Source organism: Alosa sapidissima, chromosome 14, assembly GCF_018492685.1.
Source record: "Alosa sapidissima isolate fAloSap1 chromosome 14, fAloSap1.pri, whole genome shotgun sequence".
Classification (NCBI taxonomy): domain Eukaryota; kingdom Metazoa; phylum Chordata; class Actinopteri; order Clupeiformes; family Clupeidae; genus Alosa; species Alosa sapidissima.
The window spans coordinates 18,186,882-18,451,881 of record NC_055970.1 but is presented as its reverse complement, the minus strand read 5'-3'; the positions used below and the strand labels follow the sequence as shown (position 1 = coordinate 18,451,881).

Genomic DNA, 265,000 nt, shown 5'->3' with positions numbered 1-265,000 from the left:
CCAGGCTGGCCAACACCTCACTCAGTAGCCCTGCTCGTGTACTGTGGTTCAAAAATGAATGGCCATTTTTAATGTCTGTTGACGGAGTGTCACCACGCAGGGAGATGCAGTTACGTTTTTTTTTTTTAGTTCTAGCAGTATATAAATATTTGGTATGAAATAGGAGCCATTGTGTATTGTTTTCTGTTGTGTTACTGAAGGCAGTATTATGTTCCACTGTGTGTGTGGGTTCAGGACCCATATTATAAACGCTCTGATTTTCACACGAACAATGTGTTTGTCTTGTTTTTTGTCCCCCTCTTTAACCGTTTCATCCAGAAAAAGTTTTGCCTAGACTTTCCACTGAAAGTGAGTTACAGTAGTTTGGCAATTGAGTTAAGGTTTATAATCTTCTTTTCCCAGAGTGTAGTCAGTTATTAACACTCTGCACCAGTAACTGTATATATGAATGGCAATTTGGACTCAAATGATGTTAGCCACTTTGAAGTCTCTACAGGGGGAGTGCAAGTCTGAGTGAGAGCCACTGAAATTGATACTGTGCTCATCTGTGTGTGTGTGTGTCTGTGTGTGCGCTATTCGACATAGCAGCACTGGAGAAGCTAATACATTTACATGTAAATAATATGCATCTCCACTTGTATTGATGAGTTGGGACTTGCTAAACCAGCCAGAAGCTGAACAGTAAACAACCAACTGGCACTCCGTATTTCACTGCAATCCAACACATTTGGCATCAGACAAACAGCCCTCATGTTCAATTAAGCAGGTGTCATCCATTTTCCACTGTAGACATCGTGACACTTAGCTAACCGTTGTGTTCTTTTTCCCCCACGTCGTGTGTATGTGTGAAATGTTTGCAGGTAGCAGGCTGTGCTGTTTGCCATGAATGGATTTTCAATAGTTATGTCATGCCACTCCATTAGCCTGTCACGGAAAACGCATTGGAACCATCCTGTTGAGGACGCACCATCCAGCATGCGGAGTGAAGTGCACCGAGAGCCCTCTGTCACCATGGCGATGCGGTGTGACTCACACACACAAACACTAAAGAGCACTGGACCCAAGATGTATTGGCTCTGTGTGTGTGTGTGTGTTGCCAAATATGTTGTGTGTGTGTGTTTCAGCAAACATGTTTGTTGTTACGCCGTGACGGTGGTGAAATAGTGATAGTTGTCATCGTAGACCCCCTGCCTTCTTTACCCAGATGGAGTAGTAAAACATGACTCTCTCTCTCACACATCCTCTCTCTCCTTTATTGATGTAGCGCAGGTGGGAACTTCACAGCAACAATGACCTCAAAACCCAAATGAAGGATAGTGAGAAGGCAAGGGATGTTTCCCAGGCACAGCCCACAGGCATCCTCCTGCACTTTGGAGATTTTCTTGCAACCAATTTCCTAGGGCAGGCATCTCTCTGCCATGTTGAGGTCACACACTGTTCCCTTGATATAAATAAATGATCCATTCCGCATACACTCAGTTATCAGTGCTTCCATTTGATTCCAATCTAATTATTCCCTTGTGTGAAAATGCTGTTGCAGCATTTCCATCTTTTAATGAGAGTACAGCTAAAACCACTATTTGCTCTCACAAAAAACATAGGGATATAAAATATTAGGGTTGTAATTCAGACCCTCAAATAAGTTGCAGTCAGCACCACAGAAATGAGTTTCGGGGCTGCGCTTTATGACTGTAGAGCGGGCAGTGGCTCAAACATCACCGTGGCGCCACTGGGATTGCGGCATGCAATATTAATGCCATCTCCATTTGTGTGTTCCAGTGTTTTCAAACACTGCTAATCAATGGTGTACCCCGGAATCACTGCTGCACACTGAAAATCCATGCCGATGTACTCGTTCGCTGGCGAGAGAGGCACAGACCTGCTGATGCAAGAGCAGGTTATAAATGCCAGCTCATTAAGAATAATTGATTCCCATTAATATTATAGAGGAGGGAGGAATACAGCGAGGGGGCCATTTGTAGCTCTTTCAGTGTTGCTGTGTGTGAACACCAGGTTCTGCTACACAGCCTTTGTAGTGGCTGCTCATTGATATTACGCAATGCTTCATTACACTGGTTATTTATTTATTCTATTAATAAAATAAAATTGTATTAATAAAAATTCTACTTATTTATATATTTTTTTTTATTTATTTCTTTAGGGAAAGGGTTGATGTAAACTCATTATTTTACTTGGCCATGTAATTGTCAGGCTGCAATGTACGTTGTTTTCGCAGAGCTCCTGCAGTGCAGAGGGGCCTTCAGTGTGTTTTGCAGTGCTGCAGGAGATGTGCTGTGTGGACATATGGCGGAGTCTGCGGCGGAAGAAATCTTTTGTGTGGTGATTTCTGTGCTTTGTGTGGATGCACTCAAGCACAGGGTTGGAAAACGGGAGAAGTTAATGATTTCTGAAAATGTGGCCTTTAAATGGCACCGGCGAGGTAAATATTGATCTGGCTTGGCCTTTCTTTGGGCAGTTCTCACTTCCCCTCTTGCTCTTACTTCAGGACAGAGGTTGCCTAGGGTCAGGGCTCTAACTACTTTAGGTGCTTCCAGAAGTTGCTCTCCACACCCTTGAGGCCGAATAGGAACACCTGAATGGAAAGATCCCAGACATATGCATATAACAGCGTCTAAAAGATAAGAGGCCTCAGCACATTGTACTCAGATAGCAGTCAGAAGGGAGGCATTAAATATTAATGTGTTCCCTATCTTCAAATTATTTCCTTTCATTTGAAAATTATTTAATATGATTTGTTTTATGTGCATAGATGTCCCATATCTATTAAAAGCCCAAGAATTATAAATGACTCCATTCAAGGAATTTTTGGCAATAAATATGGGAATTATGCAATGTATGTTAATCTCTTCTTTGGGCCTAAGGTTTTTTTGGAAGACAATTAACAGTTACCTTCATTTTCCCTTTACTTCATCAGAATACATACATTTTTCTGAGGAAATGATAGAAGAAAAAAAAGGAAGAAAGCATTATTCAGTGAATATTTGGGGATGGCGCACTTAGATCCCCTCTACTAATTGACATGTCACATAGTATCAGTGAAGCACAGACGGTGGAAAAGCTCATTTGAAATACAAATGCAGACCGTTAATGCAATTTACAGTCCAAACAAACTTTAATAAGCTCTAACTGAAGTGTACCCTGTGGTGCCAAGAAAACGACAGGGCTGTTTGCATTTAAATCAATTGGAAAAGAACCCAAAGACTCAAAGGCCTCTTGACTTGATTAAGCAACTGCTCCTGCCATTGGGAGAACTATGTTCAAAAAACCCTCCATTTTCCTCTCGAGAAAGTGTGTCCTCTCTCCATGGCTGTGGTTTAATCACACACCGACAGCGCTGGAGTCGGAGGGGTGTACAGCTTATGGTTAGTGGAGGGCGAAGGACAAGCCTCATAGAATCCCCACGGGGAAGGACACTTCCAGGAGCTGCACGCTGCGCCTGAGAGAGTGCCCCCACCTTGCACGCACGGCCGGTAGAGGAGTCGCTCACCTTCGTCTTACACGGATGCTTTAATTGGCTGAGGTTATTCCCCCACCGAGAGGCAGCGGGGACCTTAAAACTGTCAGATTCTCTCTCCAGCCCTGCTTGATGTGTGTGAGGCTCTCTGATCCAGCACCACTGATCACTACCGTTACTTCACCGCGGGGCAGCGGTGGTGGTGGTAAGCAGCCCAGGCAGCCCAGCTCTCTGTGAGAATGAGAAATCGATGGGATCATGTGGAAAAGCTGTCCTTATAGAGCTCAACTCTCATCCTTGACTGAGTCATTTCCACACACCACTGGGCAGAACACAGGCTGAGAAATTTGATAGGCAAACAAAACTTTCTCTCATGCCCACTGGGTTGGGTTGGGTTGGGGGAGGGGGTTGGCATGTATATTTCATTAGAGTGTTGAGTGATAGGGGCTCAGAGAACTAGAGTGAGACACAGAGAGAGAGAGAGAATGCAGACTGACGCGTGAGCAGAGGACACAACTGCTTGGGATTCTTTGTAAGCAAATGAGTGGTCATTGGGATGCCAACATGCAAAGTTCTCCTACTCTCTCTCTCACACACACACACACACACACACACACGCACGCACGCACACATCAGACAGTCAGGGCCCAGCCTCTGCAAACGTGGGGTCATTGGGATGCCAGCATGTAAAGTTCTCATACTCTCTATCACACACACACACACACACTCATCAGACGGTCAGGCCCCAGCCTCTGCAAATGTGTGGTCATTAGGATGCCAGCATGTAACATTCTCTCTCTCCCTCTCTCACACACACACACACATCAGACGGTCAGGCCCCAGCCTCAGTGAATGTTAGGAATGAATGGTGTCCTTATGCTGCTCAGCTCAGATTAGACTCCCGGGTGACTCTGACCTTTTCCATCAAGCCTGTGGTTACTGGAGACAATGTTCCATGTGAAACAATAGAGCTCTAATGCAACACAGGCACCACTCGACAACAAAACGCAATCAGCTCTCGGGCTTCACGTTTCAGCTTGTCAGCAAGGACTTATGTTTTTTTCACTGGTCTATGTCTTCGGTTTAAAATGGTGAAGGTGCCACAGCAACAATAGCTTAGTTTGTAATATGTCGTTATTCGTTGCTGTTTGAAACATTGGCTTGTAACATGCAAGACTGTGGAGTGTCACACATTTCACCAAATTAAAATTGGTGCACAATACAATACTTTCATTTCATTGCAGTCTTTTATTAAGAGTAACTATAAACAGATTAAAATGAGCTCTATTCTTGCCCCTCCCTTATTGTGGACATTTGTAAAATAGGGAAACAAGTCAAGACAATCTCTGTGGTTTCAGCTGAGGCACTTAATAACATGCAGTCAAGACTATAATTTCACTCTTTACAGACATACGTACAAACTTCAGTCTAGGCAAGGAGCTAACATAAAGGCAAGAAATCAAATTCATCAGCGAGTCAATCAGATTGTTCAAGCTACAGCATAATCAAAGACAGCTGGGCAAACTGAGCAGAAAATGTTTGTATGGAGCTAAAGGGGTTTTTTGAGAGTGTCCTCTAAGTCAGCAGTGCACTTTTGCGGTCATAGGGGTTGGCTGGAGGATTACTGAACTCCCAGTTTCCAGTGGCGCACCGGCACCTGTCGCCCACTGAGCTGCTCTGACGTGATAAATGAATTAAGAGGCACTGCTGTTTTTTTTACAGCGTAACTCCTACAAGGCCACCCTGCGAGACCCGTTATCAGGCCCCACTGGTCCTCTGTCCGAAACCCATCAGTCAGCATTTGGGTCAGCATATCTCCATCACCGTAACTAGAAAATGTACAAAATGTAGATGACTATTTACTTGGAATTCATTTGAAATTAAAGGTTCTTGCTGTGATTGTTCCATACTATAGTTCAGTTTGCATTGGCTATTGGTTCAGACACAATGTTCACAATGGGAGATGTGGTCCTGCATCTCTGGATGGAAAATCCTCTCTGTCTGGCTTTGTGATGTAGGCGACAGTCTGAAGTTTGACAAAGCACAGTACACACTGTGTGTGTGTGTGTGTGTGTGTGTGTGTGTGTTGTCTTCATTCTGGATGGAATGTATGCCAGCCAAGGAGGCTGAGCTCAGTAGGTAGTTTGAGATGTAGTTCATGTGCTTGACTGTTGGAATGGCTAATGTTCCCCGTCCACACCAATCCCCCTCTTGGCCAAACATGGGAGGGCTTTAGTGTGGTTCTTGAAGCATGTGCATTTGAATGCATGCTTGTGTTTGCATGCATTACACGAGCGAAGCACAAGTGCAAGGGCGTATACATATGTTAACACATCCTATAGCATAGTTTTAATTGTTTACTGTATGTCTTCCCTACATGTCTTCAGACTTAAGTGCTATTTTTTATCTTTAAATGGAGGCATGATAGTATTTGTGTGTGAGTGTGTGTGTGTGTGTGTGTGTGTGTGTGTGTGTGTGTGTGTGTGTGTGTGTGTGTGTGTTTATGCGTGTGTGTTATGTTGATGTTGTGTCCTCCAGGTGCTGCTCCTCCCAGGTGGAGGTGGGGATGGCACTGTACGGGTCCATAATGACCTTGGCGCAGCGGATGATCATGGCGACCAACAGCAGGCAGAGGAAGGCGATGCATGCCAGGGTCAGGCCTTTGTCCACATCCACGAACTCGGGGTCCGGCGTCGTCTCCATCGCTGCTGTCTGTCCTCACAGAAGCATGTCGCCGTGGCGATCATCCTGATCCCCGAGCTTGGTGTGAAAGAGAGACAAGGACAAAGGACTCGCGTAAGGACTCTTGGCACAACACAAGCTCCCCGTGTGAAAGACAAGACATTTTTCCTTGGCCTACTGTAACTACAGTACATACTGGCATGCCTGTTATATTGCCTAATGTATTCAGTGCTATTAATAGACCCTGGTCTTTTTTTGGGCTGCAAAATGGCAGTGCTCTGCGTTGACCTTGGTAGTCAGTCATATTCAAATAGCTTCCTGCTAAGACAGCGTCATAATGTGCATTTAATGCAATTTTGACCGCTGCTTCAGGTCTGGAGGTGGCTTGGCTCTGGGCGCCTGCTTTCTGCTTGGCACCGTCTCATTCTCCCTCTCTGCCCTGGCTTGTTCAATGAATCTCCTCCAAGGCCCTCTTATTGATCCTTAATGAGCAGACACAAGAAGAACACAGCATTGGCAGGGGTCAACGAGGTTCGGTCTGGCTATTAAAACAAAGGAGCACGGATCAATTATTCCATCCCGCGCCCCCAGCAAACTGTGCATGGTAAGCAGAAGCGCCCTGACTGACCACTTAAACGGCCAGCTCATTCGACCGTGCCCTCATAATCAGCATGACCCTCTGCCAATGCAGGAAATCCCACATCTTAAAACATTTCGAGAGAAAACTCTGCCAAGACCACCTTCGACCGCTCTGATGCTACAAAGGCTACTTCTGTGCACCGAGATGTATGGATAAAAAAAGGAGGGAAGGGTTGAGGTGGCGATCGATAGACATTTTGTTTATACTTATGGAGAGTGGAGAGGATTCTGTCAATACCTAGTGCCCGGGGCATCAATCATTTTTACAGTCCGGACACGATCGGAAAACTTTAGTTCATAAATCCTCCATTAGCATGAATATGGTTGATTACTTCGTGGTAATTACCCTTGTCCATTCGGAATAATTAATAAACGGGCCACATAATCTGATTTGCATCAAATGACGTGATAAAAAAGCGAGCACTGTAAATGGTGTCAGGGCCCCCGTCGATCATCAGTGAGGCTACTTTGTGGAAAAGTGAAGCGGAGTGACTCATCTCCGCTTTCCAACACCTATACCGATAAATCCGGACAAGGCAAATAAGAAATGTAATGCAGCCCTGAGTATGGCAATAAAACACAGTTAGAGAGAAGGACAGACCGAGGTCTCAGCAAATATCTCCACTGCAGTCCGCCAGCTGTCAACAGGCTTCTTTCAATTTCATAAAGGCCCACTGCATGACTGTAGGGCCTATTGAGGGGCATGGGCTTTTGATTTAAACCCTCATTTGTAACTGTTGTGCTGGAATCGTGGAATCGAGCTGCCTTGGCACAGCTCTACAGCTCCTTTGTTCCACTGATAGGGCTTTTTGATATGTAGGCGCTACTTTTCTAGGCTCCGTCCAAGTAGGATAGCTAATTTTAGGAGCTCTGACATCCAAATCCTTATTGTGTCAAGCTCAAACATGTGATCAGGGAGCTGCTGGAGATCCAGTAAGTTTAATCTTCGACTCTCAGAAGCCATGTGAGAGGAGACCCTCTCATCTCGTGAGTCGTTGTCTTTATGGGCCAACACTTTATTCAGTGTCAAATGAAGATGGTTCAGTGTGGTGAAACTCATAAATCATTCATCACAGGCTATACTCTTTTAGAGATGGTGTGTTTGACACCATCTCATCCTCTGATGCTATTAGCTTTTGCAACCTCCAACAAATTCCTGATGCACTTTGTTCAACAGATCACCATGATGGAAATGGCAAAGTGCATACCCCCCCCCCCCCCCCCACAACCACAGTAAGAAAGAGGTTCCAATGCGATCTGTAGACTTCAGCCCCGTGCTTCTAGCCAAGTTCATTTTGAAACTGAGCTGTGTATTTGCCTGTCCATCTATCACCTTAATCTACTGTGAGGGTCTGGAGCGAGACAGCCGGCGCAGTCTTTCGCCGCCACCGCTGAACCATTTAGGAGCCGAGTGGCTCCATTTCGGTGCTCTCAGACCAGACTAATGATATGGCCGTGTAATAATATACCTGGACCTGCGCTGATGGGACAATCACGCAGTCGCAGCAGGGCCTCTCCTGTTCACCTGACTCACCCTCCAACCAGTGCTGTGTGGAAGATGCATGCTCAACACCTCTGAGATGGGCTGAAGTTTGCTTTTTTTTTTTTAAAGCAGCCTCTTTGTCCTCTCTGGCTAATTAAATCCTGAAGCTAAACAAGTGACAGCACGCTGGAGCCAATCATTTGGCTTTGATTGGGCCGTTAAGTGCAGAGGTGCATCTAAATCAGCCCAGTCGGCCGTGGTGTTCCTCCTCTGATGGAGGGGGCTGCGTCTGGCACTTGATCTCCAGCTGCCTGTAAAGTAGCACTGAGGCCTGATGTGATCTACGACCCACGCTCAACGAAACATCATGACGTAATGGGATTGAGTTCACTCTCCACATTGAAGGGATTTTACTGCCATATGAACCGGTGCATCCCCCCAACACACAAACACACACACACCCACACACAAACACACACACACACACACACACATTCTGCATTTCCAGTCAGAGTGGTTCATTTCTGAGCCAAAAGCCAGAGCAATAACATCTCCATATTACTGGCCCTGGTCACATTAAGCTCATAGGAACGCTGAACAATCAAAATCAAGAGGGACTTCAGAGAGGGCCAAGTTCATTTCTAATGCTGTTGATAGAGGAGATGATATACCTAGCATGAGCCTGGTGCTTTTGTTTCCTACGCTCTGAATTGAATGTTACTTGATGTTAAGTAGATTTTGGCACCTGCGAAGATGTGTGCTTCCGATCGGCTGCAGTACTGGCTGTATAATTTCAGTTTGTTACCATGAAGCAAGTTTGGGGTCTCCGGTGAGAACCTGGCAACACATTACCCTTGAGGGGGAACTTTTTGGCAGGCGCAGGCCTTTTCCCCTGACGACCAGCGCACAGAGCTGACAGGCACGTTGAGGAGCCCAAAGGACCTGGGGGGAAGTAATCGCCCTTAATAATGCATCTCGGCAGGGCCGTAAGATTTGAAAGACCCCTTTGATGGTCGACCTTAAGGATCACTTCCACACTTCCAGTTTTTACCATGTCAGCATATTTTGGGATGCATTGCATACTTCACAGTAACAAGCAATCAAACCTAAATAACAGAATGTCGGTGTGTGTGTGTGTGTGTGTGTGTGTGTGAGGGGGGTGCTCTTACCCCTCTTGTTATTGAACAGCAATGCTCTCCCAAGGACTAAGGCAACAGTAACCTTGGTAACGCCATTAGCAATTTAATGGAGAATTACATCTGACTCCGCCAAGCGAAGACTCCAGAAAGGGACAGTTTTTATCTCTAAATTAACTTAACATGGAGCAAATGTGGTGCACCACTGTTTTGATAGACTCTCTGAGCCTTGAAAGAAATAGACTCAGACATTAAAAAAAAACATTTCAGATCTGTTATCTCCACAAAATGAACAGATGAAATGGAGTTTGCTCTGTGCAGGTACTAGCACATAACAAGCTGCTGTCAATATTAATACTTTCTCTGAAATACTAGCTTTGATAAATGAACCTAAATACAAATCGGTATGAGAAAGTCAAGTCAAATGTTTTGCATTGTGAAGATGTTTGATGAACAGAGCAAACAGGTTGACTGGCTTCTGTCTACGCTCTGCACATTCAAATCACAAGGGCCATCATTTACCAGGCCCGTATCATCATGGGCTTCATGGCAGAGACGACATGACGTGTCTCAACCCTGTGTGATCAACCCTGTGGGGAAGAAATGAGGCGCACAGAAGGATTATGAAAACTCAGCACGGGCCGGCAACAACTGGAGTGTGCTGCTCCAACGCACTGGCGGTGGCGGCAGTAGCGGCGTTAGATGATGAATGACAATCGCGCACAGCTTTGGGCTTCTAATTAAGATGATGAATTGTCTTTGTGAGGCAGTGACTCTGGTCAAAATCTCCCAGTCAGGGCCCGCTGTTGATCCATCATCGCCACGCGTAAATATTGATGAGTAATGGGATCGCTAAGAGACCAAGAGAGGGGGACCCTGGGCGTGGGTGGGTTACGGTGGGGGCGTCTTCAGCAGTCGGCTCTTCTGTGCGTGAATTAATGCCCCAAGTAATCTCCCCTTTAGCCATTCTCATCAGTCCAAGCCCTTTATTCCCTGCCAGAGCAGATACATTCCTTCCCCCATAGTGTTATCGTTTAAAGCCCTGCGCCAGCACGACACCGAGCGTATACTCATAATTGCCCACTGTGATTAAGAGCCTAATCGCGGTGTGCCGGGCGAGAGTCGACGCTGGCTGTGCTGATAACCACTCTCCCACACGCCACTATCCACACTGATGTGTCACTCACCAGCAGAAAGCACAGATGAGGGGAGGCTCTGAGACTCTGGTGGAGCTTCTTTACCGCCCACGTTAGACACGTTGGCATCCATGTTTCAGTTTTAAAAAAGTTTTTTTATTATTATTTTTTTAAAAACTTTTATTCTGTCTGGTGGCAGATTTCTGGGGCATGATTCCATTCATCAGGACCCCATCAGGATTCATGATTCCATTCACCAGTCATCAGGACCCCATCTGCCAGAGAGCATCTGGTGTGTTCACTGGCTACCCTCTCTCACACACACACGCACACACACACACACACACACACACACACACACACACACACACACACACACACACACACACACACACACATCACAATGAAGCCAGATGGGGATCAGAGATTCTTCAGAGACACAAGTGGCACCACCAAAGCCTTCTTGCATGCAGCCTTCTCCTTAAGGGCCTCACTTCTATCTCCTCAACATCACAAAGAGACCCAGGAACTGAATGGCAACAAAAAAAAACTAAAACCGCTCAAGTAGAGCAACAGATAGATGGGAAGTGGCACCAGCAATTGTAACTCGCTAACCCTTCAGACAAGGTCCGATCATCGATTGCAGAACATGTAGGCCTTGCAGGAGCAGGGAACAAATTAAAGGGAGCTGCTGATGTGGCATGTATTTCAGGTGGGAGAGAAAACAAGCTGCCGGACCATAAATCCACGGCCAGCGCCTCGCCATGACAAGTCAAGTCAAGTTTATTTATATAGCGCATTTCATACACAGAGGTCATTCAATGTGCTTTACATAAACAAAACCAAACAATAATAACAAATAAAAGCATAGAAGGGCAATATAGTCAAAGAATAGTTAAAAGGTAAAGATCATAATAAAAAGAAAACATAAAACACAAGGTAAAATCATTTAAAAATAAAGAATAATTAGTAAGCAAAAACAAAGGCAAAAGTAGTAAAAAAAAGTAATAAAAGACAAGGTAGAATAATTATAAAGGCAGATTCAGAATTTGTAACTTGACATAGTTAGCAGAAAGCATCTGAGAACAGTTTGGTCTTAAGTCTAGATTTAGTTGTCTAGACAAGTCCAAATTGCTCCCCTGATTCTGTTCCGCTGGCTGACCTCCACTGGAGGAGCTCCCCTCCAACCCGGCCACGCTTATTGGGGTCCACTGTTCTGTACAGACTCGCTGTGGCCTCCAGTGAGATTGGACTTTTGAGAGTACAAGTATTGTTCTGAAGCGAGGTCCTGTGGCAAGGTCTCATGGTAGGTAGTTCAAAAGACATGATGTTTAGTTGGGAACTGGAGGCACACATTATTCATCCCTGTGGTTTTCATCAAAGGAATATGCTGATGTGCAAAGTCAGACATAGAAATGATTTGAGTCTCCTACAAGCATTAGAACATTGTATATCTCTTCACCCTTGTGACAGCACCAACACTATTCAGCATTAGAACATCTCTTCAGCATTAGAACATCTCTTCACTCTTGTGACAGCACCAATACTCTTAAGCATTAGAACATTGTAAATCTCTTCACCCTTGTGACAGCACCAACACTCTTCAGCATTAGAACATCTCTTCACTCTTGTGACAGCACCAACACTCTTCAGCATTAGAACATCTCTTCACTCTTGTGACAGCATCAACACTCTTCAGCATTAGAACATCTCTTCACTCTTGTGACAGCACCAACACTCTTCAGCATTAGAACATCTCTTCACTCTTGTGACAGCACCAACACTCTTCAGCATTAGAACATCTCTTCACTCTTGTGACAGCACCAACACTCTTCAGCATTAGAACATCTCTTCACTCTTGTGACAGCACCAACACTCTTCAGCATTAGAACATCTCTTCACTCTTGTGACAGCATCAACACTCTTCAGCATTAGAACATCTCTTCACTCTTGTGACAGCACCAACACTCTTCAGCATTAGAACATCTCTTCACTCTTGTGACAGCATCAACACTCTTCAGCATTAGATCACTGCATATCTCTTCACCCTTGTGACAGCATCAACACTCTTCAGCATTAGAACATCTCTTCACTCTTGTGACAGCATCAACACTCTTCAGCATTAGAACATCTCTTCACTCTTGTGACAGCACCAACACTCTTCAGCATTAGAACACTGCATATCTCTTCACCCTTGTGACAGCACCTACTGTACACCCTTCAGCATTAGAAGTAACACTGCATATATCTTCACCCTTGTGACAGCACCAACACTCTTCAGCATTAGAACACTGCATACATGTATCTCTTCACCCTTGTGACAGCACCAACACTCTTCAGCATTAGAACACTGCATATCTCTTCACCCTGACAGCACCAACACTCTTCAGCATTAGAACATTGTATATTTATTTGCGCTTTGGAAGAAGACCCTTTGTGTTTTATATCCCCACTCCAACATCACAGGAGGAGGTAGAGGAGAATGTCTGGGCAGTCCTTCAGCAGGCGGTCATCGACGGACAGCGCCACATGGAAGCTGCCTCGCCTCTCCCCCACCTCCAGAGCCACTTGGCGGGCTACCTGCCACCAGCATCCATCGGGGATTTGTGAGGGCACAGTGGGGCGTGAAATAAGAGACAGAGGTAGAGCGGGAGAAAAGAAAAAATGATACACTCTTTTCCGTCTATAGATCGACGGTGTCAACAGAGAAGGAGTGGTCACGAATGGGCACCTTGAGGCCAAAAGAATTGTCAAGGGCATTGTGTGCTGTCAAGAAAGTAAAACTGTGTGTGTGTGTGTGTGTGTGTGTGTGTGTGTGTGTGTGTGTGTGTGTGTTTGTGTGTGTCAGTGTCCCTCTTTATTGAGTCCCCCAGACAAAAATGTATAAGGCCTATTATTAGTTTGTTAGTTTGTGGTGGGACCTGTCCATCAAATATGTCCCCCTGTGCTTGTGTGTGTGTGTGTGTGTGTGTGTGTGTGTGTGTGTGTGTGTGTGTGTGTGTGTGTGTGTGTGTGTGCCCACAACATTTACAGTGACTCTGTCAGCAGGGTGGAGCTGATCTGCAGAATGTTGCATATGCTCACAAAGAGCAACACACACTGACACTGACACCGAAACTCTCAGAAGGACAGACGAAGACCTTGGGTCTCGCTAGGCAAAGACCTTGGATTTATAGCACACATAAGACAGACTTATTGAGTGAAGGCCTGACACTCCAAACAACTTGGACTTGAGGAGTGTGTTCTCAATGTCCAGCGTAGCTCGCTGGTGGGCAGGGGTCCAGCCGATGCATTGCCTACTGAAAGCAGCCCTGTACTGCTGCTAGACTGAAGTCTATGTGAATTTATATTCCAAGTGAGAAAGGCTCTGCTTGGCACAGAGAAATGGATGCACATTATTGATTTCCTGACGTCTTTTTTTTACTTGGAAACAATCTGAATATCTTCTAGGCGATTTATTTAAAGTATCTAATGTATCCATTTAGCACTGAAGATGATTATTTGCTAAACATAAAACTATTGCTATTTATGAGCTTTAAAGACAGCAACTCAATACTGGGATGACAATCAAGTAATCACAGAGTAATGCTCAGAATCAACAGCTGTGCAAGGCAATGAGCAAAACTGTTTTGGGCTGCAAGGGCAAGCTGTGCCAATAAACAAAAAACTGTCAAATCATGAATGTGGTTTCTTCTTTGCGGCTTGTTGTACTGCTACTTGTATTTCACACCAACTTTGGTGGCAGAGATCTCTCAGAGCGGCAGAAGTGTCAGTACACGCTGTAATCATTTCTAAATAGCCCATTGATCCTGATACAGATCTGTCCTCTTGGTGCCAGAAGATGCTGCGGGCTGCATCCGCCCCCCCCCCCCCCCCCCCCCCCCCACACACACACACACACACCACCACCACCCTGTGTTCTCCCCGTGCCGATAGTCTCTCCCGGTCTGCCAATTTCTCTCTGACACTAAGAAAAGAGGACATGGAGGAGCCCACCCCCCTCCCCTCTTCCCTATCCCTCCTCGAGCGATTGCTCTTGCAACTGCATACGCCTCATTCCTGGCTGAAACCGCACAAAAATCCACACAGCAGTGCCCTGCTGACAGCAAGTTCTATTGACTCCCCAATCTTCATAAATGCCCATCTTTGTCAGCAGTGGGTATTAATAGTGAACAAAGTGCCATGCTAAAGCCCCGGGTGGCCCTCTCAGAGTGGAGTGATACGGCCTCAAATGACTACAGTATCCTCAGATATATTTTGCTTTGTAGCACAAACTGTAACTCCTTGGGGAGAAAGAACAATTCATTGTGAAAACAATAGGTTATTGCTGTAGCAGTCGTTATGGAAGCATATCTCCTTGTCATTGGTCTGTTAAGATTTATATTTTTTATCACCACATTCACTCTCTAAGGCACAAACTAATAACTTTAACAACACATTACTAGACTGGACTGAATGAATGAATAAATGAATAAATGTGTAAAAACAAATAAAAAAAAAAACTCAATAGATCTGGAGGAGGAACTAATGAAACTGAGATCTATTGCATTTCAGTGGGTCATTTCTCTCAACCCAATTAATTTGCTTTAAGACTTCAGACTGGGAAGATTTACTTCTAAGTAGTTTTGCATGCTTGGCCATTGTATCCCCTAGCATAAGAATTTGTGGATATTAACAAGTTATCGGTGAGTAGATTCGCAGCACAATATTATTAAACATTTTTGTGTGAAATGTTGTTTTGTGATATATTAATATATTTTCGCTGCTATTGTCTCAGTGCTTTCAGGCAAAGCTCCTTGAAAATATATGACTACAAAATACTGTGGAATATACACAGTAAAGAAACACTGAGTTTTTACACCAAAATTGCTACTTTACATGCATTCAGTGATGTCTTGTCTTTGGAGTTGAAACCTGACTAAAAATCAATCATTATTTCATCATCGCGACTGCTGTAAACTTTCAGCCCTCAAGCTTATTCACATATAAAACATACAAAAAGACAGCACAAGACTTCACCTCTGCAGATCAAATATTCCATAACCTCTGTTATTAAGAATTATGAACTGAGCTTTGAAAATGTGTCAACAAACAAATGAAAAACCACTGTCCCAAAAGAAACAAAAAAAAAAAAAGGCAAGCACTCTGACCACAAAATGAACGGACAACAATCCGAACTCTTTCACTTCCCCAGACCAGACGAGCCACTCTCGCCTCCCACATAAGTCTGAAAAGAGAGCACCTGCTGGGCTAGGCTGGGCTGGACTTCCATGTCCGACTTCCCGCTCCCTTCCAGATCAAAGGAACAGCAGCACAGCAGAAGCAACATTCTCACACAGATACACACTCACTCCCTCACTCTCTCACACACACACACACACACACACACACACACACACACACACACACACACACACACACACAGAGAGAAGAAGAGTTGTCGGGATGGTTGGCAGAGAGGATCGCTGCATACCTGCTCTTCTCACATGTTGGTGTGCGGAGGGTGGACCGGCTGGCTGGCTGGCTGGCTGGCTGGCAGACTGGCGTCTTCCCGACTAGGGCTGCAGGAGCTGAGGCTGGAACAGGAGCTGGAGCTGGAGCAGGAGGAGCAGGAGAAGCAGGAACTGGGAGCTGGAGCTGTTGGGGGGGAGGAGGGGGGGCAGGGGCAGCTGCTGCACCGCTCTGCCTCTCTCACCCTTGCTGCATCGCCCCGCGTGTGGAGAGTGGAGCCCAGGGCAGCAACAGACTGCCTCCTCCTCCGACTCCACATGCACAAACACACTGGAGAGAGTGGAAGAGAGAGAAAGAGGAGTAGAGAGAGAGAGGGAGAGAAAGGAATAGAGAGAGAGGGAGGGAGGGAGATAGATAGAGAGAGAGAGAGAGAGGGAGTAAAGGGTGAGAGAGAGAGAAAGGGAGAGAGAGGGAGTAGAGGAGGAGAGAGACAGAAAGGGAGAGAGAGGGATAGGAAAAGAGAGGGAGAGAGAGCGAGAGAGACTCGTGCAGCCAGGCACAGCAGCACTCGCACGCACACTCAATCACCACCGGCACACTCGCTCTCCAGCCTGCTGCCTGTCCTGCTGCCTGTGTATGTGTGTGTGAGAGAGAGAGTGAGACAGAGAGAGAGAGAGAGAGAGAGAGTGCTCATGTCTTTATGCATAGTGTTAGTCTCTGCATGTGTCTATATGTGATTCTGCATCCCAGTTTTCTTTTATGCATATGTATGCATGCATGTGCCTAGGTATGCAGGCATCAGTATCTACCTAGTCAAGATAATGGACACATTCCTGCATTTAGTTATATTCCTGCATAGTTTGCCAAAAAAAACATTTGCACGCCTACATACAGACTTCCTTCGGGTTTGGCACAATTAAACGGTCTGGCACTTGGTCCATTAAGCACACTGCCCTCCTGGTGCTGTCCCCTGCAGTTCCTCGTTATGAGACAATGCAACAGGACAGAGGCTGGAACGCCCTGACTTCACCCAGACACCAGCACCAGCATCTTCCAGGCCACTGCCTTATTGTGAAACACAAAAGGGTTCCGTCCAATTAGACGTCAAAGTGAGAAAGTGTCTTCGCCTGGCCCCGGGGGGGTTGATGTTATTGTGAGACAACTGGCAGCTCGATTCTGGTGCTCACGTTCACCCCTCCTGCGTTCTGGATGTTTCTGTCGGAGGTGCTGCTCGTCCTGCCGTGGCACTGGGCTACCTGTCCGACAGGAAAAACACTCCAGGTCAAGGGCAAACAAGCCCAACTGTCTGTTTATTGCAGCTTAAGAACAGGTTGGGCTGTTTGGACCTACGTGCTGAACTCCTGCTTTCGGATATTCTTGGGAGCAGACACTCACACACACACACACACAAACACACACACACACACAGACACAAACACACACACACACACACACACAAACACACACACACACACACACAAACACACACACACACACACACACACACACACAAACACACACATACACACACACACACACACACACACTCCTACATGTACAAGCATACAAAATCCCAATTGTTTAGACAAGCACTTCATGCCCCATCATACCTAGCCATGTGTTCTGAATGCATTGTTGATTCACCAGCAAGATTACTGTTGCTGGTGAAGTACTCATCAGCTGTGGTCATCCCAAAACAGCTGTGTCCACTCCACAATGATATAATGGACCACAGCGCTTGCTTCGAGACTCCTATTCCATGTTGCCTTTTATGCGTAGATGTTATGCTATAGAGCTTATTACATCTTTTTCTGCTGGACACAAGAGATGTCCCAAGTGCCACCAGTGTTATTTCAAACAGGCCAACTCCTGGCGCTTGTTTCACATTAGTGCACAAGTACAACACAACACAACACAACACAACACACAGCTCTTTACTTGTCCTTAGGGAATCAATATAATTGACGCTACATAAGGCTCCTTTGATATAAAGTCTGTTTTCATGGGAACGCTACAAAATGCTGTACGGCCTACAGGAAAAGGAAATGGTCAATGCGTGCCGTGGCTGGCAGAAGGAGGCAGCTTGGATTAACAGATAAATATTCAAGAGGTCAGATTGTGTTATGTCAGATGCTTCTGTTGCATGTCAAATTGGGCCTGTTTGACTGCAGAGTGAGCCTTGCCCTGCATCACGTAGCCTTCTGGAAAAGACAGAAGAGTCTACACAAAATCTTACCAGGCACTAGTTCATAAGAATAATTATTGGCTAAACCGTGATGAAATGCAAGAACACAAAACACAATTACAATTTTAGACACCGCAATTTGTAATCGTTTTTATTACAATGAGTATGGTGGAAAGATTCAATTTTAGTGCAAAGATGACTTGTTCTGTAGAAAGAAAAAAATAGATCAGAACATTTAGTGATTGATTTGCTCTGAGCACACATTTGGAGACATTTTAAAATAAATTATCCTCATACACTTATGCCACTTTTTTCTATAGACATGAGGAATGCCATATTTAGGTTGTGCACATTTGTGAATGGAAAATAAATAAATGCTTCAACCTAACTCTAACTCACTAAACCCAACTTCTTTTTCTGAGAACTGCTCATCCTCCAAATAGGAGATAAGTTTCCCTCCAAGAAACACAATTTTAAGGAATTATCACCAGTCCATAGCAAGTATATTCAGTACATTTGATTCTTATCACTTTTATTAACTACATTTCTACGCCATGCGTTGGATCTGTCAGTGGTCTGTTGTAAACTAATGGGGTGTGTATAATTTAATGGAACAGGCGCTGTGCTGTCCAACTCCCCAAAACAAAGTGAAAGAGCCAATGATAAGTACATCCCAATTTCATAATCCCAATTTCAATAATAACTCTTCCTCTAACTTCATGTTGTAGGCTATAATAAAGAAAAGCCTATTAAAGGGATGAAATTGTCTGTCAGTTAGGGTATAAGAACACGAAGAATCAAATTGATGCGACCTATTTTAAGTTCTATTCATAGAATATGTTTGATTGCCACGTGGCCACTGATTAATGAGGAAACCCTCCAGAGATTTTAGGTTAAATTTAACTGACATTATGTCTTTCTTTTACCACAGTGAATTTCAACCGTTTATTTTCTATTGCGTATTAAAATATTCTTGGAATATTTTATTTAATGGAATACAGTTATTTCAATATGGACTAATAAGGCGCGTCAATTTATTTCGTTGGCATTGGGCTACTTTTTACAACCGGTCTAATCTGGATTGTGAAACCCACAATTTCTACTGGTTTCAATCACATCCTAGCTCAAATACATGCTTGACTTGCTCCCTCTTTGAGTCTAATTTAAAGCTGGGATACAGTATTAATTAATTCAAGTGAACTCTCGCGGTGTTAGGCTACACTTCAGACATCTTGCATTTTTCAGTCTGTAAGCTCGAAATTGTAACATACTCCCACGTAAACGAATATAAAATACAAGTTTTCGGTCGACTGTTTTCATGTATCGTTCAGCCTTCATGCATGCGAATGTCCTAGGCAGCTGAATCGAGTTCGCGTGCCAAACACTTGAGTGGATTGTCTTTCCCAGGGCGTCCTGAATTGTGCGTCATTTTCATTTCTGCATTTTGTTTTCCATCGAGGCAATATGGCAACACCCGCCGCGGTAAATCCATCGGGTAAGTCAGATATGTTTCATCTGGTTACGTACAACTAAAATATAATTAGAGAGGATTTGGTCACGCGTTGGCATGCAATGTTATTTTCGCGTTAACAAAAGAAACGAGCTTCAGCGCTTATATCGACGTCAGTCACAGCATCCCCTTCCCCCACGTAGCTAGCCGCCTTGCACACAACAGAGGGGTTTCGGCTCAAAATTCACCCATATTTCTAAGGTTAATCATTTCTATAGCACAACATACATGTAGCGACAGATTTACACTCCCAAGCGACATGCATTTGTTACGATTTTCCTTCAGAAATGCAAATTAGATACCGGAAACATTCCTGGTTGCTACGTGCTTTGATTTCATTGATACAATGTAACGTTAGCAAGCTATCCTTAAAGCACTGCTCCCGTTACTCTCCGGGGACACACAAACTTGAACATTATTGGAGTCTTGCTTTTCTCTGACGTATTGGCATGTTCAAAATCATCGTTTACACGAAACAGATTAGGCTACTTCCTCTTGCCTGTTGATTCCATCCATCTTAAAGCTAGAGAGAAAATCTCCAGTGGGCTTTATTTAGGACCAATGTAGCCTACTTCGTGCTGGCTTTGGAAAAGGCTTGTGTTACCTCATAATCGTCTCAATACGCCTTAGTTATGTGGTGATACATTTAATACAGATGTAGTTAATGTCAAGGGAGCTTTCGGGTTGTCTTCTTTTAAACGTGCGAATTCAGAGCTCACTGTCTCAATAACATTGTGAAGACCATGTTGGCACAAAATCGCCCAGTAGAAGAGCAGACCATGGCATGTTCAGTGACACTATTCAGGATGATCTCTTTGGATAATTTTAAGCACTTTAGAGGTCATACGAGAAGCATACTCGTCTATCTGAACAGGAGATGACACAAACACAGTTGGCTACACTGTGGAGTCTGAAGCTGATCGAGAACTGACTTTTATGGGACATAAGACAACTGGGTTGAAACACTGGGTTGGTGTGGTTAGGCTACTACCATCCATTCCACACAGTATTTCTTTCCTCTGTTAAATCTTAACCAATGGTATAGTCCATGGTCATGCATCTCTGGGGTGATATGTCCCTGTCGTCTCATTACAAATGTTAATGAAGCGATATAAATAAATATATAAAGAATGTGTGTGTTCTAAGCACCTGGTCCGCATACAAAGTTGCCAGGCGTGGTTTTAGAATGCAAGGGCCATCGTCTGAGGGAGCTTCAGCTGTCAGAAGTCACACTGAAGGGCACTTTGTTTAAGTAGGCTCTCTCACTAGGCAGAGGACACCGCAATCTGTGGGCCATCTGGAGCCCAGACTCCCTCGCACACACACACTCACCGGCAAGAACGCAGAATTTTCAGATTGCATCACAAAAAGATATGATAAGGACAGGTCTCTTATTTAATCCAAGAGTGAGTATTGGTCGTTCAGGGTGCCATGGTTCAGTTACTGTTTTACCCAACCAGACGACTTTTATCAGGAGTGCCGGGGCTTTGTTGAAAACGAGGAGAAAAGATTGACACAGTGTGCCATTTCCAAATAAGCACAGCAAAGTTGAATCATTGAACAGAAATGCCAGCTGATTGCTACACTACAGTTCAGTTATCAATTAATTTCAGAAACTCCGTTTTGAAGCGAATAGCTTTTAGTTACATGTTGCGGCCTTCTGCGTGGACCCAATGTGTGGTCTGGGTCTGCTGAAGGCGCCTCTGTCAATTGTGACTCATGGTGTTATTCAGAGGCAACCAAGGTATGTAGGCAGGGAGAGTGGAGACAGCCACCGAGACTTTAGGAACAGTTTCAGCCTTCACCCATCACATTACATTACATTATACACACGCACACGCGCGCACACACACACACACACACACACACACCACAAAGCCATACTACAGTAGCTCGGCTAATTTTGCAGGAGTATAGAGAGAAAGATAAGAGACAAAAACAGGCAGTCAGGTGCTTTGTGACCAACACATTTTGAGATGAGCAGACTTCAATGTGTGTGTTTTTATTTGTATTTTTTTGTGAGTTTTGAGGTTGGAATGGTGGACAAGACAGGTTCCCATTTGAAGAAAAATGGGCTCAGCATCTGTCTTTTGCAGCCAATATTTGATGCAGTTTCATTAATGGTCCATTTCAAAATTCTCGTATGGAACACCCAGTGCTATTGGATTCCTGCATTTGCATGCAGAAGTGCTCTTAAAGGAGACGGTCTTTGAATATTGTTTCATACTCGTCTCTTGTATGACTGGAATCCCAGTTGTTAATCAGTTTGTTGAAATCTCCTGCCTCCTTTGCATACGAAATAAATTGCTTTTCAGCCCTCATTATGGATTCAGCCGAGGGAGCAAATGCCGAGACTGCACAAAGGCTAGTAGCCTATTTGTTGTAGTAAATTATGATAATGTTCGGATCATAGAAATCTCATGCTGTTTGCTAGAAATGGTAGTTGTCCTATTGAAAATTGCAGCATGTAGTGCACTGAAGCTCATTATTTGCTTCCTCTCCCCCCATGGTAGCATAAGTAAGCTAAGTGCAGAAAATGCTGTTAGCAAGGTGGTACGAGAGCTAGCCTGTGTGCTGTTCGTGGAGGTATTCTGGGAAATCTTTCTGTGGTCAGGTCTAATTGGGGAAAGCGTTCCTGCAGCATGCTCTCTAAGGAATGGCATTTATCATACCGCATACAAAATGACATAGATTTGTTTCCAATGTTTTGCAAACACGCTGACATTAAAGCGGTGCACCACTGGAGCTGTTGCTGTGGGAGTCTCAGGTGGCCAAACGGCTTTTCTAGGAGTTGATGGAATGGTAAATTGCCTGGGGTTATTAAGACTGCCTGCGAATGCTGTGCTGACTGCTGGAAGAGTAAAAGAAACAACCTTGGACTTGTCAGAGATGATTGAAAAGGAGAAGCCTTGTCCACCCCCCCCCCCCCCCCCACCCCCCCCTCAAAACAAACCCCAATGCACTGATTAATGAGTTTGACCTCAAAGGCTTTAATCAGTTAGCGCAGCTATGGATCAGTCCATCTCCCTAAAGTCATGCCTCACATTAACTTCCTCCGTGCACTTGCGTTACTGTAACCCACATTCTGTGCAGCTGAAATCTGTAGGGCCGCACGAGGCTCTGGCAGCTCTTCATAAATACATAAACAAGGTGAACTCGTCTTTGCAGGGAATGATCACAGAGATCGCATACTGTAACGGGATCAAATATTAACACAGGAGCTGGTTCCAACAGGAGGTCTATGTGGGTTTGTTTAGCCTATCCATGGCAGGCTGGATGTAGAGATGTTGGAGGGAGGGAGGGAGGGAGGGAGGGAGGCAAGGCTGACTAGATGAACTGTGGATGTGACAGTGTGTGTTGTCTTGTTGTTGTTGTTGTTGTTTGTGGCCTGCAGAAATGGGCACAGATCTCCCAGGGCCGGTGGCGATGCCTGGTGCAGTGGTGGGCGTGGGCCAGGTCAGAATGGCCGGGTCCATGCCAGGCAGAGGAGGCAAGAGAAGATCGGGCGGGTGAGTACAATACACACACACACATATTCATACTGCTTCAAACCCAGTCTTCCACCACAACCTCCACCAAACTGCTCTCCTGAGGCCCAAACCAAACACTTCAGCACCTGATTCAACAAGCGCTCTGATTGTGCCTGTTTGAGTTGTGCTCAGGGAGACTGTGCTGGGTCCAAGGCAGCTGCCGTGGAGAGACTGCCCAGCCATCGGGCCTCAAGCACTGGGTGGGACTCGCTGATGTTATGTTTTCTGGTTCTACTTTAGTCCTTTTGTATTTACACAATAGGCACACAGATAGATGGATGTCTTGCCTTTGTTTAGGCTTGTGCTGTCACGTTGTTTTGACATCAGGCTGTGTTTTGGGTTGAGATCAGTCTGTGTTACTTGATGATAGTTGAATGGAAACATTTGAATCAGTGGAGGATCTCTGGAGAGATAAGAGACAAGTTGCCAGAACTTACTTCAAGTCTGAATATCACTTGCAGACCACAAAGCATCTGATAAATAGAGAAAAAAAATGGCCTGTGGTCACATCAGGTGACGGGTGGACGGGGAATGAGAGGGTGTTTTAAGAGCATGTACAGCATCAAGTGACTCAAGGCATAGACCTCAGAAGATTGGATGGGGATGTCATAATGGGAGTCCATCTTACTTGCCACTTTCTGTTGTGTCAGTGTAAGGAAGGATTAGTTTGATTATATATATATATATATTCTGAATTTGAGCGTGTTGGAATGAGAGGCTTTGTTGACTTTGGTCAGAATTTAATGAGGTAGCTTTTCTGCCAAACTCCAGAGTTTGACAACATTTGGCAGCAGAACCAGTAGATTCAATTTCAGCCTTGTTTGAGTCTTATTTGACTTTCTAAACAGACATGGTATTTCCTCTTATTCTTAGCCAGTATGTAGCACACATTGGCAAATGCATCTCTCTTTCTAAGAATTATTTCCACAGTCAAGAGAACCTAATGCACACTTGTGGCAACATTTCAGCAGAAACCACACACTCTTTTTGATGGAATTTGTTTTTCTAATTTGTTATTGGTTATGGATTATCAGGGCTGCTGCAATAAAAGCAAATTGTGCTGCTCTTTTTTTGGCTGCACCATTGAGGCTGATATTCACAGACACGCTGTTCATTTATAAATGAGCTCCTAACCCAGGGAATGGAAATGATGGTTACTACATTCAGCTCTCTCACACCCACACCTTTCACTATGGAGCTCATCATTCCAGAAGCCATTATCTGCCAGCTGGTTAAACTATACGTCTCTCTCTCCTTGCCCTTTCGACTGCCTGCAGCCAATGAGATTTTTTTTTTTTTTATATAAATAATGACCTCTCTACTTCCGAGGAGAGAGGAACTGTGGTCAGTTTGGTCAGTCATGATCTCCTGGAATGGAAATGAGTAAAATCTACATTCCTTTCAAGTAGACACACACCAAGGGTCGTCTGTGTCTGGCTTTCTGTTACACAATAAACGGCTGTTTTACCTATAACTGGTTCTGTATGATCAAAGCTTAGTGGTGATAAGAGAAGGCAGGTGAACATGTGAAGTGATTAAGTCAAACTGGCTCCTTAGAATGGGAATGTTGATGAGAGGAGGCAAGAAATTGCATTAGAGATTTGTGTCATGCAGGAAATTGACATGATTGAGTGATCTTAAGGATTATGCAGAAGGAAGAGCGGCTAGTATCACTTGCCACGTTTAGTAGAACTGGACTTCCAGTTCCAGCGAAACTGGCTCTGCTTAGGGGCCAGAAGGGATCTGTTGGACGCCAAGCTCAACCCAGTCCTCTGGCATAGCATTTTAATTCTACGAATACATCTGTTGTATGTCTGTATGAGAAATATTATAGGAGCAGGGAGGATTTAATCAAAATGTTGGGAGAAGAAAGTTCCCTTTGGTGTAGTTGCCCAGCTAAGCCAGTAATCTTGTGTCGGGGCACACCCTGATTCAGAGCCAGATGAAATAATTTCAGCTATATTTGGAATGAACAGAAAATTTGCAACATGTTGCAATTTTCACACACACACACACACACACACACACACACACACACACACACACACACACACACACACACACACACACACACACACACAATACACTAAGTATTCATGCATATTACAAAAAGTATTCTAAATTAAAATGGTTTTCCCTACAGTGCAATTAAAAAAAATGCAAAATGAAAAGCCAGACAGTGTTTATTTTATGTAAATTGATATTATTGAGTTCATAAATAATACATATTATTCATTGAAAAAGCACACATGTCTCTCCGTCCCCCCAGAAGTCTAGTTTAGTTAACCCAACTCACTCTCTTCCTGTGGAGGCTGATATTTAGGAATACAAAGCAAGTCCTCATCACCCAAAGGCATTTAAGTGAAAAAGCATTTGGCAGCTTTGCTGGGTGGATTTTGTTTTCCCATCCCTGGTGTTTGGTGACTGGATTTTTATCCATATTGGCTTCCTGGTTAAATCCACTGTATGGGGCAGCATGGTAAACCCTTGCCTGGAATGACACTGATAGTTCAACATACTAAATGCCTTTTCTTGCCAGCTAACTAAGCTGCCTCCATTCTGCTGCACAGGAATACATTTTCTTGTTGTCTATACAGGAAATATTGAGCATAAACAAGGTGGAGTCTGTACACAGTATTGATTGCTGTTTATGTTTATGGCCTCTTAGATCATTGCTACCTGGTGTTTTCGTATCTCTACTCTCAGCTCATATTATAAACAGCAGCTCTGCTGTTATTGTTTTTATTATTTAAATAAAATTATATAATGCTATAATATAATGCTATAATATAATAAAATACTTGTGTGAGAGGAGCGCAGTGTGGAACGTGGAGGTAAAGTGCTTTGCTTTATCATAATAGTCTGTGAGAGGAGTGGGGTATTGACCATGGAGGTAAATGTGCTTTGCTTTATCATAATTGCTCCACAGAATGGACTTTGACGATGAGGACGGGGAAGGGCCCAGCAAATTCTCAAGGTGAGGAAAGGGTCTTCATGCATGTGGATTTCTTCCACAAGATGACTGTATGCTGCAGACGTGTTAGCACTGTGATGTGGTGTTTGTAAGGGATTAGTAATTAGGATTAGGGATTAGTACTTTTCTGTCCATGTACATTAGACATATAGAAGCATTCCAGCATCTGTATATTTCATGGATATATCAGCTGATGACATCCATTATGCCATCTCAACATTTGTCTGAGATTTCTGAGATTTTTCAGTCATTATTTGCTGCATTCTGTCCTTCAACTTGACATCTGCTTGGTGCTGTGCCATCTCAAACATTCATCATATTTTGTTTTCTCTTTAGCATGATGTTTCCGTTTTTTAATTCATGTTCTCTTTGAAGGACTCGCATCCCTTTTAATCCCCTGCCAGCAAAGTCTGTTTCTGTTAACTTGAGGCACAACAGTGAAGTGAAGACAGTGCCCTCTGTTGGAGAAACGAAGAAGCACAACTCACTTTTTTCCCTGCCCCCCTGCAGGGTGAAACCTTACTGATAAACACTGATGTATATTGATCTGGACACGATTTCGTGACCTGCAAGAATTATGGATCACAGTGTATTACCCTCTCTGGCAAAGCAGTGCCTGAAGTCTTACAATGGTTTTGACCAACCACAGATGTTCTAGTCTGCCTGCCCTTTTAGGTCTCCATGGTAACCTGTGGATCCCCCTCCTGCCAAAAGCTAGTGCCAGGTTGTGAGGGGCAGCTTGGCTTGCACACATATAAGCCTAGTCACTGAAAGAATGAAACAAACTGATACTGTTACTTTGCCCACAACAAGCAGCTTATGCATCAAGCAATTTAGAGGTGGATGCAGACACATTTTTCCATAGCATGTTAATATCTCATGTTCGATCATTCATCCTTAGTTGAGTCATTTACTTGTGACGAGTACGAAAAAAACTCCAAAAATGCATTTTGTGTTCATTTCTACACATCAAACGCTTTTACCAGCTAGCTGACATAGACTCATAAATATTGTGTTCCATACAGATGGCAAGGATGTGATAAAAAAAAAAAAAAAAAAGCTGAAATATCTGTGAGGAATAAATCATGTGTCTAATACGCTCTCACTTTTGTTTTCAGGTATGATGATGATCAGATCCCTGCTGATAAAGAGAGATATGCCAGGTAGGGCTATCTTGTGATGGAGGCAGAGGACGGCTAGTGTTGAGGCACTAGGTGCCTTAGGACACTGTCAGAGCCCTGCATCAGCCGGCAGGTCTCAGGAATGTTTCAGCAGCCAGGCCATATCTCTCTCTTGTCCTCATGCTAACCATTCAACTCATAGGCCCTGAGAATACAAAAAAAAGGAATTCATTACCTCCCACTGAAGCATAGAAATTAAAAGGTGCTTTGAACTGTTCAAGAGTGGGGAAGGAGCATTATCGACATGAAAAGGGCTTTTCTGTCTCTCTTCTGTCGTCCACTGTTCTTATGCTCTTTAAAAATTGTAGCGCTGTAATGGTCAGGGTGACTTTCAAGATTTCCAATCCTCTTTGTGAAAAAGAATTGAGCGAGAGGACTGCTTGCGGCACCGTTCTATTTCTCATCTTCTGAGCAAGTCGTGCATGTTTTGTGAATGGTCTGTTTGTGTCCCCCAGTCCAATGTATATTGACAAATGTAATGAATGTACTTATATTTCTGTGTTTATATCCTCAGAGAATTGCACACAATACCACAGACGCAAGACAATACCCCCTCTTCTCAAAAGCAATAATATTTAGTTTATTGTCAGAGTTTATTACTCCATAAATGATTTTAGTGACTTAGTCGTAAAAGTTTAAGAAACTCAGATTCCAGATGAGGGGTAGGTGTAGGTGTCCCAGTGAGTATATACAGCAGCCTACGTTTGCATACACAGAACAGCACGGCAGTAATAGCCTGCACCTGCCCTTTTTCCTTCGTGCAGGGAAAACCACAGTGAGATCGAGCGCCGCAGACGCAACAAGATGACCCAGTACATCACAGAGCTGTCAGACATGGTGCCCACCTGCAGCGCCCTGGCTCGCAAGCCCGACAAGCTGACCATCCTGCGCATGGCCGTGTCGCACATGAAGTCCATGAGGGGCACCGGGAACACCTCCACCGACGGAGCCTACAAGCCCTCCTTCCTCACCGAACAGGTAATGATGATGATGATGATGATGATATTACTATTATTATTATTATTATTATTATTATTGTCCACAAATGTGGAAATGTGTCTTTGGTAGAGTGGATGGTCACAGCTTTGCCTGACACTGTGCCATACAAGTGTACTTATTTTACCATTTGCAATTCTAATGTCTGTTTATTATGAGTAGAAAAAGGAGAGGGTAGAGTGGAGATGATGAGTCGCGACTTCACCTGACACTCTGCCGCATGAGTGTACTTATTTTAGCATTTGCAAATTCTGATGTCTATTTATTATGAATAGATAAAGGTGAGCGTGTGATCAGCTGCTAAATTGCTTCGTCTGAGGGTATATGAATGCAGACGCTAAACCCCAGAGGCTTTTAACTTGCATGGAATAAAACAGAACCATGTCATCTAATCCTTAGATCCTAAATCTAAATCCGCACTTGCTCTATGTGATGTGGCAATAATTAAAAAATACTGTAGGTCCGAACACATGTGTCTGTGTGCGCGTTCACATGCGCTTGCTTGCTTGTTTGTCTGCGGTGTCTAGTCCAGAGAACACTTACCTGTGTCACTCAGGGGCTTACCCTTGTGATATGAGCTACAACACTGGCACATTTACAGAACTGTCTATTGCTCTGTGGTGTCCTCATAAATGGATAAATAAATAAATAAACAACCAAAAAATATAAATGGAAATAGAACATTCGGGTATGATTGTATCCTAGAGGTCAGTCCTCAGTCGTCTGTCTGTGTCATTCTGCACTCTGCAGGAGCTGAAGCACCTGATCCTGGAGGCAGCTGACGGTTTCCTGTTTGTAGTGGCGGCCGAGACGGGGCGGGTGATCTACGTGTCGGACTCGGTGACGCCCGTGCTGAACCATCCCCAGTCCGAGTGGCTGGGCAGCACGCTCTACGAGCAGGTCCACCCCGATGACGTGGACAAGCTCAGGGAGCAGCTCAGCACTTCGGAGAACTCCATGACTGGTAAGAGCGCCCGCCGCCCACCGCCTGCTTTCCCTCTCCGGAGCCCCAGACGCTAGGAATGTCGACAACAAGGAGCAGACTGACCTGACACTGGGCAATTTGTCCTCGCATGTCCTCTCCATCTCTCTCTCTGCTGGATCACTACACTTACCGGTATTGCTCTTGTGATTGGTGAACCCATCTCAGGCCACTATTGTTTTGCAAGATTCCCTTCTCGCCACACTCTTAATGCTTGATATTGCTGTGATTAGTTCTGGGGTATATTGTTACCCGGCAGAAATTGCTGTCTGATCTCTCGAAGCAGCATAAACCAAGGGGGTGGTGGTGGTGGTGTTGATGACCACAGCCCTACACTAGAGGGCGCTGTGAGCTCGGGGAACGAGAGTGACCGAAGGAGCCTTTTAACAGACACTTCTGAAAATGGGAAGCAATTTCAGCGCTGTGTGTGAAATGGAAGAGATTAAGGGGATAAATCATGTAATGCAGAACATATAATCCCCTGCTCATTCGTCTTGATCATTGCAGATGGCACAGACACTTCCGCTCTCATTGTCTGAAGTCAAGGCCATCGAGCGGGCACCCCGGTCAAAAATTTAATTAGGAGATTGGCTGGAACTAACGTGGTTTGGAACGGCTGCTGCTTTGTTTTCCTGTTTTCAGCACGGCTACTTTGTACCCCCCCCCCCCCAAGATCCCTTAAAGGTCTGCCATGTGTATGCCAGAGCTCTGTCATACCGTATTATCCCCTAGCAGTAAACTTGCCAGGCCTGTTATGGCTTTCTTGTGGTTGCCCTTATCAGTGTTAAAGCAGCTCTTGGTAATGTTCTCGCAGTGCCTGTGTTGACATATTGTGTGAATCAGACATCACCGTTAATGCTTTTTAACAGGTGTGACCTAATGTGTGTATGACTCGGGACTATAATCTTATTTCTGTCGAGCTTGATGTTCCTCCAGTGGTGAAGTGACAAGTCTGTGTGGTTCACGCGCGCACAGTGCTCTCTGCTTGCACTCGGACAGAGATGCAGTACACGTCCAGAGGAGAAGAATTAGAATGTTTCAGATTACTTCTGATGAGCCAACTGGAATGTTTACTGCCAATCTCGAAATTGAAAACGGTCTCGTCTGTGTGTGTGTGTGTGTGTGTGTGTGTGTGTGGGTGGTATTTTTGTTTGTCGCCCTCCTGTCTCTAAATGAATGTTGTCCTTGACTAATGTCCAGGCAAAAATGTTGAAGCATTCTGATGAGGTTTTGATAACCCCATATAAATGCAGGCAGCCCTGGCTCGTTCGTCTAGTACGCCTGTGGCAGGGGGGACTCTGCCGGTGTGACTGGCATGTGTAATTGATGAGAAGTAATCACTGGTCTTGAACGGCTGACACCAAGTCTCTCCTGGTTGAAAAATGGAGTTTTTGCCTCCTCTGTCACTTGTTATGCCATCCATCAAAAGATGACGGGATTTCAAACCAGTCCCAGTCACCGTTCACATGAAAAGGATCAGTCTTCACTCTATAAGTCCCTTGATTGCATACTAGGCGCATTAATTTGAGTTAATTAGTGAATTACTTTTCAGAAGCCTTTTAATTTCCTCTGAACAGCAAGCAATTTTAAAGTTGGTGGCATACAAATCGTTTTGTGGCGGTGGTTGCTTGTTTACACTTGGGTCTGTGTTGGGTGGTTTTGTTGTTTTGTATTAACTGAAATATATATATATATATATATATATATATATATATATATATATATATATATATATATATATATATATATATATATATATATATATATACATACACACACACACACACACACACACGCAGCTGTGTTGAGTTTGAGCCCCCCCCAACAAAGAAATGTCGTATTTCACTGTACCGCCATCATGTGAAACTCCAGATGCTGTGTGTGCTTGATCACGGACACTTCTCGGACGTCGTGCTGGGTCCATCTCTTTTTCTCCAGCATGTTCATTTTGCTTGGACGTCCTCCTGAAGGAGTCAAGCTGGTGGGCCATCCCTGGGAGCGTTCCTCATTTCCTCTTGTTTTCCTGCAGATAAACGCACCTCTTGCCAACCGCCACACACACACACACACACAGGGCTCTCTGATAGAGGGGCGGTCGAGGCTGCATCACCAGTGGTGCGGGGAGATGAAGTGGCAGATAGGGCTGTTTGTCCAGCCTCTGCACCCCGCCGCATCTTCTCGGGGGTCAGCGAGGAACGCGCTCCAAAGCAAACGGGCACACCTGCCGAGAGCAGCGGCGGGAACGGCCCAGGCAAAAAGGGCCGTTGGGTCGAAAGATGTTCAAGCCCACGCAAAAGAGCCCTTACAATAACACCGATGCTCTGCGAAATAACCGGTGGGCGGCTAAGCCGAAACAAAACCTTACTCATCCGGAAATTAAACAATGGAATATGGCCGAACGCCTCTCTGACGGTGATTACTAGAAGCCACGTCAGGAGTCCTGAGAGCTGTTTGTTAGCTAAACAGGGATCTTTCGTCGTGATCTCATCAAACAAATCAAAAGCAGAGAGTTGTTACTAAGTATTTTCCCGATGTCAGTTTCATATGTTCAAGCCCACGCAATAGTCAGGCAATAGTCATCTCACAACTCGACTACTGCAATGCCCTCCTGACAGGTCTCCCAGCCTGCGCTGTGAAACCACTTCAGATGATCCAGAACGCGGCGGCTCGCCTGGTCTACAACCAACCCAAAAGGGCACATGTTACCCCGCTGCTCATCCAGCTACACTGGCTACCTATGGCGGCCCGCATCAAATTCAAGGCTCTAACGCTTGCCTACAAAGTAGTCTCCGGTTCTGCTCCCACCTACTTGAATGCCCTCATACAGACATACGCTACCTCCAGACCGCTGCGCTCCTCAGACGAACGACGTCTAGCTCTACCACCGGTACGCTCAAGCCAATCCAAACTTTTCTCATCTGTTGTTCCTCTTTGGTGGAACACACTGCCAGTTCCTACAAGGGCAGGGACATCCTTCTCCATTTTCAAAAAACTCCTGTAGACCCAGCTCTTTAGAGAACATCTCCTCTCATAGCAACACTTACAACAAGTCTTACTGATCCTAGCACTCACCAGCCGTCTTAAACTGACAAGTAACTGTTAAAAACAGCACTCACTGATGCACTTATTCTTACTGTACTCTAATGTTTTTGTTTGTTGTCCTAAAATTGTTGAGAATTGCTCTAAAACTTAAACTGTTTACCATGTTGTTAGTCGCTTTGGCTAAAAATGCGTCAGCCAAATGTAATGTAATGTAATGTAATATGTTCATTCCTGTGGTGGAAGAAAAATAGCATGCTGTAATGACGCTGACAAGGCTAGCGGTTTTTGTTTACGTCACATTCACATAGTCCCAGAAATCAGCTTAAATCTCACTCAGCTTGCTACATTATTCTCTCTGTGCTTCAGCATCCCTTGTGCTGACCCCTCAAATTCCTCCGCTCTCTGGTTTTCATCAAGCCCTCCCTGATAAACAGGGATAATTAATCTCGTCTCCATGCCTCTCTCAAGCATAGGGAAGGCTCATGCCATACTGGGTGTCAGTCATCTGTGGTCTTGCTCGGCTAAAGCCGTTTTTGACACGTTGTGACGTGGGGCATCTTTTGTGCATTGAGACACTAATTACATTCTTATGAACTTAAGCGTTATTTGAGATGGTTTGAAATGGCCTATTTTGTTTTGAGAATCAAGAGATCGCGGCCAGACCCAGCCCATAGGTTTTCCGCTGTCCTCCGCTTTCACATTGGTCTTAAATTTGCCTTCTTATTTACAGAGCTTTTTTAATGAATCCTGCATATTTTGCATCTGTACGCGAGAACAGGGACCAGTATGAGACAGAGATCCACTCCTGGGGATTTCAACAGCTGTCATGAGTTGTGTGTCTTGTGCAAAGGAATAGGTTTCTTCACATTTTTTGTTCTAAGTGGTGCCGTCGATAATTTGTTTATGGAAATGGCTATGAGCTTAGATCATGCCGTCCTCCGTCCTCAAGCACCCTGAGTCCAGAGCGAGGAATCGCAGAATCGCAGAAGCGGTCATTGTCAGGGCGTTTTTTGTGATGGAACATTTTCCCTGCGCCTGGGCTATTTGTTCCATTTTTCCCATTAAAGTGACGAAGAGAGGAAAAACAGTTTAATTTTGGGATCTAATTCGATTACAGTAAAACATCTGCTCAGTTTGTGAAAAGCCTCGTCAGGCTCCCTCTTTGGTGTCTGATTGTCCATGGTAACATGATGATGGGAGCGAAGCAGGAGGTGATCAGAGAGCAACTGAAGTCCCATAAATTCACATGGAGCTGTACTGATCAAGCATGAGTGTCATTAAGTTCATTAACATTTCCCCATAGTGCCATTTCAATTTACTTGAATGAACGCTTTCAGCAAATGCAGTAAATACTGATGCATTGGTATCTAAATAATGTGCTTTGATAATGTATTTTATGGAGTGGAAATTAATAGTATTTTGGAAGATATCTATATTTATTTGTAATGATATAGGTATGGTATTTAATGCATGATGTCTATATATGAATTTTGGTCTGCCTTGGGAAGTTAATTGGCAACATCAAGGCAGCGGTTTCTCTTCGTCGATCAACAGCTGTCCACTGCTCTTTTGCCACATTAGCATTTAGCTGACAGGATTTCCTTTCGTACCTACCTAGCAAGCCAGGTCACCACAAGTCCTCATTCTTCCCTGAACAGTCCCACCTTTAATGCTTTACGGCGCACGAGTGGCAGAGGTGTGTGTGTAGGTTGTGTGTGTGTGGTTGTGTGTGTTTGTGTGTGTGTGTGTGTAGGGTGGGTTTTGTGTGTGGGTGTGTGTGTGTGTGTGTGTGTGGGTTGTGTGTGTGTGTTGGGTCAGTGTAGGAAACCGCCCCTCTCCCTCCCTTATCCCCTGCCCTAGTGGCCCTCTCTCCAGAGTGGCAGAGCTGTGTGTGTAGGGGGTGTGTGTGTGTTGGGTCAGTGGCTCTCTCTGTCCAGTGGGCCCCAGCACAGGGCTGCCACTCTCCTGCTGCTGCTCACCGGCAGGAACAAACACGAGCCCCCTTCACCACCCACCCCACCGCCTGCCACGCCGCATTTCGCTGCCATCAAGCACACAAAAACACTGCACCGCCTCCCAAATTGGCAAGCGGAGGCCTTCCCTGCTGCCACAGAGTGGAGGAGATCGGATGCAGGATCCTCGGAAACAAAAACACTAACACAGCCTCGTGCCTCTCCTGCCTCTCTCTCAAAAGCCAGCTCACTACACAGTTCTCTGCACTCACTGACTCACAGCTTTTAATAAACTCTACACCTGTGGCTATTAGAATTGCTTTTGAGTAGGAGGAGGTTCTTCTTTTGAGGGCAGTACATGTGTGTTATATTGCAAACCTTGGTGGTCTCAATAGGGCATAGCTTCATTTGTGTGCATATAATATGCTGCTGCATGTCTGTGCATTTGGTGTATAGCTCTGTGCATGTGTGTTATTGGACACTGTCTGACTCTGGGTTCTCTTGCAGGCCGTATCCTGGACCTGAAGACAGGCACGGTGAAGAAGGAAGGCCAGCAGTCCTCCATGAGGATGTGTATGGGCTCCAGACGCTCCTTCATCTGCAGAATGAGGTAAAGATGTCCGCCGCCCGCTCCCCATTAAAGACCACAACAGAGACTTCTCCTCCTGTTGGAACGGATGTTTTTGTGAAATTTTCAGCATTTCTAAACCCAGGCGCTGTGGGCCAGAGCTCTGCTGCCTTTATGCATTTGGTGGGAATAGATAGAGAGGTTTCTGATCATACTGTTGGACTACTGAAGTAGTATAAGAAATGACCCATCTTCACACTCCTTTGCAGTGCGTTGGCAGCTTGTTGTTGACCAGTTGGCCAACATTAATTCCCTCTGAAGAAAGCCCCTTCAATACCTCAGCATAGCATTGTGCCCTTCACTGTAAATTGACAAACCCAATGAAAAGGTATTTTAGGGATGTAAAGTATGTTTAATTTAAAATATATTTGTAGTTCACCTAAAAATGGTAGGTAGTGAAATGTTTAAAGGCTCAAACAAAATGCATCAGCTTCTCCATCATGTTAATGTTCTCAGTAGTTGTGTTCACTCCAGTTCATTCAGTTTCTCTCTCTCTCACTCTCTCACTCTCACTCACTCACTCACACTCACTCACACTCTCTCACACACACACACACACACACTCACTCACTCACACTCACTCACACTCTCTCTCACACACACACACACACACACACACACACACACACACACCACTCATTAATTCGGTGTCTCTGTCTCTGAGTCTTCTCTATCATCATGTTTATGTTCTCAGTAGTTGTGTTCACTCAGTTCATTCAGTTCTGCAGAATCGACCCACCAAGCACATCTGCTCAAGTCTTTCAAGTTTTCCAGAAATCAGCGTTAGTCCATATGGACATTCTGTGTTGAGCTTGTCAAATTCTCCTGTGGTCTGTAAAAAAAGGGGGGTTCTTAGGTTTTTATCTAAAACTTGAGGTCCCTTTTGGGAGACAGCGTTTCAAAGCAGGCCATTTCTTAACCAACAGGAATGACATGAATTTCCTGAGCTGGCGTTCATGACCGCATCCAATAACCCCGGACCTGAGTGCGATCCGCGTTTTTTGTGTCCATCTGTCACCCAGCAGTGCGCGGTGCAGATGATAATTGTTGCTGCGAAAAAGAAAAAAAAAAGAATCCTTGCTCCTTGCTTGAATCCAAGAATGCTCGCTGGTGATTGAAGTCTGCTATTTTGGAGCACACTGGAAATGAAGGCCACATGGGGAGGAGAGAATAGCTCAGCGCCCAGCATCTCCATGGGGAGCGTGCGCCATAGCCAAATGGAATCCTCAAAAACAACATAATCATCAACATCGTCGTCCTTCACCCCTCAAATGCGCTTATGTAATGCTTAACCTAGCAATCTCGGCCGCCTTGGCTCCACGTCCAGGAGCACATTTGGCGGTTGTTTTTCCTCATGTGCACTGTGAACACGCATGCCTTGCATTTGTGAGCGGTGAACAACCTTTTGGATGGAGTGCATCGGGGGAGGAAGTTTGCTGTCCAAGTTATTATTCATGCTTTTTGAGAACAAAGATGATGGAAGAGGGAAGCTCTCATGTTCATCCTCACACTCTTGGAAAAACACACTCATGCATGCTGTCTCACGCAACAGTTGTAAGCACACACAAACACACTCATGTGTCACATTCACACACACACACACACACACACACACACACACACACACACACACACACACACACACACACACACTTGAATTGTTTTGAGTATTTGAGTACTTGAGTATTATTTTTCTTTTTATGATCTGAAAGGGAAACTATGCAGTTTTGGCAATGCCTTTGCTGTTTTCTCCCTACAGCTTTAGAGTATATATTTTATAACACTCCTCAATTGGTCAGTCTGCTGTTTCCTCTTCCCCGTTCCTCCAGCAGCGGTTTACTCACTCTCTGCTTCTTTTAGCTGACTCTGCCATGACGAATGTCTGAGAAACTCCATCACTACCTTGTTTTAGCCGCTTCCTGGCATGTATGTGTGTGTAGTAGTGCAGTAAAGCAATTTGTTACATCACGAGGCTGCGAGACTTTATGTTTCTCAGTCCGGTGGCTCGCCGACCTAAAGTTGCAAGGCTGTTTTTTACGGCTTACAGACGCTAGGGGGAAGCAAGACGGCCACCATTCACCCCAGAAAAACTCGTATAACCATTCCAATGACTCCGAAGCTGTTAAGTTATGGTAAATTAAGCCAAACAAACTGCATAGTTCCCCATTTAACATTCTAACATTTCCTCAGATCCTCAGCTATTGCCTGCATGCAGCACTGTTGTGGCAGTGGGTTAAGACCCGAATAGATAGGAAAGTCCATCTATTCCATGACATTCCATTAATTTTCCAGAAAAAATCTGGGAAATAGATGGAATGTCATCACTTAAATGAAATGGCATCACCCTGGGTTCATGACCAAAAAATAGGAACTGTTCTTGGACTTGAAATGTTGACCTGATCTCGACCTGATGAATCAGTTATTTATCAAATGCTAGGAAAATTATAATAATCCATAGAGACCTAAACTGTACGGTACGAATACCTGTACCTTTACACCCCTAATGCATATTGTCTCACGCAACCCTTGCAAGCACACACTAACACTCTCTCTCTCACATTTATACACACACACACACACACACACACTGTGATATGACTGACCTTGATGTTACTGTGTTTGCAGGTGTGGCAGCGCTCCTTTGGATCACATCTCTCTGAACCGTCTGTCCAACATGAGAAAGAGATACAGGTGAGCGAGTGCAAACGCTGCACATTCATCTGCCCCAGATAGCTTAGCTGTTTGCCTTTAGCAACGGAAACGCACCACACAGTGTGTCCTACTATCTGGGGCAGATCCACACATTCCCCCTGAGAGGACACAGAGCCCCCCCCCCCCCCCCCCCTCCTTCGTCCTCGGAGTGCCCAGCATGCAACTCCCATCCCACACCAACAAAACAAACACCAAATCAATATCATGATGCAAGGCGCGTGTAATTTTTCGGGGCGCCGACTAAAAACTCTGTGATGTTTTTTCGAAAGAAAGAAGAAATGCTAAATGCTTTGGGGGGAAAGATTGTTTTTCACTACTTGCTTTGGCTCTTGTCTCACACAGAATTACATATTTTAAAAAAAATTGCTGTGCGTCTTTTTTTCCCCGGCTGGTTTTTGTCCTTTTGCACTTTCCCAGAAGTGGTTTCTGCCAGGAATTTACCAGCAATGTGTTCTCTCCTTCTGTCTCCTCCTCTACACTCCCTGGGTGACCTCTGACCCCTCTTATGTCAGATGTACCCATTTAGAAGTGGGGAGTGTGCTGCGTTCTCAGATTAATGTGTTTACGAGTGCCGCTGATGGAGGAGGAATGCAGCTGTGGGGGCTTGCGCTTAGACCAGGTTTAAACGGGGATTACACTATCAGCATGATTGACAAAATGTATGTCAGGTGCATCCAAACTGTTCAAACATGCTCAGTCTGCACATCTCTGTTCCATGAAATGGGTGAGTAGTTGAGTGTGTCGTAACTGTTTCACTATTTCTCCATTTCTCGCTCACATACTTTCTTTCTTTCTCTTTCTCCATCTTTCTTTGTCACCCTCTCTCTCTCTCTCTCTCTCTCTCTCTCTCTCTCTCTCTCTCTCTCTCTCTCTCTCTCTCTCTCTCTCTCTCTCTCTCTCTCTCTCTCTCTCTCTCTCTCTCTCTCTCAATTTCAATTTCAATTTCAATGGAGCTTTATTGGCATTACTCAATGAAGCAGTGTTGCCAAAGCAAACATATAACAAAACAACACAGATACAATATCTGTTTACAAAATACAAATAAAATAATAATAACAAAATGATAATAATTAAAAAGAGAAAATAATAAATGAAATGTATAATGATACAGTATTACTATATACTGTATATTTATCAATGTGCTATCATGGGTATTGGTTATTGACATAAAGCAAAGCATGTCACAATATGGGTCACTCACTTCCTCGATTTATGACATGTTAACAGGTACTGCGCAGCGAGTTTTACACAACTTGTATGCTCTCCCAACAAGTATGGGAGCTTGTCTTCATTTTCTAATAGTTCAAACTGAGGTATAATTTGGCTGAATTGAAAGAAATATTGGTTCCTGACTGTGTTGAATTTACTGCATTCAGTGAGGAAGTGTTTTTCATCTTCTACTACTCCCTCACTGCACTGCAAACACAACCTTTCTTCCCTAGGAAGCCAGGTTTGCCTGTGTCTTCCCATTTCTAAAGCCAGAGAGTGTTCACTTAATCTATAGGATGTTAGTAATTTTCTTTGTTTGTACTCTGTAATTTCTTTTAGATAAGATGCAAATTCATAATTGGTTTTGATTTTTTGGAAACATTTCAATTTGTTGGATTGTTCAATATTGTTTAGCCAATATTTGTAATATTCTTCTTTTGTTAATTTTTCGATATGTTTTAACTTTGCCTGAGACATGTCAGGTGTATTCATATTCAAATTGTGTTTTGATATAAGATAATCAAAAGGATCTCTCTCTGGGTGGGTTCTCCTCTGTAGAAGGGCACTGTGATTATATTCCTCTGGTTTTGAGGACAGTACATGGTGATATAATTTGCATGTTCTTTTTTGAATATCAACTAATAGTGGATATCTTCCAAGTTCTGCTCTGCATGCAATATTTGTTGCATTCCTGTGTACCCCCAAGATGTTCTTACAGAATTCCAGGTGTAGTGTTTCTGCTGGGCTTTTGTCCCATAGCTCATAATTATCTTGATGTTTTATGCTCTCTCTTTCGATCTTGCAGGAATGGCTTAGGGCCTTCCAAGGAAGGTGAGGCGCAGTACTCCGTGGTTCACTGTACCGGCTACATCAAAGCCTGGCCGCCAGCAGGTATTTATCCCCCTCTCTGTACTCCCCCCCCACCCCCGTCTCTGTCCCCTCGTTCTGCTGTCCTTAACCTGAGGCAGTCGGCCCCTGTACCGCTCATCTGGTTTGGATCACGTCCATCGACAGTGCTGACCTTCCAAGTCAGCTCATATGTACAGTCCCATTGCATATGGATGACCTACAGCAAACCCCCCCCCCCCCCCCCCCCCCCCCCTACACACACACACACACACACACACACAACCTACCCTCCCTCCAAATCCCGATCCCTGGATGAAAGGGACCTTTCCCTGGAATGCTGCGTGCCGTGTCAGCTTTTTGATGCCAGGTGTGCTGGTCAGGCATCCCAGGCCATAGGGCGCTGGAGTGGGAGATTTAGCAGGGATGACTCCCCGCACTCTGGTGCTGACGGAGACATGCAAGGCCTCCCGCATTCTCCAGTCCCCTCCAGCAGTCCGCCAGGTGTCTGGATGTGGCTGATGGGGAACTTGGGAGTTGAGCAATGCTCACGCTTCACAGAGCTGCATGAAATCAACTTCATTGCTCTGTGGTTGGGGATTTGGGATTAATTCCAGGTATCGCATATAAACACAGCTCGTCTCATGCTTGTGAAAATTGATCACACATGTGCCACTTCCTGTGGGTTGACTAAAATAGCTCTTGAAAGGCTCGATTTAGTAACACGATTTGCCCAGCTTTTAACTTTGGTTAGACTGTCAACAGGAAAGGCATTCCTAGTGACCCCTCTGTCTGGTATTTTAATACAAAGCATTCTCCGGCCCAGCATTGTTTTGGATGATGAATTAAGTTCGATCTGATCTGAGTTTGATTTTCGGATTGTTTTCAGCCTCGTTCCAATCCCGCGTATGGACAGTTTAGAACATGGACCTGGAGATTTAAGAGATGTAGTCACAGCTTGATGCAAGTGATCTCCCGGAACGCAACAAAAGGTTGATAGGAGGCCCCGACATTTTGACCTACACATGCCACAACTGCTTTCTGTTAGCGTAAATGTGAGTTATTATACTGGACAGACGCACGATTTCCATAGGAGGTTTTGGCCAAGGATCTGCCACACACATTTACTGTACACCCTCTAACCCTGTCTTTGAGCACGCACAGCTCCCCCAAACCTCTTGTTTTTCGCCTTCGCTTAAGCCCTGATCAAAGAGGAATGGAGCCAGAATTCAGTCTCTGCTCAGAATTCATCTCCAGGCCCCCTCTGGAAGGCCTCCCTTCTCCAGGGTGTCATCATCATCATCACCGTTCCTCCGTGGTGTGAAGGGGCTCCTGCGGTTCTGACTGAAACTGTCTCATTATGCTCCGTTCTCATCAGACCAGCAGCAGCAGCGGTGGCACCCACACAGACAAACAGGGCTCGAGGAATGTTTCTTTTTTTTTTTTTTTTTTGCTCTGGCTTAGCTTTGACTCTCGTTCGAGTCCGTTCAAATCAGATTGCAACAAATTGCGTCCAGTGCACAATTCCTGACTGTGTTGACAGGTTGTTCCCTCTGGTAGGAGCCGGTGATGGCGTAGGTGTGAGGGTGATTTCTCTCTGCAGGCAGCAGAGTCCAAGGCCTGAGCAGATTACACCAGCACTCAAGCCCCCTCTAAATAATTAAAACAAGATTAGATATGTTCTGAGGGCTCAGTGCTCACTGATATTAAGAGGAATGGCAGATGACAGCACTCAAGCCATTTGTCATTTTGATGATTTTTTTTTCCCTTCATCGTCGTGCCTTGTTCTCATTCAATCTAAACACTGCGTCTTTGTCTTGGGCAAATGATCTCGACACTAATGAGAAAGCAAGTGTTTTTTTCTTTTTTTTTTTTCTTCTGAAACTGGGGAAGGCTGAACAATAAACAGGATATAAAACCCATTTGTAGTAATAAAAGACTGGGGCTATCATTCCTATTGCCCTTTGTTATGTTCTGAAATGATTTACTGGTTGTAACACTGTCGTGATGTTTACCGAGTGAGACGCACTAACAGGAATTCTATTTGTGACTGTTTGACCTCCATACACACGCACTCTCTGTCTCTCTCTCACACGGACACACGCACACACACACACACACACACACACACTTAGTCAGCGGATGTTGTTGATGAGTTTGTTTTCCTTCTGGTCTCTCTAGGCATGACTATACCTGACGAGGACTCCGAGGGAGGCCAGACAAGCAAGTACTGCCTGGTGGCTATTGGAAGACTTCAGGTATGCATGAGGTCATCGATTTTGTGTGTGTGTGTGTGTGTGTGTGTGTCAGTGGAAGGTTAAGTGTAGTTTAAATCCTGCAAGAGTTGAGCAGGTATGTGTGTTATGTGTGATACGGTTAGGGGTCTTTAACCAGGAGCCACGGAGGTCAGCGGACATCAGGATCACTCCTGGTGGATTAGCCTAATGGATAAGACATGGAGGATGTGCAGCCACAGCGGCCGCCGCCTCCTCCTCCTCCTCCTCCTCCTCCTCCTCCTGACCGATCTGGGGAGACATCTTTATGGCCGCCATGTACAGTTTATTAGGGGAGCACTCAACCTGCAGCCTAAAAGCACATGGAAACTTTTTAAAGGCAATCTTATACTCCTTCTGGTGACTCAGAGTGTGTGTGTGCGTGCCTGTGTGTGTGTGCGTGCCTGTGTGTGTGTGTGTGTGTGTGTGTGTGTGTGTGTGTGCGTGCCTGCCTGTGTGTGTGCGCTCGTTTTGTAAGTGCTTTGTTTTCCTTCTCCCCTCACCAGGTAACCAGCTCTCCCGTCTCCATGGACATGAATGGCCTGTCCGTCCCCACAGAGTTCCTCTCCCGCCACAACTCCGACGGCATCATCACCTTCGTGGACCCCCGCTGCATCAACGTGATTGGTTACCAGCCACAGGTCAGCGTCTTTCCATCAACGTGATTGGCTACCAGCCATAGGTCAACGGTCTCGCCTCTGCCGTGGGGCAGGGAGAGCCTCAGAACGTCATGTGCACATTCTTTCATAAGGGTTTCGTAACGCTCAGATTTCATAAGCCTCCTCTCGCCTGCCCCGCATCCCATGAGCAGTCTGAGGCTCATCGCCTCGCCTCCACTCGGCAGAGTGTAAACACCTGAGCTGAACATGTCAACACAGCCATGTTGGCATCTTTTGGCCTTGCCCTTTTCATGAACCTTTCGGTCATAATCATAATAAGTGAGCAGGCATGTTTGCCTGGCCCTCTGTGTGTGTGTGTGTGTGTGTGTGTGTGTGTGTGTGTGTGCCTGTGCCAGTCTGAGAAGACACCCCACTAGGCCCAACACACCTGTTGTAACTGCCGTTGTTAATGTAGAGAATTATCCAACTGTAAAGTGGAATCAAATAAAGTGTGCGTGCATGCGTCCACTCACTATGTGTTACAGCATGTGCCCAACATGACTTTCAATTGCTTTTAAAGGATCTGCTCGGGAAAGACATCCTGGAATTCTGCCATCCGGAGGACCAGAGCCACTTGCGAGAAAGCTTTCAGCAGGTATGTCTGTGTGGGTGAGGGTGACTGTCTGTGCATGTGTGTGTGTTTGTTTACCTTTGTTTGTTTGGGTGCACTTTTTTAGTAACTGCCCAAGTATTATATTTGTCATTGTGTGGGTTGGTGTCCTCTTATATGTGAATGCACCATTGAATGTGCATGGCTGTCTGTGTCTGTGTCTGTCTGTCTGTGTGTGTGTGTACACCTTTGTGCGGGCCTGCCGTCTTTGCCTCATATCCCAACACAATCGCCTAGGCCTCCGCCAACCGAGCAGCAATAAAGAGCTCTCTTTGTTGAGCTCCAGAAAGCAGGCTCTCTGGTATTACAGGGCTCACATCGGGCATTGTCCTTCTGGCCTTATCTGGCAGTCGACAGTAATTAAGCTTGTTGGCTGGCTGACTGACACACACACACACTGTTGGACCTCAACACTCACTCCCTTCCTCCCTCCCTCTCTCTCTGTTTCCTTCCCTCCCTCTCTTTTTCTCTTCCTCCTCTCTCTGGCTCTCCAGAGTCATCCTTCTAAGGTCACGCATCAGAGATTTATTTATTTATTTATTATTTTTCTTCCCCCTGGCCACTCATCAGTGCTCATTCTCCGCTCTGGCCTACTCTTGCGCTCGATCTCGATCTCTCCCTGCCCACCTCCCTGCCCTCCCTGCCCACTGCCCCACCTCCCTGCCCACCTCCCACTGCCATGCCCTGCCCACCTCCCTGCCCACTCGCCCCTGCCCTGCCCACCTCCCGGCCCACTTCCCACTGCCCTGCCCACCTCCCGGCCCACTTCCCACTGCCCTGCCCTGCCCACCTCCCTGCCCACTCGCCCCTGCCCTGCCCACCTCCCAGCCCACTTCCCACTGCCCTGCCCACCTCCCAGACCTGCCCTGCTCTCGCTTAATGAAGAGAAAGTGCCTACGCCTGTTGGTGTGCAGAACAAGGACAGGAGTGTTATTGTTGGCCCAGGGCTCCGATATGAGTTGAGACATGAATAACATTAAAATGGCAGAGGCTTGTGAAAGCAGGCACCTTCTGTGTCAGCACATTAAACCATTTGCGTCTCTCAGAACATCGGTGTACTTCGTACCATCGTTTTAGTGGAAAAACAACAACAATCGCATTCGCAATCGTCTTGTGGAGCCGGTGTGTGTGTGCACGACCTCGTCTGGCGAGCGGTTGCCGCCCTGCGCAGCTGTGGATGAGGTCCTGCGCCCGGGGCTGTTGACTGAAGGAAAGGGAGAGGCGGTGAAATAACCGCTCGTCTCCCTCAGAGCCAGTGCCCAACTTTCACGGACCCACTTTCCGGGGAAGGAATCCTCTCGCCCCACCAACAGGAGAAAACGCTTCGGCCAAGTTGCCAAGAATAACACCCAGCATCCCGCAACCTGTCCGCTGTCTGAACAGCACCATGTTGTTGTGCTGTGCCCACTGCCTCTGATTCCCATTAAAAAAAAAAAATCATGGTCAAAAAATCAAAAAATGGTTTACATTAGGAAGCCCATCCTGCAGATTCTTTGTTTCTGATCTGTATCGACTAAGATAAGATGGTTTTACATTTTTCGAAGTACTTTCAGTCTTTCACAAGTGGAAAAAAAACACTCTCTTCACTAACTTGGCCGTGGCACTTCAGATTCAGATGGAAACCATAACCCCTGTCAGCAGAGTGACAGCAGAAATGATACTATGGAAGGAATGTATAAGTTGGGGGGGGGGGGGGGGGCTCAATATTCTCGGCTGGGAGTCTGCCAAATGTCTCGCACCAACAGCAGTCTGGTGAGCGGAAGGCCCCTGTGTGTGTGTGTGTGTGTAAGGCATCTCCGCAATGCATCTTTTACTTTTACACACACACACACACACACACACACACACACACACACACACACACACACAGAAATATTGCTCATGCACGCACTCTGCCCATCTTATTATCTACAGACTCATTTGTGGGGGCCCCCCCTATATATTAATGCAGATGCGTGGAGACAGCAGTCATGCAACGTGGTCTATCTAGGCCTCCACACCCGCTGTTTAACTAACAGTCGCATTCCTCCCAAGACAGTTACAATTATCGCAGGCCTGAAGCGAGCAAAAACGTTTGGCTTTATTTAAAAATGGAAATTAAACACGTAAAGGGCTTTATCGTTTGTGTTGGTAATTGTAAGCTGGAATTGTTGTAAGAAAACATTTGTGTTGAAATGTGTGCGATAATATGTGCAGCTACACACCAAAGAGTCATTGCGTAGTTGAGCAGTGTGCCTCTTTCCCACGATTCTGTGCAAGCAGATGGAGTCTCTCACATCTGTCCTCTCTGTATGCTCACCACGTCCTTTGCCATGTTCAAACGCTCACTCCTCTATACTATACATTTCTTAATCCCCCAGGGTTCTGACTTAACACATTGCCAAAAGTACATGTATTCTGGTGATTTGAGCTCAGGCAGATGTTCTCCCTGTTCCGCTCGCAGGTGGTGAAGCTAAAAGGCCAGGGTGCTGTCGGTGATGTACCGCTTCCGCATGAAGAACCGTGAGTGGATGCTAATCCGGACCAGCAGCTTCACCTTCCAGAATCCCTACTCAGACGAGATCGAGTACATCATCTGCACCAACACCAACGTCAAGTATGTTCCCCTCTCTCACTCTTTGCACTGACACAAGCTACAGAACGCTGTTTCATACCAGAGCATCAGTACTAATGAAAAAGTACAGGAAAACATGTCTAAGAATGCGTTACAGTAATGCTTGTAAATGTATGCCAAAAAAGCAAACAGAGTAATCTAGACGTCTCCGCTTGTCACTCCACACGCTAACAATCTATCTCTGACTGTAATTAAGTGCAGTTTACTGTAACGCTGGGGACTGCATTTATGCTGCCAAGTCAGGAAATGTTTATGTGGCTCACAGAATGCAGGCATTGGCTTTTTTTAATTATTTTTTTTGAAACACACTGTTTCAGAAGGCAAAATAATATTTGCCCTAGTTCTTGATTTACGTCTTGTTAATAAGGTGGGAAAAAGCAAGACTGAATTGAGTTATGCTCAAACTCCAGACCCCGGCCCCTCTCTGCCTCCACCTCCTCTCCATCCCTCGGTTTTTTCCGTCTTGTTTACTGAAGGCCTGTGTTTGCTTAGGTCCCTCTGGTCCCTGGCTAGATGGATAGTCTCGCTCTGCTCCTGCAGAGGCAGGACAGTTAAGGTCACTGGCTGTCTAGGCCCCAACACGTCCTCTCTCTCTCTCTCTCTCTCTCTCTCTCTCTCTCTCTCTCTCTCTCTCTCTCTCTCTCTCTCTCTCTCTCTCTCTCTCTCTCTCTCTCTCTCTCTCTCTCTCTCTCTCTGCAACAGCAGTTCATCAGGCACAGGAATTTGAAAGGAGTTAGGAGTTAGTTAAGCGATTACACGTCAGTAGTAATATAAGTGATAAGCACGTCAGTGCTAAAGAAACTACACTGCAGGTGTGTTATTTCATTGTGTTAAGAGACCCGGTTCTAACAGTAGGGGGCACTTGTGTGTGTGTGTGTGTTCCACCTGCTGGGAGAACGTGAGCCAGGAAATGGCTCTGCGCTCACTTCATTGGAAGAAGGTGTGCTGTGCGTCAGTGCTGTTGTACAGGGTCGGGACAGTGCTTACTTTACTGAATGTAAACATCCTACTTTTCAAAACGGTGGACCGTGTTGGAGGCCCATACTTAACCTGCCCAGTGTCTAATTACTCGGACACTGATATGTGCTTTTACATCGACGTGTGGAACGAGTACTGGCATTTCCTCTTCCAGAAGTCCCACTAATGACTCATGATGGAGCCAATAAGCGACTCTGTGGGAAGAGATTGGATTAACTATGTAAACATACCCCTCCACCTCACGCCACTATCACCACTCCTCCACCCGCCAACCCACCCGCTTCCCTCCCACAGCATGGCTGGAATACCAGCGCACTTTTCCAGCTGTAATGAGGCCCATAGAGGACCTCACGGGGTGACTCCTTAGATTTACTGCTCCACGGTGAAGAATTTAGCCTCTTACATCAGAGCCTCTGAGGGTGTAAATGATGCGTTTGGCCTTATGGGGGATGGCCGAGGTGGGAGGACCACGGGAGACTCACGGCTGCTCCCACTCGATTTGCTCTGGGATTGGAGGAGAATGCATGGGCAGGGTTGGGGTGTCTGTCTGTAGTAGTGCAGGAAGGGGCAGAGGAGGGGGTGGGGGGGGGGGGGGGATGCAAATCGAGCGCCGGGTGGAAATCAGGAGGGATCAAGCAGTGTTTGGGATTGCATTGCCTGCTGGAAAGCCGCTGAACCCGAACCGACCGCCACCACGAGTTCGGCAGGGAAAATATGTCACAGCAACCGACTTGTCTGTCAGATGCACTGCATCTCTGGTTTGGGATGTGTCTGCAGTAATGAATGGCCTCCGGGTTGCGTCTCGCAAGTTTATGTACCAGAGACACATGATGGGAACCGGGGGTGATAGTGGGTGGTGGTGGTAGTGGGGGGGTGGGGGGTGGGGGCAGTGGGTGGCAGTGCTACTGTTAGCTTGTGTAGACACACAATAATTTTTATCACGCTTTCCTCCCAGCGCAGGACTCGCACGCGTGCTTTAGGACGATCGAAAGTTAATTTGTAATCCCCTCAGCGCGCCGGACTTTATCGAACCCATAGTTTGGGGAGATGTATGGGGACGGTGGAATTTTGACCCTGGTAAGTTTTATGGAGCTGTCGCGGATGGCCCCAGGTTGAAATCTCCACCTTTTTGTCTGGACAGCTGCCAGCGAATAATAATCAACCCGCTAAAGCAAACAGCATGGCAACAGGCACCAGACCCCACAAGGGGAAGATCTCTACCCCAAACATCTCTGATAGTATTTAGATATGATTTTCCTGAGTGCCAGAGTCCACAGTGTTTTATATTACATGGAAAAAGCAAGTCGTAAACACACAGGCAGTGTTAACACACCTCAGTGCTAGTTTCGTCTCTAGCCCTGTGGCAAACCTTTTGTCTCCTTTGGTGTGGGACTTCTCAAAGGACTCTCTGAAATCTAAAAGATGTCTTTCATATCCACATATTTTCACCTCTCTTTTTTCCCCCCGGAGGCCCTTGTCTGTCCGAAATGAAGGGCTTGAAAGCTAGACCAGCTGTGTCCACAGTTAAGCACAATTCATGTCTTGCAAAGAGTGCCTTTCTGTTGATGTTTGTCGTATTGATTTAAGAGATGGACATCTAATCGTGAGTCATGAAAGCCATAGTCCATTGTTTTACTTTCTGAACTTGCCAGCTGATAATTTCTTGAGTGGAGAGGTTTCAGTTTCGACTAAATTAAAACAGAAATTCCCCTTTTATAAACCTGTGGCTGTTTCATTATGTATATTTAGATTGTTTTTTTTTTCGCCTGATGATGCAGCTCTTAAAACGTTAATGTTGTTTTAGTATGCAGGAGGCAACCCGCAGGAAGAAATTGGGTATGAAAATAGTTACACACACATAATTTACTCGTCTTTACTGCTGGAAACTGATAGTGACGGCAAATAATTTCAGCACACTTCCAGACTGTGTCCATAAACCTATTTAATGGCAAAAATGGTCAGCACGGCCCGGCTCTGCCTCTCACATTTAAAGAGCGACCTGTGGAGGCCAGTAAAGTAGGCCCAAGCTGCAACCTTGTTGGCACAGCTCACCAGCCTCCTGGCTCCAACGGACACGTGCGTATATGAGGTACAGTATATGTACACATGCACATATACCTCATTCAGGCAAAACTGGTATATGCATTACACAAGCACAAATATTTAATAAATACTAAAATAAATATATATACATATACACGTATATACATATATACACACACACACACACCATATATTTATTTTCTAGCACAATAAATCGTCTTTTGTCTAGTGTTTTTCATGTTAATGTCCAGGCAGAAAAACATTATTTGTCAAAACACAAATGCTCTATAAATCAGAATTCGCCATTAATAGGTATTAATCATTTTGGGCTTTGTTGCCTTTCCACATTCACGCTTGTATACACACAAATAATAAACAGAATTCATCAACAACTAATTCTGAAGTTGTTAAAATTTGAATGTAAATAGAGAATGTAAGTCTAGAAGCTGGCTTAACATGGCCATCCATGAAAACCAGAGATTTGAATACATTCTTCTGATGGGAGGTTGGCTTCATTACTTGACCAAATGTTCTGCCCGCTGGTGTCAAAAGTCAAGTATTTGAGACTCTTGAAGACATTATCGTCCCAAGCACTTCTTAATTTCTGACTTCCTCAAGACACATACTCCCACGGACCTCCATAGTTTAAAAACATTCCAAAACACCCAAAATAAGCACAGCAAGCACAAACAACACACACAGCCCCTCATGCATACTTATACAAATGATAAGATAACACACAGCCACACACACACACACACACACACACACAGAGGCCTGGGGCCATCATTGGCCAGGTTTGGGCAGCAGCAATAGCCTTGCTCATTATCATGACAACCGGCCCAGCCCCTGCAGCCGGCGTGTCCTGCAGAATAAAGGGGGAATCACAGTGCCCGTGATTAAGCCATTCTTCATCTGTATCGACTCCCCTAATGTAGATGAGGCTTGGAGCGGGCGCTCAAGCAGAAACAACAAATGATGAACTTCGGCATGCCGGGCGGAGATGAAAAGACGCTTTCTTTTTTTTTTTTCTCTGCCCCTCTATTTATTCACTCTCATAATGGCTTTTCAGGCATAGATCATCTACAGTTTGTTCTTGAAGTGAGGCAGTCCGAGTTCAGTTCCTGTGGAAACTTGGACTCGGTCGTATTTTGAGACTGTTTTTTTCACCTCCCTCTTTCGCTCGCTCACTTTTCAAAAGTTCAAATATCGTTCAGTGTCTTGGGTGTTATCCATTTCACCCTGGTGTTGGTTCAGGTGACCCTGACTGCACTCAGCTCCCTTTCGTCTGGCACAAGAACAGTAAACCCATCTTTCTGTCTGGTCGGTCTCTCTCTCTCTCTCTCTCTCTCTCTCTCTCTCTCTCTCTCTCTCTCTCTCTCTCTCTCTCTCTCTCTCTCTCTCTCTCCCTCTTTTGCTATTCACACACATGCAAAAATGTGTAAGGGTGAAGGCTAAGGACTTCTTGACATGAAAGGCTTTTTGAAGTATTTTCTTTCATTAAAAGTGTTTTTTTTTTTTTTTTTTGACCAGTTCTTTTTGAAGTGGCCTTCGCATGCAGAGGTGCCAGTAGCGTAAGTAGATGATGGTGAACTCCCATTAAGTTGCTCGTCAGGGACCAATGCCCACATACATTGTGGCAAGAGCTCGCCAGGCTAGAGGAAAAAAAGGCGGAGGCTTCGCGATTTCCATGAATCCATAATGGTGTTCAATTATTTTTTCTGTCATAACTTTCGAGTGGGCATATTTCAGCATGTAAACAGCCAGTAACTCAACCTCGGGAGGTGTGGTGGAGCCTGTGCACTCCTGTCAGGGATGAGGGAAGCTCATTTGCAGGAGACATTTTGTGTTTGGTTCGATAGACCTGCCTCCACATGGACTTCATTACTGAGGACTCCTGGATGTTCACTGGTATTACAGGGATGCCAGTGTCCTATTTTTTTTCCAAAAGAGACAAACAGAGATGGACTCAAAGTGCCTTCTAAGAAAGCTGTGCCTGCCTGCCTGGCTGCCTCCAGAAATAAACAGCCACATTATGCCATGTCCCGGTATAAAAAAAAAAGATCAGCTCATTTTAGTAAACAGGAAATTTCAGCTTTGGATTTTTCGGAAAAAGTCTGCAGGAAATCACCACATAGCCCTTCAAAAATGTCAATATCTAAATGAGATTGTACAGTGGAAAAGCAAGCGATCTACAAAGTGTTTTAGGTCTCCACCGCATCTTCATCAGTCACAGTGTTTATTTTCGCGCCCATTAAAATAATCATGCATGAAATTGAAACCCCTGTGAACACTGCAGTTAGACTCAACTCTGACTTAACGCATCTCGTTCTGGCTGCAGTCTAGCGATGGCAGCTGATGGCCTGTTTACACACAGGATGGAATTCTGTTTGCCTCGATGGCACGCTGCTGGAGCCGATTGTGTCATTTGGCTTTGATGTTGGGGTCGTTGTGTGCTGCGCTCGAGGGCCAACTGTGTTGTGTTTTGTGTAAACGGGTGGTTGTTGTTGTTGTTGTTGTTTTGGTGATGTCTGAAGACTTTGGCTCTCCTTCTGTGTGCATTGCAGGCAGCTCCAGCAGCAGCAGCAGGCCGAGCTGGAGGTCCATCAGAGGGATGGCCTGACCGCCTACGACCTCTCCCAGGCAAGCCCCCCTCCAGACTGCTCCGCTGTCTCTCACCCCACCTCCCTTATCTCCCCACCTAAGGCCACCGCTGGGGGAAAATGATCTATTAACATACATAGGCCACCATCCATCATTTTGGAAGCTGTCCTTGGTTCAGTTTTTGTGGTATTGCTCCAACCTGACTTGGTATTTCTCTGCAGGTGCCCGTCCCTAATGTCCCCTCGGGAGTGCACGAGACTGGGAAGGCCATCGACAAAACTGAGGCCATGTTCTCCCAGGAGAGGGACCCCCGCTTCGCTGACATGTATTCTGGCATCTCTGGATGTAAGTGCATTGCTTTAGAAACAAGTGACCCCTTCTGTCTGCTGTTGCATGGTCTTGTACTCTGTTGTGTATTGAAGATTGAATATAATGTAACCTAATGTAGATATAGAGGTATGGTCTTATGGAAGCTTGGCAGAATATGGTCTTCAGGGTTTTGTGGTGTTCCAAGGGCCAGGCCAGTATACTTATAAATAAGTATAAATAAAGTATCTATCTAAGCACCTTTAAGTAAGGGATAATGGATTGTCCGCCGGCAATTATCAGAAAATAAGTCCTGACAGGGAGACCTGAAGGGACTTATTTTGACCTGAAGGGACTTATTTTCTGATAATTATTGGGGCGGTGGTAGTGTAGCGGTTAAGGAACTGGGCTAGCGTGCAGTAGCTTGAAAGTTGTCGGTTCAATTCCCGGCTTCCACCGTTGTGCCCTTGAGCAAGGCACTTAACCCCAAGTTGCTCCGGGGACAATGTAATCCCTTGTAATATAGTTGAATCTGTAAGTCGCTTTGGCTAAAAATGCATAATGTAATGTAATGTAATTACCGACGGACAATACATTATCCCGCTTATTACACGGCTACTTGCCAAAACGAGAAAAGAAACAAAGAAATAAATAGTTCGCCACACAGATAGAACTTGATAGTTTCAGGTGTTGTGTGGCAACGTCTTACTAGCTTACTTTCCCTTTCAATGAAATCCCATTGCGGAGGGATAAGAAAGACGTTAATCAACCCGTTGCCATTGACAGCGGTGATGATATACTTTGCCGGTGATTTATATAGATTTAACATAGGCCCGAACGTTGGGAAGGCCCATTCATGTGAATGGAACCTTCTGCAGCACTCTGAAGAGCCGTGTAATAGTAGTTAGTAAGTGCCCCTCACAGCAGAATCCAAATCTTGGACATTTTAAAGGCCATTATTTTACACCTGGTTAATGTCTGTGAAGAGTGTGAAAGGTTCCCAAATAGCATGTGTGTTCACAGCACTTTTCTTTTCTTAGCTGATAAGAAGATGATGGTCCCATCGTCCACAGCAGGGAGCCAGCAAATCTACTCCCAAGGAAGTCCCTTTCAGCCGGGCCACGCTGGAAAAAATTTCAGGTGAGAGGTGTGTCTGTCTGTGTGTGCGTGTGTGTGGTGCAGAGGCTGTCAGGATGTTTACTTTCAAACCCTCATGGCCTTGAAACCTGAGCAATCTTTTTCAACTTGAGCAATCAAGTTGTGTTGATCCAGACTAAAGCGGTCAGCCTGCGCTTTTCACTCATGACATGGCGTTTGGCCTTCGCAGCTCATCAGTGATCCATGTGCCGGGGGTCAACGACATCCAGCCGTCTGCGTCCGCGGGGCAGAATCTAGCCCAGATCTCCAGACAGCTCAATCCCGGCCAGGTGTCCTGGACAGGAAGCAGACCTCCTTTCTCAGGCCAGGTGAGTTCTGAGCACCGCGCTCCAATCCGTGACTGCGCTCGTGCGCCCCGGACTTAAGTACTCAAATTCTCTGCATGCCTGTTTGGGGTCGATTAACCTAATTAGCTGCGGTAATGGAAACACGCCTCGTTATTGTGTAGCGTGTTCCAGAGATGTGCACATGGGAATGGGATCTCTCATACCCCAGGGTTTTACATGAACCATTTTAATAACACTCATCTGTCTCTCTTTTCTCCCCTGTTTCTCTCTTACTGTCCCTCCCTTCCTTCCTTCCTTCCTCCCTCCCTTTCTCCCCCTCCCCCTCCCCCTCCCTGCCTTTCTCCCCCTCCCCCTCCCCCTCCCTGCCTTTCTCCCCCTCCCTGCCTTTCTCCCCCTCCCCCTCCCCCTCCCTCCCTCCCTCCCTCCCTCCCCCTCTCCCTACTTCCAGCAACTCCCTGCACAGTCCAGCAAGGCCCAGTCGTCTCCGTTTGGGATCGGCTCCAGCCACAGCTACCAGGCTGACCCGTCCTCCTACAGCCCGCTGTCCAGCCCGGCCACTTCCTCCCCCAGTGGCAACGCCTACTCCAACCTAGCCAATCGCAGCACAGCCTTTGGTAAGCGGCTTTGTATTCGCCTCCAGCAGCCACACGTAGTCAAACACAGCACCTGTCCGCTAACCACACTCGGTTGATACATGGCTGTTTGCGCACACATTAGATAAGGTTAAATCCCTGTCAAACTCCCTGCCATCACCAGGTCATATCCGTCATCATGGGTGCCTTTCTGCATTGTATGCTTATGGAAAAGAAAAACCGACATTAAACCCTGTTCACACATCAAACAAAGGCACGGCCATATTTGCATTCGTTTACTCACCCCCCCTCTTCCTGTCAGCCCTGCTCAGACTCCTCTCTGACCAGGTCCCTCACATCCAAACACAGGCCTGCCTGCGGAGACACGCGCAGCTTTCGCTGAAGCTTCATTAAGTGTACGCGCTCACACAGAGAGCATAAAGGGCGGTGTGATTATGACACAGGGGACGGGCGCCGCTGGGGGCCGAGGGCCACGAGGAGTGCGAACAGCAGGAAGCCCAGAGCGCCACGTCTCTGAGCGCCAGCTGGCGCCCATAGGTTTTTAATCAGCGTGCCGTGCCGTGGTACCGCCACACTTCAAAAGGGGGCCGAAATCTGGTTTCCATACATTTCCAGCAATGCCAAAGCACGGCATTAATCACCCAAATCATAAGTCCCTCTGACAGGTTTTTTTTTTTTTTTTTTTTTTTTTTTTTTTTTAAATAGACAGGACAATTCCACAATGGCTGGAAATTCCTTGGCTCTAATCCACAATCCTGCTGGATTGGTTGTAGAGCCGTTTTTCCTGGTGGATGTATAGCGTGCAGTGAAACACTTAAGTGGGGATTATGTCAATGCTCTGTTCACGAGAAACATAAAGGGGCATCATGCGAAAGCCAAGTCACCCCCGACCATTCCCCTACTCCTGGGGCAAGAGGCATCTGCGTTGGGCTACGACTCCATTTTTTCTCTTTGAGCAACTTTGCCTGTGGCGGAACGAGCGAGTCCGCCCCGTCCCCAGTCTGATTAGTGGGGTCGGTTTGATAAGTCATTTAGGCTGGAAAAAGGTGTCATTAAAATTCCGCACGCACGCCTAGCGACTGCGCCAGAGATCCAAGCTTTAAGTGGCTCCCCAGAAACCCTGAAGGGTTGTACCAGCTGCTCACAAATGAAGCCATTCTCCAGCCTCATGTCCAGATGATTCACTTTTAATGCGTTGTCATTAGCCAGGTGGAACGTTCCAGTCTCCTCTCTCTATCATGGTTTCATAACACGAGGCAAGACTTCAAACATTAGCACCCAGCTATCAATGGCTCTTTTTTTTTGTCCCACACTGCTAATAGTTGGCAAGGAAAAACAAGTCCTTCTGTCTCTTTTTATGATGTAAATGTAATGGATTCTTGAATGAAGGATCACCACCCCCAACAGTGATGCTTTTTCGCCCATTTAAAATGTGTTTTGTTTTTTTGTTTTTTGTTTTTCAGCAGTGAGCGTTCATCAGTGGATGAGTCAGTCAGGGTTGCCTGGAGCTAAATCAACAGTTTGTTCTGTGATGAGACGCTGTGCTTTTGGTCACCTCTGTGGAAAAAAGCCTTCTTTGGAAAGCTATTTGCCACAGAAATGGTTGACTACTTGCCACTTAATTCTTTAATTCTCAGTGACGAATGCACATAGACATTGTTAAACTATTGATATTGAGTGCAACAAAGTACTTCAGTTTAGGATGTCAGTACTTTTGTAGTCTGGTAGCTTAGTGGTCCATGAGAAGTGAAAATGCATCAGTGATGAATGAGAGTAGGAATAAATGGTTTAAATAAACATAGTTTTTATTTAAACCATTAAGTCACAGAAACACTTCTGGAGAGCTATATACAAACACAAACTCTAAACTGGTGAGTCATGCAATGCCAAAAAGAGCCCTTACGTCATCACATCATAATTCTAGAGTGTTTGCAACAATGTGGGCCTCTAGGAGAGGTGCTGTTGGGGATGCAGGTGGTGTGGCTTGTACACCCTGCAGTGCTCAGACAGATGTCAGTGAGTGGCTACACAGACCCCATCATCATAATTGGCATGGAGGACATGCGTTGATTGACAGCGACTGTAATATCAGGCCAAAGGTACCAAGAGTTGACGTAGGTTCATGATCAGGTGATGGGCAGCAAGATGGTTCAGTATTATTATTATTCAATCCCTTCTAGTTCTGCTTCTCATTCTTAATGTCTGTCATCACACTTTTAGCCCGTTTCAGATACACACATACACTTATTATGACCGCCGCGCAGCGAAGCGGCGGTCATATAGGTTTAGTCAGATTTTTTTCTTTTTTTTTTTCTTTTTCGCATGTCCAAATTTCCGTCAAGGATTCCCGGGACACTGTAAGACCGGGGTACATGAAACTTGGTGGGCATGTAACCCCACATGGATAGCATGGAACCTCCTGTTTTTGTTTTGATCTGTAGCCCCCCCCCCCCCCGCTGGACTGGACCCCCGAAAGGAGGGTAGGGCAGACACATTTTTCTGTGAATATCTTGAGAACCGTAGGGTTTAGGAGGACCATTTTTTTTGTATGTTGATCTCAAAGGGCCATGTCGACCCATTCCATAACCACTCATTTCATGTATAGCGCCACCTAGTTAAACACAAAAAAGTAAAAATGAGGTGTTGTAATCGCAGGTATCTGTGACCTAACATAGTCAAAACTGCACGAAATTGGAAGTGTAGGATCATTATGACACCCTCTGAATGCACGCCAAGGGGGCCACACAATAAATTAATTTATGTTACTATACACCAACTGGCCTGTAGGTGGCCGGAGACCGACATGCTGGGCATCTCTTGACTGGTCATTCTGTGGAGATGACTGGGGGAAGGCGGTTGCCAAAAGTGAAGTTCTGCACCAGTATCTCATCAGCCAGGACCACACCTGTGGGCATCTCACTGAGAGACTCCCTCCACACACACACACACACACACACGTCTTCCCATCAGCTTGCCATGCATACGCAGCCCGTAAAATTTCTTATAAAGAGCAGAGTCTGTGATGGGTGCAGTAGCCGCTGGCGACAGAATGTCAAAAGCGTTCGCTTTCACATTCCGTCGGCTCCCAGGAAATGTTCTGAAGTTTGAGCGCCTCTGGAACGCACCTCAGCAGGGGGTCGCAAACGTGAAGGCGCTCCCTAAGCAGCAGCCAGGTCTCTGCAGAGATTTCCATCAAAGCCTCCTTTATAGTTTCTCCTCCCTCTCGGCCTGGCACCCTATTAACATTTGGATGCAGTATGTACTTCCATTTTCTCGATGTCACAGTCTGCCATTTCGACTGAGACCTTGGGGGTTAAATGGGTTGTAACGGGTCTGCACTGAGCTTCATGGTCCTTCCTCTCACCTGTGTGTGTGTGTGTGTGTGTGTGGCCATTTTCATCTGCAGATGTGTCAGCAGAGGGCAGTCAGAGCGGAGGGCAGTTCCAGGGCAGGCCGTCGGAGGTGTGGTCCCAGTGGCAGAGCCAGCACCACGGCCAGCAAGGGGGAGAGCAGCACCCCCACCCCCAGCCCAGCCAGACAGAGGTGTTCCAGGTAAGCACCCCCCCGGCCCCTTTTGCCCTTTTATGCTTTTTTTTTTTTTTACTACTACTCTTTGCTCTTGTTTATGTAAAACGCATTGAATTACCCCAATGCATTAAACATTAAATGCGCTATATAAATAAGCTTGCCTTGCCTCCCTGATGCTGCAAACAAAGTGGAAAATTTCTCTTACATTTATTCAATTAACAGACACTTTTCATCCAAAGTGACTTATTATGTCAGTTATTATATCCTCTTAGCATCTGCAGTCATCTGTTTGCAGTATATAGCTGTGTTTGACTTTACTGTGTCATAACTTGGAAGATGAGACTGGGTAAACATGCACACATATCTGCTACTCTCTCTAACCCTGGTCTCCGATTGCAGGATATGTTGCCAATGGCCGGAGATCCCACACAGGGTACAGCCAATTACAACATTGAAGATTTTGCAGACTTGGGCATGTTCCCTCCATTTTCCGAGTAAGGACGGTGGTCCAGGTGAACAGAACTCTGCGCTTTTTTTTTTTTTTTTTTTTTTTTTTTTTGTGGCTCTCATCTCAACTCACCAGTAAACTTAACAGCACTCCGCAGCGGGGATGTGTGGATGCACCCCCCTGCTCTTCACATCGTCTTCATCCTCCTCCAGGCACTGAGGCAGGATCTCTCAACTCACACCCCCCCCCCCCCCCCCACACACACAAGGACACTCAGGCACCTCACTCCCTCTCTATCTCGCCCTCTCTCTCTCTCTCTCTCCTGGGGGGCAAAGATGGCTATTTCACAGAGATAGTCGAGAGATGCCCCTTTTTTTAAATATATGTTCACATATATTTGATGCCTATTTTTCAGAGTCTTTATATGGAAAAGAAGGGAATTTTCCGTTGGTATTTTTTCCTTGCACTTCACTTTAACGTTGCCAAACCTCACCAGGCTCAGTGACACAGGACATGCTGATGTAAGCCTCTTCAGCACCAGCACACGTGACTCTTCTCGTGGGGAAAAAAAAAATATCGTACTATATATGTAGTGATGTCCATAACCTAGGTAAACTAATAACAGTGTAGAAGAATCTTGTGTAAAATTGAAAAAAATTTTAAAAAATTAAAAGACGATACATAAAAGTAAATGATGCAAACATACAAAATGAACATTTTCAAAGAAGTTGCTAAACGTTACAGCTTGAAGTGCACTTCATTTAAGCTTTTATCACCAGCCTCCTGTCTTTTCAGAAAGGAAAACCGCCATACAGTGAAAGCATTGCGCAATATGTGTTGCATTCTTGTGGCTGCCGCAGTTATTTGTTACTTTTACCTTTTCAAGTAATAACATAGACTTTATGGTCTAGAACTTTTACATGACTGATTGTATTATGTCACAGAAAGAGTAATGAGATGACCTTGAAGTGAAGAATTCTTTTGCTAAATCAAAATGTTTTTGTAAATAATGTGATTTTGATTTTTTTTTTTTTGTTGTTGTCAAATTGTGTTTTCTTTCACATACACAGCAAATATACATATTTGTGTAGGTTTAATTTCATTGTGTGTAATGTGAGTGGTACATATTTAACTATTGGTATTTAGTTAGCTTGTTAATTGTACATTGCGTTTAGACTTGTATAAATTGTGTAAATGTGCCCCATTATTTTTGTGTAACTTTAAACAAAACAACTGTGCTTGTGACAATAAATTTTCATTGGTTATGTGGCTTTGAAAAAGATCTGCCCCAGGCTTTGTCTTTCATAGTGAGACTTTCCACACTTTTTTTGAAACTGGCAATCATACTGTTGAATTCAGAAATCTTTCACTACGTGATGGCTGTCATGACGACTTATTTTTTCGAAACACCTCTCTGTAGTCCCTGGGAATTGTGTGTGTGTGTGTGTGTGTGTGCGCCCCTTTGGGACCCCTTGTAGTCTGTTTAAACGTGTAAGGAAGTGTGCTCTTCCTGACTGGAAGTGGGTTTGCCGTACGAAGCGCTGAGCGTTGCACTCTCCCAGCACTCCCCATGCGTAGCCAGTGCGGGCGTTCCTCACTTCAGCCCAGACACCAGCACATCAGCACTGATATGGATCTGTTTTCTTTAAGGAGGATCCCATTTACTTAACCCCTAACTCTCAAACTGTTGCAGTTAAAACAATTCGAGTGATCCCTTCCCACTGCCAGGGCCCCTCTGCTTTGTGTGTGCTTAACAAAGGGGCCCCCAAGCTGCGCCGATGCTCATCTTAAAAAGTTATTTACTTTAAGCAAATAGTCTTGTTTCCCACATCAAAACACTCAGCGGTGTCAAAGGGATAATGTAGATTTGGAAATGTAACTCAACAAGCCTTTTTTTTACACTTTAATAAAAGGAATGTTGTTTTTACACGCAAGTGCCCACACTCTCCCCGCTTCATGGAAGGTAATTTCATGAATTAAACTGTCAGATGTAATACTGAGGTCTGCTCCAGCCTAGTCTCTCATGTTTTCCATTCAAGGGGGATGCCTAGTGTTTCTCATCCAGGGGTATAGTTTGATTTATGAGGAGTTCATTAAGGATGGTGGGGCTGATTATCGCCATGGTTCAAGTGGTTCAACACATGCTACTCTTGGGCCCTCTCACTTCCTTAAATTCCTTCCTACCACTTCCCAGTCTCCCAGTGATAGATTGCACACAGCACTCAGTTGGGAACGCTGTGTTTGTGGACCTTGTCTCCCTCCCTGCTACTCCTGCTGCTCCAGCTGCCTCCAATTCTGTCATCCCGCCCGTTTGCCGGTCACTTGTGATTGTTGGTGGCAACCCTGTGTTTACATGAGGGATGTGTGTGGGAGGGTTTGAAATGGTGCATAAAGGACTAGTCGCCCTTGTAGCTCCAGAGCCTCACGCTATGTAATCAATCTGGCTGGAATTAGAAATGCTATCAATGGCTGGATCTCGTGCGGCTTGTCAAAGGGTTCACTTTGTTTTTCTGATAGACTTTTTATGTAATTGGAAATAAATGCATGCCTGCTTTTATGTAGGACAAAAAAGACTGTGATGAGATTTTTGCTAATCCTAATAATAAGCTGTGAAGAAAGGCGAGACGTATGCATACAGCAGTATCTCATTCTTTCATTCTGGCTTTGTCAGGAACACAAGAGTCTGCTTGTCCAATGCATGTTTACCCCAGACTTCATATTACTGCAGAGGTGAGGATAACTTTCCAGCCTTTCAGACCAGTCTCAAATTTTGCATGTTTTGTCATATCAAATTATTCGGCAAAGAATGCCTGGGAAATGGCCAGCAATAACAGTATGGTGTTAGCCTGCTTCCTCTGTGTATATTTTCAGAAAAAAAATAGGAATGTTCCTTATGAGCACAGCCTGAATTTGTGCACATCCTTTGAGTAGAAACAGAGAAAGGTTCTTGAATGTCATCATGATGATGTTGGTCTGAACTACAAAGTCCTTCAGTTCTCGAGCTGACCTTAGATCCCTTGTCATGATGAATAGATCCTTAGCTTTTTTATGTTAAGATTTCACTTTCCTTTAGTTTAGCATGGAGGAAAACAGACATCATTCGACTATGCTGTTCAACAGTTTCCACCAAAGAACAAAGTAAACAGATACCCTAAGATAAGGCTCTTTGGATTACCACATGTATAAGGTGTTTTATTACTGCGAGACATGGACCTGCTGTTTAAAATGACTCTCTTCTGAAGAGAGGAGAGTGACCTTTAACAATTATGATACAATGCTTATTTGATTTCAGCACTGAAATATACCCGCCCCAGTGGACAACAATGTGCTAACAAATGAGTCTTTCCATCACAACAATATCTGTTTGTCTGAGAATGTTCTATGTCTGTGAGCCTTTGGCTGAAATCAGAATGTCTGAGCAGCTTGAGCAGGTCTGAGAAGACTAGAGAGACACTAAAAAATGTCCCTCAGCCTCCCTCATTAATTAACAGACATATGAGATTCTGGGGAAACCCACAGAATAGTTTTGTGGTGCCATGTCTTGCATGTCTATTGCCTACGGTAAGTCTCTGAATTCATTACCAAGCATGGCTGATTTTCAGGCCCAGCTTATTTTTAATTTCCAAGCAATGTCCACTCATAAGCATATTGAATCTGTTTCCTTGGCAATACTTTAAAGCCTTTCATTATTTACATTTATCCTTCACCACTGGAATTATCGCTGTTTTCAAAGAAATACAGAACGTTGCCGTTTGATTTTTATTTATCTGTCCAAAATTGTGTTCATCATTGCTGTAGTGTTTGTAGAATACTGAAGACATATTTATTTTCTGCCATCATTCAGATCTATTGCCTCAAACAGAATGAGATGTCACCCAGTACTTTTCCAGATGAACACTGTGATTATGGACCCTTTCAAGAGAGTTCCATTATCAGCATCATAGTTGGCCCCACAAGACTTCCTTTTTAACATTCCATATGTTATCTTAATGCAGAGGAAGTAGATTGGGGCCCAAATAGAACGTTCAAGCATTGTTTTTGTTTACCTTGTTGAAAGGGTACCACTGGTGTCTCCACACTCAAGACCATCTAACAGAGTCATTGTTTGTGAGACTGAGTCACAGCTAATGGCACTCTGGATTTCCCAGAAAGGGTGAGTCAGGTAGAGCTAGAAAGTGTGTGCCGGCTTAATAATCAGTAAGGCCAGCGTCCTCCTGTGTTGACCTTACCCTCTGCATAACAGAACATGGTTATTGCCGACTTTGACATTGTCCATTAAAAGCCCTTGGGCATTCCAGCTATTGTGGATGCAATGTCCTGGGCGATTACTCCTCAATTTACGTCAGGCCTTTTTTATTGCGCCATCTGGGTAACACTGCCACTCGCTTGTTGTGTTAATGGGAATAAAAGTACTCACTCAGTCAATGAAAAAAGTTGTGGTCTTGGAATGATCCAGAGATGGCTTTCAGTAGGTTAGGCAAGGATATCCAGCTGTGAAGTGAGGAGGCTGATGGGATGGATGATGCTTGAGAAGCTTCTTGTCAGGGCTGATTCACAGACAGCACCATACCGACAGAGACATCATGCCAAAGGTTATTTGACTCATAACTTGTTAAAATGACAAACAACAACGTAGGCAAAAGTACTTTATGTTATTCAAAGGCATGGACAAACAACAGAGCACAAACTGGTAGAATAAGGAAATCATAGAAATTATTCTGGTGGTTCTGATGTTGACCCAGACAAGGTGATGCAACTGAAATCCGAAGGGAGAAAAGATTTGAGCTACATGCAGAGTTAATCTTACATTACACTAAACACAATATGTAGATTTGTTGCATTCTCTGGCATTCGATGGAAATCCTATGCTAATAAAACAACGCAAGGTTTGCATTTGTGCGTGAGTGTGGGCCAACAAACAGAGTAGTCTTATACAAGATTTTTCACTTAAATAGTCTCTGTTTGATTTAATTATTTTGGCTTTGGAAAAATAATGCTTGTACATGAGCTATATGCATACTCCAATGTGGTGGATTAAGATAAGAATTCAGAAGACATTGTAAAGGGCAAATAAGCATGGGATATGCTTACATGCATGGAGCTTGGCAGCAGAAAGCCCACTGTAGCTGAAATTTAAGACGAGGGTTGTTGTTCCTTGTGACCTGGTGCTTATCCATCTCTCACAGCCCAGCAGTCCCTGAATAAAACAAAAGGGAGAAAAAAACAGACAAAAACTCAGCAGACCTACACACTCACACAAACTCTTTTCAGTTGCGCGTTTTAAATCAGGAAAACAATGTGAGCCATAGAAGCCCCTGAAAAGCAGGTAAGCCGTCTACAGTGGTGTATAGCAGCATCCCCATGCCTATGTGATCACGTCAGATCCTGACGGATCTGCCAGACTAAGTTGCCCTTCCTGTCTCAGGCCTAATTTCATAATGAGGCAAAGCTTATGTAACTGAGCTGGGACAGCGTCTCAGTGCTGCTAAAATATGCTATTTGAAGCGTTTCTAGAACTAGTATCATTTCTGAACCCCCCCCCCCTCAATCCTCCTTTGTGCATTTCTTTTGTGTCCTTCATAGAGCATGGATGTCCCGGAAATTACCCTGCATTTATCCATTTGAAATCGAGCTGATTATAGACTTGCTGGAGTTACTGATATTCATTTATGCCATCTGCACACATTACAGCATTACCTTTACATATTATAGTCCGGGTAATGACATAGAAAAAGCCATATATGCTTGCTCTCTCATATCCACTTGCACAATTTCAGTAAATGACAATTTAAGGGTTTCTCTAGGTGCACATATGGAGAGATATCTTTCTATGTCCCGTGAGAGCAGGTTCTATTAATCCTAGGAATATTGGGGACCATTATCTTTTTATTACTTCTTTATTATAAGGACTATAATGTTATTTGTTTACCTATTGACTCATTGTGCAAATTACAGATTTAGATACAATGGTATCGTCCAAATTCCTATATATAGGAGAGGGAGAGAGAGAGAGAGGGAGAGAATTTCCAGATACAATGTCCTGGAGCTTTTATTTTACTCTAATTGATGGTGTGGAATCTGTCAAAATGTGAGTTATATGAAGAGGGAAAAAAGATATGTATACCTTATCTCCTCCAAAATGTAAAACAGATTGACTCTTACCTATCAGAGTACCATACCCGTAATCAAACTGTCTTTCAGGCAATTTCACATCACATTTTTTTTACATACCATGTGCAATGAACACATTGCCCTATCTTGTATTTCACCTTGTCCTCCTGGCTATGACAAATCATACTCACTCCAGTAGCTTGTTACTGATTAGGGGAGAAACTGGTGCACTTCTCATTCCTGTCTATCCCCGCTTCCCTGCTTTTTACCTCTCAGATATGTCAAAATGCGTAGCATCCTGAGCTGAGATCCATCCAACATTTGAATTAAATTACAAAAGGGTCCCTGGGCAGACTGTCTGTTTTTTTTACCACAGGAAATTAACTGACCGAAGCATGAGCCACCTCTTTCCTCTTTGGAAGAAAAAGGTGATTTAATAACCAGCGTATTACATCAGACCTCTGTCATGCCAGCATGTCAATAGGGAATCGTTTTCAGATCTGCAAAATTCTGTTGTCTTTTTAAAGCCATTGCTCAGCTGCACTCAAATGAATATCAACATTGCACAGAGTCCAACCGTCATAGCTTTGGAGAAAATTAAGACACCACTTTTTCTTCTATCAGCATAGACATACTGTAGTTATGGCAGCCAGTATTCAAACATAAGTACACCTTTGTAGTCAACTGAATGAGGCAGTGATACAGTGATCACCTTGAAACCAATCTTACAAGAAGGGATAGAAGAATCATTGCATTGACATCACTATCCTCTTGCATTAGGACCTGCTGGATGGCAAAATAGCCCCTACATAATTGAAGTAGAAACATAACTATTGATCATGGTAAGAAAAAAAACATACCCTTTGGATAGGACCGTAGCAGACTAAAATAAGGTAATCTTATATCTAATGAGTCAAATTTTCTGCTTTGCCCAAGTTAACACTTGCCTGGTCATCTAATGGTTATGGAGACATGAAGAGGCCTACAACAGTCTCTTGCATCCACTGAGCATTTGATGGAGGGTCTGTGAGGATCTGAGTGCTTCAGCAAAATGAAACAGTCATAATACTCAGGTCTACATATTTGTCAGATTTAAGCATCTTCACTCCCTCTTGTCTGAGAAAAAAGATACTGCAAATGCTGCATTTCTGCTGCTAAAGGGGGCCTACAGTATATGCAATTGTTTGTAGACAATGACAACTGGTGAAATTAAAAACATGTTGCCTAGTGTTTTCAAACCTTGAATAAAGTAAATCAATTTGTGTCAATAGTTAATCATTATTAATAATATTAATTAATTTGAAGAGTTGCTGGATGTGTTAATAATACATATTCATATTTATGATGTTTTAACTTACAAAGATTTGAGAGAAATCAATATTTGGTGGAACCGATTTTCAATTAACTTCTTGCATCTTGGCATGCTCTCCACCAGTTTTTGGGTGATTCCTGACATAAAACTTGTTCATGGCTCATATGTCCATTCAGGCCTGCAACATAAAGAATTTCTATACAGTTAACTTAGCTTCCTTTTCTATAATTGCCTATAACTGTTAATACCTGCAAATATATACAAAACCATTGGGACACCTGCCATTATACCCACAGGAAATTTAATCACATCAAATTCTAAATTCATATTAATATGGAATTGTACCACAGCTTCCACTCTTTTGGGAAGGGTTTCCACAACATTTTAGAGTGCAAGTATATTTGCCCATTCAGAAGAGGAGTATTTCTGCATAGAGACTCATTCTTTATGGGTCAGTGAAGTCCTTCCATACCAATCTCGCCCAACAAACTTTTAATGGATCTTGCTTTGTGTGCATGCTGGAACCAGTAAGGGCTTCCCTGTTCCCAAAATGTTGTAGTCTAAGCAATAAGCATAGAACTGTCCAAAATGTCGGTACTGAAGCATTAGAAATTCCCTTCACTAACCCAGCCCAACCCCTGAAAAAAAACATACTTTCATCATTATCCCTCAACCAGCGTGCTCCACAGTGCACAAAGCAAGGTCCAGGGCAAGATGTGTTTAAGTGATTTTGGAATGGAAGAACTTGACTGGCTCACAGATCAGGGTTTTACATCATTAAACACCTTTGGGATGGACAAGAGCAGACATTGTGAGCCAGTTCTTCTCATCCAACAGTGCCTGGCCTCAAAAATGCATTTTCTGGATTGATGGGCAAAAATTCCCACAGACCCTCAACAATCTTGTGGAAAGACTTCCCATGAGTGAAGGCTGTTATGGGTTGCAGAATGGGATGTTGCTGTCTAAGTGGGGTATACACTTATCATGCATGCACTTCCTTTATTCCCTCCTCTCCTTATTCTGCCAATTTCTCTTTCGACTACACCTTGATTAGTATATCTAAAACGTATGTAGGCTACTCTCATCTTGATGTTAGCCTGGACGCTGGCCAGCCCGAAATTAACCTACACAAATTTAAGTTGGGAGAGATTTGAGAGGCTACTTCGGGTTAATTGGGTCTAGTATTAATTGCTACCTAAGGTCTCCTCATAAAGGGCTCTAGAAATACATTTCCACCAATATAATTCCCATCATACTCCGTAGCCTACCTCTGCATTGTAGCTTGAATGTTATTCCTTATTTTTTTAAAGTGGATTTAGATAAACGCGTCTGCTAAATGAACAAATGTAAATCCAATGTTATGTCTATATTTCCTCAGTTTCCATTTAACATGACGCATAACATCAGATAACCCCTGACGTCAGTATCCATTGGCTCGTGAACTGGGATAGGATATGAGATGTTCCCGGAAGTCCTATATTTGGCGTTCGCCGAGCTGGAGTCATGGCTGCTTACATTGTTTTAGGCTAGTTAGCCTTTCGTTGTATATTAATTTGAATAATACTGGAACCAATACCTCGAACATTCTGCACTTAGTTATTATATCGTTAACCATTTGCCGACCCACAACAACCAGCTCGTTATGTCAAAGGGTTTTTGTACCTCATTATTTTGCTATTAGCTATACAGAACTGTTGGCTAGCCTAGCCAGCAAACGATAGCCGATTCAGGTAACGTTCGCTGGCTGATTTGCCGGCCGAAGATTGCGCATTATTGTATTGCTATTCCTTTTATCAACACATTATTGCAAAGTCAGGGGCTTCTATTAATAATTTTGAGTCTCAATGCCCGAGCAAGGCCCTAGGATGAATGGTTTCTCCCTCGGCGAACTATGCTGGCTGTTCTGCTGCCCGCCCTGTCCAAGTCGTATTGCAGCTAAGTTAGCATTTCTCCCACCGGAGCCCACATACTCCGTGCACACTGATGCAAATGGGACGACAAGCCTTCATTTAACCGAACGTGCTGATTGGCAATATTCCCAACGTGAATTGGATGCAGTCGAGGTATTCAACACCCGGACGAGTAGAGGAAACCGGGTTGGATGCATGTTCGTCCGATGTGCTCCAAACAGTCGGTATACTTTACTGTTTTCCCACGGCAACGCGGTTGACCTGGGTCAGATGTGCAGCTTCTACATTGGCCTCGGCTCGAGAATCAACTGCAATGTATTCTCCTACGATTACTCTGGTTATGGCGTGAGCAGTGGGAAACCATCAGAGAAGAATCTTTATGCCGATATCGAAGCGGCCTGGCAAGTTCTCAGGAACAAGTAAGTACCTACTCCGAATTTATGCTAATAACAGCTTAGCTGCTATGTAAAGCTAACGGTGTCTCCCACAGAGATGAACTCAACGACCCTGGGCCTTGGAATTGGGCCCACTGACACTGCATATCTGCAAGATAGGGATACAGGGCAGCATCCATTTGTCGGAGATCACCATTAGCTATTCTTTGTCTCCATAGCTACATCATCTACGTCACGTAAACCACTTACAAAAGGGTAATCTAAAAATACTGCTCATTCTACTGTCTGCTACCAGTCGTTTTGATCGTCGCTGATCATACATGATGGCTGTCAGCAGTATTACTGTTGGCTATAGCATTTGTCAATTGTGACGATGACTATTCAGTTCAGACATAATGCTGATTGAGTCGTTTCATAGGGAGGATGCATTTCACGAAGACTAAATTGTATACCTATTCACGAGTAGGCCTGTCCCCTAATTCAGGCTGGGGTACTGTAGGAAAGCAGTTCCTTTTAATACACCTGGTCCATTGTATTGTATATCTATTCACTATATTCTGGAAGGCACACATGATGGGTGATTTGAATAGCTACCATGTCCAAGCTGTGCTGCTACTCACACGGTTGAAAGCTACTTCCTGAAAGAAGACTCAGCGGTAGTTTAGAGGGATGAAGTCATTATGGGATGACTTCCTGCTTGTAGACAACAATAGAGCTCAACGGGAAGAAGTACCAAGATGGCCAGTATTGACCAGTGCTGGAAGGAAATCGCTCCTTTGTTCATTGTGTGGGAAGCAAGAAGCACTTACTGCTGCTGCAGTGGGGAAGAATGAGGAGACATTATACAGTCAGCCACAAATATGTTTTTCTATTAGATATTTTATTTTAGCCCTCATCCTGACTGAATTGCCTTGTTATGCCTTTGTCATGAAAACCTGTAGTTCCTAGACTGGAGAATTGTTTAGTTGAAGGAATAAACTGGGTCATCAGGCATACAATCTTGAACAGACCATAGAGTTTAGATGTATTTTATGTAAGTCTCACTGATCTGAAGATATAGAGTACATGTTGATTTGAGTGAGCATATGTTTCTCTCTGTTGTTCATAGTGCTTCTTGCTCCTAGGAGAATGTAGGCCATCTCAAACCATCACCATTGGTTCCTCATCCAAATAGTTGGTCTATCAGAGACCATCTAGACAGAGTTGTCGCGGCACACTTCCGGCTATATTTTGGGCTGGTGTCTTTATGGTAATGCAGCTTGATTCAAAAGACCAAATGATAGGAAACCCATTTTTATGACAATATAAAAATATGGGACTATTTTTATTTATTTATCACAACCTCTCTTAACATTCTTTTTGACAAGGTTAACTGATGCATCATTTTTTTTAATGTAAATCTCTAGGGAAATAACTGTGCGTCCTTCAAGCAATTAAGCTAAATTAAACATTTTGTATATTCAGTGCACCCTTGATTGGTGTTCAGATTGGTTGTGTCATGCCCTTTGGGTTGGATGGTGATGACCTGTAAAACAAAAGCAACATCTTGCAAACAACATCTTGCGTTCTCTGAGCCATTCCATTATTATCCTGGTCCTGGAATGTTTGGTTTTCATAGATATCATAATGATGTGATTACTGTAAAATCTTCTGTGAAAACGGTTAGTTCCCCAAAAATATTGATAAATGACCGTGCTTGACATTTGTTCAGAACAGTTTGTCTGTTTTCACATATTACTCTGAGCTGAAATGCAAGTTAAAAAAAAAAAAAAAAAAAGCCCTAGGTATGATTAACATAACATTTTGTGTAGAACTTACTACACTCTGGGAAAACCACTCGGTTTCAGTCAAATTCTTCCCATACCAGTGAAACATTAACAAAGCGGAATTATCAGCCCTTATCATACCTTGGTAAAAATAGTTCAAGGGGAACATACCTTTTAAGTAAAGCAAGACCAATAAAGTGGTTATTGCCTATATGTTAATTCCTTCAAAACAGATGAAGGCTTTAAAAGGTGTTGCTTGGAAAAAAATGTTAGCACCCTTTATCAACACCTGACACGTTTGCAGTTCCTCTCTTGAAGAGTTTGCCAGCTGTTGGCAAGGTATTAGCTATTGGAAATAAGAACTTGTGAATTTTGCCATCAGTCTGTATTAACACTCAGGTTTTCACTCAACAAATTACTTTAATTGGCTTAATGTGAACATCTACTTATGAAGATCGGGGTTGTAGTCTGATCCGACCAACCAAGTTTTCTAAGTCGACTTAATGCATTGCCATGTACTGTGGATAGTTAAACATAATGTTTCCAAAATCATTTTAATGGCATGTAACGATTACCGGTATAATGGTAAACCGCGATAAAAATGTTGACGATAACAATTACCGTTTTTATTTCATATATCATAATTATTACGGATGATTACTACGGTGTGGAAATCGTGTGTTTAATCCTTCCCAGCTTCATCCAAACCTGCTTTTGACATACAGTAGGCCTGAAACAAAACTGGTACCCTACTGATTCTGTTATCTACTTGATGGATTTAACTGTGGCACAAAGCCAATTAAACATGACCTAGGAAAAAGTGAATGGGACAACACACAATGCCACGGTAATGCTATGCTATGAATTAAGAATGCTCAGCTCAGCCAGGTTTGTTTGTGCAGTCAGGATGTAGGCCAATGAATGTGAATGAAAATATGCTCTATAGTAGCAATAGGCCACCTTAAAATGCACCAGAATAAAAGAATCTCCTCAGTAACAATCTTTTACCCTCCCTCAGCACCCCCTCTATGAGAGCACCCCCAGGTGAAAATGAGCTCCAGCATCCCTGGTTAAATGTTGCACTTTTGATCAGGTTTTGCCTATATTTTGTAATATAGTAAATGCTTTCACACTTTTTGAAACAATTTCAGCTTATGTAGGCCTATTAGTGCTTTCTGAACATATTGAACACACTTAAAAATGCCGCGATAATACCGAAAACCGTGATAATTTTGGTCACTATAACCGCAAGGTTAAATTTTTATACCGCTACATCCCTACACATAACCATGACGAATGCCATTGTCTGAGCGGCCCTCTATAGGCGATTACCGACTTTCTGTGTTTGGGTAGGAACAACTATGTTTTCACTTTGGTTACATTGTCTGCTCAGGTCAAAGCTAGCTTGATTCACCTTGTGTCAAGACATTTTCTGTCTGCATTTTTAATCATATTCTGTAGTGATTTGTCCGTTAAGGGTCTCAGAGTAAAAAGTAACTGAAGTGGCAGGAACAAACTACTCTTAATAGATAAGCACACTGCTCACCTGCTCCCTAAGTGTTTTATAGTGCCTTTTTCCACAAGGACCACTCACTTGAAAACCTTCACTGTTCACCCGTCATTGAAGGCCGTGTTTGCCTTCCTCTCCAAGTCACCGCTAGCACTTCCCTCTTATTAGAGTGCTGGACGCCATGGTTTCCTCCCTGACCATGCTGAGCTCCCGGTGCTCCCTGCCAGGCTGTGGATAGCCTTTGACTTGCATGGTTGGTTTGCAGCTCAATGATTTGATCTTTGACAAGACTATGACGTGAACTCGGTGGCATTTGTGTTGCCGGTTTTTAAGAGTGTAGGGACTGAGAAAGAGTCCATTGCACTCTGGGTAGTTCAGCTATGAATTACAATCAGCTTTCCATTGGGATTGATAATCTGATTGGGCCAAATAGTATTGTTGGGCGAGGCGTAATGAAGTCCAGCATTAAGCAATTTATTACCCATTCAACCCTTAGGGAGTATCGCACCTCCGAAGCATGATGATGCGATTCCATCGAAATTCAAGGACGGTCCGCTCCCTATGATAAGGCAGTGCCAGGTAAAACTCGCCGTGAAAGTGAGCATGCTATTTTTGTTGGCACTCAAAATAGATTTGCGAGAAATCTCCTTTTTTATAACACAAAACCCCCTCTGCTTGTGTGCTTTCGTCAGAGTGTAGGAGGGAGATTTTTTTTTTCTTACCGTGGCTGTTGAATCCAGCCCATCTCATCCCACCCCACCCCCGCCCAACCCTGCCTCTCATGGGCTCCAATCTGTTCCCAGCCTCTGGCGTGGGTGTGTGAGTGACTATTTGTGCAGTGAGAGGGAATACAGCCTAATAAGGGGACGGTTCACAGGTGCAGGGCAGCGGTTGGCACCTGGTGGCTGGCTGGGCACAGTCTGTGAGCGCCAAGCTCTCCAGCTCCGCTCTGCAGCCCAGCAGAGGATAAGCTACTGACGGTGGGACACCAGGTCTCTGAATCCTGGTGAGGATGACTATTGTGAAAATCCAGACTGCGGAGCAAGGAAGGGGTGATTTTAAATTGCAAACATTGTATGAATTGTGGGTTGCACTTAAAGGCTTTTGAATGGTTCAAATAACATCTTTATAGCACCTGCTATTGTAGAGTCACTGAAGGAGAAGTGTAGGAAACACCCTTTTCTGTTCCCCAATGCAATTGCTTTTAAATCTGTGTCGGGAAGAATGTGCTCAGAGAAGTGTCCTTGGATTCAATTACTTGCTCCTCTCCAGCCCGATGGCTCTCGGAGGTCGGACTCGGGTAACAGCGTTGCAGCCAATTGTAGCCCAATTTTCAGCCGCTGAAGAGACAAGACATCACCACGCTCCAGTGTGCTGTGCCGGGGCGGTGAGCACACCTGGCTGGGTGCTCATGGGGGTCGCCGTCTTGTTTTTCTCTGTGTCTGGTGCGCTGCGGAGAAAGGTTTACGGGCCGGGATTGGGTCGGCCTGTCAAATGCCACCCAAGTGTGTTGGGAGCAGCTCGCAGAGAGGAAGCAAGCCAGAGTCAGAGTGAGCCTTAATCTGAAGACAGAGCTGCAGGTAATAAGGGCGGTCGTGGAGTCTGCCTGTGGTACCCCCTAATGATTCAGTCAGGCCCTCATAATGATGGAGTGGAAGGAAAGGATGTCCAGGCATTCACTGGTTCAACAGTGGGGGAAATAAAATAAACCATCTAAGTCTTAGCATGGGTAAAGCCTAGTTAGTGTCGACTGATAGATTACAGTGAAGCACTGCAATAATTGGATTGCAACCACTGTAATTGAGGTCATGATTGAAATCATATCTGCTCTGTTAAGGCTAAGGCTACAACTTGCTGTGTACATAGGAATACAGTACATATCCATGCCATCCGCATCAAAATGTCCCTTATTTCCCACTGAATCTTGCACATCTTGACATTCTTTTTTTAGACTTTATTTTATTTCTGTGAACACCTTGGGTCAATTGCATTGCATTTAATGCATTGCTATATAAATAAATGTGACTTGAATTGACTAAAGAATACCACGATGCTGTTAACTTACACCCTTTTCTTCTGTGAGTCAGTGAGGGTACATTCGATATTTTACATCATGCCGTTACAACACTGTCACACTTTAAATTAAAGGGGTCATCCTCAGCCACTGGCTCAGTAAGCTGTTTGTTTATGGCCTGAGGTGGGACCTCAGTAAATTATCCTCTCACAGGCAGGAGAGGAGGGGTCCGTATCATCTGTCTTAGGCCAGGCATGCCTGTCACGGATGTGTTAACAAGGGCATGTTCCGCGGCCCAGACCCCTGCTGATTTGCTTTCTCACAGTCTTGACAGGCTGCAAAAGACTTGGCAAGACGACTGTGGGTGGGATACGACTGAGTTCTCTCGACTGATCGTATGGAATTTGTAAAATTTGTCAGCCAGACCTAATTCAGTGCTGTGTGGAAGAGATTGTATAACAAATTGCTCAGACTGGGCCTTATGTGTTGTGTGTTTTATTAGCTGTTGTGCTTTTATTTTATTGCTCATAAAACAAACCAAAAAAAAAGCACGCAGCCTCAGTCGAGCCAGGAATCGAGTCCAGTTCATTTAGCAACGTAAAAGCCATAGCTGCAGCTGCTGCTGTATATTTATGCCTGAAAACTGCAAGCAAACTTTAACTAACTTGTGCTTATCCTGCAGTGGTGGTCAGCCGCTGATAACGTGTCTAATAAGTGATTCCTAAATTGGTAACGGAGAGGGAAGCCCCAGCTTTAGAGACTTAATTAGCATGCCTGCTTGTACCCTTTCAGCAGTGTACACTGAACCATGTCGCCAGAGGATTCATTTGCACTTCCAAGAAAGTATTAAAGGATGCTGCTGGATACGCTTGTATGTGGCACCTATGCTCGCTAATCCTGTTTAGCTGTCTTGACATGTTAAGGGTGTTAAGGATGCAGCTTAAAGATAATTCATCTCTAATTTGCCACCATTTTGGACGGCCTCTTTATTGTTTGCTGTTTAGTGACTCATCAGGTCTCACCGTGTGCTGTGTAAGTTATCAAGCGCAGAGTTTCCTCTTCGCATTCACGTGTATGGTGGCACCCAGATATTACGATCAATTTACGGTCGATTATGAAGCGTGCATAGAGTGTTTATTTTTCGGTTTAGTGTTGGTTGCATCACCTTGCCAAACCAGAGCTTTTGTTATTTAATATTCTGTTCTCTGCGTGGTGTGACATGATCTGAAGCAATTTGACATGTTCATTCACTCCATTCCATAATTCCAGCAACCCACATACCACCCTATTAAAAAAAGGCATTGAATGAAAGCACCAGTCAGATGGCATTTTAATATTTAATCCGAGTGACCAAAGGTGAGCTGCGTGTGGTGTGGTCTGCGCTGAGGTGATTGTGAGCCTGTTTGCCAGCGGGGGTCATCATTGCTAATGAATGCAGGGAGGAGGGATGGTCAGTCCTGTGGCTCTGTCGCTGTTTGTTCTCTCTCTGCCGGGTCTTTTCTTGTGCTGAATTGAGAGTAGGTGTTTGGAGAAGAGGATAGTGTTCCCACATCATCCCTGCTTGAGATTGGCTTGAGCTTCTATTCAACTCTGACCACACACAGACACACACACATTGGCTATCCTGATTTTACCCCTGTGCAAAATCCTTGAGTCTCCAGATGCAGCAGCCATTACAATACAGCAGGGGGTCTTCAGGAAAATCAATTACAAGTCAGCACGGACTTGATTAATTGTTAATCTCTCATCATTTCAGTATGGCTGTAGAGATGAGTCCTTCCCGAGCTAAAGGAGCGACCGTGATCTACTCGGTAATGAGTATATCACTTCACTGTTTGCCATTTCAAATGCTAGAATGTCATAGGTTCTCTCTGAGAAATGCCAGCCGGAGTTCAAATAAAATTCCAAGAGAATGTCATGTTGAATTTCCCCTCTGCCACCGCTTACCTCGCCAGCCAGCGAGGACGAGACGTGAATCGTTGAGTTCAGAGTCGCTCGGGGCAAAGTATTTCTTCTTGGAGACCTTAAACACTTCTTCGTCATGTTTTGGGAAAAATGAGGACTGCATTGTCGTCTAAGCCACTCTCCCATTCTGTGTGTGCTGAATTTGCGTACGTGTGCAAATTTAATCTGGTTATTAACATGAGGATGCCTGTGCAGAAACGAGGCAGACTTAGCTAATGTTTAAATTAAGGAAAGACGCCACATAGTTTTCATGCAAAGAGAGTGGCCTTGCTTTCTTAAACCAAAACATTGCAGGAACGGGTGTTGTTTCTTCTCTTTAGTGGGAAAGGAAATACATCCGCTTTGTTTATTTTGCCAAGTGTTTGTTTTCGACATACAGTGACTGCCGTGTGTGGAGTGTTGAACCTTCCAGTATGAGGACACATTATTCTAGATTGAAAACACTTGGGCCCTGGGATTTTCCTTCTTTAGAGTGAGCTATTCCCTGAGCCATCCCAACCATTCACATGTGTGAGTTGTTTTTGTGTGTGTGCGTGTGTGCGTGTGCGTGCGCGCACACACTCCAAGAGTGCCGCAGTGGCTGTAGGCCCAGCTCAGCGCTTGGCTGTCAGCTCGCTGTAGCGTGCTTCAGTGCCGTGCCGATCCTGCGTAGGTTGTTCCACACAGCCATAGCCATGCTTGTTTGGACAGGCCATTGCTCACTGCCCTCATTTTTGTGCACGGAAACATGGCATCTGCTGAGCCTGTGCTTTCAATAGCTTTCCGTCTGGGGCAGCCTCTATTTGGACAAGCTTCTTCATCTAAACATCTGCAAGTTTGTCGCTCCCCCCCACCCCAAACATAATGACACCCGCACAAAAGGGAGATTTTAACGATCAATTCCTCATTTGAGGGAAATGTGAAAATAGCTTTGTTTTGCTGACCTGGAAAAGGGTGCTGATTTCTGCCAGCCAGTCCCTCTCATCTATTACCAAATTACCTCCAGATCAGCTCTCCACCCTCTAATCTTGATCTGCGCACACTGTTAGCAACATATTATTTGACCCTAAATGTGTTTTTCCTTCTCCATCTCTGCAGCCACAGCCCCGGGTACCACAATGGCATCAGTGTAATCAAAGCAATCCACCTTTGGCACCCAAACAGACATTAAGATCTGTGTGATTGCATGGCTCGTGGCAAAGCCAGATCATTGGATGAATGTGGTTTGGCCGAGCACAGTGTTTTCAAAGCACTTGCGGTTCACTTGGCTTGCTTTGTGAAGAAACTACTCTCTCTTTATTTCCATTACACTGTGATGTAAATTATGCTCTTTGCATAGCTCTCAGCACAGTAGCAATAGGCCTATATCCCTGCTGTTATAGTTATGTGATGCTGAAAGAGATGCACAGCGAAATGCCCCAATCCACTATAGTCAGGGTAGTTTTGTTGCGTTGCTTAAATCCATCTCTTGGTTTTTGGTTGCTGATGAGTAGCAATTTCAAATGTCATTTGGCTCATGTTGCATATATGAGGTTTGGTTTCTAATGGTGGTTAGGTTCCCAGACACTCGGCTTTTGATTGTAATTAACCTGACGTAGAAGTCATGGAAGCGTTGTCATTCTTTTCCAAGTGTTAAAAATTAAAGGAAGAGTTGTTCCACTCATCAGAGGCTACTGTGTGTCCTCGGTTACAGAAGTGGCATCTATCATCATCCCAGAGATAACATTGTTCAGTTGGTTAGCATAGTAGTCCTGTTTCACGGTCATGTAACGATAAGGAGGGTTATTGAAGCTAATTTGCAAATTATGGAGCACAATCGTTTCATCTCATTAGCTTACACGCTCTCTCATTTTAGACAATGAGAAGAGGGCCAAGGATGAAGTCATTGTTTGTCCATTTTATTTATGCAAAGTTAGCCCTCACGTCTCAACTTAACCTCTGTAGGTTGTAGTTGGGTTTGAAATGCAGTCAAGAAATGAAGAAGACCTGCATTATCTGCCTGCTACTAGTACTAAAGTGTCCTTTTACAGCAGAAGGAATGCTTTGCCTTCCTGTATGCATATTACAGGGCAAAGTAGATGCGGTCAATAACATGACCAGTCGTTAGTTCCCTCTAATAAGGGGACTTCCTTTTGGTGGAGTCACAAATATACTTTAGTCACAAATATAGCTCATCTCCAGCTGCTTCAGTTTTGTCGAACATCCTCACCTGGGCCCGCAGGGACCGGCGGGTCCTTCTCGGCTTGTAGGGCCTGCCCAGCTGAGGCGACCGCCAGCCCCCAGGGCGGTCAGATATCAAAAGTGGCACCGTTTAGCCTGAAACACCCCGCATACCTGACATGCTGTGCGTTGCCAACTGTGATTGAGTTGCAGCTCGCTCCTCCAGGACAGAGCCCGGCTCTCGCGCTCGCTCTCACATGAGCGTGCCAGGAACGCCAGGGCGAGTGACACGAGAGGAATGGAGCCGTTCCGCGAGTGCCTCTCTGAGGGGCCTGCGCTTTATTAAGACGCACAGAGCCCTTGCCCGAGATCGGCGTGACGGCATTAAGTCCTGACAGCTGTCAGGGAGGCCACTCTGAGCACATCTTAAAAATGTCCAATAAAAACAACCACTGCTGACATCTACCTGCTCCAGGACATACACAAGCCCTTCTTCTTTCCTCACCTTGTGTTTAGCAGTGAAAGTCTTTGTTTTGACAGTTTACTTGGGTATTTATTGAAGCGTGCCATGCAGCCCTGTGTTCAGACAGAGCGGTGCAATTTAAGCTCATGTTGGGTAACACTGTCTGGTTCAACAAGATTTACTGCTGTTTTTAAAGGGTGGTTTACTTTAGCTAGCATCTGGAGCCTTAATGCTAATCATGTTATTTGATCTCTTTTTGGTCTGCTTTTATTTAAACTCTTGTTCAGGTGGAGACTTATTATTTTTTTTTTAACTGAAAATCTATGACTGAGCAGAGTTGCCTCACAACCCCCCCCCACCCCCCTTCTCCCACCCCTGTGCCCTTCTCCCACCCCTGTGCCCTTCTCCCACCCCTGTGCCCTTCTCCCTCCCCTGTGCCCTCAGGTATGGAGTGACGCCAGAGAACATCATCCTTTACGGCCAGAGCATTGGCACGGTGCCCACGGTGGACCTGGCGTCCCGTTATGAATGTGCTGCCGTCATCCTGCACTCCCCGCTCATGTCCGGCCTGCGCGTTGCCTTCCCTGACACCCGCAAGACTTACTGCTTTGATGCCTTCCCCAGGTGAGTGGTGCTGGCTGATTGGTGTGGTTTTAGAGGCTGGCTGCCGCGGTCCGCAGCGCAGGTGCTCGTACTCTCGCAGTGCGCTGACCCCAGCCAGTGCACTACCTCAGCAGAAACACCGTCTGCTGCTCTCATGTTTTTCCCCTGTCAGCTCAGCCAGGTTCTCCGCCCTCTTCCTGCCACAAAGCCAATTTACTCCTTTCAGTGAAAAATACACACACCCAACTTTTGACTTGTGCAAGCACACACAGACACACACACGTTTAGTTTGGATGTCCATTATCATCAGGATATCTCTGGCTTTCCATCGTGTCATTATGTGTGATTTGGAATGCATTTACACGACACGTAGCCCTATGTTTTTTTTTTTGTCCGCCGAGCCATGCTCTTACAAAGTGCTCTAGTGCCTCTCTCACACGGGCTTCAACACGCCAATGAGGTTCCGCGCACACAGCCTCGCTCCAGCATTCTCTCCCCATCACATTGGCTGCCCTCAGCATGTTTCAGCTGCCCCTTTGCTCTTTGTTGTGCCACTGAAAATAGACGTTTGCTTTGAAAGTCGGGCGGCGACGTCACCGAGGTCCTGCTTTAACTTAGCACCTCGTAATGTGCGCCAGGCCTTTTTATGAAGCCGAGCTCAGCTTGTGCCCAAGTAATCAAGCGTTTATGGAACCACACAGCAGTCCAGGAGTTCTTTTGATCCAGATTTCTTGTCTAGGCTATTTCATTTTGTGGGTGCTTGGCTGGCTATGCGCAGGTGGAACTGTGCATGAGTGTACCATTTTCATATCCTCATTAGTTCTTTACACACCACTGTTTTTTCCTCACCTTCACCTCAGCTTACAGTCATGATCGCCGTGCAAACACAACAAACAAAACATATATCATTATCGCCATAAATAGCATGAAATATTGTGATATTAGTTTTGAGCCTAGTTTGAGGGAGGGGGCCAGTGTGGAGGGCTGAATGGCTAGGGGATTGCCTGCTCACATTGCTATCCTACACTACTCGGAGGAATCATCGCTCTCCGAAAAATCTTTAGAGGGATTATTTTGGCATGGCGGCCTGGAGACGATGAGTTGGCAATTAACACCATGACATCTGTCACATCAGTTCCTCGGCCTTCTCGATGACAGCCAGAGAGATTTAGTTCTGCCTATCGTTCGCTGGCAGCAGGTGGAAGAGGCACCACTAGTGTTCTATCCTTAGCAGACCTGACAGTGAGCTCTCCAGACTTATAAGCACAAGGAGAATGTAGTCAGGATATATTGCGTGCTTTGCTACATTATGCATTTCCACAGATGAAGAGAAGGCAATTTGAGGCGATCTATTAAAAAAATAATCATACAGAAATAATGAATATTAAACTGACGTGTTGGTGCAGCGGATCACAGCAAACTAGTGTGCTATTAACACCGTCTCCTCATCTCTTCGGAAAGAGACTGCCTCCTGAGAGTCTAAACATTTTTTTTATTTTTTCTCTGGGTGGGAGAGGTGAGTGGCAGCTAGAGAAGTGTAGCACACACCTTACCAGGATCTTTGATGTATTGTGCCACAGCTTTTGAAGTGTGTGTGTGTGTGTGAGCACGTTTGTGTTTTGTGTGTGCGTCTGGAGATGCTCGTTGCGTCTAGCTGCCACGTCTGGCGCTAGAGATAAAGTGTAAACATGACATTTGAGGCCTCAGCTGCGTGAGCGCGCAGAGCCTCAATCAGAGAGCCGTCTCCATTGAGTGGACAGGATGTGATGGAGCACTTTTGTATGGGCTCCACTTCAGACTTGGCCACTGTGTTTTCATATCGCCTTACAGCACGCCATTTATCACTTAATGTGTTTTTCGGCATTTTTCAGGTAGGAGGACCTGTTTTTCCTCTTTACAAAAGCCATTTCTCAGCTAAGAGGACAGCTCTGTTTTTCAATGGTCTGGCCAGTGCTGGGTTGTGGAAACTGTAGCGGTCCTTTGAGATGAAGATTACATTTTTGTTTTGAAGTCTTAAGGAGGATGACACGTGCTGGTGCCCTGTTCTGTCTGAATACCTTCCTCAAACAGGCGTCGCGTGGCTAGCGCTTTCACACGCTGTTGATTTAAGTGCGGTTCAAGTTTGTTGCGCGTTAAGCGTTTTAGAGACCCCTCCAAAGATCAAAGCAAGTGCACGTGTGTGATTTCGGACACGCGTGTGAATTTTAATTCACAGTACTGGTCCCCCGCCGTGCTGAGAGCATGGCACACTGTACACTCGACTGGGCTTTAATGAGACCCGCCACTGGAGCGCCTGTGCAGAGATTTGAAGGAGCCCTGGCCAGCCATTTTTTAATATCAGCAGGTGAATGAGCTTTTGATCCCAGACCTGTGTGGTACACACGCAGAATAACAAGCACAAGCAAATGAGCTGTAGAGGCTGGGCTAGCCTGAGCAGGACTCAGTCAGGGCTCACAACATGTTTGTGTGTTTGTTTTGTTGGGGGGTGGGTGGGTGGGGGTGGGGTGGGGGGGCTGGAAATGGCAAAAGAGAACCATGCAATTTGTCTTTGCTCTGTAGCCTGTTCAATTGATTTCTTGCTAATTGTAGTAATCGCACACTGTAGTGCAGAAGCTGTCAGAAGTATGCCCCTAGTGACATGAACAACAACAACATGTACATTGGTCATGATCGGCATGCATGTTTATCCAAATGAAAGGATTCCTCAGAATTACAGGCCTTGAATGATCTTTGTATGTTGGCAGTTAAAAGCCTACATGTACTTGACATTTATTGTAAAAACTACAAACAAAGCTTCTGAGCCAGCAGCCAACAGTTGATTATGTGGCTTTCATTTCACTTGAATGGAGTAGGATCATTGTCCATAATATAAACCCTATGAAAATGTAAAAAAAAAAAAAGACCTTCATATCATCATTTGTGAAACTGAAAGTAAGTAAGCAATTACTGATATTTCTTATGCAAGTTCACTTTTCACAACAGAACATTGAAATAATACATTGTTATGCAACACCTGAAACTTTCACCTTCTATTTGCATGAGAACTATTTTGTTTTCCCTCAGCGGAAACCACAAAAAGGGGTAACAAAATAATTTAAAAACAAATCTGTGTGAATTATCCTCTCTTGTTTTGGCAAGTAGCTGTATAATAAGCAATGCATTGGCAATACATTATCCAATACTTATTTGTTTAAAATGGTTAGAATGTCTAGAGTTTGTTTTAAATCAGTTACAGCTTTGAACAGAAGAAGTGATGCCATGTAAACATTACAGCCTCAAACAAATTAACATACTGGCATTTTATCACTACCTCATTAGATTTGCACAATTGGACCACATTTTTTGGATAAAGGTGTTTGTGTGGAGTTCATTATAATCAAGCTATTACTCTAATCATCCGCTGTTTTATTTGGCTCCCTATAATCCGTCACTTTGATAGTGATCCTTCATATCATCACATGCTTTTGTGCTCTTAACATAAAAGTGAATTGTTGGTTGACAATATTCCTGGAAGATTCTGAAGCCTTTCCATTTGAGGGATCTTGGTAAAGGGTTTGCTGAGAGTAGGTTTAGAAGCTCTCCTGAAATTCGATTCTTTTGTGATGTCCTATAGCCACTCACACATGAGGCTGGCATTTTCCAAGCAGAAATGATTTAAGTGGTCTGAATCTGGGGTCTTATTGTGGCAGTAATTGCGACGAACTTCGGTTGTAATCTCCGAGCAAAAGATACTGTCTGCCCCTGGCTTTATCCTTTCAGAGTTTTTTTTTAGTCAAGCTAGTCACAATGATCACAAGTCTGCAAAACAAGTCAACAGAAAGAAGGCTGACCCAGAATTCATTCTTTTCTCTTCAGGCTGCTTTGCCTCACTCACTCACTCTGGGTGGAAGTGGAATTAATGGTAGCTACAGGGTAAACACTTCATTATATTCCGATTGTTACTCTCTCTCTCTCTCTCTCTCACTGCTCTGTCTGTCACTATCCCCTCTCCCTTCTCCTCCTCTTTGATGAATAGATCCTAGATACTTTTTCTCTCTTCCAGTGCCTGCTTATGCTGGAGCTTTTGTAATGACTTCTCTGTAGTGAGCAATTGAAATGTCTGTGTGCTAATGGGGCGATGTCCGTTCGCGGACCACGTCTGTAATGAATGTGCAGTTAGGCCATGCTAATGGGATCGGGCGCCAACACGCTTTGATGCCAAGCAAATAGGCATGTGGGTCGGGATAGGGCATCGTATTGATGCGCTCAGGTGTTTTGTTTTTTTAAAGGTATCTGTTGAGGCCTTAGGTGATGGTGGAGAGAGCAGCCATAATTGATTCTGCATTACCCAACTCCTGGTGTTGTCAAAAGAGCTGAACTTCTAAGGAGTGAGTGAGTGAGTGTGTGTGGCCTATATTTTCCTCTGCTGTCCAGTGGTCTTTCAACTTCTCATGAGACATATCTTGGTGTCAGTGGGCAGAGTACTGACAGTACCAGGAAGATTGTGCCTTTCTGTGTGTATGTGTCTCTGTCCATTGCACCATCCAGAGCCACAATCAGATCTCTTGCTACTAAACGCCAGGCTTAATGCCGCCATGTGCGAAAGAATTGTGAATGGACAGTCGAGACTTTATGAAACTTTAATGAGTCGGCCGTCTCCAAAGATTTCGCTTGGCTGCAGTGTGGAATGGTTTGGAATATTAAGTGCATCCACGGTGAAAAGGTGTCAGATGAGCTTCCCCCCCCCCCCCCCCTCAGCCTCACCCTCGTCCAGGGGAAAAGGGAAGAGGCAAGTGTGGTGCTAAATTTTGATGTTGCTTTTGGCAGCTCGGAGCTCCAGATGCTTCACTGGAGCTCGGAAAGCCCAGTCACTCTGGCATCTCCCATTTTTCTTTCAGGCTTCACACAGTGTGCGCATAACAATGTTGTCATTGTGCCACACTTGTGCTTTTTTTTTCTTTCTGGGCTTAAAGTGTCCATGTCTCTCTCTAATAGTGTATGCTTTTGTGATGTGTATGAGTGTGCGTGTTAAGGAGCCCATGAGGGATGGTGCTGGGAGGGAAAGCAATCAGCGGGCGAGATATCGGGATGGAACCAAAAAGAACGGCAGTGAAGAATTTAGAGGTTCGGCTTAAAGAGAACGGCAGGGATCTCACAGACAGGGTCACTGTGCCACACGTGGAATATCGCTTTCCCCCTGCTTGGATCTTTAAAACTTTTATACAAACATTCCTCTCTGTCTTTTTTACCCCACCGTTTCAGCTCTCTCTTTCTTTCTTTCTTTCTTTCTTTCTTTCTTTCTTTCTTTCTCTCTTTTTTTCTCTCTCTTTCTCTGCACTCCCTACCAATATCCAGAAGAGCAGGCACTGCTCTCTTTATTATGCACCTTGCACAGCACAGGATCCAATCCACGCAGAGAGATGAAAGCCCCCTTTATCGCGCTCCCATCCGTGTGAATGGAATCAATGCTGCTGACTCTGTTTCGCACTGTTTAGATAATTGTCTTCGTCTGTCTAGAATGTAATTACTCCGTCACTCTGTCCATACATTAATCTCCTACCTAACCCCAATTTCAGAGTCGCCGCTCTCTAAGGAGACAGATAAGCAACAATTAGTCATGCAGTGAGCTAAATTAATTAGTATGCATAATTGAAATGAAGCTGTTAGAGAGGTAGCACGAGGCCCCGGGCCCAGACTCTCATCCCCCCACGGAACATCCTCAGCGGGAGTACGGTGACTACCGAGCATAAAATGGGACATTTATGCACCTTTTTTTCAGGTCCTCACATTGCGACTTGTTTGTGCTTTTCCTTTTCCTTTCCTAGTTTCTGTCTAAGTATGCAAACATGTGATTTGACACATTTAAGACAGACACAATCGCCCGCCCACACACATAGAGGCACTTTGCAGCTTTGAATGAATGTTTGTGTTGTTCGATACAGGCTCAGTTTTTTTTTTTTTTTTTTTTTTTTGGCAAGAACATTCGTTATCTCGTCAGGCCAAAAAAAAAACAAAAAAACAAATGTGCAAAGAAAAAGAGTTTTGTTTCTCTTTGAAGTGCTCATCCTTCTCTCTCATCCTTTCTAGCAGTGAGGAACGAAAAGTTAAGTAGAAAAATATACTATGGAACAGCAGTGGTTATTCAATCATTTGTTCTTTCTTTCTTTCTTTCTTTCTTTCTTTCTTTCTTTCTTTCTTTCTTTCTTTCTTTCTTTCTTTCTTTCTTTCTTTCTTTCTTTCTTTCTTTCTTTCTTTCTTTCTTTCTTTCTTTCTTTCTTTCTATTTTCAGTATTGACAAGGTGTCCAAGGTGGCATCTCCTGTGCTGGTCATTCACGGCACGGAGGACGAGGTCATCGACTTCTCACACGGCCTGGCCATTTACGAGCGCTGCCCTCGCGCCGTGGAGCCTCTGTGGGTGGAGGGAGCTGGCCACAACGACATTGAGCTCTACGCTCAATACCTGGAGCGACTCAAACAGTTCATCTCCTTTGAGCTGCCCGCCTCCTGAAGACCCCCGCTGCCATCCACCGCCCCTGCACCAACACACACCTATAACACCCCCCCCCCCCCCCCACACACACACACACACACACACACTCTCACCTCCCCCTCCCCCAGCCCATGTTCAGTCAGTAGACCCTAACGCACATATTTGATCTGGTCCTCCGTGAAAAGGGGGTTGGAGGATCTGATCGGTATTTTGCACTTGCTACCGAAAGCTGAACATTTCCCCAGCCTCTTGAAGATATGATCATTGATTGCCCATTTTGTCTGTGTTGGGGTTGTGACTGGATGGGGGAGGAGAGGAAAATACATTTTAAATAATTTTGAAGTGACTTTGTATTCTTTTTTTATATACCTGACAAAGAACACTGACATTTTTTGCACCTCACTTGCGTATTAAATGTTTTGTTTTGTTGTATTATTTTCTCTCCCTTTGATTGATTTTGTTGACTACCCATGCAGGGTAAACGGATGCACTTTTTTGTGCTGAAATTTTCAGGTGATTGCTCTTTATGTTCTGATGTGTTTTTTTTTTTTTTTTTCATTTGTTGATTTTCTTGGCATTCCATTTTAATCTCCTTGCAGAAAATGAGAGGAATTCAATGTTTTTTTGTTTGTTTTTTAACTGACATGGCCAGTGTGTGGTGTGTATGTGGTATGACTACACTACCCAGGGAACACTCCTCAATGAGAATCTTAAGCTGTGCTGACAACTGGAACACCTGCGGAAATGGCTCCTGATTGAAGTATCACCATGTACTGTGGGCTTGGTAAGGTTACGGGAATGTGTTTTGTGGGATCGGGAGGGTAATCTTTTGGGGTTTTCAGCTCTGAGATATGATGCTTCATTTAACTGCGGCAATCAGGGCTCTCTTATCTGGGCATGTGCTATGTGTCGCCTCCAAATAATTCATGACATGATGGTGTGTACAAATCAGTGTGGAACCATGTTTAATTTTTTTTTTTTTTTTTGGGGGGGGTGTCGAGAAGGATTGACACTACATCAAAAGCCTTATGTCCTTTGACATTTTGCTCCAACATTCCTTTTAATAAAATCTAGGATGTGGGGTTTCCATGATGTTTTTGAGAAGGGGGTACTGCTAGCTGCTATTTGTTGGATAAATCACTGTGAAACCGGACTTTGCTCCACCAAGGTACAGGACTACATACTGACCACATAGAGCCATCTCTCAGCTGCTGCAGTTTTTTGCTGAATCCTCAACATCTAATTCACTCCCCTTAAAAACGCTGAACCTCTTCTCAGTTATGGAGGTCCTGCTTTAGCTACAGGACAACTTGGCATTTTCAAATGTATAGATGTCTGGTGAATAACATAGGGCCATCACAATTTTTGGATTTTTTTATTTTTATTTTTTTGGCTGCTGCTGATTGTCTGCTGAAGGGGGGGGAATCCTCAACAAGAGGAGAAATGACTGTTATTAGGTTGTCATCGATGCTGGATATGACATTTGAAGGATTAAGGATTTTTTTTTTTTTCTGGAAAAGGGATTTGTGATGGGTAAAATTTCACTTCATTATCGTGTTGCTGTAAGGTGATGTCCGGGGGGGTGCTGATTTGACTATTGTGTCATGGAATGTTGTTGTTGTTCTTTGTCATGATTGAAGTGGTCTGATGATGGAAGAAATGAGCCCTCTAGTCTATAATATTGCTCCTTAATGTTTTTTTTTTTTTTGTTTTTTGTTTTTTTAAATATACCTTTTTAGGGAATGACTGAAGATGAATCAAATGGAGCCCTGTTGCTTTTGATACTGATGTTTTTACAGTGTTTCCAGTAACTGAATCTATTTACACCTCTTTAAATGCTGGTTTGTAAGATAATTAACTATACACCTATCTCATCTATAGACATGTAATACATGAATAATGGTATATAGCCTTCTTGATTTTTTTGACACTGGAATAACTGTATGCAACTATAATGCAGAAAACCTAGGTGGTACAAAATGTTGTTAGTGTAAGTTTTGACTATAAAAATCAAAAAGCCTTAAATGTGCCGTGAGACAGATTAATGTTCTTCATGTTGGCTTTTGTTGCCTCAAAGCAGCAACAATGGATGTCGTCTTGCTCATAAAGGAATAAAGGATGCATGGAATCTCACCCAGACGTGTTTCTGTGATGCGTTCCCAACACAGCCTTTGTCATTTCCCACTTCATGCATGTTCTTTTTTTCTTCTCTCTCCTTTTTTTTTTTTTTTTAAATTTGCAGACCTGGCTGGGTCTGTTACTTGTGATCTGTTAATCCCTGTAGCACAGGGCACATGGAACGCCACAGACGTCCATACTGTATTGTTGGCTGGCTAGGCGGAGCATGGCGGTCCGGACATGGAGGGGAAACACTAAACCGTCTCCACTTGCAGAGGGACCGTGTACATTGGACCTGAGCCAGGAGTGCTGCCAGAGCAGGAGTCTGTCAGGGTGGGAGCCAAGATCCTGTTTAACATGTCTGTCGGTCATGTGCCACAGAGCTTCATCGGCCTGCGTTAGGGTAGCATGCACAATAATATGTTTTAAGATCACTTTCAAGGAAGGAATGAAATGCACAATGTTTGGACTACCATTTTCTTATGAGAATTAAGTTCTTTTCACATAAAATATACTAATTTTAGCGCTTGACAAATGGAAAAACAAGCACTTTATACTAAGCAGCATATTTAATGTCTGTGTATCAGTTTGAGGTGACGTGAGAAAATAGTTTATTTTAGTTATAAATGTTAAAGGGGATTGTGTTCTAAGAAGTAAAAAACAATGATATTCTTGCAATGAGCCAGTAAGTAGCCGACGACCACAGGTTCACCTGAAGGTGAAACATTTCATCACCTGTGATTTGAATTCGTTCATAGAATTCATAGTCTCGAATTCTAGAATTCATTCATCCACGGCTAGTAGCTGGCTGGGACCTTTCCTATATGGTTTGCGTTCAAAAGACTCACCTCACCTTACAGCTGAAAAAGCGTGAAAGACCTTATTTGGATTACATACAACAGAGGCAGTGCTCTAAACTTCCTTCCTTCTCCCCACTGTTTAGTTACTACTTCATTTATCAACCTGCAAATATTCAAACAGAATAACCGATAAGCACCCTTCACTTCATTTGTGTCAAGCTACCTTCAAGCACACCCTGGGCCATTGGGACACATGGCACAGTGATGGAGACAGTTGTGAAGTGAAGTCAATAGACATTGATATGTGGGTTTCTACATCCGTCCGCTGTCGGCTGTCCTACTTCCCACACTTCACGCCACAGAGTCTGCAAGGAAGCCAACCTCATCAAATTCTCAGAAACCACACTGCACAGGAAGTTGCTGAATGCCTCAGTGAACCTGCAATGATTTGATGAATTTGTAGGCATGCCCTTGAGTACACTTGTGTAAAATATCTGTTCAAGATTGTGTCTGATAAGACCACATTAACAACTGGAGCCTTTTGCAATCATATGTACCATAGCCTACACACCCTTAATAGCTTGAGGCCTCCACCTCTCGTATAGTAGAATCAATGTGCTCAAGAAAACCTCCAAGATTTTCTTGCAATTTCTCCAAGATGTCAGTCTGAACTGAAAGAGTTTTTTCACACATTTGTGCGACATTGAGTTATTTGTGACTCAGATAAAGCCAGTGGCTCTGTAAATTAAATAGATTTGACTTGACAATGTTGTGCTTGCCTGGTATGCCTGGATGGTTTAAGCCATCTGAAGTCTGCAACAGAGAATGAAGCAAATAACTCCCACTCCCTCTGTTCATGCATTAAGAAGTAGGTAAAGCCAATGTTAACTTACATTTTTTTTATATATACTCTTTTGATCCTGTGAGGGAAATTTGGTTTCTGCATTTAACCCAATCCGTGAATTAGTGAAACACAGCACACAGTGAGGTGAAGCACACACTAATCCCGGCGCAGTGAGCTGCCTGCATCAACAGCGGCGCTCGGGGAGCAGTGAGGGTTTAGGTGCCTTGGTCAAGGGCACTTCTGCCGTGGCCCACTGGTCGGGGCTCGAACCGGCAACCCTCCGGTTACAAGTCCAGAGTGCTAACCAGTGGGCCACGGCTGCCCTCTAGCACTACAAACTTCACGGTTAGCACTACAAATCAATTTGATACAGGTTAGGCCTACCTTTTTTTATAATTAACATGAAGAATCTTTTTATGTAACTGCTTTACCTGGTCGACTGCTGTTTGTACATGTCAATGATGTTTTCCACCAGGAGGTCTGCATGCATAGACTCCATATCGGTCCAACACAACCTCATGTAGTCAGGATGGTCAATGGAAACGGTTACCATTGCAGGTTCAAGTTTAGATCTCAGATTTGTCCATATGAAGAATTTGGTTCCAAAACGCCATATCCTCCATTTCAATGAATTTTCATAAATCATTTTTTTTTTTTTTTTACATTTTGTTTTCCAGGTGATGTCAGTGGAACTGTAATTGGGTTATTGTCATTTGATTTATCTTTATATTTATCTTTACTCAAACAAAACAGCAAAATTGCAATTTTATTGGTATTACCTGAAAAACACAATTAAATAACATGACTTATTAATGTTTTTAAAAATGGAGATGCATTTGGAAACCAAACTCTTCATATAGCCTCTGGAAGGACGCTGCCTCACACATGAATCAATGATGAACCTACTCCATGATCATTATTACCATGTAGGTAACTGTTGTTTGGACATATAGCCTAGCCCAGGGGTTCTCAAACTTTTCCACGACAAGGCCCCCCAAATACCACTAGGTTCTGGCCAAGGACCAGATGTGTTATTAAACCCATCGACAATACTACGGCAAATGTAAAAATACATTAAGCTAATCCTAATAATTATTTTAGCCACAAGCACTTCGCGATGGAGCATACAGTGTGTACAAATTGCATTTGGGGTTTTCTGCTATATGAGATATATCACTCTACTATTATTCCCATTATCATGGAAAATATAATGTTCAGATAAGCGACAAATTATTATAATGGCATTGTATAACAACCAATCATAGTCATTTAAACATTTTCAAATGTATTTATTTGTTGCTTTTATTTTTCCTTCCAACTTGCTGAGGCCCCCATGGCACCCCCTCGCGGTCCCCCAGGGGGCCCCGGCCCCCACTTTGAAAACCACTGACCTAGCCTACACATTTTGCCCCTGGAAGTATGAGTAGTGTGTGCAGTGAACAAACTTTGAAGATTGGTAGGGTATTGTTGTGCACACTGGAGGCTCACATGATAAATAAATGAGGCAGGTGATTATAAAGTTGGGTGCTTCTTAAAAGTTGAGACTTTACAGTTTCGTCCAGTTGCCAATAGATAATTAGAAAACTGAATAATGGAATACAATATATTAAAAGGAAAACTGCATGGGAATGATTACTGTGAGAGCTGTAGTCTTGCGCCCCAGACTTGCCTGTGGCGGATCTGTTGGCACGTGTCACACACAATGAGTCTGAGTGGCTAAATGTTAAGAACAACAACAACATAGTCAGCCTTATGTCATCATAATGACTATGAGACTGTAGAGACATTTACGCATTCATGACCAAGACTGCTATTTCTAAATTTGTTTAGAACATGACTCCTGTGCAAACTAGTTCAACTATTATTTTCCCCGACTCCCCAACGTAAACAGCGACCTCTGTGGATAAACGATGATGACAGAGAACTACACCGATCAATGAGAATATGACCAAACGGTTGTTGCGAAGACTTGAGAGCAGCATCAAGTAAAGCAGAGTCGGTCACCTGTCTGCGCAGATTCTGCTAACCTCTCGATCGCCTTTGACATATTTATATTGTTCAAATTTTTGGGCAAATAAAAATAGCCAATGGGTGTGAGAGAGATATAGAATGCGAACACAATTTCTAACGTAAACAGAGCCTCGATTATTTGCGTCGAAAGTCACTTTTTATTGTGCCGGTTAACAGGCTCTCATCGTGAAAACGCATCTACCACTGTGCAGGACTGCATTCTGTCCATCCCTTTTGAACTAGCCTATCCATCTGTGTGCCGTTATGGCTAATTTTTCGAAATTCATAATTTGTCTGAATGTTGAGGATGGAGTTTGACAACAGGCTACAAAATGCGCGCGCGCGTTATAAACTCTCCACATGTTACCCTAAATCTGAACTCATTAGTGGCTTAACTGGCTAGGTTTCGGTCTACATGAGAGAGAGAGAGAGAGAAAAACCTCTCTGCAGGGAGGAAGTCATGCTCAAGATCCTCTGCTTGAGAGGATAAACGAGCCTCCTTACTCACTCCTCGATACATAATGTAGCCTAGTGTACTGTTCTTATTCACACACGTTGGCGTAATGTTTGTAGCCTACTGTAAATGGAATCTGAGCGAAAAGGATTGCTTAGGAATTTAGAAGACCAATCACATTCGAGTGGGCGTGGTTTGCCTCAGCTGTTGTAAACAGTGAGCGCAGTTCCAAACCTGAAGCAGAGAGGTTTGTATAAATATGAGACCACTCGCTCCCTGCACGATCAGAGCCGACACTTGTACACATGGTCTCTATCAGACCTTTTCGGCATCAACTGTCTAAGGCTGCACTTCGCCAAGAAGTTGTCAACGATAGGCCCTGCCCTTATGCTACAGGTTGGTCTGTCTTTATGGAGTTATACCTTTTGGGATATTAAAGAATCCTAGATTTGTCATTCAGGTGTTTGCTACCAAGTGAAGGCAGAATTTGCTGCCAAAGCTACAGGTGTATGTGAAGGGAAAATAGCTGCATTTTACTCGCTGTGGACTACTGAGAAGACGCTCCGAGCAATTGGTGAGAGCGGCGTTTTAATTCTGTAAAGGTGTGCCTTTTGTGATTTGGTTGCCTGTCGATTTGGGTCATGCATTTTAATGTGTCTTCTCTAGCATTTTTTCTTAATGAAAGAATAGCTATCAGCTGTTATACTTAAAACTTCAGACTTATTACAGGTAGGCTATAAACGCAATCGTTTCCTCGCTTGTGTGCATTTTAGCCGAAACAGCGCAATTAACAGGACCACGGTCTACAGTGGCATCATATTTCATCAGGTGCAAGCTGACGTGCGTGTGAATTGTCTAAATTATTGTAAAGACCAAATGTAAGATTTCAGCAAAACGGCAACAGTAAGGTAGGCTATTTAGGTCAGCTACACTCCCTTACTCGCGTCCAGACGATGCATTTTCTTGTTCGGCGGCGCGTCAAGTTGATTTTCTTGCTTTTCTGTTGATCGTGCACCTTGCATCCAGCGGCGGAGATACCGCTATCAACTCTAATGTCCGGTCACAATTGATCAGGTTTGTATGCCATCCACATGCATCATGTAAGACAATAACATAAATGATGCTGCTGATATCTTAACAAATTCATGGTTCATGCCTGATAGATAATCTCGTAGAAGCAGATACCTACTTCTATGACAAAGATGCATTCTACGGGGACTATCGATCAGAAATCAGAGTGGCGGTAAGTTTGCTTCTTTTTCTAATTTGTTTAGCCTAATGCATAATTTCATATTTTGGAGGAATGCATGTCTATATGTGAAGCATTACAAATTTGCCTTGAAATGAAGCGATTTGAAGTTTTAGTTATTTATTTTCTGCTAATTAACGTCTGGGGAAGAAAAAGTTGAGATCAATTTTACTCAGTTTAATCTCTATTGCCACCTGTCCTGACATTTAGAGATGGTAGCATGTGGGCCTAAACTCCCTGTATTAGTCATAAGATTGAAAATAGTCAGATAGAAATCTTGGTAGAAACCTCATAATAAATCATATCATTGACTGAGATTGCACAGTCAGGTCATCAAAGGGTCTTGGCTTTGGTGCATATGCACTCTCTCACTGTTCAATAGATTAAATATGTACAGCTGGCGGTATCTATCTCTTTGGGATTGCCTGACTCAGTATGTGTTTGCATTGGTACTGCCTGTGGCCTTGGGATTCCTGAGCTGGCATGCCTCTGCTCGGCAGAGCTGTAGTAGGCTACCCAGTCAGCCCTGTGCCATCGCGGTGGACTGGGCCACAAGCCAGACTCCACAGTTTATTTGAGGAAGCTATCACGCTCCCACATACTCTGAAAGGGAAAGACACACGTATTGTGTCCTCACAAGCCCGCTGGCCGGGATGTTGGCTGCTGTCGATTTGGAAATAATAGCTCTTTATATCTTTTGCCCGGAAACTAGTGTAGGGTTTGTCCATCCATCAACCATTAAATGGTCTGTGAAATTGTCTCGTGGAAAGGTTCTCTGTCTTTGCACAGTGCAATGGATTTCTGCATTTAGGAATATCATTTTGACTTTGCCGTTAGTTGAGAAGTGAAAAATGAAAAATCATTACCCAAATGCAATGCTATGAGATTTGATTTGCAAGCTCCAGCATTCAGAAAGCAGCAGGTAACCCCTGTCTCCAAGCTGATTATAAATCTAGCAGAAACGGTGTCAGGTAAAGCCCTGCTTTTTCCCTGTTGATGCTTATTTTAAGGCACACATTAAACACCCTAGAGCCAAAATGGCTGGCTGTCCACTGACCCAATTTCCAGACAGGTGGATGTAGACAGATCTCCTCTGGCTGTGGGCCTTCTCTAGGTGCTCATGTCTCCTCTCTTCTCCTTTCCTCTCTTCTCCTCGCCTCTCTTCTCTTCTCTTCTCCTCATCTCATCTTCTCTCCTCTCTTCTCTTCTCCTCTCCTCTCCTCTATTCTCTCCTCTCTTCTCTTCTCCTCTCCTCTCCTCTCTTCTCTCCTCTCTTCTCTTCTCCTCTCCTCTTCTCTCCTCTCCTCTCCTCTCCTCTCTTCTTTTCTCCTCTCCTCACCTCTCTTCTTTTCTCTCTCCTCCCCATGTGCTAGAGGACAGAGGACCTCCTTCTCTGTTCCTCCATCACAAACGCCATAGACCCTGCTGTTACTGATACAGCACATTTATCATGCTGGTGCCTTACAAATAGGACAGCGGTATAGCTAATTACCCTGCAAGTGAATTAGGTGAGATTTGAATATTAAAATGAAAGAGATTAAGAAGGTATTTAGTCAGTTTTCCCCCCTGACAGTGTGATACTAATGGGATTTGACTTGAGACCTTAAACTGCAGATCTTGGCATAGAAATAGAAAATAGGCTGTGAAATCTCTTCGCCAGCCAGCTGTGGAATCATAGTAATGTGTCTTAAAGTTACAACACTCATAACATTATTCTAACAACCGTTGTTCTACTGATGCATTGCAATAGATGTTAAAGTCAATATGGCAAACAAATTGTTTTGTGGATTATTGCACGCATATATTAGTTTTATGGTTTTCTGTGTGAATGTCTGAGTGTCGCCTGCTATTTCAAGCCATTGTGCTGGCATGTGTCTGTCTCTTCAAAGCCAGTGTTGAGGGAATATTCCAGATGCTGTCTAAGTCTTAAACGAGTGACCACAGATTAACTGTAGGCTATCCTGGAATGACTCAGAGTTCAGATGAAAGTCCTGGCAGAGAAAAGGGGCTCGCTTGCAGCGTGCCAAGTTATGTGTTTAGACAGGCATACCTCATTACGTGTATATGGGAGGGCCTTGTAGATGCCATTAATAAGATGATCGAGAATAACATGAGGAATATGACTAATGGAACCCAAACAGAATTCCTCCCTGGCCTTCCAACTATTGTGATGATCTATTTTGGCAAGCTGCATTTGTAGGGCACAACCCCTATGTCATTCGTTAAAGCTTGTGCATGCAGTATGTTTGCGGCACTGGAGACATGGATCAATAATACAAAAGTAATGTGAGATAATGATGTCTAATGAAGTGATGAAGTGACAATAACAACGTCACTGACCTTTTCACTCCGCTGGCCCAAATAGAGAGAGAGAGAGAGAGAGAGAGAGAGAGAGAGAGAGAGAGAGAGAGAGAGAGAGAGAGAGAGAGAGAGAGAGAGAGAGAGAGAGAGAGAGAGAGAGAGAGAGAGAGAGAGAGAGAGAGAGAATCACAATAGTCAAAAATGTAATTTCAGTAAATTGCAGAAGCACATGAGAGGACATGTTTAGACCTGAGCTTCGTTTAGCTGTCATGGATGGAAATACATTCTTGTTGGGAACAGTATACAGGTAAATGGGTGTGACTAGCGGAAAGAAAACATATGTAGAAGTTCACAATGGTATCTATTGCTTTTATTGTGCAAAATGCAAACAGATGAAACAAAACTCTACAACAAATACAGCTACATGTTTTATTTCCCTGGTGAAATTAGCATTATGCATGTTCCATATGCATAATGCATATGCATGTATTAGCAGGAGATACAGATACATTTGTGGACAGAACATGTCTATCACCTCATATCATATCTGAAAGGGCAATGATTTATACTTATTCTAAATGGGCAGTAGAATCAGAGCAAATATGTGGAGATACTTAAGGTCGTGAATTAGCTGGGGAAACCGCTGGAGCCATCACTCTCAGTCAAAAACTAATCCCTGCTGATACAACGGCGCGTTTGTCACTCCTCACATCTGTCAAAGCCCAAGTAATTCATAGCCTGTCAGACATCCCGCATGGGTCTGCTTCAGTCATTTCATGTTGACGTTACAGATGAAAGAATCCCTTGGCCAATGGGAGAGAGAGAGAGAGAGAGAGTGAGAGAGAGAGTGAGAGAGAGAGAGAGCACTCCGACTGTTTTCCTTTGGAGAAAACAGAGAGAGCGGAGGCATTTAGCACAATAAATCAGGGGTGGCGATGCTTTTGGTGCCAGTGGTCTCAGCCACTGTGCACAGTTGGAACGTCACCGTTGCCAGACCGATGCCATTTCCAACGATCAGCTGGAAGGCAGGGCAGTGAAACGGAATGGAGAGAATGGTCTGGGCTGACAGCCCCACAAAGAGGAGATGATGGACGGCAAGGCCGGTCATTTGGAGAGAGGAAGCACACCTGCTCTTCTCCAGTAATGTATGACTGTAGACCAAGAGGAAAAGGGATGGTTTAAGTCCTAATGATAGGAGCGGAGAGACACCTGTGATAGGCCCGTGTTGTGTATACGGCACGCCACTATGGTCTAGTAAATCTTGTGTAACGGCTGTACATTTCCATTTGGCCAGCTTTGTGGCTCGGGGGAGTAGCATTCATCTGGCGGAGGTGGGGGGTAGAATTTAAAGGAGCGCTGTTGGAACCTTGATCAGAATCGGCATCTCTAGAGGAGAGGTTGAGGGGGGGGCCACCTGCTGGTCCTCAGACATGGAACCATATGTTGGAGGAGTCTCCAGGCCCTCCCCAGCGCGCCTGGAATGTACACACTGGTACTCGGTCCAGATCACATGTGAGCATGGTAACAAAACCTTGTATTGCACACACCGAGTATCTCCGTGTGTGTGTGTGTGTGTGTGTGTGTGTGTGTGTGTGTGTGTGTTTGTACATGCTTATACTGGTGTTTGTGCCTCACCACTGCATCGTCAGCGTGAATAATTTATGATGGAGATGGCGAACAGAGAGAGAGAAGAGAACAGCTGTTGTTGTGGAATTTATAGAACATGAAATGTCACCGACACATGTACGTTCCAGCTTTGTGGTTTTATTTTTCGCTCAGGCTAATTTTTTGGGGAATATTCTGCAGCACATCTGATCATAGTAAACAATCAGGATGCAGAATCCCAACTGAGAATACGAGCCTCACTGTTCTTTCAACAAAAAAGCCAATCCAGCACATTTTATCATTTCAATTCTTTTTTTTCTTCTTCCTCCAACTTGAAATGAGATGTTTGGCATTGATTACTGGGCTAAAAAATCGTGCCTGAATCCGTTTAGGGGGAGAAAAAAAATTGCGTAACCAGAGCTAAGACAAACAGGTCTCACAGTCGGGTCGACCTAATGTTCTTCTCACGGTTACAACCCGCAGATCTGTGTTTGTCCTCTCGGAACTTAGACCCCGCAGGCTCTGCAGAACGCAGTCTGGAGCCCGTCCTGTGCTGGACGAGGCTGTTTCGGCTTAAGAACAGCCGCCCCTGCATGATGTTGGGGCTCACCTTTCACCCCTCTTGACCTCTTGACCTTGGGGTCATGTTTAGGTTTGCTTTTTGTGACGTAGTACAGACGAGTCGTTTGGCAAAGTGAGAAGGGAGGGGTGTCTGTTGAACCCTTGTGTGATAGGAGAGTCTTAAACATTTCATGTTGAATATAGTTGTATAAAACGGTGCACTTGTCTCATATATTGTTCGGGGCAGTAAACAGTCTATGGCAAACCGTATAATTGTTCTCTCAGCACAGTCATAACTGATTGGGGTGTCTCTCACTGGATGGGAACAGACGGTTCTGGCTGCAGTGCCCTTGTCATAACACAAAACACTCCGCTCTATATTGACATGACTATCAGCCAAATTCCATAAAGAGTGTAGTGTTTAAGTGATATTCTTCTTCTCATTTGTCAAATTTAGAAATTCATGAGAAAGTGATTCGTTGAACATATTTTTAGGATCAATGGATCACTGACTTAATGTTTTTCATTAAATCCACAAAGTAACAATGTCCTGGACCATTGACTAGACACTCATAAATTGAAGAAGCCTGCAAATCATTTTGAGTCCTCCCTCATGGTTTTAAGTGTGCACAGATCTTTAAATAAGCACAGACACATGTCAGTCAGTTTATCAGTCAGGCATCTATTTGTCTGGTGATGATGATCAGTCGTGATTTGCTTTGCTCAGTCAGAACTGCTTTTACTTCTGTCAGCTATGTGAGAGCATCCAGGGCCATCCCAAAATTATTGTATACCTTGAGATGAGTGATTTCAACATTCTCTTCAAAGTCCCTTAAATGATTTAAAAGGGAGAAGGTAAAGAATGAGGTGCTGATCTATCAACAGTCAAACATCTGCTGATAGGTCATTGTCAGGTTATGTGCACACTAGTCAGATAAAGTTTTAATATGCCGGTAGTAAACAACCTACGGTTTTTGCCACTTATGCAATAGTCATTTGGACTAGAATCAAAATTCTTTTCCCTAAGAATCCTTGGAAGCCCTCGCGTGTGGTATTTTCAAGTGATTTGGGTGATTAGTCTTGAAAAATAAGATAATAAGAGACTACCCTCTTTCAGAGCAAGAGTGTTCACACTGTATTCAAATTTTGTTTACACTTGCTATATATTCATGGATTCAAAAATGACTCTTTAACAGATTGCAAATGGAGTTTTATCTATATGTTTATCTATACGTTTATCTATATGTTTTTGTTATCACATCTAATGACCACTGGGGGGTGAGTCATTAGAAAAGGCTTCACAATGCTTATAGCATCAGTGGGACTTACGCCCAGCATAGTGGGACTTACGCCAAGCAGTGGTAAAAATGGGCACTCACCTTTTTGCTAGGGAGGGAGATATTGAGGATGAGAGAAGGAAGAAGAGATTCAGGCTCAGAGTCCACCGGCCTATGACGCTCGCTCTGCTGCCCTGAGATTAAACAGGGCTTGATTTTGGACAACGCTGTCTGTCAGGTTGAGGTTTCCTGCCTGTCTGAGACTGCCCAGGCTAGACTAATGATTAGGAGCCAAGGCCAGACAGATAGCCACGTCTGATGATTCGCCAGCCTCGGACCTGTTTTCCATCTCAGAAAACACCTGAATATGGAACATATCAGGTAACGTCCTCCCCAGGAGAATGGTCTTGGTTTCTGTTCAATGCAATGTGGAATGCACGTTCATGGATGACTGGAATTCCTGAAGTTATGCAGATTTTAGTGTCAGTTTACATGCACGGCAATGAAGAACTGAATGAATATGAGTGGCAAATTGTTGTGAATAACTGTCAGTGATTACGTAAGTCTACTTGAGCAAACCTGCATTTCTATAATCTTTTATATAAGGGCATACAATGATTTAAGTACCATGTCTGGCAGCAACATAATATTAAGGATCAAACTAACTGCGATAAAAATGAGTAGATTATTTCTGTACTGTTTCAGCAATACTGTTAGCCTGACGAGCCAGACCCACATTAAAATGTAGGGTCTGGGCACTCACCGTTCGCAGTGCTCAGTCCGAGGGGTGGGATAATCGGTTGTCTTTCAAATTCCCTCTGCACGCAATAGGACAGCTATGAGTCCCATGCGTTTTCCCACCAGCGGAGCTAGTTGGCTAGTTCAAACTTTTGCCAACTTAATAAAAGCTTAACTCGTGTCACACTGTTTGCCAACAGCAACATCCATCTTATTTGTTTTCAAGTAGCAGTGAATTCAAGCCAAACCGTTGCAACTCTGCCATCAATCATTATGTTAAGCCCGCCTAACGACTCTATGCACGATTTAATTGGCCTGATAGAAGTTTAATTTTTTGAGCTCACAAGCCAACGGAGAGTTGCTAGACTAGCCCTGCTGCCGCTAGGGTGCGTCTAGATTTCTAGGCTACAATACTGTAGTAAATTGATATATAATGGCCTACATAATTATATGCATACCTTTGAGGTTTGCACAAACTGGTTTAACAGTTTCATCGTGTCTGCTTATCATTTTAATCTTTTTACAGTTCTGGACAATGGATCAGTCACCTGAATTCAATTTTTTGCTATAAAATGCTGACCCTCTGTCGTCTGTGTTTCTCTCTGGAAAATCAATCACTATTAAAACTGTACTCCAGGAACTCTATGTGAATTTAATGGCCCATACGAGAATCTTTAATCATCCAGTAATGGCAATAATTTGCCATTTACCAGTTTCAAAGTGTCTGTCAGTGTCTTCATAATTTGACTTAAAGAACACATGCTGCTCTGAAAGATAATTGTTTGTTGCCAGAGAGATGGCGATGGCGGTTTGTTTTCCATTAGCCTCTGATAAAATCACTGGGGCACCAGGGTATTGGGCATGCTGGGTTATTTTTATTTGTTGTCATGTTTGCTCAGATTTTGAACACCCCTCGGTGAGCAATAAAAGCACGCCGTGCGGGATGAATGGGAGTCCAGGGCGTCCGCTCGCCGGCTGTGCGCAGGATGTGAGTGCATCTGCAGGTGCCACGGTAAACTGGGGGCTAATCCCTCCTACTCTTCCTCCTCCTCCTCCTCCTCCTCCTCCTCCTTGCGTGCTACCAGTCGTGTGAACCTCGCTCCCCGGGGTCCCTCGCTCTTGGCTTTCTTGATCACATTCCACGGGTCTGACACATTTTCCTTGTGGATGTTGTTACAGACAAGCCCAATGGCCACCTGCCTTGTGTCTTTTTTCATCTTTCAGCGCCATATCTCGCTGGGTTGCCAGATAGGCCAAACGAGTGAATCTTGCGCATGGAACTGTGGACAAAGCAGATGAGGTCATCTTCAAAGCCTGAGAGTGGATCTGGTCTCATGTGGCCAGAGATTCCGTTGGCCTGCCCAAAAATAAGTGGCCTCATGTATCAGGCTTGAAGGGCATAAATGTCATGTGATGACAAAGACTTAAGTTGAAGACTTCCATTCCCATCTCTGGGTCCCCGAGAGGTTATTTATAAGCCAATAGTGCCCATTTGCAAAAGAGCTGAAGAAGGGGGATGTGGCAAGCGTGATGGCCAAGGAGGAATGATTTGATGTAAGCCTGTGTAATTTCATCCATATGTCTTCTCTGTGAAACGGATTGCATGATTTCAAGCGCATGCACTTCAGACCGAGCAAATTGCCAGAAGAAAACTGTGAATTTGGGACAGCACTCAAATCTGTTGCAAATGAGCCGTAATCTCGTATTTGTCAGTTATTGTATAACAGTGTAGCCTAGTTGGGATTCTGGATCGACGATGACACACTCAGTATTTTATCCAGGACAACAAGCTTGCACAGCTTCTTGGGCAAAATCAAATTCTTTGGCTTTTTTTTTATGCAATGAGGCATATGCCGATAAAATGTTATTAATTTGAAATCCTTGATCTTGATCTTCTATTTATTAAAGCTAAAAGATGAATTAGAACTTTGGATCGGCATCTAAATAAAAGCATTCAGGTAAATGGAGACTTAGCCAAGGCCTCAAGAGTAAAGAGAAACTGTCCCTGAGATGAAGTTTAGATAGGCGGTCAGTGTCAGTCCCCTGACAGACTGCACCAGTTTGCAAAGCTTTGGACATTTAATTGAACATTTTCCCTTTGTCTGAGCATTTATGAGCATTTCTTTTGAACATGGCTGTGATTACGGCGAAGGAATTAGCCGGGCTTTTCAGCTGGTTTTGAAATAGATGGAGACAGGTCAGAACACAAGATCTTGGACAAAGCTCTCACATATTGTATTGTTGTCCAGAATAGATTAGGGAGCATAGAGTTGTCTGGATTTTAATGGAAAATTGCAAATCTGAGGTGTTGGCTGACCTCTCTCTCTCTCTCTCTCTCACTATCACGTTTTATCCTTCGCCCCTTATGTCACTACAAATGTAGGACAAAGTTCACAAACAAGTCTTCTTGACCTTATTTTAATGCATTTAGTTATCACACCAAATTCAATTTTCAGAATTAAAACACAGGCTGGCTCTATGCCGTGATAGCACAAGAAGATGAATCTAATTTAAATAATCTCCTCATGACTGGAACCCTGCACTGAATGCTAAAGGAAGCTCTCGTCTACCCAGCTCCACTCTCTATATGCACACTATGCCTATATACTGTATGCCTAAGTCTCCCCTCTGTGCCTTAAGAAATTCAGAGCTTGTTCTGAGCCCTGTTTGTTGAGTGAGTCATAGTCCTACTTATGCACTGAATACCTCTGGCCTAGAGGTCTTTGCTTTACTTTCCAATGATCTCTCTCTCTCCCTCTCCCTCCCTCCCTCTCTCTCTCTCCCTCCCTCTCTCTCCTGGAGAAAGGTAAGTGATGGGTGCAATTACTTGCACTTGTGGCAAGGCTAGGATGGCCCCATGCCACGTAGTAGCCTGCTGTTAATCAGTAGCAAGTGTTGTCTGTCTGCCGGAGACGGCAGGATACACAGTGACCCGGCCGACCTCCATGGACACTTGAAACCAAAGATTCTAGAGCGCTACTACTGTTTTTGTTTCTGTGTTTATCTGTTTCTCGTTTTGTACCCCGCGTCCTCCGTCGCCGTGGCAGTCCTGTGCGGAGCGTGCACTGCCCCAGTGCTCGGGGCTCGCTGGTGAATTAGCGCTCACGTGGTGCTGTCCCATGTGGAATGCGGGTTAGGGCAGGCAGTGAATGGCGCTTTAGCTGTCGTGGCCAGGGCCACAGAGCCTCTTTGAGAGTGCGCAGCAGGGCAAAGCATACCAGCAGGCAGCGGGTCGGCAGCGGCAGTGAAGAGCAACAGCTGAGAGAGAGAGAGTGTGAGGCCTGTTTCGGAGTGAGAGAGAGACGGAGTGTCAGAGAGAGATAGAGAAAGAGAGAGAGAGAGAGGCCATTCAGTTCGACTATCAGCTCAGTTTTGGATGGACGTCCTTTTTCCACATCCAGTCTAAAGACTTTCCCGGGGCCTCCTTTGGCTCATGATTCATCTGCTGCAGAACTGGAGCTGAAAATATTTGTTAATTTAACAGGATTTTTAAATGACATCTGCATGTAAGTATTTGGCTGTGCCTCGGCCAACAATGCACTCCCAGGGCCATGAAAGAATTTGTAAAATTGCATGGAGAATGTATTTATGGGGTAACTTAGCAGGGAAGAGTTCACACTGCTCTAGACGTTCGGGGACTGCTGACCACACTGTTGCTCAAGTTCAGATTATGTATGAAATGTAGACATAAAGATAAATCTATGAAGATAAATCTTTCAAGCCCTTCCAAGGTGAAATTATACTCTGAGTTTGCTGTGACATTGAACACAGGAACACCATAGGCACATTGTGCTGTGTCTATGATTCATTAATTAGGCTAATCTGCCAAGAATGTTGCATTTGGCAACATTGTGTTGCACACTCTGCTCTTATTTTCTTCTCTCCTCTCTCCTCATTCTCTCCAAAGCTGCAGTTCCCATAGATCTGTAGCTCAATGCGTTTGACTTTCATGATATCCAAACCAGGTTTGAGGTGCACTTCAAAACGACGTGGCCTTTCAAGACGGCAAAATGAAAAAAAACATTCTACCACCGAGCGCGTCGGCATCTTAAAACGTCGCTGGATCGGAGCCCGGCGTGCTAATTACGTGAGAACCGGTGCCACCTCCGTTAGGGCGCCGTCAGTGTGGGAGAAAAACTCGGCGTGTGTGTGTCGGAGTGGCGCCTCAGGTGTGTGTACATGCCACTCCGTCTCAGCCCTATAATTAGGCATCTGCAGGTGCAGCGACAGCGCGCCACGCTCGTGGAAGAAGGACTGACGCGAGGTGTGAATTTGGCACCAGCCCTCTAATCTGTGTTAAACACGAGCAGGAGAGAGGCTGCCGCCGGCACGACAGACCTCTTCTGGCTCTTTTGTTTGGCGTGAATGTCCATGCCATACTGACAGCCGCCATCCCCGGATCCAAAACAGACAGACGGGCTGGACTTTCTCTCCACTCTGTTCTGTGCCAGTGGTCAGCTGTTGCCTGAATATGACTGGTGCAATTTCAGTTCAAAGGAAAAGTCACGCTTCAGAGATCAAGGGGTCAAATGTTGTTTGTTCCTCAGCTCCCACAAAATGTTCTATGGCACTTCGGCCAGGACATGGAACGTTTTCTATGGCCGCTGTCAGAGGCCCAGAAAAAACATTTCCGATTTTAATCGCAGCACCTGTGGTTTTGTCCGTTTCCCCTTTTGTCTGACCACAGGGAGGTTGTCAGCATGCTCCTGGCTGCTCTGCTTCACTGTGAAGTCGAGCAGCTTGCTCCCCAACACAGCTTCTTTTGTGATGACTCTGACCTTTCTTCCCCGTGTCCAGGTGAGGGTAATGTGTTCTTTGGCAATGAACACCACTGTTGTCCTGGACCTCGGGAGTCTAATTCTGCCCTGTCAGTCCATTGGGTCCAGCACACCCTGTCAGTGGTTTCCTCTCCAGAAGCCAGAAGCCTGAAATGGCCAGACAGCCCTAAGATGGCCCCTAATGGACTGAAATGGACGCTGAGTGCGGCTGCGGTGTATCAAATTGTGGTGATCCCACCTCCATTTTTTGCACTTCACACTTCCATATTTCCTGTTATTTCTCAAAGGAGTCGATCAACAGTCACAGAGCTACACATGGCAGGTATATTTTCATACTTCTTATCCTTTGCCCCTACAGCTCAAAGAACAACACTGGTAAAGCCACAGCGCTTTAGTAAACAACTGGCATCCTGTTATTGCTGCACAGGCGTTTATTATTTTCAGAAAATCTGACAATGTCTTGGGCTGAGAAACCTATTATAGCACCCAAGAACTCCCATATGACGTTTGGAGAGGCAAGAACACCCCATGTATAGAATGCCTAGCCCACTTGCAGTGTGTTTTCTCACTAACGATGGTACCACCCAGCTCATTTCTTCACCATATAAAGCGACCCTTAATAAGCTAATCCTCGAGGAATCCGTCTCGCCAGCCCGTGGGAGTCCTCACTCAGACGAGTCCTTTTCTGCGGAGCTTTAGCGGCGGGAGCTTTGTAGTCGGGCTCTGGTCTTTGTCTGCGTCTGCTCCTGGAGAATGTGTCGCGCCTGCGTGGGAAAGCTCGGAGGAGAGGGTGTGTGTGCCAGGAGGGCCACTGGCGCGGACGGGTGGAACTGCCCGTCTCCACCTCGGGAGGCTCGGCTCTCAGGGGGGAGGGTGCGGGTGGAAGGAAAGGGAAGGGATCGGGGTGGGAAAGCATCAGGGTGGGACCAGATGAGATGAGAGTAAAGGGCGGTCTGCTGGGCCACAAGGCATGATCGCCATACACAGCAAAACTGTAACAAACACGCCGAGCTCGAAGCGCAAGGCAAATAGATCATACTGGAAGCGGAAGCAATCCGATCGATTCCTCATGAAAGTATAATGCACAACATGAACCACTGTAGCGTGTGAATCAATGTTGGCTGTATTCAAACGATGGCATCGTGAATTGCTCTGGGCGGTGGCAGTGGTGGTGGGAGGATAACTGTTGAACTCCATCACCTCTTCCCATCCTTGCCGATGATGTATGCCCACTCCATGCAGAGAGGAGGGGTTCCGAGTGACGGGGATTAATGTGATTATTTATTTCAGTCAAATAGAATCGATTTTCATCTTCGCCCCAGTAATTTGTTTGTTGAATCGGAGCATACATATTTATCAATACCTTGCTATCATTACTTAGAAAATCTAAGGACAGCAAGATGACACACACCGTCACACAGAGAGATCATGGCACTACAGTCAAAAGACACAGACAGCATTGTCTGGGGGCAGACGATAACCGATAAAGCGACACAGACTTTTGTTTGGCCTAGCAGCTCAGTTTTCTGGCTTTGGTTTCAATCGGCCACTCTGTGGAGCAGCCAAACTGCTGTCGACAAAGGTGGATCATTGTTAAGTTTTCTTATCCACATAATAGATTGTCATCCTTGTTCGTGCCAGGATTAGCCAGTGTTGTCCATCTTCACTCCTGTGATTATACTGAGGACATTTAGATGACTTCTCCTGCGGAGGATACTTTGCATGAGTTCTGGGCACATAACCCACCCATTTCAAGCGCTCTCAGTAGCAAATGTAAATATTCTCCATGGAATGTGCTACCACTGGCACCGACTCTCATGGCATTTTAAACAGTTCGCTGAAATCACCTGGTATTCATTAGATTTTTTAAATGCATTTTTAAAAACACAGGAGTCAAGTTTCGACTTGTCTTACACACAGCAAAGCTTACCCTGAGATAGGATTACGTAATGTGTTTTTAAAATTGATTCGGTACACTGAAACGGGATAACCTGAGAGTCCTAGTGGCAAGTGGTAACAAGTCAGTTAAATTAGACATGACAACAATTCAGTGGTGGAAACATTTATGCCTCTCGTCACTGTTTTGATATCATTTTCGACGTCAGAGTGTGTGGAATGTTGACAATTTGTCCATTGCCAAAAGTTTGATCTGTGTTGTGCAAATATTGGCTGTGCAGTAAGTGTATGCGTAAATATAGCAGACTGTATCCAAGGACGCCCAGATTTCTTAGTTATGTCATGTGAGCCCTCAGTGGCGGACCATTTGCTGGAGTGCTGCTTTGGGCTCATCTTTTCCAGCTTCTTGAGTGAACACCCTCACTTTTCATGTGGACGCAAAGCTGTAATTATGGAAGTCCAGTCCGGGGCAGACCACCTGGTTTGCGTTGGTGCATCTCGGTGACCTAGTTACACAGGACCGTTTGAAATGCGAAATTCGGTGCTCGCAGACAGTGCTGCTGCAAACACAACCGTTGTGTTCATGTGCACAGCTCTTTTAAAACTCGGCCACGCAAATCCTTTCAAATTCAATTGGGAGGCACATGGTCCAAGTTGCGAATATTAAACAGAGGAACACTTTCTCTCCCTCTCTCTCTCTCTCTCTCTCACTCTCACTCACACTCTCTCTCTCACACTCACACACACGCACACACACACACACACACAGAGACAGACACACACACACTCACTCACACACTCATGCAGACATCACAAGCCAGAATATAAGTAGTGTGTCCTTGTAGCTTGCACTCTGGCCATAGGGACATCATATGTGCTGTGTAAATGAAATTGAAGTCGGGGGATTGGACCTTTTCAAGTGAAAAAAAAAGTTAGGAGAGGCGCTGAAGGCCCTTCCGATGAATCACGTGTATTCCGTTTGAAAGGAGCAGTGCTGTCCGTATACACACGACCACTTCTGAAGGTCTATAAAAAAACTGTAGCCTGGTGGCATGCTTTGCAGTTGGCCAACGTCACTGTCATGGACAGCAGGCTCAATATTCTCCCTCTGTCTCTCTCTTTCCCTCTCTCTCTCTCTCCTCTCTCTCTATATATTGGTGCCACCTGTGTTCCTGCACACACCCACCGCAGTGCTATTGGCGGTCCATATGGACTCAGTCACATGGAGGCTTCCCACTGACTATATGGGCAGTTGTTACATGCATCAGTGGGATGTCGTGGCTCTCATGTGGGGAGAATTCTAATGACCAGCGCAGAGGAGCTCTAACAGCGTCTCTCTCCCTCTCTTTCTCTCTTTCTCTGTCTCTCTCTCTCTCCCTCTCTCCCTGCCCGCGATAAGACCCCGGCATTGGGCGAACAATTAAAACGGCCCCTGGCTCATCATTTTTCACCACATGGCACCGGTTTAAAGTCGCCCGTTATGGGGACTGTACCAAATTGGAAATGGACTCTGAGATTTCTCCGGCTGTGCAGCGACACATGTGCCATTGCTCCATGTGTTTTCGGAATGCCGTTTTTGATTTATGCAGTTTGACATGAATGAAAAGCGCATTGGCAGGGTTTCTGTGCAGATCCTTTGTAAATGTCTGAAGCCATGCCTGTCAGGAGAGGAAAACATTGGATCCATCTCTGATTTCTTTCCACTTGCACTTAACACTCAAGCAAAAAAAAAAAAAAGATCTTCCATCCCCTCTCACATAATAACAGGGGCAGCAGATGCACAAAATACGTAATTACGATCTTGTATTGCAAGGTTGTTTTCGATGGGGATAGAACACAGATAGGCCTGTCTGAAATAAAATGTGAGTGTGTTGAAAAACTATGCAAATAGCCCTGACACTGGCAACAGGACCTGTCATTTTATGTGTTTGTGAGGAGTCAAAGCTGCAAGACATTTGGCTGTATTTTTCTAAAGATATCATTTCAGGTAACAGTCTCTGATATGATTTAGAATATTCCCTCCACAAGAAGATTTTTTTCTAAAGAATTTGAATGCATACTCTTGTCTATGGTGTTATTAAATGGGTCACAGAATCTATCCATAACAATGTGTTGACACCATACCAAATAGCATAAGGGGATGTTGACAGAGTGGGTATATGCCGAGATTGAGTCTGTCAGGAGATACAGGCTATGTCATGTCAGCACCTACATTCGAATTAGTTCATCGTTGAAAAATGGTGCAGGAACTCCCACGTGTGTGTGTGTGTGTGTGTGTGTGTGTGTGTGTGTGTGTGTGTGTGCGTGTGTGTGCGTGTGTGTGCGTGCTGTGTGTTTGATTGTTTAACTATCCATCCAGCGTTCGGGGTAGGGGGTAACATGGGCATGTGTGTGTGAGAGATGTTCATCTGAAGATATGAATTCCTCCCCAGGCTAGTGTCTTTCATTTATTGTGTTGGAAAAATCTCCTTTTCATTTGTAGAATTAGTGCACCTGGGTAAAGGTTCACATGTATTAATATACATGTAATCGCTTGGCTTTGTAAGACCTTGTATCGACAACATTTCCACCATATAACTGGGGCTCTTTAAGGAACATATTTTATTGTTGGATATTGACAGCAATATATATAGAAGAAAACATATGGAAAAATAAAATGTCTTGAAATATACACATACTGTCTTACCATTGTGGGCAAAATCCTGTTTGTGACATTGCCAGGATTGATCACGTCATGTGATCTTTCTCCTCCTTACCATCTAATTCATTTATTAATCCATAAAACGAAGCAGCGCAGCAATTGAGATTTCAGGAAAGGACTTTTAAGGGTTATAGATCTAGGAGTCTCCAAATTGTGTTTAGGGCCAATAAAGACCCCTTAATAGGGAACTAAAAGTGTCGAGTGGCTTTGATTGACAGCAAGGTACTCATCTATTCTTTTCATGCTGGTCTCATCAGGTCAGCCAACACTAGGGACATTTTCAAAGGGAAGACCAAGCTAAGATCTTTAAAGCAGGTCTGTAGTTAATTCTTAGAGGTGAACTAGTGGAACTTCTATGACCTTCTTTTGAACTTTCCTTATTCGTGTGGTATTCTATTTGAAAGTGTAGGCTATGCGAACTAGTTTGATTGGTTGATCTATCAGACATCTCTCGAAGCCAATCTAACTTTATAGTCTCCTAAATCCTTCACCTGATGCATTCATGATACACATGCCTGAATTGTGCAGTAATTGCTTACGTCTGTTCGTTTTTGACATCCTTTATCCACATGAAATCCTGCAGGTATCGCGTCTGTCATCACTGCAGAAGACGTTTCTTTGAAGTGGTATTCAATACTCACTTCTTTTTTTTACCCCATTCCCTATTTATCCACTTCCTCCAAAACAATGTTCACTTCAGTTGTGAAATTGTGACAAAAATGGAATGGGAATTAAGAGAATGTATTATTTAGGCCCATTTCTGCTATAGTCATTTGCTCTCGCAGGCACTGAATAGCCACAAATGGCTGAGAACTGAGTCATGGCCGGAGCAGCAGTGTGTGGGGAAGTAGATGCACCATAATGAGGTGGAATGGGCCTTCCAGGGCTCCGCGGAAAAGCACTCTCCACTCAGGGTGCCCTTTCACTTAGCCGCCCTAGTTTGTGGCATGAGAAATGGCACACACTAGCATGAAAGCCTCCGCAGACAGCCAGTTGTACTGACAGAGAGAGTGTGAGGGAGAGAGAGAGAGAGAGAGAGAGAGAGAGAGAGAGAGAGAGAGAGAGAGAGAGAGAGAGAGAGAGAGAGAGAGAGAGAGAGAGAGAGAGAGAGAGAGAGAGAGAGAGAGAGAAACTGGAAGTGCATACACCAATAAAATGTGAAAAAACTCGGCTGCTGAAATGACAGCATCTGCTTCTGGACCGCGCAGCTAGCCTCATGCTATGTGGAGGAGACACACTGTGCTGATCAAGGCCCGGGGTGGCCTTGACTAGGTTTGACTGCCACAAAGCCATCACTCCTGCTGCCTCAATTTCTCCACAGCACTGGCAAATATGGCCAAGGGGCAGCTCTCATTTTATCTTGTAACTTTCCGACATCTGTTCCTCTTGAGGTGGTGGGCTGCATAGGAGCCATGACTGCTTTGATTCTGGCAAAAGTCTGGGGCCGTCTTTTTTGAGCGGCCGTGCTTTGAAAGAAACAACACTTAAAATAAATAATATAAGTCGGTCTGGGAACTTTGAGGATGATTTATCTGCTGAGACATTGACCCACCCACCCATTTCAATGAAAAGCTGCAGTAATCAGTGAGCAAGTCAGAACAGTCAAAGGAATGACAGATGAAAGCTCATTTGTATGTATGTGTGGGTGTGTGTGTGTGTGTGTGCAGATACGAACAAGACAAGTCTTTGCCTTCTTCTCCTGTTCTCTCATACCCCTCTCCCAGTATCTTGGGGTCGCTCGCCATCTCTCTCCCCATCCTTGCAGGATTTCATTTACATAGTTTGATTGGATGGGCTCATGTCTAGAGGAGAAGAACAGAGGGTCCAGGCTGGATCCTGTGGGAGGAATGTGTGTGTGTGTGAGGGAGAGAGAGAGATTGAGAGAGAGAGAAAGAGAGGGAGAAGGAGAGAGAGAGAGAGAGATGGCTGCTTGATGGCTGCTTGGGAGCACATTCCCATGATACATCTCAAGGTGAGGTAGATGAGATTTCCACAGGGCCCGGGGCAAAGCATCTGAAGGACTTCAATCACATTGCAGTCCTCAGCTTCTCCACCGCCAGAGAGTTACATACCTTCAGCAGCCATCATGGATCCCAACTGGTTGCTGGGCAGGATGTTCTTTCCAGAGAAACAGAAGGAGGGGAGGGGGAGGTGTGGAGGGTGTTATGACAACCGGAATAATCGGCTTTCGCTTGACACTGTAGCACCTGAGCGGAATCCAGCAGAGAGGAGATGTAGGTGGTGCCGTATTATATGATATTGCTAGATATAAGTCCCTGTGTTGGACATCACAAATCCAGTGTGATAGCCATCACTAGAACTTGCACTTTCGCCACAACTATATTTCATAGCAGATTCAGCTTGAGTGCTCGCACGTGTCGACACAGGTTATTTCTTCTGCCCAACCAGTGGGTAACATATTTCTTCCAAAGTAAACTAGCTGAAGTGTGTGTCTTGCAGAAGCACAAACATTGTACTCATCGCAGCGGTACATCCTGGTACCTCGCCCATGCATTATGTATAAAACGTACTTAGTCTCGGAGCGCCGCCATATTACAAGTTTAAAGATCAACAAACCTGTCAGACAGGAAGATCCCGAACGAGATTAATGCAAAAGAGTGGAATTTCCATCTTCACTCCACATTAGGACAGCGAGCTAACCAACCGTTTAATGCTGCACATTGAACTTGCAAATGGCAGACAGTTTTGAAGGGCCCCGAAGATGCATGGCACATGGAAATTAGGTGAACCTATTAACATCCCAGAGCGAGTTATCAGTGCCATGCATCAGTTCTGCATGCCTGATTGTCAGGAGCAATTTATCAGATCATTTGTTTATTTATTTTTTTGGTTGTCATGCTGAATGTTTTGCATGCAAGAGCTTTATCCTGATGTTCGAGCCGAATTCAAGCACATATTTTTTTAAAATCTTTTTTAGCCATCAGATAAAGAGGTCTGATAGGACCCCTTTCTAACTCTGTGGTGTTTGCAGAAACTCTGTACTCACTGTCTACTGCAAATACAGAAAAACAGTCCTTCACACGACATCCTATTGCTTCCCAGTCTGAGGGCAGTGTGTTGATTACACAATGACGAAGAATTTAGTTTCCTCCTAATTTTATTGTGCTCCGTCTGGACAAACAGGGTTCAAGGAAGTCTTTGATTACGGCCATTAGTCTTTCTATTTTTATGGCTTGTCTCGTCCCAGTAAAGTGTGCAGAAGAGCATTCTTTGGATTCTTCCAGACACGTGGCAGAGAGAGCCGAGGAGGTAGGGGTGGTACCACTCCCAGTCCCAGACAGTGAGTCCCCACCGGACCGGCGCTCTCTTTCCCAAGCCCTGGCTGTGCCCTGTTTGATGAGTTCCATCAGTACTAAGCATGCCCCTGGGAAGAGAACTTTCAGCACGTCTTAAGCAAGTTCTCCTGAGAGCGTCTGTTTTTCAGACGAGTTGCAGTGTCTGTTTCACAGCCATTCCGCTAAGTGTCAGGTGTCATTGTGAATGATAGATCTGCTCGCGATGAAGGAGATCGCCCCTGGAACATACCTCGGCCTCAAACAGATGCTGTGTGAGCTCATCAGGAGCCCCCAGATTGCTTCAGATAAGCAGGAAGCTTACAGATTAAGTTGTAAAAATGTTTGTGTGAAACACAGAGAAACTAGTCAATACTAATGTAAGTAATTGAGAGTGTGTGCTGTGACTGGATGAGTTTATATATAGAAACATAACTAAGATTGAAGTAAAGTTCAGTTTCTCATTTATATTTCAATATGTACTGAAGAGTGATGGGCCTCATTATTTTTGCCCGAGGAGCGGCTTTGCTCTCTTCCTCTCTGTGTGATCCCCGTCCACAGCTTTTCATCCCTGCTGTGCTTCGGTGAAAGGCAGCCACTTAATGACCCAGCATGTCTCCAGGGAAACCCTTCTCATCACTCACCTGTCAGCGCACATGGGCGGTCCCGAAATATTTCACTGCGGTCCAAAACAATAATTGAAATCTTACTCGCCAATGAGGAAATGGTGGGTGAGGTGAGGCTTTCATTTTTTCCTTTTGGTTCTCCACGAGAACCAAAAAAAAACACTCGTGCAGGGTGAAGTATTAATCTCGGAGACCGGGGGGCCCACATGTAAACCAACCAACCACAAGCGACCGAATAGGCCGGTCAGTGGCAGGATGGTGAATGGCCTTAATAAAGAGCTCGCTCTGGCGAGGCCCTTCACTGTGAGGGTGAGGATGCACACGTACGTTCGCCCTCTCAGATTTATGTGCTTTGCCAAACTTTTTATTCACACTCCACATTTATCTCTCCTGCATGTTGGAGACAGAAAATGTTTGTATTTTTTCCATGTTTCTCTCTCTCCCAATTATTCTCTGACAAAAACCTCAGAGAGGGAGAGGAGTAATAGATTGTATTGTGCTAGTAGATGCTATCTGATAGGGCTGAGACTGTGGTCCGGCTCAGGCCTGATTAATATCCACCGCTACGTCTCCTGCTCGCTTTGGATTCTTGTCCAGCAGAGTTCTGCTCGCTAAAGCTCTGTGATAATGATCTGTGCCGTTGCGCAGCCCTCGCACAAGGGAACCGAAACAGCACGTCGTTGCCATTCTTGCCGAGCAACCTGGAGAAATCGCTGTTTAATTGAAAAAGTAATTAAAGCATTTTCTCTTTCATCTGATTTTCGGTCGGAGAGCGCAACGTGAAATTGATGTGAAATTGAGAGATTCTGGGGGGTGGGGGAGGAGAGGGTGTTGAAACCAGTTGGAGGCAAACAGTAGCTGCCTGAAAGTTTGCTCGCAATCCATCAACAACAAAAGGCTTTACAGACATCTGTCAAATTATATCACCCAAAACCATTGGGCCACTCTTAGTCACCCTGTGATTTTTTGCAATGCATTCCAGAGCTAAGGCCAGATTATCTGCTCCCATTTGTGAATGCTCAACAGAAATTTGCCAACTCCAAACTCTCTCATGGTCCTGGTGAGTGAGTTTCATCATCCGCTGCATTTTTTACTTTATCTCCGTCTACACCCCCCCCCCCCCCTTCTCAAATTGAGCATCTTTTTACTCATTTTTTCTTTGTCTTTTTTTTTCTTGCTGGAGGGCCCTTACTGTTGTCAGCTCTCCTATTGCATAATGAGGCAATTTTCAGCCCTTTTTATTTGGCCTCTTCCCCGTGAGTTTCATCACGATGGGGGATTAAAGGAGAGCGAGGCGTCCCATGAAAGTGCATCCTTTCCCTCAGACGTGAACGGATGGCCTCTCGCCTCTCTCTCCTAGCCGCGTCTTATCAGCGAAGGTGGGGGGGAGAGCTCTCCATCTATACTAAGCAGCGCGAGAGATAAAGCCACTCTCCTTTCTGTCCTGCCAGACAGGTGTGAGCCCCTGTGTGTGTGTGTGTGTGTTTGTGTGTGTGTGTGTGTGTGTGTGTGTTTCTGTGTGTGTGTGTGTGTGTGTGTGTGTGTTTGAGCATGCATGCATGCGTGCGGGGTCTTTTGTACTCATGCAGTGAGGCGACTTGTTTTCCCCTCAGGCAACGGGAACATGTGTGTGCAGAACAACTTTTTTTTTCACTCCAACTACCTGCAGTATCAGGTGGACCACTACCCCGGCACGCTACCAGCACAGTATGTACAGTATGCGTGTGTGTGTGTGTGTGTGTGTGTGTGTGTGTGTGTGTGTGTGTGTGTGTGTGGGAGGGAGGGGGTGGAGGCAGAAAAACTGTTATTTTGCTTGAAAAGAATCTGGGCTTTCTCCAGCATTTGCAGAGGAGGCCTCCCTCCCTTCCACTGCCCCCTCCACTCCCTTCCTGATTAGTGGGCCAAGGGCCTGCCAGCTCGGCCCTGTGATCTCCACTCTTCGCGCCCTGCCTGCCCCCAGATGCATCCGCACTCATCTCTTATCTGCATGGATGACGCATGACTGCACCTGATGAGCACTGACAGCTGTTGCTGTTTGACACCTATAAATACATCCCCATCTCCTCGGCACTTGTCTGTCCGAGACTCATTCGGAGGCATATTAATTCTTTTTTTTTGTCATTCTCGGGAGATTTTTTCTATTAGACGAGGCATATTGCCTCTGCCGCCGTGAAAAGGCGTGAGTCATCGTGATATAGTTCTTCCATGCCTGGAGTTCTATTTTAGCACCTCATGAGGCTGGGGGAGCTTCTTGATCCCACTGAGCAAATTGGCCAGACCTGTCGATGAGCGGGCCTGCTATTGTCAAAATGCTGTTCATAGGCAACAGTCTGAAAGCTCCCCCAGCGTTTTTGCTAAGGTTGCTAAGGTTGTTCGCTTTCCGTTGGGGAGATTTTAGGTGTCTTCTGATGTGCAAAAGCAGCATGGTTGGTCCCTGGCACTGGGGAGTTCATTTGAAGGCTAGGGGTCTTTGTGTTTGGCTTAAAAGCCACCCAGACTTTAGCCTTTTACTTTACTCCAAGGCCTTGTCTTAACGTCACTTATACGAAAAGCTTTCCAGTTCAATTTTTGCTAATCTGCTTTATCGTAGCATTGCAGCACAGGCAATGAGGATTGTAAATGGAAGAAAAATCAAGAAAGAAAGAAATATGTTTCGCTTATCCCTGGAAGTTGAGCTCCTTTTGTTCCTTTGACAACCTCTTGCACAAAGGGACCAGCAGCAAACTACCTGTTGAGCACAATGTCACACCGCAGACAAAGGTGTTGCACAATGGCTGTTCCCTGTCAGGCATCTGGGTGATGGGCGCGGCACTGAGTGTAGGGTGTCTCCACGGGGCCAATGTGTACATCAGGACTCGTATGTTCTCCTACAGGCTTGCTGAGTCCTGCTGTCTGAACCACTTTACACACACTCACACACACACACACACACACACACACACACACACACACACACACACACCTGGTCAAAATGGGCTCAAACCACTTGCAGTATTTTGCCAGCGGATGCAGCCTTTTGTGGTTTTGTCCATGGATGTGTGCACACGTTGCTGGAATTGGGTGTTGAGCTGGAAAGTGTTTGTTTCCCTTAAACGAACCGCAGAGCGGACTGTGTTTAATTTTTAGAATTCTATCCATCATTGAGCACTGGTCAATTCTGTGGTGCCTTTTTCCGCAAGCTCATTGAATGGTGAAGTGCATGCCGTCGTGTTTCTATTTTTGGGACCATTCAGATGTGTCTTAAATGCGCTCCTCTCCCCTGGCCCAGCTCTGCACCTGTGGTCGCCAGGGTGATGCGCTCTGTTTAGCAGACGAGGCGTTCTCCCCTGTCAGCAGGCCAGCGGATGCTAAAGCAGGATTAGACAGTCTGGAGGAGCCGTAAAAATAGCTGTTTCAACAACATGGCCGTCTGAGAGCCTCTCATTCCCCTTCTGCAAGTAATCCAAGGCCGGCTATCGGGCCAAACAATCTCCTGCACCAGGGTGTCAGCTCCACAGGAGACCCCATCAGCTCTAAAAAAATAAAATAGAATGAATTAACGGTCGCTGGAGTGTACAGCTTTTCACAGGCCCTCCCAGGAAGTAGAATCCCATTAGGGTTTCTTCAGAGGTCACTTGACTTTAAATGGAGAGTGGGTGAAGTGGAGGCCGGTCCTGTTTTCCAGCTGATGAAGAGGTCTTGAGATTTATTATTGCAGGCCATATGGAAACGGTTAAGGGCACGTCAGCAGAAATTTTCCTTGCTCCTGAAACCCGTAATGTGTGTCTTGCGTGCTACTCCTTTTTTCTCCCATGTGCCTCGAGAGGGGCGCCAATCACATGCACACACGCCTGCCCGTCTCAACGAGAGGGGCTGCGCTGTGGGCGTCTTCCCTGGCACTCTCTCGTAATTCATGCTTTTACAGGTTCCGATAATTACACGCTGCAGTAGGCCTATGCACTCATTTTTAGATTAATAGCCAGATATAAGACAGGAGGGCTGTCCTTGAGAAGCTGGTAGTTCCAGTTTCCCCTAGTCAAGCACAGGTCAGATAACGTGCACTGTGACACTGCGGAGAGGAAACAAGAGTGGAACTCCCTTTCAGAAGTTCTGTTTCCTTCAGTGGCGGGAGTGTTTTCATACAGTGTTACGGAGCTTTCACTGGCCTGCCGAGCTTGTAAAGTTTCTCATAACTGCTAGCTTGGAACATGCTAGAGAGCTCCTGTAAAATCGGCTGTGTTGAAATATGTGTGCGACACTTATTTTTTGCTCTGGGGTTTATAGGCAAGCTTTAAATGGACTAACCAAAAAGCCTTGCAAAATAAATGCTTCCACTGCTTGTGTTTTGGCACACCGGCACGTCTGGGTGAGTCATGGGAAACTGTTTCACGTGAGAAATTTCTTCTGTGATTCACCCCTGACACTGCCGTCTCGTCTTTTGTGGCAATGGGGAGAGCTTTGGCAAGAAGGAGAGAGTGGTGGAAGTGGCTTATCTGGGCAGATGGTGACTTCTCTCTGCCCGCCACACAGGTCAGTATCAGCAGCCTGCTGCTCAGCTCCTGAGACATGTCCACCGTGAGAGGCCGTGGTGGCCGGCCACTTTTATCTCACCGTCTTTTCCAAACTGCCCCCCCCCCCCCCCCACACACACACACACACAGGAAATATGATGTCATGCTTTTGGAAGGCATCTATCGGTCAGAGGCCCAGGATTCTGCTGAGTGCTCTGACTGGGCAGTTTTGACGGGTTGAGCTCACTCACTGCGCTCCATCTATAATACAAGCGCTGTGACCGGGCTGACCGCCCTGCGCCACTGAGCAAACATTTCTGTGTCTCTGGACGAGACATGTGAGCACAGACTTGCGATGCAGACGCGGCACATGACACACACACACACACACAGAAAAAAGCAAGGACGCAGGGAAGAGTTCAAACTGCGACTAAGCGGAGAACATATTTCCCTTTTTAATAATGCAATGCTGGCCTTCAGTGTATCCCAGCACTTCTGCTCAGCTTTGATGTGCACATAAAACAGGAGGGCTTTGAACAGCACCTTTCACATGCCCCCCCCCAGCCTAAGATGCATTCTGCTATCAGCGCCTGCCCTCTGTTCTGCTGTCAGAGAACTTATCATCATCATCATCGTTTGGCAGAAAATCTACCTAGAATATATGTGCAATTTACCAGATGCGGCAAACAGTAATGAGAATCCCATATTGCCAATATGGACAGGGGCATAGGCAAGGCAGGCTTGTTTATTAGTTTGTTTGTTTGTTGATTTATTTATTTATTTATTTATTTATCTAGATGGAGGGGTTGAGTCTTATTACTCTCACGAGTCATCATGTGCAAGCTTTTGAATTAGGCCATATCTTCACCTCACCTCAAAACAACACAGAGCATTTCCCCCTGTACACTGCCTATCAAAAGCCCTGAGCTACTGGTCTGGGTACACACACACACACACACACACACACACACACACACACACACACACACACACACACACACACACACACAGTGCCAGGTCAGGGCATTCTTTTCCCCTAGCGTGAGTGCCATGTGATTTACTAGAGCACCGTTTTCTGAGCTATGTGAATGCACAGAGGTACCGGCTGTGATCGTCTATGATAATTCTCTCTTTGTTTTGTAGGACTGAATTGAATACCCTGTAGCGTGGGGGCCAGGCAAGGGGGAAGAGCGAGAGCGAGAGACAGACGGAGAGAGAGAGAGAGAGAGAAGCTCCTTGTGCGATCAGAGAGGTAATCTACCAGAGATATCGCTCCCCTGAGAAGAAGAGGAGGAGTGCGGGACTCTTCTCCCTCAAGGACCTGCTGCCCATCATCGTCCGACCTCAAGGTCCTCAGTTTCATCTGTACGGCATGAAAAATCCACAATAAAAAACATTCTCTGCCCCGACTGCTGTCTGTTCTTTCTTTTCTGTTTCTGTCCTCTTCTGTTTTTCTGACTGTGAGGAAAAGATGATTTACTACCTAAGGGCTTTCATCCTTGGTTTTAACTGCCATGCACAAATTGCTCTTGCACCGGATGACATGTTGCCACATTATGAGCTGTTCCGTGGTACAAATAAATGCATAATTCATGAGTCGGTGGCTCAGCTATGGTGCGGGTGGCAGGCTGTGGTCGGGGAGAGGAGTCTTGCAGAAAATTTCACACCTGTTCCGTAATTACCACCTGGCTGAGACGGATAAGGCCAGCCCTGGGAGGTGGTTTTAATCATGTTAGTGCCAGCACACAGCCCCAGCAACACTTGTATGGTGTTCCTCGAGGGATAGCCTACTGTGGATTTTCTTGCACACATTTTCATAGGGATACAGTCATGCACTGGTTGCATCAAAATATTAAAATAAAAGTAAATTCATGTAATTTTTATGTAACTGCAATGGGAACAAGGCTGCTGTTATTAGCCACATGTGCTTTTTTTTAACCTTTTCCCTGTTGGATTTTGCAATCCCTTAAAGATTTCTACAGATATAGGCAAAGTAGCTTCCTGATCTTTTTATAAACGCAGCCCTCACAAATCTCTGCCTGTCCCCAGAGAGAGAGAGAGAGCGAGAGAGAAAAAGAGAGCGAGAGAGAGAAAGCGAGAGAGTCAGAGCGTGCATTTTTTCTGAATGTTTTTACAACAACTGCAGTCTTCTTTTTTTTTCCTGATGCAAACAGTGCCACCGTCGTCTCCTTCAAGTCCCTGACTCCATTCCTCACTCTCACACACAAGCGCTTTTCTGTCTGTCTTGTTTTTTGGTCTAGGTGCCTTGAGAAGCTTCCAGTTCTGACCAGACCTCTGGAGCTGAAAGATGAAGAGCCGCGTCGCCTTGCTGCTGCTCCTCGCTACCCTGCCCACCCTGCCCTTCACTCAGGCTGGTAAGCCACCACAGGGAAAACGACACATGCATAATTAGATCAATGCTAATGTGGATTAGAGGCTGCCTCAGTGTGACTAAAGGGAAAATGCTGGCAAGCGGGCGCGCGTGTCTGGGGTATTTTGGGTGTATGTGGCACTGGGACGGTTTCCTCCTCCACCTCCTCCCTCCTCCTCCTCCTCCCCTGGGTGTCTGCTGGGAGTGGGTAGACAGTACACCCAGTGAGCAGCTGCACATGGAGCTGCTTCATCAGGCCTTCAGCTGGCACAGACGCATGTGAATGGAGCAGCGTACTGTAGGTGCAGCTGGTTGTGGTCACATTGGGACAGGATTGCACCAGGCCACGGTGTGACATTCTGCTATTCGTAAGACCAAGGTCTGTTTCGCCAGAGAGTGCAGGCTTGGAGAGGCTTTATTATTACATTTTGATTTCACCATAGATAAGAGCTTAGTGCAGCCAGGGGGGATCGATGCGGGATGGCATATGTGGCCTTAGAAATATAATAACTCATGCAGCCTGGAGTGTACTGCATGTCCTCAAGTGTTATTATTAAGTCTGCTCTCTCCGTTCAGCAGCCAGCAAACAGGAGCGCACACCGCACTCGAGAAGAATGCATTTCTGCCTCCTTAATAGACAGTTTGTTGTGCTGCGCGCAGAATAGAAGAGGAGGGAGTGTGTGAGCTCCTGGTTAAGTGCTGTGAACCGGCTTTTGCTTTTGTGTCTGCTGGTGGTTACGTGACACCACGGCGCTAAGCTCTGCTCCGCTGTGCTCTGCTGTGCCGGTTCAGCTGCCGCTGCTGTTGCCACGTATGGGAAAAGCAGCCAGAGCGAGGCTCCCCTGTTGACTTCAGCCCGGCAGCATTGGCTCCGCTCCCGAGCCCGTGGCCTCATCTCCTCCAGATCCTGCTTTAATTCTACCCTTGTGCGGAGGAGCTGACCTCAAAGCATGGAGGCCACACTTAGCTGTGGCACACTGCCTCATATTTATACGGCCGCATATAAATAGTTCCCTTGTTTTGCTTTTGTCCTTTAAAAAAAAAAAAAAAAGCCTTTTCATTGAAATTGCAAACAGAAGTCTGTCAGAAAATGTTGTTGCGTTTCTCTAATTGCAAACATGACTGGGCCCACTGCTTTCACTTCATGAAAGCTCAAGTGTGGGGCAAAGGACAAGGAAGCAAAAAAATTAATATGGAGCTGACAAGTTCTATAGTTCTGTTCTGGTGTTATTGTGTTCCTCTTTGGCTCCTCTGTCTGCCCTTTGTTGCTGCAAAGCAGCTAAGCAAATATGGCATGCTTTTAATGGAACTGCACGATTGTTTGCATGTAGAAATGCCTGTGCCTCACTGAATCAAATCAGTTGTGGCATTGTATGGTGCTGGTGGTCTCTTTCGCTTTGTTAGATGCCTGCTGGGATTGTATGCATATGAGCCAGAGTCTGTTGTGAGTCTGTAGACATTACATTTCGAATGGCTTTCTAGCTCTTGGAATTTGCAGCCTTTTACGCTGTAATCTCTCTCTAAGAAGTCGGTCCAAACATGAAGAGTTTGAAGATTTACCAAATTAGCATGATAATTAATGGGGTTGTAATTGTTATCAGAGCCTCTCTTTCACTGTTTGTTTGACGTTGCGTTTTCTGTTTGTTGGCGACATGTGTTTTGTCTCCAGGGGTGTTTTAAGGCTGCAGTACATGGACTACTCGTGGTTTACCTGTGTCGGAGTTCAGTCAGGGTTCACCGTGTCTGTCTCCCAAAGCCAAAACAAAAACAGAAGAGAGTCTCGAGTTGTGTTTCGTGCTGCTGTGGCCAGACGCTACAGTGCTCGGAGTTGTTTTTCGTGGGAATATTAACCACTGACTCAGAATGCACTTGGCACCCGTGCTTGTGCAAAAATAATGGTGAAGTTATTTGCTAGCAAGGGAAGTTGAGGGGGAGTTGTGGAAAGGTTGACATGGTGGAAATGTGAAGGACATAGACTCGTCACTATTAGTAAAACAAAAACAAAATAAACACAGCCTGTTCGGAGAAAACAAAGCTGGCAGGTCAGAGGGTCAGTGCAGCCTGTCTTGATTTGAGAGTGGAAGCAAATGATCATCTGGATCTGTGGTTGTTTTCGACCTCAGATTGTCTCGATTCACAGCAGCCGGCGTCCCTGGGTGCATTGTGAACGGGTAGTCTGGCACACATGTGTGCTTCTGCTGAGAGCCCTCACAGCACCTCCTCCACCTGCTCCCACTCCTAGCAAAAACTAACAAACCGTGTCGGAGACACACAAAAAAACGGCGTCTGTGATGTGTATTCATGAATACTTCATGCCTGCTTGCTAGAGATCTTTCCCTTTATCTACATTGGAACTTGTTTTAAAGATGTGGTCTGGCAGAAGCCAGGCTGTGGTTGATCACGTTAATGTTGACATTTTGTTTTGTGTGTGCGTGTGCGTGTGCGTGTGCGTGTGTGTGTGTGTGTGTGTGTGTGTCTTGCAGTGTGTCCTGACAAAGAGTCCGGCTTGCAGCCATGGACACCCGGCCACAGCGAGGCTCATCGCGTTACCATAGGTTACGGCCGCAAAGTCCTCCTTACCAGCTCAGGAACTGTCCACTCCATTGAGATCCTCAACGGGGGTAAGAAGCCATTTTTTACCCTCCCTCGGCCGTGTCCTTCACTGTTAAACTGCCATAGGGATTTATCTCCTCCCATTAGCAGTCAGCTATGTCTCTCCCTGTCCGCCACGTGGTCGGGCCGCACAGCGTTCCCTTAAATCAAAGCGCCGATCACTCATCCAAGATCACCTCAGGCTCGTCTAACGCGTGTCAGGAGGATTTCCCCCCACCGTGAAGCGCAGTGCTCGTAAAAAAGAAAGCCCTAGCAGCTTGCTTTGGTGGGTGACTGTAGTCAGCCAGAACACGGCCCCTTAAAAGGAGAGAGTCTGAGATGCCGCTTGCATGAAAAACACTAAAGCCCGGAGACCTCTGTGTCATGGGAGCATTCTTTTTCTGCAGGAAAGCTTGTAATTGCCGACACCAATCGACCCATCTTGCTGCGGGCCAAACACATTCACATTGGGAACAAGGGAGAGCTGCACATCGGCAGTCCAGACTGCCCATATAAAGGCAGCCTCACCATATCCCTCTTCGGGAGGTAAGACAAACACCGACTTTAATTAGGCATGCCAGACGGCGAGCGAGAGCGATTCATAATTCATGATGTCATAACGCTGGCCTCTCTCTCTGATACTGAACAGATCCGATGATGCCGACGTCGGGCACAGCTACTTCGGGCGAAAGTACCTCGGCGTGGGCACAGGAGGCAAGCTGGAGATCCACGGCGCCAAGAAGCTGTCGTGGACGTTCCTTAACAAGACACTGCACCCTGGCGAGGGCAACGAGAACAGCTACCACTTCGAGAAAGGCTGGGGAAACAGAGGCATCATTGTCCACGTCATCGACCCCAGCACTGGCAACGTGCTGCACAACGACAGGTTTGTACTCACAGTGATAACTCTCCTATGATGCATCTGCAAACCACAGATGGAAGCCTGATGAGATAAAAGCACATTGCCATCGCCCATTCATGTTGTTGTGCTTTGAAACAGGATAACCTGCAGGGTGTTATTATTCTTGATTGTACACTGTTTACATTTCTGTGAAGATTTGTATGTTTTCATTGAATGAGCTTAAGTGATTCATGCCCCCCCGTACTCGTCTGGGGTCCCTCCGCAGGTTTGATACGTACCGGAGCAAAGATGAGAGCCACCGGCTGGCTCAGTATGTGGCCGCCGTGGAGGACGGCATGATTCTAGCCATGGTGGTCAATGACGAGGGTTCCAACAACCTGGAGGACACGGCCAAGAAGGCGCTCAACAAATTAGGCAGCCGCGAGCTCACTCGGCTGGGATTCCGGTACTTGTCTCTTTTTCTTTCTCTCTCTCTCTCTCTCTCTCTCTCTCTCTCTCTCTCTCTCTCTCTCTCTTGGACCCTATTGAGCATGAGTGGGAAAACAGCCATGATAGATCAAGCAGATGATCCCCACCCCCGCCCCGAAATGTCCAAAGCTGTCTTAGGACAGCAGTGCAAAATAACTTTGAGGTTTTCCGAACTTGATTTATCCCCTGCTGAAAGATGGCTCTCTCTCTCTCACTCTCTCAACCCCAGATTTACTCTCCGAGTATCGATTTGCCAAATCCTGCTCTGTTCGACCGAGTGTTTCCATTACTTCCCCTCAGTCGCAGACACTTGAAAAATGACTCGTGTTCGGATTTAGCATTAAGGTCAATAAAGCATGCGACATGGCAGCTCACCAGAAATCATGCTTACCTTCTGTACGCCCGCATGACATAAGTCTGGAAACATTTCTTTAATTTGGGCTAAACTCATCCACACCCCAGACTTGTGCCTTCTCAGTGGAAAGCACTGAAATCACTGTCAGAATTCCACTGGTTAAGTTAATAATGATCTCTGGGTTCACAGTATATGCGTGTGCCGAGCTGTCGGGGTCACAATTATCTCAGATGCTTCTATCCCTGGACCTCAGGCTGCGACAGCGGTAGCCCCACCGTGATTGTCTTGCTTTGTGAGGAAATTCCTAAACTGCTTTTGTGGAGCGGCTAGCCAAGTGGCCAGTGGGTCTCTTCTTGCTCGGGAGGGGGAATAAAAATTGACAAACATTCACATTAAAATATTTCCACATGGCTTCTCCACATGAAGGAGGGAACTAGGACCCTGGGGGTGAAAGGGGCGTCTTGTCTACTGTGCTGCACAGCCTCACCAAATCACACTTAAAGTCTGAAAATTGCCCGTGGTGCCTTGGGGATACCTTTTATTAGCCAGTAATCATGAAGAAAATGACAGGGAGATAAATGTGAATGTGTTTGGCACAAGGCTTATTTGCATGCACATACCTTGGAGGAGGCTCTGCTTGTTAAGCATGCTGTTGCCTACTCAGATCAGAAGCGTACCACAGTGCCATGGCGTCAGTCTCGGTGTGTCAACCGGGAGATCCTGACTCATCCACTTGATTTGTCTGGCTGACAGTCGGAACAGGCCTGAATGCCAGAGCGACCTGATGGCGTTGTCAGGCTGTCTCCTTACAGGAGGGCCCCAATCAATGTGAGGCTGATGTGTGGCTGATGTGTTAGTCTCTCCCTAACTGTAATTACCCAGGCTGCCCTGAGTACCTCTTTGGCCGCCAATCACACCTTGTGTCAACATCATTTACAGAGCTGAGTGTCAGAATGTTTATTTAATAGAGACATCTTTGTCTCTCTACCTGTCTGTCTCCTCTATACTATCTCTGTCAATCTCCCCTCCCCTTCTTACCCCCCGCCCCCTCTCTATCTCTCTCTGTCAACCCCCCCTCCCCTTTATACCCCCCCTCTATTTCTCTCTCTTGACCCCCCCCTCTCACAATCTCTCTCTCCCTCTCTCTTTCACTCTATCTCTCTCTTTCTCTCTGATACTCACAGTCATCCATGGAGTTTCATCACAGTGAAAGGAGATTCATCTGCTGCAGTGGAGGACCGTGCCATCTATCAAGGTGAGGCCTCTAATCGCCTCTGTTTGCACAGTGTCAGAAGGCAAATATGACACATCCCCTGTGGGAGCAAAGAGATATGCTGAGGCAGATCTACCGCGCCACTCACAACACCACACTGTGTGTGTGTGTGTGTGTGTGTGTGTGTGTGTGTGTGTGTGTGTGTGTGTGTGTGTGTGTGTGTGTGTGTGTGTGTGTGTGTGCGCTCTACCACAGGCACCAAGGCATCCTCGGAGGCCAAGAGTTCCAAGATCTTCCAGACAGGCTATGGCGAGCACTTCACTGTCACCACCTCCAGTCAGTGGGTCCAAGGTAAATAGCCAACTCCACTCAACTAACTCCACCAACACCATCTCAGCCACAATCTCTCAGCTTGGAGAGCTCGTGGTCCTCAAGCATCCCTTCATTACAAGTGGAAGAGCCTTAGGCATTTTTATGTTTGTGCAGTGGTGAGCTGCTTGTAGAGGGCATGCATTATGCCACTGGTCAGAAAAATACAGCTCACGCAATTCAAACCCATCCAGTAAATTATAGATAATGGCATTTTTGAAAGAGAAGCTTTTGCCATTGGAGGGTGACAGATGATATGGATTGTGTATTGTATTTCAGGATTTCCGAGTCTCTCAAGGGTCTATATTGACATTTGCTTGTGTCCAATCTCAGCCTTCAATCCACAATGGGCCATCATAGTGGAGAGCTGCTCCTGTTGCCGTAGTGAATGTAATACATAATCATTATAAAGCGTTTCGAAAATGAGGCAAACTCTGCTGGAGATTATTAGTAATCAAAGAGGAGGTGAGCTACTCTTGATTCAAGGCTCTCTCTCTCTCTCTCTCTCTCTCTCTCTCTTTCTTTGCCTTTCATTGCTGTTTTAATGCATTTGATTTGAATGCAGCTGAACAAAGCAAGGAGCATTCCCTGTTGGCGCTAGCTCATCAGGCAGAATATAATGTGGGGAGAAAGCTCCTCAATTACTTGGCCACAAATACTTTCTGACAGGCAGAATGGAAAAGAGGCAGAATCCTGGATGTAAATTAGTTTAATATCTACGTGAACTCTCTCTGACAGGGCAGAGACAGGGGCTTACTGAACTCAGTGGGTGGTGTGTGTGTGTGTGTGTGTGTGTGTGTGTGTGTGTGTGTGTGTGTGTGTGTGTGTGTTATTGTGTTTGTTATTGTGTGTGTATTGTTGCTTGTTTGTGTATTAGTGTTCTCTTATGCAGTCCGTTATGTACCCTGCAGAGGCGGAGTGGACCGAGTGGTTTGACCGGGATGATGAAAGAGGCTCTGGAGACTGGGAGAAGCTCTCTGATCTCCACAAGGCTTTCCCCGAGCGACTGTGCAGCAACCCAACGGACATGGAGGTACACACACACACACACACACACACACACACACACACACACACACACACACACACACCATTATATCATTACCATTATATATGCATAAACAAACAAACAGTAAGAAAAACAACAGAATGTATGTAGCTGTCAGTCATATTTAAAAACAATAATGTTTAAACAAAAAAAGTTGACCTAGATCCCAGTTCTGCCACGCCTGTGACCCACATTTTGTTTGTGCCATCAACCCAGCACAGCCTCCCATCTCCCAGAGTTATGCTATTCTCTCATTTAAGTTGTGGAGTCAGACACTCAATCAGTTGGGCTGGGTTGATTTACACAGATTGTAAATTGGGAGGGGTTGACCGCAATGTTTGATTTACACAGATTATGATTCGCTCAATATTGACTGCGGGCCTCGTGGTCACCATTTGAACGGACGTGAGGAGCGTTGACCCGCTGCCCTTGCTCTCCCTCTCTCTGATGCAGGCCGAGACCCATGACGGCATCCCGGCGAACATGACAGGCGAGATCTTCTCCAAGAACGACAAGAACTACGGCTTTGTGTGCCTGAACAAGGACCAACCCGACGGCCTCTGCCACAACTACAGAGTGCGCTTTCTGTGCGGGAAGCTGGGTATGTGTGGAATTCAGGGGCCTCCGCAGTCTCCGCGGCAGTGACTACCGCCACGCTCCATCTGTCTCCGCCACTTTATGTGTAGGGCTATAATCAGAGAAATTTGCATTGGCTCGGGGGGTGAATTCTGAGGTTTGGAAACTTGGCATGCTTGCTCTGTCTCTTTCCTCTGCCTGGGCTTGCCAGACGCGCCTTGTCACGTGGATTGCATGTCTGCCTGCATAACAACACCCCCCTACACACACACACCCAACCCTCCACCCAGCCATCTCGTCCATACCAACCCACTCCACCCCCACCCCTCACCCCTCACCCCTCACCCTTCGGGTGAAGACACAGATCTGCAGTCTGGGAAACTTGGCGTGTGTGTGGAGGTAGCGAGAAGTTCAGGCTCTTCCATCCTCCAAAAGGCTGTAAGGGCAGAGGGGTGCCAACTGGGTGCCAACATGTTGATACCACACTAACAAGTCAACATTCGTGCCCTGGGAATGTGAAGTATCCCTGGAGAAATATAATCCAGCTCAGTCAGGTTGTTCTGCTGCAGGGGGAGGTGGAAACCAGAATGGGTTCCTGACCTTCAGGAGCTGAAATTAGCCAAGAGGATGTGATAACATCCCATCACACAATGCTAAGGAAGTCAGGTACAAGCATGCAACGCGCCTGTTTACCTCAAATGCAGAATCCGCATCCCATCTCATCCCATCCCCACCTCACCTTCCTTCCTCGTCACGGTGTGAGTCTACTCAGGCACAGCCGATCGAAGCGTCTGGGGTGTCCCCCTGCTGTGGCTGTCAGACCTGCAGCTGGACGAGGTGTTCTCACGCCAAATCACTATCGCGCCCCGCCAGCACAGAGGAGCGTAGCGAAGCTGGAGACTATGCAGCTCCCGCTTGGCCACGGTTTGATTCCCCATTGATTTCCCATCAAGCACTGCACTCCATTTTCGCACCAGAGCGACCGCAGAGTTTTTCTAAATGGGCAGTGAAAGCATTTTTACACTGCGCTCTGTGGCACGGGGAAGGAGCCAGCAGGCGGTCAGGGCAGGCATGTGTTTCGGACTAGCTTACAGAGGAGGGGAAGAAAGAGAAAGTCTGTGTTTACACAGACAGGTGGGTCATGTTTTGGGGACCTTAGGGCGATGACAAAATCCTCTTTAAGCACCCAAAACAGCAAAGGAATTTTTGGGAAGCTCAAAAAGCCGAGCTTTTACGATGGTTCTCAGAGAGGAGATTCAGAGGGTAGCTGTGTTTTAGTGGTTTTAGTTAGTTAGAGTGAAAGCAGAGCAACCTACAGCACTCCTTGCATGACCACTCCCCCTCCCTCTCTCTCTCTCTCTTTCTCTGTTTCTCTCTGTTTCTTCTCTTTCCTCCCATGTGCTCACACACTCCAGTAATAAAACTCAATGCTTTATGCTTCGCTGTTTTGAAATATTTGACCACCACTCTGACTATTATTTATGGGAGGTTGTACAGGAAAAATCCAACAGAAGGCTATTTTGTCCACATAACCCCTTCGCCTCACATGCTCCTACTAATCGAATCACATGTCACACACAAGCATCTGCTAATCTCATCAACTACTGTATGTGAGTTTTCCACTGGCCACCCACAACCTCCACCTCCTCCACCTCCACCTCCTCCTCCTTCTCTTCTCCTGAACTCATCTGTGGGATTCCTGTACACTCGCTCCGCCGTTTGTCCCAGCTGTGTTTGTGTCCTCTCCGCCAGCTGAACCAGGGGCCCATGAGATCCACCCGTTACTTTACTGACTTTAACCACCAACACAAACTATACAAAGCCTTGAAAAATGTTTTTCATTGTGTCACATAATATTTATTATAGAGGGAGACTTGTGCATGGTGTCCTTTGAGAATCCAACTCGACCTTATTGGGTCTACAGACTCCTGAGACTCCAACTCGACCTTATTGGGTCTAAACTCTTGTAGCAGCAGCTAATCTGATAAAACCTTCTGAACATTAGCTTTATCTTAGCCCTCCAGTGATCATGAGTTGATTTATTTTTTTTTGCCGTCTGCATCTGAGCCAGTGCCAGCCTGTGGAGAAGTCACCGCATCGGTTCCTCAGTCTCCCGCCATCTGTCACCGAGCCTGCGTCAACACGCGCTTGTCTGTCACACACAGAAAGATGGAAATGCTTTTTTGCTACATCACTTGTACTTTTTTCCTGTTGACAGTGAATTATGTGAATGATGTATGTGCTTATTGTTGTCAATTAGAGCTCCATCACACAACAATGACTGGGGATTATGGCAGCTTGGACGCCATGTGCACTATAGAGCCCCACTGTCTCCCACCTCACATTTTGGCTATGTTTTGAAAGCAGAGTTTCAGCAGTTGCCTAGTAACTGCTGATTCACGGCTAATTGGCCTCTGGATGATTATTCCGAGGATCACATTTATGTCAGTTTCCTCGGAATTCAGTGTTTAGTTTTTGTCTCTCTCTCTCTCTCTCTCTCTCTCTCTCTCTCTCTCTCTCTCTTGCTCTATGTCATTAGCTGATGTTTTCTCGTTCCCCTCTCTCCACAGTTCGCCCACAGGCATCCATCACGGTGGACATGCTGTCCAACTCCAGCATCCTGGAGCTGGCTGACGAGGCCCGGGGCTGGAGGGCCGGCGACCGCCTGGTGGTGGCCAGCACCGACTACTCCATGCACCAGGCCGAGGAGTTCGACGTGCTGCCCTGCCCGGCCTGCGCCCCCAACCAGGTCAAAGTGCAAGGTCAGTCAATCAATTTACTCACACTCTCCCCCAGACACCTCTGCTGCTGTTTGCTAAAGCAAGCCCTGTGGCAATATGTTCTGTCCATGCCGTGCAGAGTCTGTTTTGAAGTTCAAAAAGGGATGTGTTATTTGCACTGCCAAGCATGTTTGGTTTCTGCTTGCTGTGCTTTCTATCTGGACCTGGAGTTCAGCTTGCATAAGCATGTATCAGGCCTGGGCGGCTCTCTCTCATTCAGGGGTCAGGCCCGAGCTGGAACACACGTGAACTCCGCAGTTCATGCCCGAGCAGTGTTGGGATGACGAGCTGGAACTGAACTGGGAAGGCTTGTGTGGAGGACAAGACGAGTCTGGAAATTATGAATATTTGACTCGGGGCCCAGCGTTTGAGATTCCACTGAGTTTGGCTGAAGCCACAAATAACCAAAGAAACAAATCAGTGTTGCGAGCGTGCGGTTTCTCGCAAAGCCTCAGAGTGACGTTTGGGTGTTGGAAGACTGAGTAGGGGAAGACGGTGATTTGTAACGTCGTGGAGAGGAAGTGGCCCAGAGAGTTGTGCAACGCGTCACCCTTTCTATTTGATCTGTCACTCCATTTTCTTTCTCCCTCTCTCTCTCTCTCTCTCTCTCTCTCTCTCTTTCTCTCTCTCTCTCTCTCACCCTCTGTCTCTCTCTCTCTCTCTCTCTCTCTCTCTCTCTCTCTCGCTCTCTCTGTTTAGTGAAGAAAGTGGTGTTCACTGGAATAACCCTGCAGCTGGTTTCAACAGAGCAGGAATTGACCTGTCCAGGAAAGTTTTCCGAAACTGCTGCATCACTCCATTACATAAATTGTTTTTACACCGAGGATGCTGTGTGGGAGGAAAAGGCCCCTGTCGGCTCACTAACACTTTTAAGATGTGTTTCTCCCCTGCTCTGACCTTTCCTTTGGCTGCCGAGCAAGCAGATGTATAGTGTGAATCTAGCGACAGACCCTTGGTCTTGATAGGGTTGATCTACCGACACACGGACAACAGGAGTCGCTGCACCGAGGACATCAAATATATAGCAATAGAAAAATAGACAAAGGATGAGCAATGGGAATGGCATTTTGGTGAACAGCGGTGGCTTTACTCTGTTGAGTCATGCTGCTGCACTGTGTAATAGATAGATAGAGATCTGACCGGGTTTTTCACTGGGAATGTTTTCTTTGTCCCAAAGCCTATTGGAGCAGACAATGATAAAGGGGAGACAACGAACACACACAGCTGCAACAGTGTGCCGGTCTGGTGTTTTATAACCGCTCGCTTATCGGCTGGGAGAGAGGGAGGGCTTTGCGGGGGAAGCTTGCCCTGGGTGTTGGGGAGAGGCTCATTTCTGCGATTGTTTTCCAAAGAGGATTAAGCATTCCTCCCATTTCAAAAGGTTAAATAATCACTGAAAACAAACACGTGTCGACTGTCACTCGGGAGAGATTGCTCGTCAAGACAGAGCCTCTCTGAAACGATGCACATAATAACCCCCCCCCCCCCCCCCCCCCCCTTGCAAAACCAGCACCACACACCCGGAGGTGTGGGCTGCACAACACGCTAGTCCATTTACCCGTGCACAGATTAAACACGCAAATCTCCACTGCGATGTTTTCACTTTCTCCTCTTGCACGAATCGCAGACGACGCCAGACTGCATGGTTCTGTTAGACCTCAAGTGAGACGCGATGTTCTCTCCTCGGGCTGCTTTTCTTCTTCGCCCCGTTTTCTTGTTTTGTTGGGTTGTTTGCTTTTTTAGCATTAGCATATTTTGGCACCTGCAACACTTTTTGTTCAGGTGGATCGCAGCTCACAGAGCAAGACTGATTTGGCTGTCTGTGTCTTGGGTGTTATTTGAAATGGGCTGCTCCATCAAGTTGCGTTCCCCAGATCCCCCTAACATTCTTGATCCGTTTTTTCTGTGTCTCCAAGTTACCGTACCCCACCCCACCCCCCACCCCCTTGGGAGAATGCTTGTCAGGTGGCCCATGTGTTATGCTGCACATCTTTAACTAACACGACATCAAATCCATCATCCTGCACCAGCAGAAATTTCTCTTTGTTTTTCGGTGTCTCTGAGAAGCAGCTCATCCCTTGTCACATTGACAAAGAGTTTTTTGCTTGTTAAATTGTCTTTTATTTATTCTTTTGAATGGCTTAGGCTGTCAGGATGACTCTGCTTGTTGCTAATTAGGAAGCCTTTATGTCTATTTCAAAGCACTTGTGTGTAGTATTGAGAAAAGGTGACTGATCATAAGAGTTGCTCTTGATGTGCATCAAATGGAGAGACCTGTGGTAGCTTTTTGTTGTAAACTGACAGACTACCTCCACATCCTTGCACCCTATCTCACTGTGAAATGTATTTTCTCAACAAAAACAAAAAAAAGCAACAAAAAAAGCAAAGCACTGCAAATTATGTAGGCGTGCCTGAGCCGTGCCTTCCTTATGAACGTGCTGAAACTTTGGGGGGATCATTACTGGCTTATTTGATTGGGGGCGGGGGGGGGGGGGGCAGTGATAATACCTTTGAGTGCTTTAAGAGTTTGGAATGCGTCCTTGCCAAAGGAAAGGAAAGAACAAAAAGAAGCCTCTCGCTGTGGGCCTGTCATAGAGCGCAGTGGAAAAGGACTTCGTGTTCCCCAGCTAATGGGAAGAATGGAATTCACCCTGACACTCCAAGTCCCCCCACTTGCATATAACTGTTCCTCCTGGAGAGAAACTCAAGAGGCTCTTTGGAACTGGAATGGATGCACCTTAGAACTCCTTTCTGTTCCGTTGTTGTCAGCAGCCAGTCTTTCCCCTAATGTCATTTCCCCTGTGACAGTTATCCTCGTCTGACATTAGTTCAGAGCTTTTTTGGTGAAGCTTTGTTTTGTTTTGTTTCCATTTTGCTACCCTGTTATTCCTTGTGACATCTCTCCCCGCTCCGCTAGGGTTTCGTCTATTTTGGGAGGCGAAAACCCAGACTCCTCACATTAGCCTGCCCTTATAAACTTCTTTTTTTTTCTAAAGGAACCCCTCCAGCATTGCTTGTCCCACGGAATTTTCCAATTAGGAGTGCTCATTGCTCTTGGCTGATGATAGGTATAGTCAGAGCATGCCTGTGGCCATTGGTCGGACATACATTCTTTCAGTGCAAGCGAAAGGACACACATCAGCACATCCTCCTAAGAGGGGAACAAACCAGGCCGCTGTCTGACCCTCCACAGCAGAACCCTCTGATAATATGTGCATCATATGAAAGAACACAGGCTCGTTTATGGCCTGCACACATGCCCCTACACTGAACCCCACAGGTTCGTCTGCATTCATTATAGACCCACAGGTCAGACCTCACCCCCTCCCCCTCCAAAAACACCTCTCCCTCAAACCCCAGGCCACCCAATTAGATGCTAGTATCCCGGTGACTTTTAACCAGGGAGAGAGAAAAATAGACTTCCTTCCTCTCTAGCACCTGTAGCTACTTGTGTCTCTGTGTGTGTATGTGTGTGTCTGTGTGTGTGTATATGTGTGTGTGTGTGTGTGTGTGTGTGCGTGTCTGTGTGTGTGTGTATGTGTGTGCGTCTGTGTGTGTACGTGTGTATATGTGTGTGAGCGTGTGCGTGTGTGTGTGCGTGTCTGTGTATGCGTGTCTGTGCGTGTGTGTGCGTGTCTGTGTGTGCGTGTCTGTGTGTGTGTGTGTGTGTGTGCATATGTGTGTCTGTGCGTGTCTGTGTGTGTGTGTGTGTGTGTGTGTGTGTGTGTGTGTGTGTGTGTGTGTGTGTGTGTGTGTGTGTGTGTGTGGTGGAGAGATGCAGCAGCGGCTAATCACTCAGTGGAGATAGCGTGAGTCATACGGCGGGGGATCCCGTCCACGGCGCGGCCTGCAGGATTGTTTCCGAGAGAGTCGACTCCACAAAACAGGTCACGCATTCTCATTAACTGTTGCCAGCAATTTGTCCCTACGCCACTTGCACGAAAGGAAAAAAAAAAACAATCATTCCATCGGAGTAAAGGGATTATCATGTTGCACACCAATGATACCCCGCGGCGGGGAATGTCAAAAACAATGTGTCTTTGGCACTGGCGCTTGGCTCTGGCTGTAATATTGCGACGGGAGGTGCTGATATGTGAATATGATCTCCCCCTCTATCTCCCTCCATCCCTGCCATTGTGAAGACAGATTGGAAGGCCCACCTGTTTGTTTGCAGGCGAATGACTGATTACCAGACAAGGGTGAGAGGTGGAGTTTGTGGAGTTGGTGGTGGTGGGGCTCTGGTTGGAGGGCCGTTTGCGTGTGCTGTCTCAGATAGCCCAGACATACCTGTGTATGAGCTGTCAGGTGGTGACGGTGCAATTAGATGCAGCCACATTTCTCTCCGGTGTCAGGTGATGACAGCGAGATACATGGGGCCCTGGAGAGTAGAGTGGGCTGTCACAGCCATGAGAGAGAGAGAGAGAGAGAGAGAGAGAGAGAGAGAGAGTGTGAGTGAGTGTTGGGGGGTTGTGTGTGGTGTTGTTATGTGCCTATTTTAACACTATATGTGTTTGAGTGGGTATATGTTTAGCATGTTGGTATGTAACATACTGTAGCTCAATATCTTATTTTGCATGCACTGAAAGAGTTATGGATGTGAGCACGTTTGTGTGTGTGTGTGTGTGTGTGTTGTGGGTGTGCACTTGCCTTAGTGAATGTCAGCTGCACTGGCCGTTGATGTACAGAGATGTGGCACACCACTCACCCCTCTCTCTCGGAGCAGTGCCCCCCCCCCCCCCCCCCCCCCCCCAGACAGGCTCTGGCTCCGGTCCCCCTCCCACCCTCCTCTGTCTCAGCCTGGGCCCGGGGCCTGAGTGGCCCTGCCTTTGTCTCTCTGGTGTCCTCCAGTGCCCTGCTGATGCGGGTGCCTCATCTGCCCTCCCTCCTGTGCGTCCACCAGGAGACACGACATGGAGTTCAAGGATGCCTGAACGAGAGAGATTTGAGTCGGGTCAGCTTCTCCACTGAGACCACTTGCACTCCACCACACTAAATGGTTGTCCTTAATAACAGTGGTTTGCTGTCCGTTGTTGTTGTCACAGCACTCCAGTGCCACTCAGGTTTTCTGTGGGCCTTGGGCAAAATAGGTCTGAGTTTGATGTGAGTGTGAGAGTGTGTGTTTATGCGTGTGTATGCTTATGTGTATATGTGTATTTAACAACAACAGAAAGAGAAAGAGAGGAGAGGTTGTGGAAACAAAAGCAATTGCATTTTTCTTGCTTGTAAAATTATTTGCATCTAAACATGTGCATGGCATCTATGGTATGTAATTGGTAAACTGTGAAAATTGTAGTGATATGTATGTGTGTGTGTGTGTGTGTGTGTGTGTGTGTGTGTGTGAAAATCACAGAGTGCCTCACATGCCAGCTACAGCCCTCCTCTGCTCTCTCTCTCTCCACCCTCGACCACCTGAGAATGCCCCGGCCAGAGACCGATTAGAGCCACCACTGCATGCCACTGTTGCATCGCCTTTTCCACTCTTCCATGTCTGTTCCCCCGCCAGCAGCACATCAACTGATTGGACACGGCTCAGTCGGAGACGCTTGGTCAGGCGGCTGGCCGGACGGCCACTCTCCGCGCTCTCTGATTGAGTGCAGACCCGGGCTTCCTCGCCTGAGAGCTGCCAGCCAAACAGTGGGAGGCAATTAGACAGCTGCAGATCCAAAATCAGATTTAATGCGGCCTATTAGAATAATTGAAAAGATGAACTTGATGCAAAATGCTCTCTCCACGCTGAGGCCCAGCGGCGATGATTCAGACCTCCCTCCCTCCCTCGCTTTTTCTCTCTTTCTTTGTTTTTTTCTCTTTCTCTCACCTTCTTTCTTTGCCCCATTTCTCTTCCTCTCCCTCCCTCAGTCTCTCTCTTCCTACTTCCCTCTCTCCCTTTTTTCTCTCTCCCTCTTTCATTCCTTCTTTCTCCTTTTTTACTCTATCCTTCTCTCTGCCTTTCATTCCTTTCCCTCTTCCTGTATATCTCTCTCTCCCTTTCTCTCTCCCTATCACCTCTTCCCCCCTCTCTCCCTTTCTCTCTCCCTATCACCTCTTCCCCCCTCTCTCCCTGTCTCTCTCTCCATCTTTCTTTCTCGCTGTCACTCCTTTCTCTCTTTCTCTGTCTCTCTCTCTGTAACCTTTCTCTTTCTCCCTCTCTCAATTCAATTCAATTCAATGAGCTTTATTGGCATGACTGTAAGTGTTACAATGTTGCCAAAGCAGTAATTACATGAAAAGAATGAGCAATTAATAGTAATAATAACAAAAATTGACAGTCTCTCTCTGTCTCTCTCTCTGTAACCTTTCTCTTTCTCCTCCTCTCTCTCTCTCTCTCTCTCTCTCTCTCTCTCTAACCTTTCTCTCTCCCCGTCTCTGTCTTTCTCTGCCCATAATGAGCCGATGTGGAGTCCACGTCTCTGACCCGTCGCTCACAGCCGTTGTTGCTCTTGGCGCGCGCTACCGTGGATGAGTGGGGGCTGTCGTCATGCTGAAAAAATAAACGTGCAAATAAATAAAGCCCTAAAAGGGCCCTTTCATCCATTAGGGGAAAGCAATTGGAGCACGTGTGTCGCCCAGTCCTGTGTGATTTTACCCAGAGTGGCTTTCTCCTGGCACAGGGAAATAAAAGTGTGTGTGTGTGTGTTTGTTTTCTGTCCTTCCCATTAGTCATCTGCAGACCAACATAACCATCTCCGCTCAAACTATCTGGGTCACACACCCCACTCAAGCATCTGTATCTCTCATACACTGTCAACACTCCCGTTTTTCCCGGGTTTCTCCCATATTTCAAGGTCATCTCCCAGCACCCTCCCGTTTTGTTATTTCTCCCGGAAAACTCCCGTAATTTGCATGGCCATCAAACTTCATTTTAAAATCATGGATGCATTCAGGTTGCCAGATTGTGTATGAAATACACCCTACACATACACGATCACTTAGTTTCAATTTCAACCGTTTTGTCATAGGCTAAAACCTGGCAACCCAAAACCCAAATAAGGAAGCGGGTGCCAACTGCGCAGCCTGAGTCTCGTCGTTAGCAAGCGGGCTAGATGAATGGCCTACTCCAGAACTAGCTGTTGTGAAATTGTTGGGAATTTAATTGATTAACACATCACATAAACTGTTATTGAGTGTTGTTGATACACTGAACTTGTTCCCTCGGAACCAAATCTGACCGCAAGCTGCTTTGGAGTTTTGGAAGTAGGCTGCAGGCAGGTCCAGGCAGGTATGGTGGATACATAACTGGCATGCGTAAGGTAATGGTAAGGTAAAAGCAACGACCGAAATGCAGTGTTGAAACACGTGTATGAAACGTATTAAATATTCAAACACAGATCCGGTATAAACACTGACCCCCCCCCCCCCCCCGAAAAAAAATCTCCCGTTTTTGAAAAGCTAAATGTTGACAGGTATGGTATCTCTCTTCCCTCCCTCCCTCCATCTTTATCTCTCCTCTCTCTTTACTCTTCCCTCCATCTCTCCTCTCTCATTCCTCTTCCCTCCATCTCTCCTCTCTCATTCCTCTTCCCTCCATCTCTCTCTCTCCTCTTCCCTCCATCTTTCTCTCAGCCTAGTCCCCCTCTCTCTGTCCCAGTCTCAATGTTTTTACCCCTTGCTCTTTTAGTCCTCCATTCCATCTCTCTTTTTTATTCACTCTATTTCTCTCTCTCTCTCACACACACACACACACACACACACACACACAGTCTCACTTCTCATTTGAAGTTCTGGATTGTCCTTGAGAAATGTTCTTTGGCCCCACTGCCTGGTTGAGAGCGAGAGTGAGTGAGAGTGAGTGTGTGTGTGTGTGTGTGTGTGTGTGTGTGTGTGAGTGCTGTCTGAATGGTACATTACTGTGGCATCTGCTGCTGCTTCTGGAGAACGCTGCTAATGGCTGCTCTCCCGCGGCCTCCACGTGACTGCTGACTGACCACCGCCGCTCAAGCAGAGGACGGAGAATGATGATTGTGTGTGTGTGTGTGTGTGTGTGTGTTGGTCCCCTCCGCAGGCAAGCCAGTCTTCGTGCACATGGGCGAGGAGGTGGACGGGGTGGACATGCGGGCGGAGGTGGGCCTGCTGACCCGGAACATCCTCATCCATGGGGAGATGCAACCCACCTGCTACGGCACCGAGGCCTGCAAGTTCTTCGACTTCGACACCTTCGGTGGCCATCTAAAGGTACGGACGGACGACAACACATGACACCCCCCTTGTCCTGCCAGCACATGATGGGAGAAAGCCTTGGGGACCCCTGACGCCTGTGCTAATCCCCGTTATCCCCTTCTGTCATTCACAATTAAGCAGACACTTTGTGATCTAGTCACCCAGTATGACATGTAATGCCTTTTGTCCAGTTTGTAACAAGCAACGATGATGAAAATTGAAGGAATGTTTGTACTGAATCAAGTAAACAGTTGTGACTTAGCTAATGAGATTTTAACACTTGTACATTCTCCAAACAAAGCCATGTCATTGGTACAGTACATCGCTGATGAGTTATTGCACTTGGCAGATCATTTATACATCTCCTTAAATGCTTGCTCTCGTCAATTTGAAAAGCAGTGAGTAATTTAACCACAGCCAGATGTGTTATTGCAGAAGTGGGACACGGGAATGTCAGAAACCAAGAACAAATCCCTATTAGGCTTAATGACACTCATATCAAGCACCGCTCCAATCACTCTCATTAAAATAGCAGAGCTGGAATGACACGGTGACCCTTTATTTAACATCTGACTGGAGTGTTTTGACTCTTGGCTTCGAGGGTTTTTGTTTATCGACAGTTTCGGTCACAATTAAAGGCTTTGGAAGGAGGCATGGCATCGCCTCTGTGACCCCCGGACAAATTCCTCTGATTGCTCCTCCGCAAACTCATCTAATTAAGTAATACCGGGGCGGGAGGAAACAAGTCCAAGGCCGCGAGGCTGGAACTAGGTCAGTTCGCGAGTCCGGGCTGGCCCACTACAGCGCAGGAACGGAACGGACCAGTGTGAGTCTCTCAGGCGCTCCCACGGGACGGCCAGATACCGCAGAATGTATTTCTATCCCTGGACCCTCTGTCCCTCACTGGAGCCTGGAGGGGGGTTGGGGGGGTATAGGGTTTGGGGTGGGTGGAGGGGGGCACATCCCATATTTCGAATGCGCCAACAAGCCAGTCCCTAATCAGGAGTCCCCAGGGAAGCGAGAATGCAATCCCGAAATGGATATGCAGGGGCAAGGAAGGTCCTGGTGAATATGGATTCAGATATGAAATACATATCCCTGGCACGCGTATGTGCATACATATCATCCACTCATCATCTTTTTTTTTTCTGCTTTCCACATATGCAGCTTGTCAGTTATGTTTATATCAGCTTTCCTCTATCATCACCCCTCCACATGTCTGTCTTTCTGCCTGTCTGTCTCTCTCTCTCTCTGGTTTGAGGACTGATCCAATACAAGGGTGTTAAACCTCTCTCTCTCTCTCGCTCTCTCTCTCCCTGTCTGTCTCTGTCTGTCTGTCTGTCTCTCTCTCTCTCTCCCTCCCTCTCTCTGTCTCTGTCTCTCAGGTGGAGAGGGGTTTTCGAGCGGTGCACGTGGAGGGGGTGGAGCTGAAGCACATGGGTCAACAGTCTATGGGTCACTACCCGGTGCACTTCCACATGAATGGAGACGTGGACGAGAAGGGCGGCTACAACCCCCCCACCTACGTGCGTGACCTCTCCATCCACCACACCTTCTCCCGCTGCGTCACCGTGCACGGATCCAATGGGCTTCTGGTGAGACACACACACACTCCCCCCCCCCCCCCCCCCCCCCCCCCCCCCCCCTCTCTCTCTCTCTCTCTCTCTCTCTCACACACACACTCCCTCTCTCTCTCTCTCTCTCTCACACACACACTCCCTCTCTCTCTCTATCTCTCTCTCCCTCTCTCTCTCACACACACACACTCTCTCTCCGTCTCTCTCTTTCTCACACACACACACACTCACTCACACACACACACTCACTCTCCGTCTCTCTCTCTTACTCACACACACACACACACACACACTCACTCACTCACTCACTCTCTTTCTCTCTCTTTCCTTTTCTCTCTCTCATACACACTTAGTCACTCACAAACTCATACACAGACACACACTGGCACCCACATAAACACACAAACACTGTCTAAACACACAAGCATATGCACAGAGCATATGCATAGACATAGCCACACACACACACACACACACACACACACACACACACACACAAACACACACACCAGCCTAGTTCTTGAAGTCTGTGTGCACATCAGACCGCCAGTAAGCTTCCTGTAAGCCTCAGATCACCATTTTAAAGTCTCTCCCGAAAAATAAGGCCAATTAGGGAATCAGATGCGACAAATGACAAGGAAAAGAAGTAATTAGCTGCAAACGAATGCAGTTTGGGCCGTTAATGAGCTGAGCGTGGGCTCAGCTGAGCGCAGCCATGGCTCCTCGGGGTCCCTGGGGGCCTCCAGTCGATTCAGATGCTAAAACCTCCATCCCGGCGGAGGGGAGCAGGGGACGGCAGCGGGCGGAGCAGGCGCGCCGTGGCTTTCATCTCGGCTCCAGCCTCCACCTCCACACCGCAGGGTGAAAAGTTCAGTGGCTGCCGCGCCATCTCGTTGGCTCCCTCGTCGGCCCCCATATCTGTCGCGTGCAGCCAGACGGATGTTGGTCCGGGGGGTAGGAAGTCGGGCCAATAGGGGAGGCGGTCGCTGCACCGCAGGTCGATTATTGCCGTGAGCGGGCGGGTAGTCGCCATGACAGTACGGCAGTGGTAATAACGTGCTGCCCCTCAGTGCTTTTCTCTCCCTCAGGGGTTCTGGGACCCCCATGGGAGCCAGACATGCAACAGATTATACTCCTGTGTGAGATTAGTCACAGGTCCCAGATCAAATCCTTGACCTTGGTTAATTAGTGCCAAACACTGACAATGAAGATAGAGAGCATGAGGAAAATGAAATGCTAACTGTACTGGGAACAGTCCTCTAGCATGCCTCAATGCATGTCACTCTGACAACCCTGTGTGTATAAAGGAAAGACATCGCTGGAGATGTTTTACTGACTACTTTTTTATACAGTTTTATACATTACACAAGGACAATGTAACTATTCTTAAGAACTGTGGGTTCCCATTAGAATAGGTTATCCTTGTTGTATTTATTTATTTTATGTATTTAGCATTAGTGCGTACTAGGATGATAACTGTCTGTTACTGTGATAAATGGCTGTACACAGTGGTTGTGCTTTCCCCACATGAGCTCAAACAGGTATGTTGTATGTGTATTTGTGTATGTGTATTTGTCTTACTGAAGTACCTCTTACCGTGTGGGGGTTAAGCCCAGTAAAGAAATGGCGGAAAGCATGTGGAGCATTTCCTAGTTTATCATGAGCAGACTTTGAGGAAGGCTGCTGTCGCCACGGTGACATCCCAGCATGACAGTGCTGGTGGCTCGGCGGTCCTGATGCTGAGGGGAGGATCTCTGGTGAGCCTGTGCTGCGATGTGATTAACAGGGCTAAACTGAAGCCTCCACTGGCTCTTATCTGCCAGATAACATCATGGCTGCCGTGGGCTCCTTCTTGTTTCTTCTCTCGTGAGTTGCCCCGTTGTTTTGAAGCTCTTAATGATATAAGTGTAAACACAAACACATCTTTTCCTCTTGCTGTCAGGAGAGAGATAAGCCTTAATCACAGCAGGGGGGTGAGAGACTGTCTGAAAGTGTGTGGGTGGGAGCACTGAGCCGCAGGCCTCTTCAATGTCACTCTCTCTCTCTCGCTCTCTCTATCACTCCCTCTATCCCTGTCTGTCTTTCTCTCTCCTCCTTTCATTGTCTTCTCTCTCTCTCTCTCTCTCTTTCTATTAATTTTCAATTCAAAGTAGCTTTATTGGCATTACCATTAGAGTGTTACAAGAAGGCACCGGTAATGATTTCAAGGAAAAAGCTAAACAAACAAGTGCATCAACAAGAATTAAACATTTGCATTGAGTTTAACTCAGTGGAATATTTGCACACAAACATTGCACACCCATATAAGACAGAATTCACATTCCACATATATACACTAAATTAAAATAGCAAATGGTGAATGGTATTGTGTGTCTCTGCAGGTGAAGGATATAGTGGGCTATGATGCGCTGGGGCACTGCTTCTTCACTGAGGATGGGCCAGAGGAGAGGAACACTTTTGACCACTGCCTGGGGCTGATGATCAAAGCCGGCACTCTGCTGCCCTCCGACAGGGACAGTAAGATGTGCCGTGACATCACCAACGGAGCTTTCCCCGGCTACGTGGCCAAACCGCGGCAAGACTGCAGGTGAGGAACACACGGATGACACGGAACACACACACACACACACACATACGGATGCACATATACGGATGCACATACACACACACGCACATACAGGTACACAAACACACATATAGGTACACAAACACCAACACTATCCTCTAGTAGACTGTCACAATAGCACTAATCTAAGATGCAAACAATAGAAAACTCTGCAGACTTATGCTTGAAGTGCAACTGCGCACTGCAGGTGGATAAACCCACAGGAAGTTGATGCAGCTCTCCAGCTCCACATGATGTGATGATGTGGTGCCTCATGCAGATCTTTGCCTGCGTGCTTAGTATTTTTTTAGCTTCACAGTAGCAAGGCCATTTAGGGAAACATTACATATAATCATTTTCTGGGAAAATAGCTCTTTTTGCTAAAGTATAATATAATAGCACCATTTGCAAAGACTGGTTAAAGGAGGTTGTTGTCACGACAACATGATTATTTTTCACAAATTTTATTTTCTCATCAAGGCCTGGTGTTGACAGGAAAGGCAGTTTGACATTACAATTGCTGTTATTGGAAAATGAATAAGAAAAAATGAAAAACGCAGAAATCTTTTTCGGCTACAGCAGTCATTTAATGTCTCTAATTCAAGGTAACGTAAGGTAAGGTAAGGTAACTTTATTTGTGCCCAAGGGTAGATTTGGTTGCAGTTAAAAAGAGTGGGGTTCTTACACACACATATAGATGACATTAAAGACATTGACAGAAAACAGTGACATAACAGTGGCAACAGTGCTCCAGACATAGAAATATAGATTAAAAAGTATACATGAATATTATTAGTATAAAAATGCAGAATAATTCATCCTCCCTTTTCTCCAGAACATGACGCCTTTAAAAAAACACACAATTCTGATGAAGAAGTTTATCATTTCACAAGAGTACGAAACCCAGAAATGGCGCAACAAATCTCCTCTGAGTAATATCACAGGAATCTTTTCTTCTATCAGGCTTTTATTTCTTGGCTGAGAGTAAGCATGATACATTCCAGCATTTATCTGAGGACGGTAAAGAACACCAACTCTGAATGAAAATGCTTATGAGTGTGGGATTGCACATCTTAACTTTTTTTTTAGAAGTCCGTAGGGGTGTCAAGCCCATAATTGCTGAGCGGGAACATGCATAAATGCCTCACAATCCATCAAAGGAGGAAGGAGAAGCGGATGGAGGGAGGGAAGGAGGGAGGGAAGGAGGGAGGGGAAGAGAGGAGGAGTAAAAAAAAAAAAACAAGCCTGTCTCTCACATCATCTACGAGAGAGTGATGCCTGCAGGGCGACTAAACTGCACCAGCGACGAGCGAGAGCCACTGGTAGACCCACACGTGTGCCCCTGCCAAGGCCTCCGGGCGTCGAATTACTTTCTTCCGATCCGTCCACTCACCTGGACGTCTGGAGCTCGGGACATCGGATTTTCACAAATTTAAGATGCAACGGAGGTGCGGTGCGGTGCGGTGTGGTGCGCGCAGCGTACAGATAACAGGGGCCAGCCTTTAATTTCCTGTGTCTGAATAGACATCAGAGGCATGTGAGGTGAAGAGAGAGACGAGAGGGAAAAGAAGAGAGAGGAAGAGAGAGAGAGAGAGAGAGAGAGAGAGAGAGAGAGAGAGAGATCGTAAAGCCTTTATTCTCAGGTATAACAGAGGGATGGTATAGTAATTACTGGGTAGCACTGACAGCTCTCAGAGATGGTTGTTATCCCTGCTAAAAGACGCGACTGGAATGACTTCTCCACTGTGGCACAGCTGCAGCCAAAGACGCTGCATGCTACAGCAGGCACAGGAACAGACTTATACTTACAATACATATAGTAACCACAAATTATCCAAAGATATATATATATATATATATATATATACAACATAAACAGTAATTCTGAGGCACTCAAAAGGAATATAAATTAAAAAGCCTTTATTTTAAATTTGGCTATCCATTAAAAAACCTGCCAACATGTTTCGGTCTCTGTGGCCTCCTTCAGGGCAAATATATATATATATATATATATATATATATATATATATATATATACACACACACACACACACACGTGAGCATACAGTAGTGTGTGCAAACTCACACACGCCCCTTTCCCTTCAGTTTGCAACACAGTGTGTGAAATGAGAGAGCGTTGTCATAGATATTAGTATGGTGGAGGGCACAGCTACTCCTGGTGTCAGCCATGCGGTGCCAGTCGGTGCCCGTGCCCAGTGATCCAGTGGGTCGGAGCAGTCAGAGCAGCTCAGCCACAATTAGAGGAGCTCTCCATCAAGCCGCCGGGTCAGGAACAGTAGTTCGCTCGCTCTCCCTCACTTCCTCACTCGCTCACTCACTCTGCCCATGCATTTTTAACCAAGAAATCCTCTAACTCTTTACTAGAGGCACCTCTCTCTCTCTCTCTCCCTCACCCTTTCTTGCAATCTCTCAAGGCCCTGTTTATTAACGCGTAGTCACCAGTCATCGGCTTAAGCGACTTTTAAAACAATTGCTGTACAGCAGCAGGCGTTGATTACCAAGCCTTAGCCTTAGGACTGTCTGTGTGTAACCTAATCAAACCTCTGAGACGCGGTGTGCTGTGCCTGTTGCCACTGGCCAGTAGGCACGCTGTGATTAGGGGTGGTGATTACGATTGCTGCCCCGGCTCAGATTTGCTTGCCGCTTTTATTGCGCTTGCAGAAGGAGACTGCAAAATCAGACCACAGGGTAGCGCGGTGGCTTTCCGGGGTGAGAGAGGAGTCAGGGGCACTGGGGTCCTAATCAGGACCCAACTGCACCTCTATCAACCCAAGTCTTATTTCTCTTCCACTCTTTCTCTCTTTCTATCTCTCTCTCTCATATGTTCTTTCTATCTCTCTCTCTCTCTCTCTCTCTCCCTCTCTCTCTCCCTCTCTGCTGTCCCCACAGTGCCACGTCCACCTTCTGGATGGCCAACCCCAATAACAACCTCATCAACTGTGCAGCTGCGGGCTCGGAGGTTAGTGCTGCTCCGCGGCCCCCCGCCGCCCCCACACACACACACACACACACACACCTCTGTCTGCCCGCTCCCCTCCCCTTGGCCAGCCAGCCAAGGCTGATTAATGACACTCTGGTACCAATGTCCACATCCCCTCCAACAAAACAGGCCATGCCACGGCTGCTGCCTCTGCCCCAGTCGCAATCGGCATGGCTGTGCCCAGGAGGTTATGGCTCTGAATTGTGTGTGTGTGCGTGTGTGTGTGTGTGCGTGCATTCCGTGTGTGTGTTTTTGACTGTGAGAGTATGTCTGTGAGTGAGTGTTTCACTCTACAGTGTGCATGTAGATTCTAGTTATTCTAGAACATTCACACCATTCTGACACTCTTTTGGTATAAGCCTGTGTGCCCTACATATAAGGCGTATGTGTGTTGCTGCACCACTTTTCTCCATGTGGATATAAATAAATGGTTAAAATTTGTGTGTGTGTTCATGTGTGTGTGTGTGTGTGTGTGTGTGTGTATGTGTGTGTGTGTTTGTGTGCGTGTGCAATGTCTTGCAGGAGACGGGTTTCTGGTTCATCTTCCATCACATCCCCACGGGGCCATCTGAGGGCATGTACTCTCCAGGCAGGACAGAACACACCCCCATGGGACAGTTCATCAACAACCGCGCCCACTCCAACTACAGGGTAAGAACCACAAGATCCACCCAGACACAGATCAGAGAGGAGAGTCAGAGGCCACAAGCAGAGAGAGAGTGAAACATAGAACGTGCTACAGCGAGAAGATGAAATGGAGAGCACGAGAGAGAAAGAGAGAGAGAGAGTGAGAGAAAGAAAGAGAGAGAGAGAAAGATGGAGAAAGAGACGCCGACAGTATGACCACACTTCTCACAAGCCATTCTGCACCCTGTAACGAGGCCACAGCAAGATTGATGGACTCGGGACGGGGCTGGAGAAGGGAGGGGGGATGGGGCGAAGTCGAGGAAGAGGAGAGAACAGGAGAGGCTCTTCTTCCTGAATTCTGCTCTTGTAATGTATGGCGCTGCTCCCTAACACCCCAATTTAATTGAAATATAATTCAACTCAAGCTGCGGCGCCTGATTTAATAAAACATCTGCGATGAAGGATTGCCGGGCCTCAGAAGGTGGCATCGCCGGGCATAAACAATGTGGCTTTGGGCCTAAAGCGCAGACGATCAGAGCGTCGCCGCGAGCAACAGGCGTTAGACGGAGAAATGAGTGTACGATAAGCGTGCGTGTCAGGCCTTTAATCTTGTGTGCATGACTAAAGTTCAGCATCAAAACAGATTTATGAAGTCAACGTCCTTGCAGATACATATCTTCGGGAGCATTCATGCAGATACACTTGGTTAGCCAAAGGAGAATTCCACTGTTTGTCTCCTGCGATTTGTTTGATATGTTTGTTTTGGAATTGTGCACAGAGAATGAATAGTGAGTCATGATATTGTTCTATCTTTCTCTTCCTCCCTCCCTCTCTCTCTCTCTCTGTGTTTCTTCCTGTCGGATCGGTGTGTTCTGTGCTCCAGGCAGGGATGATCCTTGACAATGGAGTGAAAACTACTGAAGCCAACGCCAAGGACAAGAGGCCGTTCCTCTCGCTGGTGGGCGCGAGGTGAGCACTCTACCCATTTCCTCCCATTTGCTCGCCTTTCATGTGCGGCACATCTTCGCCCATCACGTCCCACCGGGGGCCTGGCACATTACGCACGCAGAGCTGGCTGGCGAGCTGTCAGGTTAAGTGCAGCTCTGCCTGTGAATCCGCACGCTCACAGAAGGCATCAAACTGTCTGCCGCCCCATCTCCATCTGCCATGACCAGCGGCAAGAGAATGAGTCACTGTGCAAGCCTGATCTTTATGCCGGCATAATCGAAAGCCACCATTAAGCTCTGAGACATTGGGCTAATTGAATGAGCTCTAGGGAGTTGCAGAGCATAGTCAAGCGTTTAGAGATGACATGTTTTTCTTGTATGTTATTTTTGTCACATTTTTGTCTCTTAATTTTTTTTTTTTTTTTTTTCTATTTCCCCTGTTCTGGTTCCCGTTGCAGATACGGCCCACATCTGGATGCTGACCCGTTCAAGCCCAGGGTCCCAGCGCTGATCCACCACTTTGTGGCCTACAAGAACGAGGACCACGGGGCGTGGCTGCGAGGAGGAGACGTGTGGCTGGACGACTGCCAGTGAGTAGCAGGCCTCGCGCCGACACCCGTCACTGCGTCTCTGCAGTGACCGACCCTAAGGGGCGGACGTGGACAGAGATGTCCGCAGCTCAGTTGAGCTGTAATTTCCTACAGTGGAATTCTGTTAGTCATTCAGGGGAAGCGAAATCTGACATGATCTACTGGTGTGCTGCATGCACCCACAATTCACTCTATGATGGCTGACATAAGCCAGCAGCATGCGCTCAATTGTATTTTGTTTTTACATTAATCATATGTTGTGCTATTTGTATGTACAGTACTAGAGGCTTACCATACGTCTCTTAGCTCATTTCATATGCATGGTTTATGGTGGTTTAACTGCTGTCATGTTTTCTTCGACAGATTTGCTGATAATGGTATTGGCCTGACGCTCGCCAGGTAAGGGTGTGCTCTTTAAAGATATGCATGCATTTATGGGAATATGAATTGATGTGTTTTATTTATGGAACGTCTTGTACGACCCCGGCATTGTCAGTTTAATTGGAAATCGCCTTATATGGAGGCAGCCGGAGAAGCTGGAGGGAAATGAATGCATCGGGGAGAGAGTGGGAAAGCAATTTAGCCGTGTGGAAGTAGCCTCTCTGGGGATGGGCTGGAGTGGAGGTGGAGGGTGGTCGGCGGTGGTGATGCTGATGGTGGTGGGTGGCTGCTGAAACGGTCTTGTCCTCTCCCCCTCAGCGGAGGCACCTTTCCGGACGATGACGGCTCCCGTCAGCAGGTGAAGAACTCGCTGTTTGTGGGCGAGAGCGCCAATCGAGGCATGCCCACGCCAGTGAACACCGTCTGGGGCCCAGGAGGACCTGATCTGACCGAGAGGACGCTGCCCCGAGGAGTGTAAGTATTCAACAACACCAAGACAGAAAGCTCCATTTTGAAGTCCAGTTCAAAGTGTTTTCTCTCACACGATGTTGACCAAATAGAATAAAAAAGAAAGCTAAGGTCAGAGCATTCTTAAATGTGATGTTTAAGTAACATGAGATACAAAGAGCGGACCAATGCGTCTACTCTTAGCTCCTGTGTTTATGGCGCCACAGCTGAATGTCACACAGCCCTCTCATCAAAACACTGCGTGCCTTCCTCTGTAATGACACATTTGACATGCAGAGACTGAAGCCAGCTCCCTTTGTCTGCCCAAGATTAGAGATGAAGGTTGTGTCCCATCCGCAGCTGATGTATTTTTATTTCATCGTGCAAAAACAGCAGCGCTGCCTGCCATGTTGACACTGAAGCGCTGATGAATAATTTCCTGCCCCCTGAAGGAACTTTCCCATTCGAGGAATGCAGATATATGACGGGCCCATCAACGTCCAGAATTGCACCTTCCGCAAGTACATCGCTCTTGACGGCCGTCACACCAGCGCGTTCGGCTTCCGACTTAACAACTCCTGGCAGAGCTGCCCCAACAACAACGTCACCGACATCACATTCGATGACGTTCCGGTAAGTTCCACCCTGGAGCGACTGCCCCCCCCCCCCCCCCCACACACACACCCAGTCACACACACACCCCCTGCTCTTTGGGGGTGATGTGCTCAGTGGAATATGTGGAAATGAGTTTTGTGTCGCACCGTGTGGATTAACACCACTGCCTCGGAGGTGGTGAGCAGGGATGTGAGGCAGGGTGATTTATTTGCAGAGGACCGACGTGTCAGGAGGGATTTTGGGGGCCTCAGCTGTCTTGGCGCTAATGCCACACAGAACAGAGGGCCGAAGGTTGACAGAGGTGATACTACGGAGAGAGAGAGAGAGAGACAGAGACAGTGACATAGAGAGAGAGAAAGAGAGGATCCTCTTCTCCAGCTTATCTCCCTGCTCTGTGTTTCTTGTTTCTCCCTTCTGATGTCAGATCACGTCCCGCGTGTTCTTCGGCGAGCCGGGCCCTTGGTTCAACCAGATGCAGATGGACGGCGACAAGACCACCATTTTCCATGATGTGGATGGCTCCGTCAGTGAGTACCCGGGGGCGTTCCTGGTCAAGGAGGACAACTGGCTGCTGCGCCACCCAGACTGCATCGATGTGCCCGACTGGAGGGCTGCCATCTGCAGCGGGCACTACGCCCAGGTAAGGCGCACCTCTTAGACCTGCCAAAGCAATCATTATCACGCCCAGGCAGGCACGCCATGTTCTCTCTCTCTATCTCTCTCTTTCTTTCTCTCTCTCTCTATCCATCACAAATAAATAATTCTCCTGTTTTGATCTGTTTTGAGTTTGCCTTATCTGACCCCACCCTAACCTCCACCCCGACCGCCTCTGCCCCGACAGATCTACGTCCAGACGCGCAACCCGGCCAACCAGGACCTAATCATGGTGAAAAATGAGTACCCGGAGCAGCCACTGAGGCTGGTGGGCGCCCTGGGGAAAAGGAACCACTACCAGCAGTTCCAACCAGTGGTGGCCCTGACCAAGGGCTACACTATGCACTGGGACCAGCCTGCCCCAGCAGAGGTCACCATCTGGCTCATCAACTTCAACAGGTTAGCCGCAGAGGACCCGAGAGAGAGAGAGAGAGAGAGAGAGAGAGAGAGAGAGAGAGAGAGAGAGAGAGAGAGAGAGAGAGAGAGAGAGAGAGAGAGAGAGAGAGAGAGAGAGAAAGGGAGTGGGTGTGTGTGTGTGTGTGAGAGAGAGAGAGATAAAGAGAGAAAGAGAGATAGAGAGTGAGAGAGAATGAGTGACAGAGAGAGAGAGAGTGCAAGAGTGTGTGTGTGTGCGTGAGAGAGAGAGAGAGAGAGAGTAACAGAGCGTGTGAGAGTGAGAGTGATTGACAGAGTGAGAGTGAGGGAAAGTGCATAAACATAAACACAGCACCAAAAAAAATGAGTTTTGGAAAACTGGCTTAGTGTCTAAATACACACATTCAAAACACATTAAGGCCAGGAAAATGTGCAGCCGGGGTTTGAGGTTTGTAGTGGAGACTATGCTTAATGCAGCCCTTTGTATAACTACGGGTCAGGTCAACGTTAAAAATGGACAGAATACAGTGCTGATGGGTTGTAATTCCTTTGGATGCCAAGTGCTCGTCTTAGAATAAGAAGTCCTGAGTTCACTTCACCCTCAGGACGGCTCTCTGGCTCCACCTATAGAGCACAACACAACACACATATTTTATTATGACTGCTTCTTTTGTTCTAACCCTCTCTCCTCCCTCCTTCACACAGGGGTGACTGGATAAGCGTTGGCATCTGCTACCCTCGAGGAACCGCCTTCACCATCATCTCAGACATCCACAATCGGCTCACCAAAGAGACACGGAAAACAGGCGTCTTCATGCGAACCATGGACCGGGACAAAATGGGCCACGGGCACCAGTCCAGGGGATACTACTTCTGGGAGGAGGACACCGGGTAAGACCTCCGTCTGTATTTTATTCATGAGAGTATTCAGAGAAGCTCCCCTACAGACACTGTTCTGAGGACAGTCATGCCATGGGGGGGGGTTGGTGGTAGGTGGGTGGTAGGTGGGTGGGTGGTAGGTGGGTGGGTACATCCTTCCTCTAGCAAATGCAGGCACTTTTAATTGGACTCTGTCCCTGTGGAGTGAAGTGTGCTGTAGCACAGCACCGGGTGCAGTGTGCGCTGTGATTGATGTGCGCCTCTTCTCCTCCAGGCTGCTGTTCCTAAAAGTGAGAGCGCACAATGAAAAGGAGGACTACGCCTTCTGCTCGGTGAAGGGCTGCGAGAGGGTGAAGATCAAAGCGGTCATCCCCAAGGGAAGTGGCCCGAGCGACTGCATGGCGGAAGCCTACCCACGGCACACCGAAATGCCCATTGTCGATGTTCCCATGCCGAAGAAACTACCTCGCATTAAGCTGGTGAGATCTTCTGCTCAATCTACTTTCTGTTTCATAATATTGCAACAATAGCAATTGACTTTACTAAGGTGCTTTACCAAGCCTATGGGCTGAAACCCAATAATAACATCATGCCTAACATTGTGCAATAATCATAAATGATCATTATAAGCAGGAAGTATTGCATGAAGTGATGCATTATGCAGTATTACATTACATTTACATTTCATTCAATTGGCAGACGCTTTGACTGCATCTGTCAATAGTATTAGTAGTACTAGTATAATGGCATGCCAATCAGGGCTTAATGTTAACTTTCAAAAGTGGTTAAAAGTGGCTGCCAGCTTGGCAACCAGGCATGAGGTTTTGGTTGCCAAAGCCAACCAAATCTTGTTGCCACTTGCAACAATCAATGTCCAGCCCTGCTGCCAATTCAATGATCCTTTTTAGAGGAAGCTCACTTGTTTCCTTTTGCCACCTCTAGCCACAGACATCCGAGCACTTCCTGGAGATCAGACTGGAATCCTACAACACACGCTTCTTCCACATCAAAGAGGACTTTTCCTTCATAGAGGTGTGTGTGTGTGTGTGTGTGTGTGTGTCTGTGTTCTCCATCAATGGCCTCAGCTCGACTCAATCAAAGGCTTGCTTAAACGGGGATAATGAGGGCGGTCTGAATTAATCTCACGGATATTAAAACAACCTAATCGATTTTAGTGCTATTCATTTGTGCTATTCAGTGCTATTAATTTGACCACATCATCACGCCGTGAGGTCTGCCCTTAATGGCGGGAGCGTCAGATGTGACCGCATAACAATCAACTGATAGTAACCGGTAAATTCTTGTGCCACTCCACTAGGTCAACGGGAAGAAAATCTACCAGTCTGATGACGGTGTGCAGCTGACGGCCATCGAAGGTCACTCTGGGAAAGTGTTGGACACCAAAGGCTTCCGGAACTCTCTTCTCATGGGCATCCCAGCACAGATAGACAACTACATCACTGGCCTTAAAGAGGAGTAAGACTCTCTTTGTGGTTTTACTGATCTTTCACCCCCATCACTGAGTGTGCCGCAATAGCCATTATGGGCTTTCAGAGCAAACTCAATAGCCTTCCGCAGAGGGATTAATTACTGCAAATAAAACATTGTGATATTCTTTTAATAACTCCCCTCAGAGCATTCATCAAGAAAGTAAGTGTCTGTGTCAACTGCCACTTTTAACAATACACCTGTTCTGTTTGTTCCCACAGAACAATAGTACTCATCACCTCAAAAGGACGCCTTGTGACCAGAGGGCCCTGGACAAAAGCACTGGAGAGAATTGGAGCAGACCCAAATGTGAAATTGAAAGGTAATAATATTCCCCCCAAACATCATCTTAATAAAACATTGGGTAGATCAATGTTTACATCAAGCAAGCTCTTGAGTCTGCATTTTGTGGGGAATTTTTTTTTTAAATCCTCTATTTTATCTTGACTGAATACATAGTCACATGAATGAAATGGTATTCTTTTAAGAGAGAGTTTTGTCCTGAGGCTGTAATCATCGTTAGTCATAGGTAATAATTAGGTCATAGCGTTTCCACATAAAATTGTCTTCCTCGTGAGATTTAGGATTTCCACATTCCCGTTGCTCTTAAGTGAAGTGTGCACTAGAGGGCAGTGTTGATCCTTTTTGTAAGATGGATGTGCACAGTATCATGCACTTGAACATCTACATGGCTTTGTGGATTAGACATGGAGACATTAAGGCCATCAGTGAGATTTATAGTTATTTGAAGCATGGATAACATAATATAAGCAACCTTTCGAGAGATTCCATGTGTATGTTACTACATATATAAATAAAGCCTCACAAATGGACAGAAGTGGATAAGACGGATAGCAGTGTTTAGTTCATGCCATGGTTTCATCCCTTGGGTTTTCTTCCATTATACATCTGGAGCTCTTGCTCATGGAAAGCCAGACAAACACATCCTACACGTGTGTGCAATGCATGCTCAGGATGCCTCTGATGGCCATACGCTTGCGTGCCAGAACAGCAGGGTCCTTCCTCTGTCTGGTACTCCCTGTCTTTAGTGTCATGCTATTTCCACTACTGTTACTGCTGCTGCTGCTGCTACTGCTGAGATTTCTACATCTGTTATTAAAACATTTTAACAATTGAATCATTGTAGGGGACTTTTAGAAAATATTACATATTAAAATGAGAGGTGAGCTGTAGGTAAAAAAAGTTCTGACCCCCTCTCTATTGTCTGTGTTTCAGATAAAATGGTTTTTGTGGGATTCAAAGGGAGCTTCAAGCCCGATTGGGTGAAGATGGTGGTACACGACAGTCAGGCCAAAATCCACCAAGTCTTACCCATCCCCATCGTCAGGAAGATGAGCCTATAAGGGAGGACTGCGTGCGTGAGCACTAGACTAGACTAGACTTCAGTCTCGCTCTCACCACTGCCTAACTAAAAACTGTGTGGGAGCACAGAGTCGTCAAAAGCACAGAGAGGACTACTGAACTCGAGGAGACGACGACAAAGACTTAAGAAGAAGAAGAAGATAAAACAGAACCATTCAAAGCATGCATTTGTGTTGCCTAGCTTACCCTCCCAGCTGGTCTCGATATCTGTGACTATGTGGACGTGAGTGAGTGTCGTCAGTTGAGTATACTTGACTTTCCTGGAAAAGAAAAACAGAAGAAAAAAATTACATTCCTCGTTTCGTCCTACTCAGTGATGTCAAATCTGTCTCATTCCAGAAGAAAGCTGTTTTTACTTTGCTTCTATGGGGTTTCCAGCTTAATATTGTGATGTTTTTCACACAGTCGTCTCATATCAACATTTTTTGGTGTTATGTTTGAGTTCAAAAAGTACCAGCGACCAAATTGTACCTTAGTCTAAAGGACTAAAACATTTTGGAATGAGCATCCTCAAAGATAGGGATGTGTTTTATCTTGGCCACTGAAACTATAATGAAATGTAAAAGTAGCAATTTCAGAATTATAAGTAGAAATCCAGAAGTAATGGCAATTTAGATGGGGCCACACTTCTAAATTATGCAGGGAAGATGATTATATTGTCTTCAATTAAAATGTGTTGTTTACAATATGCAAACTGTGGATGACATCTTGCACTCTTCAAATGATAGCTTGCCATAAATACCTGTTATGTGTATTGGAATGGGGCACTCCATCAAAATTTTGAGATTAGAAATATTGGGACCAAAATGAGATTAGAAAGACATTTACATGTTTAGTGACACAACAGCACAACACCAGCGCACTGGTACACAATATATGGGAACGTTTTTGAAAGTGTCCTTTGTTGTAATAATTGACGTTGGCTACTTTATCAACTCCTGGATTAATTGTATGTGGTTTGCTTGCAACCGTTAGCAGGAGCTGAATTGTCAAAGAGATTGTCTGCCATATAGCCATTTTTGATGGAATGCCTCCCTACACGTTGTTAATTAGCAACCTTTTGGCAAGAAGCCGGAGATTCCTTTTTGCCGAAATAGCTGGTCTTTTTTCGGAGATTGTAATTGTTTATGTTTTATATGTTTTATGTGTTTCTAAAATTCCTCAGATTGATAACAGAGATATATTTTATACTTATTTATTGTACAGGCACAATCAAACAAATATAGAAGGGACATCTTTTAAGTTGTAATGCATTTCTGTCCTTACTGTAAAAATATAATTTACTACCATTTAAATGAGCATACCACACCAAGTGTATGATTCAGTATCTACATCAGCCATTGTTTTAGTTGTATAGTGATGTTATAAATGTGACTTTGAGAGAAGCAATGTAAACCCATTACTTGTTCAGAATATTTTGTACAGAAATTAAAAAGGAAAACAAAGAACCATTGTGTGTGCTATTTTTGTCATCCCAACACTTTAAGTGCAATAGAAGCATTTCTCATACTTGAATTTCTGTCAGATTATATCAGGGTAACAAGTGACAACTAACTAGCTCTGCATATCAGAGTAGGAACATTAATTGGATGTTTGTCAACTGGTGTCTTTGAAATGGAAAATGATGATTTGAATGAACTTCAGTGAGTGCGAGTGTGATAGGCATCAGTAATACGTACGTTTGTGGGGCCCGCCTGCCTGTCTGCTGTCTGGGGTCCTGCAGGCCTATGTGGAGGGAGTTGCTCCCAGGCCCCTTCTAAATCACACTGGAATGCACTCCAGCTCACAGGAGGAGGGAGGAGATCAAAACAGGACTGAATTCCGATCATGGTGTTTTTTTTTTTTGTATTATTACATGTCTTTTCAGTGTTCAAGCAACAATATCCATCATCCTTCAGCTCTTCGTGAAGCAATAACCCACCATAGCATTAGGTATTTGCTCCAAGAAGATAAAGTTGTATGTTCTCGCACCTCCACGGCACTCTACTCCACATGATCTGGGTGGGTTCAGTCATATCAAGGCTGAGGTAAAACATCTTGTCCTAATGAACAATATTGCTGTTAAATCTGGCCCCAGTCTGGGCACAGGGAGCGGAGGATAAGGTGAGATATTCGCCGGGCCTTACCAGATGGCGGGGAAATGTGAGGGGCCGCTGAGGTCATGCTGATCTGGCTTGCCTTGTGGAGGTCAGCAAGTCACAAAGAGATTACATCTGGGACACATGCCCATAGTGCTTCAGATGCCTCACAGCTGAGGGAGAGAAAGAGGCGCCATTTTTACCAACAGAAAAATCTTACACTGTAGTAGTTTTTTAATAGTGAATTAATTTGGGAGTGTGGACTTACATTTGTGTTCACAACACCAGAGATGGAAACATACAGATTTATATGTACCGTACTATCAAATGATAATTGATCATTAATTGTATTATGAATGGATTAGCGTTCCACAGCAATGTTGTAGATCCCAGGCACTGCAATTGAACAGTCTGTGAAAAACATTCCGCTTTAATTTGCCTAGAGCAGAGAGACACAGGGGACATGTACATTTCTCCAACCCAAACCATCCATTGAATTGTCTTAACAGGTGTGTAATCAGAAGAATATTTCATCGAATTCTCAGCAATCATTTTTGAATTGGCTGAATATCATCTGATTGAGTTGAACTGATAGATCATAGAACAGAATGTGCAGAATTTCTCAAACAATGGCTTTGTAGAATCTGTAGCTAACAGCACACTGCAAGATCACAGTGACAAAAATGATTCCAGTGATGAAATAATGGCAAAACTGCATTTTCTTTTTTGTTTTTGTTGTTTTTAAAGGATGTATTACCGATTTAAAAACACAGAAGAGCAGGATGTTTGGCACCATTATTTTTCTTTACCTTAGAACAGAAATGTAAATGAAACTCCACATTTTCTATGAAATATCAACTTCCAATTACAAAAAACAATTTTAGAACAAAATTAATTTACCAAATGTAGGAGTTTTATGAAAGAAATCCCTAATGTAGGTTAATTTATAGTTTGATTATCGGATGTATTTTCAAACAGCAAATCTGAGCCTTGGTCAAGCCCACACACATTCCAAACCTTGAATTACATGCTTGTTCGCCTTTGCGTTGGTTGTGTGCGTGACAGGGAAAAAGGACATTCACAGTAGACATGAAACAGTGAACATTTTACAAACTCAGAAAACTCAAAAAGAAGTGCATTGGATACTGTACAGTTGAACACTGAAAACAGAAATGGAATTGTAATGCAATTATAAAGTAACTGTCATTACCAAGTACCCTATTTAAAAATTGGATACATTTATCCTGTTCGAATAAGGCAAAATGGATATCAGCACAGGTAAACATGGCCTTAAAAAGTCATTAGAAATCAACAAATTATCATGTGTAGGATGTAAAACAGTACCAGGTACAACTCATCTTTAACAGTAAATGCATCAATGGATTCTGTAACAAAAACAACCAAGCATTTTCACAGAGCAAATATTGAACAGAAAATGTTGAATAGTCTGGTTGACCAACTAGTGACGGTCACGACTTTCATTCCCAGTGTCCCTTGAGCTGTTTTCATGTGAAATCGCTGAGTCACAGCTCCCCTTCACGTCTCCCAGAAGCTGCTGGGAGGTAACTATTAAGCTGGCACATCAGAGCTCCTGCTTGCTTTTGCTAGCTTTGTTGGCTGCTTTTTTATCTGTCTTTTTCTTGGCGTCTTTCTGATCTTTTCCCTTGGCATCTGGCTTGGCAGCTTTCCCAGGGTACACCTGGCCTTCCACGGTGACATCTTCGCAGCGGTCCTGGGCCACCAGGAAGTCTTTGATCTCCCAAGCGAAGCCGCCGTCACGCAGCATGAAGATGGCACGGTTGGAGCCCACTACGAACCTGGAGAGAAAGCATCCCAGAGATCACTCTATATTTCTATCTGTGAACAGTCAGACACATACAGCAGTAAGCTGTAGCATCAGATCTTGCCCTTTAAACGTGTCTGTTCAATTTTGTTATTTTTAGATACGGTAAACCAGGGACTAAAAACAGTATAATTTTCATTTTGTTTCGTTCTGAGCAAAAACATATTTTTTTCATTACTGTTCCAGTGTTCCAAAGCCTCTCCTCTCCTCCCTAGTAACCGCTTAGAACGTTATAGAAGAATGGTTAATAACGTTCCTTTAAAAATTACATTGCCTTTACAAATTGATGGCCAGTGTTGCAATATTATACATTTCTAGCCTAGGCAATTAGCCTATATAATATTAGATCTTCAAAAATGTCTGATAGCCAAATTCAGGCACAGAAAATATCCTTGCTTTAAACCCTGTAATAGCCTAAACTATGTGTGGCGCTACCAACTGCATAATGTCTCTGGTAGCCTATGTTATTTCACACAATCTTTCAGTGATAGTGAAGTAAATGACAATAATTACCGTTATTAACCGGTTATCTAAAATTGAAAATAGCATTTTCACTCTGGAACAAATGAAATTGGTTTTGTTCCTGTTTTCGGTTACGTTCATCTACAAATTTAGTTTGTTTCTGTTTTTTTTAATCGTTTCTAATACCTGCGACAAACTACAACTTTAAACACAATTTGGAATACATCATCACACCGTCAGTTCATAATGTTTTTACTTGATACGCAAGTCAGCTTTTGGATTGCTCCAGGATGTTGTCATTACATACTAAATCCTCTGAAGCTAAACTTGACTTGAGTACTCGTGAGGATTTCACCATGTGGAGAGCACGTGTTACAAGTTATGAAATTGTGCAGACCATGTCACTGAGATACAGAAAAAAAGACCGTTTTACAGTATTGTATTTTACAACGGAAACACCTTTGACAGAACTTTACTCTTTCTATACAGTATGCTTGACAATTGAAGCTTTATGAGATGCACCTCGACCATGTTTCACATGAGGCCCCCTTGTCAATTCAGGAGACTTTTATCACAAAAATATAATACAAATGTATAAGGTATACCTTACATATTATTTTGGGAGGCAAGACTATTCAACAGAGAACCAATATAGTAATTTTGGATATAAGGAATTAAGTATAATAAGAAAAAGTAGGCAATTGTTGTAATGATGTGACAAAATGCTATGTGTTAAATTGCTTTATGCTGAGAATATAAAACACGAGGCAGCTGCCACTCTGCTAGACCAGCAATCAGCCGCAAAATACCCAACATGCTTGGGCTTTATTACAACTCACAACAGTCCTGCTTACAACACCATCGTTCCCCCTGTCGGGAAGCATAGGGCAATAATTAAACAATGCTCCATACAGTGATGTACCTCTGAACATCATAGTTGGCGTTGAAGAGGCTCGACTGCCACAAGCTGGTGATCTCCTCTGTCTCCTTCTCTGTAGGATTTCCTGACACAGACGCAAACACCATCAGCGTCTTCCCCTTCTTGGACATTTTCAGAAGTTCTTCGGGCTTGGATGGGTCCACTTTGGAAAAGTCTACAGGGGGAGGGGATCTTTTGTGTTCAGGGAGGTCACCCTCTTCAATGTCATCATCTTCCTGAAAAACATTGGAATGGTTTGTGCACATGTGCAATGTACATTAACTCATGTGCATCTAGCTTAAATCTATCTCTACTCCTTTACTCATAATCATCTTAGCAAGTGAAAGTTTTCAACTCCATATCCAAAGAATAATGTGGTCCCAAAGAGACAGTCGTAAATTAATGCAGGTAATAATTGATCCATCAAGTGTCATACATGGCAAGGAAGATCTTCACTAAAATCTAAATTAAGAAAAACATAGAAAGCAACGTAGAAGCTAACATGTATAAATGCTGTGTGGGCGTCGACTAAACGTGAGTCACCTGACAAGGTAATGATGCTGTTAAACGTTAAACGCACAGAAGTATGCTAGTCAGCTAAACAAAACGTAGGCAAACTTTCATTTGGCCACCATTACATGAACTACAACGTTATGTCCATTACGTCCACACACAACGTGTCAAACCAAAATGAAGACATCTTACTTTAAGTTAAGATACTGTGACCATTATAACAAAACCTCTAACGTTTCCTTAACGTTCCAACCTAACGTTGACGCCAAGAATGAAGTTTAATCAGGATATCTTCAAAACACTCACAACAAAAAGATGGCTCATAACCGACGTCAGTTAAACAGATTCATGATGAAATAAATGAACGAATAAACAAAATATAAAAAGTCAGACTTGCTTGCAGACAACTGTTAACGTAAAGTAGACTTGCATTTAGAATAGGCTAACGTTAGTTGTCAAGAGAGAGGGAGAGAGAGAAAGAGAACTTAGAGCCCAACAAACCTCCCATTGTTCCAGAAGTCTCGCCATGTCAGCATCATTGTAATCACGAATGTCTTTCTTCTTTTTCGATTTGGTGTCTGTACATTGTACAACTAGAAAAGAAATTGCAAAAATGAAAAGTACAACATTGACTATTCTCGATTTGACGGGGGACGCCATCTTTACTGCTGGTGCACGAGCTGGAAGTCCCTGATTGGCTTAACATTCTCTATCGTCACAAGTTTTCTAAAGGGGCGTGTTCCCAGCCAAAACCAAAACTAAGGAAAAAAGAAGAAAGTAGTTTTTAACAAATTAAATAATGATGATGATGATGATACATTTTAATAGGCCTACACTCTGCTGAGAAACTGATTGATTGCTTCAGTATATCAAACTGACAAGTGGGAGAGGCCATAGCAACCTCAAACAGTCGGGGATTTAGAAATATGAAACTCTTTCACAAAAACTTTTATTCTTTTGAGGAAAATACAGTCTTTTTCACTTTCAATGTAAACTCTCAACTGTGAATTTGATGTAATGATAATCTTTTAGACCTAATCACCATTAGATGATGTTCTGAATAACTGCATAATCATTAACAAATACAATATAATAAATATGTGTGGAAAAACGAAAAAATGATGCCTCTGTGTCATCCACAATTGGATTTGGGACACCAGCAGATGACTATACAACTTTGCTCACGACTTTCTAAAAGACATGTCACTTATTCAGAGATGCTCCATCAATTTAAACAATAAACATTTTACTTAACTCCATGCAAACATGAGGGGGTAAGATCATTATCAACAATGGCTCAATTTTCCCCAGTACTTATTTTGGGTTTAGAGCTATAGTTTTGTTAATTCTCACACATTTTTACACACTGCTAATTTATCAACAATGTGCCTAATACCTGCATGCCAGAAATTATTTGAAAGGCAAAAAGATGTTTACTACTTCATTCCTCCTTCCACAACTATAGGTGAAAATGGAAATTGCAAACTAAATGTATAGGGTCACTAGAAATTGTGCATGTTTGCTCTCCCATGTGACGTTAACTTTGTGTAAGAAGGGAGAGTAGAATAACATTGTGGAAGCATGTAAGTTGCAGTTGCAAAGGCACAATGGCAAGTCGGGGACCACTGATAGTTATAGTTAGAGGTGAATACATTTATGTTTATGTTTGTGTAAAAAAAGACACTGTTGTCCAAGTTATAAAGTAATTTATGACACTGTTGTCCAGGTTGTAAAGTAATGTATAGCATATAAACACTACATTAGAAGTTAAAATAATAGTTTGAAATAATGTTGAACTTACATTAATCATAACAATAATAGCAATATGAATACAAATTCAAATATCAATAATGTAAATAATACATGTTGCTGTAAACAAAAAACATAAACATGCAAACCATATTTAATTTAGATGAATAAGTAAATAAGTAATAATAGGTAAAATATTTTGTCTAAGTACATTTGTTGTGTGTTGGTGTTAGTGTAATGGTTAAGGAGCTACCTGAAAAGTTGTGAGTTCAATTGGCTTCCACCATTGTGCCCTTGAGCAAGACACTTAACCCCAAGTTGCTTTGGCAACAATGAAATCCATTGCAATGTAATTGACGTAAGTGACTTTGGATAACAGTGTCTGCTAAATGAACAAATGTACATGTAAATCTTCATGTCAAGAGTGGAGTGGGAATATATGAACTATGCTGGATATTCCATTCCTTAATTCGAATCATAGCACATGCCATTCTCATCTCATGATTCTTTTTGAGGTCCTAGACTGGGACTGCAGATTTGTCAAAGAAAAAGGTGCAATTATGCTTCACTTCAACAGCCTCCTAACACATAGTATTAATTGCACATGCCTACACATATTTTAACCATCTGGAACAGTCCTGATTAACCAAGCAGATGGACATGCACTTTTGCCAGAAGAGAGAGAGAGAGAGAGAGAGAGAGAGAGAGAGAGAGAGAGAGAGAGAGAGAGAGAGAGAGAAAACAGAAGTCAGCAATTAGTGACATAGAGATGATGACAACTAGTCACCATTGCATTTCTGTCCATCTGAGTCTCACTTCAATGAGAGGCCTCCTCCCCTTCCTGCCTCTGTTCGAGTTGAGTGTTAGAAGTGAGAGGCTCATTCAACAGAATCTAAGCAGTTTCCTCTCAGGACACTCCACCCAATGGCACAGTGCCCTGTGCAGCTGTAAGACTGACTAGGCAGAACTTTGTAGGTACAGTGAGTACAAACTGGCGGTTCAAGACCCCCCTATGTTTAACTCGGCTAACCAAATAGACTAGTTTAACACTTTTGATCTATTTTTATTTTGTAACAGGACATTATTAACTGTAAATAATAATATAAAATAATATAAAATAAAATTACCTTCCAAAATAGCCAAACATGCTGTAGAGGAAAACATGTCAGGAGAGCATAAGGAGAGCAAAGCCTTCATTACTTTACTGGCAGCAACTATTCCTTAGTTTAGGCCAAAATGAGAAATTCCCTTATTTCAATCCCACTCTAGGAAATAAAAAAAGAGACAAGCAAAAACGTAGCCTATAGGCTAGGCCTACATGAAATAACCTTCAACTTTCTAAATGGTCTGTCTCATGTGGTCTTTCACCAAATAGCCTATGTCACCAGCAAATAATTTATATTTTTTTAGTTCATTTTTTTTTAAAATCACACTCAGTAGGTCCATTTTTGTTGACTAAGTCTAAATGGCCAAACCGATATAGGGCCTATAGTGGCTATCAGCTATGTCTTTCCATTTATGCTGCCTTAATCAGAAACGTTAACATTTACTAGCAACTGTTATAAATATATATAACTGCATAAAGTATAACGAGGTTTAATATAGAGATCAACCGTTTCTCCCAAAAACAGTTAAAACTTGAACCCAAGAGAGCATAATTGCAAATCTATGCTACACACTCAACAAACTTCAGTTTGCTGTATTTGGCTACTGTTGTGAATACGTCGTGACGTGAGGGGACGTGAAACGTAAGTTAATCTTGAACTGTCGTTACGGCTAGGCGCCGCTCTCAAGAAGTAGAGAACAGCTGTCTGTTTCATTGACTGAGACAGTAGAGTTAGACAAGTCAGATAATCGCATGAAAACGGTGGTATAACGCTATTCAAACTGTTGTCCATGGTCACTTTGGCTGAAAAATGCTTGAGGCCAGACAGGGAAATTGAAGGCGGGCATTCTGTCCTTTTGGGAGCGGCTGCACGGGTGTAACTTTGCCTCTACACCGGTAGTCGAATGCGTCCCACGTCGGGGCCTTTGGAAGGGATGGATTGTGGCAGATGGATCATTCAGCGCTTGAACGAGGATATTAACAACTGAAATAACTTTCTTTTGTGTGAAAGAAACGCGGGCGGGAGTGACTTGCTGTTTTCCTGTTTTCGGATATAATATTCTTGTGGTCACATGAACTCAAATACACAGCTGAAACTTGCTAACTGGCTATATTTTCGAGGAAGCTAACGTAGCTAGTATGCTATCCCCTTGCCTTTGGTAGTTAGCTGCAATCAACCAGCGCAAATGCGGCCACACCCTCTACTGCTTCCTGATACTGGAGATGTAGCGGGGGACTAAAACACACTTTGTAAGCAGGAATAACAACCACTTCTTCTGAATGAAGTTCTGAAGTAAACAGCAAGTGTTAAAGTTGTGGACTACTTTCATGAAATTAACATTTCAGTCGACAGGATACGACATCGAGATGAATATCAAAACCGAAACCCGACACCATCTATGCCGGACAAGACTTTGCCCCGCTTTCTGCTAAGACTGCATATTCACAATAGATATGCACATGGAATTCAGTTTGCAGAAAGAACTCGTCTATATCACGGGATCTTGTATGAGAAAGAAAAGGTTGAAAGTGGAGGGAAGCACGGCCCCGTGGCCCCTCGCTTGTTTTGAGTCTTATTTTGCTTCATTGATGAAATGATGGTGCAGGAAAAGCAGAACGATCCCGAAGAGGTCAATCGGAACTGGTCACGGAGCGCAGGCATGCGTCTGCCGCACTGTTACAATAGGGTGGCCAAAGTCGGTGGGTACAGTTTAGATTATAGTTCGGTGCAACTACATCCTGCGACCGTAACGCAACGAGGATATCACAATTCATTTTTGTTTGATGCAGTTTAAGAAAGGACATGATATATTATTTAAATTGGCATTTGTTGAGTGAAGAAAAACGTGAATATTACCCATTTTCGTCAGGAGGAAGAAAAAACATCTTTTGAATCTCTAGTCAACCTGCACTTTGTTTTTGAGGCACTGCAGTCAACATTCTGGGTTTTGTTCATTTGATATGCTATGGACCAAGATAGCTAATGGAAACCTGTGAAAACGTCACTTCTACAAATATCAGGGGCAAAATACAAAATTAATGTGTTGTGATATAACAGTGATGGAATCATGTAATGTTCAAGATTGAAACGATAGTTTGACACTGAGAAACTCAGCATGTATCATTGAAGGGATCTTTTATTCTTTGATTGACTATTTGTTTTCCTCTTATTTGTTGAATGATATTAATCATACATAGAAATGTACGTATACTCTATAGAGTATTGCCAATCCCACATCAGCAGTGCCGAGACATGAAATAATATTGTATGTCTTGTTGGAAAGGTTCCTGCAAATGTTTACCACAAAGTTTCAATGTCCTGTTCTCTTTCAAAGTTGTCAGTGGATTTTAATGTTTTGAAGGACATCAAGGAAGACTTCTTGGCCAGTTTCAATGTTTGTAAAGAAGGTGCAGATATATCTCTTACTTAAGAAGATGTCTTAATTTACACGTGTTCACTATGGCTTGTACAGCATAATCTATTTTTGTACCAGTTGGCAATCCAGACTATTAGCTCAACCATCCTACTATGGCAAGTAGTGGCTCGGGGAAGTCAGTTAGTGAGGTTTCTACCAGCATTTTAAGTGGCAGCTTGCAGCAGAGGAAAAAACTGTCTTCCATCTGTGATGCGTGCAAGAGCAAAATGCAATTGGTGGCAGACCTGCTTCTGCTCTCCAGCGAGACAAGGCCTGTCATGAGCTCGGAGGGGGTGTCCGTGGCGGAGACCTTCGAGAAGTGCAGGGACACCGTGATCGCCCGGACCAAGGAGCTGTCCATCCTCACCCACGACATCCAGAGCCAGCTCAACATGGGCAAGTTTGTGGAAGTTGGGGACCGGCTCGTGGAGATGGGCGACCTGGTGGTCTCTTTGACGGAGTGCTCAGCTCACGCCGCCTATCTAGCAGCCACGGAGACCCCTGGATCCCAGCTAGCCGTGTCGGGCCTGGTGGACCGGTACAAGGTGACGCGGTGCCGGCATGAAGTGGAGCAGAGCTGCGGCGTGCTCCGCGTCACCAGCCTCTCGGACCTGACTCCCCAGGTGCTCCTCGAGGTGTCCCAGAACATCTCGCGAAACCTCAGGACCCTCTCGGACGTGTCCACCCTGGCCAGTGAAAAGTCAAAGGACAAGTTTGCCAAGGAGCAGTTCAGAGCGAGCGTGCGCTGCATCAGCACCAGCGCTCAGGCCCTGCTCGCTTGCGTGAAGGAGGTGAAGACCTCGCCGAGCGAACTGACACGGAACCGCTGTGTCCTTTTCTGTGGACCGCTGGTGCAGTCTGTGCACGCGCTGGTGGGCTTTGCCACTGAGCCCCAATTTTTGGGCAAAGCAGCCGTCATCAGCCCCGAGGGGAAGGCCGTGCAGACAGCCGTCCTCGGAGGGGCCATGAGCGTAGTCTCAGCCTGCGTCCTCCTGACCCAAGGCCTCAGGGATATCTCACAGCATCCTGAGAGCAGCACCAAGATGCAGGACTACAAGGAGCGTCTGCGGAACTCGGCCTGCGCCGTGTCGGACGGGTGCACACTGCTCTCTCAGGCACTAAGGGATCGATCGTCGCCCAGAACTCTACCGCCAGTCAACTCCCACTCTGTGAATTAAATCCCCTTCACTTTGCAAATTATTCAGTTCTACCCATTAATGGACATACCAAAGAAACTCATGATTGTCCAGGATGAGTGAATGCGTTTCTTTATTTTCTTCTTTTTCCTTCAACTTGGTATGCCTGTCAATGAGGTGAGCAGAGTTCAACAGCCAAGTTTGAAAGATAGAAACAAAGTGTAAGTCACAGGTTTTTTTGTCACGCTGGATGTGATTTAAAGCCTTCACTAAAACTGACCATTAACTAATTTCTAATCCAAACTCACCCTTGGCTTCATATTGCCAAAAGACAGAAAAAGCATCCCAGTCAATTTAAAAGCAGATAAAAAAAAAAAAAAAAGTTTACCTCAGTTTTCAGCTATATGAAAACGACAGACAAAATGATGGATGTAGCTTCACTTGTCTGACCAATGACATGGTGATCTGAAGAAGTACATGAGTGTAGTGAGTGAGCGTGGGAAGAGTGTTCATACTTGTGTTCCATGTGTGAATTTTAAAAAATGGGTTCAAGCTGCTGTGAGTGTGTGCCATAGGTTTTACACTATTATTTACCAGACTTACAATGGTATTGTAATGTGTTTTTGAACATGCATGTACTGGAGTATTTATTTCCTCTATTAAAATGTTGTTTTCTCATGTATGTCCCTTTTGGCCTGCTCCTTACGATCTGAAAGGGTTTCGTTATTGAATCAGACAGTGAAGCTGTTATTAAGCACTGACCGTTTGTAATGAACCAGATGTCCGATGTTGCATTGCTGAGGGATGTTAATGTGAATGTATTTTACGATTCACTGACTATGGCATGATCGCATTTGCAGTTGAGTGCAGCTGAATGTTTTCAAGGTATTACAGAGGATTTTTTAATGTCTCTAGTGGGTGATTTTTAAAAAAAAAAATTTTATTCTGTGTTAATTTTGTAGGGTCACGTCTAAAATGTGTACCAATGTCCGCCTATATCATGCCTTGTAGGTGTAGAAACCCAAGGTTTTAAGGAATGCGCATACCAATGTGGAAACATTGATATTGTTATAGACAATGCAATAACAGAACTGACAAGTAGTCTTGATGATTATTGGTTAAACACATTACGGCTTGATTTGGCTTGAGGTTTTCTTCGAATCTTGAGTTGACTTCACTGTTTAAACTTGATCGTATAGGTGTGGTGTCTCGGTGTAAAAGCGTTCCAAAGCAGTCGGGTTTTCTCACCGTTGAACCTAAACATGTCTTAAAAATCTACTGGTACAAAACTGATTAACAAAAATAATAAGTGTGTTTAATGTCATTTGATTATATAACAAAAGGAAAACATCAAATGCCCAGGAATGTTTTCTTAACCTATGTGTCATGCAAAAAACTTCTGGCTGCTACAGAAGATAAAGTTCTGCCTTTGAATATCCCTCCGATACACAACGTAAGCAAGACTAGACCCTGATCTGTTCCATTTGTTATCACAAGGTATGATAAGCCTCCAGCAACCTCCGAATCCAAGCCTGTGCTCTTTTGATGTCTGGTTCTAGGCCTTTCTTGCAGCACCACACACATGGAAAAGCATAGCTACCATGTAAAGAGACCTAACCCGCATACTTCCCAGTAAAAATACCAGCATACGTTAATGCTATTGCTCAGAAAATGAAATGGGTTGGGTTGAATTAGAGCACGCTGGTTCTCCTTTCATTCTGTTCAAGCTGTGCAGGTCAAAATTTTAAGGCTGTGTACAATTTTACGCGAAAATGTTATGTTGGCATACATATTTTACATTCTCAGAAAATGTCTCAAATTAACAATACATTTACTATACAATGTATGACTAACTGTTTGATTCTGGATGTGAAAGTTGAAACTGTGACTCAACTTATCTCTTTTAATTGAAGAACAAATCTGCTGCTTGGTTCAAGGGGTATTCCTATCCCATACAATGACAATGGATTATTTTGTTCTCTTGGTTTTTGAATGGCAAACCCCTAAAAAGTTACTTCACAACAGGAAACCAATAGCCCTTGCTATCAGGAGACATTTCCTTCTGAGCGCAAACTGTTGGAGTAATAATTTCAAGCAAGGTTTCGCCCATTTCCTGCTAAAGAAAGGAAGTTTTGCCTATCCCAATCCCAGAGAGCTACTAGTTACCATCTGTGCTCTGAGGTAAAGTTTTGTCCAAATGAGTATGAGCCTTTTTCCCAGGCAAGCCTTGAGCCAATATCCTGTTTCACCGCAGTGTTGTCTTTGTAAACACGTCATACTCACAGCCCTATCAGGATCCATGAATGACAAAGTGACATCAAAGCCAAGCGAGGTATGGGCGGCTAGTGAGCTCAAAAATATTTAAATACAAAACATTTTTCCTGGGTAAAATGCCTCCCCTGCGTCAACAAAATATATGTCCACACCTATTCATCTGTTGTTTTTATCATAGGTATAATATTTCACAATGTTATGTGTTTAAAAAGTATGTCAGTACCACCTCAGTGAAGTTGAGTTTTCTCTATGAGGAGCTAGACCACTGATCCCTGTAAAGTCTAACCAAGAGACACTTGCTAGTTGTAATAGGACACTACAACAGTAAATAGGATGATACTATATCCATTATTCATAGATCCGCTGGATCCAATAACAAGGATTTCCATGAAGTAGTTGCTGAGCAGCCGCTAACAAGACAGGTTGGTTGGGTAATTCTCATAGAGAGAGCCCATGCAATCTAACCTGGGCAGAGTTGAACATCATACAATTAAGAGAGATTTGCTGAAGACAACACACAGTATACCAGTTGCCTTCACTACGTGTCTTATTTTTTGTCTATTTTGTCTTTTTGTGCCTATAGACTCTTGTTATTGTATTATACTGTATACTGTATATATTTGTGGAGTAGATCAAATAGAGTCTTGTGTTTTTGTCCTGTTCAGATAAGATAATAGGAGAGCCCAACTCGCATGAAAAGCAAATATACTGCACTCTTACAGTAGGCTACTGTGGGATGGTGCCCAGAATACGATCAGCATGATGGAGAGACGGCTGCCCCTTGAATGCCCTCTTCGGTCTGTGCGTGAGATATGATACCCACAGCCTGTCAAAACATTCTTCCATTCTCTCTGTAGACCCACCCAGGTTTCTATCTATATGTACTGCCATAAGTCAATGTAAATAAGCACAGGGAGTGAATGAAGGAGGGAAGGCCGGACACAAATGCTGGACACATGTTGAAGACTGAGGTAATTCAGGCTGTCTGGATATATTTTCATACAGGAGACAGCATGAGCGACTGAGGCTATTGTTAAATGTATCAATATCAAATATAAGAGCGTTGAACAACACGATCATAGCTTTTGATCCCAACATCTGTTCATTGCTTGAGTAGAGTAAGCCCACTTGATTAAACGTGTGCCGAGGGAATCGATGAAAAATCAGAGACAGAGACTCCAGAACATGTTTGATACACCCACCCATGTTTTCTGGGTTCTCGGTGCTAATAATAGGACCAGCAGCATGTGTTCCTCTCCACACCTCTGTCTTTGGAACCGCCCCCCCCCCCCCCCCACTCTACTCTCTGGACTTGAGTATTACCCAAGAACATTCTGGCACAGAACTGGACAGTGGCCTCTTTGTGTGGCTCCCACCCACAATCAGCAGCGGCTGCGTGTTTGGCGGAACGACGCACGAGGCCTTTTCCCACCCTTCCCTGCGCGCTGCACTCTGGACGCTCCCCCCGGCCGGGGTGACCCCACCTAGCCCGCTATTGTCTCGTGGCCTGCAGAGGAACCGCGGGGTTAAGTAGGACAGTGCGTCAGCCTTGGAGCTGCTCGGCTGTTTTTAAAATAAATGACACAGGAAGAGCACAACCACCTGTAGAGCTGACAGTTTCCGAAAATCCCAGGATTCCTTTAAAAAATTCCAGATCGTCGTTAAGCGGGGCATGGGAACAAAGAGATTTCCCATCAGTGCTGCAGGACACTCGCTCTCTCGCTGCCCAAATTAGGGATGGTCTGAGTGGAGGTGTCCTTTTTCTACCCCTTTGTCCCACGGCCAATCTGCTTAAGTGCATGTGGGGAAATTGGAGAGCTAAGTATGCAATGTAAGACTATAACCGCCTGCTGGCAACATGATCTGATTGCCTCCAAATGTATATGACTCCTTCAGACAGCAAGAGGCTTCACATTCTCTCATCAAGACATCTGCTGTCAGGGGAATCCAGTTGGCCCGGGGATAACTATAATAATAACTGTATATGAGGGATGAAAACATAAAAGACACATCCAGTGGGCTCTTAAATGTCTTTAATGTTGTGGCTTTACAATTTTGGCATAGATACAGACGAGAAGCGACTTGCCTGCAACTAACCAAATATTCACTCCCACCTCCCACCCATAATCACAATTTTTATTAAACAAATTCGAACAAGTTGGACAGCAGACCTAGTAAACTGTTTCTTCAAAAACCACCGGCGTTTACACTGAAAAACCCACTCGCTATAACAGTTTACTCAGCTTCCTCAGACTGCTTGGTCACAGTGGTATGTGGCACAGATGTGTCAGGGTGAAAATGTTACACAATGATTAAGAATGGAATTTCTCTCACAGCTCTATAAAGCTATCTTTTTGCCCTAACAGTGACAGAAACATAAGCAAGAAACACCCTCCCATAAAAAGGATGACCATTTTCTTCTGACTATACGCATTGCAATGGCAGGATCACAGCAAGCAATGACCACAACAGGGTCAGTCCACGTCAAGCTGACACAGGAAAGGAGCATGAACATGGGAGTGAATTGTCCAGATCCGTGTTTGCTTGGTGTGCCTCCACGTCGTGTTGGAGGCTAATGTGAACCAGCAGTAGGTCTCTCGGAGGGGAGCATTCTCTGGCTGTGATGTCATTCTTCCCAGTTAAGACCAAGCCTTCCTTTTGTTTCACAAATACATAAATAAGCAAACAAACAAAGTGTGGCTCTCTTCCCCTGAATGATGAGCTCCTAAACAAGTGAGTGATAATGGACATGAAAAAACGAGGGATGCTGCCCACCACTCCCCCCACCCCTGCCCTGCCTTTCTCCAAATTGTCAACAAACGAGTAGCAGGCAGTCCGAGTGCACTCTGAGGAGACCTCGCGCTGCTGGTCGGATTCCAGGAGAGCTGTATTTACAGACGTGCACAGAAGTGTGATATTTCACAGATTCATTGCTCATTGTTTAGAACAGAGATAAATAGGCCCCGTGACTGAACTGCGCCCTGCAGTGCCAAGACATCTCCTCAGACGTTTGGTCTGGGTCTGGGTATATTGGATAGAAACCCGATAGAGGCACAACTTGCACTTTATTCACTGATCACATAACGTTCATTTCAAAAGTGTGACTCTGACAAGTTGAAGGACTCCTTGTGTGTAGATGGTATAGCTTCTCTCTGCGTCGTTCACCCTTGACTCCGTCAGGGAGGAACCGGTGGCAGAGGGTGTTATTGTTTAAAAATATTACATGCAGTGAATAGACTGCTGGAAGTGGGAGGGCACTCTTCGACTGAGGGGGTGTTTCACGAGCAGGCCAGTTGGAGTGCACAGCCTTCCTTTTGGCCTGTTTACAGGGGATGTTGTGCCCCCCACCCCCTCCTCTTCTCTTTCTCTCTCGGTAAGGTGTGGCCCATTTCCTCAACAGACACACAGAGCTGAGCCAGTCTCTCCCATATCCTGCCTCTACTGAGCATGCTCCTCAAGAACTCAGTCAGAACAGAAGATAGCACCTTTTCATGTGGCCCACCCCCCATTCTCTCTCTCTCTTTCTCTCTCACTCTTTCTCTCTCTCTCTCCCTCTCGCTCTCTCTGTTGCCATATGGCTGAATTATTTCAGTGAACGGGGATTCTAAAACTTTTTGTAGAATGAGATCATTAGACAGGCACTTAGACGCCAGGCAAAATGACCCATTATCCCTTGCTTTGCGAGGTGAAGCGTAGGACACAATTTCTCTTGGAGATGTTCAACGTTTGCAATGATTTTGTGAATGTGGTTGAAAGACTTACAGTGATGATTTATTTATTTTCATTCTCAGTTCCTTTGTTTTTCATTGTTCTCCACCAGTGTTTTGGAACGAGACTGGTGGTACGCTCTCCTCTGCCAGAGTTCTGTTTCTGTCTTTTCAGGTCAAAGGGAAAAGTAATGCATCTGAACTTCAACACAGAGATGAGAGAGAGAGCGCCACCTGTTGGTGATCTACTGAACACATCCACCACTAGTAATGTGGAATAAACAAACTGTATATTTTTCGGAGTACTTAATGATGAATGTGGTTTACTGAACATCGAAGTATTTCTGAATGTGGAATTATGTATTACCTGTACACAGCAGATAAGAACTGAGAGTAAAAATGAGGGGTTCAGGCTCTGCCCTTTGTCTGGTTACTGCTGCCAGCCATATAGACAAGACCTTTATGGTGGAAAGAGGCTGCTATGCACCAGGTAGGACACGGCGGTGATCAAACTAAATTGAACCTAAAAATATAAAGCTCTCCAGAAAATTGCTCTGGAGTCAATACCATTTTTATTACTGTTTTCTTTGGATGGCTTTTACGTCCACACACTGTAAAACCATGTGTTTATGCCTTTCCTCTGGTCACTCAGTGCTTTTGCGCTGGTTAGTTGCATTCATTCTTTGGTGTCTGATTGGAGAGGGAAGAGTTAAATGCAACATAGACCTCAAGCAACAAAGGCCTCAGACATTAAAAACATAATTGACAGTGTACATGAAATAACTTGTGTGTCAACAAATTTCTTGTTGTTATTGGATTTTGAGTTGAGTTGTTAGAGGTCATTACCACTAGAGGGAGACATACCCTTACTTTACTAACGCAAAAATACTGACTCGTGGCTTTGTGGTGTACATACATTCCTGTGAATCATTCTTTTATAATATGATAAATTGACATGTAAGATACCCCAATAAAAAAACATACCCCAAAATAACAAATAAAGACAGGTGGTTGAAAAAAATGTTTAAAAACACATCTGGATTCTGTTCCGTTCTTGGCAATACTTTCATTTTCCTGGAATGTATTGTATATATAATACTTCTAATAATCTGATGAAGAAAGAACCTCTTTCATGGGAGGACTGGAAGGGTTGAGAGATTGTTATAGGAGGATGTGGAGAATTTTCAGGCCATGGTGCAGAAGATACAGATAACGAACCCCATGACTATCGAATGGCACCAGCCAAAAGGAATTTCAAAAGGCTTCGGAAGTTGCAAAGTAAAGTGGGCCCAATATATTACGAATGTGTGTGTGTGCATGTGTTTGTGTTTAGTGTATTCGTGTGCATTGGATATGTGTATGCATATCCACGTGTGTATGTGGGTGTGTTGGGGGAGGTGGTTGCGTTGGGTGGGTGGGCGCATGTGTGGTGGCAGCGGCCTCAATCCAGCCTCTGTGCTGTCTCTGTTGGTTTAGGAGATCCCTGTTTGGCCACTGATTCATACGCAGCAGCGGCTGCGGTAGCAGCGAGCGAGTGAGCGAGTGCCCACACAGCAGTGAGGACAGGGAGCAGCGGAGCGCGCAGGACGCTCCACTGAGGAGCTCTCTGTGACCGCCGAGGCCTAGATTAATCAGGGGGGGAAAATCCGCCAGCAGCCCCTTTAATCCCCGGCCTGTGGCTGGGGGAGCCTGCATCCACTCGGACCACATAAATAAACAGCCACGGGGCCCGGGGGCCTGGCCAGAGCAACACTGGGTCTGTTCATCCTCTCAGACGGACCACTTATATGGCAGCGTGGGGAGGGAGGGGGTGGCTACTGGTTGATGCAGTCAGCCATAGAAGAGACTTTCAGGCAGGGGAAAGAGGCGACTATGCACATAGAGTGCAAAGGTGATCTTCCTTATATATAGGCCACTTTCAATGACACCAAACAGCATTCCAAAAATAGGCTACACATCGTAGAAGATGGATGTTTATGTCTCATGTTTCACAGGTATACTGTCATGTGAAAAAAGTTTTTCAGTTTGTTTTTGTGAGACTGATATGTTTTCCCAGCTCTTAAGCTGAAACGGTTTCTAAGCGGAACCTTTTAGGGACTTTTCTATTTCAAATAATTTATTCATAATGATAGTAATAATGATTTCTACAAGGAAGTCTACTTTAGTTGGTTTGTAATGCATTTGTAAAGTTTAGGGCAACGACTAGTGAGAAATCTATCAAGCAGACAGACACAATAGCTTGGGTGGTAGAAATTACAGGTGCGTTAGCTTGTCCTTCACATTCATACCTATCTACCTATTACCTATACCTATTAAATATTACATGAATATAGCAAAAAACTGCATCATTTTATACTAAAGAATATGCTTTTTTTCATTCATTTGAAACGACAACAAAACATATTCACATTCATATGCATGTAAATGTAAGCTAAATGATGTGCTGAAGTCACAGTACAGTCCTCTTTAGCACATGCAGACCAAAACACTATTTAAATACATCGAGAGAGAAGACTGCATCCAATATTCAGCACTTGTTGGAAAAAGGCTGGTGACACACTGGCTGGTGGCACACAGAGAAAGACTAACAGCATTGTAAAACGACAGAGTAGGTGTGAGGTCATATACTCCCAGGGAAAGTTTCTGTTTTTCTTTTTTCCCTTTCTCCCTCCCTCTCTCCTCTCCTCTGGGTAGGACAGGAAGGGGCTGTGATTCGGTGGCCGAGCTTGAGAGAGGTCTTGTGTGCTACAGGGTGCAGGGGAGGGAGAGAGAGAGAGAGAGAGAGAGGGTGGGCGGTAGTTACAAATGGCCCAATCTAAGGCGCTGAGAGCCTCTGCTGCTGTGGCCATCTAAGGGGACTTGACAGAAAGAAACACCTTCATCACCTTTACACTGAATTTCTCCGACTGGACTGGATACTGTCTCAAGGTGAAGACTGGGAGGCTGTTGAAACAGCTATCCTTGGCATGAGTGGATATTAAGATGAGAGAAATGATCAGTTTTGGTAAGTAATTTGCCTTTCATTAGATCTGCGTTAGTTCACCATTTAACGTTTGTTTGTATTCCATTAAGAAATATTTGCAGAGAAACCATTCAAAAAAACGAAGTGATTTTTTTATTAGGGGACTTTTATCAAAGACGCCACATCTTACAGCCTCAGTGATAAATTATGTCACGTGACATTACATTACATAATATTCAAGTAGAATTTAACTATTGATTTCTTACATATAATAATATTTGGAGATCAGTGGACCAGTCTCAGGCCAACTCTGTTATACCTTCACACTGTTAGCACATCTTCATGTAAACATTAAGGAACATTCTGACCTTTGTTAGTGTGGTCACAGTAGTTTGTAGTTATTAGTAGGCTATCATACTCAGAGAGACAGTAAAACAATGGGGAATCTTTATTTATCATAATTAAAGCAGGCTGTTGCTGCTGGAGGTTGTGTGTGTGTGTGTGTGTGTGTGTGTGTGTGTGTGTGTGTGTGTGTGTGTGTGTGTGTGTGTGTGTGTGTGTGTGTGTGTGTTGTTGATACATCGGACAGACAGAATTATCATTACCATAACATGGTCAAAATATTCCACTGTAATGCACCATCCTCTCAGTAGTTGGTGAAGAAAATAGTCTTATGTTTGAGTCAAAGTTCACAGCTTTGCCAGCACTGTAAAGGATTCAGTAAACATGGATTATTTATGTATGTTGGTTTAGAGTTTTAAATGCACAGTGTAAACATCTCTATGGAGTAAGGTGACCAATTGCAGCACTGGACAGGTGGATCTTGGGTAAAACAAAATCATGGAAAATGGCTGCACTCAGGTAGATGTCGGAGAAAATTACAAAAATAAAAAAAAGATAAAAGTCCTTTCCTTTTCCTGATCAAGAGGCACAGGAGTTGCCAGGAGCAATTTTGCCATTTGATGGAAAACATGTGCGCATAAACAAAAGCAAGGCGTCCAGCAACCAAACAACATCCAGATTATGAAATGAAATCAGAAGATGGCAGTAACTCATTAGCAACTCATCACGCTCCTTCCCCTGGAAGCTACATGATGTTCCCTCTCCTCGAAGAACCATGACACGAACCCTGGCACCGGGGAGAGGCTTCCAGTAGCCAGCAGGCCTCTGACGAGCTGCTGAGGGCCAGACTCAGTTCACACATTGGCATGGTCTCCTTTAAACAGGATGCGTCTCTTAATCTGAAGACATGGCCTCCTCCAGTGGAAAGACCAACTTATACACAGCAAACAGCCAGCGACGGTCTCTGAGCCCTGGGGAGGGGTGGGCCATGTCCCTCTCCCAGACTGGAGCTCTGTTTGATGTCCTGCCCCTGTGCCAACTCATCATCACTGCAGCTAAAGGCAGTAAATGTGTCTTTTGTGTAATGCTTACAGTCTCTTTCTCTCTCTCTCTCTCTCTCTCTCTCATTCTCCCCCACCTCTCTCTCTCTCTCTCTCCCACACTCTTTTCTGACTCCAAAGTTTTTAAACAAAACAATATTACTGCTGTGTGCCATTACCTCAATATTAGAGGCGTACTTGAAGGGAAAGTCAGAGTCAGAGCACAGGGCATAAATGAATCCAGCACATAAAAGGTCGGCAGAAGTCATTACGTAAAACTAAAGCTGGTTCCCAGCTTAAAAATAAACTGGGGATGGTCAGAAACTTTACAGACACAGGTTTGGAAGGTTTAGGAATTCTCATTCATTTAATGTAAAATTTCCCGAAACAGTTCTCAGATCATTTCATACCGTATTAGCCAAGCACTTGTTTTGACACAAGAGCCTGTTGGAAAACAAAATAAAAATGGACACAAACACACACTTCAGCAGTCACCACAGAATGTTAAGTGAGCAGAAATTGTGATCCTTGCCCAGCTGAAACTATACCATGAACAACACATTTGGCAAATGGATCTGAGGTTCTAGCTGCTGCCAGAGCTCAGTCAGCTATATGCTCAGTGCTAATGTCCCAACAGAAATCACTTCCACACCTCCACCATGTACTCAACCCCACCGCTAATGCACTTAGAGGGCTCACCCCCACCTATTTACAGCCCCGGTGGGGGCCCGCGCAGTGGTGGTGCAGCCATGTGTCCACTAGATTTACATCTGTGTGGCTAATGAGGCTGGATTGTGGGGCTCCCCACAGACACGTAACTTAAAGCGCACCAGCGTGTTACATTATTCTTAGAACACAGGAGTGTTTGTGTAGCATTTGAAGTCAGAGAGAGAGAGAGAGAGAGAGAGAGAGAGAGAGCATGGTCATCTGCCAGTCCAAACACTGGGCAGGACATGCAAGTAGGGAGTTCTGCTGTGGTGCTGACAAAATGTGGCGGCCGGTAGTTGGGTCTGTCATAATATTCTTTGTGCTGGGGGATGGTGGGGGACACTCAAGTCAGGAAGCACTCTTTCAATTTTCATATGCACACTGGGACAGAGAATGGGGATAATGAGACATTTCCCATGAAGACAGGCAGCATGTGAGGTGTTTGGGGGGGGGGGGGGGGTGTTCTGAGTGCCCCCCCTCCCTCTCCCTCAGCACTGTATCAGATTTGACATTCTTGCAAGCTATACAGTTCAAAGCTGAGTCTCGGAGAAAGTGAGAAAGTGGAGTTGAGAATGTGTCACACACCATTACATTTGAGCTGCACTCTGTTATGTAGGAACATTTACATTCCCATTTAAGAGCCTTAATGTATATCCTGGCCGCCTAAAGACTCTTAATTGCATTGCTGTTGGATTACAGTAGTCAGAATACACGTGGCACTGCAAAAAATATACATTGAATACTGAGACCAGGAAATGGGGATGCTTTCTTGACTTGTCCCTGTTGGAGTTAGTAGTGGGAAGGCCGTACAAAAATGCAGTTAAAATGACAGGTTCTAAACTGTTGGTGAACTTCATGGTCAAACTCCCTAATAGCACAATTAATGCAGCATTCTCTCAGAACCCTTTAAAAGTTTCTATGAATTAGGTAGCACTCCGCATAAAGTCTATCATCAATAATGCAAAAGACAGCATCCTTTCAAACAATGTGCTTCTGGGCTCCCAACCAAAAAGCTGACTTTGCCTTGAATAGATTCTCAGATTTCTTCGAAAAAATGTAATGCATTATGTATTTCTTAGAAAACATTACTGACACGCATCCTCTATAACATGACATCAGTATGTTTAGCTGGTGTGCCTGAGATATTTCTGGAGCTCTGGGAGACACGTGAGGGAACTCTGCAGCGCCGTGGCTGACTGCAGACCTTTCAGGGCCGAGGAGCAAGTCATGAGGTGATGGGCCGATTGGCCGAGGGAAGAAAAGAGCTCTTATCTGGCCACAGCCTCGGCACTTTCTCTCTGAACACTTATGACACAGGCAGGCAGATGCAGTTCTAGCCCAGCCCTGCCCTGCGCGGCGTGCTCTCCTAACTGAATTTTCTAATTGCTCTACAGAGCGTCCTCATCCATTAGCCCTGCAGTCCGGCAGGAGCCCATCATCGTCGTCCTCGTCGGCGGCGGACGTGCCTCCCAGATACACCCTCCATCATCTCCATCAGCACTACCACCAACATCCGCACCGGCGGAAGGCGGCGGCCAGCAGCGCGGCCCGGAGGATGGAGCTCCGAGGCGGAGGGGCCCAGCACGGGGCCGGCCTGGGGAGGGCAGGCCACCGCTCCAAGAAGCTGGCCATCCTGTCGCGCTCGCTCATCCTCTGCAACTCCAAGACGAGCGACGAGGGCTCCAGCCCGGACGAGAGGTACAGCGAGACGGCGTGGGAGGCGGACAGGGAGAGGACCTGGGGGAAGCCTGAGGATGGAGCGCCGCACTGCCCGGAGTTCATCCTCATTCCAAGCACCACCATCACAGCCAAACCCACCACCACCACCACCACCACCCAACAGGCACGTTTGCCTATAGCACAGCACAGAGCAGAGGACAGCAAGAAGAGCATGAGAAGGTCCTTCTCCATAAAGGTATGGCTGACATTTTTACTAAGTTGTACTGCACATGATTGGTTACTCCTGTCAGTATAAACTGCTATGGACATGTCAAGTAAGCATTTACCTAAAACTAAAAACAAAACAACAATGCAATGTTTCCACAGGGGTGATGTGATTTTCTTATTTGTTTTTTGATGAATGGCTTGAAGCAGTTATTTGGAGCTTCTGCTGTGCAGCTGTCTGCAGTGTTTTTTACACCCCAGAACCAAAAGAGACCAGATATGTTGATGAAATGTTGAAACACCGCCTTGTGTTTGAAACAACATTTTAAGACTGTGCAGCCGATTGCTACACTACTAATGCGAAACAGAGGCAGTAACTTGCAGAAGTTTGTGTCCTCTACCCGGTCTGTGTGGCGCTGTCCTGTAAACTGAATCACGATCACATGTCCTCAACATGAGGGGTTGCTCTGCACTCATTTGATTTACACAAAAGAGGTTTTTGTTTGGATGCGGAGGGAGAGCTCACTGCGACGTGCGCAGGTCTCATAAGACATTCCAGTGATGTCATGGCCACCAGATCCTGCCAAACAGCAGGTCTGTAGCTAAGGCCCATTGGAAATCTGCTTGATATGCCGATAGCACATTTTGCACACAGTGTGTGTGTGTGGTGTGTGTGTGTGTATCTGTGTGTGTGTGTGTGTGTGTGTGTGGGTGTGTGTGTGGGTGTGTGTGTGGGTGTGTGCGTGTGTGTGTCACAGGCAGAGGCGGCAGCCAAAACGCCAGCGTGGCTATTGAGAGACACAGCAGAGCCCCACGGTTGTACTAGTTGTTCTGTCTCAAAGAGGCAACATTGCCTAACATCTGTTGAGAAATTGTGCTGGAATCAGTGAATGATATTGATTTAGCCAGATGCTGTCTTTTAGTGTCAGAGTTGAATAAAGCTTAAACTCTTATCATTTTTTTCTAGCTTTAAGTTCCCTTTTGTCATGTTATTACTTTTCAGTGATCAATTCTTTACAATAGTTGTTACTCAAGCATAGTATTACAGATAATATCCACCCATAGGCTAGTAAAGTACTTCTGTCATATACATTTTCAGCTGCCAAAAGGTCTGCTTAAGGTCTTCATTTGGTCATAAAGCCGACTCTTTATGACCTAAAATAGGAGAGCCCTTGTGTTTCACACCAGGATGCCTTTATTGAAACAGGAGAGCAGTATCTGGAGAATGTGTGTCGCGACTGGAGAGGAGGGTCTGGGACCTCAGACGGGTGATAACAGGCACCGCGCGCTCGACAAAGACCTCAGTGTTTGCCAGGCGCGCGCCAGCGAGGACCGACTCAGGTAAAGGTCACACACTGGCACTTTTGAGGAGAACAAGAGCCCACTGCAGCACAGCAGCCTATGTAAAGTGAACTAATGGAGCTGATTGTTTCCTCTCCTCTGACCCCCAGGGACCGTAGCGTTGAACCTGGGATCAAGCTGGCCCCGTTTAATGGGCAGATCATAAATGGCCATGCACAGACAAGGGAAGAAGCTGGGAGGGAGCTGGCGCTGACCGCTGTTCACATAAAGAGCTCCACTGATGTAAGGGCTGCTCTCAGCAGTACATTCCCTCCCACTTCCCCAGCAATCCAACCAGACCCCCGACAGAAAAAAAACAACAACATAGAGAACCAGCAGGCAAGGGGAGACGCTTGCTTCCCACACGATATGCAATGAATGGGGGCTTCATTACAGAAGGGAATGTTCAAAACAAACTCTCTGTTGTCAAAAGGGAGTGGAAAATAGACCAAGAGCGCAAACAACAACCCAAATCTGCCGTTTATGCATAATTTCATGAGCACATTTTAGAAACACATGGCTGTTTATATATAAAATGTGCTTATGAAATTATGCAGAAACGGCAGATCTTGAAAAAAATTGGAATGGTGTTGTTTACTGAGGCAAAGCATGCAGCCAACTACAGAAGACTGATTTGAAACATTAATGCTTGACCTTACCACTCTGTTTGCTCTGACTGCCTCCATTTCACAACAGCAAACTAGTCAACAACTATTTATTTAGTCAAGACTTCAGAAAGCTTAAAAGAAGAATATGCAAATATCGCCTTACAGAAGGCCACTATTGTTTCTGATTTAGATCTATATTATACTGCTCAACTTTATCCAGGGGGTTATGACTGCAAGAACAGACAGTGGATAAACTGACAGACACTGCTGTGAGCTGAAGCATTCTGACATTTTGAAAACATTCAAATGTATTTGTCTACAGCAGGATGTTCCTCCTTCGACCAACGGCAGCTTACATCCCACGGCCTCAGCTAATCCTGCAGACGCTCAGTCCAGCCTCAGCTATGGAGACAAGGAGGCGGTGGGACCCAGCAACCTTAGGGTGGGTATCCTCAGCTCCATCCATCTTCTTAATTACCAAACGAGACACAGGTCTCCTTGGCTATGGACCCTTTCAAGAGAGTTCCATTATCAGCATCATAGTTGGCCCCACAAGACTTCCTTTTTAACATTCCATATGTTATCTTAATGTAGAGGAAGTAGATTGGGGCCCAAATAGAACGTTCAAGCATTGTTTTTGTTTTTATTGATGAAAGGGTCTATAAACTAATGAGAGCACATCTCGAGGTTTCATACCAATGGTTTCATTCCATGCCATGATGGATGGCTTTTTCTGCTTACATCAAATACTGCAAAAGGAAAAAAAAAATCTGGACGAAATGTAATTGTTTAATTTACAATGCATTCAAGTCCCCAAGTGTTGTGAGTAAATCACTCGTTGTTTTGTTGTGAGAATGACTTTGTTGTTCAATGGTGACCAGATTCCCATCGTAGAGGTCACAGAGGACAGTGGGAAGAGCTTCGAGACTGAGACCACAGACCAAACCTCGCCAGGCCAAACCGCCAGTAAGAGCACGCACTCTGATTCTGCCAGTGACGTACACCTACACCATAATGTAGTACACACTAGAGTATTTACAAACAAGGAAAAAAAACAAACCACAACAAATGCAGAAGGAGAACCGGCCACAAACAAGACAAGACTCTCATTCGCATGGCATTCACTGATTCATCACATTCAGAGGGACCTGGAGATCACAATACACCGCGTGCCCTAAGAGGCGCAGCCAAACCCGCCCACTGCCATCATGGTGGTCCTGCAGATGGTCTTTCACAGTCCCATCTCACAGAGTCACTGATGAGCACTGCTCAGTGTCATTTCTAACACCCATGCTTGTGTTATTGCCGTTACCCGTTACTGTGTTAGGTGTGCACCCTTACTGGATCGGAGACTTGGATGCCATCATCATGAAGACGCCGGAGCTGTATCGGAGTCACCCTCACGCAGGGGCCGGATTGTACGGGAACAGGAAGTCTCTTTCCCAACAGTTAGAATTCCCACACGGAGCGTCACAGGTGAGCCAACAACATCTGCACTGGCTCTGGGTCTTGAACTGGAGCATCGTTTTAGCAGCAGAGCAACAGATCATGTGCCGATGACAAAATCCAATAACGTCCCAGCAACAGAACAAAACACAGACCTGGCCATTGTCTTCTCTCAGTAATTTCATGCACCCTGATGTGATTATGTCCTAATTACGTAATGGCTTCTTGTGGGAAGTTCAGGGCCATAAGAACAGATGCTGAAGTACCAGCAGAAGGCTTTTTCCATTCAGGAAATGTACTCAAAATGTATTAACTCTCCGTTTACCTCACAAACGTGCTATGTTGATACACTTTTGTTGCTGGATGTGAATTATTGTCTGGGGCGGTGCTAGTGTAGCATGCAGTAACCTGAAAAGTTGTGGGTTCAATTCCTGGCTTCCACCAGTGACTTGAGCAAGGCACAATGACCCTTAACCCCGAGTTGTTCTGGGGAGAATGGCCCTTGTAATATAATTGACATATTATGTAATATGTTGATAAGGATAAAAGCGTCTGCTAAATTAATAAATGTAAAATGTAAATCTGTTCCTGACCTGTCTGTTTGAAGGCTGTCTCCAAGCCATCTCGCTCCCTGAGTTCAGCACACCTTGTCCACTCCAGCAGCAGTGTCCAAGCTTTCATCATCTGCAACATTGTGCTTATGAAGGGTCATGGCAAGGTAACGACACCACTGTGTTCCATTTCAACAGAGCTGATTTCAGTAGCATAGGGTTCTGTTTACAGTTTATAAGCTTGCAAAAACCAGTTTGAGGAAAGTATACTTAATCTCACAAAAGGGGGGCAATTAAGGTTGTAAAGAGGTATCAAAGATTAACTCTTTAAGTGCCACATATGAACTTGAAGTAAGATCAGTGAAATGAACTACTTTTCTGTGATAGCTTTGGGACTGTTTGATAACCTTAAATTGTGGCAGCTATATAACTGACCCTTTCTACCGGCTATCCAGGGGCTGGGCTTCAGCATCGTTGGGGGCAGAGACAGCATGTATGGGCCAATGGGCATCTACGTCAAAACCATTTTCCCTGGAGGAGCCGCAGCCGCAGACGGAAGACTTCAAGAAGGTACAACACAAGAAAAACATCCCCATTAGTTCATATCTCTACCATCTACACATACACACACAAACACACGCACGCACAAGCACACACACAAACACACCACACATGCTAACACGGACACACAAACACATACACGCGAGCATACACACACACACAAACACACACGCACACACAAAGTTTTTCTGTTTTCTCTGGTCATGGACTAGTAGTTTAATGGGGTTATTTGGGGTACTTAGTTATGAATCAGGTGGTAAAGCACGTAACTGGAATAACAGAATGAAGAGGGGTCAGCCACTGTGCGTTAGCCACAGTACGCTTATTGTGTTCCGTTTCGCATGTTCTGCAGGGGATGAGATTCTGGAGCTGAATGGAGAATCTCTGCATGGACTGACCCATGAGGAAGCATTACAGAGATTCAAAGTGAGGCCAAAGCTCTATTGCAAAACACCATTTCTGTTATGCTATGTATATAATGAATATTCAGATTAAGTACGGAAGTATTGATGCAATTGCTGGAAACTGTACTGAAACTGAAAATGGCTATATTGTATCACTGTGAACAGCATACACACTATTTATTAGTATAGCCCAGGTGCTGAAATAGAGAGACTCTGTTGCCAGACTTGGGTTAGAGTGAGAGGCTCTCACACAGTCTCCTCTTCTCTCTCTCTCTCTCTCTCTCTCTCTCTCCCCCCCCCCCCCCCTCTCTCTCCCCCCTCTCTCCCTCTCCCTGGCTCACCTCCCCTCTCTCTTCTTCCTGCGCAGCAAATAAAGAAGGGTCTGTTGACGCTGGTGGTGCGCACCAGCCTGCGAGTGGGGGCCCTGTCCAGCAGCCAGGCTCAGGTCGCCCAGCTGTGCCGCTCGCGCTCCCTCAGCTCCAGCACGGCCATCAGCCGGGTCAGCGCCGACATGAGCGACTACACGCTGCCGCCCGGCAACCCTCCGCCGGCCAAGCCACGCGACCGCATCATGATGGAGATCACGCTGCAGAAGGGTACGGACAGCCAGCCCAGCTGGCCCAGGGGGCGCACAGAGGCCCTCTGTAGTGTAGCGTCCAGAGCGATAGCTAGTGGGGCGAGGCCAGGGCTGTAGAAATGGTCAGTCCTGGTTTGTTGGTAGCTACAATATATTTGGATTATTTGTAAAAAAGACTCGTTAAGCCTACACTGAAGCATGCTCTCTTCCAATTAAACGTTCACTAAACTCAAATTTAAATTATATGGGGCTAGTATCTTTACATTTACTTAATACTTTTTTGCATATTGACATTGTGCTTATGTGTAATGTCGTATGTGTGTGTGTTCCAGAGGTTGGTGTGGGGCTGGGTATCGGGCTATGCTGTGTGCCCTCTGCCGAGGGCTGCCCAGGGATCTACATCCACACACTGTCCCCTGGTTCTGTGGCCCATATGGACAGCCGTCTCAGGTAAGGGACGCAGACACACCAGCTAACTGCATCTGCTCAGGCGCACCACTCTGCCTCTCAAACCCCTCTCTCTCTCTCACTCTCTCTCTCTCTCTCTCTCCATGGTCTGTCGTTCAGATGCGGAGATGAAATTATGGAAATCAACGACACGGTGGTCTGCAACATGACGCTGAACGACGTCTACACGGTTCTGAGCCAGTGTAACCCAGGCCCAGTTCAGGTCATCATCAGTCGCCACCCCGACCCAAACGTACGTACCGTGAACTCACACTCGGTGGCACAGGCACAGCCTTCTATCCAGCTCAAGAGCCTCTTCTCAGACAACCCAGACTGACTGTAGACCAGCCCCTGACTGCGTTTAATTCTACTCTGCTCTGTGTCTACAGGTCTCTGAGCAGCAGCTGAATGAGGCGATTGCGCAAGCTGTGGAAAACAGCAAGCTGAAAAAAGACAAGAGCCACTGGAGCATGGAGGGTAATGTCATGATTATAAACACAAAAAGAGGCGTTGAAGTAGAGAGGGAGACAGTGGGAGGAAGAGAGAGAAACGGCAAGAGAGAGAAGGAGAGAGAGAGAGAGAGAGAGAGAGAAAGAGAGAGAGAGAGAGAGAGAGACTGTCTCTGATCACAGTATTATTTAACCCATATAACCACTGCAGTGTGAACATTATCCATTCTAAACTGGCAGTGATTTTTTAAAGCAACATTTCTGCCCTTTTCTCTGTTCTTGGCCATTTCAGAACTCACAGATTCATATCAAAGTAATACTGCACTTTGTTCCACTTAATGAACACCGAGTGGTAGTTGGCAAGAAGTTTGAATACATTTCATAATCATAAACCAATGTGAAGCACTGAGGATATTTCTTCCCTTTCTTCTACCCCCTCCTAAATTGTGTGCTATATTTTATTTTCTCATTTTCAAAAGTAAAAGCTACTGTAACTGACTTCAGATCAGAATAAAACCCATAAAAAGGCCCTACTGGTACTTCCTGTCCCTGCGTTGTCGAGAGGTCCTCAACTTCCTGTCTCTGTCTCCTGTTTGCAGGCCTAAAGTGTCAGGACCCCTGCCCCCACGGGAAGCAGAAGTGCGAGAGGTGTCCGGAGCGAAACTTCAGTCAGCTGACCGCTCGGCGGGCCCAGAAGGTCATGACCCGCTCCTGCAGCGAGGGCGCCTACAGCCAGCGGTGCGGCCCGGCGGGCGGGACCCTGCCCCAGCAGCACACCGACCCCGTGGCTCGCGTCCACAGCATGGACGTGTCCATGACCACTGCTGCTGCTGTCGCCACCACCATTCCCAGGCCGGAGGTTTTATCCAGTAACCGACTATCTCCCACGTACAGCGATGATGACTACAACGTGCCTTACAACTCTCCAGCGAACTTTGCGTGTCAGCAGCCACTTGATGTGGTCATTGGGAGCTCGAGGGGGTCCAAGCGCAGACCCCTGGCCCCACCTAAGAGGTACTGCAGACAGGAAGACGTGACCAGTGAGGAGACGCTGACCGACACAAGCGGGTCCAGCCGGGGCTCGCCTGTCAAGGACCAGGATCTGCTGCCCTCGGCCGCCGGCTGTCAGGTATGCACAGAACAGTCATAACGAGCCTTCAAACAGGTCAGGAACAGTTAATAACTCACATGTGAAAGTAATTGTGGTGAATAATTACTTAATATTAATCTTAGACTGGCAAACTTCAGGAAAACTCAGGAATCAGGTTTATTCTGTTACGAACAGAGAGGGTAAAAATGGTCTATGGTCTGTAGGCCATGGCATGTTGGATCAACCTCTCTCTTCTTCAGTTCTCCATCTTCCAATTCTAGTTCTTACAATGCAAGTTAATCATTTTTGTATGGGTTAAAAAAAGGAAGAAATTTGGCGCCAAAACACTTGGCATCAGAAACACCTACTCACACCTACTTCACACCTATCTGAAGAACATGAGGAGACATATCTTATATATCAGAAATATCACTTATGGAATGTTCCAAACATTCTCACAATCAAATCATTACAATCCTTGTACTGAGACTATTACAATGATACCAAACATGAATATATTTACATTTCATGACACATGGATTCAGTATAGCCAGGTAACATCCTTTGTCTTGTGGATCTGATAGCCCTTGGAACCAGTACATTAGCATTTCATTGGGGGAGGGGAGGGTGTCTTTGTTTTAATGCCAGGAGGGGCCACATGGCTAAAAATAGTCTTGAAACACAACTAAATTTATTGCTATTACATGCAGCAACAAAGATGAACATATCAGCATTCAATATGGTATATTTGTCAGGAACACATAGACTTAATACATTTTGAGTACATTTCCTGAATGGAAAAGGCTTCTGCTGGTTCATAACCATTATGAACAGTAGGCACAGAACATTACAAAACATTCATAATATATTCATTCAGCGTGCACAGAAAATAACCAAGACTGCTAATTTAAAGGGCATTTCACTTTAGCTTGGGCTACACTGTCCACAGTAACCTGTGATAGAACATGTGGGTGATTTCTCCATTCACACAGTAACCCACGTATGTGAAAAGAGGAAGAAGGCCTATTTGAAAAACCGTTTCCCTTATATGGTTTCTCACTGACAGAGGGTGTATTTAATAGGTTGGCAGTTTTAGCGGGTTCACCGCAGTGCAAACCAGTTTCAATCACATGTTGCTTCACACTATGCGTCCTCTGTGTTTGCATTCTCTGTGTCTGCATCTTTCGAACTGCCTTTTTGCAGACCCTCCACTGCATAGCACTATTTCTACACTACATTCTGCATATTAGGTTGCTTAGAAGTCATAGACCCATAGAAATAACCGCTGATGTATTTCTGTCTTCTGTCCACATGCTTGAAGTTTTTCTGCAGAATATACAAGGCTTTGGTAAAGATTTCAAGGCTAGTGCTTAAAAACGTATGTTCACATCACAATGTTGTTGAATGGATGATGTTTGTTGCACGACTATGTCTTTTGGACTGACAGCTAGAGTTATGGCCTGATGTGTTTTTTATCCTGTTAAATGTCAGTTAAGTTAAAGTGATGTTGGTGATGACTATGAGTTAAAGTGATGTTGGTGAACTGAGTGGGATGGCAGGTATTACTTTGTTCTGTTGCTGGGCTTCAAAAGCATGTTGATGTGCTTTGTATCGAGTTTGTGTCTGTGATGCATGTCGACACTAAGCTAGACTGCTGCATTACTACACCTTTTGTGGTCTGCGCGAATGTGACAAGATCGTTCTTGTTTCCTGTTTGTGTTACAGGAAACCAGCGAGCACTCAGGGGGAACTAAAACAGCTCTCAGTAATTCATTCCGAGACACTTGTGATGTGATCGAGTCCTCCAACCAAGACGAGAGCCTACCAGGAGAAACAGGTAGGAACATTACCATATAGGTTGCTAGCCAAATGAACATTTTCCACATTGAATTGAGATTTTTTTATAACAATTGTACCATACTACGCACAGCATACGTAATGTTGCATGCTTTTGACACCTACAATTTTGACCTTCAAAATTTAAGCAGACAAGGATTCCAATCTTCTAGTCAGTAAACTGCATCAAGTAGTGAAACGACTGTCCATTACTTGATACTATTGGTAATCAAAACATGCAAATAGGATGTTAATCCTGCGTCGCTCCTACTCAGGTACAGAGTCGCCCACCCACATTTGCTGCCACCACCGGCGGGTGGCCCTGAGACGGCAGGCCCGTGTGGAGGCGACCCCAGACCAGCTGCAGGACCCCTGGGTCAGGCTTTCAGACAGTCCAGAGAACCAGCCCAGCCCCACCCCCGCCACCACCATGGCCGACAACGTGGAGACAGAACTGATGGAAATGGCAGACACCAATGGCGTCACCGAGCTAGAGACCACAGCCAAGCCAGAGGAGTCCCCCAGTGGTAAAAAGGGCCCCCCTGTGGCCCCAAAGCCAACGTGGTTCTGCAAAAGCCTGAAGAAGAACGGGCAGCTTCCCTCGGAACCGCTGAAACCAACAGAGAAGAAGAGCCCAAGTGTTAGCAGGACATTCGGTGTAAATTTGCGCTCTACTCCATCAAACTCATCAATCAAACAGAGGATCCACTCTTTTGAGACGTTCTCCGGCGCAGAGGGGCCTGAGCGGGGTAGCAGAAAAGTGGCTGCCTCAACACCAGTTTCTCCCTCTGAGAGAAGTACACGCCAGAGTCGCACCTCTGACGCAAATAACACAGGAAGGAGCCAAACGGCTCTGAAAAACATTGTCGATAAAGAGGAGACACAGCCTTCTACCGTCACCCCAGAATTTGCCTCTACCATCACCACCGAGGTTGCTTCCGAACAGCCACCTGAGGACTCAGAGGACACAGAGGTGGCTGAGGACCTTTCAAAGGACACAGAGGCTGCTGAAGATCTTTCAAAGGACACAGAGGCCGCTGGGGATCTTTCAAAGAACACGGAGTCCTCTGAGGATCTTTCGAAGGACACAGAACCAGAGGTCAGTGAAACTACACTGGATCAGGAGCCCACCGAGGAGCCTTCCAGCAGTCCTGCAGATGATGCAACCACTTCCGAGGCAGCAGACCAGGAAGCAGCCTCCCCTGCAGAGTCGTCCACTCCGACTCACTGCCCCAGGAGAGCCAGCAGCTCAAAGGGCACCCTGTCTGACAAACCCTCAGCATCCGAGGGCGATGCAGCTCACCAGGCCAGCCTGAGGACTCAGAGCTTACCCCTTACCCCCTCCCTATCTCCAGAGGCGACCGGGAGCAGGGGCCTGGATGGGGAGAACCTGGGGAAGATCCTGTCCTTCAGCAACCAGGTGTCCCATGCCCTGATGCGGTCCATGCAGTCCCTGCCTCAGTCACCTTGCGTCAGGACCGGTAACCCTTGGCCTACTCATGCTTCATTGATACCCGAGTCTGAAGACCAAGAGAATACTTCCACAGACATGGGGCCCCTATCGCCCGCAGCTGACGGCACTGAGAAGGGATTCTCTGTGAGGTACGCATGAATATATATGGTTAATGTTTCCATATGACACTTACGAGATAAGATTGTGTTTAACAAATGGTGCAAAAGGCATGTGTCACTTTCAAGTCAATGCACAGGGTTTACCACTGCATAAATCATACTGAGATACTGCTGAGGTAAATGAGATCAAGATCCACGTCCAACTCTTTTAAGTTTAAGGCCAGAGGCAAGCCTCTATGGGGGAGGCTTTTTTGTGACTTTTACATAAAGCACCGAGAGGAAACGCAGTTCTTGCACTGTCAGAAAGATTAAACAGATGGTTTATCTGTAGTTCCTGTTCTGTGTACGGACAGCTGAATGCCAGCAACTTATCTGTTATCTAGACTGAACAAAGCTTTGCCAATTGAGAAAACGGGCACCAAGAACAACTGCAACCATCTTAAGTGGAATGCTTTGAACACGCAGACCAAATTGTTAAAGCATGTTCCCATGTCAGGTAGAGGGGGGGGGGGCTGCACTGACTGTAAGTCAAAGGTCTGTTTGAAGATCTCACTCTGTCTCTTGTGTTGGACTTCCAGCCTGGCTGAGCTCAGAGAATGCACCATCGGGCGGTTGGTTGAGGACGGCCCAGGTGAGACCTCAGCCTCCTCCGCCTGTGCTCAGTCCATGATCTCCGCCATCCCTCAGGAGGAGTTAGACCGGATGATTGACGAGGTCAAGGCTCTGGACGACGACACTCTGAAAGTAAACCTGCTCTCTCATGTTACTCTTTACAAAGTCGTTTTAATTATAAAGCATAGACATACTACAATAGAAAATAAACGTGCATTTCACATTAAATAGTATGTTTTTTATTTGTATATGTACAAATGTGTCTGCATATAAACACATACATTTACTGCCTTACATTGTGTGGTTTGCAGTTTATTGGTTTGCCCTGAAACATGGTGGAAAGCCAACTGCCATTTTATTATTTAATATTGTGTAAGCTGTGGCATGGTGTAGACACAGGAGCCAGACCAACTCGGGTTATGTCACTACTGGGACCATTAGCACTGAAGACAGAGTGCAGCTGGCATTTGAAAGCTCTCTTGGCCAGAGAGGAGACGTGCATGCTACCTACAGGAATAAAAGCTTTCAGGGCGGGGAGATGGGGAGAAAAACGGTGTGTATTGTGTTTCTGCCTTCATTTCCGTGCAGTGCGGTAATCAAAAACCTCAGCCTCCATGCAGCAATCCCCCCCCCCCCCCCCCCCTCTCTTTCATTCTCTCTCACTCACTCTCTCCCTCCCTGAGGAGCACTTGGGCTGCAGCTAAACAGAACATCTGCAGATATTTCCGTACTCGATGTGTCATCATCTCTCGCTCACTCTCTCGCTGTAAAACAGGGGTGGGATGGGGGGGGCTAATCGTCAGCTGTCCGTCCGCTGGCAGGGCGGGTAAGGGATGGGTATAGGGATGGGCCCGTTGAAGAGACAGCTGTTAATGCCAGTCTGGTGTGTGTGTGTGTGTGTCTGTGTGCGAAGGGAAGATGCTCTTTCCCCCCCTGGCCCTCACAAACCTCTGCTGCTGCACAGAGCCATCTGTACGTCGTCCCAAAGCCAGCTGTTATTTTGAAGGAATAAAACTCTTATCTCTCAATAAAAATACAAATGATTCTCTGACATGTTACAGTATATAACAACGTGCTTTGCTTCTAAAACACTGGTAATGGAATTAGAATATTCACACACCTGCAGGATATTCATTTATAACTGAGTCAGATGGACTAAAGTCTCATGCAGGTCTCTGAAAAGTGCTGAGGAAAACATCCCTATGAATCCTGAATGTCCTTATTCTGTATCCATGCAGCAACTGGAGGAGATCCACGTGGTGATCCTACACAAGGAGGAAGGAGCAGGTCTAGGCTTTAGCATTGCTGGTGGGATAGACCGGGAGAACAAGGCGACAATAGTGAGTGACAAACCCGCTCAGCACACACACTCCACTACAGTTAAGCAACATACCAAAATCAAAGTGTGTGTGTGTGTGGTGTGGTGTGTGTGTTTGTGTGTGTAGGTGCATCGCGTGTTCCCGGCTGGACTGGCCGCACAGGAGGGCACCATCGAAAAGGGCGACGAGGTGCTGTCAATCAATGGGCAGACGCTGAAGAACGTGACCCACTGCGACGCCACGGCGACACTGCGGCAAGCGCGAGGCCTCCAGCAGGCGGTGGTGGTGGTGTGTAAGAGCCGGGACGGCGATGGCACCGGTGCAGCCAGCAGTAGTGCTGCTAATGACTCCCGCAGCAGCGGCGCAGAGAACTGCTTCACGGGTGAGTTGCACCAAGCGCAGCCACTCCCGGATCTTTGCACTCACTCGGCACGGCTTCGTCTGAGTAAATATAGACCGTAGGAACGGAGCTCTATACTAAGCTCTGTTTGGGCAGATATAGCCCTCTTTTATGAGGAAAGTTCTTACACTTTCTCTTTCTCTCCCCTGCTCTCTTCTGCTCACTAGAGGATGAGACAGGTGAAGTTCTGACTATGGAGATGGAAAAGAATGCGGGCGGAGTTGGATTCAGTGTGGAGGGAGGAAAGGGCTCCATCCATGGAGACAGGCCTCTGACCGTCAGTAGGATCTTTACAGGTGAGGAGACTTCAGTCATACAAAATATTACAAAAAACATATGCTTAATGCTCTGTTCACTGTAAACTAAAATGTACGACTTTTAATATTTTTACAGTACAGTATATCTATGAAACTACCTAAAGTTGTCATCATGACGTGTGACGTGTTGTGTTCACACATTGCATTACACAACTCCACGCCTGCACAAAGGGTGGGTCTAGCTAACAGTACTGGCTTTCACCTACAGGTGGTGCTGCCGCGCAAAGAGGGATGCAGGTCCAGGATGAGCTGTTGCAGATTGCAGGCTCGAGTATGCAAGGCCTGACGCGCTTTGAGGCCTGGAACCTCATCAAGGGTCTGCCAGAAGGGCCCTTCACCACCGTCATCAGGCGGAAACGAGAGGAGCAGGACGTAGCGAAGGAGACAGCAGAGTGACCACACCCAGCCAACACATCACCGCACTCATAGCGACTACTTACTCATACACTCAACAAAGGCAAATAAAAAGTCCAGAAATCTAGATTCATACTTGGTCATTCAAAAATATTAGATCAGTTTGTCCAGTTAGGTCACTCATACAGGGGATTATAGTGTGTGAGGATGTTTTTTTTCACTAACTGGTAAGGGTGGCCATAAGCACTTTAACATATGGTGCATTTCAAGGTACTCTGCTAACACGGCTTTTGTACTGTTCAGGTGTCATGTTCAGGGATATTTGGAAACTTGATCAATTTCAGGTTTACCTATTTTTAATTCTGAGATTTGCACAGACTATGTACAGCACATTAAGAAAAAAATATATATGTATTTAACCATGAACTACGAATTGCCTTGTTTAAAAATGCCTTAAATATCACATGTTAATTATAGAAGTCTGCCACAACTGTGATATGATTTGGATCCTGTGAAATAGGAGGTCTTCAAAATTAGTCTCAATGAAGCTCACCCATGACTCAAACATTTCAGACCAAAGACTGATACATCTAACCATGTGATTGGTTCAACAAACATCCTCAAGATGCGCCTCAGACCTATTGATATAAGATATCAAATGTGTTATTTTTTCTGAAAATGTCTGATAACCAACTCTCCCCATGTGTGAGTGAGCTTATGTGTTTTGCGCAGCACTGTTACTTTTCTTTTTTTGGCCCAAATTCCAACAAAATAGCAAAATAAAGCTTGTTAAATGTTTGGATTTATGGATGCAATCAAATAAAATGACTCAAACCTTTGTCTTGAGTGTAAATTCATATCAACAAAACAGCAAGCTGCCATTCACCATCACTCAAACTACCACTCTTGGTGGATAGTACAGTTTTGTTTTTATTATTGATGCTGGTGAAATACAAAAATCTCAGGAGTGATTTATAGAGGTGAATTGATGGTTTCTTTCAGGTACCAGCGAGTTAACAAACAGTACATGTAAGTCACTTTCCATAGCAGCAACCGATTTCAATGTGGAGGAATCAAACACAGCATTCAACACATACTGAAATAGCAAACCTACCAAACCAATGACTATTGGATAATAAGTATTAACTTATAATCACTGAGGACATTATGTGGTGACTGACCACAGACAAACTGAGACAGAACCTCTAACAACACAAATATCATTTTTTTGGCACAAAAACAAGGCCATGGTACAGTAATCCCAACAGAAAGCAACTATAAAAAAAGCAGGCAGTAACAGAATATTGATGGATTGCTAGGCTAGGCTAACACCCATCATCTGAACATATGGCTCTTCCGTGTTTGAGCAACTGTGTTTGAGGTCATGCATATCACTGACGATACAGTACACAACATTGATTGGTGCAGACACACACAGACTAGGTCAGACAGTCATGCTCCCTTACGTAAAAACCAATGATCACAGTGTAAATGGCAGAGGTCACACTCAGCAGATGGGTCTAGTTACACGCCAAACAACATGACTGGCCATACAGTAGAATTCCAAATAACATGGAGAATGTTTACGACTATGCTCCCTTTTCCCTTTCCTATTCTTTCATAATTATGTCAATAATTTCTGAAATGTAAACAAGAACCAATAAGGATGTAGTGTGAATCATGCCGTTCATATTCAGAAACAAACAGATAAATATGAGGATTTCTTTTTTTTTTTAAGTTTTGTGGAGCTAAGCCCCCACTTTATATAACCTGTGTAGACTGTATGAGCATGCCTCATATAGGAATCATTACCTGCAACATATATGAATCATTATCTATAAAAAAGGAATGGATTTCATTATACACAAGAAATGTAAAGGATCGTGTAGTTTGTGCAGTTAAAATTATCTAAGAAAATTAATCATATCCCGTTCTGGTCCAGATTCTCGATAATAATAATAATAATAATAAAAAACAACATTTCATGCTTTACAGTACATCATTTTGCTAACATTTGTCAATGTGTATAGGTTAGTACAAAGTCAGAGGTAACATTTGCTCTTATACTGACTTGGTGAAAACAAAATTATTTTCCCTTACTAGACACAATAAAACCTTGTTTTAGGAAATATTCTCAGGCTTGCACCATTAAAAAGTCTCCTAATCTCTGGCTGACAGTTGGGTGGACAGCTTTCCCTCACGGATGGCAGTTACTTGTGCTATTTCAGAGACTTGACCACTTTCGTGAGGTTGCTGTAGAACTCAGTCATACTGGACGGGAAAAAGGAGTCCACGACAGAGCGTGGAAGAAAGCCTCCCAGATCTGTCTGGAAGAAGCTCAAGAGCTGGGTTTTGCCTGGTTCCCTGTAGAGCAGAGGACGGAGACACACACACACACACACACACACACACACACACACACACACACACACACACACCACAGATCAGTACAACTCTTTTCCTTTCTCTCTTTCTCTGTGTTTCTATTTTCAAACCTAAAATGACTGTATTGTCTATATCTAAAATAACCTATGCAATTCTGATGTCATGCTCAAATCCTAATAAAACCTTAAGGTACTTCTATAATTAGCCAGGCCAAAATATCTTTGTACATGTATAATAGCAATGCTAATGTGTTTATCAGTATCTAATGCTATGCTACTAGTGTCTGGCTCTCTGGTGACCCTCACTGTCCGCTCCCTGTAACTACAGAAAGCCGTCAGTCGGCACTGGCAACCGTGACTCAGGCTCCACTCACCCGGGGATGGGAGCGCAGAAGCACCCACATGGATGATTAAAGCCCCTGACATAGCCAGCCTGAGGAGGACAGCCAGGGTGTCCTACGTGGGTGGCTGAAGGAATCGAAAGCAAAACGTGAATACGGGACAGACAAACGGACGGACAAGTGTGGGCAGGTCTGAATGCATGCACTGTGCACAGCAGAAGTGGTGGCTGGCAGCGGCAGCTAGGTTTAGATAATGGATTTACATTCAAAATGATCTGGGATCGTGACGCCTTATCATGTGAAACCAAAACATTTGCTTGAGAGGATTATTCAGTTCAGAGTGGTGCAGTATACAAATAAATAACTTGAAAAATCAAAGTCAGGAAAGAAAACAAGGGTATGTAAAAGATTACGCTCTACAATGTCCTGTTTTATCTCATTGATGTATACTTGTAAGTATTTACACATTTTCTACACCAGTACAACAGGCTATAGGGTATGCATCCCATAGGATATATGATAAAAAAAAAAAACATCTGTGGATGGTTAAGAATAGAACGTTAAACATTTTTACAGAATTTCTTGTAACAAAAGAGCATAAGAAGAGAAATGTAAATCAGACAATAAAGTAACTTTATTACGCACCATTTGAAGTTATGGTGCCATCTTCGTATTGCTTAACTAAAATAACATCTACAAAGTCTCGTGGTGATATAATACCCATAGCTGCTGAAGGAGTAACAGTTCTGCAGACAGAGACATCCTGTGACAGAGTGGGGAAACAGGGCAGACTGTCTGGGTTCTGTGCAGTTGTGAAGCAGGCAACTTCTTTATGTTTGTTTATGTATTATAACAATAGTGATGGAGCAATAACGTTATTGTTTTTGTAACTTGATATGTATATGCAACATTTAATTACTGGAAGAGGTAAGGTACTACAACTCACATTTTCACAGCCATTACATTGACCTCTCCTGTTGTCATATTGGTGTAACAATAAAGGAGTTATTTGAAGCACTTAGGAAAAAAAAGGTCAGCCGTCTCTGAGCTGTGGTGGGATTTACCTCAGTGACTTGTTCAAGCAGCTCAAACCTCTTGACATTGCTGTCCCACTTGACACGAAGGCCATTGGGCTCTGGTTTCAAGCACTCCCACACCTTCTCTGGGCAAGCATTAATGACACCCTCACCTTTGTACCTATTGATAGCATTATATATGCTGAATTTTATGTAGCATCCAAATAGCAGTGTTCTACACACAATTCATGCCAACATTAGGAGACCTACTTCTTGGGTAGGCTAATATGCAGAAGACTGCATAACCTTGAACATATTCATATTAAAACGCTCAATACAAATTTGTAGAAATATAAAAACTTACACATTCCCAGGAAATTCTGTTGATGGCCGCCAATAAACAGCAACATCATTCTAAACCAAAACAAATCTGGGTAAGTTATCTGTTCTATACAGTCATGCACATCAGCAAGTGAGAACAAGGGGGGGGGGAGGGGGACCACTGTCATGTCACGCTATAACACGTCACCAAACTCGTTATAATATCAGGAATCGAGAAATAAAAATAATCTACTCACCGATTTTTTACAGACTTTCCATCCAGATGGATCTTTGCTATAGCTAAGAAGGCGATCGGCAACTGTATTTGCAGTTTCTTGATATTCCATGTTTGTAAAGACAATGTTTTTGCTAGCCAACTAGCAGTAAATAGTTGACCTACACTGCACTATGTTCAACTTCAAAGCAATCGGTGATTGAAAAACCATTTAGCAAAGCAATCACAATTATTCACTATAAATCTTAAAACAGATGTTAAACATCCTTAAATCAGAGCAACGAATAATTTGCATGATCTGCAAATAGCTAGCGTTGACAAAGGTACAGGTTTGGTTTGGAGCACAGATCTCTGCGACACTGGAAACACTTCAGCGGGCGAACAGAGTGATCATCGATTCATTATTCTATATCTTTTAAATATTAGAACGAACTTTGTTCTCCTTTAGTTGCGTAAATGGTTATCTACAAAGCTAAATACATCAGCTGAGTGAGCGGTATCGGTACATTTCAACTGTTCAAAAAAAATGAATGAACACTTCCTTGATATGACGAGCATCCTCGCTCAGTGAACGCTGGGATATGTAGTTCATCTGCCGTTGTCGACTCTCACGATCATTGGTAGAACGAGAACATTTTCCATCTGAAAATATTATTACATCAGTAATCTACAGAAGTCATTTTCTCTGCAGACTCGCAGTTTTTATTAGTCAACCAAACAGCGTTTTGTTCATGTTTTAAGGCACAATTTGATAAGCAACATGCAAACACAATGCCATTTTTATTAATTGTGTCTGTGCTTCATTTGTTACAGCACTGATATTGACACAATGCATACACAAACTATACATTTGAGCAGACAAGTTCACTTGAGCCTGACAAATTCATATCATTGCTTGCTTTGGACTTGGACTTCTTTGCAAGTTTGCCACCAGATTTGAGATACTTCTCCTTATTGTGAATGACCTGGATGTACTGGTCTGTGCTGCTATTCTGCTGGTCACTGCTGGAGGCCAGTGAGGCTGAATCCGACTCTGTGAGCGATGGCTCAACCTTATGTTTGGTCTTGGCCTTCACGTGGGGCTCACAGTGTCTGTGGGAGGGCTCTGCGCCCTTTATGTTACTACGGGAACAGAGGTGTGGCCCCATCTCATCCCAGTCCTCTTCGTGGTCCTCCTGGTGTCGGCAGTACACTCCCCTGTCTTTGGCCATGGACAGCTGGCTGCCCCCCGGATCTCCAATATAGAAGCGCACAGGCTGGTGGAGGTCTGAGAGGGACCGTGGACGGTTAGACTGACTGAGGGCACCCCTCCGGACACTCTTGCCGGCGACGGCCTCCTCCTCCTCTTCCTCCTCGCTCAGGTGAGGCTGGTGGGGCCTGTGCGGGGTGCGGATGGTGTAGCGCTTGATGTTCCTTGGGTAAAGCTCCACAATGTCCCCCGGGTCGTCGGCGATGCGGTAGTGGCGCGGGATGCGTGTGGTGGAGCGCAACAGCTTCTTCCGAGGCTCATGCTCGTTCACGATGACGTAGCGGGTGGTGTGGGCACGCCGCCCCACGTAGCTCTGGGCCGTCACTATTCCAGCAGCCTCTGGGTGCATTGGCCGGATGCTCTTCCTGTATAGCGGGTCAGAGTGGATGTTCTCTGCGTAACGCACAGGCGGGTTGTAGGCCACATGGTGATATGACTTAGAACGGCAGGAGCCACTTGATCCTCCCAGATACCCTGGATGTCTTGAAATCAATGCAGAGAGAAGAATATCAGGGATTACTTAGAATTGCATTAAAATGACATGGACCTTGGAGACTTTGGGATCTCAGCCCAGTATTAACTCCAATATTTGTTTTGGAGTCAAATTGATATTCCATCTGATTCTTTTGAGCCAAGTTTCATTGTTATGTGGAATAATATTTAAATCTATATTTGAAACACCCTTGGCTATATTTTTTCCAGAAAAACATCCAAACCTGTTTGGTATGTGCTCATATCTGTGCTTTTGTCGGACAGACACCGCGGGACTCCGGGCAGCGGCAGCAGCTGCGGCAGCAGCAGTGGCAGCAGCAGCTCTGATGTCCGCACGCGAGGCTGACTGAGTTATGGTGCGAATGCTGTTTCCACGACGCACCGGGGACTCAAAGTTGGTGACGCTACCGTTGTGACGGGGAGAGGAGGAACGGATGGAAGACTCCATGCTGGTGATGTCGCTCTCTTGTTCGGTCTTCTTGTCACCTCCTTCTGGGGCTTGTAGCCGAGCTTTGGTCGTGTCAGGTCACCGAGAGAAGAGAGAGACAGACATGAATCGTCAGATTCTCTCCGATATTAACTGGACATTTATGTGTCTTTGTAAATACAGCTGACTGCATTAACAGTGTGTCTCGGTGATTATGCGAGTTAATGCAAGTCCAAATGACCTACAGGGGCAGTAATAAAAGAAGATTACCGGCTGCCAACTGAAAGACCTTCTTCTTATCCTCTGTCCGTTCCTGAACAAGCAACAATCCATTCAGACATAATGCAGTATTGATTTTTCTCCTTCTATTTCAAGGACATGCAGCCCAAATGGCATTGTGACTGGTACTAAGTCTCTTAACTCTCATGAACAATGGCACATTCCCTTTACTTATATCCACATCCATCATCATTATTGATGTGATCAATGCTATTATTATAGAATGGCTATCTTGAGTTACAATAACAATGTGCATCCCTTTCATGAGAATACCACTCACTGTCTGAAGTTGCATCCTCAGTTGGTTGTTGGTGTACTTCAAGGATCTTGCAATGGCCTGCAGGTAGTAGATCAGCATGCTACAACACAACAAGGAGGCGGCACTGAAGCTTGGACAGGTCTGGTACATCACTGAGATTGACATTTGTGTTTATTCATGTTTGCTCCATGTGTCTTTTTAAAGCCAAGTGTCCTCAGTGGAGGAGCTGAGACTGACAGGGTAAAATGGGAAGCCAGACTCACAACAGTAGCAGCAGAGCGGGCAGAACCACCACCGGGCTCGTGACGTAACCCATCACTCTACTGAACCACAGAGGGAAGTCGTTGGCTATAGTGTCTGAGATGATGTCATAAATCTTCTCCTGACCACTGTGGGACAGAGAAGGAGGGGAGGCCCATGCAGATTAACGGCACACATTGTAATCCTTTATTGCCGTCATTTTAGCTCACTCTTCTACAATCCTGCTGATTTCATGCAGATGGCCTATTAAGATTTTGGTATTAATTAACTAAATTTACAAGGGCTGACTTTATATGACCTCCTAGTAGGACTGTAGGGAGAATGCAATTTACCTAAAAGGCCCGCAGTGCTGTGATGGTCTGTATCGGACAATTGCGAAGATCGTGGGCAGCATGCAGAGAAACAGCATGAAGAGCAGCATGGCCAGGTAGAAGTTATTTGATCTGAAAGGAAGAAAAATACAGAAATCATGGAGTCTGACTGCTCCAGAAAATATCGCTATTCTGTAATAACTTTGTGCCGTTCAAGCGTAAACATAGTCTGAAACATTGGTTATCACAAATGTGTGGACCAGGAGTGAGATATCAAAGGTGACAAACACGTTACAGCTACGCAATCAGTCAAATAGAGAAAAAAGCACTCGGTACAACTCTGCAGCAGCCGTTGTAATTATTGGCTAATGTGTCTGTATCATCTCCTCTCCACGCTCTCGGTTGCGGAGCGAATTTTTCTGGTTCATGAGGAGGGTCATGTCGTCAGCGTAGATGGAGTGCCTGTGGATTTCATGCCATCTCCACCCCCTCGTCCCCTCCTCACATCTGGGAGTGACTGATAAGCCAGCAAGAGGCTACGACAGGGCCATTAGATAAATCAGGCCGAGCAGTAGCCAGCGCAGCCAGTCGTCAGGCCGATGTGCTTATTGTTCTCTCGCTCCCTCTCACTCTTTCTTGCTCTCTCTCTCCCTCTCACCTTCTCCCTCTCTTGCTCTCTCTCTCTCTCCCTCTCACTCTGTCTCTTTCTTGCTCTCTCTCTCTCTCTCTCTCTCTCTCTCTCACCCTCTCCCTTTCTTGCTCTGTCTCTCTCTCTCTGTCTTTCTCTCTTTTCTCCACTGAGTCAGAATATGAGAGAAGCTGAGATGTAGTGAAATGAAAGGGGAACCAAATCGCTGACCAACAGTTCTTTGCCACTAAGCTTTTTTTTTATCCCTAAGTGTTGTATAAAATAGCCATATCTGACATGTCCATGATCAAGACAAAAAGCTACATTTCACCTTACGTAACGATAAACTCCAGACTAATGTCTCGGCTAGCACAGGGGGACCTGCTTTTAAAATGGCGCAGTACCAAAGCACTTAACGATCCACAGTCCACTTTTCTCACATCCTTCAAGTTAAGCCCAGAATGGCGTGGAGCGAACCACCACCTGTGCCACTCCATTAGCCTGGAGGCCACCGGGGGAGCAGGCGTAATGCCTCCATAATGAGAGGGACTCGGGACTGACCTGGAGGCCCTGAAGACCTGCTGGTGCGGAACATTACAGGTCAGCACGGCCCAGCTCCGCAGGTACATAAGCCCGATCAGCTTGAGCACATTGAACGCCGGGAGGCAGGGCGAGAAGAACGCCCCCATCCTGAGAGCGCAAAAGACACGGGGGGATGTATATCGTCCATTAATGGAGCCCTTGCACACCGTTCCTCAGGCCAACTGGCACTTCATTAAAGGACACAGCAGTGCTGCACACCCCTGCATCCTTCATGGCTAAAGAGGTTAGAATGAGGTAGGTGGTAGCACCTTGTGAGAACTACTGATGCAGTACTAAAGGCTTCATAATAATCATTCATGACTAATAATACTGTATACTATGTAAATTGTGTTTAACAGAATTTAATTACATTTACACAGGGTAGTTCTGGCTGATACTTTGAGAAAATAATTGCTTTATTAATGACAGTTCAAGAAACTTCTTATCTCTTACATTTTAATATTTACAATTTCAGTCTCACTATTGATAGACAGCATGACAGATCACATACCAAATCATTCCTTGATTGTATATCAGGTGGAGCACATTTTCAGCTATTTTGAATTCTCCATATTCAGGCTGTGGAAGAACGTGTATTCAGTTAATGTGATTCTACCGAGTGTGTTTGAATCCATCTAAAAGTTTATCGGACGTTTATCACCACAGAGATGAACGTGGGCTTTGGTACTTACAAACTTACTCTCTAAATCCCAGCAACAGCAGTCACTCAGATATCGCACTACTAGGCCACGGATGAAATCAATCAACAGGATGCTTGCTACTGTGAAGATCATGTCAATGATGGAGAGCTTCAGCATTTCCTGCAAAACAAAAATGTTTTCCTCATTCTTTTGGTGAAGCCCAAACAAAGCACAGCTTTTCCCAAAAACCCATTCAAGTATGCCCATAGCATTTATGTCTAACTCTAAACCAACAACCCTCTCAGAATTTCACATCCAGTGCCAACTCATCTCAGTTTGGAAAGCTTTAGAAGGGAGAAAACAAGGACAATTGAATAGCATACTTTCTTTTTTGTCAAGCCAATGCACTTATACAGCAATTTACAACTCATTTGAAGAATATGTGAGTCATTTCATTCCAGTCAGCAAAAGAGACAGAATGATGAAGCACAGCAACTGTTGGGCTCAGCTTGTCCTGACTGCTTGGTTCAACTGCTCACTTCATCACGTTTCAAGTTTCCCAGGCAGTTTCAAGAAACAATATGAAGTTTTCACAATTAGACAAATAGCACAAGAGCACAGCTCAGGCATTTCCTGTTCTCATTTGTCTTGCCAAAATGTGTCTGTTGAACAACCCACTGCATGGACACTTGCTGTAACATTACACTACTCTGGGAAGACGTTTCCCCACCAAAAGATTGAGCTCCCTGTCATAATCCATTAAAATACTAGCAAAGCGCACTGTCCTGTGTCCCATCTACTGTACCTACCTGGCCAACATATGTCTCCCAGCACTGGTCTTGCTGGTATTTGTTATACATATTGTATGGGGCTGTTTGATTTAGGACCACAGGTGTGGTGCTTTTGGTTCTGTTGATCTCAAGGATTGTTGCAATGGTGCTGTTCTTATGCTCAGTGATTTCAGGAGTTATGGTGGACAGGTTGTCTTCATTAGGCTGCAACACGGTAGCTAGAAAGGCAGTCGAGTCAGACCAGTTACCTGGACTAACGGGGATCTACCAAAAAACACATAAACAACAACGTCATCAAGGTAACATTTTCTTGTCACATACTGTACATGGACATAGATTGTAAGCATTTCAGAATTCTGACTATTCTGACTATTCTGTAATGTTTAATCCATTTCAACCTTTAAATGATTTGATACAAGTTTTAGAAATACACATCTTTATTCATATTATAGCCAAGATCGCTGCATAGGTGAAACTTACTGAGGAGCTCATGCTGTTTACTTTATCCAGCAGAGCAATGATGAGACTATAGAGATTCCCCAGATACAGGACTAAAACCCTAAAGACAAATGAATAAAAACAAGGCACATCAGTAGTCACATCCTTTCCTTTTGATCCATGCCTTTATGATGCCTCTTTCAGTGCCACCATCTACCCATCATAAAGTGCTATAGCATGCAGTCTATCAAATGGTACACCAGTTCAGTATAAAATGAATAATACCTAGAATGCCATGGATATAACCAGGGTTTTATTGAGCTGAGATAAATATTGTTTTCAATATACTCAGAATATTGGGTTTCTTGTGTTTATTGCATTTGTATTGTAATGTTTTGTTGTTGCGGCACAAGGAACAGTGAAGCAGCATTTAGCTGACCAGAATTGATCAAAACATAAGACATTGCCATCTACCACTGAAGAGATCTGGCATGATCTGGAAAGGAGGATGCATAGTATCCTGGATCCATGAAATAACTGGCCTTTAAAAAATAATAAAAACAGATGAGGACCTCATCTGTTTTTATTATTTTTTGAAGTTCCCTTGGCCTTTGGAATTAAAATAGCCCCACATCATCACATACCCTTCACCATACCTAGAGACTGGCATGGTTTTATTTCAGTTAGCCTATTAGCTGATTTGCATTGAGCTCAATGAGCATAAAAATAAAACCAATAATTATGACCCCTGTATTTTAAGGAAGAACATATATTTTTATTTATGATACATTATTCATTCACAAAGAAAATTGGTATCCTTAAAGCAGTGGTCCCCAAACTATGGCCCGCCACTTCATTTTGGGTGGCCCCCCAAAACATGTCCGTGGTATATAGCATCTGGCCCGCATGGGAGTACGACATCGTCAAACTATAACCTCCGTAATTTCCCCCATTGATTCTCTATAGCGAGTCTTAACAGTACACATGTAATACTCTTTTTGTCCACTGGTGGTTGTTTTGGCGCTGTTTCGCGTTTGCCATCGAAAACGGAATGAAATGTAGACCTACCTGCAAAAAATGTAAGAGGCCTATGCTGACTGCATCAGTGCTCAAAGTATTCTACAAGTTTATCAATTAATTGTTAATAACTAACTAACTTCTATTCAAGTCATATTTCTGGGACTTGCTGGGATATTTTTTTCTCGGCACTCGTTCAAATGTTCATACAAATTTATGTATTCTCATCAGGTGAGTGAAAGTAGTCATTTCAGATGTTTTTGCCAGCACTTCATAAAACTCTCATAGTTTGAGAACTTCCAATTATTTGTAGGATATTGCTTGTTCACAACTTGAGCTGTGTATGCAAAGACACAGAGTTCACAGTTCACACTCTGAATAAAATACACTTTTGGGACTCCCTGCTAATACTTTTGGGAATGCTATTTTTTATTAGTATTATTTCATTTGAGCTACATTTTACACTGATATGGCATGATTGTAATATAAACACAGCTAACAATGGTATTAAATTGCAGTAGCCTATGATTAAATGTAATGGAATATTCAACTAAGGTAGACTGCTGTTCACAGCACTAAGCTATTTATGGTTACTAATATACTCCGAGTCTCTGGCCCTCTATTAGAGTCAGGCATAGTGAGCTGGCCCTCAGAAGAAAAAGTTTGGGGACCACTGCCTTTAAGGTTGGATATTTCCTAATTTTTTTACTTAAGGCATTAAGATCAATTTCCAAATGATTTTATATTCCTCTTTTTAGTCAACTTTAGCAGAGGTGGCAATAATTCTGGAGGGTACTGTATATATATTTACACATGCTTTTGTCATATATATGTCATACAGTATATCTTCATTTTACTACTGTTTGACTACTGCTCTACTGTCTCTCACCTGCCTAGCTGGAACCTGAGGCTGGTCCTTGGATGATACATCTCCAGCTGGGCCACCAGCTCAAAGGCAGACGGGGCGATCATAGTGATCAAGGAGACCACCACACTCACCTGGCACAGAGGAATAGGGACAGACAAGCAGAGGTCAGGAATCCCCACATCCACTATCAGAGGGCCTACCTACAACCTTGTCCCAGTGCATAGGTTTGTAGGCGTGCAATGGAGATTTGCAAGCCTACAGGGAGTAGGTTGTAAACCTACAAGCTAGAGTTGTAAAGCCCATGCAAATTTCTCTTCAATCAGGAATTTGGGATAGTACATGGCTAGAATTAACCTGACAATAGCCAGATGAATGTCGTTCCGCTTAGCTCCGCCTAGCTTCACTCACATCCATCTGGGACCTCTTCCATTGAGAGTGATTTCTGCAACCGACTTTATGGTTCAGCCAATCAGGACGCAGGGCGGGAGTTTCATAGATGTGACATAGCGTAGAAGCGTCTGTGAGACTGTTATCAGCGTCACGGGTTGGCTTCGATGTGAGTGGTTGAAGTAGCACGTCAATAGATGACGGACAAGTGGCTTATTCAATCATATGCAAGCATTTTTTGATTAGGCCCAGCCTTCTGAAGCAACACTTCAATGGATCGGTTCCAGATGGATGAGTGGAGCTAGCGAAATTCATCTGGCTATTGTCAGGCTAGAATATGACCACAAAGAACTTTTGCATGAAATCATTGCAACAAAAAGCAGATTCATACGGCCAATCCCAGGATTATATATGGTAGTTAAACTGACACTTGGAATGTATCAATGACAAACAGTCACATGTTTGGACTTCTACCTCATTCTTCTCCCAAAGGGTGAGCTCTGGCTTCTCCTGTTCCAGTTTCTGAGAGCGATCCACAACAAAGTAGATTATGTAGATGCTGCCTGCGAGAGACAGCAGCACCAGGATATTTGCTAGTATCCGCAGACTGATCAAAACTGCTCTGGAGGGGGAGAGTGAACAACAATGCTACAGTGGAGGGAACTGTCAGTGCTCACAGGTTTAGTCATATAAAGAATGATTTACTCCCATTGTGTTATAGGCAGGCTACGCCAGGGATAGACATGTACTTGATGTGTTCTGTTCATGGGGCATCTGTTACAACAATTAGCTTCCACTATTACAGTAACAACGGAACTGGCTACACCAGACATGATTGTGGATCATCCATTAAAAAAAATTAAAGCAGTCTTCTAAATTGATTTTTAGAATAGAACACTTCAAATGCGGACCCGGTGTAACCCAGATGTTAAAAGTTTTTGACATGGGATGCATGGATCAGTAGGTTAGAGGCTGATGACCCTCTTAAGTTTGCACTGATTTGTATATAGTTTGACCAAAGCCATGGTTTATTTTGTGTATGTGTCAACATACTAATTTAAGTAAAAGGAAATCGTACAGTTACAAGCCAAATAAGTTAACCACAGACATATCCATTATAAAACATACTGGAAGTTATGGTATTTTGTGTGTGTGTGTGTGTGTGTGTGTGTGTGTGTGTGTGAGAGAGAGAAAGAGAGAGAAAGTGTGAGTCTGTCTGTGTGTGTGTGTGTGTGTGTGTGTGTGTGTGTGTGTGTGTGACAGAGAGAGAGAGAGAGAGAGAGAGAGAGAGAGAGAGAGATTGAGTGGGTGTATGTCTCTGAGAAAGAGCTAGAACGAGAGAATGTGTGTATTTTCAAGAGAACTGATCATGTTTAATGTGTTAGCAGGTCTGATCGTGATTTAGGCGCAGTCATCCCCTGCAGTGCAAGGCAGTTTTTATGAGTTATAGCAGGATGTTTTCCACCACGCTCACTCTGCTGGGATTGCAATAGACTGGAATAGTGTTTATAAATCAGAATGGTCTCAGGTAGCACTAGGAGAGAGACACTTCTGCCGGAAAAAGCACCAACCTAATCCCTTATAATAAGAAGGCATCATTCTGCAGAAAAGTAATTATTTCACACTCAAAGTCTTTGGATCCTCATCTCAGTAGCCAAAACAACACACAATAGAAGTTCAGATACAAGTGACACTGAAACATTGAAATCAATACTTACAGGCTTGTATCTTTCTTTTTTTCTTGTTCCTCCACAATGGCCTCCTTGAAAGACCAAAGCAAAGCATTAGCATATTAGCACACAAGAAGGCATTGGGTCAAGCAGAGGGGATTTGCATAATGAAGCTTATGTGCCAGGCAACACTTTTTATCAATTAGAGGGCCACGCTCTCCGTGTGCTGAATGGAAGAGAACACTCCTCTGGCAAGCGTGCACTCTTGTTTATGTGCCTTAGCGTAGATTAGTGATAAGCTGCAAATGACAGGCTCTCCTTTGGGAAATCAGGCAGTAATACATCGGTGCATAAACCTCTCCTGTAGATACTGCCTGAGTAAATTAGAAGCAGCCGGTCGTTGGGAATTGGATCAGGGGAGTCCGGGGCTGAGTCTTAGGATGGATTGGGCGGACTGAGCGCGCTCACCCTGATGTTGTTGACGATGGCGGCCGTTTTGCTCTCAGCAGCCTCGGGATTTCCAATGAGGTAGTCCCAGGCACAGAAGATCCGCCAACAGAAGGTGTAGTTCTCATCAGATGCACTGGCCAGGCTGAGGCGCGAGTTTTTAGCCATCCTGATTAAATGAAACACAGAGAGGCAAAAAGTCAATCACAAACTCACCATAGGGATCCTATAAGTCACTACAGTATTGTGTGATACAAGCTGTAAATGAAATCTAATGTAAGTTCAGTAAGCGTTCTTACTTTCTCAAGAGTGTGATGAAACTGTAGGCAAAAACAGCCATTCCAACCATAAAGTAGGCCAGGGGCAACCTATATCCAGCACTCCCAATCTTCCTCACATTGCCATAGTAACCATAAAACAGCACAGAGTACTGGAGGTATCCCTGTGAGGTACGGAGGTGAGACAGAAAAATCAAAGCAGGGCGACAGATTGCATGTCCCACAAACAGGGGGTATAGTGTTGGGCAAAATGGTGTGCGCAGCTTGTACAGGTGTCATATTGACAGAACTATAAAAGAAACACATAATGGCCTTGCTTGCCCCGAGAGACCAGATGGTGTCCAGGTCCTGCGCTGAGGAAAGGTGCTCCTTGGGAATGGTCTTGCTGCGGGTGCTTCCGAACGGCGCTCCGGCCAGGAGCTGATGGGATGGGAACGCCGTGTGGCGGACAGGTGAGAAAGGGAGAGAGGGAGACGGTGACTGATGCGCTCGGGTGGATGCCGCGGAAAATTGCCAATGGCCCCTGTGTCAGGCAGCTGAATAAATCTGCCCCCTTTTAAGAGCCAACAGGACAAAAACACTGGCCCGCCCACATCCCTCCCCGTCAAGCTTTTTACAACCGGAGCTTTTGAGCACCCTACATGTTCTACCCCATTTACCTTGCTGAAGTAAAGTAGGGATACATACAACCATTAATACAATATCAGAATGAATTAGGCTGTTATTCTGGGTTTGTTATTCACAAAAGCTGGATATCTCAATTCAACATAACTGTGTAAATTAGCCGTTATTCTCCATACATTGCATTATTGTCTATCATGCATTGTCATCGTGCTAACTGACTTTGGCAAAATAAATCTGATTCTGATTCTAGAAGTTAATCAGCCAAACAACTATTTTAAAATACTTATTTATTTAAAAACGTAACATTTTAAAAGGCATACCTCAGGCAGAACAATGAAAGCCCCCGTCATTATCGTTAGGACTATATTGATTCCAAACAGCCATCGCAGGAAGATAAAATAAGAGGCTACTCCTGATCCGAAGTGACCTTTAAAAACAAGTGAGCACAGTCCGCTGAGCAGAGTTGTGTACAACCTCGTCCCCATCCAAGTCTTACAAACACTTAGAGTGTCTGTTCAAAACTTACTTTCTGGTTAATGAGGATATACAAAGAAATGCAGGCATTATTAATATACAAACTATGGGTATAAATATGGACATCAGAATCAAAAGATACATGCAAGGCATAACAAAAGTTGTATGCAACTTACTTTCAATTTTCTTGATTCTCATTTCCCATGGAATGAACAGAACCACAATGTTATAGAGCAGACGAGAGAGTTTTTTCAGCAGCTGTAATGGAAAATATTGTGTATCAGAATATCATATTTACCACCAACACCTTTATTAAATAATGCCAATGGCAAGGCCCTTCTGCTTGCGTCAATCACTATAATATAAATCATGTATGTTATAATTTATTGTTATGTTTTGCATTTGACCAGACAAAAGATTTATCAAGTCACTTCAGTTATCCTATGTAGTAGAACAATCATAATCCCATGAAAAAGTAGATCAGTAAATAGATCCATTTGACCAATGTGTATGATCTCTCTAATTTTAATTTACCCACAGCCAGTTCTTTAATTAATAATTCATCATTCATCCACTCGCTAAAAGTCAATTAATTTTAATGGTGCTTGGGTAGCCCTGCCGAATGCCTGTGGAACATTTTAATTAAACTGGGCCATAACAACAGGCCATAAATTCAGCCGCAGCGTCTGGGAGTGGGTGAGTGGGGTTGCTGAGGCAGGCTCTGCCACATGGAGATGGAGACCTCTTACCCAGCTGTCACATAAACACACACATACAGGCGCACATGTACACACACACACAAATACAGATCTATGCACACACACACACACACAGAGACAAATACAGATCTATGCACATTCTCATATACACACCTGTATAAGCACCTACATTCACTACACTTACTCTCAACAATCGTTACTCACAGCACACACACACACACACACACACGCACACACACACACACACACACACACACACACACACACATATAGTTTCTAAACACAGACAAACATGCTGTGAATGTGCTGTAAACTGGAGTAGGAATTAGGATAGATGAGTACACTGTGGTCAATTGGCTCAGTTTACAAAGACGACACCAGGAGAACTCTGGTGCAGTGTAATTATTGTGAGTGCACTGCATTGAGTTGCTGGATGGAGAGCAGACATCAAATAAGGAAAACATCAACAACTAAGCTTCTTTAAGATGGTGAACATAAAATTCATCGACTTATTCAAGATATTTGTCAACATAATAAGAATCATCACCACAATCTCTCAGTGTAGACAAATATGAGACATTGGTCTATTAGTAAGGTGTGTTAGTAAGATAACTGGCATGGGGGTTGTGTGGTTGCATGTTAGTTGTAGGTGGCACATGCAGGTGGCAAGACTGACATCGGCGCCGGCCGCCTGGTACCCTCTGGTTCTGGTGAGTCTCCCCTCGTACTTCAGCACGATCTCCCTGGCTTGCCTGAAAAGCACACACAGAGCAGTCGTGGGCAATAACACATTATTTCATGGACTGATCCCAGGTCAGATTTACGGCCTGCAGTCTCACTGATGAAGCCATTAATACCGGGGGTTTACTGCTCCACCGACCATATCATGGCGTCAGGCGTTTCTCGGGGATACGCCGTTCTGCTTTTATCAACATTTTCTTCAAGGCACTTTTATGGGCTCTAAAAAACCTGTGGCATCGCATTAGAGGATTCCTTATGAATAAGTAACGATCAGATTCTGTGTGTTTCATCTTTTTTTTGGAAGCACCACAACACCATTTTAAGAGATTCGTTAACAGGAAATGAAGACATACTTATCAAAATGGTGTCAGGAAAACCTCTGTGGAGGATAAACTGATTATATATATTTTTTTTTTTTGCAAGGCGGAGCAATCATGGGCACTCAGCCATATATTACAATGTGCATAAAACGCAGGCTTCCATCTCATCAATGATGACGACCATAAAGCCGCCTGTAGTAATGATGAACTGGCTGTGAAAAGATGCTGCACCAGCAAGGCTTCCCGCTGGTCAGGGGAGGGGACCCACCGAGGGCATGTTTGCATGGGGAGAAGAGGTCCCCCCAATCTTAATCAAATACCAGAACTCATGCCAATCAAGGAATTTCATGGCTCCTGAACTAAAGTAAATATGTGTCACATCTCAGTGCAGTTCTTGATGGATTAATTATTCCGCTAATTGGGTTGGTTATGTAGGGGCTGTCATTACAGTAAGATGAAGGGTGCCCTCAGGTGTGAAATGGTAATGGTTGTTTATCTCATCTGTGTTACGCCTGACCGATCCCTCTCCAGTATTAAAGTGTTGCACTTAATGCCTCTAATTTACCAAACAGTGTTTGTCACATTTACAGTAAAAACAAAACATACATCTCTGTACTAGGCAAAAGTTACTAGAAGAGTAGTAGGTAAAAACAAATCAAATCTTTGTCACTGTAAACTATTCTAATGATGCATCATGCAAGATATTTTTCCACATTTTTACACATTTACAGTGTGTAATCCTCTGTATAATAAAAGTCTTACTTGAGGGCTTTGAGCTTTCGTCTCATTGGCCAAGGTCGGGTTCGAATGTTTGCAATGAGCTCCTTCTGATACTGAATGTTCTGGAACACTTCCTCGGGATCGTTGCTGTCCCCATCTTTATCCTCGTCATCTGAAAGACTGAATTGGGAAAGAAAAGGTTGCGGTAGTACACTATTTATGATGTCTGTCCCATAGAAGTTCTTACCACTAGACATGCCTCAGAACAGCTGTTATATGCCATGCTAAGTAGAGCAAAAAATAGTATGATTCGTATACAATTGAAATTTATGAGTTACACACACAATTAGGTCAGTTTTTGTTCAATAAAATATTCACATTTTAAAACAACTGATTGCATTAATATTAAAATAGCTTTCAGAGAGAACAATGATTCAAACAAAAATATATATTTCAGGGCTGTCAATGTCTCAGCCAATAAAGACAGAGCTTTTACACAGCACATACATTAATAAAATACAGCACATTTCCATGCATACAGACTGTCCATTAAATCATTTACGAACGAACACAGTGTCATCTTCACATAGTAAAATGTTTTATGGAGACTCAAAAAACCCTGAGGATGATTTAAATATTCTGACAAGAAATTCACATAATCTCCCAACAACTCATTTTAACATTACAGTGTGACTGCTGAGATTCATAACCTCACAACAACTCATTTTAACATTACAGTGTGACTGCTGAGATTTCCTACAGAGTGAATGACTACAGATATGTAAACAACTTAACTACTACAGCGGGTGGTAGAGCATGTGCGACTTGTTGAAAAGGCAGAATGAATTAGAACTAGAAGGAAATCTTGAGCTTCACTCACCCTTGGCTCTGATCCTGGTATGGGGAGTAAATCCTCCTGGAGTTCTTCCTCATGCTCTTGTGTCGCTTGGACATGGGTCTGGAGATGGTCGTCGGCTCCATCCCTGCGCTCATGTCGCCTCCGGGCTCCGGCTCGGGGTCCCCGGCCGTGTGGGTGTGGGTGCGCGCGGGGCTGAAACTGGGCGTCTCCTCCGGCAGTGGGAGTGTGTGCGGAGCGCGTGGGGACTCTGGCGGAGCCGGAGGCTGTGTGAGCAGCATGGTGGCGGCGGGGAGGGGGGGAGGCAGGGCCGGTGCACGGCGGCGGCGCTGTTGCTGCTGGTGGGGGAGAGCGGTGGGGGGTGAGGAGGCTGCCGCGCTGCTACCCGCTGACTGGGTCCCTCTCTGGAGAGCATCACACACCTCCTGCAACTTGGGGGGTTGGTGAGCACTCTCAGTCATCGCACCCTTCACAGAGACTTTGGCCCCTTAAAGAGACAGCGTGGGACCACAGACCATAGATCCTTGTCAGAGCAGACATTAAATTATGCTGAAGCAGTTTATCGTCGTGTAAGGAATCCACCTACGCATTTACCACTTGTAAATTCCATAAACACTGAAAAATCTAAATTCATCTGCTTTCATGAACCTATCCTCTTCAATCAAGCGTCCTGTATTTTAAAAACTGAAAATATCCCATCTGGGCTAAGTGGAAATTAAACTGAAGTTTGCATATTAACACTAAGCTGCTACTCTATGCAAGATGTGGTTTCCATTCCTCTCCACAGTATGGAATGGGACCAGTCCAGGGTTGCACTGAGAATATATATACTCACACTCTTTGAAATGGCCATTGTCCCATCTGGAAGTGGACCTTGGGGAGTACCAAAATGACGAGATACATAGAGAGACACAGGGAAGACTTTGGTGAATGTCTCCTCTTGGAAAAGTCACACTCATGTAGGCATCGATAATATGATAATGTGCCATATGCCCGCTTGGCACTCGGCTTAACTTGGCGGTCATTTGAAATGAAGCAGAAGGTGCACAAAGCTTAAATGAGACCTAAAAGAATTTTATGGATGTGGAATGCATTGGTGACACTCGTTTGAATGTCTTTTTATGGAACATTTGTGTCAAGAGTCCTCCCCTGAGAAGAACACAGTGAAAAGCCATATGCACTATCAAAAGGTGTGTATGTGCTTGATAGATAGATAGTCCTTGAATTTCCCCTAGGGATCAATAAAGTATATTTATCTATCTATCTATAGAGAGAGAGAGAAAGAGAGAGATATATAAAGAGAGATTAAGCTGACTGAATAGGTGAGAAATTAAGTGACAACCAGATAGAATAAGAGGTTGTGGAGAGAAGTAGAGAAGGAAGTTGGATTAGAGAGTTCTAAACAGGGAAAAAAGTGAGATACATCAGTACACCAACATCTCCGTCAGAATGGTCTCAATATTTCTTGTTCACAAAAAGCTCAAAAGCCCCAAATCTAATTAAATGGTGAAGTTTCTCTTCCTTCTTTGCTTTGCCTCTTCCATAGGAAGGCTTAGCAAAATTGAATTAGCCTTGGATCACAAAGCCTCATCAGACCCTAAAACTGGCAGCTGGTGGGGAAAAAAAAACCTCAAGGTATTCAACCAAGCAGCCCCAGAGCAGTGAATTACAGTATAAAATAAGCCGGCTAAGCTTCGTAACACTGTACATAAGAGGCATATTCCATGCACAATTAATTGGATGAAAAGTAATTGCAAACTCATGGGAGTGCAGTTTAATGTGCTTTTGTTAACTTGATCTAATTATAACAGTTGGGGACACTGTGAATTTGGACACTTTTGTCATAGTGGGACCGTGCAAGAAAGGCACAAATGTTATTTAAAATATGCATTGATACTATTAACAAATTAACTACATTAATTAAAGCTGCAGTTGGCAAGTCTGACAGATTGAGGGGACATAGCCACAATTTTTAATGTTTACATGCTCGTCAGTGCGCACCAGACTGCACCAGACTGTGACTGAAAGTCAGATCTCGCACAGCCCTGCTCTGATTGGAACAGAAGAACCGGGAGCTGTGGATTTTTGCAAAACAAATAGGCTCTAGGTGGAGGTAGAAGTGCAGGTTTTTTTCTAAAACCGGCTGATTAATGTTGTTCTGTCGGAGCATAGTGTCAGTTTCAGTGAATTTGATCAAACAAATCTTGCCAACTGCAGCTTTAAATATAGTTTATTTTTCAATCAACATTAGCCTATTTAGAAATAAACTGAAATGATCAGTTTTCATGTAATGGGGGGGGGGGGGGGGGGGGGTTAATTGTTGTAAGCGAGGAAGGGTTATTGATTGCAAATATTGGACAAAACGAGGGCACAGTTTCCCTCTTCTCCACTGTCCCTCCCCCATCTCTCTCTCTCTCTCTCTCTCTATGTCTCTCATACACACGTATATGTGAAGGCGCGAGCGCACACACACACACAAACTGTTCTATTGTTACTAATGGATGATGAAAAGTACAATATTTATAGTAACATCATAAAATGCTGTAAGTGTTGCTTTTATCATATCACATTCAAAAAGGAATGCATTTATCATTCCTCTTTTCTTTGATGCCTGTCCTAATGCACCAACATAAACTAATAAAAACAACAAACAAGGCCAGGTAATGACACTTTGCTGGTTTTAATATTCGCACATTGAAAACCAAGAATTTAAGAGGCTTGATAACAGATTAAATGTCAAACGATTGATCATATTACGTTTCTCCCAACAGAATATGGTGGTGTTGTTGGAGACACCAAAGAGCCCATACATGGTCACATGCTTCTGTTAGCTGATCATTGCCTATGAAACAAATAGTATGAATCATGGCCCGAATGTGAAGCACTCTCTCTCTCTCTCTCTCTCTCTCTCTCTCTCTCTCTCTCTCTCTCCAAGTTAAGATTACAAATCTGACCTCTATCCAGGATCAAGGTTGCTCATGGAGGGCTCTCTGTTCCATTACAGCAAGCTCATCCACAGAGAGGCATAACGCAGAATGTCATCTCTGTCTTTATGGAGAAATCAGCAGCCTGGGCTGTGAGTTTAGCCGGAGCTATAACTCTGGAGTACAATCAAGGAGCGCCAAATTGAATCATGAAGTTGAAATAAAGCCACTGGCAGCCACTGAATGATAGTGCTCCTCTGTAAATCCTATACAAGCTTTATCTGCTTCATAATACAGCAGCTTCCTTGGGTGAAGGGCAAAGAGGCACCTGTTAATTGTTTATCATTTGGTGATTTAAATCGCCCACTTCTGAAAACAGGTCTGCATGGACATCAGGTCTTTAGGAAAATAAACTGAATTATGTATATTATCTGTAGGTAAGAGAACTGTTACAGTTTTAAGAAAACAAATGATTCACAACATTGTTTAACTCCACTTTTAACTCTACAATATTGCAATACTTTTATATTCAGTGACAGACGGCCATGTTGGTGCTAAGTGTGCTGTGTGCTATCAAGGGCTATGTTGTTGTACTGCATGTACTCAATGTATTTTACTGTACAACTGGCTAATCCTTCATTCTGAAAACAAGGATCAGGTAAATATAGAAATATTGCTTTATACTGCAAAATATCAAAATGGTACAGTCAGCTTTGCACTATGAGGTACTGAGCTGTGTCATCACAGTATTTCACTTTATGGTACAACCCCAAATCAGCAAAAAAAGCGACATTGTGGAGCATGCAAATAAAAACGGAATGTAATATACAGTACAACTTCTGTAAACCCATTTAGCAGTAAAAAGGACAAAAACAACATATCAAATGTTGAAAATCATTTTGATTCTTTCATGGAAAATATATTTTCATTTTGAATTTGATGCCAGCAACATGCTTCAAAAAAGTTGGGACAGAAGTATGTTTACCACTGTGCTGCTTCATCTCTTCATTTAATAAAATTCTGTTTATGAAATGTTTAGGAACTGAAGAGACCAGTTTGCCTTTTGGGTTACACTTTACTTGACAGTATTGACATAAGAGGGACATGACACTGTCATGAACGTGTCATAAACAAGTCATAAACGTTTATGACATAACACTTCTGTCATTAAGTGTCATTCTGTTTTTGTCATAACAAGTTAGGGTTAGGATTAGGTAATAGGGTTAGGATTAGGGTTAGAGGTTAGGATTAGTGTTATGGTTAGGGTTAGGGTTCAGGTGTAATGACAGTGTCATGTGTTCATGACAGTGTCATGTCGCTCTTAAGTCGATACTGTCAAGTAAAGTGTTACCGAGTTTTGAGAATGAAATGTTGTCCCATTCCTGGCTGATATAGGATTTCAGTTGCTCAACATGGGGTATTCTTAGGTCAGGTTTTTCAATCCACGATGCACCTAATTTGACAGATGAGGACTGTAGACAGGCCATTTTAGCACCTGGACTCTTTCTCTATGGAGAAATACTGTTTAAATATGTGCAGAATTCATTTTGGAATTGCTTTCTTAAAATATTCAAGGTCTTCCCTGGAAATTACATTGCCTGGATGGCAGTATGTTGCTCAAAACCTGTATACATCATTCAGAATTGTTTGTGCCTTGCCAGATGTGCAATATGCCCATGCTGTAGGCACTAATGCACCTCCACAGTGTCATAGATGTTGGGTTTCAAACTGAGCACTAAAACATGTTGGATAGGTTGGATACTTGGATAGCAAAAGAATTGCACATTTTGATTGTTCTAACCACAGGACCTTTTTCCACTTTACCTCATTCCATTCCAAGCCTCTAACCCTACGTAATTTAGAACGACCATTAACCGTATGTTATTTGCACACCTATGAAGTAGATCCATTTTGTGGGCCGTATCACACTTGTATATTAATTCGCCGAACTCGTTTAAATGTACTGTCACGTTGCATCTAAGCTGTAAAATGCAGACGTTCAGAACATGGCAACATTGTAGCATATGACGGAGGTGGCTTTTAGCTAGATGGATGACAGCAGGCTAGGTAAAATAGCGATGTTTCAAAGCTAAAGTTCATCAGAATCTTGGGATACGCCCGCTTGACAACGGGAGAGATAGAACTAACGACTGGCCTTTGGCCGTAGCAACCATCCATTTAGAACTAGTAACGGCAATTTGTCCTGCAAGTTGAGAAATTAGTTGATATGTGTGGGAAGAAAGTAGTTCTACAAACAAGACAAGTTTTAGCAATTAAAACGTTTAAATTGTAAAAGGAAATGAACACAACGCAAGTGGCAACAGTGGAATAAGCGGGATAATGGACTCCACGGTGGTCTGTTCACAGAAATTAATGCACTTACGAGGTTTAAACGGCCCTCCGCTTCGCGTCGGGGCCGTTTTACAACCTCGACCGTGCATTAACTTCTGTGAACAGACCACCGTGTCGTCCATTATCCCTTACGTATTGACATAAGAGTGACACATGACACTGTCATGACACATGAACCCTAACCCTAATCCTAATCTCTAACCCTAACTCTAACCCTAATCCTAATCCTAACCCTAACTCTAACCCCAACCCTTTGCCTAACCCTAACCCCAACCCTTTTCCTAACCCTAACCCCAACCCTCTTCCTAACCCCAACCCTGACCCACCCCATCTCCTGCCCCTTATTGGCACCTACTCACACGGCATACAACACCTTCACCACACACTGAAACAACACTATACTGATTTCCAAACAACACACCCCACCTTCCAACACCACACACTCATCTCCGCATATAGACGCAATAAAAACCTCAAAGACCTCCTCATACGCACCACCTTCACCCGTCACTTACAACCACCACCCCCTAAAGAAAACTTACACTTCACCCCTCACCTATTCATCACCAATATTCATAGTCACTGTTCTGCACCCACCAATCCACTAAACTTAGACACTCCCAATTTAGTATATGTTATCACCTGCACTCACTGTCACATGTTGTACATCGGGGAAACTGGACATACACTTCGCATACGCCTCAAACAACATCTGCACAACATACATAAAAATACACTTATCTCGTCACACATTTCCAGACGCACAACATCACACATTTGAAGGTCTGTGGCCTTGAAGGGAACCCAGGCTGGACAATTTTACAGAGGAAAAGAGCAGAGAGATTGTGGATTTTAAAACTTCAAACACTACACCCACAAGGTCTTAATGAAAAATTAAATTAAAGTTTTAAACCACTCTGTGTCTTTTTTACAAGCTCCTCTCTTTTATTTTATTTTATTTTATTTCCTTTTAACTTTTATTTTATTCTGTTTTATTTATTTTATTTGACTTTTAGATGGGATTAGTGGGGCGGGGACAACTGGCCAGTGCATAATGGTCCAAACAACCACTCACCAAAGCAAATTTTAATTCTAATTTCCTAACCCTAACTTGTTATGACAAAAAACAAATGACACTTAATAAAAGAAGCGTTATGTCATAATTTGACAAGTTTATTACTTGTTTATGACACGTTCAAGACAGTGTCATGTCACTATTATGTCACAGAGTGATGAATACCCCTACATCTTTACTTCTAAGAGACTTGCTGGGATGCTCTTTTTCATACCCAATCATATGGCCAGTTAACCTAATTAGTTATGAAACATTCCTCCTTTTGCTTTCTTTATCATTACACAACTTTTCCAGCATTTTGTTGCCCCAGCCACAACTTTTCTTAAATGTGTTGCTGGTATCAACTTCAAAATGAACATATATTTTTCATGACATTGTACAATTTATCATTTTCAACATTTGATATGTTGTCTGTGTCCTTTTTGCAGCTAAATATGAGTTTACGAGATTTGCAGATTATTACATTCTGTTTTTATTCGCGTTTTACACAATGTCCCAACTTTTTCTGATTTGGGGTTGTATTTCACTGTTATCTATACTTAAAAGCACTAAACATTCATTTGAATCTGTATATAAATGATGCAAGAATTTGATGTTATACTTGCAGTGTACTTTAATCAGATTGCTTGGGTGTGTTCTCTCTTTGCTCAAAAAGTACTGACAAGTGGTTTCACTGAAATTCACTACTTTAGTAACACCATTTTAACATCTTTTGCCTGCAAAATATTACTCTGTAGGTACTAATGTGCACACACAATAACTGGACGTATGCTGCTTAAAAGTGTTGAGCACGTCAGAGCAAAGGCGATATATTGGGGAGATACAGGCCTCAGTATTCGCCATTCTCTCACACAGTAGTGACGAAGACAGTAGGTATTGTAATTTACAGCTAACCTCCTGGTCAGTGTTTTGATAGTCTGCCATGTCCACTGCTTTTATGACCTTGAGAAGGCCTGAGTCATGCCTTCTTCCTTGCTCCTCCCTCTCCAGAACTGGCACCAGCTGTAAATCCTTCCACAGGGAGTGAGTGTGCACGGGGAGCCAACACCTGCGTCCTTATCAGCCTCAAACACGCAGATTCAAGACAAACAGCCTTTAAAAAAAGACTGTTCCTTTACCCAATAGCAGATTCTCTCACTGAATTTCTAAACGATACAATACTGTCTACATTATGGAGGCAGGGTTATTGATTGCAAATATTGGACTGGGGCAATGATTGCATACTTTCTCTCCACTCCTCTGGTCCTCCATCTCTCTCTATAAATATAAATAATAAATATATATATTTCTCTCTCACACACTCACTCTTTCTCTCTCTCTCTCTCTCTCTCTCTCTCTCTCTCTCTCTCTCTCTCTCTCTCTCTCTCTCTCTCTCTCTCTCTCTCTCTCACACACACACACACACACACACACACACACACACACACAAACACATACTTGGCCCACATCTGAATTCAGACTCAGTGCTTTTAACAGGGTGCTTTTAACACTTTATGGTAAGGGTACATGAATTATCATGAATTCATGCATTAATTAATTAGATTTAATTAATTAATTAATTAATTAATTAAAAAATGAAGATTTATGTATTCCTTAATATCTCATTCATTAATATCATCAGGAATTCACTAGTTCGTAGTCATTAGTGACCTCATACATGAACAGCACATTACCTAAAGCATTAGGTACGGTGGGCACATCATTATGAATTATGATTTATTAAGCATGATCATGATTATTTCTTTTTCTGCCAAAAATGTATTCATCACTGCTCAAATTCTGATTTGAACACAACTTTGCAGTTCACTAAACACATGTCATTATTCAACACTTTAGTTGACGGGCCACAAACATTATGAGCTCATGAGCAAATAACCTTAAATTCGTGTAATCATGATGATCAGGCTTAAGTAATCATAAATCAAAATGATGTACCCACCATACCATATACCGGAATGGGTAACAACACTTTATAATAACTACACACGATTCATCATTTATTAAGCCTTTGTTACTTATTAGTTAATGGTTTGTTCATCATTGGTAATTTCTTGTTCATACATAATTTATCATCAGTAAAGCATGTGTTCACACAGTTATAAATAGTTTGTTCATAGTAAATAAGCCTATCCAAAAAATATGTTTGTAAGTATACTTAATAAATAATGAAACAACCACTTATAAATGAAATAATTTTCATTGCTCCTATGTTAATTCTCATAAATAAAGTATTTGTACACACAGTTATAAATGGTTTGTTCATAGTAAATAAGCCTATATCTAAATTATGTTTATAAATGATTGTTAATACTTAATAAATGATGCAATATTATTTTGTTGATGAAGTAACATGTCCATTATTTAACAGTTGTTACATACACATGCACTAATGATTAGTTAGGGTGAGGATACATATTTTATAAACCACTTCCTAATACTATAATTCATGATTAGCTCAGGATTGACTCAAGATCGACTTCTGGGGAACACCACAGGTCAAGGATGTTGGTGTTGAGGTACATTTGCCGGTGGCAAATGTCCTTTTTGATCCCCTATGGTAATGTAAGTAAAGGCCTTAGGTTCAATAGAGATGTGTACCGAATGTACCGAATGCAGTCTTTAACAGTAATCAACAGTAGGCTTTGTTTGCGTATGGACCATGTTTCAAATTTGAACACACACACTCACACACACACACACACACACACACACACACACTTATTAAGTGGCGTACCACATTTGGCACCTCTTCAAAATACTATTACCATGAGTATCAGCAATATGTGAATGTTAGGCTATCAGTACTGTACTGAAAATTAACTGAACCGTGACATCAACACCACGGTACGTACTGAACCGTGGTATTTGTGTCACACTCCTAGTCCCCAGTTATGCAGAATAAGAATGAGCCTAACTTTGGAATAATAGCAATAAACAATAGAAACAATATGCTTAAATACTGACTAGTAACCGTCGGGTATAAGATATATTTAAACTACTGCTTGTTTCAACACAATTTTTCAGTTTCGGTCTCACAGAGAATAACCTACTGCAGACTCAACAAAGAACCGACCCTCCACACAGTTCTGTGAGGAAGAGAGAAGAAATGTCAGTGCTCATTCATAATGAACGGCGCTGTTATTGAAATTCACTGGCAATGATCATAAGCCGACAGGTAATGTAATGGCTTGTTTGCGATGCATCATTGATTGTGGCGACCAGCAGGCTTACATTAGGCTGAATCATCTCTAATGCATCTATTGATTGTTTTTTATGACCACCATGATTATGCGCTCTGCTTTCTGTTGTTCTTTGCATATTTCAGCCGTGGGATGTATATATACCAGCATTTTTTGTGTCTGTATGCATTACCGGGCAAATGTAAATGTAGTTTATGGTTTTCTCTGGATAACAAAACAGATAAAGTGTTTATGATTCGTGATGCCCTTGATTGCAAAAGCTGCAAGTGAAATGGACCTGAAATGTGAATACTTAACATAAGTGCTGCCTTAATTCACATTTACTGCCCAGCAGTCGTCTACGTAGTATTAGAAAAATGAAATAAATATATTACTAGAGTGGATGTTTTTCTTCTGCATGATTGTTAATGATGTGGCTTGTAGGCTAGTTGTTTGTTTCAGCTTTGTTTCTTTTCATTGGGTGATTAGGCTCCTAGCTTTACTTAGACCCAGCATCAAGGGGGCATAAACACCTGCTAGCATAACCACCTGATAGCATATATATATATATATAGGTTACACTTTACGGTAAGAGTACATGAATTATCATGAATTCATGCATGAATTAATTCATGATTTATGCAATTTATCTTTATAGATAGATAGATAGATACTTTATTGATCCCCAGGGGGAAATTCAAGGTATTGGGTTTTATTGGGTATTTGCACAGATATCCAAGCAATACTTACAAAGTCAACATTTTAAGTAACGGAAAACCTATATTGACATGTGTTGCATTAAAATAGATAAGAAGAATAAAATAACAAACAAACAAATAGTAAAATAAATATAGTGAAGGAGAAAAAACAAAAGAGAGAAGAGAGGGAGGGGGGATGCAGAGCTTAGATGTTCATTTATATGCTAGGTCTGACATTATATTCTATATGTTCTACAATGGGCTGCCACACTTTTTTTTAAATTTCTTATCTGAGCCACCAAGGGAGCATCTCATTCTTTCTAATTTAAGATGTGCCATAACATCGGTCACCCAGCGTCCAAATGACGGTGGGTTAGCTGATTTCCAGTGCAATGGGATGAGTCGTCTAGCCAGCAGAGATGAGAAGGCAATTACTTCCGATTGACCAGTTGTGAGTTCAGAGCCTAAAGGTACAGAATTGACTTTTAAGCACAACTACTTGTTTATAAATCAGTAAATGGAGCAGGACCTAAATACCTATCAGACATGCAGCAGTACACACCTTCTCGACCTCTTAGATCTCAAACCTGTTAGTCAACTCAAAATGAAAAATAACTTTTCATCTCTGTCACTCAGTCACTGTCCCACTGTCACTGTGGAAAGCATTTACAACACTAGTCTGAATTGACATTCAATACATGTTCCGCTGGTCCAATTCCTAACAACACACAATCTAGACTTCCATTATGATCATTCCTCCTTTGGTAAATTACATTTTGATACATTAAAGCTGCAGAATAACGTTTACAGTTGTTTGGCTGCAGGTGTTTTCATTGATCTGTATACTATAATCATAGATCTGTCCATTGGAAAGTTTGTTTTCTCATTACATTAAAACAAATAAACCATTTTGATCAATAGAAGCAGGACTCTGTTGTTGACAATATACATATCACTGACATCAGATAAATAAACACATTACTATCCTGAGAGCACTGCAGGAACACGGCGGGCCAATGAATAAATAATTGGCCAACATTTTGAGTCAATATTGGTCTTTACTACAAAAAATATGTGCCTTCAGTATTCCCATGCTAGACCGCCCTTCATGTTTACATCCTGTCATGTCCTTGGACTTCCTTTTTACCCTTCTGTAGAGTCAAAGAAATTACCTCAAAACTACATGATTTCAGCCTCAACCACACTTCCCTGCTACTGTTTAAAGCAAAGCAACAGTAAGTTCACATCCACCAGCTGATTTCTCCAGTTTACAGCTTTTTGTTAGGTTTGATATGACTAGCGGTAATGTATGATTTGTCTTTTTTCTTGGTGCTGATCATTATGGACTCCCCTTTGGTTCTAAGGAGGTATTGCAATGCTGATAGGTGTCCGTGAGGTCTATGAGGAGAACCCTTTGAATGTTCTGAGGAGCTCTGTTTTTCCAAAAGTGCCTTTGGTAAGCATTTATTCAATCCCCGCAGAATAGCGGCTCCCTGTCATTGCCAGTAGGAGGTGTGGGACTATGGCAACACACATATCTCCAATTGAAATGCAAGTCACCATGACTCACCCTACATAGACCAAACTGTAGACGGCTACTGCCACCTTCTGGGCAGTCTCTGGGTTACAGTAACAGAAGACTGAACACAACATCTCTCTACACGTCTTTGCAAATTCCACATCTTTTTTTCTTGGATGACTTTACACACCCGTAGGCTGAATGTAAATTTTGGCAGAGTCGTTAATGCAATACATTCTGAACTCTGGTAGTGGAGTATTTAACATATACACACAGCATACCAACATACTGGCCACATACCTAATTAAAACTAGCCTGTTCGGCTTGCTCAACGTGAGCTGCATCTGGACACTGGAGCGGCTCTGGAGCAGGGATGGATTACTGCACGGGCCTACCGGGCCCAGGCCCAGGGGCCCAAGGGGTCAGGGGGCCCTGAAGCCCAAGCCTTTGCATGGAATCATTGCCTCAATATCAACACATCAGGATGAAGGCTATGAATCTGATTAAATTTAGTATTGGCCATCCCCAAAATGCACCAGAATACAGGAAATCACATCAAAAAAATGTAACATTTTCTGGGGGAGAACCCCCCCCCCTCCCACATATACGACAATAAGTGGGGGGCCCTTAATACATCTGGGCCCAGGGGCCCGAAAGTTCATAATCCGCCCGTGCTCTGGAGCCAGCACTTTGCACCCACATGTGGATGAGCCCGTAATGGCCGCTCTCCAGCGCCACTGCTTCGTCCACATCGGAGTTCCCACCACCACAAGGCAATCAGAGTGCGCTGTCTCTCTGTCCTTCGAGCGCGTCTCCTGTCCCTGGAGAGGCTGCATTATACAGACCACTCTCCAATTAGGATTAGCCCGAGGCCAGCATCGTTCTCCAGCAGATGGCCAAAATGAAGACAAATTGTGTGCAAGAGACTTATGCAAACAATGGTGGTGGTGGTGTGTGTGTGTGGGTCGTAGGGTGGGGTGGGCATCATGTTACAAGAAAGCAAAACATGGTCAAGTCAATGGAGGTGATGCAAGAGTTCAGCCAACAAACTGCTCTTTAAAACTGAAGCCGTCTGACTCACTCAGCCCAACAGCTAAAAATTTTTTTTTAAGTATTATGTATGACAATAGGTTTGTGAAGGTCATTGTATAAGGACAATGAAGTTTAACTCAAACAGAACACAGTGTCAGCAATGTGTGTCAGTGCATTACATATTTTAACCACTGGGTGGCAGAAGAGAGCCTCTCCAAGCCTACTCCCAAATTGAGTTTTGACTCCATTCTGGAGGTGATGTCAGATATTATGACGGCTGCTGCAATTAACCCACTTCTGCACTGACTTATTGTTAGTCTAATCCAAATTATTAATGGCAGTCACAGTCAAAGCATGCCACAGAAAGTGGTGGCAATTAAAATCAGACATCCACACACCTCTGTCACCCAGATTCTGCACACCTTTCCTTTGTTCAGCTGGGAAGAAAAGAACATACGGTAGAAAGACAGATGTGTGTGTCAAAGGAGGAGTCTGTGGGCGTTCGTCATGGAATAAAGCTACAGTATATGACTGTGTTAATGATGTACACATTCAGCGCTGAATTCTGAGAGTCAGTCTTCAAACAGACTGTATTTGCTGTAGTTTTGAGGACATGAAAGGCTGTCGAATGAAAGAGGTGAACCTTCCCTGAACTTGATTTCATGAGATATGCTGGGACACTCACAGATTGCTAATACTGTCTTTCTCTCTTTCTCTCTCTCTGTCTTGTCTCATAGGTCTCTCTACTTTCCATTCAACACACTGCTGATCACAACCCCCGACTGTTGCTTCCCTCCAAGGAATTTCAACTGGCTCTGCCAACCCTACACACATGCAATCCAGACTATTTCAATTTGTAGTTCCGCAATGGTGGCATGATCTACCAAGTGCTACCAGAGCGGTAGCGCCCCCTCTCTATTTTCAAGAGGCTCTTGAAGACCCAACTCTTCTAAGAGCATCTTCTCTCCTAACACATCTAACAACCCAAGATGCACTTACCATACATTATTTCTTCCTATCTTCAACTTCCATCTTCTACATCCTTCTCCCTCAACCTCCGACTACACGTTGACTAGTACTTCTACACTCTCATCCTCTGATAGTCTTTTGGTATTTTAATGTAGTCTTTATTGGGGGCAGCCGTGGCCTACTGGTTAGCACTTCAGACTTGTAACCGGAGGGTTGCCGCCGGTTTGAACCCCGACCAGTATGAACGGCTGAAGTGCCCTTGAGCAAGCCACCTAACCCCTCACTGCTCCCCGAGTGCCGCTGTTGGGATAAATGCAGAGACCAAATTTCCCTCACGGGATCAAAAGAGTATATACTTATACTTATACTATATTGTTACCTTAGGTTTCCTTTGAAATGTAGCTTGAATGTTGATCCTCATTTTATGTTGCTTTTCTTTTCTGCTCATTCTAAGTTGCTTTAGGAAAAAGCGCCTGCTAAATGAATAAATGTAATGTTGCAGTAAACCATTATATTTCATGGCAATTCCACGCAAAACCGTCACATCACATCCATAACGCCAACACAATGTCATCATATTTAGTTGCCGTTATGGACGTAACAGTTTTGCGTGGAATTGCCCTTCAATATAATTTCACATTCTGTGTGTATGTGTGTGTGTGTGTGCATTTGTGTGTGCCTGTGTGTGTGTGTGTGTGTGTGTGTGTGTGTGTTCACATATCTGAATCCCCACTACTGAAAGGCTACAGACAGAGGCGTATGTCAGCAGAAATGCCAGGCCAATCATACAACACAAGAAAATATTCCAAGACCATATGAATGCCTGTAGACTCAAATATGGATTAAGCACCCAAAGTCGTTGCCAGTTACCAAAGCCTTCTGTTTAAACATTACAAGCCTCAAATAAATCCCGCCATCTCAAATCTATCTGTACAACCAGAAGGTTCATCCCTTTAAGGGGCTATCTTATCAAATTAGGCCCCTGAGTCAAATCTTTTTGGTAAATATTAACTAATCATTTTAGTCACCTTGCTGATTTTTGAACAGGTTCGGTTGAGAGTGATGGTGTATTGTCAGTCCAAACGGGGGGAAAGGGGAAGAGAGTGAGAGGAAATGATCCATAGCTGCTTTTCTTTTCTTTCCTTTCTGTCCTCACACATAAATCAGACGCTGAGGGGCTTTGAATTGACATGCCTGTTGACTTTGGTGGAACCTAGTTTGGAAAAAGAAAGAAACGAACATCCATATGAACTCTTTGGATGCTGGGACAGTCTTGGTGTTGACATGCGTGATCAGTCCCAGAACCTCTCCAGAGATGATGCAGAGCTCCAAGCAGACACCCCGTCAATCACTCGAGAGATGCAGACCTCGTGCGCTCTTTTACCATGACAGACCTGTGGCTACGTCTCAAAGCCCCCCCCCCCCCCCCCCCCCAACTCCCCAACTCCCATCTGCACGTCAGGCGTGGCGTAAGGGCACTTTTCGCAGGGAAAGGAAAAAAGGAGTGTGTTTTTTTTTCAGCGCTGCGGGATGGCACGTCCGAGCGTCTGTGTTTGCCGACTCCTGGAGGACACACTCCAGAGATGGCGCGCACGGAATGGGGGCGGGGGGGACCCGGCCAGCGCCCGCCGCTGCCCCTGTTGCATTTGGCAGGCCGCTGCCCGGGCTTCCTGGAGCCAAGTCCACGGGGGCCGAGCGGGGACGCCACGGAGTGTGAGAAAGTCATCCACTCCGCTCTGTGCCGCTCCACTCAACGCTTCACTCCGTCTCCACCACCTCTGCCTCTGCCTCCGCCTGGGTACTTTTCCACTGGGAGAGCAGCCGTTCTGCAGGAAGGAAAGAATGCGTCTTGACTCCCTGGCCTCCAGGGTACCCACCGTGGGACGCGGAGTAGGATGCACTGTGGGAACGTTCAACCCCAGCATCCCTCTGCAGGGAATCAGCAGCCCCATTCAGCTGGGGCACACAGCTAGGGTCAGCGGGGGTCAGAGGGAGTAAGGTGGTAGGCAGGACACAGGTGGCAGCAAATGAGTGGAGGAACAGAGATGTACTCTGCCCTGGCAGTCTAGTCGGCCCTGCTTGCTCCTGATGGTCCAGCTGAGTGGAGGTTGGCACGGCCGTGCGCTGCCCGCTCATCTCAGTGCAGACCCGCTAGACTAAACTAAACCCCCCCTACAAAGCACCCATCCACAGGAGACAGGAGAACCCCCCCCACCCCAGCCTCCCAAATTTCCCCTGCCGTGCCCTTTGACCTCTACAGCACCGAACCCCCATCATCAAGCAGTTCTCTCCCACCCCTCGGAGCCCCCCCCCCCCCCACACCCAGTCGGCCGACCCCTAAAACAAGCCCTAGCTTTATCACGGGCCCCGGGCAGCACTGAGCCTGGCCCTTCCCTCAGACACTTGACCCCGGCCATACAATGTCAGACTGTGTGAACCAGAGTCTGGATAATAAAACACATCGCAGTCTTTGTTATTCTTCCACCCCCTTGACACCACCTCCTCCAAAACCAGTGCCAGATCACCCACTCTAAACACACGGTCGGCAGAGAATGAGTCCTTAGTTTCTGGTGGCAGGGAAGTGCATGTGTGTGTGTGTGTGTGTGTGTGTGTGTGTGTGTGTGTGTGTGTGTGTCTATGACACAGCTTTTATCACAAGAGAGCTTAAGCCTTTGGCCCGTTGTTTATTTACCCTTCAATTTGGACCTGTCCCTACTCCTTGATGCCATTTCCCTCTGTGGTGTGTGTGTTTGCATGTGTGTCTGTGAATGTTTTTGTTTTGGGAAACTGAATATGGCTTTCTAATTGGCCTGCAACAAAGCATCTTTGAGAAAGAGAGCGAGAGAATGGGAACTCTAAAGGGAATGCCAAATAATCCTTTAGTTTCAAAAAAGGCACCATCAAAAGGCAAAGCATTTTTCAAGAATAAAAAGAAGTCTTATCGACGCTCAAACATTACATAATCAGTGCTTATAACACTAACAAACCAAAACAAGTATTGTGTGAACTGTGTGGGTGACAAATAGGAATACAACTTTAATTTGTACGTTTGAAAATTAATGAACATGCAATGCACAAGTGTTTTAATATGTTACTGAAAAAAGAACGTCTCAATATCTTTTTGAAACGCTCTTTGTTTTCATTGTCTGGGTGCCACTCCTGAATACATCTCTCAGCCACCAGGGGGCAGTAAGCATGTGCGTGTGATGGCGAGTGCTCTTTGTTCTCCTTTGTCTCAATGCATCATCTTTAAGTGTCTGGGGCCGACTAGAGCCTCTTTTCTCCAGCTCACCCAAAAACACCCCCAGCAACTCCCACTGTCTTTCCAGAACGTTCACTGGGTCATTTAGTCACTGTCACAGAAAGTGCGTGAGTGAAGGATACATCTCGTGGCAATCAAGGGACTATTTACTGGTAATTGAAAGCTCCAAAGTGCCCCCCCCCCCCCCCCAAAGAAAAAAAAGACAGTTCCTCGAAATGGCATCTGCAGTGATTCCTAAAAAGCTGTCATTCGAGCTAGCCCCCGTTATGAATCCAAGGGAAGAATGAACCACAGCTGGACCCGTATACTCCATAACAACAGAGCATAATGGGAGAGAAAATTTGTGGCAGCTTTGAATTTGAGTCACTGTCTGTTGGCTGGGAGGAGGTGGAGATTTTGTGCAGCGAGTATTTATATCCTCATCAGGGGCTTCTAAAAGAACAAATCTAATACCTGGGAACCCTGTCAGGGAAAATTAGAAACTGCTGTTAATTGTTGCTCGTTATCTTGCCAGATGTGGCCTTAATGAGTGTTTACTGACAAGGTGAGAGAGTGGAGTGGCGTGCCACGCTGACCCACTTAGTCATGTCACAGTATGGAGAGAAGAAACCCCCATTCATAAGAGAGTGAGAGAGAGAGAGAGAGAGAGAGAGAGAGAGAGAGAGAGAGAGAGAGAAAGAGATGGAGAGAGTTGTGCATCAAACAACATCTGTGATGTTGATGCACTCCTCACCTCAGCCAGTCAGATGTTCATTGATAGCTCGCAGTTGCAGCAACTCTCTCTCTTGGGCCATGGGCTGCATGTTGATTATGTCGTAAAAAAGCTCCTACACTCCCCGTTTCAACCAGAGTTTTTCAGTCCTGCGGTATGTAAAAGGGGTCAACTTTGTGCTCCTTCCTCCCAGAAGAGTATTTTTCAGTCACCTCAGGGCAAACGCTGCATGAAATACTCTCTCTTGATAGCACGTTTGAGTGCCTAATTAGTCTATTCTACACTGGCTTTCCGTTTGGCGAGCATGTAGATATTTTGGCAGCGAAGCAAAAGAGCTTAAATGAGTGTATTGATTTGTTATTTTCTTCCCCTTTCATTTTTACTGCTTTCATGAGAAGCACACTTTAACTTTAGGGAGAACAAATTAGGAGAAAGTTAATACCTCTGTGGGAAAGCTTGCTTAAAAAATAAACACGGAACATACTGTAGGTGAAAACTGCTCCCACCACATAGAACAACATATCCCCCCTTCCTGTGACAGCGCAGAGCCATTTCAAATGGGTTTCTCTTCTGTTCTCTTACACGCGAGTGATTGGTGTGTTATGGGTGGATGTCTGTCTAACAGGGCAAAGGATTCTTGCTGCAGAGTCTGGGGGGAGAAGTCTGTGCTATCAAGCTAAATGAAAGCAGAGCCGGATGAACCAAGCCCATCTCTCTGTATAGACAGCCCAATGTTATTACTGACATTACGTTTAGCTGGAGGAGACTGGAGAAGCTCAGTGTGGATGGAAACACACAAGGCGTAACACCGGATACAGTATGTGATTGCAAAAACAATGATGCTGATTATATTTAAAAGCAAAAATAAAATGTAACAAGAATGCTTTGAAATTCAGAATTGAGAAACATGTGGTGATGTCCAGTGCCATGTCATTTTATTTTGTCTGACTTACATGAAATAAAAAAAAGTGTGAACAGAGAGAGGAGAGAAAAACGGGTGTTGGTGTGTGTGTGAGTGTGTGTGTATGTTTGGGGTGGAGGGTGTTGAGCAGTGAAACATGCCTGTTTCATATTCAGAAAATAGACGGCATAACAAGCCCTGCCAGCCACTTCCATGACATTAGAGGGCTCATAACAACACAGCTCGCCAGGAGCAGAGAGGAAGAAAGAAAGACAGAGAGCGAGGAGAGTTGGGGAGCGGAGGAGAGGAGAGGGGGAGATGAAGGAGAGATAATTGGACTGGAGCCAGTACAGTTTCATTGTTACTCATGAGCCCAGACTTCTCAGTGCAGTCTAGACATGGCTCGCTCACTCGCTCGCTCACTCACTGCTGCTGCAGACATCAAGACCTACACTGTGTCTGTCTTTTGTAAACAGGCTACAGTGAATCTTGTCCATTTGTAACCTGCTGACTCACTCTGACTGTTTATGTGTGTGAATTAAAACGACGGCTGCAGGAGGGCACTGTGAACTGTTCTATGCGTCGCTCACTCTTCTTTCACCCAACCTCACATTTCCCCCCCCCCACCCCAAGGCAGAACGTGTCCATAAAAAGGCAGCAAAGTCGGAGGTTCCTCTCTTGAAAAGGTTAGCATACAGTGGAGGTGGCAATCTGTGGCAGATCGACCGATTCCCAGCGATGCCCGCTCTCTGAGCGACGCCTGACCTCGACCGCTGAAAGCCTGTCTCCCTCCGTCGAACCTTATATGTACACAGCCTCTAGCTTCTTCTAATAACATTCAATTATTCCCACACTTATTTCTTGCTCACGCCACCCCCTGGATGTGGTGACTAAGATGTGATGGGTCTGGTGTCAGAGAGTGGCGAGTTCCTTTGGAGAATGATAGATAATGGAGCAGGAGTGGTCCGGGCATTCGGGCGGGCGTGGAGGTTCGTCAGACTGGTGTGCCACACTCTGTGCCTAATGTAACAGGTCTGAATCACTGTGTGACCATGGCGTTGAATATAACAGAGTGGGCCCCGCGTCGCTCCAGCTGAAGGCAGACGGATGGCACTGGCAGCTGATGAAACAGACTCAAAGAGCGGGAAATTATGGAGGAGGCAGCATGTGTCCTCCCCCCCGCAGTCTTCCCATTTTGCCACAGAAATCATTTGCATTTGCTCAGAGAGAAGAAAAAATCCCCCTTTCCTCTCTCTCTCTCTCTCTCTCTCTCTCACACACACACACACACACACACACAATGAACACCACAATCCTTCAGAGAGTGCTGGGACTTGCGTTTGATCGGTCCCTTGCCTTAACAAGGCCAGGTCCTAATCTACAGTCTCACACTTGTTACGCTCAGAACACCCGTCCGTACGGCGGGTTACTAATCCCGAAGAATGCACATCGTCCTACGCGGAATGGGCGGAATGACAAAGTGAAGGCTTTACTCTCAGAACTTACACGAGACAAGAACAGTCAAATTCAGGTCAGAGTCGGAAGACTGCAGTAATGTGTGCGGAAAAAACGCGATGCCAATGAGGCGTCGTAACAGGGAACGGGAAACTGGGTTATCACTCATTAAGGCACAGTCAGATTAGAAATACTGTCGTTGACCTCAGACTTACCTCTCCACAAGAACTCGAGGAAGGAGCTATGAGCAAAATGTAAGAACCCATTTTGTTAGAGACATCCACATATGAAACCCATACAAAACTTCAACAAGCTACTGTTTCCGTAGTGAAAGTCTGAAAACTAAGCAAGCAAATGAAGCTGTATCATTGTAAATGTTGGGCACAATGTTTACATGGGTCTTCAACATTCTGACAGTTTGCTATGATATGACCTATTTCAAAACGGAATGTGAAGCTGGTAAGGGGCAAATTTATTTCCACTGTTCAGAGACCAGAAAAAAAATGTTGGCCATTAAATTTACCCCCTCCCACGCACAAACACATGTGGTCTTTAAAAAGGTGGAATATTCTCTCTAACTTGCCAGAGGTAAGAGAGACCTGTTCAGTCAGTTAATGAAAGCCAGTAACATGCATTAAAACCAATTATTACAAGCAGATGAAAAGAGATGCTACATTTTTGGTCAGCCCAGGCTGGTTTTTATAGCGGACTGCAGCTCACCCTGACTCACTGCCCTCAGCACCTGTTTTCAGTAAGCCTCCGGTGGGACGCAGGAGCAACGCCTCTGTTTGCCTGACCTTTCTCTCCCCGCATCCCACCGAGTGCGTTTAATGTAAAGGGGCACTGCGAGACTGCACCCCTGCCCATTGCGTACATACAACCAAGAAACACACATTGGGGGCCTTGGGCTCAAAATAACATTCCTCTCCTCACGCACATGCTGTGGTCACTTCTGACTCCATTCCTCTACACCTCAGAATTATGCCATGTTCCCCTGGAACTCATAACAGAACCCATGTTCTCCAGCTCACAACAGAACCCACATCCTCCATTAACTACCCCCATTACCTATAATCCTAGAGTTGGGTTTGCCTCGGACTAATCCAACTGACCTCAATATCACATGATTGCATATGCACTTTTTTCATATTTCAAGTTGAATTTGCTTTAGTTTGCATATTTATTAGAAGTCAGATCCTTGTAGAATTCCATTTAAATGAAATTTTCCCTCGATCAAATTTGCTTTTAGCACTTAATCCCTGAGTATAGGCATCAGACAGAAATTTATTCAAAGGCTCTAAAATAAATGGAATATGAGTCTTATATCAGTGTTATACCTTGATTAAATACAATAATGTGCTATAAGAGACATATTTATTTACTCTAAGACACAGTGCGTGTATATGAAGCACCTACTGTAGGTATCCATTTTTCTATTTCAGTGAAATTCTGGAATCTACTGTCCTGCTTCAGAGAAATGAGTTCAAGTTCAAACATTGACATGTGTTTTGAGCTCTGTGATGCCAATATGCCACAAAGGTTTTTTTTTTACATATTCTTATTCTGTGACAAGTTAATAAGGTGAGGAAAGGTGTTTCTTGTAGTTGTATGCATTATATCCAGGGATATAGTGGAGGCTAAACGCAAGTCAATGCAGTTTACCCATGTCTGACATTTCAGAAATAGAGTTTATCCATCTCTTATTACAGTTTATCCACCTCTCAAAAGAGTTTATTCACCAATTGCAACTTTTAACATTTAAAAATCACACTGTTTTATCCACATTCACAATACACTCATCAACACTCTAGGAACCATTTAATGCCACTGGTGTTGTTATAAACATTGGACAATAACCTCCACCATCATCAAACATGTTCTTAATGCCTCTTTAAAAAATCTGATACCGCATGGCGCAGTCCACCCTACTGTGATCACAGAATTCACAGTTTACCCACCTCATATGTTACCACTACACCCCTGATTATATCTAAATAGGCATGTTCCACTTATCAATAAAACTCTATGGAATTCTAAAACCTTCAACCTCAATATCTCAGAACTACTCAGAATGCAGTAAGAACCCTATAATTCTAAGGGGATAAGATAGGGAGTATAATCTTGTACATCTAGTAGTCGGAGTAACAATAACAGTCATAGTGGTGGTAGTAGTAGTAGCAACGGTAGCAGCAGTACAGATTTGTCCATTTAGCCTAATGATTTTAGACTAGTCATTTAGACTAATGATTCCTGAAATTAATAAATGAGTGAACAAACTTGGTGAAGGAATGCACACCCTGACCATGATGAAGGCTATTGCTGAAAGGTCGGTTATGAATGAATAATGAATAGAGATAAGAGTGTGTGGCTAATCTCACTTTATTAATTAATAAATAAATGACTTATCACAGCTGGCCCACAGTTCTTCTGCTGAGCTAAAACTAACACTCCTGATCCCCTGCCATTGAGTTTGTCAGAGAAAAATATAGCGATTTTAAAAGGAAATAATTCTTGGCTAATATATTCAAAGCTTAAATTGGGATGTTACAACTGCTACACTCAAGAAATTGAATTGTGAAAAAGACTCCAACTTCTCTCTGACAGAAAGCACCGATGAAGTGAAATGCCACCTCTGAGGGTGTACAATGCAATACCCTGTTATCACTACTACTGTTGAAAGTGACCTTTCTGTTTCAAAGAGGAGCCCTCTTCTCTCCCTCAACAGACACGTCTTTAGAAGAATAACACAAACAGGAAGTTCCCATTTATATGGCCGCTACCTAAACCTAATCCAAGACTCCTTCCTCTTTATATGTCATATGGTTTTGATTTGGCTGCACCGTGAGACATGCCGTGTTAGCTGCACTTTGCCAAGAAATACTTTTCCTATTCGCTTTACTTCCTTGGGCAAATATCAAGGACTTTAAGTTTAGAAAGGAGGTTGGGGGAATTGCGGGGGGGGGGGGTGCAGGGGTTGACGGATGGGGGGGGGGGGGACTGGGGACAGGAGGAGTGGGCGAGAGGAGAGGGCTAAAGAGACGGAGGAGGCCCGGCGAGCGCAGCAGCCGTGTAAACATGCTCTCTTGTGGGCCAGCGCGGACCCAAGGTGAGGCTGCCGGGCCGTGGTGGTGTGTGTGCGAGGGGGCATCTGGCTCTGATTAGGGCTCCATGTCATCAGCACAGGGACGAAGCGGCGGCCCCCCAACACCCCCCCCCCCCCCCCCCCCACACCAAACCCACTCCGCTCCAACAGTATTAGATTCCACAGAAACAAATTAAGCCTCTCTCCCCTTTCACCCACTCCCCCCGCCTCTCCTTCTCTCTACCTCCTCTCTCTCTCTCTCTCTCTCGCTCTCTCTCCCAGAGAGTATTGTGCTTTCCACTGACTGAGGGACATTACAGGAGGCATGGGATGCCAGGAAAAATAAAACTGCAGGCCGTTTCGGAATGTAGGAAAACGAGCCTCCTGCCAAGGAACAAAGAGTGGTAGTCAGGCCATCTGCGTGGACCACTGTGCGGGGGGACCGCTGACTTCACCACGGGCCCCAAAAAACATGCGTCCTCCTCACCAGCCGAAACTCTGCAGGGGGGCCTCATGCAGGTGACCATCAGGCCATGAGTGATACAGCACAGCGGCTTGCATAGTTAACGTCTCATCACTGTCCAATACGAAAATCATGAGCTGAGAGGAAAGTTAGGGAAATTGTGGCCGTTTGATTTTTTAAAATGCTCTGGGCCAGTGTTGCATGAGATCCCAAGCATTAAAAAAAAAATAAAGAGCCGAGAGCTTCTAAACCACTCTGAGCTGTTTTGGCAGTGGCAGTGACATTTCGTGCAGTGAGTCATCCCTGATGTACTTTATCAACAAATCTTACATCAGGTCAATGACATTATCGCTGACAGTAGTCAGCACATCTAATTTAAACCAGATCCGTGTCCACAGTGCTCGCTCTGAGAAAAGACGAGCATTGCAGCGCGCAGGGTGTGAAATTAGTTGACTCCTTTGTGCGAGGAGAGGAGGGGGCCGCCGGTAGATGTAATGAAAATGTGTGTTTGGTAAAAATGGAGCATCATTAAAATTCATCGCAGACCTTCCTCGTCGACAGAGCTAATTGGCCAGTGGCCCTCTCTGCTGTGACATTACAGAACATTTTAAATGGCTGCTTTGGCTCACTCCTTCTGCATTGCCGAATGTCCAAAAATGTCTTCATAAAAAATAATAATAACAAAAAAAAAAACGAAAACGAGATACAAAACCTGAGAGAATTTAGCTTAATTAACTACCGTATCAGTTCCACTTGCTCTGGCTGTGGTGTCAATCTCTCTCTCTCTCTCTCTCTCTCTCTCTCTCTTTCTCCCTCCTTCCCTCCCTCCTTCCTTTCCTCTGTCTCCCTCACTACTGTAGGTCTAACAAAAGGATGTCATCCCGATGACAGAGCATTTCAGGTTTTTCAGTGTGATTGGCAGGGGAAGTCACAGTTGATTAGTTGAAACTCTGTAAGGGGGAGGTCACGTTGTTATGGTCCACGTGAATCACCAACACAGTGTCTACAAGAGTTTAAAAAAGAGCTGACCCAATTTCAGTGAAGAGCAATTTACGTTTCACTAGTGTACACTGTTTGTCTTCAGAGGGACAATTTGAACGATTTCTCCCTTCAACATCTGTTTATTTAAGTGATGTCAGAACAAGCCGCTGAGTGAATGTTTGTGACTGCGCAGTTTAAAAGTAAATTAGGCTTGTTTGTGAAGTAGGCCAAGAACTCAATCAAAACGCTGGAAATGCTAAATAAAATTGTGATCATTTTAGAAGTACTAGCCAGAGGTCAAGTAAGGAAAATGTTGAAAAGCCAAGCAGAACAGCACACAAGCGTGCGCGCACACACACACACACACACACAGAATGTGAAATTATATTGAAATATAATGCTTTACTGCAAAATTACATTTATTCATTTAGCAGGCACTTTACTTGTATAATACACATATGTGCACACACTCTAAACCCAGATTTAGTTGTAATAAATATGTTAGGTGGTCACTACTAATGTTTGTGTGTTTTGTGAAAACTCTGTCATAACTAAAAGAAATGAGTTGATTGTACTGTTTAAGTGAAATTTACTGTGCACTGATCATGTTAAGCAGAGACAACGATAAATGTTATGTTTTTGCAAGGCAGAGGAGGGGTCTAATAAAAATTCTGCCCAACCGTTCTCAGTCCACACAGACATGAATGACTCCATGCATCTTGCTGCTGTGACAAATAGGCTACTACATTAAATGGTGGGTGAACTTTCTGATGAACTTGTTGAAAAATTAAAATTCTGATGAAATAACCGAAAATTATGTTCAGTTTGACCAATAGTTAGCTGAATGTTTGTTAACTTACAACCGGAGAAAACTAAGGTAACATTAGCTTCGTTGTTAGCATGCTAGTAGTCTTTCGGACAGTTAGCTTATGGTAGCTTCCAATGGGTGTGTATGGCAGATTATAACAATATCACATATGTTTTCGTGTAAATATACTTGTCTTGGTGCTACTTAGTTTAATTCAGACTTCATCATTGAAATTGGTGTTTCTGTCTGTAGACAGTTTTAGCTAACCATAGCAGCACATGTTGGTTAGCTTTTGGCTAATGTTAGCCGATGTCCATTTACCCATTTGTTGCATTCATAGGTGATATAGCAAACTTTTATTTTGAGTAAATGAACTAAAAGTTTGTTTTCTTATGTTCTTTTTTTATAGGTTCTTCATCTACAGTGGATGTGGAATATTTATGAGTTTAAATGTTGTTTGTTTATGTTTTATCAATAACTAAAAGGCATTCTTATACATTGTGATGAATTTCTCTTCAATTTTTAATAAAACAATTAAATTAATACAGTAGCCTAATCTTAAAATAAAAAAAAAAAACAATAGGCCTATCTACAGAACTTAGTTCATATTTTAATGAGCTTTTAACATGCATTTTAACCTAGTTATTTTATACAACTGCAACTTCTGAAACAACAATTTAAGTGAACTAAAGATTTTGAGTAAAGACTACTAATGTAAGCTTAATTTGTCTACAGCATCAACATAATGTTGTTAGTTGACACAACTAAACCTGTTTAGTTTTATGTTTTGTAAAAACTAGAATGGTTTAAGGCAGAGGTCTCCAACCTTTTTGGGAATGAGGGCTACCTGAAGACCCGAAATCAAATGGAGGGCTACTCATGTAAAACAAACATACCCTCACCCCTTTTTTGCAAGGGTAGTCCTCCTAAATAATAGGCCTATGTGATTTTTACTTTTAAATTATCAATATTGTGCAGGCCTTTATATATTAAGCAACTGTATTTTCAAATTTAATATCAATAACATGCATGGGGAATCTAATCTTTTTGTGCAATTAATAATTTGGGTTACAATTTGTACCTAGCTTATACCCACCCACCATTATGAATTCAGGGGTTGTTTAAGTTCTGATTTCAGTGGACAATTCGGTTTTAACATTTCAATAGTAATCGCCCACACCACCCTAACATATGAAAACTCCTTTTAAAGTTATTGCACACCTGAAATGATCCATGATCTGACAAAAAAGGGTAATGCACAGTCCTGCTCAGTCATGCATGCTAGTGACCCTTTCAAGAGAGTTCCATTATCAGCATCATAGTTGGCCCCACAAGACTTCCTTTTTAACATTCCATATGTTATCTTAATGCAGAGGAAGTAGATTGGGGTCCAAATAGAACGTTCAAGCATTGTTTTTGTTTTTATTGTTGAAAGGGTCTATAACATTTTGCTATTATACGGCAGTTGCCTACGGAGGAGAAAAGGCCTGTGAGCTAAAGCAATTGTTTTTCAGTCCTTGAACAATCATGCAAGAACCGTATTTGACGAACATGGAATTGCCACAGAACTTTTGCAAAGATATGCTTCCATTGGCTACACCAGACAAGCAAGTTTTCCCCCCTTTACTGTCTATGCGTGCGAGCAGCGTGTATGCGCTCCGCTTCCATTGTTGTTTAAAGATTGAATGGGAAACGGATTTGGAGCCAAAGGCTAAAATTTAACGCAGCTACAATTTGTAAGGTATCACCAATATCAATGTTACAGATGTATGGCTACATACATACATTCTTAAAATGGTTCTGGTCTAGACTTAAATATCTATTGAAAACTTCACAATGGAGCGTGTTTTTAGAGCGTGATCTGCAGGCGACCTGTTGGCTATTTTTAGAAAGTGCGCTGGGGTCGCCTCATAGCCGTCCCGCGGGCACCGTGTTGGAGACCACTGGTTTAAGGCAATCAGTTTCCACGCAATTTTCTAGTAATGACAACTAGTTCGGCTTTAGAGTGCATACACACTCACATACACACATACATGCACACACCTTAAGCCATGCAGTTATACAATGGTACATCAGTTTTCATATTGATAAAAGCCTGAGGTGCCTTCAGAGATGACGCACATAGCGCAGCAAATAGTTAACACAAAATTGGAGATAGACTCAGTAAGGCCCGCTTGAAGCAGTCCTGTGACTGGGCAACGCATTTGTCCAATTTCTCAGAAAATATCCGTGGACAGATGTAGCACTTCTGCAAGCCAACTGCTGCAGGGCTGGAACACATTCGTGTGGATAACAAGTAATAAAAGTGGATATGAACAAATAAACTGTGAGTAAATTTCATCTCCATGACATTTCTACAGGAATAGCTCTTCGTCCCTGCAGAGGAGGCGCCACTTAATAAAGGAGGACCCTAATTGCTCTCCATATGAGGAGCCAGGAGTAGCTTTCAGCTGGAGAGAGAGAGGGAGGGAGGGAGGGAGAGAGAGAAAACAGCTTGATGCTGGCATTATTCAGCCCCCCTATTCTATGCACAGGTGTTCAGAGGCAGGCTGGTGAAAAATATAGAGAGAACCAGAGCTGTCCCTGCAGTCTGGGACTGGAGTCTGAAAAAGCATCACAGCTGACTTGCTTTCATATCAGATGCATGTACAGAACATATCACAAACATGTATATCATCAAAGTCTCAGGCAAATAAAAGGTGGTGTTGGTGGTGGTGGGGGGTGGAGGGATGACAAAGTGATTGGCTCTCTAGCTGGCACTTGCTTTTGAAATGCCTATACAAATGATGGATTATGGGTGGATATCCAGGTTTTACACAAATCAAATTATTCTGTTATGGCTCCAAATAACGAGCATAACAAAATGAGAGACTGGATGTTCTGAACGAGCATAAATGCTGGCAAAGAAGTAAAAAGCACCACTAAAGAAACACAATGAATTACACAGCATTTCCTCTGGGCAGCAGGAGCTCTTATCCATGAATCTTTAGGATTAAGGTTAGGCACATTTATATTTTTGTTTACACAAATGTATAAAAAGAGTTGAGCAATCTGAGTAGGGCACTTAACTCTCACTCAGCCTGTGCCTTTCTGTCATAATAAGTATAATCTTGTTACTCGCATGTCACACCATTGTGTGTTTGCGGTCATGATCCACTGCTGTTGATTCCATCAAGTTTTTGCAGTGCACTGAGCCTAACCGAATGCAAAATCACTCATACATGATGATCACTAAAATTATACATATATTCTTTATGTCTCATGTTTTCAATGATTAAATAGCAGTGTTGCAATCTCGCTGTTTCTCAGCATTCTCTGCAGTCTCATTCAATCCTGGTCCATGTGTGTCATTAATCTAGAAACATTTTCACGGGTTGTTAAGTAGGTCGGTGCCAGTCGCTTTGTGCTGCTGGCAAATTTGGACAATGCGTGCAGGTGCCAGCATCTGTCTACTAGTTCAAAACACAACACTCCTCAGAGAAAATGCCTGCACGCTCGCTGTCTTAATCAAGCTTGCTAAATAATCTTCCAAAGCCAAAATGTGGGTGTTTGTTTGGTTGGAGCCTACAGTGTATTGGCAAGTGTCAAAGCACAGGATTTAAATACAAATGTTACCGCCAAACATGCTGCAGTACTGATAGGATTTTTTTTTAAGAAGGTCAATTGAGTTCCCCACTTGCGCTTCCAGAAAACAACGATGTTCAAAAAGATATGTGAGCTCAAGACAGAATGTCAGAATGTGTTTTTCCATAACATCCTTCTCATGGCTGTGGAGGAAACATGAATCAATTCAACTGTCATTATTAAATATTTGGCATGAATGGCACCACTTTCCACAAACATGCTAAAGCTATGACAGGTACAGAAAAAGGATCCATGAAAGTATATGTGATGTTACTGTTTCTAAAGCAAAAAGTGAGTGAAAGAGATATCAAAACATGTCTATCAGTGTGTGCGTGCGTGTGTGTATGTGTGTGTGTGTGTGTGTGTGTGTTGCGTTTTTAGACCGAGACAGAAGGGAAGTACTTATACTTGAAATAGGATGTGTGTACGATCTCTACATGGACATGGCTTTTAATGACAAAATCATGAAGTACCAACCCATACAGACAAAACTATGTGACCTAGGATATCAGTGCAAGCTAGTGGTGTTGATCTTTGGCAGCTTGGGGCATGTCCACAAACTTGTTTCCAGTGGGTTAAGGCTGGCAGGGCTCTCCAGCAGAAAAATAAAACAGCTAGCAAAGTTTTGCTCCATATCTGCAGTTATAGGGAGCCTTGCAGTATGGCGCAGGAGATGTTTTTTGTACCCCTGAATATCATTGAGTGACAAAGCCCTATCTTATCTCTTGAAATATTTGAATCCTGTCTATTGTAATATGATTTGTGGATTTAACCTTCTAACACTGTTCCGGTCAAAATTGACCGATTTACACATTCCCTGTACCATAAATATGGCATTTTTCATCAGATTGCCTCAAGATCTTATGATATCCTTCACAAAAGGCTTTTGAACACATAGAATTGATTAGGACTACTTCCTTTGAATTTTGAGTGATTTATTCAACTTAGAAACACCTTTTTTGTTCACGGTCAAAAATGACCGCCATAGGAAATGATTGGGAAAGAGTATCATTTTCATCCAGGAGATAAAAGACATCTCTCTCCACACACTCCTACAACTTACCACCAATGTTCCCACACACATGCATGCATGCACACACACCCACACACACACACACACAAACAGACACACATAAAGCACACACACACATGTTCACAGACACACACTCAGTACATGTTGTCAGTTCATGTTGTCATGTTGCCACTTGTGTGTGTGAACCACCAATGTTCGCACACATATGCATTCACGCACATACTGAAACACAACCACCCACACACACACAAACAGACACACACACACATGTACACACACACACACACACACGCATACACACACACACACACATGCACACACACAGTTCATGTTGTCAGTTCATGTTGCCACTTGTGCATGTGAATCACCAATGTTCGCACACACATGCATGCACGCACACACAGAAACACCCCCCCCCCCCCCCGCACACACACAAACACACACACATATACATAGACATATACACACACACACATGTGCACACACACACACACACACACACACACACACATACACACAGTTCATGTTGTCATGTTGCCACATGTGCATGTGAACCACTATTGTTTGCACACACATGCATGTATGCACACACAGAAACACTCACACACATACACACACACACACAAACACACACACACACACACACACACACACACACACACACATTTACACCCACTCTCTCTTTCTCTCTCTCTCTCTCTCTCTCACACACACACACACACACAGTTCATGTTGTCATGTTTCCACTGTGCATGTGAACCATAATGAACCAAAATAATACTTTTTGTCATGGTATTGGTATTAAAACTGTCCGGTCAAATTTGACCGTGAACAGTAAATTAAGGGGGGTAGCAACGAACAGTGTTTAAAGGTTAAATAAAGAATTAAAGTGTGTGTGTGTGTGTGTGTGTGTGTGTGTGTGTGTGTGTGTGTGATGGGGAGGTTTTTCGTAATGAGTATTATTTGTGAGGGGTAAATTAAAGCCAATCCAGTGAGTAGCACATGAGTAGGCAACATCAGTGAGTCAGAGGTGAGCCACTGTGACCAGTTGGAATCAAACAAAAGCTCATAATGACAGTCATAATTACAGCACCTGCCACAATAGAACACAGCTATTTATGCGCTATAGGTAGGAACATCGCACAGCAGTTGCCATGGTGCCTTATTTTATCTCACTGCTGTTGACTTGGCTTACACTCCATCACTCCTAGTAGACAGATTGAGGCACAACTCAAGCTTTGTTCATATTAAATCAATGTAGAAAATGTATTTCCTTGACAACTTATACTGTTGTCTGTTGACTGTGCCAATCCTAATTGCTTGAACATACAATCCATTTAACACACATTATTACAGCAGAATCTGGGTGTTGATCAGAAGGTGCTGTGCAAAGACTGAGGGGTTGTGTGCTGATAGTGAATGAATTATTTATTTGATAGCTCTTTAACGAGCAATTACTTTAGAGAGAGTAAACACAAATCAGACAGAAAAACTCTGTAAGTATAACCTGCGTTGTATTGACCACATGGCTCAGCCCTGCAGTCACCCAGTCAGCAGTCACTAGCATCTTAAGGCGTCGGGTGGGAAGTTTACCTAATGTACATATTGCACAGCCACGTACCAGCTGGCTACCGTTACACAAGGACAGCCCTGAGGGTAAATCAATTAATAAATTGTGTTGTTTACTGGAAAGGAAAGACTAGACATACTCAAAAGTACAGTATACGGAATTTCAAATAGGAGGAGGAGAAATAAAAAGTCCTTAGATAATGTTCTAGAGGCTTGTGTACCTGAGTAGAATACTCATGTGTATATTCCAGTCCCCTGGAGTGAGTCTGTCTGGAGACTCTGATCTGAGTTTGAGAGCTACAGCAGCAGCAGCCTGGTGCCTGCCATAACCCTCTCTCACCACACCCCTCGCTTTTCCAGCACTTTCTAGTCATTTCTCACACTATACTGTACAGAGGATGGACAACCCCCCCCCCCCCTCCCCCCTGTCCCTCTCACACGCTCAACACCCCTGTGGTTCTCGGTTAAGATCTCCTTACAGTCTTTTGTCTGGCCTGACGTTGGGCTCCCCCACCCGGAACAATGCTGCCAAGCCCAGGAAGCCCAGGGAGTCCAGGGGCCTGAGACTGCCGCTCCTTCGTGACCCGCCCGCCTGCCTGGGCCTCCACCTCCACCACCACCACCACCGGGCTCGGCCTGATGCTAATTGTTGCGGGATGCTGGGAATGTCAGTGGGGACGCAAGCTGGCCTTTTGGAGCCCAGGCGGCCCGCTGAGGCACATCTCACTGGACTCGTTCCCATGACCCCTGCAGAGGCTGTGTGTGTATGTACAGTATCTGCAAAGACAAAAAGAGGAAAAGGAGAGAGAGAGAGAGAGAGAGAGAGAGACTGGATTAAGAGTGGGGTCTGGATATGCACTGATGAGCTGAAAACAAATAGAGAAAGACAGAAGGAGACAGATAGAAAGAGAGAGGGAGAGGGTAGGAGAGAGAAAGAGAGAAAGAGAGGGGGGGGGCGAGAGCTGCCTGCTTGTCATGCTGGGAGCTGTATTTATCTGCTGTGCACTGAGCGAAAGAAAGAAGTCGCTTTCATCAGCTCACATGGATCCCTGTCAAATACTGCATGTAATGAGCTGCATTCCCATGGACGCAGCCACAGTATGTAAACAGTCTCAACAGCCGAGTCTCCACCATGGTGAGGACGAGTGAAAAACACCCAGCACCAGTCTCTCTCCTATATCAATGACTGTAGCCATGGTTACATTTCCATAATTCATCCCCACCTTATCAACGACTGCATCAATGGACAGAAATAAATTATTAGGCGCAGTTATGACACAAGTCCACTGCTCGGTGTTAAATGACTCACCCCCGCTAACGCATTAAACCCCGAGCTATGAAGCAAAACACTATTTTTTTCCTCCCTTTGTTCACTTTCGCTTGGTTGGGAAGGAGAGTCGGAGGGCCTTTTGGTGTGCGATAAGATGCCAAGCCATGAATCTGCTGGAGTCTAAATGGCCGAGATAAGATTCGGTTCCACTCCGGAGGAGCCCAGACGGAGGGCAGTCGTGCGTGGCGGAGAAGCCGCTGCTGAGAAATGACATATGTTTCTTCTTCTACCGCAGCCCTGCACTGCCAGCCTGAGGGGCACAGAGAGAGAGAGCGGACGGACCTCATAGCCGACAGAGCGCCGCGTGGCGTCTAATACAGACGTATACACATTCACAGTGCAGTGCGACGTCTAATACACACGTACACACATTCAGAGTGCAGTGCGGTGTCTAATACACGTACACACATTCAGTGCACAGTGTGCCGTCTAATATAGACGTATACACATTCAGAGCGCCGTGCGACGTGTAATACACACGTACACACATTCAGAGAGCGCCATGCGACGTCTAATACACACGTACACACATTCAGAGAGCGCCGTGCGACGTCTAATACACACATACACACATTCAGAGCGCCGTGCGACGTCTAATACACACGTACACGCGTTCAGGGGGAGTGCAAGAGACTAACGGCTTGCGGTGTTGATTGCGTTGCTTGGGTCATGCTTGGAGGGTTTTTTTTTACGTCAGGAGACCAGGAGGCAGGCCATTTCAACATTTCTAAAGCAAAGGTGAACTCTGCGCCCCCTGTGCGAGAGTCACATGACAGAAGCACAAGGTGAACGGCTCAAAGTCATCCACCATCTGACGATACAGACCTAAGAGGGCAGCACCAGAGCTCTCAGCAGCTGTAAAACACATGGGCCATTTTTCAGTGGTGGAAAAGGCACATGAAATGCATATGCACGGGCAAAAGCATCTGCAGCATTGTTGAAAGCTAGCCAGATTTGTCTGTGAGGAGCCAACATCATAATGGTGGAATTAGCCTGTTTGCACTGTGTGGGATTTTCAAAAGGGAGCTCCCAAAAAAAAGGAACATTCCCATATGTTAATCCAGGATAAGCAAGCTTGTATAAATAGATGGATTTGCTTAGTTAAGTTCCAACATGGATAGAAGAAAATTGTTGAAAGTGCAGATTAATAGCCGATAAATATGTACATATTTGTGGCCTTTAGTGCACCCCCTATCCGAAGGTACTGGGTGCTGTGTATGATCTATCCAGAGGTGCTGATAGGTTGTATAAACAAAGTAGCTGGTGTTAGTCTATGACAAATCCATTACTTCTCTTTTCATGTGGTTTCAAATTAACAACCAAACACACACTGCTGGGACAAAGATCAACAAAGATATGATTCAGCATGGGGGCAGACAAACATGTTTATGTCTGGACAAGGGGCACCACGATCTCTGGGGACAAATCAGTCATCCCACTTGGCTCCATGCCTCATTTAGAGTGAGACCTACTGCATGCATGCATGCATGTATGTGCTTATGCAACCCCTCTGGGTTCAGTCTGGGGAAGAGCATGAAAGCAGTGGTGGTGATGAGGAGGTGAACAGGAAGACCAGGAGGTGTCTGTCAAGAGGAGAAGATGAGATGAGGGCTGCCATCTCCCCCCAACCCCCCACCACACACACACACACACACACACACACACACACACAAACACACAGCCTCTAACAAACAAGGCAGCAGAATCAAAGAGGCTGGTGCGCTTCACAACACTGTATCAACATTGTCACCAGGGAACATTGTTGGAGATGTGCTGTGCTCCACCACCACCACCATCACACCACCACCTTGTCATTCTCCACCTACCTCATCAAAACCTTCTCTTTACTTATCGCTACCCAGCAGCAGCAGCAGCAGCAGCAGCATGAGAAAGGATGAGCACGGCTCTGACACGCCCAGCTCTCCTGCCTGCCCGCCACGCGCCATCTCATGCTCCCTGAGCTTCAGAAAGGAACTCCTGGATAAGCCAGAGGCATGGGCTTTTACCTCCGCAGATTAACACAGGCTCCTACAAGGAAGGCTTGAGAGATACGGACAGGAAGAGTGGGAGAGAATGACCAGCATGGTGAAAAGGCACTGAAAAATGGTATCACGCCACTGTACTCCCCCCCCCCCGCCAAAAAAAAACTTTCCTAAAGAGGAAAAAAAGACAATAACAATAACAATTCTCTTCAGAGCATGAGGTTTTCACTGTGACTATGGCAGGCTTTATTTCACCCGTGAATTCAAAATAGTATCACTCAAAAACAGCATTTTTTTTTCAGTGCCGTGTCAAAACAATTCATTAAGAAAATGATCACCATGACAACCCATAATGGGGTCTTTGTCGTGTTCCTGACAAATCCTTCAGCAGTTAGATTTCACTTTTGTTGTTTTTGTGTTTTTTGTTGTTATGTTTTTTTTTGCCAAAGAAGAGGAGGAAATCAAAGGGAAATATGCAGAGAGGAGTTGGGATGGATTTGTATGCAAATTTAAAAGGGGGGGGGGGCAAAACAACCAGTTTGCTATGTGATCATTTATGCATGCAGTCAGATTTTATTCAGAAAAGTGCAAAAAATACCCCAACACATTTTCACTGTCTTTTGGATTAGCTCCCAAGCGTCACCTTGGAAACCCCCAAATTCATGAAGTATTTGTGCCAGTAGCAGGGGTGCAGAGTTTGTAATTGCCAATTTATTGGTTCCACAACCACTTGGCAGCCTGTCGTCAAAGTCGTGCAATGCAAGCTGATCTTTTTGTGGCAGCAAATGTCACACTGTGGTGCTGAACGCATTCATCCATCACAGCCTACTACCCGCCATAGCTCCCTTGGGTTTGTCTGTATTCAACACAACAAGCCGTTTAACGTTTAAAAGAGTTTAGTCATCTAATGACACTCTTACCAAGAGACATTTTGACTTCCACATCCGCATAATAGTTTTATTCAAACTATCAGTTGCTTTTGCCAATCTTTTCTTTTCTAGAGAGTTCTAGAGTATCTACATGACTTGGCAGTCATGATCATGATCAAGTATGAAATCACACTTCAGAGTGAAATCCCTCTCCTCACAGGAATCATTCCCTCATTGTCTAATATATCATAATATCCAGGGATGTAGTGGAGGCTAAACGCAAGTAAACACAGTTTATCCTCCTCTGAAATTTCAGAAATAGAGTTTACCCACCTCTTGTTAGAGTTTATCCACCTCTCAAAAGAGTTTATTCACCAACTCATCAACACTCTAGAAACCAATAGAATACAATAACCTCCGCCATCATCAAACATGTTCTGAATGCCTTTTTAAAAAATCCGATACCGCATGGCACAGTCCACCTCACCGAGATCAAGGAATTCATAGTTTACCCATGTCTTATTTTACCACTACATGCCTGATAATACTACCCTGGAAAATCCAGAGTTCTCGCAAGAGCACAATTTGAATTGTCTCTGCGAGACACTCTGGCAATGAGTAATGATGCACGTTACTTTTGCCACTTGTATCGCGGGGAGCCAATCACATCGGTGTATCTGATATAAGCGGTCCAAAGGCGAACTAAACAGATGACAGTCGTAGTGTTATCCAATTGCGTCGAAGTCCGGAATCAATCAGTAAACATTGGTCGTATAGTCTTATCCAATTGCGTGCAGTGAGATTTTCAAATCCATGCTTGGTGCCGCCACTCGAATTGGGCTATTATTCGTGGCCAGACCCTTAACCTTTCTTGGTCTGGAATCTCCAGGCTATGATAATACCACAGATGCAACCATATCCATCTGCATTATCCACTTGCTCATAGCACTGCCTCACACGTCTACTCCCTGCAGACAGTGTGTGCCTGTGCCACTGATCCACTCTCGAGATGTCAGGTGGCAGAGCTGACAAGTGTGGGTAGCAGATTCATAAGAAACACACCGGTAAGGGCTTCAAGGCTCAAACCCTTCATCTGCTCTGCCCCAATGCACTCATAGGTTACAGACATATCAATTAAGACTAATTAAATGAGTCTGTGCGTAAGCTGACACCACCACCTCCCCCCCACCACACACACAGACACACACACACACACACACACACACACACACACACACTCCCACCTCTAGTGCTGGCGTCCCAGACTCCTTCCTTTAAGGAGAAAAGAATTATTTGAACAGCTGGTGAGCTCCTGACGGAGTCTCCGGGAATGAACCTGACAAGCGAGGGTAAGACGCAGGCGCAGGCGCAATTGTTCATCATTTACAGTTTCCACATGTTGTCTGCCGCGTGCAAAGGTCTGTCATAATTCCTAACAGTGGCAATTAATCACACTATTATGCCGTTTTCATTCCATCACATTAGAGGTAAAATCAAAAGCATCTACCGTGTTAAATTAATTGACATCTGGCAGCAGGAGCGCTGTTAAATAACAAGGAAAAGTGAGCAGCCAAAACTTAAATGGAAGCCAGCAATCTCATTTGTCATTCAGAGCATTTTCAAAGGGCTTACATTGCACGAATAAAGGATTGAAACCAAGCTTTTTTGGCTTAATCATCTCTAAACAGCTGTAACTCACATTGGTGTGAAATGGATTTTCTTCTTTTTTTTTTTGGTACCTGCCATTCGGAGGTAGATCCAAATCAAACCAGACAGCTTGCAATTCGAAGACAGCATCCGCTAAAACAGCAACATCTGAAACAGGAGTCTTTCAAACGAGCTGCGAAAAAAAAAAAAGGAAGACGTCTCACTGTAAGGAGACCAAAATCTGATGTCCAAGCAGCTCCCTGGCCTCAAGGACCCACCTCGTGTCTGCTGAGAGGGCCTCAATCACGATAATTTGATTTCAGCAAAGCCCTTGTATGCTTTGCTTTCTTCTCCAACATCTATTTTATTCTGAACTTTAAACCTTTACCCCCTCCTCTCACATTCGCACTATTTCAGGGCAAAACACATTTTCTGCACTTCAAATGTTCCCTGTGATCCACGTGTCACTGGAGCAGCGGGGGACGCCGCCTATTTATTTTCTCAGGTTCCTCCCGCAGAATTGATGGCAGGTGAGAACAGTCTCCCCTTTCTCAAAGACGAAAGCTGGAACGCGATTCTCGGATGATTTGCCAGCGAGGATCTCCGTCCACCCGACCCCCTAACCCCCACCCTCCCCTGCAAGAGCTCCTCCAGGTTGCGTCTTCATGGCTGCAGCACAGGCCCTGTGCTCTCTCACAGGCATGCACTGTTACCACAGGAGGGCCCAGGGGCCCTTACGCCTGGGGCCCACATGAAAGCAGTGCTGACGGCGGATGTGAATGCCTCCTTTTCCCTCTTCCTCTCTCTCTCCCTCTCTCTTTCTATTCCCGCCATGCTGCGGTGAGGCGGCAGACATATGCGTACCTTCTGCTCCCCGGCCAGTCCCGACTTCCTCACACTGAGACGCCTGTTTGCTCGCAGGTCGACAAAAGACACCGACGGGCTTCACTGTGCGAGGAGCTTGTCATAACATCTCCATAAACCTGCCATGAGCACATCACCCTCACCTGCCAGAAGAAAATAAAAAAAAAACTAAAAATCAGAATGATCTTCACTTGATTTTTTACTTGATTCTTTTTGACTTTTCTTACTTATTTTTTTTTTCATTTTTTATTTTTGCCATAATGTTGTTTGATTTATCGCTAGCCATTTCTATCTGAGTGCTATTACCTTACTACAGTATTCGTCTGATGCGTTAATAATTACTGTGGCTGGGTTTTACTGGGTCTCTGAGGAGGGGGCTCTTCCAGAGAGATCACACGCTGTACACGCAGCCGACACCACAAGCTTTTATTCATCTGCACTCAGCCAGTTTCAGTGGTGAAAGGGCGTCAGGGAATTCGTCCAGCACATCATGAGGTCTTCAGGCGTAACACTATCCCCTGCTCTGCGCTGGAAAAAGATGTCCGCTTCTTTCTGTTCCATTATAAATGGTGAAGATGACGTTCCAATTTTTTTTTTTTTTTTAGCTAGTTCAAACAGGACTTCTCTCGTCTTGCCCACTAGACATAGCTGATGTTTTTACAAGCCAGCCCTGGTATCATTTTTAACTTTCTGAGGGGGGAGCTTGCGCTTGCTTGACCTAATTCCACAACCCCTAAACGCAAATGCGTCCCTGGCTTGGCCGAGTGTTTATCTGGGCTCTTGGACGGCCATCGTCACACAGCCCTCACCAGCGCTCTGAGCGGGTAAGCGGGCCAGACGGGCTCGGAGGACGGCGCCCTGACCCCTACTGACCTCTACTAACATCTTCATCTATCAAAGAAGCGTTGCGTTCGCCGCTCGCTGCCTGGCCAGCTCTGGCAGGAGACTGATAGTGCTGTGCTGTGCTGTGGCTTTGGTCAGCTTTATCGGCGTGGGGTTTAATACCTGGTTAATGGCCTGTCTAGCCACTGCTTGACCCCCTAGTCGGGCCAGTGGGGATTGTGGGTGCAGCTGCTGACAGGAACCACACTGCAGACTGATACCTAATCCCAGAGAGGAACTTAACCAGCCTCTTACCAGGCCGCTGCATATTCACGACACCTTATACATTTTAATGCAGGGCTAGTACAGCCGTGCTGTGTAAGGGCTTTACTGCAGAACCTCGACTGTTTTTTTCTTTCTTTTCCATCCGCTTGCCTCTCTGCTCCCTTCGAATTTCAGAGACTTGTGGAGAGAGGTCAGCGGGCTTTATGTCATCCCTACATAAATACAGCCCACTGCGCAGGAAAGGCTCTGGATACCGCTGGAGCCGAACACAATGTTTTCCCACAAAATTGCAAAAGCTGTGAGCTCGCGCCACGCCGGCCTTGAACTCCTTTACATGCGAAAGGTCTGGGGAGGGGAGCGGGGTTAAGATATTGTTCAGGGAGGGGCAGCTCAGCTCAGGAAATAAAAAAGTCCTTTTATGCTTCACCTAGAGGCTTCCAGGCAAGATATGCTTTCCCTTTCAAAACAGGGACCTTTTTGTTGAGCTTCCTTTAGACTGGCCTCCATGGTAAGATTTCACTGCAAATAGCTGGGCCCCATATTACATGATATGTCCTTAGATACTATGGGTTATTACTGAATAGTACATTTTAAATCAGATGTTATGGTTGATGTACCAGATCATATTCCAGAAGTGCCTGGCATAAGGTTTAATCATATCTGATTAAATATACCGGTACTCACTTGAGAAGTAGTGGTGATGCATAAATACTGCAAGAACACTGGATAACTGCAAATAATTCTTTATTTTTTTGGCATAAAATGTCAGCCAAGAGAGTGAAATGTGTAAAAACTAAATACTTTCTAGTGAATGCATGTGTGTTTTCCAAGCTATCTAATAGTTGAACGTTGTTTCAATGTCAGTATTTTCTTCCTTAAAAGCTTTTTTTTCAGTTTGGATTGAATTGGTAAATCAGTAAATGTTGTAATATTGTGACATAAACTCACAGTCAGAAGATGATGTTGTTGCTTTTGTGTTGTTTTTATAAGCGTTTGGTAGCATTTGTTATGTCTACTCTTCTTGGGTGTCTATCAAGCTAGGCATAATAGAATGGATTCTCACTGTGAAGAAATGCACTATTAGTTGGTCATTAGCCACATTTTAGGGAGTTGGATGAGTGCTGTTATTTCAAAACTCCACCATGTGATTATCAGCTTGTTTCTAGCACTTCAACTGTGTCAGCAAAGAGTTTCTTTCTCTTGAAAAGGACTCATTTTCTTCATGTCCCTCAAACACTGTTTCACAGAGAGGATGCCATAAAGTTGCTGCAGGAGAAACATCATCTTCTTCTTTTATCTACTATGAGATATGTAGTCTGACGACTGCCTGGCTGTCCTGATGGTATTTATCCAGCACCCAGGGCTGAACTGTGTGGAGCGCTTTGCCATTTGGCTGAGTATGAGCGGGGGGGTGGGGGGTGGTGGTGGGGCGGGGAAGTGGCTCGGTCAGCGTTATCCATCACCACCGACTGGAACCCAATTCCACCCGCTGCCAGGAATCAGCAGCAAAAACCACCAGCGTCTGCCCGGGAGGACTACACCTAATCTCAGCCACGTCCCCGAGGAGCACACACACACACACACAAACGCTCTCTCTCTCTCTCTCTCTCTCTCTCTCTCTCTCTCTCTCTCTCTCTCTCTCTCTCACACACACACACACACAAACATTCCTCTCTCTCTCTCACACAAACTCATGAAGCTCACACATGCATGCACCACCCACATACAAATACACACAAACACACAGACACACACACACAAATAAAGTACACACACACACACACACACACACACACACACACACACACACACACACACACACACACACACACAAATACACACACACAGAGACACACAATGGTCACACAAATGCACACGCACACCAAGAAAACAAATCTACAGACAAAAAAAATGCACAGACACACACATGCAGACCCAGACACATCATAGAACACACATGCACATACAGACACATAAGCCCATCCTCAAAAACACATGTACCTACTAACACACATACACAGGCATATCATAGCTCATCATTTCTGACATCAAGGTATGTGCACACGTGAGGATACACCTGCTGCGGTTTAAGCCCAAACTACATGTGCACACAAACACTACATCTGAAACGACACACACATCTAAGCCAGAAGCCCAGTCAAAGTCTACACGTTCTCACCACCTGTATGTTCATATTAACCTGGGGTGACCTCATAGACACAATCCCGATCACCACCTTCCTCCTCACATTGAGAGTCAGGGTAGTGCTGCCTCTGTCAGTTATTGTAACTTGCAAGCGAGTATTGTTATGCAAATTAGGTCTTCAGCAGTCTTGTGAATTAAATGTCCTTTTCAAGTGAATAAGGCATGCCACTGAAGAAGAGCAAGAGCAAAGCCAACAAGCATCAAGGAATGAGCTTTTGTGCCAAAGCTACACCCAGAAGCAGCTGAAACAAAAATGTGCAGTAATTACAAGCAGTAATTTAAAAAAGTTAATTACTTTTAGCATGTAAAAGGTTATTGCATGTTTGTTTTGATGAGTTAAAGTCATTCAGCCTGAATTGTGTTGATACTGCAGTCTTATTTTAGCTATAAATGTCTGGCAAACAGATGACCTGTTTATCTAAGAGCAACAGACCTGATGGTGTCAAGGAAGATATAAGGGGAGAATTGAACTTAACCCGCACTTTGAGCAGCCTACACAGACACAGACACACAGACACACAGACACACACACACACACACACACACACACACACACACACACACACATACACACACACACACCTCGAAGAGGAAACAGCTGTGGGTTTCAGAGAGAAATGGGGGGAACTGCCTGTTTAGGTGTTGGCGCTGTTGTTTGTTTTCTCTCAATAGCCCATGTTGACCAATGGTGGGTAAGGAAGTGAGATCACTCAGGTGCTGAGTAAGCTCTTCCTTACAGCCTTGTTTACTGTTGGGATCCCAGAGGAGTTCAGAGCATGAACCCTACACCCTATTTGTGAGCTAGAAAAACACTCTCTCACTGGTTTTAAACATTTAGCAGTCTGTTTTGATTAGCTTCATGTACCGGTAAGTTCCATTTTACCAGGTCAAAATATTCAGAAATATCCACTGCAGTGATTCAATGAACAGTGGCCAATGACAAACACTGTAATGTTATACTCAGAACTGCCACAGAATTGAAATAGATTTGGATAAAAGCTTCTGCTAAATGAATAAATGTAAATGTAAATTAAATGATTTTCATAAAAACACATTCATCGGGTATATATATAATTTCATATTCCTTTTACTAACACAAGTACATCACCTCTGTTGATTTAAGGCAATAGAAACATCATTTATGCTATGATTTAGCTTTGGTAAGAACTTTCTAGTTTCAAGGTTACACATTTGAAATTAAAAGTTAATACAAATACAGCAATGCCCTATTTACACAGTTTTATGAATTTTAATGGGATCCTCTCTGATTTTTGAACATTTCCTGAAATATATATTTTTAACGCTGAAAAATGAGATGAGCTATAAAAAACTTCAAGAGCAAACTCATAAAAATGCTCAAAAAATTCAATATGCGCCTGAGATATAATAACCAATCCCGCTGAGAAACGACAATATTTGAATGTCAAAGCATGTGAAACAGCAGCCGTCACGACAGGCGTTCGGGCCCCATCTTATCTCATCTTCAGTTCACTGCATACTTACTCCTTAATGTGTCACATTTAAGACAAATCTACTTTTGTCTCCGCAGATTTGAACGGCGTTGCAGCCCGACGTAACCCTCCTCGCCGTTGCTACCATATCAAATAAGATCTGGAGTCCATTTACACCCAACCGATTACAATACCATTCCGACAAAATGGATGAGGCAGAAATCTCAGCTGTCTGCATTTAGTCAGTCAACAAAATGCAATTTATAGCAATGAATAAATGCATGAAATGTGCAGTCTGTTTGAAAAAGCGGGTGACCTCGGCATAACACTCTTTGGCAGGCCCACTTATTCTCCTCTCTAATGTATTCAGATAACACGCATTTGTGGAATTAAATCATTATCATAATTACTGAATTTAATTAATATTCATGTTTTTTTTTTTTATTACACAGAGGACAAAGGGAGGTAATGTGGTGGATGAAAGTCAACCCAATTATGCCAGTGCGTCCCCTGGGGTCTGGGCAGACAGCTGTTTGGACACCTCCACGGACGCAGTGATGTCACCACTCCAGGAAGGAGATTAGGAGGACGGCCATCGTGCATGAATGCTGTGCTACCGGGAGAACTGGGTTGGCCCCACACAAACACATACAGAGACTGTTCACTCCATATAGACATCAATTATTTTTTTCTCCTAATGTTTTGCACTGAAATTATTTGGGGCAATCGGCAGTCCTGGATCTCAGGGGGGGCAAATGTCACTCATATTGGCATGCGGCTCCCAAGTCAGTGCTGGCATATTTCTACTTGAAACTTGTGTTTTGGAAAGTCACAGGATCGACAGTGAAAACAGGGGCATCAAATGGCAGGAGAGCCCCACCAGATCAATCCCAGAAGCCCAGAGCGCATCTTTAAGCAGGTCACCAAGACAACCATGACCAGGCGTCCCAGTTCTACCTTTTATGTTATGAATTGAATATTACGCTTCAGCTGGCCAACATTTCATAAAGCCAAACATGCTTCTTGGCTTAGTGGGACTTTCTAGAAGGTCAGGGTAAGGACAACGATGCCAGGGAAACTGTGTCGTCTTTGTACTTATTCAGCAGACAACTTAGTGGCAGTCTGTGGCCCAAGATGAAGGGGATTGGCTAGATGTTTCTGTGCTGCATGTACCACTGCAATGAAATTTGACAGAAGGGAAGATGATGAATTGCTGTAGGGCCCTGGATACTCCCATCATCCATCACTGCGATATCATCAGGAGAAAGTCTCCATGACTGTGTGCCTATGCAGCAGTCAACAAGCACTGCAACCCACAGGGACAGCGCAGGACCTGATGCCTACTTTAAACAGAACTCCTCGACTACATTATAAACACTCTCTGACTACATTATAAACCACAGCATCGCAAAATGTGTGGGAAAAATGTGTGATTATTTATTTACTGGCATTTGACTTTTACTTTCTTGCCTGAATCTGCAGGAGTGACTCTAGTTCAGGAAGATAGATAGATAGATAGATCAAGATAGTATCATGGTGGTAGTGCAATGGTGATAGTGGTCATTATGATAGTGCAAATGAGTAAGTCTAACAGTGCAACAATGCAGAAATAAAGTAAAGTAAAGTCTATATATCTATATATTTAACTATTTAAAGAAAATGTATAAGTGTGGCCACAGTTTGGCTGTGGCATGGAGGCGGGGGGGGGGGGGGGGGGGGTTATGCATATGTGCACGCAAACAGAGGCATAAAGACAGTGGTAAAAGTGGCTAGTGGACAGACAGTATCCAAACATGGAGGGGGTGAAGAGGCAGACAGACTATGCAGAGAAGTCTATCTCTCCTCTTCCCTTAAGTGAGGCATTGAACGGTTAAATGGCCCTGGGGACAAATGACTTTCTCAGTCTGTCAGTTGTGCAAGGCAGTGAGCGAAGTCTCCAGCTGATAAGAGATTACGTAATCTGGGTAAGAGACAGATGTGGTTTGACATCCACAGATCAAATCATCTTTGGAGAGGACCGCCTCACGCAGGTTCACTGTCTGGTGCCCCTTCCCTCAGGAGCTGTACTGTTAAGCATGCGTCTCTTTTGGCTTCCTGACTCTCTGGGTGTGAGAAAGATATGAGTGGAGGGGTAGCTGTCTGAAGATAAGACCAGGATGTGCTTTCAGCTACAAACACAGCTACTGTACAAGTGTTTCTTCCAATTGCAGTACAAGTATATGTTCCGATAAAATGTCTAAATAAATAAGCACTAAATAAAGAAACACAAAGAAATAAACACACCCCGTTGTCCCCATTGTCTTCGGATGTCGTCTGTGCCCCATTTGAAGATTTTGACAAGCCTACCTGAACAACGGTTCGTCAACAAAAAGTTTTATAACCTCTAGCAGAGGCCTGGCATCTGGCACCACTTTCTCTCATACAATTTGCCATGACACATCAACAATGCCACTCTTAACAGGATGATGCAACACCAGCCACAACACATCACAACGGTTAGTGGTGACAGACATAACACCCTTAGCTACAGACGCAACCATGTTGTGACACTCATTATAGATGAAAGCAACTGCCTTAAGAACAGTCATGGAAACAAAACAAAACAACAGACAACAACAGACATGTTGCAACAGACATATGAAAAATAGGAGGATAAAATCTGACATTTTACTTTTTTCTCCCACAGGGTAATAACACCTTTGGCACTGCAGCAGAAACCCAGAGTTATGCACAGCTGAGTGCGCAGGGTTTATGAGCGCAGGTCCTCTCATCTCTCTCTCCCTGGATTAGACAGCTCCGAGCCAGGGAGATGGGCCCAGGGGAACGTGTGCAGAGAGGGGAAGGCCTGGGCATTAAAACTTAAACGACAGAGACTGCAGGCACTGGATTGTAAAAAGACTCCGTATTGGACTAATCCACATGAGTTACAGTGGACACCCATCACTGTTTTTTACTGGAGCAGGTAGAGTAAGTCTTTAAAGGACCCGAGAATTTTTTTTTGTAAGTTACCTTTTTAGAAGAAAAAAAAAATCTAAATTAGCCGTGAACAACCTAATGACAGAGATAATTAACCATATGATCCGCTAATGGAATGAATAAAGAAACAATTAAATACAAATTTGGCTGCAATTCACTTCTAAATAAAAATCACAGTGGGTGCCACGCAATTGACACCATGGCACAAAAGTAACTGTTGCTATGGAGACTGAAGAGCTGGAAAAAAAACGAAGAATAAAAAAAACTATTTTTCAAAAGGAGGTAAAATTAATGTAAATTCTATGTGAATGAGAAAGTCAGCGTTGTTAAGAGATTTAACGTGCAGTAACTGGTCAGTGGAGAGGCCAGCGAAACGGCCGAGGACACAAAGCAGCTTAGTCCGGCTGACCTCTGAGGGTGACGCCTATGTCCTTTTTGCTTGGTTGACCATATAGAAGCCGGAGCTTTTTTCCCACCTTCACCAAGGTCTCAAGCCATTCTTCTCTTAATGTAGGTCCGGCCAAGTATTTCATTATGCTGTGTGACAGAGCTGAGGGTTGTCCTGATTGGGACAATGATCACCTACCTCTTGTTCTTGTTACAGAGCCGCTTGTATAGAAGGGGCTGAGGGGATTGGATGAAAAAAAATAGGGTTCAGTGCACCATGAAGAAAGGCAGGCTCATTCTTTGGTGACATCTCCCTTGCCACACCACAATGCTCCTCCAACATGAGGCAGACACAAGATTTATGGGCTGCTCTCCACAGAGCGCACACAATGAGGCCATTCAGTGGGAACCTACCCAGGCAAAGCCAGGGGCAGCGTGGGCCAGGGGGGTCAGCCACCTCTGACCCCGGTAGTCTGAATTGGTCCGACTTTGTGCTTCAGTGGGCCCTCCGACTGAATGGGTAGGGTAGCCGGGCCAAGGGGGCCGGATCATCTCCTAACGCAATGGGTCACTGTTCTCGAGACCTCGGCGGCGAACTGGGAGTAGGGATAACAAGAAAAAGAAAAGTGTCTTGAGAAATGCCAAACGAGGGAAGGGGGGAAAAAAACACAGATAGCTGAAGCCAACGGACGGCTTTTTTTTTTTCTGAGTGAGAAGTGACAAAACCGCATGTGTTGGGAGAGATACTGCATGCTGTGAGCAGAGCAGCTAGCCTCAGCAACAGAAGCAGTGGCGCGGCGGCAGCAGCCCTGGAGGACCGGAGACTGCCAACTGAGGCGAGGTGGAAGACGGGGGAGCGCAGTAATGAACAAATTCCCCCAGACCTGGAAATGGAGGGAGACAGGGAACAAAGTGCCATGCCACACGCCTGGAGGTGTGAGGGGAGATAACGAGCTGCGGAGAGAGCCAGCTCCTCCAGGGATGGGACCGCCTCGTCTCGGCCCACTGCGGGGCTCCTCCAACCGGGCTGCCGGAGCCTGAGCGGGGCTCAGAGACCCAACAAGAGCATGCTGACAGCAGGCTGTGGGTCACGTGGAAGCGCACGCAATAAAGTTCAAATGGGTTGCAGACCAGAGGCCCACCGGGTGCTTCCAGAGACATGTGAGGAAGTGTGTGTGTTTGTTCCTCAGAGGTTATGGAAAATTAGCGCACTGTGTCCTACGTACATGTACTAAACCAAACAAACAAACAAACACACACACACACACACACACACACACACACACACACACACACACACACACACAAGTAGTCCCGGTCTTAAGTCAGTTTAGAGATTGTGTATAAACGGTGCCTAGGCGTGCACAACCTGGGCTCTGAGGAGCCCCTTGAGTGTGTTAGTTCAGAGTGGCCATGTGAGGCCATGTGTGCTCTTTAACCCAGCAGGCAAGAGGCAGCCTATCTCACACTGCATAATTGCGACTGACCCGTAACACTGTGGCTACGCACGCTAATTGGGTAATGCTTGTTTTAGCAGCTAAAAGGTCAATGAGACGGGATGGCTGTGGTATTCACACAGATGTCTCGTTACACACCAGTGGGATGAGAAATAAACAATCCTCCTCGTCTGCTTTTGGAGAGCAAACGATGAAGAGAGTGTGTTTGGCCTTTCGTTGGCACGAGCCCTTGGACGGGCTCCTGTGCGCTAAAGTGTGAATCACTTCTTGCATTCTTCAACCTGTATACCTATCAAAACAACAAAGAAGTCTCAAGTCTCTGATAAAAATAAAATATATGGATGACTTCCATATAACATGGACATAGGATGTGAAATGTACAATGTATGCAGTAAACATAAAACATTTGTTTTGTTCACCTTTGTGAGGGAGACGATATAAACTCCTGTGACCTGTTTCCACTTAACATGCATTTAATGATGAAAAAGACTTTTCTAAATAGCTCCATTGTTTCCGTTCCCAGTTTTAAATGAAGTCAGGCCTTTGTCCTGTCCTTCCAAGTTTGTATGGAATGCGGCCAAGCAATACTGCAGAAGAACTAAATCTGTCAGACAGACAAATTGACATAAACGTGGAACATTTATTAAAGACCATTCAATGTTGAGAGCTCAGACAACGCATTGGACTGAATAACAAATACAGTTTTTTGGCATGGCGTCACAATGATGTGTTTATCATTTTTGCGGATGCCAGGATCCAGATGCACTGCAAGTGAACGCAAACATATTGCTAGGTCTTGTCGGAATTAGTGAGCACGTGACTACATGCTAATTAGCCCAAGCTCACTCTAACTTGAAGAATAATTGTGTGCTCTGTTTGTTTGTCTGTTTGTGGGGGGAAGGTCAGTGTGCTGATTGATTGGAGCAGCTGTTTTCTGTTTTGATTCGCTGGTCCGGAGTTGCCCTGCCTAATTACACCAGGTAATGCCATGCTGCTGTGCCACAAACATCACAGGACTTAATTGAAATGAATTACAAATGAGTGATTTAGACATCATGGGGACTGTCACCCTCATCTCTGTGGAACATATGCCATTAGGAGAGACACGACCAGAGTGGAGTGCTTATGCCAGCCCAGCCCTGATGGGCCTAATAATGTAAAGCGTGGGCATAACATGTAAAGGGTCATTCACACCATGAACGATAACAATAACGGCACAAATTATTGCTCTAGCTAATATGAATGACAATGTCCACACATAGACTATAACAATAATGACATGAAGAACGATATCGTTGAGGATCATTTTCAGAGCGATTTTGAGAACAATAAAAAGCTGGCAGCCAATCAGAATACATCATATTTTAGACATCACATTTATCAACACGAGGAGAGAAGTTCTTTAACGTTGGTCAGTGTGGACACTCATATTGTTATAGTTACATATTGTTACAGTTACAATTATCGTTTTCGTTATCGTTCTTGGTGCGAATGACTCTTAGGGGAGACCTGCAGGTGTACAGACAAAGAGGTGCTGGGTCATGACCGAGGGGATGGAAGAGGAGGTGGCGGGAGAGGAGGATGAATGAGAGGAAACAGATGAAAAACAGGACGGAAAAAGACAAACAGTGTGGGAAACAGTGTGGGAATCCAAAGAGTCAGCAAAGCATATGCCACTGAAAAATTATATCCTCCTGCATTCCAAACTATATACAGTACATGTCATTATTTTAACTAGCTTTGGCTATAGAACTCATTAGAGACCAATATACAGTATAAGCAATGCTGTCTTTCACTTGCTAATCAAAGTAACCAATGTCAGATCCCTTGTCTATTCACTGAACATCATTATGGTCAAACCAATGATTACTACCACAGAATATTCAATAAAGACACCCTTAATCCCTACATGGAAGTATATTCCCTGTGAAGATTAATCAGACTTTTCTATGTGCAGCAGATGATGTGTGTTGGCTTCACAGGATACATCGTGAAAAAGAGCTTGACTGAGGCATTCACACTGACACAGAAAAGACCAACAGCATTTCAAGCGATCATCATTTGCATCCGAAAGACGTCCGATCAACAAAAGGCAGCAATGTTGTCCAGAGTATTTTCACAGGTGCAGGGCTGGCCACGATGCTTTCGAGGAGAGAGCGGGGAATTCTCCTAAGGCTTAGACAAGCCTCTATGGCTGCCAAAGCCTCTCTACAATAACCACAGGCCTTCCCAGGGAGCTCACTGAATTAGAGTGTGCTATCTGCCAGGAACAGGTCTGCTCGAATGATCGAGTGCATGAAACATGTGAGCTCCTGCCTTCCCCGAGCACGAAGACTGTCCTCACTTAAGGTTACACTAACACCAGGGAACCATAAGGTTATAAAATGCTCTTATATGCAGTGCTGAGGTGGGCGAGTCAATGGCCTAGAACTGACAAGATGCAGACAGGTAGGGGAGAGGAAAAGGGAAAATTATCCATGATTAAAACAAAAACAATGCGTCGGTATAATTGTGCTGACCGGGACCAAAGTGGAAACTAAACAACTGCTGTTTGGGGAAGGAAACGATTCCAAGGGGATGTCATGATCTGCAATATCTGCACCCCACAAATTGACCTGAACCGAGGACAAGAGGAAAATGAGAGAAATCAGAGCAGGCCGGGCACTACCTGTGTACCATTTAATGGCCGACAGGAAATTTCAATTGAGAAAGGCTGCAAGCAATAATAATAACTCGGCGTTATAGAAAAATAAAAAGATAGATTTCATTTTCCTGTCCAGCTTGGTGCTGCTGTTGTTTTGTTGCTCTTGTCAGCTAATCTTTTGTAATTCTGTGAGCTACATGCCCTAAGAGCATTCATGACAAATAATGACTGAAATTATTCAGCATGGAGACGAAAGAATCATTGTACAGAACCCAACCTTACACCCACCCTTTACCCTGCAAAAAACACCGCAATGGCAGAAGCAGTGGGTTGTGGAGACAAATTTCTCCGATTTAAATGGGTAATCAGACCCTAACTGTTGCTAGGCAAGCAGGCAACTAATCCATCCCATAATTGAGATTCATAAATTCAGCTATAGAAAGTTTTTTGACATTCACCATATGGCAACTCAATTCTAGCCATTATAAAATGGAAATAAACAGCAGGCTACACTCAAAGAAGTCAACTAGAGTGAATGCATTTAGCTCATTTTCACCACATACTGTATGCACTTCTAAATATGCAAAAGATGAAGAAAGAAGTTAGCATGATGTGTAAGAGGAAAGAGTTTGTATTCATGTGCTCTGAGGGGTGTGAAAACATGGAACCTCCTGCAAAAGGCTGAATGGTTTCACCCAATAAATGTGCTGCACACATGTTCTTTTCTGATTTACACAGAAAACCACTACACACCGTTTGCAAAGTGATACACAAATGGCTCCATAAATATTACTACCACAAGGGCCATTACAGCTCAAATGATTCCACTTTAATTGCAAACAAGTCAGAACCTCATTCCAGCACTTTTTAGTAAGGTGCACATGTGACTATTCGTTTGTGTGTGTGTGTAGTTGGGCGGTGGTAGTGTAGTGGTTAAGTAGCTGGGCTAGCATGCAGTAGCCTTAAAGTTGTTGGTTCAATTCCACCGTTCCACCATTGTGCCCTTGAGCAAGGCACTTAACCCCAAGTTGCTCCGGGGACAAAGTGATCCCTTGTAATATAGCTGTCATATGTAAGTCACTTTGGTTAAGAAGTGTCTGTTTAATGTAGTTGTGCGCATCTTGTCTGTCTGGTGGTGTGTGTGTGTGTGTGTGTGTGTGTGTGTGTGTGTGTGTGTGTGTGTGTGTCATAAGTATATCATTAAAGAAGACATTACACACATGTTATCCCCATCAGACTCCTCTCTAAAGGTATTTGGCAAGTGTAATTTGCCTCCCCCACACTGCTGTCTTGTCTCTGTCTCTGTCAAACTCGTGTTTAAATAGGTAACGCACAGACAGAACGAGGTTGGCTTCGTGAGCCAAGGTGCCAAGATTAAAGCACTATTTTACATTCAACCTCAAACACCCAATTGCTTGACTTCTGACACCATTGTTTGACGGAGCCAGCTGATCCATGAAAAGAATAGGCCTGTTTTTATACAGTACGATGGGGAAAATCCACATTAGCACCCAATAAATCTCACCAAAGGAGGTTTAGCCGTGTAAAATAAGGTAGCATACTGTACACCCAGAAAGGGTTTGCTGGATCTGTCGAGGCCGCGGTTACTTCTTCTGTCGCTTGACTTCTCCCTGTCATGTTGACAACCAGGTGCAGTTGTTGGTCTCACTGAATTTTTTGCTAACTAGGTATGCAAAGCAGTTTGCTTTTGTTGTTGTTGCTACTGGGTTTTTACTGCAGTTGCGGAATGTTTGTATTTTACACAACTGTCAAAACCCCTCATGGATAGCACCCTTTCACCTGGAAATGGTACATGTGGATTTGTTTACAAACCGGCAAGGATAATTTCCGAAGAGCCATGTTGACTAACAAGATCATTTTAGGTAAGGTAAGGTAACTTTATTTATTTTTCGAATTTTTGCATGCACAGAGTGCAACCCAAAGCCCTCCACAAACAAGACATTGACACATAAGACAAGAGATGCCTAACGGAGCAGCGTAATCGCCAGCGTACCCGTGACTCCAAGACATAAAAGACAGACTACAAATAAAATTAACAAATAATAAAATAAATAAAATAAAAAACAGATTTTAAAAAGAAAATTCCATGTTAACATAGTCCAATTGGTCGCATCTAACCGGCTGATGTGATGTCCAAGGGCAATGATGATGATGACGGCCCACAGCTGTGTCTTTAGGCCTATAACAGACCAACCCAGAGGATGTAACGTTACTGGCAGTCTGGAGAGCACTGGAAACACAGAACAGTCGTGGGCGATCCTGCAGATCAGCAGCTCGGTGGACTTTGACAGCGACAGTTTGTTGATAATTTTAGACTACTTTATACAAATAGTAGGCTATTGCACAATTGCAGTAAAGTCATTAGTGATTCTTTGGCTGTGGAAGTCGCGATTCTCCCCATTTGAAGCTAGTTTACCATCAAAATGAGTTTGAAGTTGGGAGGGAAAACAAGGATGCCTTTAAGTGTTGACGTGAAGTTCACTTATTGTGACCTTATGCATTTGTGTTCACATAAGCACTCAACAGAGAACAAGAAATAATGTGCAGCAATTTCCAAAATGTATGAAAGATGCAGATTTATAGATTATGAGAGCTGATGTTTTGTAAGAGCCAGTGAGAGATCTGGACACATTGGGAGGAGCTTTAGAAGCAGCAGGGCTATCAAAGTTGTTTTTATAGTCTTATTCGTATCATTCCTTATGAATGATATTTACAGTAATTGTTTTTATTTTCCTCTATGGGTTTGCCGAAGAGGTCTACCTAATCCTACCGAGTGCAATTCACAGAGTAGAGGAAACAGAACCATTCAGGCAAGTGCTGGTCGCCTGTCCATTTAGAAATGCATAGTTTATATCTGTCAAATGTGTTTACCTGTGTTACTAGGCAACGGTGCAGATTGATGCACATATAGTCAACCATGACCTCAAGACATATTCCAGATAATGTTCCTCCTAATAAATAACTGGAAACAAAACTCTGAGCTACTGTTATTTAAAGTGACTTTCACGACTAGCAAA

At 44.6% G+C, this 265,000-nt stretch overlaps 10 protein-coding genes across 15 annotated transcripts in view; 6 read left to right on the top strand and 4 right to left on the bottom strand.

The window, feature by feature from the left end:
• Positions 1 to 269, top strand: part of fah (fumarylacetoacetate hydrolase (fumarylacetoacetase)) — a 10,124-nt gene extending 9,855 nt beyond the window's left edge. Inside the window, exon 14 of the mRNA XM_042061100.1 lies at positions 1 to 269. This exon is cut by the window's left edge and continues 184 nt beyond it. The gene's annotated coding sequence lies outside the window, so the exon portion shown is untranslated.
• A 5,642-nt stretch (positions 270 to 5,911) lies between these two features.
• On the bottom strand, positions 5,912 to 16,353 carry LOC121681395 (cortexin domain-containing 1-like). Its single transcript, XM_042061108.1, has 2 exons — positions 16,025 to 16,353; positions 5,912 to 6,235 (listed from the first exon to the last, which is right to left on the bottom strand). The coding sequence occupies exon 2, from the start codon at positions 6,176 to 6,178 to the stop codon at positions 5,990 to 5,992; it is 189 nt and encodes a 62-aa protein (XP_041917042.1). The 5' UTR covers positions 6,179 to 6,235; positions 16,025 to 16,353; the 3' UTR covers positions 5,912 to 5,989.
• Positions 16,354 to 19,395: 3,042 nt separating this feature from the next.
• On the top strand, positions 19,396 to 59,130 carry arnt2 (aryl-hydrocarbon receptor nuclear translocator 2). The gene is given in 19 exon segments (XM_042061321.1): positions 19,396 to 19,682; positions 23,092 to 23,206; positions 26,157 to 26,204; positions 28,147 to 28,360; positions 29,129 to 29,342; positions 34,862 to 34,964; positions 37,608 to 37,673; positions 39,709 to 39,794; positions 41,931 to 42,007; positions 42,529 to 42,663; positions 43,202 to 43,284; positions 45,744 to 45,887; positions 51,494 to 51,569; positions 51,752 to 51,875; positions 52,877 to 52,976; positions 53,164 to 53,302; positions 53,730 to 53,895; positions 57,281 to 57,426; positions 57,802 to 59,130. Coding segments are annotated over 19 exon segments (2,166 nt in total). The 5' UTR covers positions 19,396 to 19,651; the 3' UTR covers positions 57,901 to 59,130.
• Positions 59,131 to 66,740: 7,610 nt separating this feature from the next.
• On the top strand, positions 66,741 to 86,641 carry abhd17c (abhydrolase domain containing 17C, depalmitoylase). Its single transcript, XM_042061320.1, has 3 exons — positions 66,741 to 67,602; positions 77,880 to 78,059; positions 84,307 to 86,641. The coding sequence occupies exons 1-3, from the start codon at positions 67,118 to 67,120 to the stop codon at positions 84,524 to 84,526; spliced, it is 885 nt and encodes a 294-aa protein (XP_041917254.1). The 5' UTR covers positions 66,741 to 67,117; the 3' UTR covers positions 84,527 to 86,641.
• A 3,559-nt stretch (positions 86,642 to 90,200) lies between these two features.
• On the top strand, positions 90,201 to 154,054 carry LOC121681934 (cell migration inducing hyaluronidase 1). 5 transcript variants are annotated; one of them, XM_042061897.1, is made up of 32 exons: positions 90,201 to 91,130; positions 91,761 to 91,808; positions 91,898 to 91,977; positions 117,393 to 117,501; positions 118,511 to 118,624; positions 121,104 to 121,241; positions 121,620 to 121,758; positions 121,862 to 122,098; positions 122,340 to 122,519; positions 124,082 to 124,152; positions 124,366 to 124,461; positions 125,391 to 125,512; positions 125,981 to 126,128; positions 128,674 to 128,865; positions 136,883 to 137,052; positions 138,423 to 138,632; positions 140,996 to 141,201; positions 144,130 to 144,199; positions 144,743 to 144,871; positions 145,731 to 145,816; positions 146,253 to 146,384; positions 146,748 to 146,783; positions 147,084 to 147,239; positions 147,665 to 147,845; positions 148,252 to 148,467; positions 148,669 to 148,880; positions 149,562 to 149,747; positions 150,010 to 150,214; positions 150,678 to 150,767; positions 151,054 to 151,211; positions 151,445 to 151,545; positions 152,460 to 154,054. In XM_042061897.1, exons 5-32 carry the CDS (start codon positions 118,558 to 118,560, stop codon positions 152,585 to 152,587), a joined length of 4,062 nt encoding a protein of 1,353 aa, XP_041917831.1. In that variant the 5' UTR covers positions 90,201 to 91,130; positions 91,761 to 91,808; positions 91,898 to 91,977; positions 117,393 to 117,501; positions 118,511 to 118,557; the 3' UTR covers positions 152,588 to 154,054. The 5 variants fall into 5 exon arrangements, with proteins under 5 accessions (XP_041917831.1, XP_041917829.1, XP_041917827.1 ...); XM_042061895.1 differs by having other exon boundaries at positions 117,393 to 117,598; XM_042061893.1 differs by having other exon boundaries at positions 117,393 to 117,614.
• Positions 154,055 to 154,894: 840 nt separating this feature from the next.
• On the bottom strand, positions 154,895 to 168,693 carry mesd (mesoderm development LRP chaperone). The gene is made up of 4 exons (XM_042061703.1): positions 168,688 to 168,693; positions 158,923 to 159,081; positions 157,912 to 158,144; positions 154,895 to 156,501 (listed from the first exon to the last, which is right to left on the bottom strand). The coding sequence occupies exons 2-4, from the start codon at positions 159,079 to 159,081 to the stop codon at positions 156,267 to 156,269; spliced, it is 627 nt and encodes a 208-aa protein (XP_041917637.1). The 5' UTR covers positions 168,688 to 168,693; the 3' UTR covers positions 154,895 to 156,266.
• Positions 161,920 to 165,506, top strand: tlnrd1 (talin rod domain containing 1). Its single transcript, XM_042061702.1, has one exon. It carries the CDS (start codon positions 163,806 to 163,808, stop codon positions 164,868 to 164,870), a length of 1,065 nt encoding a protein of 354 aa, XP_041917636.1. The 5' UTR covers positions 161,920 to 163,805; the 3' UTR covers positions 164,871 to 165,506.
• Positions 168,694 to 173,652: 4,959 nt separating the features above from the next.
• il16 (interleukin 16) lies at positions 173,653 to 192,467 on the top strand. 2 transcript variants are annotated; one of them, XM_042061484.1, is made up of 22 exons: positions 173,653 to 173,813; positions 177,256 to 177,776; positions 178,953 to 179,086; positions 179,197 to 179,329; positions 180,020 to 180,136; positions 180,576 to 180,660; positions 181,022 to 181,170; positions 181,748 to 181,858; positions 182,147 to 182,261; positions 182,605 to 182,678; positions 183,024 to 183,252; positions 183,566 to 183,683; positions 183,801 to 183,933; positions 184,070 to 184,157; positions 184,729 to 185,258; positions 186,945 to 187,056; positions 187,331 to 188,657; positions 189,206 to 189,371; positions 190,478 to 190,579; positions 190,685 to 190,940; positions 191,126 to 191,254; positions 191,484 to 192,467. In XM_042061484.1, the coding sequence occupies exons 1-22, from the start codon at positions 173,792 to 173,794 to the stop codon at positions 191,669 to 191,671; spliced, it is 4,839 nt and encodes a 1,612-aa protein (XP_041917418.1). In that variant the 5' UTR covers positions 173,653 to 173,791; the 3' UTR covers positions 191,672 to 192,467. The 2 variants fall into 2 exon arrangements, with proteins under 2 accessions (XP_041917418.1, XP_041917417.1); XM_042061483.1 differs by having other exon boundaries at positions 180,017 to 180,136.
• A 66-nt stretch (positions 192,468 to 192,533) lies between these two features.
• Positions 192,534 to 196,461, bottom strand: stard5 (StAR-related lipid transfer (START) domain containing 5). Its single transcript, XM_042061485.1, has 6 exons — positions 195,949 to 196,461; positions 195,735 to 195,784; positions 195,419 to 195,551; positions 195,000 to 195,117; positions 194,388 to 194,481; positions 192,534 to 193,993 (listed from the first exon to the last, which is right to left on the bottom strand). Exons 1-6 carry the CDS (start codon positions 196,036 to 196,038, stop codon positions 193,849 to 193,851), a joined length of 630 nt encoding a protein of 209 aa, XP_041917419.1. The 5' UTR covers positions 196,039 to 196,461; the 3' UTR covers positions 192,534 to 193,848.
• Positions 196,462 to 196,674: 213 nt separating this feature from the next.
• On the bottom strand, positions 196,675 to 211,713 carry LOC121682391 (transmembrane channel-like protein 3). Its single transcript, XM_042062532.1, has 22 exons — positions 211,430 to 211,713; positions 210,592 to 210,729; positions 209,445 to 209,520; positions 208,226 to 208,307; positions 207,896 to 208,002; positions 207,273 to 207,371; positions 206,973 to 207,115; positions 206,695 to 206,842; positions 206,275 to 206,318; positions 205,031 to 205,178; positions 204,191 to 204,300; positions 202,327 to 202,405; positions 201,865 to 202,110; positions 201,107 to 201,235; positions 200,926 to 200,993; positions 200,394 to 200,522; positions 199,226 to 199,336; positions 198,896 to 199,021; positions 198,654 to 198,732; positions 198,365 to 198,407; positions 197,892 to 198,177; positions 196,675 to 197,657 (listed from the first exon to the last, which is right to left on the bottom strand). Exons 1-22 carry the CDS (start codon positions 211,684 to 211,686, stop codon positions 196,769 to 196,771), a joined length of 3,537 nt encoding a protein of 1,178 aa, XP_041918466.1. The 5' UTR covers positions 211,687 to 211,713; the 3' UTR covers positions 196,675 to 196,768.
• Positions 211,714 to 265,000: the final 53,287 nt, after the last annotated feature.

Bases quoted from the DNA above. Each gene is read 5' to 3' on its own strand.
- LOC121681395 (XM_042061108.1), bottom strand. From the start codon at position 6,178: ATGGAGACGACGCCGGACCCCGAGTTCGTGGATGTGGACAAAGGCCTG.
- abhd17c (XM_042061320.1), top strand. From the start codon at position 67,118: ATGCCCGAGCAAGGCCCTAGGATGAATGGTTTCTCCCTCGGCGAACTA. The intron at 67,603-77,879 runs GTAAGTACCTAC...CTGTGCCCTCAG, and splicing joins TGGCAAGTTCTCAGGAACAA to GTATGGAGTGACGCCAGAGA. The intron at 78,060-84,306 runs GTGAGTGGTGCT...TTCTATTTTCAG, and splicing joins TGCTTTGATGCCTTCCCCAG to TATTGACAAGGTGTCCAAGG.
- LOC121681934 (XM_042061894.1), top strand. From the start codon at position 118,558: ATGAAGAGCCGCGTCGCCTTGCTGCTGCTCCTCGCTACCCTGCCCACC. The intron at 145,817-146,252 runs GTGAGCACTCTA...TTCCCGTTGCAG, and splicing joins CTCTCGCTGGTGGGCGCGAG to ATACGGCCCACATCTGGATG. The intron at 151,212-151,444 runs GTAAGACTCTCT...TTGTTCCCACAG, and splicing joins ATCACTGGCCTTAAAGAGGA to AACAATAGTACTCATCACCT.
- mesd (XM_042061703.1), bottom strand. From the start codon at position 159,081: ATGGCGTCCCCCGTCAAATCGAGAATAGTCAATGTTGTACTTTTCATT. The intron at 158,145-158,922 runs GTTTGTTGGGCT...AATGTTTTTCAG, and splicing joins GACTTCTGGAACAATGGGAG to GAAGATGATGACATTGAAGA. The intron at 156,502-157,911 runs GTACATCACTGT...CTTTCTCTCCAG, and splicing joins GCCAACTATGATGTTCAGAG to GTTCGTAGTGGGCTCCAACC.
- tlnrd1 (XM_042061702.1), top strand. From the start codon at position 163,806: ATGGCAAGTAGTGGCTCGGGGAAGTCAGTTAGTGAGGTTTCTACCAGC.
- il16 (XM_042061483.1), top strand. From the start codon at position 173,792: ATGAGAGAAATGATCAGTTTTG. The intron at 180,661-181,021 runs GTAAGAGCACGC...TTACTGTGTTAG, and splicing joins CTCGCCAGGCCAAACCGCCA to GTGTGCACCCTTACTGGATC. The intron at 184,158-184,728 runs GTAATGTCATGA...TCCTGTTTGCAG, and splicing joins GAGCCACTGGAGCATGGAGG to GCCTAAAGTGTCAGGACCCC.
- stard5 (XM_042061485.1), bottom strand. From the start codon at position 196,038: ATGGAATATCAAGAAACTGCAAATACAGTTGCCGATCGCCTTCTTAGC. The intron at 194,482-194,999 runs GTGCGTAATAAA...CGATTCCTTCAG, and splicing joins TGGCACCATAACTTCAAATG to CCACCCACGTAGGACACCCT. The intron at 193,994-194,387 runs GTGAGTGGAGCC...TCTGCTCTACAG, and splicing joins TTCTGCGCTCCCATCCCCGG to GGAACCAGGCAAAACCCAGC.
- LOC121682391 (XM_042062532.1), bottom strand. From the start codon at position 211,686: ATGCTGCTCACACAGCCTCCGGCTCCGCCAGAGTCCCCACGCGCTCCG. The intron at 204,301-205,030 runs GTAGAAGTCCAA...CCTCTGTGCCAG, and splicing joins CCCTTTGGGAGAAGAATGAG to GTGAGTGTGGTGGTCTCCTT. The intron at 200,994-201,106 runs GTAAGTACCAAA...GTTCTTCCACAG, and splicing joins GGGATTTAGAGAGTAAGTTT to CCTGAATATGGAGAATTCAA.